Raw genomic sequence first — 279400 nt, 5'->3', positions numbered from 1 at the left:
CTTGTGGGTTCGAAATGATGTATCAGGAGAGGAGGCAAGCTGGGGAGGAAGGGAAGGGTAGCACTTGGGAAGCTTTCAAGCAGAGTTTGGAAAGTAGTGGGTGCTTCACTGGGCTTCTTCCTGGATCTAAGGAATACCAGAGGATTATGGATAGTGCATTAGAGTACTATAAGAACAGTTCTCTGTATTCCCGAACAAGGTAAAGCTACATTCTTGTGGTTCTTGAGTTTGATCATTTGAAGATTCAGGTGTTATACTAGCATTGTCATGTTCTTATCCAAGTTATATAGGCTCAGACCTCTTGTGAAGCTATTATATGGAAAACTATCTGATTTGTATAGTATTGCAAAAATCATTAGTTTTGTTTGAGTTTTGTAATGGAACTTTACATTTTGTAGGGAGGTCCTGAATGCTCCTGTTCGACGGATAGATGAAATACTCTCCATGTCCTATTCTGTCGATGGCTTCAAGGGCATTGAGCTTCCTCCTAATGATGATGATTCCTGGATGTATGATGGGGAAGAGGAGTTGAACACTGCTATTATGGAGAGACAGAAAGAAATGGAAGACTACGAAGCTGAAAGGAAGCAGAGGAAGCAGCAGAAGAGCACTGGAAAGGCTTCTAGCTCACTATCTGAAGATTTCAATCTTAAAGATATAACAGAAACTATGCAAGCATTTGTCCAAAAGCTCTCGAGTTTTGAAGGGGCAGAGGTTCCTGAGAACAGGTTCTTGTCTGTGATAGCCAGTTTTATTACGTGAACTTTATCACTTGTTCTGCAAAATATGCTTGTCAAGTTTGATTCTTTGCTCTCCTTTAATGAATCTTAGTTAAACTATATAGTGAAAAAAAATTATATGTTGTCTTTGTACTGAGTAGAAGCTAAATGATGCTGTTGGGTGAAGAGTAATCTTTGGCCATCTTAACCAGATCATCATGCTTTCATTGGAGGGCACAATTTGTTTTGGTACATTAGCAGAAGGGAGAAGGGATGATGGTTTTTGCAATGATGTGCTACTGACTCTGTTGGAAGTGTACCATGGCGATAAAAAGATGAAAGGGATTAGGCACATTCATAGGTAGGAGAAGAAGAAAGGATGAGGTTATTAGTCATTGGTCTGGGCAGTTGCTTATGGTTGTAAAACCTGGGCAGAAAAATCAAAGAGAGGAAGCAAGAAATGACCAAAATTAACTTAAAGGCTATTTAATCATAGATATTTCTTGTATTTGATGTACAATTTTTGTCCACTCTTATGAGGAGGAGCCTTTTTGTCATGGTAAGGTTGCTTTTTTGGAATGTGGATGACTGGGGGTTTTAGTCACTGACACAACTACTTCAATACTTGTAGGGTTAATGGTGTGTGTTTTAACTTGGTCTACCCTGCATTGTTGGCATGAGTCTTTGCACTGGGTGAACCTTTTTATCTGTTCTTGATTTTGTAATGTAGGGTCTCAGTGTTTGACTTTTTTGAAGTTCATGAAAATCTAAATTGGACAAACACATGCCCACAAATCTTGTCCTTAGGGTAAATTCCATGTGCAACGATATCTGAAGTCTATTTCTTTTTATTTTGTGGAATTGGGTATTTATGAACATATTGTTGGGTACTTCAGTTTTCCAACACTTACTGATGAGTCTTTAGTTAATGACTTGCCATCTGATCTAACTTGTTGACTAAAACAGGAATTCAAAGTCAGTGGAACTTGATGCTGATCAATTCATGAAAGCTATGGAATCAGTGTTAGGGGAGGTCTCATGTGAAGGAGTTGGATCGGATGAGGAACTTGAAGGACATACCTCATCATCGGATATGGAATTTGGTATTTTTACCTATTATTTGTAATAAATCAAAATTCATGCCTTGGTTGTCATCTCCTTTGATTCTTCTCTGGGAAAAGCTCTAGCGTAGAATCAAAGAGCATGGTTTTCAAGATTAGCACTGTTAATATATGGAGGTGTCAATCTCTATTCATTTTTTGTTGCTGTGTAGTCAAGTTAAAGAAAACAAAAGAAATAAAAAGAAGAAAACATAAGAAAAACAAGGCAGTATCATTTTAGTGGAAGCCCTGACAGTGATTTTGGGAATGGGCGAGGTGATTGTTTAAGACTACCTATTCTGAGACATTAATTGCTTATCATGTTCACTTTTCTTAGTTTGAAATGTATTCTCACAACTCATTTTCAGTGGCTATTTTGAAAAGAGCAGTACTCTTATTTAAGCTTTGTTTGTTGCAGATGATTCTGAATATGAAGGTGATCTTGCAGAAGAACTGGAAGACGACAACTCAGAGGATGGTTTCATGCAGTTGTATTCTGATACTTTAAACGAAGAACTTAATGCAACTATTCTGAAGAAAAGCTTCATTCGTGCACACCAGCAGTCCAACAATGTCACTGAGGTAATATTTGATTCTGTTTCTTAATTTTTTTTCAGTTCTTTTTCTTTTTCTGCTGATTTTTCAATTAAATGACATGTATTCATTGCATACTTTTTTTATCTTTCTTCCGTTAATTGATATTATTTGAAAATTGAAATACATATTGCTAGCACGAATTATTTGAAAATTGGAATCTACTGTATTCCGTTGTCAGTATTTTTTTAGTGTTGTTGCCATCTTTTTGTATTTATGTTGTAGCTTTGGCATACATATTGCTAGCATGAAACCTGTGCAATGCCCTAATTAATGTATTTGGTCTTGTCATTGCTTGGAGATGGATTAGTAAATTTTATTGATTTTAATATGGTTGAACATCTGGCAATCCTCAATTAGTAAAATCAAATGATACTTACATATTCAAATTTAAAATTATGTTGAAATTAATGACAAAAGATCTATTGGAACTTGAGTGTGAAATAATCATCAAACCTTAATATTTCTTTACAGATTATTGAGGAGCAAAAGTGAATTTTCTTCGATGATAATCTACTCCATTTTTATTTACTCTATTGAAATTCTCTAGGTCCATTTATTCAGTGTTGATAGTTATCCTCAGTTGTTGGAACTTCCAATGATATTTCCTCATTATCTGAAACAACAATGTATGAAATTGTTTTGAATAATGGGAGAATGCTCCTAATTCCTAAGCATTCCATTATGATGAAGTAAGATGAAAGAGAAGAAGATACAAAATAGAATGAGATACAAGAAAAGAGAGAGAGAAGATATACGGGGAAGCTTTTCAATAGGATTATCTAGGAGCCTCAAATAAACAATTGAACTTTGTTTTTGTATATTTAAAGTAATGATCAAACGTTAGAACGAGAACCTTGGTTAGAAATTTTGAATCTTACGCCATTCTACCTAAACATCTGTCTTTTAAAAATATAAATATTAGTAAGTGACTCCTCTTTCAAATATCAACCAACCAGAGGATTGATTAAAAAACCTTTACACATTAGTATGCAAAAGCTAATTCTGGAGAGGAAAACAATGATTTCTTGCAAAAATGAGCTGTAGCTGATAATATGGGAGAACCGGTCGAAATAACTACACGTTTGAGCACTACTGGGGAAGCTAACTCTGATATTTTGAGTTAGGTCAAGTTTTTTAGCACTAAGCAAATGCTTATCTATGGGCTTTTTACTAGAAGGTTAAGTTTCCCTGGAGTTTTTCTCAATTGATTTTTGTTATACTAATTTGCAATATGGCATTATCCAGGAACCATCAAATGCTACATCCTCCAATGCTGCAAATGATATGAACGAGGAGTTAACCCCTGTTGATGTGGATGTCAACCTCGTTAAAAGTCTTCTTGATTCATTTTCTTCTCAACAAGGCCTTCCAGGTCCGACTTCGAATCTGCTTGGACTCATGGGGGTAAAAGTCCCTCCTGATACAAAGAAGCCATAGTTCATTCCCATGGGGATGTACATTAGTGCTGCTACTGAAGTGTTGTACCATCTGATTATTGAAAACTGGTGGATAGGCAAGTTAATTTTCCCTCAAGGGAATGTTCTATTTTCATGATTGTATATATTTCACCTCTCTTCCTCCTGTCGGGATTATACATGCTAAGTTCTTTGTTCTGAGTCAGCATAGCTTTTTTCTTTCACATGCAGGCAAGCAGCTATGATTGAGCAACAAAGAATATATATATATATATATATATATATATATATATATATATATATATATATATATATATATATATATATATATATATATATATGGCTTTGGCATCTTAGATCTTTTTAACAGACTTGTCAGATTAATGGTTTAGTTCTCCACAGATTTGAGAAGACAATACAACAAGATTCAAATTGCTACTGAGTTGTGTTCTATCAAGTAAGATTTGTCATGAATGTCATCTGGTATTTGCCATAATCAAAATAATAGCTCAATCAAGAAGATGAACCAAACTACAACAGGAGCTTGAACTCGAAGAGTTGATGGAGATGAGGTGTCCACCTAGTAGCATTTTGTTGATGATGCACATCATTTTCCAAATCAATTCCTTTCATACTAATCAAAGTCATCGAGGCAACTATTATACTCTGAGCTCATCATAGTGCTTGGATTACATCGGAGTTTGACAAAGTAAGCCATCTTATTATGATTAGACTTGTTTCAGCTTCTCAGAAATCCATGGCAAGTCAATGCCATTGAGGGAAGATGCTATTGCTTCTGTGTTTTCTCTTATAATCCATCTCTTGCCCTCCAAGATTGCAATGATGTGCTCTACATGTGCATATGGAATTATTCTTTTATGAACAGTACCCTAAGCTCTGTTTCCTTTCGATTGGAAGTATGCTGATGAGAAACTTCCCATGCCTTCAATCTGTTTGAATCTTTCAACTCTCCTATTTGTTTAGAGCTGAGATTTTTCCACCCACTTCCCTGTACCTGCAGTAGTGAGGCATGAATGTATTATTTAGTTCATATGTATAGCATAGCATAGCATAATTCTCTTAGAAAAAAGATTCTGGTTGACTTAATCAAGGTATCCACCATTGAGCATCTTAAAGAATCACAACTACTTCATGGCTTTGTGAATGAACTACCAGCTTCAGATGAGTTACCAGCAGCTTTTATGTGCATTAGAGAGAAGCCATGGAAGTTGTGTGCAAAACAAGAATCTTGACCTTGAAGAGAAGTACAACATGAGAAGCTACTTTGTGTTGTGGAATGAGATGAGTTAGAAGTCTTGAGGAAGACTTGGCAAAGGCTGCTCACGGCAGAGATCGCATGCAGAAGAAGACTTCATGCTGAACTGTTGTACTCTCATCTCATCATAATAAATGGCATACTGACTTTGTCAAAGGAAACTATCTTGCAATAATCTGACTTCTTTTAGCTTCCTAAGAGATCTTATAAAAGGCAAATCGGCACAATAATTGAGCAAACAGTCCGTAGCTCAAAATGGAGAAACCTACTGGTGTCATTGTCTTCCTGTTCACGTTCATTCTCTTTGCAGCAGCACAGAGAAATGGCAGCAACATTATGGAAAATCCCTTTCATGTTGGAGTAATCCTTGACCTGACCACCTTGGTCGGAAAAATGGGGCAAACTAGCATATCGATGGCGATCGATGACTTCTACTCCATCAACAGCAACTACACCGCGAGACTGGTTCTCCACACCAAAGATTCGGGTAACGATGTGGTGCAGGCGGCTTCTGCAGGTAGCTATCCAGTTATCTTTTGTTGTCTGATTAGTATCAGAATTTTTGTGCCTTTGCAATTATTTCTGAAACAGAGAGATAACACAAACTTAGAAACATACAAAATCCAAGTCTAAGTGTGAAGGAAATGGATACATTCATGCATCCATCAATCTCGATGGTTAGCAGAAGCTTGTGGACTTCATGTGATAGACTATTTGAGGCTTAAGTAGCAGTGTTGAAGGAGCGTTGAAATGTATTGATAAGCAAACATACTACAGAAGTAGAAGAACATCTTTACTTTTTGACCACCTTTCTGAACAAAAAAAAAAACAACAAAAAATGAAAAGAAATAAGAAAATGGCATTCAATCTGCTTTTTGTCATTACGAACTACAAATATCTGAAGCCATATGGAGATAAAAGCTCCACACCAGACTTTAAGTCTGACATGAATTTGTTCTGTCTAATAAGGTGTTAGCTGTCAGCATGTCTGTTTCTTATATTCGCCATTTTTTTTTCTAGTTCAGGACAATAAGAACAGAAAGAAAAATTCAAGAACAATTAACAAAAGAAGAAAGCCCATTTTCTACCAATCTTGCCTTCTTATCTAGAAAAAGATGAGGTGGAAATTTACTAAAGAAAAATGTAGTTCCAAAGGGTTTCCTAACCATAACTTTTGGCTTCATTCTTCGTTTTATCTTGAGGAAGAAAAAACTGAGAAAGTGCCTTCCACAAGGAAACCTACTAAAGAATAATTTCAGATAAGAGGATAACTCTTCACCCTCTGAGACTCCTAAACAGGTCCTTTCACTCCTTTTCAGCCAGATAAACCAGTACCACAGGAAGGCCAAATCTTTCATGATCTAATAATCTAATTCTCTTTAGATAGCAACTAAGCTTGATTTCCTAAACAACACATAAAAATTACGAGGATGATCATTAAAATCACAATTGCAACTTTATACTTTCTACCCAAGTTTGGCAAAAGTACACCACATGAATAAATCATATTTACTCTTCAATGATGTTGACAACTGACAATCTTTAAACATTAATAGCCCTTCTACCTTGATAAATTTTGCATGTAAACATTCTTTATAGCAACCAAGCAAAGAATTTGAACTTCACAGGAATCTTTGATATGGTTTGGAGTTTTTTGGTATAGTGAGCACATCACTTAGTATGTATGTACCAGTCCAATCTGGTATTGGTACACCAGTACCATGGTAATAATTCTTCCCATCTTATATTGTTGTATCAGACCATACCAGTACAGTAACAACTAGTAAATAGCAGCCTTGACAGGCTACCGGTGTCCATACTGGTATTTTAAACCTTAGTTGTATTTTTACCTTTCCAGATGCTAGCAGATATAATATGTCAGTTTCTGTGCAGAAAGGCATATAGATGTTTTAGCTTAAAAAGAATCATCAGAAGTCCACCTCCAGACAATTTGATCTCTGATTTTTTTTTTCTCAGGAAACATTATCAATGGATCTGTGTCTCTATCTGATACAGAAAATGCCAATCAAAGAATTCTATGTTGAATGGGAAAAGATAAAGAAAGCAGGTTACGACATCCAATGTTTAGTTTGTCAACCCCTTCTGAAATCCTTACAAGTTGAGAATGAATCTAAAACTGATCTATAAGCGGCCACCATGTCAGTTGGAGATTTGAGTAAAATTTGTAGGTAATAGATCAGTTGCTATGCTGATTTCATTCCAAATATTTGCTGCCCCCTCAACACAAGCATCAATACATATTGGCATCTTCCTTTAACATTAAATTAGTACTGTATGCTTGTCTGATATCTAAATGTTGATCGACAAATTTGGTGTTACAGTGTTTTATACTGACAACTACATTTTCTTTGCTTGCACACAGCTTTGGATCTTATAGAGAAGATAGAGGTGCAGGTCATTATAGGCCCTCAAAAATCCTCACAAGCAGCACTGGTCTCTTATGTCGGCAACAAATCTCATGTGCCTATTATCTCCTTCACGGCAACAAGTCCTTCCCTCTCATCCGCCCTAACACCGTATTTTGTACGGGCAGCATTTGATGATGCTGTTCAGGTGGATAGTATATCCTCCATTATCAGGGCTTATGGATGGAGGGAGGTTGTTCCTGTCTATGAGGACTCCGATTATGGTAGGGGCATCGTACCATACCTCATCGATTCCCTTGAACAGGTTGACTGCCGTGTCCCCTACCGCAGTGTGATTTCCTTAGTGGCAACTGATGACCAAATAATTGAAGAACTCTACAAACTGATGACCATGCAAACCAGGGTCTTCATCGTGCACATGTCAGTTCCCATGGGTTCTCGCCTCTTCAGGAAGGTCAATGAGGCCGGTTTGATGAGCCAAGGATATGCATGGATCATGACCGATGGACTAACAAGTCTTGTTGAGTCACTTGACCCATCTATCATTGCATCAATGCAAGGTACAATTGGTGTAAGACTATATGTTCCCAAGTCTAGAAAGCTCGATCATTTTGCCAGGAGATGGAGGAGGAGGTTTCAGCAGGAGAACCCTGATGATCAGCCTGCTGAACCTGGGATCTTTGCCTTGTGGGCTTATGATACAGTATGGACTGTGGCGATGGCAGCAGAAAATGTTAAGGGCATAAATTCTAGCTTTCTGAAGCTAGCAAATACCGGTAACTCAACAGGATCAGACAGGTTGGGGGTGTCTATTGCTGGTCCTCTACTGCTAAAATTGATATCTGAAAGCAGATTCAGAGGTATAAGTGGGGAATTTCTTTTTGCAGATGGGCAGTTGCAGTCCTCCACATTTCAGATTATCAATGTGGTTGGTAAAGGAGGGAGAGAAATTGGGTTCTGGACACCCCAGCATGGAATTGTAAAACAACTTAAAAAGAACAGAACTAAAGAGTATTCAGCCTTGATGACTGATATGAATCCAGTGATCTGGCCAGGAGAATCAACTGTTGTTCCAAAGGGTTGGGAGATGCCATTAAGTGGGAAGAAGTTAAGGATTGGTGTTCCTTTGTTGGATGAAACTGATGAATTTGTGAAGGTGGAAAGGAATCCCATCACCAATGCGATCACGGTAAGTGGGTTCTGCATTGATGTCTTCGAAGCTGCATTGCAGACATTGCCTTATGCTCTTCCACATGAGTACATCCCTTTCGAGAATGAAAAAGGACTGTGTGCAGGGACATACGATGACCTTGTGGATCAGGTCTATTTCCAGGCAAGTACTAGTTGTGATACTGAACTACAAGATAGATAATGAAGTGATCTTTTCTGTTTATCTAGTATAACCTTAGATGACTATACGAGTCAAAGACCAATTCCTATCTAAATCATAAAAACTACCTAGATATTATTGATCATGATCAAACTTCTTCTGGAAATATTTAATGTATCAAACTTGAGTTACATTTGAAAAAGCTAAACCTGTTGCATCATCATGTCTAGAAGTGTTTGCAGGTTAACTTCAAATCTGAGATCTTGTATAATGAAACGGCTTTCTTAAGAATGTTTGAAGCTTAATTTGATGTATTTATACTATCATGATGTCTTTTTGAGTATTTTTGTCGCTTAAATGGTTTTTAGTTTACCATTTCCAGCATTATTTCATCATCTCCAAGCATACGATTTATACTAATTGATCTCTGTCAGCAGAAATATGACTCTGTGGTAGGGGATGTAACAATTAGAGAAAACCGATCTCGCTATGTGGACTTTACATTACCTTACACTGAATCAGGCATTGCAATGCTGGTACCAGTCAAGGACAGCATCAACAAGAATGCATGGATATTTTTGAAGCCACTGACCTTTGATTTGTGGTTGGGGAGCTTGGCTGCTTTCTTCTACACTGGATTTGTTGTGTGGGTGCTCGAACATTGCATCAACATGGAGTTTAGGGATCCAGTTAGCCAGCAGCTTGGGACAATCTTCTACTTCTCTTTCTCGACGCTAGTTTTTGCCCACAGTTTCGTAACTGATTCCTCAAACACTTTCTCCTCATTTTAAGTAGAAAAATGCCTGTATGGGTTTCTAGCATGCATCATATGTTAATCAGTTAACTCATAGTGATATGTTTATAGACCGAATAATCCAGAAGACGAAATGACTTGCATCCTGACCTACTCATTGCCTTATATAGAAACAAGGAAAAAAGAAGATAGCATGAAAATTTAAATAAACACTTGTAACAAAACAAAGTACCAGAAAGTTAATAGTTATCTTTATATTTTGACCTGAAAGAACAATGAGCATGCAGTAAACTTTTGGATAACCATTCAAAATATTGGCACATATGCTTTTAGAATTCTGAAAAACATCTAGATTATCTTTTTCTGTAACATTGTAACTAAGATCGCCAAAGTTTACTTATGAATATACCATTTTTAATCCACTAGTATTTGCTCTACTTATGACATGTTTAATTGTAGAGTAATTTAAAATGAAATGAAATGATGGAAGCTCTCCCTTAAAACGGTCAGAAAAACATGATCTACCTCAAATATGCCACCTACAAGGAAGAAAGTCCAGTTAAGGACTCAAGAACCAGTAATGTCTTCTACATTATAAGGCTTGCTATTAGTTACTATCACTTTCATGCGTACCGAGCATTGACATCCTACATACAGAATTCCAAGTGTTAGCCATGCTAATTTTGCTAAAGGGTTTTTCAAAAAATGTCTGCAGGGGAGAAGTTGGAGAATCTTCTGTCTAGAATTGTGGTGATTATATGGGTGTTTGTGGTGCTAATTCTTACATCCAGTCATACCGCTAGTTTAACCTCAATGCTTACAGTGCAACAGCTTCAGCCAACTGTCACTGACCTACATGAGCTTCAAAATAATGGGGAGTATGTAGGATATCCCGTCAATTCCTTTGTGAAAGGCCTATTGATGCAACTCAACTTCGATGAGAAAAGAATGAGGGGCTATTCTTACTCAGATGAGTATGTTGAGGCCCTGAAGAAAGGAAGCCACAGTGGTGGTGTTGCGGCCATTGTCCATGAAATCCCATATATCAAGCAATTCCTTTCAAAGTACTGTAAAGGTTATACAATGGTTGGACCAATTTACAAGACCGCGGGATTTGGATTTGTAAGTTCCGTCAACCTTCTTCTAGCCATCTGCATGCAATTAATTGCATCAACAGAAATTGTTAAAGTCCTTATATTAAAGGAAAATAGTATATCAACATCTACATCTAGCACAATAAACTTGCATATGGCCAAATTCGTAAGCTACTGCTTGCTGCAACAAAAAAGGATGCTTCAGATGTAACAGATCAAGGAAATCAAAATACTGCTTATAATTTTAAGGAACTTTAGTTTAATTTTCATGATGTAAGTTTTGTTATTGTTTTGGATGACATGGCCTGTTGTTGTTACTGCTGCCATGGCAAGTTTAAGGATGTGTTCTTAAGTTTCAAAGAACATAAGCAAATATCAATGGTAAATTTCCACTAGGAGTTTAGGCAGCTTCATCTTTCCTACCTTCTAAATCTGCATTTTTGATATTTTTCTCAGCCAAAAACTTCATATGTAGGAATCTTATACTTGAGACTCAAAAACTACAAGATAACACAAGTTCAAAGGTAGACCTTTGAAAATTACTGTTACATCATTTAAAAAATCAATGTCTGTGTTGCTGAGTATGTCTTTAACTCTTAAGATGTTCCTAAATTGTGATAGAAACAGTTTCATATTTAATCGATCTTTCTATTCCTCCACAGGTATTCCCCAAAGGCTCTCCTGTGGTCCCTGACATATCAAGAGGAATCCTAAATGTAACTGAGGGTGACAGCATGATACAGATCGAGAAGAAGTGGTTCGGGGGTCGGGATTCTTGTCTAAAACAGGGTGACATTGTTGGCTCTGGTAGCCTCGGCTTTAACAGCTTCTGGGGGTTATTTCTTCTAAGTGGAGCCGTTTCGACTTGTGCCCTGGTGATATTTCTAGCATCCTTTGTCTGCAAGAATTGGCATGAAATGAGAGACATCGATCGTGATAAGTCCATTTCACAAAGGCTCATATCTTGGGTAAGATACTACAACAAGAAAGATTATAGTGCCAACACTTTCAGGAAGGATAACAGTGAAGACTCAGAACAAGATGCCGACGGAACCTGCAGAAACTCAGGTGAAATTCCAGCGACACTAGACGATGATCCTTCAAACGGTCGAAGAAGCATATCCAACCTTTCTGATGTTTCCTGCCCTCCAGGAGAAAGCTCTTCTGCAGAGCTTGCAAGTCCATGTTCGGAAGCCAGACCGATCTCTATTATTGTAACCAACCGAAGGCATTAAGATCTACTATTACCAATATTAATACTGAAGCAATCAAACAGGAAATCTTGTATTTTCCATATTCAATCAGTCATTTAGCCAAAAGTTCAACCAGATTCCACCTGTGAACTAATGGAAGGAAACAACAGTATTAACATTTACAGGGTTACACAGGATATTGACTAATATATTAGTAATCCGCATCGTGTCATGATCCTATAAGCAGTCTACAAGGCTCCCGTCGATGAGGGATCTCGGGTGGATTATATAGGGTTCAATTCTTGGCATCATCTTCTTTCATAAATAAGATCTGGCATTACCAACCACTGATTTCTCCTAGCATTGTGCAGCTGCAGTTGGCGCATCCAAGAATCCAAAATTTCCACAAAATGTGGAGAAGGAATGAAATCATACTACTAGGAAATCACTATACCACTAAGGTTCAACCACAGATGAGGTAGAATGTCATAATGTCTATCCAGAAGACTAAAAGCTATATGCAGAAGATAAACATCATGTACTCATAATCTTGTTGCTAATGAAAGCTTCATACCGAAATCAGAAACACCAGAAACCTACATACATCAAATGTTTCAATACAAGTGACTTAGGACATGGATACATACTGATATTCTTGGGAAATATGTCAAGGAATAAGAACATAATGATACATAAAGATGTTGCAGGCTTAAAACTCAAAGAACATGAGTGATTAACTGCAGAAGAGGACCGAAACTTACTTCGCCCTCCTCCTCCTCCTCTACCCCTCCACATGCTGTCCCTCCCTGCTTGGAATCTCTCGGTCCTTCCCTTCCCTACTGTCAAGAATAAGGCGAAGAAGAGGTAAGAGGAGGCAGCATGCTGAACTTGGTGGGATGTGAGGGTGAACCGCAAGAAACCTGGGAATCTACACTAGATTTTTGTGATCTTTCCAATCCCGCACGTGGCAATCTCTTATTTTACTGAAATATAAGACTATATATATATATATATATATATATATATATTTATTTATTTATATGTATATGTATATTTATATGCATATGCATATTTATATATATAAACGTAATACTACGCTTACAACTTTGAAGGCCACTTCTATATCCAACTGCAATGTCGATTGATTCTCAGTCAAAAATATAGTTTGTTTTTTATGATTTTTCTGACATAAATAGTAAGCATTACGGATAGAAAGAAAGCTTGATTTGGATAATCTTCTATCTTGGATAGTTTTCTGACCTCTAGGTTGTGTCGATAATTTTGCATAATATATGTGCCAGGGGTGTCTCAACTCGACCCCACAATGTTTAAATTATGAAAGTAAAGGGATAATTTTGCATAATATATGTGCCAGGGGTGTCTCAACTCGACCCCACAATGTTTAAACTATGAAAGTAAAGGGAGAGAAAGACAATAGTGACTTAAGAGAGTAAAAAGTCTCTTTTGTCGGTTTGTCAGAGCTGTTCTAAGGCATGACTTTTATACCTAAGCGTTAGGTGAAGTGAATTAGCTTTTGTCAAAGCCTCTCCTTACATAATGTGGCAGAAACATTTAACGTAGGTGGCTTGCTGGTGTGTGCTCCCAAGGGACTATCAGGATGATACTTCTGATCGGACTTCCTTGCTTCTTTGAGTCAAGCAACTTTTCATCATTCGTTCAGAAAGGAAGGCTGGTGAAGCCGACCATACCACCAACTATAATGTAGAGCTAGGTTTATTTTCTCGATTGAGGGATAGTAAGGAGTGGTTCTTGAAAGCTCATTTTGGAAAGTCGGACGACGTGACCTCATATTGATGATCGTAATAAGTAGGTGGTTCTAAACCTTTATTTAGGTGTTACTTATGTGTCGAGAAAAGATTAGGAGTGTTAGGATTTATCCCTATCACTAATGATTATATGCTACAGTACCAGATCCATTAAAGATAGTTAGCAGGAGATTTAGATGCTGCCATTGTATTATTTATAATATGATGAATATTTTACACCAATCATATTACCACAATGGACGTTAGTGTTAAACACATATTATTATTATTCTTCAAAATTTATATTATTATTTATATCATTATTCTTCAAATTTATATTATTATTATTCTTCAAGATGGCACTTAAAATTTATATTATTATTCTTCAAAAGTGTTAAATACGTATTAAATGGATCTAGAAATAAAACAAACCACGAAGACCTATCGAAAGTATCACAAAAGCAAACTATATTAGCAGGGTTTTGATCTTTGGAATCCAACATGGACAGTCAAAGAAACTTGGAAAAATACCATTCAACTCTAAGTGGAAGGCCACTGGGAGGAAAGAGGAATTCATGAGTGAATGAGATCAGAGAAAATACAAACAGATGCATAGATACATACAGTAAACAGTGGACTACTGGTGGCACTTTGACAAGGGTCAGTCCTCTGAGATCTGTTGCCATCATGATGATCTCTATTATTTGTCCAGCCTTTTTGTTTTCATTAGGAAAAGGTGGAGTTGTTTTGGAAGCATTTGGGTGCATCTTTGATTCTCATAAAATTATGCATCTTCGAAGGACATTAGATATTAGATGTAGTCTGTGTAACACTAAATTTAATCTCATAATAAAGTGAATATAGATTTGAATTAGCTTATAAGACTTAATGGATGTATTATTATTAACTTAAATTTAAGTGTTTTGAGTCATGTGATTTTAGATCTATCAAATTAAATTAGTGGATCGATTATCCCATTAGGTTACGTGACAAATGCTATTAGAGCTGATCTAATACTAAGAATAAAGAATTGAATATGAATTGAGTTACAAATGCATGATAGTTTATTGTTGTTAACTTGAATTTAAACCCATCGAGTCACAGGATTTTAAGTTCATCAAGTTATTATATCGATCATCAAATAACGTAAGTTATAATTTACTTTATGAATTTTTAATTAGTTTATTTAAAAATATCGATTTAGGTTGAATCCAACTCAAACTAATTCTACACTTCGGTTTTGCTATAGGAATAGCAAATTAACATTTTTTTTATAAAAAATTAAAAGCATTTAAATTATAGTTTTTAGTTTCTCACCTTTTCAATACTAATTATCTTACTTCCATTAACTATAACATTTATAGATGTCTCCTTAGTGTATGTTTAATTTCTCGACGGTACAACACTTACTAGAGATTCACTCAATTGAATCGTTAATGTTAGAATCGAACTGAATCAAATTTATGATGTACTTTTCATGCTAGTTTTAATTAATTAAGGGCTTAAGGCAATGAAGTCAATCGAACTGATATTTTCTAAATTAAAATCGATTCAATTCTATCTAAATCAATAAACCAAATTGAAGAATAGTATCATCCTAAAGTGAAATTATTTATTTTAGGGGAAAATATCGTTGACGTCTTAGTTAACCAGACATGGTCCAGACCTATGTATGCATGAATGTTCGAGGTAGAAGTATTACACTCTTGAGATAGAAATATTACGCTCTCGAGGTGGAAGTATTGTGCTTACATGAAGACTAAGGTCAGGGAAGGGTTCTCGACCCGGTCCCTCCGATGCTTAAGTTAGTAATTTGATATTTCTAAATATGAGCTTGAGTGATTTAAGAAAAGAGAGAGTTCTTTTTTTATTTTCCTATTTAGGATGTATATTTATTATTTAAAGGAGAGAAAGGAAGTTTGTAATAGCTTTCTTTTGTCATAAATGGAGAGAATAAGATTTAGGATTTCTTTCCTTATCATAAAGGGAGAGAAGAAAGTTTATGATTACCTTCTTTACCATAATGAACAAGAAATAAACTTATTTTTCTCTCATTTGAATCTTTATACACATTGGTGGATGGAGGATAACTTGGATCTCACAAGATAATGTGAGATAACCGTGCTGGTCATACGTGTCCTACAAGCTAATTACGTAAGTGATAGCACGTGTGATATAATATACATTCTTTTTGTTTATTATATTATTTGATATTTTATCACTTTATATATATTCATGGATCTATACAATGGGAATTGGATCGTGATTATATCACGATAATGAGACCGATTCACCTTTAAACACAAACCCTAAATAACCATGGTCATATATTACTCGAGAGGGACATCGAGATAACCAGATATACTAGTGTGCTATTACCTGTTCATATGATGGAGACTGTTGGTCTTAACTGCTCGTGTGAGGATACTAAGGATACAATGCAGATGCTCATTAGAGAATGAGTTCACTGATTGATCCGCTCACGGAATGTTGGATGGTTAATGATACCTTATTATCAAACAACGATTCTATCATCCTAGTGGTATATCTGGTCCTTAGACTTGAAACACCAAAGATATTATGTATGAGTACTCCACTCTTTAATATTTGACTTATAGGCCTGAAAGTTTCAGATCTAGCACCACCGATCATCGGGAGTGACAGCTAACCTTACGAGGACTATTAAGTATCGATAGAGGATCATCCACTCTTGGTGTCATGAGAGGAATATCCCATGTGTTCTTGCTCAGAAAAATCTCTAGCCAAGGTCATTTAGATTGAGAGAGAAAGAGTTATCCAAAAAAATCCAAGTAGAGTGAGACTCGAGTAAAAAATGTATGGGCCTGACAGTACTATGCACGATATACAATCTTTGGGGTATTATATGGATGAGGGACTATAGATATATGATAACTGAGGATAGACATGTCCAATAGATTGGATTCTCCTATATCATCTGGGGACTACGCCTTAGTAGCCTAGTACATCTGCATTCGATGAGTTGAGTGAATTCTTATAGAGATAATAATTCACTGAGTTAGAAGGAGTTCTGATAGATATAACTCATGACCAACTCGATATTGGGCCTAGAGGGTCATACACATATGTTAGGTATTGCAACGAATAGAGGTTCAGATATGAGATATCCGTTGGAGCCCTATTTTATTGGATATCCAATAATCTCCTAAATTATTAGATCCCATGGATGAGATCCAATAAAAGCTAATAAGAGATTATTGGGTAGAGACCCACTAATCTAAGAGGCTTGGGTGATTGAATGAAGATCCAGTACCCAGTAGGGCAGGATCCATTATGGTTAAATTACTGGAGACCTCTATAAATAGTAGGGAACTAAAGACCCATAAGCAAGAGGTTTTCTTAGTTGCCACCTCCTATTATCCTCTCTCTTCTCCTCCTTAGATAGCATGTGTAGAGTTTTGAGCAGTGATTTAAGGAGCGTTGTCATAGCCCTACTGTGTGGATCACCGCTAGAGAGGAGGATGTTTGACCCCCTTCATCCTCTCCTACAGATCTGTAAAGATTCAGAGAAATACAATCTCCTTAGGTAAAACATAACTATCTCACACGTGGATTTAAGTTTTGCGGATTTTTACGTATCAATCTTTGCACGACGATTAACACCTTTGATCGCTGCCAGCAAGGTGGCGACAATCGCAATACAACAGGAAGGAGGGACTAGGGATTTTTGGATAAATGATAGATTTGCCCTTCAGAATTTTAAAATATTCAAATTATATCCTTTTTGTCCAAATTATCAAAATACTCCTCATAATTCAAAAATTTCCTAGCATGTCCCAAATTTTAAAAAATATTAATTAATTAAATAAGTTTAATTTATTTATTTATTTATTTATTATTATTATTATTATTATTATTATTATTATTATTATTATTATCTAGTAGTCCTACATAATGATATTTACTTGTGATGTATGATGTCAATAGATGATCATGGACCGTGTGATGTGTGTGTACTTGTGATTATTATTATTAGGGTTTACGAGCCTCCACTTTATTTCTCGTTTATTGTCGGGTGCAGCGGGAGCGTGTAAGCAATAGTGAGACCCACAAGATCGAGATGGATGATCGTGATGCATGGATATGCGTTGAGATATCGATAAAATCGACGAGGACGAGATAGACGATCATAATGCATGGAGATGCGTTGCTGCACACATAGATCTTGATATGAGTGATTAGGCCCACTGGCTCGGGCCTGATCATATTAGGCTGTGGTATATGATCATCTGGTGTGATTATATATATATATATGTGCATGCGATGTAGATATATATTAAATTTGTATGTGTGTGACATGTTATATTAGAAGACCAAATCAAAATGTTCTCTCTCGATAATATTAAGTCGATAAACATGAGGCAATCAGATTGATCAATGTGGCCTTCCATCATTATAGGTAGGGACCAATTCTCAATATATGTTGAGTTGGTCGAGTCTCTCGAGGCTCACCTATATCACGATTTGTTATCTTACGTACGACATAGAAATGTCATCGATGACCTTAGGACATAGTATGCTTCGTCAAGTCCCTCGAGGGTATATCATCGAATCAGACTCATCTTGTAACGATGGTGTTGACTTAACCGAATATTATAGTTAGTCGAGACCCTCGAGACTATGATGGTTCGGAGGTTGAATAGGACAAGAGTCACAAGGAGTTGTGATTGGCAAGAGTTGCATACCTTTCCGATTTTAACGTGATTGGTCGAGTCCCTCGAGGTTACATTAAGACGCCGATTGGATTTTAATCCATACTAGAGATCCGTCGGGAGTCTCTGATTCACATACTAGAGGGAATTATGTGTTTCACGAGAAAATAGTGGGAGCAGATTAATATATAAGTCTAAATCTTGATTGTTTATTTTTCTGTAAAATCTGAATGTTATTTATTTCTATTAGATCTTTATTTTTAGAAAATATCGCTTTTAAATCTCTTATGTGACATGCTTGATATCAACTGCCTCACTGGTCCGAATTATACGGATTGACTCTACAACTTGAGAATTATTCTCACGGTGGAGAAAATCACGCACGTCATTGATACAGTGATACCTACGCCCGAGAAAGGGGCAAGCGAGGATGAGATCGCTCGCTATATGAAGTACATAAATGACTCAAATCTTGCTTAGTGTTACATGTTGGGCTACATTACTCTTGAGTTATAGAGATAACATGAAAAGATGGATATCAGATACATTCTCTTATATATCCATAAACTGTTTGAGGAACAGGGAAGGACTCAATGATATGAGATATTCAGGAGTCTCTTCCGCATTAAGATGACTGAGGGGATACTAGTTCAGAACCATGTATTAAAGATAATTGAGTGGATAGAGAAACTTACATATCTAAGAATGATCCTAGAGGATAACCTATGTGTGGATCTTGTGCTTCAGTCCCTACCAGATTTCTTTTCATAGTTCATAATAATTTTTAATATAAACAAGCTTGAGGTGACTCTCCTTAAGCTCCTCAATGTGTTGAGAGAAGCAAAGAGCACTATCAAGAAAGAGAAGTCAGTTCTCTATACTAGTGAGACTAGAAAGAAAAAGAAGGTAAAAAATTCCCTTAAGAATGGTTTGGCAAAGGCAGACCGGGTAAAACAAAGGTTGATAAGAAAGACCCGACAAAGGACAAAGGTCAATGCTTCCACTATGGCAAAGATAAACACTGGAGAGAAATTGCAAAGAGTACCTTGCATAGAGGGCGAAACAAAGCTTGGAGAAGCTTTAGGTATATTCATGATCAGTCTCTATTTATCAGACTCTTATGATAATACATGGGTATTGAATACCGGTAGTACTTATCATATTTATAATTTGTTGCAGGTTCTGGCAAGACCTAGGAGATTAACGAGAGGTGAGAGGCGAGATGGACCTTAAGATGGGCAATGAAGCAAAAGTTATATTAGTTGTTAGTGAAGTCATCCTACATCTAATTGGTAGAGCTATTATTGCATTGAATACATGCTATTTTGTTCCTTCTATTATCAAAAATATTATTTTTATTTCATATTTGATAGTTAGTGGATATAAATTAGTTTTTGAGAACAATGATTGTTCAATATTATTAGATGATGAGATAATCATGAGAGGAACATTGTATAATGGTTTGTTTATACTAGACATTACTCCATATATCATGAATGTAAGTGTGTCCAAGAGGTAAATGAGATGAGGTGAACAGTGCATACTTGTGACAATGTAGGCTAAGTCACATCGATAAGGGAAGGATTCAAAAGTTGCTAAAGGATAGACATCTAGATTCATTCGACTATGAGTCATATGCGACTTGCGAGCCTTGCATTTGTGAAAAACCGATCAACTCTCCATTTAGTAGAATTAGAGAGAGAGAGAGAGAGAGAGCCACTAAGTTATTGGAACTCATACATTGTGATGTATGTGGTCCTATATCAACTCATGCCATAAGTGGTTATTCCTACTTTATTACCTTTATTGATGATCTCTCAAGGTATGAATATATGTCCTTGATGAAGTACAAGTCCGAGGCCTTTAAGAATCGTACCGGGTAGCAAGAAGCTGATTCCCCTATATTATGACAATAATAGGGTGATTGCTCCAGCAAGGGAACTTGAGTCTCATCAGAATATTCTAAGGAGGTTCTAGTTTATTAGAGAAATCGTGACCAGAGGAGATATAGTAATAGAAAGAGTTTCATCTGAAGATAGCATCGTAGATCCACTAATAAAGCCATTATCTCATATTGCATTTAAGCATCACAAGGGTCTGATGGGGATTAGACATGCATGTGATTGACTTTAGGTTAAGTGGAAGATTGCTAGTCATAGATATCCTGCAAGTCAATCACGTGAGTAATGACACATGTGATATGATATATATATATTTTCTTATTATATTATCTTACATTTTATCATTTTATATTGTTTATTGCGCGCGCGCGCGCGCACACACACACACACACACATATATATATATATATATATATATATATATATATATATATATATATATATATATATATATATATAGTGATGTCCATGAATTTGTACAATGAGAATCAGATTGTGATGAGGTCATGATAATCAGACCGATTCACCTTTAAACATATATCCTAAATAATTCTAGTCATATGTTACTCTAGAGGGACATCGAGATAACTGAACAGATTAGTGTGCTATATACCTATCTATATAATGGAGGCAATGGTCTTATAGCTGCTTGTGTGGGGATACTAAGAATATAGTGTATGTGCTAATTGAAGAATGAGTTCACTGATTGATCTGCTCACGGAATATTGGATGGTTAATTATTTCTTATTGTTAGATAATGATTTCGTCATCATCAAAAGTGTTCTGAGGAGGTTCCAGTTTATTAGAGAGATCGTGGCCCGAGGAGATGTAATAGTGGAAAGAGTTTCATCAGAAGATAACATCGTAGATCCATTAACAAAACTATTGTCTCATATTGCATTTGAGTATCACAAGAGTCTGATGGAGCTTAGACACGCATGTGATTGATTTTAGGTCAAGTGAGAGATTGCTAGTCATATGTGTCATGCAAGCCAATCACGTGAGTGATGACACGTGTGACTTGATATGCAGTCTTTTTGCTTATTATATTTTGACATTTATCACTTTATATTATTTGTTGCATATATATTGTGATGTCCTTGGATATGTACAATGGGAATCAGATCGTGCTGAGATCACGATAATGAGACTGATTCGCCTTTAAACACAGATCTTGAATAATCTCGATCATAGGTTACTCGAGAGAGACATCGAGATAACCAGATAGACTAGTGTGTTGTATACCCGTCCATATGATGGATGCAGTTGGTCTTATAGCTGCTCGTGTGGGGACACTAATGATACAATACATATGTTCATTAGAGAATGAGTTCACTGATTGATCCGCTTATGGAATGCTGAATGGTTGATGTTGTCTTATCATGAAATAGCGATTCCATAGTCCAAGTGGTGTATCTGGTTCTTAGACTTGAGACATCAAGGATGTCTTGTATGAGTGCTTCACTCTTTGATATTAAACTTATAGGTTTGGATGTCCCAGATCTAGCATAGCCGATTATCGGGAGTGATAGTCAACCTTATGAGGGGTATTGAGTGTCGATAGAGGATCATCTACTCTCGGTGTTATGAGAGAAATGTCTCATATGTTCTTTCTCATATGTGTCATGCAAGCCAATCACGTGAGTGATGACACGTGTGACTTGATATGTAGTCTTTTTGCTTATTATATTTTGACATTTATCACTTTATATTATTTGTTGCATATATATTGTGATGTCCTTGGATATGTACAATGGGAATCAGATCGTGCTGAGATCACGATAATGAGACTGATTCGCTTTTAAACACAGATCTTGAATAATCTCGATCATAGGTTACTCGAGAGAGACATCGAGATAACCAGATAGACTGGTGTGTTGTATACCCGTCCATATGATGGATGCAGCTGGTCTTATAGCTGCTCGTGTGGGGACACTAATGATACAATACATATGTTCATTGGAGAATGAGTTCACTGATTGATCCGCTTATGGAATGCTGAATGGTTGATGATGTCTTATCATGAAATAGCGATTCCATAGTCCAAGTGGTGTATCTGGTTCTTAGACTTGAGACATCAAGGATGTCTTGTATGAGTGCTTCACTCTTTGATATTAAACTTATAGGTTTGGATGTCCCAGATCTAGCATAGCCGATTATCGGGAGTGATAGTCAACCTTATGAGGGGTATTGAGTGTCGATAGAGGATCATCTACTCTCGGTGTTATGAGAGGAATGTCTCATATGTTCTTTCTTAGACAAATCCCTAGCTAGGGTCATTTGGATTGAGAGAGAAAGAGTTCTCCGGGAGAGTCCGATTAGAGCGAGACTCGAGTAGAAACCATATGGGTCTGACAACACCATACCCGGTATAAAATCTCTAGGATATTAGATAGATGAGAGACTATAGGTACACGGTAATTGAGGATAAATATGTCCAATGAATTAGATTTCCTTGTATAGTCTGGGGACTGCGACGTAGTGGTCTAATACGTCCGTAGTCGATGAGTCGAGTGAATTATTATGAAGATAATAATTTATTGAGTTAGAAGGAGTTCTGACAGGTATGACTCACGGTCAGCTCGATATTGGGTCTAGTGGGTCACACACATATGGTAGACATTGCGATGAGTAGAGGTTCGAATATGAGATATCCGCCGGAGCCCCTATCTTATTGGATATCCAATAAACCCTCGAATTATTGGATCATATGGATAAAATCCAATAAGAGTCAATAAGAGATTATTTGATAGAGATATACTAATCTAAGATGCTTAGGTAATTGGATGAAGATCCAATACCCAATATCCATTAGGGTTAAGTTGACAGGGGACCTCTATAAATATGAGAGAACTAGTGATTCATAGACTAGAGCCTTTTATTTCCTCTCCTATTCTCCTCCCCCTCTCCACCTCAAAGCAAACCTGAAGTTTTGAGGAGCGTCATTGTGTGGATTACTACTAAAGAGGAGGGCGCTTGACCTCCTTCACCCTCTCCTAGAAATCTGTAGGGATTCAGGGATACACGATCTCCCTAGGTAACATAATCTATCTCACACGTGGTTTTCTGTTTCATGGATTTTTACACATCAATCTTCGCACGACGACAAACATATCTTTGGGAATTGAAAATTTTGTTTTCTGTTCTTACGCTGCGCATGTGATGTCGCCTCCAAGATTTTCAAACAAAAATATTCTGCTCTCAAGGTGAAAGTATTATGCTATTGAGGTGGAAGAATTGTACTCTCGAGATGTAACATGCATAATGACTAAGGTTGGAGGAGGTTTTTCGACTCGATTTCTTCATTGCTCAAGTTAGTAATCTGAGATCCCTAATTATAGGCTCGGGTGATTCAAGAAAGGAGAGAGTTCCTTTTTCATTTCCCTATTTAGGATGAACTTTTATATCTTGAAAAAGGGGAAGAAAGTTTGGGATGATCTTATTTTATTATAAAGGAAGAGAATGAGGTTTAGATTTATCTTTCTCATCTTAAAATCTTAAAAAGGAGAGAAGAAAATTTATGTTTGATTTTTTTTTACTATAATCAATGATAAGAAAATTTATATTTTATATTTTAAATCTTTATACACGTAAACAAATAGAATATGACTTGAATCTTGTATGATAATCGCGTGTCATCTAACATTAGATTTTTTTAATTTATAATTTTTAAAATTAAATTATTGATGAATTAATTCGAATCAAAATAATTTAAAATTAATTTAATTTAAACTTATTAGTTCAATTTTTATAATTCGATTACAACGCTCCTACCTACAAGTCGCATCCGACTGTGCACATCCAGTCCTGCCTGCCTCGGCTCTCATGTGCAGGAAAAGGAGCAAAACTTCAACGGTTCGGTGCTCCCAAACCATCCATTGAAGTCTGTGCCAACGCGTTGCCTTTACGCTTTTAATGCCCTGCCAAGTTTGTCCGCAGGAAAAGCGAGACAGTGCAGAGCAAGGCGACGAGAACGCAGGGAAAGAGAAGGCCGTAAGGTTGCCGAGCGAAGGCATCATCATGCACTAAAGCGCCTCGGCTTCGGTGGGCGTGCCTTGCCGCACTAAGATTCCTGGCGCATGGATTCCAGTACGTACTCTTCTCCTTCGTTAACACACAAACACATACATACGTACTCTTCTGCTTTGAACACACAGAAGTTGGGAACAATTAACTCGTACTGTCATATTCCCCCTTTTCCATCCTTGCTGTGTAAAGTTCGCCCAAAAGCCACTTTGATGAGCTCTCTCTTTTTTTGTTTTTTGGTGCTCCTTGTAAAGAAGTATAATCTGTGGGCCACATGTGAGGAAGTAAAGGAAAGAGAATTTTGATTTTTTTAATATTTAACAAAATAAATAACGGATGATTTTTTTGAAAAAAAATATTTTTAATTTTTAATTTATATTTTTTAATACTCTAAATATCATTTGTTATAATAGCGATAGTCAAAAGATGATTATAAAATCGAAACGATAGGATAAAGATAACGAGACTTTATGGAAGGAAAGAAAGTGATGGTATTATAATAATAAAATAAATTTGAGACAACAACGAATAATGCTAACTCAGAGGAGATGATGACTATGATGAAGGATATTTAGTGTATTAAAGAAAAAAAAATCAAATAAGAAGGAAATTATTATTTGCAATCTTTTTTTACTATTTATAATTATATTTTAAATTTTTTTAATATTTTTTAAATCAAATAAGGGGTGTCGACAAAAAATGTGAGGTTATGAGAAAGAAAAAATAATAATAATATCGAGAATATAAATAATAAATTTATATTTTATATTTTTAAAAAATATTATCAATAGCAAGAGGGTTATCAATAGTTCAAAAAAGCTATAAACAGTAGGCTTCAAATAAAAAAACTAAAAATTGATGTCACCTTCCGGTAAAAAACAAAAAAGATGGACATGTTGAAAGAAATTGCCCATAAATAAACAAGTCGATTCTATTATTTTTGATAGATTATAGTATTTGGTAGATAAGTACCTCGTTTGCACTGTCAAAATATGCTCTAATAAATATTTTACAGGATAAATTGTTACTATTAGGAAAATATATCTTAATGATAAAAGCGTTCCTCCTATTGGAACAAAGTGAAAGGTTATGGAACGTGGAAGTGACCCATTTATAGGAGGACAAAAGATTAGTGAAGAATTAGATAGATACGTTTACAGAACATAGTTTCATCAAAGGCTTCCATCTCCCCGTATGAATAGTTAGTTCCTAACATGCTCCATATGCGCATCGTCGTGCCCTTCAAGCTCCATCTATGGCGATGCTAACTGAGCTCGGCAGCGAATTCCCAGCGCAGCCGCCCTTCACCGACGTTAACCTTATGATAGTTCTGTCGCTGACATCCGAATTGCTCCTCATCCGATTGATGCTGGGAACCAACACCCTGTCGAACCATTCGTCGAATACATTGGTGGCTCCGCTCTGCCAAACTCCGCCAGCTATTCGATCCAGTGCATCTTCGTCTATCTCCAAGGGTTGCTGGTTGCCCATGGTTCTCATAAATCTCGATGAAATGGAATCCGAGACTGTCTTCCTTATCGTGCTAAGATCTACGGGTTTAAACACAATTGCTTCGCTCAATAGATCTATTAGCTCAGAAGCGTATGATGATGTCGGGGGGTCGACGGCGAGCTGCCCAAACTTGCGGTCGTGCTCCATTGTGAGGTCACTGGAATTCCATGAACCTTCTTCGGCATCATCATCGTCTTCATCTCTGCTGACAGCCAGATTCAAGTCGAGAGAAAGGTAGGACTGCTTTCTCTGTTTCATCGGCTGATCATTCTTCGACGTCCAATCTGCACCATGCTTCCTGCTCTTTTCCCCGAAGGAATGCTCCAATTGCCAGCTGGATTTAGCACGATGGCAGTTCTCTGAGTTCCTGAGATCGTCAGGCCACCAATCTGAAATGAGGATGAAGATGATGCTCCCGAGACCGACCTCCTGTCGGCGAGAATCCACAAGCCGGCCGGTTTCAATAGCACGCTTGATAGCCCTCCTAACCAGAGTGTTGGCATGATCGACGTCTTCGAGCACGATTAAGGAGAAAGGGTTCTGCTGGATGGCCTCAGCAACACGGTCAAGCGAAGTCTTACCACGAAAGCTCACATCCGATTCCCCGTCGTCACCGAGGTGGATTCTGATCGGTGCAGTGTTGAAAACAAGCTCCGATAAGGCAGAGGCCATCTTCCACTTTCCAACCTTATCGGGTCCTGTGAAGAGCAGCCATGAGCCAGCCTTCGCCCCAGCGCTGCGCAGTCCTCGGTTCCCGGATGCCCGTCGCGTCACTGCAGTGGCAATGGCAGAGGCAGCCTCCGGCTGCCAGCTGACGGCTTCGGTTAGGCCACTACGGAGCCTCTGCAGAGCAACAACATCTGAGACACCTGTGATTGTATTGCGTTGTCTCGATGAGTCTTCGATGCACTCGCTACGGGGCTTCTGCGATGGGGTATCGAGAGGCTGCGAAAGCCCCAGAACAAGGTCGGTCTTCACTGGTGGGCTGGTTTGGTGCTCCACCGAGTTCAGCTTCAGACTGTGATCACTGCTACCTTGAGTCGGCGAAATGGTTCCTGAGACTGCTAGTAATCTCGGTTCAAGAAACTGCTGTGGACGAGGGGAGCGAGTTAGGTGCAGGCGAGTGCATCTGCCACGCCATTTCCCCAGCAATTCCTCAACCTTTTGCTTCTGAAGAAGCTCTTGCTCATTCCTCTGCAGAACAGTACATATTTAGGGCGTTCATTATTTGGATTCAAGGGAATGAAAACGAGAGCGGCAGTCGATTCTAACCTGAAGGTGATCAGACGCTGGTTTCCTGCTGGGAACTGCATTCTGCAACCACCGAGGCAGAGTTCCCTTCGTATCCTCTCTGGGCTCCGAAGAATGGCTCTCAGATTCTTCTGAAACGGTCTTAGCCAGCTCAAGCTGATAGCCCTGCATGCAAAGATGGCACAAAGCTATCGGCTGCCAACACTTGGTGTTCTCCAAAGCTCGACTCAGTCCGATGGCAGCGGCACCAGAGGCCGGTGACAGTTTTGGCTGTGCAACGACTGTGGCCGAGTTGCTTAGGCTTCCACTATTGCCCCCGGGCCTGGAATCATGCAAGAATCACCATGAATTAAAATGAGCAGAGCAAGAGAAGCATTGACGAGAAAACCAGCCTGAGGCAATGGCGGACAAGACATAACAGCGAGGAACAGAGTGGTGGCAGAGTTTTGAACCTCGGGAACAGGCCAGCGAGCGGGGGCGACCTCGGCGCGATGGGCAGAGCTTGGAGGTCCCAGTCTACCTCCATCGTCGGGTGGTAGACCTGGCATCTCAGGTACGTGGCGCATGTCGCCGTTCCGACCACCCAAACTCTGCTTCCGGCTCCGTCGTCTTCTCGCAGCCTGGCCAACAGTCGCCCCATCTCCGTGACCACCGCACGGCCTGTCTGCTGCTGTTGCTGAACTGGGCTCGCTCCATGTCCGCCTGGGTTCTCCACGAGCCACTTCAAGTCCCCCAGATCAAGAATTAGACCTCCCACGCCGCCACTGATGGAGCAATCACGAATCTTGGGTTCCAGAAAGCCATATAATTCGTTGATCTTCACCGGTATCAGGCTTCGCTCCAGAAACATGAATTCCTTCTCCAAGGACACCACCTGTGCCGAACGTAGTGATGCCGGAGTGTCGATCCCAAGCTGCTCCTTTTCGATCGTCAGCAGCACCTCCTCCATAACCGACGCCGCGTCGGAGTCTCCGACAAGCACCGGATTCCTCTTCTTCGGCCTCGTCATTATCTCCAGCACCTTCATGACATCCTCCCTCTTGCTCGCGTCCTGCCCGCCTCTCTCCTGCTGCTGCAACAGAGGACTAAGGTACACGTTCCTCGTGACCGGATGGCTCGGCGAATTGGCGACTGTGGCAGAATTGGAGGAGAGTGACTGCTCGATGGCGGTTTTCACGGCGGGGCTTGAGAAGCCGGCCTCGCGCATCACGCGGCTGACGGAGGGATCATCAAGAATCGAGACGACGAGGTGGCCGAGCTCGACCCTGATGGCGAGCAGCGGGGGCTGCTGCTGGTCGAGGCAGCCGCGGCGCTGGTGCGCCTGGGCGCGCTTCACGGCGGCGACGAGCGCATTGGAGAGCGGCGGCTGCTCGGCGTCGGAGCCGGTTGCACTGGCCGGGAGGCGATCGAGCGCGACGGAGAAGCAGAGGTCGAGGGCGCGGCAGTGGAGGGGGTGGGAGGAGGAAGCGAGGAGCGGGTGGGAAACAGTGCAAGCGCGGCGGAGGAGCCCCGAGGGCGCCGCCAGGAGGTTGGCGGCCACGTGGAGCGGCGTCGTCTGGCCGTGACGACGCCGGTCCGCTTCCTCAATAGACCGCACCAAAACCGCTGCCGCCTCCGGCGTCAGCATCTGCTGCATCGTTGCCACCTCCGTCCTCATCGCTTCCTCTCTCTCTCTCTCTCTCTCTTTCTCTCTCCGCAATATCCAATATAAATCCACGCAACGATCCCTGTTTTTGTCTGCGGCTCCAACTAACAACAAGAAGAACTACGAAGCTCGACAATATAGAAGAACGTACGACACAGTTTCACCTATACAAGAGAGAGAGAGAGTATAGAACAAAGATTATAAGAGAGATGATGTAGACTGGGAATCACGGAGAAAGAGAGAGAGAGAGATGTGGTGGAAGGTATACACAACAAAACCAACAAGAACAACAAAGAGAAGCACGTTTTCTTTTGGAACCATATATTTTGGTTAAGGTTTCCTCTCATGACCTCTGGACTGATAAGGGCGGAGGAAATAGATGACACCACCTTTTGTCCTCCAATGGAAGAAACTCAAGCTGAGCCATCGCAGCTATATCTACCAGCAAAAGGACAGCATTCCACAAACACACAAGCTGGAGCAGCTAAAAAGCAGCCATTGGTGACATCAAGACCAGGAAATATTCAACCATGGCGAAGATAAGAGAATGAAAATTACCTGCGTATTTATCTCGATCAGCTCTTGTAGTTCAACTGCTGCCTATTGTCACCTTCCCACCTGCCCTTCTTCATCGACCCTTTTCCCTTCCACTAAACTAAGCACACGATGCTGATGCACTGTCGCAGTAACTTTCTATCCATTCAACCTTTAAGCGTAAACAAGTCTTATCTCTCTTACCGTGTACTTGTAAAGTTGCAGCCAAAGACCACAAAGGCTGACGGAGGGATCGGTGGGAGGACACAGACGAGCATCATTATATTTCTCTGGAACACAACTCGCACGCCCGCTCGCTTTCGCCTGCCACTCCCCTTTTCCTGCGCGCTTCTCGGTAGTAGGTGGCGGTGGGTCGGGGAAGAAGAGCGAGGGACTGAATGCGATTAACCACTTCGTGTGTTGTTTATTAGTCCGTCACCAGCTTTTCGTCAAAGCTCGGCCTCTGCCTTTAATTATTACTGCAGCTCCCACAGGCCACGCCCGCTTTTAATCTACCACATACTGTTGTAATATTTCATATCATGTTACGTTGATCGGAGACGTGCCGATGATCATTCGTGGAAGGTTGGTTGATCGATATCTCACTGTTTTATGATTGATATTTTATTATTTTTTAAAATAATATAATATCTCGTTTAGTATCGGACATTTAATCATTAACTTGTTGGACATAATAGTCATATATCTCTCTATAAAAGATCCCTCGAGTATATTCTCTTAGAGTTAATTTTTTTTAATATTTATATTTGACACTTGATTAAATCTTCTGAATCTCAATTTGACTTAAGCAATAACACGGAGAGCTAAGATTGTATCATGTCACCTTTTTATGGGATTAAGTAGTAATTTGTTATAACTAAATAGTGATAATATGCCTGAATCACTTGGAGAGGTGGTTTTCGATACTAACACAATCGAACTATCTAAAGAGATAATTCCTAATACCAACATAGTTGAACCATTTGAAAAAATAATTCTCAACACTAATATGGTTGAACTATCGGAAGAGGTAGGGCTTTCGCCACCAATATGACAAATCATGTAAATAGCTAATTCTCAATATCAACATGATTGAACTACGTGAAAAAGATGGCTCTTGATACCAACACAATCGAACCACCCAAAGAGGAGGCTTCTAACACTAATATGGTCGAACCACCCAAAGAGGTGATTCTCAACACCAATATAATCAAATTACTTAAAGAAATAATTCCTTACACCAATATGGTCGAACTGCCTTATACAACTGAACCTCCTAAAGAGACAATTCTCAACACCTCTATAATAATATAGATAAACCCAACCATAAAGTATCCCTTGATAATGACATGATCGAAGCGTCTCTCAACAACAATATAACCAAATCCAACTATGAAATATTCATATACAATAATATGACCAATTGACCAAGAAGCATCCTTCTATAACGATGTGATTGAAATCAATCATAAAGCATCCCTAGGTGTTGATGTAGCCAATCTTGATTATGGAGCATGCCTATATAGTAACATAACCAATCGACCAAGAAATATCCTTTTGTAATGACATAATCAAAATAAAGTACAAAATGTCCCTAGATGACAATGTAGCCAAACTCGATCATTAAGCGTCCCTCTATGATTACATGATTGAATTGACTAAGAAGCATCCTTCCATAATGATATGACTAAATCTAACTATAAATCTTCCTCTATGATAATATGACCTAATCGATCTAAAACATCTTTCGACGATCACATAGGTTGAAAAATTGACTAATAAGTATATTTTAATAGCAACATAAGCTAAATTTGCCTAGAAGTATCTTTCGATAATAGTACGATCGAAATAGCCAAAATCATTATATTGATGATAATGTAATTGAAACAACCCAAGATGTTATTTCATCAATAGTAGTTAAAATGACCCAAGTCATTATTTCAATGGCAGTGTCGACCAAACGATCCAAGGCGCTATTCCAATAGTAATGCTCTGAACGACCTACGGTGCAATTCCAATAATAGCATAGATGAAACAACCCAATATGTTATTCTAATGATAGTGCGATACTATTTTGATGACAACGAGATGATTGAAATGACTCGAGGTGTTATTCGAATAACAATATAATTGAAATAACCAAGGCTCTATTTTGAATCCAAGGCACTATTTTGACAGCATGAAATGGCCCAAGGTGCTATTCCGACCATAGCATAGTCAAAAAGGCCCAAAACACTATTTTGATGGTAGCATGATTGAAACGAACTAAAGGGTTATTTCGATGGCAATATGACCAAAATGGCACAAGGCTCTATTTCATTGACAACACGATCGAAATGACCCAAAGTGCTATTCTAATAATACGATTAAATTAGCCTAAAACGCTATCTCAATAACAATGCAATTGAATTGGCCCCGAGCATTATTTTATTGATATTACGATTGAATCGACCTAAAGTGCTATTCCAATGATCGTACGATCGATTCAACATATAGCTTTATGTCAATAAAGTATTATCTCGATGTTAACATAAACAAATCGGTCCAAAGTAGTATTCTAAAGATTGAGTGGTTAAACAAGAAGTTTGGTAAAAGTTACATCATGCCCAGACTCTACTTCACGTGTCAGGACATGTTGGGAGCACAAATGATATAAGAATGATGGTAAATGGAAGATTGTTGACACCTCACTATTACGCGGTTGATGCCTCATGACCATTCAGATGACTTGGCAACCAATTCAATCCTATAAAGTCAATTATCTAGGAAGCTGACTTAGCCAACTATTACCCTCAGTTTTTTGGGTTTAGTGCAATATGATTGCATCTATGATTGAAGAAAGCACATAATAGTTTTATGCATTTAACCACGACCTGGAATACAATGGTTATAGACCTCACTAAAAAGAGACCTCTTAGGTACATTCTCCTGTATTTAAATTTTTTCTAACACTTAGACTTAACACTTGATCGAATCATCTGAATCCCTTATTAAGGTATTAAAGGGCCTTGTTAGGGAGACACCAACATAACAAATAATGTAAAGAAGCAATTCCCAATGTCAATATGATTAAACTATCCAGAAGAGATGATTATTGACACCAACATGATTGAACCACCTAAAGAGGTGGCTTCTGATGTTAATACGATTGAACTACTTAAAGAGGTGATTCTTGACACCAATACTAACGATATATCTAAAGAAATAATTCCTTACACTAGTACAATTGAATTGCCTAAAGAGGTGGCTCTTAATACATGACTGAACTATCTGAATAGATAATTTTCAACACCTCTACAATAATATAGTCGAACCCAACCATTCCTCGATAATGGCATGGTCAAACCTAAGGTCTCCCTGAATGACAACATGACCAAACTCAACTATGAAGCATTCATATACAATAATATGACCAATCGACTAAGAAACATCCTTCTATAATGATGCAATCAAAATCAATCAAAAGTGTCCTTAGATGTTTGACATAGCCGATCTCGATCATGAAGCATCCTTATACAATAACATAACCAATCAACCAAGAAGTATCCTTTTACAATGACGTGATCAAAATCAAGCACAAAAGCTCTCTAAATGATGATATAGCCAAACTCGATCATAAAGCATCCCTCTATGATAACACAGTTGAATTGGTCATTAAGCATCCTTGTACAATAATATGATTGAATATAACAATAATATCTTCCTCCACAACAACATAGCCTAATCGGTCCAAAAATATCTTTTGATAGTCACACAGGTTGAGAAATTGACTAAAAAGCATTTCCTGATAGCAATAATAGCTAAATTGGCTAAAAAACATAACCTAATAATAGCATGCCAAAATAGCCAAAAGCATTATCTAGTTGACAATGCAACTAAAATGACCAAAGGTATTATTTCATCACTGGTGGTCGAAATGGCTCAAGCCACTTTTTCAATGACAACATGGCCCAAACGATCCAAGGTGCTACTCTGACAATAGCACCTCTGAATGACTTAAGGTGCAATTCGAACGATTGTATGAAACAATCTAATATATTATTTTAATGGTAGTGTAATCGAAATAGCTTAAGACACTATTTTGATAACAACGTGATGATCAAAATGACCCAATGTGTTATTCGGATAACAATATAATTGAAATAACCTAAGGCGCTATTCCGACAATACGAAATGGCCTAAGGTGCTATTCCGACCATAGCATAGTCAAAAATGTCCCAAAACACTTTTGATGATAGCATGACTAAAATGACTTTAGAGGTCATTGCGATGACAGTGCAATCAAAATAGCCTAAGGTTTTATTCTATCAATAACATAATCGAAATGACTCAAAATACTATTCTGATCATAGTGGTCAAATAAGAACAAAACGTTATTTTAATAATAATATGATGGGGGGGGGCTAATAAAAGATCATGAACACCTTTCCATTATGCGGTTGATACCTCATGATCATTTGGATGATATAGCAACTAATTCAATCCTATAAAATTAGTTATCTAGAAAGTCGACTCAGCTTACCTTATGTTTTATAGGTTCTATAGTATATGATTGCATGTATGGTCAAAGAAAGCACATAACCATTTCAAACATTTAACCATGACCTCGAATACAATGATTCCAGACTTCATTACAAAAGAACCTTATGTATACTTAATTTTTTTTGAAATCCTTCAAATCCCTTATTAGGGAGCTCTTAACGTAATTTTTTTATAGAATCCTTGTCCAACCCACTTATCTCCTGATATTAAATTTACCATAAACTTAAATTCAAACTAAGATCGGATTTGAGCCCTCCTTCACGTTGGACAAATCTTGCTGTAATAAGAAGAAATGTGATGCAATTTTGTTATTTTGGTGTCGGATAATGTTTACTTTTTCTTTTTTGTCCTTTGGCATCATGCACACTGTTTTGTGCAGTGATGTACACATCACGTAAGATAGGCATGAGAAAAATAGACAACCAAGATTCGATCCTTTGAAAGGAAGTCGAATGTCTTTACCATCTGAGTTAGTGCACATCGACATCATATATAATGTCTATGAGATATTCTTTTTCTAGATTTACTTTTTTCATTCAACTATCATGTAATACGAATATTAAATGCATATACTATGGTTTAATGATTCCTACCATGTATCAGCTGAGAGTTCTGAAAGCATAATATTAAATAGAGCTAGGAAGGGATCATTTTAGGTTCGATGTATTGAAATAAAGCAATAAGTTATATGGGGATTATCAACCTTCAGTCCATTAAAATCGTAAATAGAATTGTTTTTATGACTTGAACTGTTTACTGGAATCGTAAATGAGTAATTTCACTCAATCGTAAATCGTAAATGATTAATTTTAATTTACATGAAAATTGTGATCATTTCAGGTCTCTTCGTGTGATGGTATTAATCGCTAAGATAAAGGGCTAATAAATAATTAAAATAAATTAATTGATGGTAAAAAGTGTTGGTGGGAAGGTTGATCGATTCGGTTCTAATCCGACTTGCACGAAGATCATGAGGTTTCCGATGTGATCTTTGTGATGCTCAAGTCAGATTTCTAAAATAGATTAGATAATCGTAAGAGTTAGAAGTTTCAAATCTCGATAATTATGCCTCGGTTAAAAGTTACACAAAAATATTTTTTATATATTTTTTAATCGACTTATGTTGAGGTTATCTGATTGACTATTGAAGATTTTTATCTTCTTCAATTTATAATGTCTACTTGTCACTGATTTTGTCCATTTCCTACCTACCTAAAGCTTGTGAAACTTTCCGCCTACTTTTCTTCTCTTTATGATCGGATAACAGTTGCTTTTCATTTGATTAAGAAGGGTTTGTGCTTTTCTTCTCGTTGGTTAATGAAGTGGATTGTTCAACAATGGAAATTAAATAATTATTTTTTATTATTTACAAAATTAAGAACTTGGCAATAAATATTCTATTAGACCTTCATGGATGAAAATTTTCCATTATGTTCGACATCATGTATATATATGGTTGTCATCGTCTTCCTCGTGACTTCTCTGTAGAAATATTAGACGACGGGATTATAATTTGTTTATTAAGTTTATAAATGTTCTTTTGATGATTATCTAGATCTTGGTCTAGCAATCTTCTTCTTAATTATTCACTTTTTATTTTTTTTTAATTTCATCTGTAATGAAATCTATTCTATAATTAGAAAATATTTTTTCTTGTCTTAAAGTAATTTTACATAAAATTGTTATGGAATGGACATATGAGTACTCAATCATAATCTCTCTCTAAATAAGGACAATTCCTGCAGTCACTATTTTTGTAAAAAAAAAATTATGTATTTTTATTTTTTTGTTACTGTTATTTATAAAATATGTGACATACGAGAATACTGATGTTTGACATTATTAGAGAAAACTGTAAAAAGAAATATTTTATTATACGAAGATTCGTTCGAGGATAAAATAAAGAGAATTATTTAAGATACGATGAAATTAGAAGATTTGAGATGATTAGTATCAGTGATAGTATGAGAGGAAAAAAAAAATAAGAAGATTTTATTAGAAATCATACAGAGAAATTTAAGTACTTTTAATTTAATTAATAATATAATAGTCAGTTCTCGAATAATTAAAACATTGTCACTTACATAAAATGAGACAATGGCAAACATCAAAAGATAGCAGTTATGATATTAACAAAGCAAAAAAGGAAACCATCATCAATACTATCATGATGAGCTCAGAAGATAAAAGGGGCATTGACAGCAAGCCAGCCCTGGGAAAAGTTCCTTTGGATCTCCCCTTTACAAAAGTAGCAGTTGCTTTGAAGGGTGGTGCCATGGACTTTCCTTGAGAGTTGTCTTCCCCTTGTCCATCTCTACCAAACCACATCTACATGACACCATCATGCTTTAACCCTCACTTCCCCACTCAAAAAGGCTCATGCCTTGCTTCCCTCATCCTTCCACCTCTCTCTCTCTCTCCTCCTTGAGAGATAATGAAAGCACTTGACTGGGCCTTGCTACTCTTTGGCCAGTGGTAGTGACCATAATAGATGGAAAAGGTTCTGCCTTTACAGAGATGAGGGCAGTTGACACTATCAATCATCTGAGCAACAGATGAGGAAAGAAGAATCATTACAAAAAGTTAAAGTGAAAAAAAGATGTCTACAACATGGACAATTTGCCAAGTGGAGTGCACTCAGAAAGCTTACTTTCTCTCTGCATAAAGTCATTCATTCATTCCCTCTCTTTTTAACTCCATAGTTTTTGTCATTGGTTTCCTTAAAACTGGGCCACAAAAAGGAACCCACTTTTGCACAACAGAAGGCTGATGATTCCTCTGGAGTAGAAAGCTTTTTCTTAACATTCTATCTAACCTCAATTTCTAAGATTGGGAGAGTGGATTGGACTCTGAAGAGAATGCTCATGGTTTCAGCAAGTAGTGCAAGTCATTTTGTTTCTGGTCCCAAGTGATTCCATGGGTATATATGCTTGAAGGAGCTTCCACTTTTCACCTGTGGTGTCTGAGGCATTTCAATGAGGCAATAAAAAAGCTGATCCAATCTAAAGAAGCAACAGAAGAAGAGCTAATTCAATTTGACATGCACCAGAGGAAGGAATCCAATTCAACTTGAAGATGAGGATGCCATTTTTGACAAACTGACTTGATGTCAGGAGGGCCCCTCCCTCTTTTGTTCTCTCAGAGCTGATCCTTTTCTACTCTCACTCACATTTAAGAACTAATACACAAATAATCTCTTTGAAGTGTTCTGCTCAAACAAAGCAAAAGGTTTACAATGATAACTATGATTAGTAATCATTGTTTACTATGATACAATTTTATATGATGAAAGAAAGGCCAAAACACCAATAGTTGAATAAAAAGTTGAAGGTAAGATTAGAAAGATGGAGATGAACCCAAAATTACTGAAAACACAATATGGTGACGATTTCATCATAAACAAGATTACACTGATAAATACATCTAGATTGTACAGCAGGCATGCCGTTCTGTTTAGAAACTATCTTAACTTGTACTCAGTTAAGATGATACCACATTATCAGAGTAGCCATGCGTATAGATTTGTTTGGATGAAGATTTACATCCTCAACATCATATTTTATCAAGTACAAACCCTTGCTCATCTGAATTTCTCTTTCAACTGTAATCTGGTGAGAAGCAAGCAGGTGTCCTCATAACAGGTTCGATGATAACTAATCACAAGTGTCCACGGAGAAGTGAGGCTAACCTAGGTAGAACTGTGAACACAAGATTTTGTTTTGGGTGAGAAGTACTCTGGAATTATGTTGACTTCATCTTCTTTCAGCATCGACGCATCCGTCCGGGAGTTAAATGATTCCCTCCTACTCAAATCCTTTGCCATCTTTCTCCTCCTGTAGCGATGCCAAGCTGCCTGAATGAAGCAGGCAGCCCATGTCCTCCAGTGATGAGAGTAGAAATGGAAAGTGCTGCAGCTTTCAGCTTTTCCAAAGGCCTCAACTTTAGCCAGTGTTCTTACAATTCTTAGAGGAAGGCAAGTTCACCATGGCCTTTGGAAGAAGAGCCCAATCAAGAAGTTCCTTACCACAGAAATCACTAGGCCTGTGCATCACAGAATTGAAGAAACCAGTTCCACCTCTACTAGCAGTAGAGCTCTTCAGTCTGTCATATGTTGATGAAAAGCATTTGTGTCGGGGTCACCCTCTCGAACAATACAGGCGCCTTCTGTGCTTAAAGAGGATACAAAAACCTCACATATAGTGTCTAGAAGTTGATCATCCATCTGCAAGGAAAAACGAACCTGCAATTTTGAATCATAAAATATGATGCAAAAACAAAAAAAGCGCTGAATGGTGCAGAATTATGGGCATGCATGAAAGCTGGTTTATTTGCACAAGAGAAATAAGATTGCCAACCAGATGATGCCCTCCAAATGTCCTTTAAGGAAACAAGCATTGTTACAGAGATTGCCAAAGCAAACAACATCATCAAAGAACAGATACAAGAACAGAAACCAGTTTGACCAAAGAGTCGGTTTACCTAGTTGCATTGAACATAGCAGGTACTGGAGATTTTTCCTCTCCCAGTGAAAAGAATCTGTAGTATTCCTGATGTAAATATGATCAACTCTTATAAAAGAACACTATGACAAACCTCTTAGTTATGCACATTTTCATTAGATAGGCAATCACATATTGTAAGATGTTAGATACTGATCTCAGTAGGTTAGCTCTAGAAGATTATATCCATCATACAAGATACAATCTGCTAGAGCTAACCTACTGAGATCAGTATCTAATATCTTGCCTCATGTATTCAAACACCAAGACCAATGCTCGAAGACATTTTGGTTTCTGGAAAGCCTGCAGGAGCTTTCCAACAGATCCAAAAGCCAATCTCCAGACCTGTCAGCTAAATCACAAGACTGTTCTGTTGCCATGACTACCATGACCTATCTTACCTTGAAGCACAGAGGACTATGTGACTCATCTAAACTAAATGGTATTGATGCACCTTATCATTCATCCATGTATGTCCCCATCCTTGCCAATGGATGATAGCTCAAATTGGGTAAAAACTCTTAAAGAACAATCAGAAGTTATGCACACAACTAACACAGATTAAACCAAGATAAAGAGCAAGAAAAAGAGATCTGAGATGTTATGTGTAAGCACAGACCTTTCTGTAGTCATTAAGCAAACCAAGAGGAAAAGGACCTGGTTCAATGTCAACAAACATGTTCATACAGTAAAATAGTGGCAAGCAAGAGGTATTCATTCCTCTTCTATCCGCCTGAGAGACAGAATGATAAAAAGTAGATGAAAGAAAAAAAGAAGATATAGCTTAGCTATGACAAATACAGATGCAAGGATAATATGAAAGAAAAACAAGCGACTGAAATGTTTAGTGCCATAAAATTGACAAAGTAAACTATTATGTCACCCAGCGGCATGAGTTACACATTAATAAAAATTAAAGATATTCAAGTTCTAATATCCCAAAAGATTGAGATTAGAAAGTTGGTGCCAATGTTTGATTCAAATATTTTGTTTGATAGAAGAATATATGTAAATGTTATAAATACAAGCACATAGATGATTCGTTCATAAGATTAGAGGAACATGTATGTATATCGCTTTCTAATGAACAAAGAATTGCCAACCAAACCAAAGTAAGCAATTCAAGGGAAGATTAACCTATGCTGATGCTTGTTGTTAATTAGTCAAAAACATTGCATTTACCTGCAGTGGTCCTCTGTCCCACCCAGACAAGTGGGTAGGTTATCATCACCGGGAAAGGGCAGGTGCTGCATGCAGTGCCTGCATACAGTATCAACTATCATGCACATAAATTTACATGTGCCTGCCACAAGGACAGCACATATGGCAGAAATGCCAATATGTCATGGTAATCTCCATCCCATGTTGACATAAGGCTAACAGGCGCGTAACAGACATGATACCGGCACAAAAAATCCTTGATTGCCTTGACCAGAGTAATATCCAAATGAAGCTGGAAGGATTTTGGATGAATCAAGTCGGGAAGTAACATTTTGGAAACAAAGATGTACAGATTATCTAGCGTAAGTAACTTTGCTTGTTCAACAGTTCCAAGTTTCCAGTGATATTATCTTTATATAGTTAACAATTCAGATGCACTTTGCTTTGCCAATTTCATCCTAATGCATGTCCCAGCTAGTTCACAACATCTTGATACTGATCTGCATGATACAAGCATTTGTTCAATTAAATATTTATGTTTATTAGAAGTACTCAAAATTCCACCAGTGCAGTGGAAATAAAACATTGATAATAATTGTCAAGGGATCCATCATTAATCCTTTGCAATAAAGGCAAACTTGCTCCAGCAATAAACTACAGCTTACATGAAATTAACTTCCTTTAACTTTAGAGAGCAACCTAAGCTGTTTCATTTGAGATGATATTTAATGAACCAGAATGAAAACACTCATGAAAAATGTGACTGCAACTGAAATGGAGCCTATCAATGGTAACATGTCAATACAAAAGTGTCAGATACAAAGTAAATATCACATGGAATCCAACCTGGCAATACAACTTATTCAGCTTCATAACAAATGAAAATAGGATTGACTACATACGTGCTGCATTTCTTTTTTAGTATCCTCAGAAGGCATTTACCCTCTCAACACTCTCTTTAAATAATTTTCCATAATATGCACAATCATGACTACAAGACCCTTCAGTAATGATTACTTTCTTCATTTGTTGGTTCATTCCACGTCTGGACAGTAGTTCAATCATGACTATCATTAGCTTACATGACTAAACATTTAGATTTTATATAAAGTTCAATGTCCAATTCCCTGATCCTAATATTCCTCTCATCAAAAGGAAACAAATAAGATAAGGGGTGTTTATATACGAATTCAAGGTGTATGTCAATGCATGGTAAGCATTATTATGGTTGTTGCCTTTAATTATTCAGAGAATATAGGCCAAATAATTGCAAAGGCATCATTGCATGGTAAACATTCTTGTATCCTTAAGACATTTTGAAATTTTGAGCATTTTGTAAATAAAATATTTACTCCATAAGGAAGTGACCAAGGGAAGAAAGATATAATTGGAATGTTCTTCTGACATGATGGAGCATGACTAGATTCGAGGAAAAAAATAGTCTAGTTATTTCTATTTGTATGGTATGCTAATGGAGCGCAATTGGATACAAGTCTTCCTTAATAAGAACACTAAAGAGCACGTGTTGCACCCATCCACCAGCATAAACAGTTCGGTTAACATTCAAAAAGACATCTTTTTTATACCAATCAGTCGTTCTTGCCCAACAGAACAAGCGCAACAATCGTGGATACAACTCCAAAATCTGATAAAGAAATGGCAACAAGAAAGCATAAGTCGGCTTGAGGACCTCACCACAGATAAGTGAAGGGTTCCATGAAACAAGATCGATGGGAATGAGCTCCTTGGTCGGGTCAAGGGAGAACCTCACAGATTTCTGCCCGTCGAGGTACGCCCTTCTACCACCGGGAAGCGGCTTACCTCGCGGAGGACCTTCCGGCCGGATGCGTGGCGAGAAGACGACGACGAACCGCGGGTTCTCGGAACCCTAACCCCAATCCGAAGGATTGCGATTGGATTCCGGAGGGTGGAAGGGGAGAGGAAGACGGAGGCGAAGCCACATGATCCTCTCGAAAAGACAAGTGTTCACGTATTGGCCAATCTCAAATCTCAGCCGTTCACTGAGATGGTAGACCCATCTTTGGAATATGAACGGTGATGGGATCAAAGCAAACAAGAAGGGTGCGTTTCTGCCGTCTCGCAAATTTGCTTTCTTCTTTGACCATGTTTACCTTACCAGGGTCACCTACCAGTCTTGTGACTGGCTACATGCATGAAGATCCACGTGGGCCCCACCTTCCGGGGTCCCTGCTTAGGAGTGCGATGAAAAACGAAATAGTTTTCTTACCCAATTACAAGTCACTGCCAGTTTTACCCACCTTTAGGCGAGGGGTTTCTGCCTGGCCCACATCGTCATACAATCATAAGGTAACGGAGATTACCGGGTAAATGGTCAAGGAGTAGTAAAATTATTAGCATAGACTCCGATCGGTACCCTCACCGCTTAAGGCAGGTGTTAATATCGAGTTCGAATCCCCGCGCTCTCTCCACTATAAGTTCCCTTCCGAATTCAAATCTTGCCCGCTTCTCGTACACTCGCTCGCTCGCTCGCTCGCCATGGGAGGATCTCACAGCCGCGAGGCCTTGGAGCTCTCCGATTCCGACGAAGAAGAAGGGGGAGAACAACAACAACAACAAGACCAAGGAGGAACCGGTCACCGATCGGGGGAAACCCTAACCCCGACCTACTCCCTCGACGAAGTGGATCGGCAGCTTCAATCCCTCAAACTCCAGTATACTAAGCCCTACTCCTCGCCGTCTCCCTCCTCCCAGAACCCTAGCCCTACGAACTCTGTCAAGCTCTACCTCCACGTCGGCGGCAGTTCCCCCGCCGCCCGCTGGGTCCTCTCCGACAAGCTCGCCTCCTACGCTTTCTTTCGGCCCTCGCTCTCTGGCGACTCCGACGGCGAGGATGAGAGCCCGTCCTCCTCCCCTTGGTTCCTGCGGATCGGCGCCAGGGTCCGCGTCAGGGTCGGTCCGGAGCTGCAGCTCAAGTCGTTGCCCGACCAGCGCCGCGTTGATTTCGTCGCCGATGGGGTGTGGGCCATCAAATTCCCCACGCTGGAAGGGTATCGGGAGTTCCAGAATCAGTACCAAAGCTGCCTCTTTGAGAACGCCTACGGCTTTGCAGCGAACGAGGCGAACAAGGTGAAGGTGTTCGGAAAGGATTTCATGGCGTGGGTGCGACCAGAGGCAGAAGAAGAGAGCATTTGGGGAGATGCTGAAGAATGCTTTGAAAGCAGTCCTGGGCCGTTGGCTATGCCGACCAGGGTCAACCAGGACTTGCTGGAGGAGTTCGAGGAGGCGGCCAATGGAGGTGGGATACAGAGCCTCGCACTTGGTGCACTTGACAACAGTTTCTTGGTGAGTGACTCTGGGATCCAGGTTCTCAGGAACTTTAGCCATGGGGTTCATGGAAAGGGGATTTCAGTGAATGTTTCGAGAAATGGTGGCCGAGCTGGCGGGTGTTCTACACCTAAGAAGGCACTTTTGATGAAAGCAGAGACCAATATGTTGTTGATGAGCCCAGCACAAGGGAATTCCCGTGCAACTGGGCTTCATCAGCTGGACATTGAAACGGGGAAGGTTGTCACAGAGTGGAAGTTTGAGAAGGATGGAACTAATATTACCATGCAAGACATAGCAAATGATAGCAAGGGTGCTCAGTTGGATCCATCAGAGTCCACCTTTTTGGGGTTGGATGATAATACTCTTTGCCGCTGGGACTTGCGGGACCAAAGAGGGATGGTCCAGAACATTGCAATTCAAATGGAATCCCCGGTGTTGCAGTGGAAGCAAGGTCACCAGTTCTCTAAAGGGACAAATTTTCAGTGCTTTGCTACCACAGGTGATGGTTCTATTGTTGTGGGATCTCTGAATGGGAAGATACGGTTATACTCAGACGGTTCTATGAGGGTGGCAAAGACTGCATTCCCTGGACTTGGATCACCGATCACTCACGTGGATGTTACTTTTGATGGAAAGTGGGTATTGGGCACAACAGACACATACCTAATACTTATAAGCACAGTCTTTAAGGACAAAGATGGAAGGGAGATGACTGGTTTTAGTGGGAGAAGAGGTCACAGGATTGCTGCTCCAAGATTATTGAAGCTTACTCCACTGGACTCGCAGCTGGCTGGCACCGACAATAAGTTCCGTGGGGGACAGTTTTCATGGGTATGACTGACATTCCCCAAGTTTTTCTTTTTTGAAAATGCATAATGTACAATCTCCAATTCATGTTTGCTGCTGATTTTTGTTGCTCAAGTTCTAGTTGATTTCTTAATTTATTTGATTGAACTAAATGTTTTGGCCGCTGGGATTAACATATTTGATTGTGTTCATGTAATTTTTGGCATGGTCTTCTAGTCACAACATTCACTGTGACATCTTAGAGTTTATAATTATTTTGTTGTTCTTCAAATTAGGAATTAGTCATTGTAACTTACGTTTTTGTGACTACCAAGTTCGAGTTTATTAAAAATGTACACCTTCATGTTCGAAGTTTAGTTTCTTTTTTTGTTTTCTGTTTTTGAATAGAAATCTGTCTTTCATAAGTAATCTTGTCCATGACTATCATTTTCAACTTTAGCTTTTCTGTGTTTCCATGTTTTTGCAGTTATTTTTTTCATTACTCTCAATCAAAATATTTTTTTAAGAGTTACATGAGTTATGCCTTTAATTAGGTATTCTTCATCTTAGTTTTTTTTGTTAGCCTTTGATATCATTATTCAGTTGAATGAAATAACTGATCCATTAATTTGATAGGTCTAGAATTACGTGACTCAAAATACTTTAGCTCAGATTAATAGCAATAGATTCATTTAGTACTATAAACCAGCTCAGATCTCCTTTTACATTTGATATGAGACTGAATTGCATCTTTTTCTTTTTCACTCTGTCAGCTTCTTTTCTTTATTTTTGTGGATGCTATCCTCCCAAACTCTCTCTGTGCCATCTTGGTGTCTTTGGACATCAAGAGGCATCGATCATCTGTAATATTCTTAATCTGTATGTTTCCCCACGGTTACTATATTTATTTCCTTATGAATCCTATTCATCGGAACTAAAATCTTATGAAGTGTTGGTTGATTTGTTGCCTCTTTTTTTTTCTTTTCTTTTTGTTGCTCATCGTGGGATATGTCATGGGTCTCCTAACTAGAGGACATGATTGAGATCATTAATGGTTTAACAAGGAGGGAGCCAAAAAGGCCATTTCTTTTGGACAAGAGTCTAGAATAGGTAGAGACATTCACCTTGGTTGACACTTGACATATTTTGTAGGATATATACTTTTGGGCAAGAGAAAAGACAAAAGAAAACTGACTTAACATAACCATTGATCTGATATCTACTTCTGTCACAGTCCATCCCTGAGAGATTGTTTTTGTCTCATAATAGAACTTGAAGACCTTTTATAGAGTAGGAAATTGGTTGTCACTGTGATTACTGTTTTACCCATTTGAGTTAAGATATGGGAGCTCTGAAATATTTATCCTCATTTTATTTTTGCTTGAGATGATGGACATTGCCTTGGCTTTTCACAGTGTTTGTAAAAGTATTGCATTGGCATTTTGAGTGTAGTATTTGTAGATTATTTCTGACCATGATTGTTGTACCTGTCGATATATTAGTAGAACATAGGAAGATTGTTACCTGTGTTATTGCTTTTTTGTCATTTAAGTAGACGTGTTCTTTTATTTGATATATGTGAGTGCACACATCGGACTATGATTACTACTATAAAAGAGAGTAAGATTTGAAAATCTGTTAGTCGTTTGAGTATTCGTTTCACATAATTGATTTATGAGAATGGTTGCAAACCTGAATATAGCATTGGAATTGCTAAATGTTGGTTTACAGCATTATAGATTGTTTAATGAATATTATAAACAATGGTTTATATGAACAGAATTTGGTTAATGTGTTGCGTAAACAAAATTAATTTCCTTGATCTGATATCAAATGGTTGGCATGAAAAGGATTTGATGCTCATGTTTTATTGGTCTGTAGGATTTCTTTTTGCTATATTAATGACTTGGATATTTCTATTTTATAGCTGTAGGAGTAAATCTGAGCTCATCATCATATCAAAAGTATCTTTGGCAGTTTAGACGAGTAAAAAAGATGTTGCCAATTTCAGGACTGAATTGGTTGACATATTAACAAAGAGAAAAAGTTTGTAGAACTTCCAACTCAAACTATGGTAGCCATTGAAGTGAGAATGTGGTGGTTCTATTTGAATGTCAATATATGGTAGTGACTGGAGTGAGAATGTGGTCCCATGTGAATGTTTCACATGATGTGGTTGTTTCTTAAGCAAACGATGGAAATACATCTTGAAAATCCATATCGAATATTATATTTGAGAGGCCATGGAGTATCGGTCCATTGAAGCGGCAGAATCTGCCAAGTAAAGTACCTAAAATCATGTGATTTAGCTTCTTTGCTTGTTATATATGTCCATTTAGGTGTGAATTTATATAGTGCTGTTGGTATGTTGTTGGATAATGGTACTACAAACATCATGTGATCCCTGCGGAAGTAAGGGATATGAAAACTAAAGTTTTATTTTCATTCTAATGTGCGTCATTTTTCTTTTTTTTTTTCTTTTCATTTACTCTTAACGCTCTTTTGTTAATTTTTTTTTTGTTTTCTTTTGTTTGTGCGTCCTTTTTCACTTTTGTCTCCTGTGGTTAACAGCAGTTTGCATCTCCATCGATATTTTGGTTGATTGTTTTGTGATTTCTATGCATCCAGGTGACTGACAATGGTAAGCGGGAGAGGCATCTGGTTGCGACTTTCGGCAATTTTAGTGTCATCTGGAACTTCCAGCAAGTAAAGGACAGCAACCACGAGTGCTACAAGAATCAGGAAGGGCTGAAGAGCTGCTACTGCTACAAGATCGTCCCCAAAGATGAATCCATCGTGGACAGCCGCTTCATGCACGAGAAGTTTGCGGTGAGCGACTCGCCGGAGGCACCTCTGGTCGTGGCAACCCCAATGAAGGTGAGCTCTTTCAGTATATCAAGCGGCCGGCACTGACTTCCGACCCCTCTGCTGACCGCTGGAACCTCACGGATTGTATCGACTTGTACTAGTTCGCATTACCTCTTACGATCCTCTACTTTGGTGTCATTCTTATGTGAAAAAAATCGAGACTCATGTTTTTGTTGATATCATTCAAATTGTTTGCTCGAGGGTTAAATATGTGCGTTTCATCATCGACTGTTCTTGGTTATGGTGTTGGAGAACATTAAATGTATGACAGCAGCAAACTCTTACTCGTGCAGGCTTCCTGTCGATTGCCTTGGCGCATGACAGTAGCTGTCATGTAGAGAAAGCTGCAAACGCTTAATGTAGGGTTGTTTTAACGTGGTGGGCTCTATTGTGTCGGCAACCGATCTGATCACTAGATGATCTTAAATTTTCCTGTCCTATTACATACATTATAATAATTGCTCCGGTAAAATCTACCTTCCGTTCAAATAAAGCACATACAACATCCTACCATCAGATTTATTTATCCAAGGGAAATATATATATACAGACAGGCACATAAAAACTTACTTGACTTTTGTCGTTGCCACCGCAACTCTCCGCTGAGAAGCTTCAGGTCAACAACATCTTGCAGATGATGGCACCAAGGACTTCTCCAGTAGGGATTCATGCAAGCTTAAGAGGAGGAGCATGGTGAAGCATCGAATGTTAAGATTAGAGAGGAATATTCCACGCATCACTTGAAGAATTTTAGTTTAACGCCCCACATTTTGCAGATGATAGCCATGCAAACAAAATGTGGCAACTATGTCAAACAAATGCTACCACTACATTCGACATATCAGATACCAGAACCTGGATCTATAGCTCTCCAGACAGAGAAGGTCCATGTAACAGGTTATCGATCATACATGGAAGTCAAGTACCAAGTTTTCTTCACAGTGACACCAAAAATGCTGGAGCAGGGGAAACCAATAGGATGGCAAATACATTTCCCTCGTCCAACAGCACGCAACCCCTCGGGCCACTTAAGCTCCTGCAGCCAGAAACATCAGAGGAGAAAAGAAAAAGGTTCAAACACGAGCAGCATTTGCTTTTAATGAAGTGGCACGTCAAGTACAAGTGCAAAGCTTATGAAAATCATCATGACGTATCAAACGTTTGCATGATCTTATATGTACTACATATAAAACGTTTGTTCCCTATGAAGATTAAGCAAGGTGAGCATCAGTAATGCATATGGGCAGAAAAATAGACGAAGTAGCAGGTTTACAATTTAAATAGAAAAAGGTGTTCCTGATCTGCCTTACTCTTTCATTAAATAAAATCACTCCAGCAATATCACCATCAAAGTCTCCCCGAACATTGAAGTTTTAGTTACCAAGGAGATAACCTAGGTGTTTGGGCTATCACCTTCAAAGTACAATGAAATTCTTCTTTGGTAAATATGACAAAAACTCATCACACACACACACACACACATATATAACCTTTTCTGTGAGATAGGCATCTGTTACTACTGCCTAGACTATCATAGTTGAAGGTCTTGGTTGAAGAGACAAGGAAGTAGCGGAGGGTATAGGCAGAAAAGATGAGAAGTGAGACTAGAAAAGTTGGCAAATGGTGACCATGTAGAAGGAAGTGTCGGTGTAGGACAGCATGGTGGCAGTTATCAGTCAAGGACGTCGAACAAGAGGAAGAGGGAGCGAGGTTTGCAGCTCAAGGAGGAAGATCTTGTGGCCTGGGCACCATAGGAGCCAAGAGCAATAATGGCTTTTTGGGCTGTCCACAACTCAAGGAATCACAATTTGTCAGGAGTAAGGCATCAGGAAAGTGTTGTCCTTTTATATAATCCAAGTCAAGCTCAAAAGCTGTATCCAAACTTCATTAAGCTGGCATGTTCAAGGCTCAAAGGCTCATAAAGCTCACAGCCCAGGCTCAGCTTAGATATGGCCCAACTCGAGGCCACACATTCCCAGACCTGAACTTGGACTTGCTTCACAAGGCTTGAATCAATAATCATTCATCAAAATATTCCTAAACAATTAGAATTGCAAAATCCATAAAAATTATGTAAATAATAATCCAGCATGGTAACTCAAGTTGTATGGACACATTTCAATTTTCAACTTAATGCATTATTTAATTTCAAATGTTCCTTTGGCAAAGAATGGAGAATAGATGAGAATAAACTAGACATTCAAGCTTCAGGTTTTACTTCCAAGGAGCTAGGTGATAATTACCACAAAAGAGGAATTAAGTTAAATGAAATAGAACCAAATCGAATCTTCCAACAAGAGAAAATTTAAACTTAGCTTATACCTCACATTGCAATTCTAATTTTTGAAAATGTCACAGAAGTTGAAAATATTACAATAAGAAAGGTGAACAAAGATCACAGGTGATGATAAGAACATGCACACAAACGCACATGGAGAGGCCAAAGGAGGATTGCACATAGTGTTTTGATCAATTGTACATGGAGAGACAAAGAGAGAGAGTAAAAGTAAAAGCAAGGGAAAAGATTAAAGATTACCAATGCAAATGGATGAATATTGGAAGAAAGAGAAACAATCACCCACACAAGTAAAGAGAAAAATTGAAAGAGGGAGGATGAGAAACACAAGGTAAATTACAATGGATAGCTCACAGAGAGAGGAAAAGTCGAGGGTTATATAAAGTTATTAAAAGACCCAGAGTCGACTCACAAGTGAAATGGAAAATAAAGATTAGCAATGTTGTAACTACCCTCTTGTTTAACTTATGAGAATCAATTCACAAAAGCCTCCAAATAAGCACAACTTCCTTTTTCTGATAAATGGAAGCTTGCTCATGCATGACAGATTCAAGGTATCATCGAAAGTGGTGGTGTCCTCTAACTGACAGTGAATTCAAAATGGCATCTTGGCCTTTCAATATAATCATGTTCCCTTCCACATATCCAAGGTAATTCAAAATGACAGTGAACAAGGTTAAACAAACAACATATTTGTAATCTGAGTTCCAAACATAGCCAGCCAAATCCCTTATTGGCCTTCTGCAAACATACGTCTAAAAAGTAATTAACCTTTATGTGCCATTGGACCACATTGCTATATTCGTAATTTGAGTTAAGCATGTAATGGATCCATCAGGTGACATCAACCTCCAGTGGAAGTTTAATCATACTGACATGAACAAAAACCAGCAGTTTGCTCAGACGATAAGTTTATGAATAAAGAGAAGTAATCGGACAAGCCAAATACTGAAACATCTCTTTGGAAAGATATCGAGAGCATCGGACACTGTAACCACTTCGAACACAAAGACTAAGTCGAAGTTATTTCACGTATTGCGACCACAATTTTTCACCCCTAATGCATGAAAACCCGATTCCTTTGCTGAATCAACAACATAGACCACAAGGATTTCAGATCCAATTACCTAACTGGAGCCGACAATGATGTTGTTGATCGGGATAAAGATCAGCTTGACGAAGAACCCGACGAATCCCATCACCACGAACCCGATCGCCGTGCGGACCGCCACCTTCGAGAACTCTGCAATCCCGACCCGGCCGATCCAAACGAATAGCGCAAGTTTTAGGGAAAAAGTCAAAGATCCAAGAGACAGGAAGCATTCGATCGAGCAAATCGACCGAATCGAGCGGAGAAACGATCTGACATGAGAAATGGGAGCGTCTTACCCTTGCGATCGGGCTTGTGGCAGCGCTTGACGAGGCGGACGCTGTCCTTGGCGAACTCCCTCAAGGGATCGACTGCGGAGTCCAAGGCATCCATGTCGATCGCAGATAGCAAAACCCTAAGCTCGGGATCGAGATCGAGATCGAGATCGAGCACTCGGCAAGCAAAGTTGGAAGAACACATTCCCCCCAGGTCTTATACTGCCGTGCTCCAACTTTTGATCTGAATCGTCCGATATGAGACATTACATTGAATCAACGTTCCTATGATCCTACCACCATATTGGAATGACGCGTCCACTACGCTTCGAGATGCGTGAAACTTTTGATGGGTGATCCTGTGACCTACTCCTGGGTCAATGGACGGTCGGATTCTCGCGATAAATGAAGTCAAAACTCAAATCCGCCAATGACTTTAAACACAATTTTTAGTGACACTTTTTTCTCTATTTGTTAAATTAATTTTTTTCATAATAAACTAAATAAAAGATGAACTCAATGCACATTTTTTATATTTAAAGAGGTATTTTCGAAACTTAGACGAGAAAAAAATATTATTAACGTCTTAGTTAGCTCGACGAGATCCAGACTCGTATGCGTAGGATTATCCGAAGTGTTTCATAGGTAAAAATGTCAAGCACCCGAGGTATCACCTACACAAAAATAGAAGTCAAAAGAAGTTTCCTAACTTGATCCCTCTACCGTCTAAGTTACTAATACAATATGTATAAATGCGAACGCTAATAGTAAAAAAAGATAAGCCCCTCCCCTTCTATTAAAAACGGGCTTTTTTACTTAGTCATAAATAGATAAAATATTTTATAAAATATTTTACAATGTGATAGCATGTAACCACCTCCAATAGTCTTCCCTTGGCCTTTTGTCCACGTGGACAACAAACGGTGGATAGCCCATAATCATTTACCTTGAACCTTTATCCATATGGGCAAGCAATTAGAAGGTATCCTCCATCTTTTCTTTTCATCATGAGCCTCACATGATCGTTACGTGTCGGATGATGATTATCTATACTCCCTATCACTTGTCCCCTCTTCCAAGACATGTTTCATGACTTTTACGAGCGGAGTCTGAAATGACATCTAATTTATCAAGCACGTCAAACTTATATCTCTTCAATCTATTAATAACCTAGTAGCACGTTTAGCTTATTTGACACGTATAGTCACACCTTTGTGTCATCGAGGGATGCATATTGGTTGAATGAGATCGGGTTTCTTGACTTCCTTCTATCTTTTTGACCCCCATGATTCAATGGATGTAGGAGTCAACCTTCTCGACCTCTCCGTCCATGGCAAAGGAGGGGGTCAAGCTTCCAAATCCCCTCGCCTTGGGTGAAGGCAAAGGTTGAATTTTTTGACCTGGCACCTTGGGATTCTTTGACTTATGTATCTTATAGTGGTGGGTTTCTTTTGAAGCAGGTCGAGTTTTCTTAACTCGTAAGCTTTGGGCATATTTTGTCTTGTGCCTCCCATCATGGCTAGTTTTGTGTTACACGGGTTAGATTTTTTCGACTTACATGTCTCGAGCATATTTTATCTTGTGCCTCCCATTATAGCGGGTTTCTTCTTATGTGTGTCAGGTTTTCTCGACTTGCATGTCTCGGGTATATTTTATCTTGTACCTCCTATCGTAATGGGTTTCTTCTGACGCGGGTTGAATTTTTGACTTTTGCATCTCAGGCACATTTTGTTTTGTGCCTTTCGTCATGACAGGTTTCTTCTAACGAGGGTTAGTTTTCTCAATTTGCATACCTCAGGTATATTTTATATTATGCCTCCCACCATGACGAGTTTCTTCTGACATGAGTCGAACTTCTTGACCTCGACACATCAGGTATATTTTATCTTGTGCATCCCACCATAGTGGTTTTTTTTTTAAGTAGGTCGAGTTTTCGACTCACATGTTTTAGGCATATTTTGTCTTGTATCTCTCATCATGACAAGTTTTCTTTAACGTGGGTTAGGTTTTCCCAACTCATATATTTATGTTTTTCAATATATTCTTTACACATCAATTGCTTGCATGCTTTTTGATATAGTTTTCGTACATCAATCAGTTATGTGGCTTTTGAGACGGTCTTTGTATATTGATCATTTGCATGCTTTCTAAAATGCCCCTTCATCAATTGATATCCCTTTGGAATCAACCCCAAGAGATACTTTGTCATCATCATAGGTGGATAGAGATTAATCACCTCCCTATAAATCCCCCTTGAGCATTGGAGGGTTCAGGCTAGCTTTGTGTCTTTTTGGGCATATCGGTTCAACAACACCTCGGTCTTTTAGCATCTCGCTCTTTTACCTTTGTATCAGTAGGTGGGATGTCTTTCCATTGTTACACCAGTTTCTCTCAATCTCATGATCATCAGTCGATCGAGGAGGTAAATACTTCATCCTTAGACAACCCAAGGGCGGGGAAGTCCTGACCTCCCCCTCTTTATAAGAGTTAATTCTCATAAACTCTAAGATTGTATGGGTCTTAGAATCTATGAAAAGTATGTATGATAAAGACTCAGTGGCGAGTGTATAACTCATGAATCACTTACGGATCTAAGTACTTTATAAGAGTTATTCCAAGAGAATGGTCTTTTAATGGATTTTGAGTAGATTTACTGTAGTTGGTGTTGATGGAGATATTACCCATGTAGTTTTCTCGTGCTAATTTTCGGACACGGAAATAGGGCGATTAAGCAGGGAATAAGCAAATAGAGAAGCAAGCAAAAAACCCAAATTGCATGACCAAAGCATGCAGGAGAGAGAAGCCAGTCTTGCTGGCTTTCATTCACATCCAAAGAAGCTGATTGCTGCAGGAGGATACGTAATGGTTTATGAGAATTGGCTGATACTAATGTGCACAGCATTCCATTGAGTTGCAGGGAAGCTGATGATGCCCATTGTTAACACTGTTAACTGAAAGAAATAGGTTCTTTACATGACTTCACCAAGGAAATCTATTAGCTGTAGCAGCACACTTACATCTTTGTAAATGATCACACATAGAATAAAAAATTAGAGATGGAATAGATCATTCGTTACCACCATCATGGGCCTTAACCAGTCATTAGCATATGCCACCAGCTTCACTTGTATCAACAGTATGTTGGGAGCCAACACCTGCAGTACTCAAAGCCATCTAAAATCCTGGAAAAAGAAGAAAAAGTTGATGCATCATGTTGTGGAGCTTTCTGCCACTTTAGCCAAAGATTTGCTTGTGATAAAGATGATCACTGGGCAAAATCTATCAAGTTCAATCATTTTGAAGAGAAGCTCATTAGTTACTGTTGATAACTAATTTTTGAAGGTTTAGTGATGAGCTTAGGTCATATAGTTTACTTTCTACAACAGTAGCAACATTAACAGTAGAAGTTGGTTCTTTCCTTTAATTCTTGCTAATCCTTATCATACTAACAGTAGCATGAATGTTGATGCCTTCTAATCATGATTTAGAAGAGTTTCTATGCTCTAAAACAATGTCTAGATGTCAAATAACATGAGAATTAATCTTGGAATAGCTCCAAAAACACATGTGAATCTCTACATGCACATGGAATTCTGCATAGTGCTGGATTTGTTGGTCAGTAAGTGTATGAGATGCCATAGAGGAAGCTTGACACTGTAAAACTTTTGGTCTGAGTGAACAACCAAAGTATGTAAAGGAGCAAACAGATTACATGTAAAATATCCTATATGAGAAAGAATAAGGGAAATAAATGATACAAGTCATTCTTCCAAAAAATTAAAAAAGGGACACACCCAACATATTTTCTGAAAATTTTGAGTTCTTGATATTCTAAACATAAAACCATCTGAGATTGTCTTGGTACATTGACAGACATCCCAGCCAAGTAGGAGGGGTTACTGCAGCCTTGACTCCACTACAGCACTGGTAGAGTTCTTGCACTGTCCAAAGAACTAGAGCTGAAAACACCACTCAAGCTTCAACTTCTCCAGCTTAAAACAAGGGGAAGTCACATGTGATGCAGGAAAACCCACACACAGACACCATGTGGTGGGATGGCCCAACATGTTGACTTAGCTTCCTTGGATGTGCATCTTAGAGCTGGTTTTTTTCTTCCCAGGCCATGTCATTTCTGCTAGCTGAAGCAGTCTGGTATTGCTCCCACATGGATCAGTTATCATGTAGTACACCAACAACCAAACAGGTGGGGAGTAATTAGTGCATGGTACCATCCATATCACAAAAAGAGATGTCTGATATTAATGTGAGGTTGCTGATCAACTCTTGATGTCTCCTGCCACTCTCTCATTCTCTCTCTCCTCAGTTGAGATGTCATCTGGAAGAGCATGGGAGATAGATGCACATGCGTCTTGTCTTGGTATTGCCTACCCTCATAAACCACCTACTTGTCCTCTCCTTCCTGTTGTGAAATCTCTTTCTCTCTCTCTATATCCTGTTGTGATCCCTCTGCCTTCAGTTTCTGGCAGTATATGCACTGGAAAAATAATTACTTTCTGGTATATCGACAATTACATAAGAATGACAGATGGTTCAGTGTCTTTCTTACCAGTGAATCAAACCAACACAGAATGGTTAACTTGCATTTGTCCTCTTCATTTGTTTTAGAAGCTTGCTATTGAATGACTAGATCATTTGGTATAATCCAAGGGATAGATTCTCATTCCTGTAAACAAAGATACCTCCTGAGCACTTTTGATGCACTAAAAGAAATCCTGCAGATACAGCATTGCAGGTACAAGAATTAATATATAATCCAATTGTTATGAACAAGTAGCCATTATTGAAAGAAGATATTCTGGAATATGTGTGTATGTGCATTTGTGATTGATATTTCTCCCATACTGTAGGTTTAGATTCTTCCATATATGCACGGAGGATTTGAATGACCGGATAGATTTGTCAGCAAGTTCACAAGCAGTCTTCCATGTATCAAGGGTTGCCCATGTTCATGCCCACTAACCTTGAATAGGCTCCATCAGTGTCTTGAAAGCGAAGCTGGACTTGCCCATCTGTCACAAGTGAATACAGCAAGTGCTGCAGATGACCTTTGCCTTTGCACATCCTTAAATGATGATGATAAAGCTGACCCTTGTCCCTGTTTGGACCTGAAAGGTTCAACCAGATCCTAATATCATGCAGCTAACGTTATATTCATCTTTTGGATAACAAGACATGATGATGACAAGCAAGAACATAACAAAGAGCAGACAGGAACCAGTTGATGTAGTTCAAAAAAGGGCAGGGTAAACCTAGTTAATATAAAGCCAACCTTGAAAATTTTGAGCTTATATCTAGTTTTGAGTATTTCAAAATTCTGAAACCAGATTCCGTCAATTGCCTTTTCTCCAAAGACTCAGAGGTAAATAGACAGCAGACAGAGGAGCAAACTCCCTATCAAGGCTCTTCTCACCCTTCTCTCCTGGAACTGGTACACTATTGTCATCAAGCCCCAAGATGCTTTGCATGTTCATAATCAACCTTGAGCTCTTTCAAAGGAGTTGGATTAGTCTGTTCCAGAGGAATTTTGAACAGAATGTATCCTAGGTTATGCAAGAGAACCATTCTTAAAAAATTGACATGGATCCGATTGTTAACAGGAAGATTATGCAGAAAAAAAATTTGATATGAGGGTTACTATCAAGACTTTGTTACAAGTGTCTTGTGATGAGTAGCATGTCACCACCTCATTCCCAGTGACAGCCTACTCCAGCTTTGTCAAACTATCTACATATATATTTTGCAACATTATATAACATGAGAAGGTGCATTGTTCAACTTCAGGATTATGTAGCTTTGTTCATCTCAGAGTAGGTTGTCCAACAAGGAACAAAAATTGGATTGGATATCCTCTTTTAATTCAGATATGGAATTCATAAGGACTCCTATTTTGGGAATATGATCTTTCCACTAGTAATTTTGTGTATGTAGGAGCTGTAAGCTTTTCATTCAGTATCTTAAGAATCAAAGTCTAATTACTATTCTAGTACCACAAAGATCTCCAGTAAAATTATTCTAACTCTGATAAAAAGGTCAAAGTGGGGTCAGGAAACAGGGCATTCATATCAAAGTCGACTTTTTTTTTTCTTTCGAAAAACAGATAAAATGTTTTAGTTCTATAGTATCCTGAAGACCCTGTTGCATAATGATTAGTCTGATAATATATACTGACATCATGACGTTAGTTATCATACATTATATTCTATCAGTAAGCAATATAGTCACTGTTGCATTTTTTTCACAACACACAAAAAATCTATGTAAAATCAGTATGTACCTTCCCCCTCCTTGACCCAAAAACCAAACACAAAAAAGAAAAGGCACCTCAGAAATAATGAGTATCTTCCCCACTTGGCCACTATGTTAACCTGGGTGGTCCCAAAATGGGGGCAGATTGACCATTTAGAAGTAAGAATGACAGAGCCCACATGCTCTGATTTCTACTAATAGTTATAGGTCAGCTTACAAATAGTGATCTAGGAAGTTCCAAGGACTACTATCAGTTGTCCTGATAAGCTTTGCATGGTTTAGAAGGCTAACAGTTGTTCCCAAATGCCACAGTGAAATCACCTTTTCATGTCTATTTATACTCGATCCAACTTCCCTAAATCTCATCAACTTTCTCTTGCATGGCTAGGTCATCAACAATAGGAGTTCCCTCAACTTCCCTCAGAAGGAGAACCAGAGGCACAACTCACCATGTTCAACCTTTGGTGACAAGGAAACTTAGGAAGCTCAAGAAGATCATCCCAGGATGCGAAGAAGCTGGGTTAGAAGAACTGCTTCAGAGAACTGCTGAGTATATTTCTTTCCTAGAGCTGCATGTAATTATTCTGGAGAGAATATCAAACCTTAATGGTGCTTCAGGCTATGGCTTGTCTTAAGCCATATCCTGATCCAGGCTTTGATGGTCAAAAATAGAAAGTAAGTATATTTTCTGCTGTAAGTCCTACTAGCATTTCTCATAAGATATTTGGCAAGATTATCTCATTGTATCTCCTCAATTTCCTTGATCATCATAGTTTCTTCCCAGGATCACTTGCAATGATTAAACTCAATCATCCAGCTAAGGAGAAACATTTCAATGGAAGAAAGTTCATTTCCTTTTTTTAAAGGCTCCATATCTTTGAGATGAGGATGATTACTCTGGTTATCTTTTTCTGGATGCTTTTATACTCCTGCACCTAATGTAAATAAAACTCCACCTCAAACCATGATTTAGAGGTGATTGCAATTATCGATTGCAACGCTTAATCAGTGGGATATGGCCAGCTGATGCATAAGTAGCCCTCTTTTGTCAATCTTAGACTTTGCCCTCCAGCACCAAATCGATAAGAAGAGAGAGTGTTACTCTTCTGAATTTTCCTAATTGTTGTCATATGTCTAAGCCTTCAGAGTTAGAACGTTGATGCAAGCAATAAATGTGCTATTATGTTAAACTATATCCCGATCAACTATAAAAATAATTAGTCTGATTGACAAAGGATGTCTAGCAGATGCAATACAATTTAACACTTGATATTTGTCATAATATCTACATGTGAGGTGGTCAACCAAATCTTGAGCCATATATAGAAAAGCTAAGAATCAACCATCCGGTATTAGAAATGCACATTTGATTTAACACCTATTGAGACAACTCTTATGTGATTGATGAGACTGAAGCGAAGATGTTGTTTGCCAAGAGAAAAGATATGTGCAAGTGTGATCCATCAGATAGACAAGAAACAGTGACAGTGTTGGTAAGAATCATCACTTAACAACCTTTCACCTGAAAAAAAAAAAAGATCTTAGTCAACTGAACTTACTACATGTGACCTCAGTTCCCTCAGAGTTTGTAGTTGGCAAAAGTTCAAGATTTTTCCCTCTTTTTTCGGTTGAATAATGCAATGCTCATTTGTACATTAACCAGTCTGGTGCCTGTGCAGATCTGGTCTTGCATCAGAGAATTCCACTAATATTGACTAAGATAGCATCACCCTAAATAGCACATCAAGCATAGCCGCTCAGTTAATTGATACGGTTTCAATTCTAGTATGAACAATTGGCTGTCCGTGGGTAAATCGGAAGTTGCTCAATAAAATAATGAACAAAACTCGTTAACTGAATTGTGAATTATTTAAGATAAATTTGAGTTGGAAGGAAGAAAAAAGGCTCTCAAACATTTATGTCCCTATCAGTTGCTTAAAAGGCAAAATCATCGAGAAGGTCATTACTAGAAATATATACTTTGGTTTTGGATATTGGAGCATAGTAAAGAAAATTAAATGATGTGATATAAGCACAACAAATGCACAAATCATAAGATAATTAGAAAAGAATAACTGAACAATCAACTTATTGAATAAACGACATAAGAATCATGATATGACAAACTGGAATTTATTTAATAATATTTATAGAAAACATATACATAGCATATTATATTAAACTTCGATTCAGATGATAGTTATCAGGAAGCGCATATCCATCCAAGATTAAGCAAAAAAATGAGGACAAAAAAGATCATTTGCTTTCAGCGATCAAAAGGGAGGCCAGGAAACGATCCTCTGAAATTCAAATATTAGAACAATATATGTTCAGATCATGCTGTATTTTACATCTTTCCTCGAAACTAAACAAGTCAGAAAACCATGTCCATCAAGCATGATTTCTGGATTCTGCTGCTTTTGATTGCCATATTTAAGAAGGAGAAGAGAAAGGGAAAGCAGCACAGCATAATTCCATCAACCTCAATCAGAAAGGAGAACCCAAAATTTTGAGTTTCTGTGATTTATGTGGCCAAATGTTTCTTTGTTACAGTCTTCATTCTATAGGCGACAGGGTGTGAATGCATGTGGTGTGCCTTTTGACACAAGGACCTCTCTGCCCGAAGAAAAAGGATTCTCTTGCATCCCTTTCGTTGAGTTCATCTTTTTCTCAAGTCCTCCAAGTCCCTTTCCCTCTAATGATATCCTAAATTTGCAACATCCTACTACAAATTTGATTCTTCTAGTAGTTCTTAGATTCCTAGGTGAACATGCGAAACCAAGAAAGTAGAACTCCATTCATCAACAAACATCATTTCCCGTCTGCCAAACAAATTGTATCAGGTTGACAAACTGGGGTTCTCGTGATCATCTAAATGAATCCAAACTTTGTTAATCCTCCTCGAACTCATCAAAATGACCAGCAATAAAGTATATATGCATGAAAAATATATTTAGATTGCAGATTTAAAACCTCTTTCCTGCTTGCTATTTGCACTGCAGTAATCCTTCTTGCCACATTGATCTCACAACATAAAGTTCTTCCCATGATAAAACTAGAACATCTAACTAGCAAACATATGAACACCTACTAAAGAGAGATTATTACTCAACAAATTCAAATAATGGTCGAATTTTTAAAGCACGGACACAGGCCTACCAAGAAAAATATCTGAACGTGCGCTTGGAATCGGCGTGGTTCGCCATCACCTTCGAATCATCCGGCTTCCTTCTAACTCATCCTCTTCTTGGCCCAATCAATCCTCTCTTCATCGTCTTGTCGATCTCCAAAACCCTAATTCATGGGCCATAAGAGACAGCTCGGAATGATCTCGCCATCAACCCTAATTTAATTTACATTGTTGGGCCGGACGGCCCAATTTCATCGGTTTGGACGATCACTATCATACCCACACTCATCTGCTAGCGATTGGCTTGCAGACCGAGTTCAATGAGTTATGCCCGACCAAAAAATGATGTGATTTGGAATGCAGTTATTCCCACCGAACTCCCATGCTTGAGCTCCATGGCAGCTTTTGCACCATGGAGACAGCCTTACTGCCAAGTGAAAGATGACGACGGTAGGTTTCATGATTGGATGGAGAATATATTTCCTTATCGATGGTACGATCTTTGCCCCCCTCGCCTTGTCATCCACATAAATGCGCATTCAACGATACCATCTTTTTCGATGGGTGGAATGTCAAATCAAACCTCTGCTACACGCCGGCGAATAGCAGCGCATCTGCCATCCAACATGAACAGTGACACATAGCGCGATCCCAAAGGATTAAGACAGAATAGATTTCCTTTCTTAACATTATTAGATAATTGGCCCTCTGGGCCTGAATCACATCACAGTAATTTCATCACGACACGAGCTTTGGAGCAAGCAAGCAAGCAAGACAAGTATTCGAATCCTTTTCCCCAGTGGAATCACCACCGCAATCTATAGGTACATGCAATGTGGGCAAACGCTTCGGCTGAAGCGACCAAGAAGGCGAGCGTGGGTGTATCAGACGGGCGTGAGGCCGTGCTTGAGCGCAGCTCGCCACACGACGTCGATGCGGTCGACGTCGATGGCGCCGACCTCGTGATGCGTCCAACCTTCCAGTAAGTGCACCACCCCGCCGGCATGGCACGCGTGGACGATCCCTCGCTCCAGTGTGTACTGTTCCCTCGCCGCAACAGCAGCAGTGATTAGTATGATGCTCGGACACTGTGAAGCGATGACGAGAAGCAGGGGACCTTACCTCACACATTCCCAGTCCTTGCACGTCCTGCGGCAGCCTCATGGCGGCCAGTTTGCCGTAGGTGCAGTCCCTCCGGAAGCTGATGATCGGGGGGACGACGAACTGGTGGAAGTGCGTGCCCGGCGGCGCGCACCGCTGCTCCCTCAGAGAGATCCACTTCCCCACGATCCATGTCTGGAGACCCAAGCGAACCAGAGATATCAGTGTGGAGTTTGCAGGCCGCCCGCCTGAGACCGGCATGAGCGAACATTACCTTGCAGTTCTGCCCTGCTTGATACTTGGTGACCTGAACGAGGTACTCCTGGCACTCCACCGGGGCTTCCTTTTGGATCTTTTGGAATCGTTCGGTGGAGAGAGTTAGCATCTGTCAGGAAGAGAGGGGACGATGTTGACGATGGTGCTCGCTTCTTAGCTGTGAACGAAGAAGGAGATGAGCTTACCAAGACACGGACTCTCTTCCGGCACAGGTATAATGCGATGGCTCGACTCAGCTTCGACGTCGCGCCGGTCAAGAAGACCTCGGTGACGTTTAAAGGGATCTCGTTGAGGATGACGGCGGCGGTCAAGGTGTTGCCGTGGACTACTCGAACTCGGAGGTCGGGGTGTTTGTTCACGAACAGTGTCCCTCCGCCATTGAGCGATTCATTCTGCAAGGGAGTCATTAATCATATTCCAACAGTGTTTATACATCATAAGTAAATCACATTTCTTTGTCGATTTACTAAGGACAAACCCAAACATATGTTCCTCCACATCGGGAATGCTCTCAAGTGGGAACTCTGAATCGGGATTCTGCTCAACATCTAAGTGGGAAGAACAGGAAGTCTACCTTATTTAATGCTGCAAGACTGAGAACCTTGACCCCCAACCTATCGGCTCTCAAGATGGCCTGCTCGATCTGATCATTGATGCCATCCGTAGCAAAGGGGAGGAAGTACTGCAAAGAACAGATGCAACCACGGTTCAGATCGAGGAAACTCCACAGGTGTGTATACCACAAATGAAGCTCACATGGAATCCCCATCTCGGAACCACCCATAGCTGGTGCAGTCGCCCCCTCAAGGTGTAGAAGGAGAGCAAGAACGTCTTGGACGACGCCCACATGATGAGCATGGTCACGAACGCACCTGGCCACAACAAAAGCATTTGGGGTTTGGTGCAGAACGGGAGGGCGCTGCAGCTGCGGAAGACGAACGGCACATGCAACGACGACATGACGTCCACCACATGCGCCAGGAAGACGAAGTCAGGCACCTGCTCGTTCTTTCCTGCATGCATCATCTCGATGAGCTCACTTCACTCGGTAAAAATCTGAACTGCGTCAGTAACTTTGACATCCGTACGGGTTTACATGTCTTAGAACATGAAGTCTGCTCGGCAGACATAATAATAGTCCATTGGAAGGACCAAAATCGTTGAAGGTGACAACTACCAGTACACATAATGAAAACTTCTAACAAGATAATTAGATGTCTTGGATCTGAGTTAGGTTCAGTGTCGAAAATATTTGGACCTGTCACTGTCAACAATGATGAAGACATGGAAATGATGGACCCCAAAACCAAGAAAATACCCACAGCTTAACAATCAGTAAATAAATGCAGGAAGCAAGAACAAGATGAGCTACAATTTGGTAATTATCAGTGGTGTGACATCTCTCCATTTGTAGGTGATCTATTATGGATGTCCTTCAACTAACCTGCTTAAATTATACTATGTGGATCAGCTCTGATATCTGAGTTCTTTTTCTTATAGATGTTACAGGTCTGAATCTGGCTTTGATGTTGTCTTCTACCTCTCACAGATGCCAACATTAGCTACAATATGTGAAAGCATGCCTGAGCTTATGACCTTTTGTGGCTCCCATGACTTGGTCATCCAATGTTCCACCCAGTAGATACAAATAAACAATATGCGAAAGCATACCTGAGCTTATCTCCTTCTGCAGCTCCCATGACTTGTCATCCAATGTCCCACCCAGTAGATCGAAGAGAGGCATGAAAAGGCAGAAGTTGGATTTCTTTTCCATGCGATGGAGGCTATGGTACCTGCACATGTAAAACCATTATGTGCCCATCCTTTTAACCTAAGCAGTATTAAAGCAAACTAGAGGAAGAGCTGCCATTAATGCATTATAAGATAGCAAACAGCATCCCGATTTCCATGAATGTACGTCCAACAACCTAACAAGATTAGAAAGAAGCCTTAATACTATCACTAGAGGGGTAGACTTGAATGCAGCCCAACAAAATGATAACAAGGAAGAAGATATAAATGCAATAATGGCATACCAAACCCAGCTAAGAACTTGAAGCCACAGCTAAAGCTTGTCCTACCATAATATATGTCCATATCATCGAGGCATTTAAGAGAGAAAGCCGAGTGGTTCGGTCACTTGGATAACCATGCAACCAAATCTAAAGGTGTGGCAGAGCATGATCACTCACGTTGGCGTGTAAATGAGGTGTCTCAACAAAGGCAGAGACTGGAATAATCCATGCGGGAAGATCTCGACGTTGCTGTGCCCCATGCACCTTAGGAAATCAAACAGCAACACATAGCCATATATGAGCCCAGCAGAGCCACGTCCAACCAAGCAGGCTCCGAGAAGAGGGACTCCCATGACCACACACAGGATGAGGTGCTCCAAAGGCGTGGCAAATCCAGCTGAAAACAGAACAGATCATCAGCTTGTAATTCATCGTGCATGGATTGTCCGAAAAGCGAGAAGAGATGCGTGCTGTGTTACCTGTGAAGGACTGAGGCACCTGAGAAGAGTGATGCAGAGAATGATAGTTCTGGAAGAGCTGGGGCCTGTGAAGAACCCTGTGCAAGCAGTAGAACACCGGCTCTGAGAACACCACATGGAGGAGGAGAGCTGTAAGGAGTCCCATCAGGTCCCACCGAGGGAGGCTCTGCAGAGATGGAAAGATGAGACAAGCCAGGGCTCCAATCATACACTGCAGTATCAGGAAGTTGTCCCTGTAAACAAAGCTCAGTTCGTCAGGCAGCCATCCAGTATAACTCGACAGTGGCTGCATGTCACGAATCTGCCATCCGAGCGTACCAGTGCCACTCCTGGTCGATTTGCTTGAAGTCAACGCCATCCTTGAAGATCCGGCGCCGACGGACGAGGAAGAGCATGTTGCCGAAGGAGTACCAGAGCTGGTACATGAGCCCCCTGAGTGCAAACAGTATCATAAGATGGAGGCACCATCGCCCTTCCTTGCTTTCCTCCTCCCATGGCCTCGAGCTGATCACCTTGGCTATAATTGGACCATAAAGAAGATACTGCACTGACATCAAAAATGATGTAAAGAACACACAAATAAACATATATTTATATTTATATATATATATGTATATGTATATATATATATATATATATATATATATATATATAGAGAGAGAGAGAGAGAGAGAGAGAGAGAGAGAGAGAGAGAGAGAGAGAGGACAGAAATTAGAGGAATGGGTTCAGAGAAAAGCCATGCCTTGTAGGCACCCAGATTCTGCCAAGGCCAGGAAGACAAGGGAGCACCCATTTCTCTTCTTTGAACTCAGAAGAGAAAGGGAGCTCGCTAAACACAGTGCTTGCTATTCCTTTCTGCTGTCGATCACCTTGTCTTGTGGGGGTGAGGAGTTAAATCCTCTCGTTATATAATGTTCTTTCAGTAGCTTTGGAGGAGGAAGACCCCACTGAGATATTGAATTAATGTAGGTAACCAACTATGCCTATGGGAAGCCTTATTTGACTCTCGCACACAGGTATGCTAAGGGTAAGCTATCAAAGAGCCGTAAGATCTCTCTCCACCACAATCTCTGGGCATTAGCACAGGCCTCATTCCATGGCTGCTCCTAGAGTCTTGCCTCTGTCACTAACTCCTTGTGGTTATAACTCGCAATCAATACATAAAACCTTCTCCCAGACCATATTCCCATTCAACAAGCATAACTTCAATTGAATTACCCACCTTCTTCCACCATCATGATCAACGACTTCAATTAAATTCACCTCTGATGCCACGGGGAAAAGAGGAAGAGTGTTTCCTCAGCTAACGCTGTTTGATCATTCTGCCCTCCCTCTTGCCACAAGTGTTTGCTCTCCTCTCGCAAAGCTAACGCTGCCACAGCCTCCTCGGGCGTCTGTTTCTGTGGTCTTGGTCCATTTGCCCTGTTTGCTTTGGCCACATTGCGACCACCACGTGTTCTATCAGCGTCAGATAAGAGAAACTATCTATCCAACAGAGTATGGGACTAATTAATGGTGGCTGTGAAAGTGGCAAAAGTGAAGATCCAAGGAGAGCCGTCGCATGAAGATTCAATGCGCATGCCATGAGAATTCCTTTTTCTTCTCTCACTGCCAGATAAGAATAATTATATATACCTATTTATTTATCTCACATAGTATAAATCTTGAGTTATATACATATGCATGATCTCAAACAGCCATGTTTATGGTGTGGAGAAAAGGAACAAGAGCACTGCATCCTGATTTAACATATCAATAGAGACAGCTTAGTTTTGTTAGAATTAATTTATATATATATATATATATTTCAACTTCCAGCTAATTAGATGGATTGGCAACAAACTGAATAAGAAGATTTAAAATTAGATATGTAAGGATAATTTCATCCAATCATTTAAACATGAACCAAATCCTTAGATTATTAAGAGGGATTCCAGAAAATCTTTTGTGCATCTGATATAGAATTTTCAATAAAAATGTGTGTGAAAATTGATATTGCATTCGAGAAGGAGGCCACATGGATCAACAAGGAAGGAAGAAAGGAGGAGACAGAAGGACAAGTAGAGGATTTAATATGCATCCTAAAAGATACTGAATTAAAACGTGTTTAGGTATCGACCAGATAGATGTCATGGCGATTTCGATGAACTTTATTAAATGCTTAGATCATCAACAAGATTTCAAGAGAAATTTTGCTTGTTAATGATTTAGTATTCAATAAAAAACGTGTGTGAAAATTAATATTGCACTCAAGAAGGAAGCAAGATCTTAAGTAGTAAGAATATACACTCTCGTTGACCAATACTGGGCTACAAGAGACACAAGAAGAGGAAAAGATAGACATTGTGAGGAATGAAATCAATGATCCTAAGCAGATTATGCACATGACACTGATTCTATATATCTCAGATTGAGACAACTTATGCCCATCATAATTCATCTAAATAAAAACCAAAAAGGTAAAAAATGAAATGTATAATATCTTCTTCCCCTTCTGGCCCTGATGCATCCTATCCTTGTAGTTTAATCCATGAGATGCAAAACACAAGGAAAATTTCGAGTCCACGATCTGTTTGATAGTCTATAAACTCGATCTGTGACCACCCTCAGCTGTCCATTTACTTCATGGAGAAGGAAGGAAGCTGCTTAAATATGAAGACACCTAACCAGCCCCACTGGAGCTGGTGATAGCATGTGTATCATCCCCACAATTATGAAACAAGAAACCAGAGCTTGTGATTTGTTTTTTACTCAGTGAGTTCTATTGTGGTGTCAGCAATAATGTCAGCTACAGGCACGGGAACGAACCTGTTTGTCGTGATATATCGGGTCTCTTCCCAGCCATGAAGAAGACGAGCTTCCAACTGCACCGAGGGGACTGAACGATTGTAAAGCGGTGCAAGTAGCGGACGATAATGGCGGACGTCGGGCGGGGCTGGTGTGGGTCGACGTCGCAGCTGCCGAACTTTTACTCGGTGATTACTGCCTTCTTACCAGTCCCCCTGCCACATTGTCGTCTCTCAAAATTGAGTCCCATAAATGCCCTCCCGGAATGCTCTGCTCGGCCAAGCTTTGTACACCTTCCAAGTGGGAAGAACATGGCGGTCAGGGCAATAAAGAAGAGAGAGAAAGAGAGAGAGAGAGAGAGAGAGGTAAGCAGTGGGAAATTGAAGGCTTTTAACATCTCAACTAACACACGTACGTCGACTGACAATGCCGCCTGGATGGGAGAACGGGAATTCATGCGTGTGCCACGTACAGCGGCAAAATGGCACAGATCCATTGGCAAAACGACAAACAGGTTCCAGGCATCAGCAATCCCTTCTCGAATATTAGGAGTTGATGATGACGATGAAGCAGGAGAAGTATAAACCAAAGTTAAGGATCGACCAGAAATCGATATGGTCATGGAAGAATAATATTTGAGAAACAAAGAGTCGATCGATGGGAAATTTAATGACAATCCGTATCATCACCACTACGACGAAGACAATTGCAACAAGCAAGAATGACCTAATTATTCGGGAACGAAGGGGTGTCCCAATGGCACGCCCAAAAGTTATGATTCGGGTTAGATTGGTATTAATTCCGGGTCGGACAGAAAAGTAAATGTAACTGGTACCTTGGTCAGGAATATCGAGGTAAAGACAGCTCCAGTTGATGACACGCGAGCTGGCTCCCAGAGAGGTGTTTGGTGGGTACGGTACGGGGGGAGTACCGTTTGGGGCTGTATCGTGGAGCCCTCAACTACTGAATGACTCGGCACGCGACCACCGTTGGATGTGACCGCGTGACGTCGTGTCTCGAGATCCCTATTAGCCCGACTCGTCGAGACGGGCCGGGCGAACGATGACGTCAAATCTCATGGAGTTCTCACTTCTCGATGCTTTATGATTCGTGACTATAGAGCTTTAAGATGCGGGATGCGGAGGAAGGCCCATTTCCCGCCTGTTTCCGGCGTTTCGTGAAGACCCATCGATCGAGAAGGAGACGGCTGCTATCTCCTCCGCCCCTTCTCTCTCTTCCATCCTCGTCCTCGCTCAAAGGTGGGCGATCTCTGCTCGTCCCCCGTTGCTTCATTCCCGACTCCACCACCCTCGTCTCTTACTCCTCGCATATCGCTGCCTCTCTAGGGTTTCGCAGGCAATTCCTGCTCCGTGCTGCAGCCGCCGATGGAATTTGTTCTCGAGTATTCGATTTCGAGGAACTCTTCATCACCATCTCGGATTCATTCCTCTCGAGTTCCCCGATCCCTCAGTCAGATCCCTGAGATGGGAAGATCTCCTCCGACCCTTCGCCGAAGCCCGCATCCACTGCTATCCGTCGGCCCAGTAACATCAGGCATCGCTCTCTCAATTAATATTTTTTTGCTTTGTTAGAATAATTTATTTCCTAAAAGGTATACGATAGTTTAGAAATAAATTGCAGTTATTAAAATTGTTTAAAATATTAATTATAAAAATAAGGAATCATAACTCATAACTCATATAAACAATAGACATTTGAGCAAGCAATGTAAACATCATAACTCATATATGTAAGTACTTCTACAATCATTTTTACCTTCAGAACCAATTGTAGAAAACATAATGTTATTATTTAATTAATAATTCGAATGCATATGAGCAATCAACATAAATGCCATAACTCATACAACAGCCAAAACTTATTACAATGCATACAAATAAATAATTATAACTACTGTTGCAATCATTTGTATCTTCAAAACAATCAAGCATAGAAAACATCAAATCACTATTTAATTAATAATTCAAATACCATACATAAAATTTTATATCCATTTATGAGTAAACAAGACAATAATTATGACTATATGACATATCAGAATAAATATTATATTCATACAAATGATGAAGATCAATTCTTTATAATTTGAATAAATATACCTAAAAAATGCATATCTAATTTATAATAAATATAACTATAGCTAAGAGTATATAATATTTAAAACTAATAGGAGTCAATCATTTTCAATCCCTTTCAATAATGAAATTATCGAATCGATACTTCCATATATAATTTCATAAGTGCAAATCATGCATTTTCGTAAGTTTCAAACATATGCATTAATTTTAAATACATGCATATTACTTTTAAAATAGGCTAGACAGGGATATTACTTTTAAAATGTGAATCTTTAACTCACTTACATAAAATATTATTCGCTAATCATCCATAAAATATAAACAGATATCATATTTTTCTTCTTTATTTTTCCCTGTTAACAATTTTGATTATTCTAAAATTTTGATAAATTCCTAAATGTGTCCTAAATACCATTTGCAGCTTCCAATTACAGCTTAAGACACCTTCACAGTTTAGCTTTTGCCTTTTTTTTTTTTGTCATCAGAAACTTCAATCACAGCTTAAAGTGATTAACTTGCATAAAGTACAACTTAAGCACAAATAAACTTTGTCTCTTTTTAATTCATCTGAAACCTCATCTTTCACAGTAAACTAATGCCAAGTAAGAATTAATTTCATTCAAAGCCTGGTTAACTTAGAAAGCTAAAATTAACTAATTAATAATCATATTCAAAACCATACCTAAATTAGTTTTCTGATCTCTAATCCGAATTCTCTAACCTCCCTTCTCTTTCTTCTCTAAGAAATTGTTCTTTTTAAAACTTCTATGGAGGAGATCGGAAAGTTATAATTTATGATTAAAATTGAAAAGCATTCAATTTATGTTGATAATTTTTTTTATGAATTTTATAATTAATTAATGTTAAACTTTTGAATGTATGAAAAATATTTTTTAATTGATATGATATTTTTACTTTGGAAATTAGATGCATGAGAAGTGTTCAACTTATGAATTAATTGATATAATTTTTATGAACTTTGAAATTAATTGATGATATTTTTTATTCATGAAAAGTGTTTAAATTATGTTTTAATTGATAATTTTTTTATAAATTTTGAAATTAATTAATAATAAATTTTTAATGCATGATAAATTTAGAATGTATGATGTTACCTCAATTTTTTATTATAAATAAAAAAACTTTAATTAGAGTTTAGGATGATGTTCGAGAATATATTTATATTTTTAATGTGCATTTGGATAAAAAAAAAGTTTAAGTGAATGTGCAGTGTAGTTGTACAATACTTTGAGTATTTGATAAATAATAGATGAGAACTATATTTTAAATATACATTGACGTAAGTATTACTTAGTAAAATTATCTTTTAAAAGAAAAAATTACTAGTGCAACCTTCATTTTATTTTTTACAATCTCATTTTAAAAATTATTAATATTTCTAAATTATTTTTTTGCAAATAGACTTAAATACTTTCTTCTTCTTCTTCTTTCTCCTCATTTTTCTTCATCCCCCTCCTCTTCTTCATCCTCAAAAAATAATACAGTGGGGGCAATGAGTAGGTCGAACATTATCAAATGACGTTAACAACAAGTAAGGTCAAATGATGTTGAGCGACCAGCAACGTCACCTCTAGCTATACCTAGCAAGCATTAAGAGATCATCGCATAGGTGTCAAGAATGAGCAAAGAGGCATTGAAAGGGGAGGCAAGTGACATCTGTAAATAACAAGGTCGAGACCGACGATGTTAGTAAGGAGCGACATTGTCAACGATGATAAAATAAGGGGTTACTGATAGAAGATCATGATATAGGTATAGAATAACAACATTACATTTCTTATATGTTCAAATTCTTAATCAATCTATAATGTGAGGATCAATCATAATTAAAGTGCATGATTTAAGCACATGATTGGAAAATCTCTCTCTCACTAATATATATATATATGCATTATCTCAATAAATTAAATCATCTCCTTTACAACGAAAATATCAGAGCTCTCTTGCTTCAAGCAAAAGTTTTTCTTTTCTTCCTCCCTTTATCCCTTCTTCATTAGAACTTTTTAATCTACCTAGCAATAGTAATCTTTGCCATCTACTGTCATCTACTGCCATTGCTGTTGCAGCAACAATAATCCCTTTCCTTGATTATCTATACCAACATTAGAGTTCCTCGAGGGAACCTCCTCCCTCACCTTCTTTACCACTAATAAGTTCTATCTATTGTTGCCATGGGTGCTCTTGCTACCCCGGGTGCCCCTACCACACCTGCCTCTTCAAGACCCTCGGTTATAACCTCAACCTTCCCCTTCTTCCTCTTCCTCTCCCATCATTTTAACCACCCCATCCATTACTACCTCTCAAATCATCGCCATGTTAGGATCAAAAGCACTAAGAGGGGGGGTGGGGGGTGAATTAGTGCAGCGGAAAACTTTCGACGATTAAAACTGTGTTCGTACGTTGAAATCCGATTCCGACGTAAAAGTCATTTCGTACAGATAATAACTTTGAAAGCTTACAGAAACGTATTTGAAGTAAAGTAAGGAAAACAATTTGCAGTTAAGATAAAGGAAATGCAAACCAGATTTTAGAGTGGTTCGGTTAAACGTGACCTACATCCACTTTCGGCTTCCTCCTCCGACGAGGTCACCGGCGTCTACTAGAGGCCTTCCTTCAATAGGTGAAGGCCAACCACCCTTTTACAGTTTCACTCCTTTTGACGGGCTTAGGAGACAACCCTTACAGAATTTTCACTCCTCTCTTTAACGATCAAAACTTGGAAGAAAAGAGGGAGGAGAACTTTTGGCCTTTACAACACTTTTGAGCTCTAAAATCACAGAGTAAGATCAAGCTTTCAGTTACCCTTTTATGCAGAAAGGGTAGGGTTTATATAGGTCCCATTCAGTTTGAATTTGGAGCTGAAAAGTGTCATCTCCCGGTTTTTCGAGGTCCTGGCGGTACTACCGCCATAACTGGACAATACTACCACCTGTCATCTATCATTGAGTGGTACTACCGCCTGACATTGCTCGGAGACCGAGCTCAGGCGGTACCACCGCCTGACAAGGGCGGTACTATCACCCAAAATTTCTGGGAGACCAAGTCTCCTGGGCGATGCCACAACCGGCCCTGGCGGTGCCACCGCCTGGCAGGAATTCTGGGTCCGAATGGGCTGATCCATTCGACCCAATTTGGGTCTGTCAAGAGCCCAATTGCCCCCAGATTAAGTTAATGTGATCACCTCCTATTCCTAACTTAATCTATATGCTAACTACGATATTTCTTAATACATTTATTGTAACTTGCTCCAGTGCGTCAATCGTTTTTTTCGACGAGCTTCCGGCGAACTTTCGACGAACATCCGACGAACCTTCGGCGATGCTCCTGCGAACTTCCGACAAACTCTTGGACTTGCGATGATCCACTTGGCAAGTTCCGACGAGCTTCTTTGGTAAGCTCTTGGACTTCTCAGATTTGTTCCCGTAGAACCTTCGACGAGCGTCCGGACTTTCGTCGAACTCTCGAACCTCCAACGTGATCATAGTCTTGACTCTGGCGCAACTCATACTACATGTCTTGCTTTCATCGTAGTTAATCCTGCACATGTAAAATAAACTTCAATCTAGACAATTAATACTAAGCATTAATCAAGTTGTCCGGCATCTCATTGGTCCCTCGACGCTTCGTTCGATTCTTCGGCGTATCATCCTCTCCTACGGCCTATTGCCCAATCAGTCAGTTGACTCCGCAACTCCGATATTCTTGGCTCGATGCCCGAATCCATTGCCCGAAGCCTTATATCGATACGTCGACCGATCCACCGGTCCGACATCCAATCTTCTGACATGTTCCTCCAGCCCAACATGATTTTTCCTGCTTTAATTGTATCATCCTGATCAAAGCATCCTGCGTTACTCAAAACATAAATTAAAATATAAACATAATTATCAATTGGTTTCGATCGTTAAAATACAAGATTCAACATATTCAACATGCCACCCGAGGTCAGAGCTCATCGTTCACTCTACCTTCGCCCATCCAGATTCCCTCGTGGGCGTTGACTCCATCCCATATAAACGGATTACTCGACACATCTGCAAGAATCTTTTATACTTTCGCATCAATTATGTGGCTGTCAATGCAGTTGTCCTCACCATCTCCACGGTCAATCGTTGACCTTCTCATTGGCCACGAACGTCGTTGCCGACTTTGGTGGTGTCCTTCAACACCTCCTTCGACTCAAATCTCAAATCTACTAAGCCTCCCTCGACTCCTCCTTTAGTCAATCGTCTACCTCCTCTATTCGTGCCTTTTTCACCTTATTGTCACTACCGGTAGTTGGCAACCTTATTCACATAGTGCTAGTGGCTCTTCTGCAATGATGAATCACATCACTTGATGATCTTCATCCCAATTTATAATATTCATCATAGATCTATAATCTTCTCTCTTGCGACTCCATTATTGCCATTGTCCTCACTGCCATTGTCAGAAGAAGAGCCTTTTCCAGATCTTCTCTAACAACATCAAATCATCACGATCATAAGTTGGTTCAAATCTTCATCGTATACTAGATTTGGTTCTGAATTTTTTATTATTATAGCATCTTCTCAACATGTCTTCCATTTCTACATTTGATGCTCCAAGTTTTATTTCTTAGGAAAAAATAGCTCATCTCAATTTATAAGATTTAAATCTATTAGTACAATCTCTGAATTCCCTTCAAATTATCCAACAACTACCCATCTTGACAAATATAATTTGTCAACCTCCTATTTGGATATAATCTATTAGGCTATATCGATGACCCTTTTAGTTTTCTATCAGAAAATATCTAAATACCAAGAAAACATATCCCAATGGTAAATCTTGATTATAAATTATGGCTATGACAAAATCATTTTATTTTGCAAGTTATTCAAGCTTTAATTAGCTCTATAACATCACGAATCTTTTCGTGCAACACTACAAAAGAAGTATCGTCCAAGTTATAAGCCACCCTTGGCAATCTCTCTCGCACTCACATGCTAAGTCTTTTATCTACTATGATAAAAAAAAAGAGAAAAATACTATTGTTGATTATATGTAAAATCTAAAAGTTATGACACATAACTTAGCTTTAATAAGTCATATTCTTAGTAATGATGAAGTGTTCATAATATTAATGTCATAGACGATGAATATTAGGGACTAGCGACAATAATTTAGGCTCGTGACTCATTAATATCATTTGAAAAATTATATGATAATATGATTGATCATGAAAGATAAATGAAACAAGAAGAGAAGAAGACGAGACCAACTATTATAACTCAATTCAAGCACTATTTGTGCTTGTCAGCCTTTTCGAAAATTGTAAAACCATCTAGGGTGATGGTAATATCATTAAACATTTAAATTTTATGATAGTTATACTGTCAGAATCCAAAATTATGATGTCAAATGTTACAATAGTAGTACCACCCAATGTTAGTTATCACTCGTATCTTGGAATTTTAGGAGATTTAAATTTTTGCCTCTATTTTAGAAGTTTTTTTTAGCTTACAATTACCCCACTTAGGCTTAGTTGATGGAGCATCCATTTTTGACTTTATAAGTGCTGTAGCTCTCTTTTTAAGTATTGTTTGAGTCTCTTCCTCCCTCTTGAGTTTAGTTGTGACACTAAACTATAAAAGAATTATAATCTCCTGGGCCTATAAAAGAAAAAAAATATATAATATTCGTTCATTAGAAAAAATATTGATAGTGAAAGTTAATAGCTTCATAAATCGAGAGTGGATATACGTTAGAAAGACCAAACCACTGTGAATCAGTTTGTATTCCTTCTCTTGTCTATGACTTTTATTTGTAATTTTTTACTTATTATCATTCACTTTACTTGCAAATCTTACTCACACTCAATATTTGATTAATCATATTTTCGATACAAATTTTTTGATCTTGAAGTTGATTAAAATTTTCTATAGCACTAATTCACCTCCCCACAAATAAAAATCGCCATGTTTCTCAATAAAGCTTATGACTTCTTTCCACTTTTATCTTCGTGAATAATTTATGATGAATAAATAAATTATAATAATAAGTTATAATTTATAATTATTAATAAAATGATATTTATTTATGTGGCTTTTGATATACCTGTAAAAATCCAAGATGTGATAATAAAGGAAAGTTAGATAAAAGATATATACTTATAAATCATAGCTAAATAGGTAACTGAGATCAATTTTGACAAATGGAGGATAGTCTTTGTGTTTTAGAAAGTCACTTGATAATAATATAAGTATTTGAGGAAGTTCATAAATTAAGATTTATCATTTATTACAACAGTGCTAAAGTATTGTGAGATTTACATCAGAGATATCAGGGTAGGAAGAGAAATATAGGTGAATAAAAGGGAGAGTATACTATTATGCAAACTATATATTAGACAAATAATTCGAAATCACGGAGTGTTGGTTATCATTATATTTAAGTGAGATTTGAGGTTCACATCTAAATATAAGTTTTGAAGAAGCTCACAAAAAACTTTAGATACTTGATTAAAATTTAGTATAGTTTCTCGCACCCAAATTAATATTCAATATAAATGAATAATACTAACCTTTGAGGATATTTTAAGAGTATGTGCATATGACTTAGGTAGAAAATAAAAATAAAATTTTACAATCAATTAAGTTTATTTATTATAATTATTAATATTTCAACATTCACATAGTACCTTCTAAAGCTCCTTACGATAGAAGATATAGATCACCTATATATTGGGATAACATTAGAAAATGAAAACTACGTGGATTATGATTTATTGAAAGAGATGCTAACATTATCTAAAGGAGCTTAGAATAAACTATATAGATGAAATTAGAAGGATTTTGACTTTAGGAGATTATATCATTCTAAAAACATCTTCAACGAGAGTAGTTACAAGGTTTAATCACATAAACAAATTAGCTCTCACGTTTGGGGGTCCTTTTTGAAATTTTATAGGAATATGATCTCTAGCTTATCGATTGATTCTGGCCTTGTCTTTGTAGTACATGATATGTTAAATATTTCATATCTCGATGTTATGAAAATATATCAGGGATTTATTTTATTAGCGAGAAATAAAATAAATTTTGAAAACCTCTTGAGGAAATCAAAGTTTAGTAGTAATATCATTTAAATTAAGAAACCTATGAAGAATCAACGAACAAGGAATAAACTCGAGGGGCGGAATGTAATCATCATATATTTTTATTTATTTTCTAAGCTAAATTTTTTTTATTAGTATTTGCTTATTATTATAATTTATTTCCTAGTAAGCGTATCCTATTTTATAAATAAATTTCGGCTACTAAAATTATTTCATAATATGAATAAACAAATTGAGTATGATATTATTAATTATTTATATATTAATTACGGAATTAAAAATTATGGATCATGCCATAAATGGCTTCTCCTCACTTATTTAAGACAAATAGACTCTTCCCTCCCATTCATTCAATCCGAGGACGAGGAACGAAGGAGATAGAGCGGTGGTGATCATCATCGAGAGGAGTCGTAAATCCTCATTTTACCTCTTTATTTAAATTGAAAACACTTAATTTTATGCTTATAATTTTGGTCATAGTAGATCTAGCATTTCATGACTCCTACTAGTGTTTGTTTGTTGTTTTTCAAACAATTATCTATTTCTAAGAAAAACATTTGAATTTACGTTCTTCGATCATACATTTATATGCATTGTGGAAAAAAAAAAAGAATACCGTACATGAAATTTTAGTGATTTAGGTTCTTAGATCATATATTTATTTTTTGACATAATAAAATAATATATATTTATTAGCATATTCTCGAGCTAAAGGGTTGAAAGTTTCATACAATAATTAGCACAGTATATATTTGCATCTTCATCAAAGTCATTGTGGCCAAGGTTCGTCATACCGTATCGTACTGATGTTTTGACCCGGGCTCGGTACGGTACGGTACCGGTGTACCGGGTGGTACATCAGGGCGTACCAAACGATACACTCTGGTGTACAGAACAATTTTATATATTTTCATACTGTAGCAGTACTACAGTATAGTACGATAGCACTGTAGCAATATAGCGGTGTCGGACGGTCCGCGTACCGGTAACCTGTCGGACCGGTACGTATCGTCCGATACAGATGGTACGTTTCGATATGGCAGACCTTGATTGTGGCTTACTTATTTTATTATTTATGTTGCTTTTGCTTCAAAGCTGTCGTCGCCGTTGGCGATGATGAACACTGCAACTTAGACTCATATTACCGGCATGACTTCCATTGGTTTTCCACTTGCTTCTAACAGCCACAACTTTTCTGCTCCCATTCCGACTCTCTTATGATCTTGGGGCTCTCGAATTCGAGCCAGCATGTACGGGCGATCTGCATCTCAGCTTCTGAAGGAGCAAGCATCCTGTGAATCCGGTCAATTGACCGTCTTTAACGTAAGTCGTTCCTTGCCTCATCTTCATTCTGCTCCAGTTGCATGGTTGTGCCCTTCCTTGGCTAGCATGACACTACGGTTTTGAGACATTAGGAGATTTCAGGGTGGTGACCGCCGGTCTCCGATCAATTATTAGGTATTTAGTATATCTGACACCAAAAACTTGGATGTAGAACGTGGCATTCGACCAAGTTATCAAAGAGTGCGACGAACACCATCTGCAGCTCGAATCATTATTCAGGTACGTTCCAGTGGTCTTCCTTCTCGGAAATGTATAGTATCTCCGATGTCGCAGATGTGCACTCTGTTGAAACCAGGAAACTGATGGAGCAGAAGTTGGATGTCCAAACAACCAGAAACGGAGATCACTTGGGTGCATTTATCCATCACCATTCGTTGCTTCGCAATAAACGCTGCCTCATGGCTTACATGTAAGAATTTTCCCTCCCTCGAGATGGAAGTCCTTCTCGTACGAGCACCTCGGGTTTCATTTTTAAGATACCGCCGCTGATGGCCAGGCAAAACCGAGCGGAGATCGTCCGGAGCTTGAGATGGCAACTCGGCCCTGTGCTCCCCGAAGAAATAAAAGCAAAACTGAGTTATTCCGAGGGGGTGTATTTCGCGGATCACTCCAAAGCGATAGCGTCTTACATGTCAGAGATGGACATCGATTTGACTGTGGTATCTGGTGTTCTTCCTCCGACATGATTCTACTTCCGTATTGCTCCTCCCGTCACATCTCGCCGGTAACCGGCAACATTTGTTTCTAGGATATGGTTCCGCCGAAGAGCCCCTCCGTTCAAGTTATGGTGCTGGACGACATTGGTGAAGTGTGTCTCGGAGACCAGTCCATCTCTCTCACCAAGCACTCGCTGCATTCTCTTAGCCGGACCGATGCCGAACCATTCATTTCCCAGGTTTCGTATCATCGCTTCGGTGCCATGCGCGATGATGCTGCGTTCCGCCTGACGCTTCTCTTTGTGCTATATTATCAGGGTCTAATGGAAGAACTTTTGGACTGATGCCGCTCCGCGTCGGACTACACTAAGGTAACTCCCCTTCCGCTGATGCCCGAGAAGACGATAGAGACAGATCAGACGAGAGCTGTTTGCTGACATCATTTAGCATGGCGCATTTACACGTCATATCAGCATTACATATCCACTTGATTTAATTATAGTGTGTGTTAATATCTGTTTTTTTTTCCATAATTTTTAATTAGATATATCCACTCGAAATAAGGAGTTCAATAATATATTGTTTCCTTTGGTTATTTGGTTAAATCATGAAATGGTCGGCAGAACGCGGTTCGGGATGCTTCCGTAACGGAGGCAGCCCCCGCGAACGCCTGACAACGTATCTGGACAAGTGCCGCGGTGGACGGCCCTCCGCCCACGTGGCCGCCGACCATTTCGGGATAGCTCAAGCGGTGGTCGGGGCCCACCGTTGGTTTCTCCGGCGGGTGATGATCCGCTGCGCCTCAAACTGGGAGCGCATTGGTGTTTGATGCGCTGTGAGCCGGAGGCCACGGGGCTTCATCAAGGCCGTCCATCACGGGGAATCAACCAGAGCTGTGCTTTGCACACCCACAGAAGCAACCGCCGGTGGGTGCGCAAAGGCGTGTTTCTATCCTGGTCACTTGGCGGGGCCCATCAAAACGTGGTGAGTCACAACGAGGCGGGGTGGCATGTGATGCCGGTCGTCGTGGGTACGGAGACCGACCCAAGAACAGGATGACTCGTCCGGGTATTTACGAGAACGACGGCCTCTCCGCTGGTTTCCCCGTGTCACCGCCCACCGGTGACAAGAAGGATGGATTGCGTCGGAACGAGCACCAACAAAAATGTCCGTCACAGGAATCATCACCGTAGCAAACGATGGAGAACACGCTTTAACAGGGATTTCTATTCCTTCTCGCTTCATCTTTGAAGAAAGGCCTTGGCAGAGGCGAAGCAGAGCCCTTGTCTTGCTTCTTTCTTTCGTTTTCTTGCCTTTTTCTTCTCCTTCTTTCTCCCCTTCCTCAAGAAAAGAATCCGAGTGCGGTTACTTGATGGTCTTCCTCGACGAAAAAGGACCTAACTTTAACAAAAATCGATCCGGAAACCAAAAGGAAAAGAGGCATCTTTACAAGCTCTTGGCTGATCCTGTTGTTGCTTCTGCTGCCGAGCCGCCGCTTCTGGGGCTGTAGCCGTAGTAGGAGAGGTACCATCTGACGAACTTCTTCAGGCCGGTCTCTAGGTTGGTGGTCGGCTTGTAGCCCAGCTCGGCCCGCGCCAAGCTGATGTTGGCATGAGTGAACGGGACGTCTCCGTTGCCCGGCATCTCCACCACGTTCTTCTTCGCCTTCACCTTTAGGTGGCGCTCCAGGATGCCCACCAACGCCGGCACCGTCACCGGCGAGGTGTTGCCCAGGTTGTAGATGCGGTACTGCGCCGGGCTCCCCTTCCGGCCGCCGCTCCCGGTGCTCTTCTCCGCGGTGTCGAGGGAAGCGACGCAGCCCTTGACGATGTCGTCGATGAAGGTGAAGTCGCGGGCGAGGTCGACGCGATTCTTGCCGCGGTAAACGGTGATGGGCTTCCCCTGGAGGATGTTGCGGGTGAAGGAGAAGTAGGCCATGTCGGGGCGGCCCCAGGGCCCGTAGACGGTGAAGAAGCGGAGCCCCGTGATGGAGAGGCCGTAGATGTGGTTGTAGGTGTGGGTGATCTCCTCGCCGGCCTTCTTCGTGGCCGCGTACAGGGAGGCCGGTCGGTCGGTGGGGTCCGCCTCCGAGAAGGGCGCCTTCTCGTTGAGGCCGTACACCGACGAGGACGACGCCCAAACCACCGCCGGCTGCGGGTCCGCGGACTTGCACGCCTCCAGCAGCGTGACGAGCCCGGCGATGTTGCTGTGCACGTACGACGCCGGGTTCTCGATGGCGTAGCGCACGCCGGCCTGGGCTGCCAGGTGCATCACGTGGGTGAAGGGCACGACGTCGAAGAGCTTGGCAAGGAGGCGGGCGTCGTCGATGTCCCCCTCCACCACGAACACGCCATGGGATTCCAGAAGCACCTCGCGGGCCTTCTTCAGCGAGGGATCGTAGTAGCTGTTGAAGTTGTCGAGACCGACCACGCCGTCGCCGCGCTTGCGGAGCGCGAGGGAGACGTGAGTGCCCACGAACCCAGCGGCGCCGGTGACGAGCACGGACATGCCACCGGGGCGACGAACCGTGGCGGAGGCCCGGATCTGCTTCTCCCAGTGCATCCCGCCCCACGATGCGTTGAAGTAGCGGGAGGAGGTGTCGACGAAGCTCTGGAAGCTGAGGTAGGAAGCCGTGAGGGCGATCAAGAACAGCGCCCACAGGAACATGGTGCTCGTGGATGCGAAACACCGGTTGAACTGTCGATTGATCGTGTGCGCCCGCTCGATCTTCACCTTCCCCGGCGTCGAAGGAAACAGCTCAGCTTCCATCAACCTCATCATCTCTTTCCTATTCACTGCTTTTCTTGAATCGATCAATAGCGACAATGTGGATCCAAGATGGCGGTGGGGGAGATGGAGGGGAGTGGCTGGGCAGTGAGGTGTTCGTGCAAATGCCTTGCTGCACCTGCTAAGGAAGCAAGGGCGAATGGGGGAGATATAAATAGGAACTTGGAGGAGCGACCGAAAGCGCGTTAACGCGGTCGAAGGGACGGCCAGACTGTACGCTGTAGAACATAAAAAGGAGAAAATATTGTGTTATCCCTCCTCTTCTCTCTCTTCTTCTTCTCCTCCCTTTTCTCCCTTTCGCAATATATATTATTCCCCCGAAGGAGTACATTCTCCTCCCTTGCAACAATAGCAGGAACGCCTTTTGTTTTACCCCGAGGAATCGGGACCACCATCGATCTCATTCGCTGGCCAGGACACCTCTCCCACCTGGTTCTGTGCCGGGACCCACACTCTTCGTCCATCAACGGTGAGGGTGGCTGAACGGGTTACTAAATTGATAGCCAGTCTGGTGACGTGGTGGATATCTCGTTCTGGCTGTGAGCGGGCGTTAGCCTGTCGCTCGGGAATGGTCCGAATCGCGCTGTGACCAGTCTTTCGCTGCCACGTGAAGAGGGGAGGAGTGGAGTAGCATAAGCGAGGGTAAAAGCGCGGTTTGACGACGGTAGAACCGGTCGCCGCGGGAGGACGAGCGACCGGGAGACGACCGCGGGGGAGCCGTGATAGCGGGGGCCTTGGCTGGGTGCCGCCTTGTCCGATTCCCATTTGCCAGCTGCCCCTGGGCCATGAGCTGTCTTGTGAGCTTTCCCATGTGTGGGCATCGGGAAGAGCCGATGAGCCGTGGAATGCGCGCAGCGGGCAGAAGACAACAGCGTTAGTCTGATTTGGTTCTGTGTGCGGTATGACGCAGAGGATATATGCGCGTGGCCTCATCTTCTTCCTCCACTCAAGTGGACTGCATGGGTAATTACATATTTCTCCAGTGTATTACGTACTTCTAAGAGTTAAATTTGACTCTCAATAATTATGAAATTATAATCAATTATTTAATTATTAATAACGTCGTTCAATCGTAGAAAGGCGAGATTGGCTTAGGATGACCCGCGACGGCAGCCAGCAAAGGCCTCTCAAGGCCTTTGCCGAGGGTGCATGAGGAGGAGGTCGTGTAGAGCGGGTGATTTGAGACTGCGATCCGCCTAGTGGAGGGAAAGGGGGCGATTACGGTAGATCCTACAAGCGAGGGCCTCGGCGAAGTATCCTGCAACCTTCAGCATCGGACCGCCTTGGGAAGCGACCGGCAGAGAGATGCGCTTCACGAGGGTGCCTGCCGCTTTGAGGTTCTCCTACCGCATCGCCTCTACGCACGCCAGTAGCACGTGAACCAAACGGGCCCCTTCCTCCTGAGTGTCCACTACCATCGACGACACTGCTGCCGGCTTCGCTGACGTTGCCACCTCCGTCAACGATCTAGTCCGTCCTCTGACCACTCCAACCCATGAAGATGAGGATGAAGAGGAGCAAGTTCTCGACCGGTTCAGATCACTTGGAGGTAGGATCATTTCAGATTGCGCATCCGAACCATAGGCACCACAACCGTTGTCAGCGACAAGAGGAGGAATAGGCCTAAGGTCGTAGGTACCGATTGGGGGCAAGGGAGTGACGGTGGCAATGGTGGGGGGCTCTGCGGTACCGGTAATGAAAACATCGAAATTATGTTAGTTGTTATTGGGTGCCGCACCGATTATTGCAGGTGGGAGAGGTGCAACGCGTTGAGCTCGGATAACATACTGTTGGGCCAAGCTGAGAGGTCGAAGGGGTTGTAGTGGACGGTGTCGGACGTGATTTGGACGAGGAGGGAGGCGTCATTGCTGGCCTCCGTGGCGGTGCACGCCATCGACGCCTCCGGTTGCTGCTGTAGCTTTTGTGCGAGCGCTAATTACATATTATACTCGATGCATATAATTACTTATATTTACTATTTCATAAAAATAATCATTCTAGTAAAATATTTAATTTTATTTCTCTTTAAACTATCAATTTTACTTATGAAAGATACCACACATGTTACAGAAATAACATTAAAAAAATATTCTTATCGTTGAAGAGATATTAATTTCATAAAAAAATAATTTATGGGAAAGTTTCATTATCTTTTTTTTCGGTTTTACTATCCTCTCGGATGACCTACCTAACGATGATGTTAGTGGCAATTCTTATCTTTTACATCGTCTCATTTTTTCTACTTTGCTATCCTCTCTTCCGACTTCGCTATCCTCCTGAATGATCAACCCAACAACAACATCAGTGGTGATCCTCATCTCTTGCATTGTCCTTGGGCTTTATAGAGATCGAAGGCGACACCTAAATCACCTTTAGAATGCAGTGGTTCGTAAAGAGTCACTGACCTTGTGCCCTCCACTAATGTTATTGTTTAGTAATGTTAGTTATAGGTGTCCTACAAGCCAATCACGTGAGTAATGACATATTGCATAGTCTTTTTTGATAATAATAATAATTATTATTATATTTTTTCAATTTATATTTGATGATTAATATATTGTGATATTCATGGATTTGTGCGATGAGAATTGGATCATGATCAGATCATGATAATGAGACCAATTTGTCTATAAATATAGACCCTAAATATTCTCGGTCATAAGTTACTTGAGAGGGACATCGAGATAGCCGGATAGATAGGTGTACTATATACTCATCCATATGATGAAAGTAGCTAGTTTCATAGTTGTTTGTGCATAGACACTAGAGATATAGTGTAAGTATTCATTAGAGAATTAGTTCACTAAATGATATGCTCACAGAATACTAGATGATTAATGATACCTCATCGTCAGACAATGGTTCCATAATCTTAATTATATGTTTGGTCCTTAGAGTTGAGACACCAAGGATATCCTATATGAGCACTCCACTCTTTTATATTGAATTTATAGGTCTGGAAGTTTCAGAACTAGCATAGTCGGTCACTGAGAGTAATAGTCAACCTTACGAGAGCAATTGAGTATCAATAGAGAATCAATCGCTCCGGAGTCATGAGATGAATGTCTCGTGTGATCTTGCTCAAGCAAATTATTGGCTAGGGTTATTCAAATTGAGAGATGAGTTCTCTAGGAGAATCCAATTAGAACGAGACTTGAGTAGATTCTGTATGGGTTTGAGAGAACCATGCCCGATATACGGTTTCTAGAATATTAGATGAATGAGGGAATATATATACACAATAACTGATGGTAGATAGGTTAAATGGATTAGATCCCTTTGTACCATCTTGGGACTATGACATAGTGGCCTAGTACGTTTATAGTCGATGAGTTGAGTGAATTATCATGAGATGATAATTTACAGAATCAGAAGGAATTTTGATAAGTGCAACTTACGACCAACTTAGTATTGAGCTAATAGGATCATACACATATAATGGATGATGCAACGAATAGAGTATTGGATATGTGATATCCATTAAGCCCTTATTTTATTAGATCCATTGGGTGAGACCCAATAATAACTTAGAGTAGATAATTGGATAGAGATCTAATTTCCATTAAGCTAAAGATAATTGGATGAAGATTTAATATCCAATATGCCAAGGTAATTGAATAGAGATTCAGTACCAAATATGACAGAATCCATTAGAATTAGCAATGGAAGCTCTATATAAAAGGGATATAAGACTACTAAAAGGGTTATAAGGCTTGGACCCTTTAGTTGCTACCCCATATCCTCCTCTCCTTGCTTCTTTCTCAATTGGCTGTCCTATCTCTGGTGCGAGATGGCAACAAAAAGGACTGCCCCTGCTACGTGGTGGTGATGCGTGAAAACGAGGAAAGAACGCATCGCAAGAGGAGTTATGTTGGTGCTTTATCCGTCGTGTGGATTACTGTTAAAGAGAAAAACATGAGTTTATCCATAGATTAGGATATGTGGATCAATGATATATGAGTTCCCTTAGGTGAGATCATCTTACATCTTACGTATTTTTTTGTTTTATGAGTTTTTCCCTTTCAATCATCGCACGTGATTCGATATAAAATTATTTTTAGAAAACTTATTTTTGTTTTTATTTTTTATTTTTTGCTGCGTATGTAATGCTCTCCTGAGGTTTCCCAACAAGTTGTCCGAGAGGATCGTGAAGCCAAAAGGGATGACGAAGCTAGAGGGAGGATAGTAAAGCTTTCATATAAGTTATTTGAAATTAATATCTTTTGGACGGTGAGGATAATGAAATTATCTTTTTATTTTTTATTTTTAGTATCTTTTTGTATGTGATAGTATACGTAGTATCTTCGATAAGTAAAGTCGATAGTGTGAGGAGAAATAAGATTAAATATTTTACTTTCGTAATATGATTATTATTGTAACTTTTTAAAATATAAGAACTGAGATACTAAAAATAACTAACCACGTAACGTAGTGTATAATTAACCCTTTGTGTAATACTCATCTAACGACTATACTTTAGAGTTACAATAATAATTGAAATAATCATTTTGTCCATCGGTTTCATATAAATTCAACGTGATTTCATTCGTTTTCTTCTCAGCTTACGTTCATGTTTTCTGCAACTCATTATGCCGACCTCGTTACCTTGAGTTGAACGAGCTTGCTGAATGACACCATTTCCCTCGCAGACACGTGAGACTCAAGTGCTAGACCTTACGTCACGTGCAACAGGGGTAACCGCTCGCGTCGTGGATCATGGATATATCGAAGCAATTAACCGCTCCGATAGCACTCGTCTTTCGTCGCTTTCTCCCAGCCTTTTCCCGTCTCGAAAGTTCAAACATGCCCCGATTCCTCAAGTTCTCCCTCTCTTCCCTCGATCGATCGGGGAACTCCGACGCCATGATTAGGATCTCGTTCTTGGCGTTAGGGTTTCTTCTTTGGATTTCGCCTCCGGTTCCCTCGCTGGCCGATGAATCTCCGGGAGGTACGGTTTGCTCTCGCCCTTGCTTGCTTCAACTGCTTGATGCGCCCAACCCCATCGGTAAATCCTCCTTAGTTTGGAAACTCGATTGTTTCGTTGTCGATCGAGGTATAGTATTAAGCATCATTCCTAAATGAATAATTGGTAGATTAACACTCCGTAACTTGTAACGAATTGAAGTAAGCAATCTGGCCTTTGAATGCTTGCTTCTTCGATTTGGTTTTCTTATAGTTCCGTCAGTTAGATTCCAAGTTTTAGTTGGATACCATTGCTGGTACGTTTGCATGATATCAGATTGGCATGGTACAGTTGCGTACGGGTGATATCTGAAGCTATATATTGTTTTTCTGGAGAACTTAAGCTCCATTGGCTCTGAACATGGTTATCCTGTGAAGCAGTGAGACTACTTTTAAATGCAACAATGCTGTTTGCATATCAGGAAAATCAAGTGGGATTTTAGAGGTTTATCCATATTGCTTCATGTTGTCGTGATATAGCACATATGCCTGTATCGTGATAAGAGACAAATATGTTTATGCATCATCTGAAGGGTTGTAGAACCTTAAATTCTTGATTTGATGGAACAGCTGAAAGCATGAAGATATTTGGATAGACTTGTGTGGAATAGCTAGGCCTGCTTCCACCATGAGTGACTTTTAACCCCAGGGTGAAGAGAAAATAAATAGAAACCTATGAATAATCTGTCACATGCCACTTCTGAATCTATGATCTTGGGAATTACCAAGTGAATTGCTGTTTGCACATATAGACTTCATTTTCATCATCATGTCTTGTGCCCCTTATGCGCCTACATGGTATGACAATGGTCCTGTGTTGACTGACACAAATTAAACATGATGAAGAAGGTCAAGGGCCATCATTCTAGTATCATGCCATGTATCTCCGACTTTGCCTACAATGTCTCGAGAAGTTACTTCAGTAGTGGTTTTGGACTTTCACTAGTTTTGGGAGAAGTGTGTTGTTAAATTATATGATCTTTCTCATGTTTCTAACTATGCCTTTATAACAAATGCTGTTGCAGTGTATGGTTGTAAGATGCCCTTACGTAGTGTTGCCTTTGGCTGGCTAGATGATAAGAATGCATTCCAAGCAGGAGACACAGCAACTATTAAGATTAAGATATTGGATGATTCGTGCAGAAGCAGAAACTCCAGTTTTAGCATAGCCCCTATGAATTTTTCACTTATAATTAATGGGAAGAAAGGAAACGGTTCATATATATCGGGTGTTCTTCAGTATCTAGATGGTGATCCTGTTTTTTGGAATATATCTTTTACTCCAATACGGGTAGGACAGTTTCCTGTGGTTATAACTGATGAAAATATTGGCATCCTCGATTCATCTCTCCACTTCACTGTTACGACTGGTATAGTTTAAACTTCTGCATCAGACTATTTCTTTTGGTTTTGTCTATATCTCTATGAAGAAAGATAGTGACATCTGCCTATATATACCACTTTGCAAGACTTCAATGAAAGGGTAATATTTCTGCAGTGATTTTATTTTCTGTTGGAAGTACTAGAAAGATAATCCTCACAAAATAGAAACTTGGTTGCTTGAGGTCATAATTACAATTTTCTTCTTGATGAAAGAGAACAGTAATAATTTGATGTGTTGGTGATTGAACATAAACCAATTGTAATTAGTTTTTTGAACAATCACTGAAACACGCACAAATTGCATTTTCAAATTAACCCCATTATATGTATATGATTTGTGATAACAGATTATCCAATTGTTCACTTAGTAATTAATTGTCACTATATTTTTAAGGTCCTGCATGTAATAATCTGAGAATAATACTGTGAAAGAGCTGATGACATGAATGGTAAGTTTACTGTTCATTTGTCATATTTGATATAATTTAAATGTGTGTATGCTCTGTTGATACATTGTAACTCATGTACCTTGTGGCTTAGTGATTATATGTAATTTGATCACAAAAATAGGATATCTTAAGAAGAACCAGAGCATTGAGCACAATTGCAATACACATTCACACATACAAAAAAAAGTTGCCTTAATGAAAAAAAGCAGCTCTTGTTGCTGATTTTTTATAATGTTTCTTTATTACCTTGTGTTCATTTTCTTGGCTGTATTATCATCATCTCCTACTATCTATATGATTCATATGTTCCAAGTTGGGTATTGAGAATGCTACATTTATTCATTGAACACAAAGTAACACATCTGATAGAGAAGTTCATTATCTTGATATACAAATATCACCAGATATTTTACAATCCAGTTTTGTCAAATTTGAAATCACATCATATAACATTTTGGAAATTAGTTCAAATTAAATGATCAATATTAAGATTCTTGTTCTGTTTTTTCTCTTCTTTTTAAAATTATTGACAATTAGAAAATTTTAAGGATGAAATCAAACTACTCCAGACTAAACGATTAGAGAATGTAAATTATAATGTCTAATAAGCAAAAATAACTGTAATGTATAATATGCATTATATATTTTCTTCGAATTTTTGAGCCAAATCTAGACAACTCATATGCTTCAACTTTAGGTATTGGCTTTAAGCCCAATCAGAATAGCCTATTTATGGGAAAATTAATGAAAAGTACCCTACAAGAAATACAGAGGAAGAAAAGTAGAACTCAAAAGAGAAATCCATTTTTGACCAGGTCTCAAATGCAGACCTGTAAATAGACCAGTACTTGACCAATATTTACCAGCACTGCCAAAAGATCAATATTGGTTACTGATCAGTATTTATTCATTTATTTATTTTTTGGTGATACCAAGCATTCTAGGTTGATGTACCGCCTGACATATTGGTACTGTATTGATTTGACCATTTGCGAAACTGGTTTCAGATTGATGTTTTAGCTTTAGCTAACTTGAGTTGCCATTTTTTTCGTTTACTGTCCATCTGGGCAAGTAGCCTCTAATGTAATTTCAAGACTCTGCTATTTCCACATCCTGTAAAATGCATAAATATTTTAAATAAAATTTATGTTTGATATAACTTCTACAACTTAGATGTATATATGATGTGATATATGATACAGAAGATAGTTACAATTTAATGTCTTTAATAATATCCTTCATATATTAGTTACTCTCTTTGCATTGTTATTTATAGTCCACCAAATTTTCTCAGAAGGGTGAAAACAATGAACTAGTATCGAGGAAAACCCTAGCCTTTTTCTTGTGGTATTAGTACTTTAACAAGCAATATATGCTCATTATGGGATTGCCAACCAACATTAGAACATTCATACCTGATTTGTTTCTGCAGTAAAAATTATTTGGAATTCTTATTTCCAACAGAAACAAGTAAATCTAAGTTTCTCTGTGGCATTGATGAATTATTAAACATGAAAAGTCATATACGACCAAACCAAAATTACTTGAGGCCTGGCCTAACTTAATACAAGTAAATTTAAATATAAGTTACTTCTAGTTTGTTGTTATAAATTCTCTCAAGAATGTACTGAGACCTTCTCCTCCCTCCTTATTGTTGTTTAGTTTTATCCACTGAATTTATCTCCTTGATCTGTAATATTATCATACATTCTGCTTATTTCATTTTTCTTTCGTTGGGATAATCCGAAATTTAACATTATTGATATTTTTGTTTAGTAAAATATAAAAGAATAGAAATTCACTTTTTTTTTTCTTTCTTTTTTTCACTATTTGCATGAGATTTTTGATCTTGCATGACTTGTAAATTTTACTCTGCAATTCACTTATTTCTAATTAACCACGTTTTTTAAAGGGCATATATATCCACCTGCTTGCATGGTTTCTTGGATGAATTTTGTCACTGAGTTTGTTGCTGGAACAAAAGCATATTTGTTTCTGCTTCTTAAAGATGCATTTGGGAATACTATCTCATCAGAGATTGATGGACCGAGTGGAGATTACTTTATGGTGTCTGCCTCTTATGAAAATGGATCTACAGCTGATCTGCTTGATGTCAAGTCTAATGGATGGAATGAACTGGGATATTTTGGCATGGAATTTGTTCCCAAGACTGCTGGAAGTCTTTTATTGCGTGTCCATTGTAATGATCTGACTTTGAGAGGGTCTCCTCTACCATTTATTGTAAAACCAGGTCGGCCATTTCACTTACTCTTGTGTTCCATCTGTATTTTTCTACATTGGAGATGATTTAGGTTATAATGGCTTTGTCATGTGTATTATTCCTGCTTCAGATACATGCATATCTAGACTAAAGGCACTAAATACTTATTGAACCAACTTTACAGCTTTACTCATAGAAATACATTTAGAATATGCAAATTACAGGTACCATCCCATAAAGAATGACTTGGGTTGTCTATAGGTAATCTTTTTAGTCTCATATGTATACTGACATATATGTCATAATTGATGTTGTCAGCCTATTTAACTTCTTTAAAGAACCTGTAGTTTGACAACTAGATGGAAATACATCATATATGTTTTTAAATGATTTCTTCCACTCTCTTTTTCAGTTTTTTTCCACTTAAGGTCTCCTTATACATGTTCTACATTATGTGGAATATATTATGCAGTAACTATACACAATATGTAAATTGTGTATAAGGATGTAAACAGATGCTTCGTAATTTCACAAACCATTTTTACATGTATAAGCAATAAAGAAGAAATTAGATATCTTTCCATAATTCTGCTATGCAAGCTGTAAACAGATGTCTTTCCTATGTTCTTATACGAAGGACAAGGATTCAATTTATGGTAACTAGTATTTCTTATATATAGAAAGTATATTGTCTTGAATCCTTTATATTGATGCCATCTGTTGGTTTATTAAATTGTCAGCTGTTTGTTTATGCATAGTTTGATTATATTAATTTATTTCCAATTATGACAGGATTGATGAATATAACCAGTAGTCAAGGAGAATGGAAGTATAGAACAAATTTTTTCCAGGTGTTCTCGAAGCTGGAAATTTTTATATATCAAAAAGATCAGTTTGGAAACTTAGTTCCAGGTTTCTATCCATTTGATGCTCGGGTGGTTGAGAAGGCTACTAATTTGTCCATCCCTATAGCAGACTTATTCTTTGAAGAGGTTGCACAGGGAACCCAGTTGCTTTCTTTTGTTGTTTCTGGACCTGGTGAATTCATGCTTATCATTTTTGATGCAAAGCTACATGAAAGTATCTGGAACATGACATATGATTTCTCTGTATTTATAGGTTTGTCTTCTTAAGAAGTCTTAAAGATTTTTAGATTTTCCATTTTTTCTTCTTTTTTTTTTTGCTTATTGGTCACCACAATTATCGTACATGAACTAAAAAAATCGATGATTAAGCATATGCTGCAATTTCTGTTAACTTCTTGAGTTATATAGCTTCTGTTCTTTGCTGCTGAGATTTGAGAATGCTCGTGCAAACATCTTAGCGTATGTCCTGTGGACATTGTGTTGCTTGAGGTTTCTAGTTAATTCTACCAGCAAATTATTGATTAGATGTTTTAAAATAATTTCATACTTTGAATTGATTTGAATGCTAACATTAAGATTAAATTTGTTTAACTTTCAGGGAACAATTTTCTCTATAATTTACAGATGCTTATTATTGTTGTTGAATATTTTATTGTGCACAAAATTATTATAGAAAGTGGAAACAAGGTACATATTCTTTCTTTTATTAATATATAATATATTGAATATACTCTAATATTCACTTTCTTAAACTCTTAATGAGATCTCTTGCTACCTTATGATAAATTGATAATAGACCCATTATTCTTCAAAATATTCTACTTTGTGATCAGTATGATGTCAATTTCTTACTTTCCAAGTTTCATTGAAATGTCTCTGTCAGAATCTTCTTCATCTGGTTGATTTTACATTTGAAAGTGTTTTTGATTGATTATGCATATTTGTAATTTTTCAGTTTAAGGTGTTTAATAATGTCATAGCCAGTAAATTTTCCTTTCCAAGTTCCTGGCTAAAGGCCGGTCACTTCTTGTGTGCAACGTTTAGTTGTTGATGCTTGCAGAATACAGACTTGTTTTGGGTTGTTTTCTAAGTCGTTATTTTCATAAACATATTATTGGTATAAAAATTGATCTTTTTGTGTTTCCTTAGGTTATTGTCATGAATCAAACAGTTTTGCAAATGGGTCTGGTTTAGCAAGCTCTGTTGCTGGTAAGATATCAAGCTTTACAGTTTATTTGGAGGACCTGTATCATAATCCATCTCCAGTTGAGGCAGAAACGATACGTGTGGAAATCTTAAGTGAAAATGGTACTTCTAATGTTCTACCAATTATATTCCCTTTGCAGACTCTTATTGGTAAGAATTTGAGATACTTTTTCTCGTAGTGCCTTTCCATTGTTATTTTTAATTATGTATTTTAGTCAGAATGAATATGTAACAGAGCATAGCAATGTTGCTCATCAGTCTGATGGATCTACTAGATGGGCTCCTGCATTGCCAGCAAATGACAATCACACCGTAAGAGTTCCATATTTGAGTAGCTTAGTCGATATATTCATTAAGGACTAAACTCATTTGCCTTTCTTAGATTATTGGGAATTCAACAGCACGAGTTAGTGATTTTAATGTTACCTATACTCCAGAGAAATCTGGTGACTACAAAATATGGATATCCTGTGGAAATATTCCTGTAAATGATGGCAATCTTTATATGATGAAGGCATCTCCAGGTAATTTAACATTCATTATTATGTGCATAGTTTGCTGTCCATAAACCCATATAAATCTATAGGCCCTTCTTTTTCTTAGCGCTTTAATTGACAAATTTTCATGAATCATGCAATATAATTGTATTCTACCATAGCCAAAATAACTATCGTCATACAAACTCTTGCTAGATGATTTTTTTATCAAAAAAAGAAATGCTGTACTAATATTTTGGAAGTCTACAAATAGAGCCGTGAAGGTCATTCAAAATTTTTAAAAGAGAAGAACATCTATTCTCCTTCCAAAACCATCAACTCTACCTAATCTGCCCTACTTTGTAGCCCAATTTACTGCTTGATTACATTTCCTAGAGTTATAAGGGAAAGCAAACATTACAAAATTCTTGCTGAAAGCCTGTATATCAGACAAAATGTTCCTAATGGATCGTGAAATAGACACCTTATCCAAAATCATATTTTTCAACACTAGGAGTCTGTCTCAAGCACCACATTACTAAATTCTTCCTTCCAAGCAGCGAGTAATCCTTCCCTGGCAGCAAGTGCTTCACATTAAAGAGCTGATTTTTGCTTGACCACTTCAAGGCCTCCCATCCTGTAAGACCCAGTGACATCTAGAGGGATGTATCCTAACCCTCCATCCTGTTGCAAAACAGATCCATCAGTATTAATTTTTATCCACTCAGGTGGATTTGTCCAGCTAACATTTGCAGGAGTTCCCTTCACTTTCCCTTAGATTCATGGAATCTAGAATAGTCACTCGTATTGAATAAAGTATGCTCACAAATACTTTATAAATTAGGCCTACCTACAGAAAATAAATTATTATTTATGGCTTTCCAGAAAATCCAAAACATATTTGTAATTGAGTTTCTCATTGGATAACTTCACTTCTTTGTCTGGTTTAAACAGTAGGAGTATAATTACTAAATAATAATTTTTTCATTGTAATCCTAATGATTTGGTTGATAAAATTGTGAATATTTAGGCTTAATACTGGTTGTTCCGAATTTATTTTATTTAAAGAACATTAGCAACAAGTCTTAGCATTATCTGGTTTTAATGGTCTTCAATATTTAAATCTAATTCATATTGAACTAAGACTTTTATTAAATATTGTTTATTTAACCAACATGAAGTAATTATTTGCTCATATTATTCAGGTTTGGTTGATACGTCATTATCAAGTGTTTTACGTTTTGCATCTGATGTTAAAAGACATGCTAAAAATGAAGTTTTAGTGCAAATTGTGGACTCCTATTGGAATCCTGTTTCATCAAAGCAGACAAAATTGAATTTACAAGTGTATTCTGTGAATAGTTCAAGTTTCATTAAATGGGATTTTCTGAACAATGAAGATGGATCATACACTGGTTACTACATGGCAAGAGATCTTGGTTCTTATAATATATGTATCTTGTTTGAGGAGAAGCATTTGTCTCCTTGTCCCTTTGAGGTTCACGTGTATGGAAGTAAGTTTCGGATAAGTTACTGTATGTGTTGAATTTATGGTGACAAATTTTGTTTGAATGAAAATGATTACTTTTTGTCTGTCATAGTTTCATCGTTTTCTTGCAACACATTATTAGACCAATAATCTTTTTGTTCATATATTAAGCAGGCTGTAATAACTCAAAATTTGTTGTTCTACTTAATGACTCCGTATATTTTGTGATCTCTTTTGTCATTTTTCTACCATCAACTATAAATAATTATCATCTTGCATTGAGATATATATATCAGATACTGCATCTGCAGAACAATTGACACGAATTTTCATAATATCGTCAACATAGTGGATAATGATTATGAAACAGATCATGAATTAAATAGTCCATCGGTAGTTGACATTTATATTTTGTTATGAAAATGCAGACCTTTATTTACCTTAGTAGGTGACATAATGATAACTCAGGTTGGATGTTGGGAGCATGCCAGATCATGGTATGCAGTGAGGATGAGAAAAGGGCCTACCTGGAAATATGTTTGAATTCGATAGTATAAAATTTACTTTTGAAAAAGAACTAGTATGTATCGATTGTTTTTAGTTAGGGCTTAGGAACTACCAGATGTAATTGGTTGTCAGTGTCAACAATATATTTAATTATTAATGTTGTAACTTACATAAAAAAGCTTGTTATGTTTGAGTTCATGTTCTTATATTATGTAGCTCTCTCATACTACTAAGCCTGTGATATCTTCATTCTTGGTTAGGGGAATAACTACCTCAGAACTTTACAATGACATGTGTAATTAAAGTTGCTATATTCGAAGACATCTGTATATGTGACATCTGATTACTGCTAGAAGAATGTAAAAAAGCTATATTTTGACAATGATTGAGCAGTTAGGTTTATCTGTGTTCTGGATTTTTGGAACTTGCTCTTGACTTCCAACATTTACATGTAAGTATGGATTGTTCTCTGATGTGATCTGTTGTTATCCATGCTTGTTTGGAAATGTTTGATAAGAATTTGAGAGAAATTATGCATCTATGTTGATCTGCTGTTACCTGTGCTTTTCTTGTGACTGTTTCTTCTTTTTTCTTTTTTTCTTTTTGCAGGAGAGTATTTTTCTGAGGTCACCAATGATAGCATCTATGTCTGGGAGGATGAATCACTTGCTTTTGATGTCCTTATGAATGATTATATTGCAGGTGGAAAATTTAATATAATTGAATTCTCAATAGTAAGATTTTAAATCTCTAGCTGCTCATTTCATGCTTATCAGTCAATTTGAATTACTTTTCTAATATTTACGTTTGTCATGTCATCGACATTTTCTATTTATAACTAAAAAAACATGTATTCTGGTGTTAGAACCATGGTATGCAGTACCGAATGGTACCGCCCGATACAGGCGGTACGTACCGGTCCGACGGCATACCGGTACGCGGACTGCCCGGTACCGTTACAGTGCTACAGTATTACACTATAGCAGTGCTACAGTGCTATAGTAATAAAGAAAATATATAAAATTATTCGGTACATCAGGGTGTACCGCTTGGTACACCGGTACCGTACCATACCGAACCAACCTCGAAACACTGGTACGGTACGGTATTGCATACCTTGGTTAGGACACATCCAACTTAGCATCTAAACAGATGGCAACTTGCGACACTTATTGTTTTCCATGTTAATGTGATGATCCAGTTCCTATTGTCAAAACTTAAACCCAGTGCCCTAAGTTTGGAAGAACAGACTTAGTAGATATCGACACACTATACCACTGCACAACTTGCCCTTCTCCTCTTGGGTTCACTTTTCATTTTTTTTCTTTTTCCTCTTTTGCCTTCCATCCTCTGACCTGCATCTAAATCCATACTCACCCACCCATTCACGCACCTCCTTTTGCACTGAGCAAGTGTTACTGCTTTTGCACTATTTACTATTTAGGTATTGTAAGGATTGGAAAGTAGATGTTTTTTAAATTTTTTTGAAGTTCGAAACAGAACCGCTGAAGAGCTGCAATCTTTTGATTCAGATAAAAGAATCAAAATCATTGTTTGCACACCAGTGTATCACCATAAAAAAGACTTTCAGATGAATAATAGCAATTAAGATAATTGTGTTCAAGCAGTTTATTGTCCAACACTCAATGGTTAAGACAATCGGATGAACTTATTCAACCTCTTGGTACTAACATTGACGTTTGATTTTGTTTATCATACCTGACGCAATTTAGTTCTGCTTATTATCTGTTGTGTTTGAATCAGGAAGTTCTTTAAAATAATGATATTCAGTCCTGATCACACCTGAACCAAGTGTAATTTACTATGGTTCTATGCATCCAACCTGACTTTTTCTGTTGCATGGGTCAGGTATTGTTGAGAATGTCTGAGCTCATGATTCATGTGTTGTATTGACTATAAGTCAGAGTTGCGTGTGTAGCAGTGGAGGTTGATGACCTGAACTGCTGGAATCAGTGATTTAAAAAGCGCTAGGCGCCAAAAGGCGCCAAGGTCCAAAAACGCCCGAGGCGCTAGGCGCTCGCCCAGGCGCTCGCCCGAGCGAAGCGAGGCGCTAAAATATAAAAATATAAAATATAATTAATAAATATAATTATTTAAAATTTTAAATAAAAATATAAAAATATATAATATAATTAATAAATATAATCACATTAACAGTATAAACCTGCTGACGGAGAAACGAGGAAGCAGCGGCGGCGAGCGGCGACAGCAGTGGTGGCAGCAGCGGCGGCGAGCGGCGGCAGCAGCGGCGAGCGGCGGCAGCGGCAACGGGAAAAGGAAAGGGAGCGGAAGGCGCGAGCAGCGGGAGGCCTCGAGGGAGGCGCGAGCAGCGGGAAGGCTTGCAGGAGGGCTCGCAGGAGGCGAAAGGGCTCGCGGGAGGCGCGAGCAGCGGGAGGGCTCGCGGGAGGCGTGAGAAGCGGGAGGGCTCGAGGGAGGCGCGAGCAGCGGGAAGGCTCGCGGGAGGGCTCGCAGGAGACGCGAGCAGCGAGAGGGCTCGCGGGAGGCGCGAGCAGCAGGAGGGCTCGCGGGAGGCGCGAGCAGCGACAGCGGCAACGAGCGACGAGATCGCGATCGGGATCGGGATCGGCAGCGGCAGCAGGTTAGTGGTGGGTTAGGGTTAGGGTTGGGGTTATATCGGTTTAGTTGGTTCGATTGAACCAACTAACAACCGAACCAGGACCGAACCAGACCTAAAATTCTGGTTCGGTTTACCCAGGCGCTCGCCCGAAACGCCCAGCGCCTGGGCTCGGGCGAGCGCCTAGGCGGCGCCTGATTGAAGCGCGCCGCCTGGGACATTAGCGAGGCGCTCGGGCCTCGCCTCGCCTCGCCCGAGCGCCTAGGCGAGCGCCCGAGCGCCTTTTGCAATCACTGGCTGGAATCCAATCAAACTGATCCCATGCCAGATTTTGGTCCCAAATATATTTTTAAAAATCTCAAAACCACATGTCCAAAAAAGGTTCTCTATGCACCATTTTTTTCATTTTAATGAGCATATGTGAGCTTCTTTCTTATTCCTATCTGTCCATTGGGCTAGTTAACTTCAATAGCATTACACGTTATGATTATAATTCTATTGATGCGTGGTTGACATTGAAATGAATGTCCTGCTAATTAATAATTGCTATTGTTTTTGAAAGCCACTTCATGGATCACTGTTGCAATATGGGCAATTGTTTCGGTACACTCCTTACCAGGGGTTCTTTGGGAAAGACTCTTTTTCTTATACAATATCTGATGTTAACAAGAATGTTGCTACTGCTGTGGTCCTTATCTCTGTCTTATGCAAGCCACCTCAGTTTGTTTCTTTACCTGTTGGATTGCATGTAATTGAAGACATTATAAGCCCCAAATTCGGGTTAGTTTTCTACTTTACTGCAAACTTTTTGTACCTAATTCCTGTTTTACTGCAGTAAATTTTGATATGTGACAGTGGCTTTCCTGGATTTGAAATTATGTACTCGGATGTGAAGCAAAATATTTCTCTTGCAATAAGAGCACAATCTGGTAATGTCTTTCTTTCTCCGATGCAAATGCAGCTTCAGCAAACAAAGGGAAGTTTGTTTTCAGCAACCAGGGATGATAGAGCAAGGAAGGACTTAGTAATTTCTGGCCATGTTGAAACAATTAACTCTGCTCTACAATTTGTCAAATATCTTGGGTAATATGCAGAATTTTGTAATTTATGTTATATTATTAGCATTATAATGCACATACTGCAGAATTGAGATCTCTTTCCGTTTTGTTAATTTCTATTTAGAAAAGAATAGTTAGATGCTTATAGTCCATATACAGACCTTGCTATCCGACTTTGTAATTTAATGATGTGCTGCTGAATGCTAGACCTGTAATACGACAGGACAGTAAATTTGATTTTTCATATGGTGGAGGTTCTTCAATGCTATTAATTTGAAGTAATTATTGCGGCATAATTTAACTTAATAGTAATTATACCTGGATCATGTCGTTGTTAAATATTACCCTGCTTGAGTCTTTTCAACATGAAGTTGAAGGCATATACAGACAGAAAATGAAATATAGTCTCATATTCCTAGCACGGTTCGCATTACTGGGTTGTATCGGTATATTGACCAGCTGTTGGTATGGTACGTACCGAGCTATACCGAGTTATACAGAACATACCGACACACGGTACACTGGGGTGTACCGATGTACTACCCTTACCGATCCTCTATTGGACTGGTATGTACTGCTTGTATTAAGCGATACACTTCGTTATGTCAAACCTTGATTCCTAGAAGTGATATTTCCAGTATCGTGTACCTAATATAGAAGCTTCCTTAGCATAAGTAAGATTTATCCCTTTTATGGTTGTTTAACAACTACGTAACTAAAATCAAGAGGCTGTGGAAAAGGGAAATTTGGCAGTGGCTCCCTCACAGTTTACTGGGCGCTTCTATCACTTAGCAGTTAATTGGCAAAGCAACAAATTACACTGAGTTACATCAACTGATCATGATAATATGTAAGCATTTTTTCCTCGATGTTCATTAATATTCTTCATGTAACATGTAATTTGACTTTAGAACCTTGCTTTTCTTTTTTCTTTTGTTCTTTTTTAATGGAAGCATTTGACTTGGTTAAATATGGAAGCTTCTTTATTTCAGTAGGTTAAATTAAGTGCTCAGGATTTTAATATTTTATCTTGTAATGGTTCTGTTTGCTTCCATGTAGTAATGAGAACTTCTATGGAAATGATATTATCACTTTGCATGCCATGAATGAAAATGGAGTTCAGGAAGCTCGCGTTCCAGTTTTTGTTGAGCCAATAAATGATCCTCCTATTATCAGTGCTCCTAAATTTATCAGTTTGGCAAGGAAGGAAGGAAACAATGGACTGCAGATTTTTGACAAGCAAAGAGATGCGTTTGAGTTCTTAATCATGGACTCGGACATTTTCAATTTTGTTGGTAATTTTTTTTACTGAAGAAATTCTGGAGTAATTATGCACCGTAGAAAGAATTATTTCATTAAAATTACAAAATTGACAAATTTAACAAAAGATAACTAAAGTAATTAATCAAATTAGGAATGTACTTTGAAGTGCAGAAACCTAACATGTATACTTGTTCCTTATCTTAGGAATTGGGATGACAGTGGTGATTCTATAATATGAAGTGAACAGCCATGGTTAAATGTCTCATATTTGTGGACTGATGATGCTTGAGGCCTTGAATACATCTGGATCATATACTGAATGTACACAATATTAGTTTCTAGAAAATTAAGTAGAATAATGCAGCTTGGACTTCGTAAACATCACCAGCTGTCTGATATGAATTTGTAGATGCCAAATCAAAAGTTTACCACATTGACATCTTAGATCCAATGAAATTGCAAATAAATTAATTGTAGGTTCAGAAATTCAGTTTTGCTACTGAAATATGGTTTGTAATGACAAGGATATTTTTTGGCTGTATTACTGCAGAAAGAATGATATAATTGTTACTTGATAAGTCCAGACCCATTGAATAACTAGAATTGGATTTTGCAGTCAAATCTTTATTCTTCATGGTAATAAAAATTTTAGATTTGTACTTTATTAGACTAGGTATATGAATAAATTTTTATTTTGATCTCACATTTCAGGTAACAAGTCTCATTTTCGGGTCATGTTGTCCATGGAAGTAAATGATGGGACCATATCAACTACTCTGCCAGTCAGTCTTGTTAACACAGCTGAACTGAAAATCAAGGGTAGCAACCAGTGGCAGCCTCTTCAAACTTTTGTGACAATATCCAACCATTTTGTGCTTAAAGGAAAAGGAATTAGGTTCCATGGTTCAATTGGTGATTGCAACAACGCAATACAGCGGTTGTTCTATCAAGTAAGTTCAGAACACTATGCAAATTTCACAGCTTAATATCATGTTATAGTAGGCATATTGTGTGGCTCTAATTCCTTTTTGTATTATACATGTCTTGAATCTTTTTAAAAATTAGGTCAAAGAAAATATATATCTTAATTATTTTTCTTATCAATGGATGAAGTGATGCGTCAATTAGTTCCACATTAGAAGTTGATGGTGGATTGTGTTGGTTTATGGAGGCTAGATAGGATATACTAATGGTAACTTAAGATTAAGCAATTTGGATCATGGGGTTGATGATTTGTGTCCAGTTACTGGGCGAATGAGCCTATTGAACATCTCTTTTCAAAGTGCTTCACATAAGTCCAATTTAGAAGTGGTTTTTTACTTCAGCATGACTTGCATTTGATTGATGCCATAAAAAAGCACTCAAACTGGTGCTGCAAGCAAATTTCAGAAAATAAACATTTGGTCGATGTCATATAAAGCATACGAGGTAGTTATATGAAGTGCAAATTGTAGAAATTTAATTATACTAAAAAAGGCATAGTCTGCTCCAACAAATCCAAGAATTTAAAAGGTTGTAGTAGAGCCAAGTACATGATAATTGTTGTACAGGTAGGAAAAAACATCATAAACAATTCAATTGGCAGTTTCTGAAGATGGTGATATTAAGATGGATATCATAGTAAATGCTTGAATTAACTGAACAGTTTCGTATAGTTTCTATGGATGAAAAGACAAATGTAAACTCTTCTATATGCATTAAATGTATCTTTATAAGATCTGTGAATGTTCCGATTAGATGAGCCAAGTTAGGAGGTGGTGCCAAGTGGCATATCGGAAGCACTGAGACAAATATTAGATTCAGTAAAGAAAAAAGTTGTGGTTATTAATTAACTAGTGCTATTTCCCTCAACAAAGCTCAATGATTAGTATTTATATAATCATAAACAATTTCTTAAACTTAAAGAATATTTTCGTAGAACTACTATTAGAATTAGGTTGATTATTTTATGGATCAAAATAGTCAGTTAGGCAACAAGGCATGACTATGGATTATGTTCAGATAGTTTTTAGTGTTACTAGAGAAGATAAAACTAGATATAATTATATTTTGAAAACTAAGAAAAGTTCTAACTGACTATTAAATGAAGGAACATCAATAACACAGTTATCGACATGATTGAAGAGGACAGATTTATGCATCTAAAAGGTGAAACAAGTCAGCGCAATTACTGGGGCATTTGGGCTCTTCTAATTTAGTTATCTTAGGCATTTGGGCCAGTTAAAAATCTTGACAGCTGCTCTACACAACACAAGGTTGTTCTTCATCTTTTGCTGCATCTAATACCTAAATTTGAGGATTGTGTTAAAATCATGTTTATCTGCAATTTTCTTTCTGGATGTAATTCATAATCTGGTAACTAAATCCTTATGTTTTAGACATAATGGGAAACATAAAGATCTGATTCATCCCAGAGAATAATTCATGACTCTTCTATTTACTTGTGAAAGTTGAAGATCACAAGAAAATTATAAGACTTTTTTTTTCAGACTACAGAGAGTGATGCTGCGTTGACTGTGACTGTAAATGACTTGGGAAATCATGGATGCTATCCTGATTGTCTAGAGATGATGTCATTGCCGCTTTACAATGAGGTCACTGTTAATCTCTTTAAAAGAAGGCCTGTTAGCCAAATGGAAGCTCTTGGTACGGATTTTGTTCTACATCCTTTGGCAATGTTCGTTTGTGATGTCAAATAAAAACGCATATAAATATACATTTACATATACATATATATACACACACATATATATATATATATACACATATATATATATTATAATCTGATTCTCCAGAGGGCATCACTTCGCTAGCTTTTCTTTTTGTGCTGAATTAGAACCCTATTGGGAGGATTTAGGCCTCAATACTATTACCTCATTCAATCATAAAGGCTATGATGTAAGATCAGCACCATTGAACATGATCAATGTCATCCAGAACATTTGAAACCAAAATTCACATGATTGGGATATATTTTAGCTAACAAAAAATGAAAGATCTAAAATATATTCATGCATGGAACACTGATGACTTTATACTAACGATCCATAGAATTGATCATGATCTAAATACTCTAAAGGGAAATGCATATAAAAATTCAACAAGTTTCTGTCAGCTATAGTGTTGACCAAATTAAAATTTGTTGCCACTAATTTTTTGTACACTTTATGCTATGGTAAAATATTTTAGATGCAGAATTGTTTATTTCTAGTTTCTGTAAGTGTTGTAGATTGTGTTCAATAGAGCTGATTTACAATTTGGACTCTCCATGATTGATTCTAAGCAATATGAGTACGGTCTCAATCCTCCTGATGGGATTATAACTCCACTCTCTTTTTCTTATTTTGTTATATCTATGTCATCGGCTACTACATATATATATATATAAGACAGCAGCAGAAAGAACCTAACATCTGCATAGAGTCTAGGTGAGAAATTAGAGGGTTTTAATTAAAGCATAATGGTAATTTTAGTCAAGTTGGAGCTTGGATTTCATTCTAAAATAGTTCCATTTTGCTGAACTCAATAAACAACATTTTTTATTTAGTTTTGTTACTCATTTAGCAAAACTATTAATAGGATGCACCTTTAAATCACTATTAACATCTCTCCCCGAAATGTGTGTTGGTACGTATCTTCACCCATAGTATGCAGTACCGAATGGTACCATCCGGTATGGGCGGTATGTACCGATCCGATAGCATACCGGTACGTGGACCGTCTGGTACCGGATGGAACGTGCTACAGTACTACAATAAAGAAGAAAAATATATAAAACTGTTCGGTACACCTTGGTGTACCGCTCGGTACGTCTTGGTGTACCGCTTGATACATTGGTACCGTACTGTACCGAGCCAACCTCGAAACATCGGTACGATACGATATTGCATACCTTATCTTCACCAAATTTTTGGTGTCAGAATGTGTATCGAGTAGATTAGGTATTTATTTATTCAAGCAGCTCATATAGTTGGCATAGCCAAGTTCTTTCATTGCCTTCTTTTTCCTTTGTGTTTACTACCTTTGCTTCATACACGGATTGTACTATTCTTGATCAAAGCAACGACAAGCAACTTGTGATAAATTTGATATTGTCTGTGACCGATATTACTTTCGACATATCCAGTGCTTGGGTCAGCAATAATAGTGGAAATCATCATGATGCTTCTCCTCGGCGGGGTGCTTCTATTCTTTATTTGTAAATGTGTGAATGCTCTTCATAGAGAAGGAAGTGATGCAACAATTTAAGACAAAGAAGTCCCAATCAACCAAACTGTAAGTGTTCTTCAATCTACTGTCCTCATATGCACATCCATTAATGCATTCGATGCATCTTTTGAAGATTTTCATTCTTGTATAACAGCTGAAGCAAGTAACTTGACTCTGCTATACTTTACTGTGACTTGTTTGGTGTCATGCAGAGCAACAAGCATCACTCCATAATTTGACATACAGAAATGACCGTCTTTTCTCTAAGAATGAACTATTCATGCAGCAGAACAGCATGCAGCTTAAATCGTCGTCCATGTTGCCGAGCATCTGCCATGCATTACGGAGCATGAATCACGACCTCTTTGTATCTGTATGTTGATATTATCCTATGAAAAATTGAACTCCTTTCTGCTACCATGTGATCAGCATAGTCATTTAATCCAATTATATACAATGCGTAAATGCCCTCATGATTTGGTTATGTTCTTTAAGCTGTATGCTTTGAAGTAGCGGACCGGTGGTGGTCAGTTTGACTGTGTTAATGTATAACATGCCGTTGTAACACTTCATATATTCTTAATTAGACATGTGATTCTGTTGTTGGGGACTCGAACTCTGGTCTCTCAGGTGAGAGCCCAGTATGGATGCTGCAAGTTGTACTAAAGCTTCTATGATAATAATTATTTATCGACACAATGTCGCGACTTGTGGGACCCATGGAGGCTTCATTTACTCTCTCCAACAACTCCGGTAGGTGGAGCAGGTAAACCTCAGCAAAGTCTATCTGTCAAATAAGAGATATACGACATAGATAACGACATTCTTACTGCCATCAATCCACGCCGATCGTCTTATCTTGATTCGTACCTCGAGGGATGGCTCGTGTCCGCCTTCTGGCGATTGGCTCCAGTTGGCACCACCATTCACCTCTGCTGCTTGCGTACAGATAAGGGTTTCGCGTACGGCCCAGTAATTACGGGGTGATGTCGCCTCAAATTTGCAGGGGTGATTCAGTCCGTCCGAAGAGCTGTGTTCGTCCCCGTGGCGCGCTTTCTCCATACAAACTTGCCCTCCTCTCTCTCTCTCTCTCTCTCTCTCTCTCTACATATATAAGCACGAGGAGAGAGCTCAAATCTCGCCGTCGCTCTCTCGATCACGAGAAAGCTGAAGAGAAGCCCTCGTTGATAAAAACTCTTCCCCTCCGCCCCTCTCTTTCCCTTCCAATCCGGGATTCCGGATCCCTAATCCTCCGTTCCAGTCCGACCGAACCGGCGTCCATTATCGTCTGTATCCTTTCCCATCTCTCTCGATCCCTTTCGCGCCTTCGATCCTCTCGTGTTCTTCGGTGTTTGTTTGATCCCAACATGGATCGATTTCTGGGGTTTGATGTGGCAGGGGTCACCGCTGGGAAGAGAGCGATGGAGAGGAAGAAGTACCCGATCCGCGCCGAGGATTACCAGCTGTTCGAGGTGGTGGGGCAGGGGGTCAGCGCGTCGGTCTACCGGGCGCTCTGCGCTCCCCTCGACGAGGTCGTCGCCATCAAGATCGTCGATTTTGAGAGGAACAACAGCGATCTGGTGCGTTTGATCTAGTATTGACAATCATCTCGGTTCTTTACTCTTACTGTCTTTTGATTCGAGGAGAGAAATCGATCGGTTCATTGAGAATTGGTTCCCGATTTAAATTCAACAAACAATTTCATTATTGACTTAATTTCACGAATATTCGGTTGGCTATTCGTCAAATGAATAGATTCGTTCCTTCGTGGTATACCGATGATCAAATCAAATGACAATTCTTGCTAAAATATATCTGAAATTTTGCTTATGGCCGATTCAACTTTGCTCGTACATTATGCTGTTAATTTGATTTGACTAAGTTTTACCTTGGAATGATATGCAGATTTGAATATTTATATGTACCTTATAATCGTGTTCAGCCCGTGATAAAAGAATGCGAACTGTTAGGAGATGATCCTCTGGTAGAACAAGTAGTTTAATGTTGTATATCATGTATTTATATGTTGATTTTTAATTCTAGAATTATCATTTGTCATCCACATTTATTAAAGTTTCTAAATTTCAGTTCCTTGTACCATAATGAATTCAATCATGTCCTGTCATCCTTCTCTTTAACAATTTTCTGACAACTTCCTGCAGTAATCATTTTTTCTCTGACGGTGATAGATGTGACCAAAAATTTTAGCATCTGCTACTTATTGTTAATCATTTTATTTGCATGTGGTGGATAATACAACATTACAACTAAAACAAAACATGTTTCTATTGGTTCTCTGTCATTGTTTATGTATAATCCTAATTCATAGGGTATATTCAGGACATGTGTCATAACTTTGTCTACTTTATTTGCTAACCATTAACAGCCTCCAAATTTATTTGCTAATCATCAACAACCTTCAAAGATTTAGATTACTTTGCATATTGTCATGTTGTCTGACAAATCTTATAAATAATTTATCAATAATGTTAGTACATTTGTTGTCTTTTCTTGCACTAAATTGTAATTAAGCTATTTCTATATGATCCTTTCAGAGCAACATCTATCGTGAGGCACAAACTATGATCTTGATAGACCATCCTAATGTTCTCAAGGCACATTGCTCCTTTGTGAATGATCACACCTTATGGGTTGTCATGCCTTACATGGAGGGAGGATCTTGTCTTCATATAATGAAGTCTGTCTTTCCCAATGGCTTTGAGGAACCTATGATCGCAACAGTATTACGTGAAGTACTGAAAGGATTGGAATATCTTCATAATCATGGACACATTCATCGTGATGTTAAGGTATGACTGAGTTGATTCATCTTTACATAGACTTAATGGACTTTCTTTTCACCTGTTTGTCCTTATAATTATTTCCCTATATGTTTTTATTTTGACTGCCAATTGTATAATGACAGGTCATGTTATCTAGTAGTAAAAGATAGTTACCAAGGTTAAAAGAAGATGTTAATATAATGAATAAAATGTGCTTTTTCACTATCGGTTTATTTATCAATTTTTTCTCTAAGGAAATTAAATTTAACTTATTTTATTGCATATATAGGACAATATAAATTTTGTCACTTTTGTTAATCAAATCATAGAAACATGTATCAGATCATGTTATGCATATTTATTTGTTATTAAGTAATAATAGAAACATTTGATAATACAATATCTTCTAATAACTATATATCAAAAATCATGTTCAGTACGTTGTTCTAAGCTGTAACTTCAGAATAAGATGTCACATTAGCTTGATTATATTATCAAGGGCATGCAAAGATGTCACACACCTTATTCACATGATTTTGTGAGACATGCAAATTAAATTATATCTTTGGATGATAGAAATCATTTTGTGTTAGTTGGTGCCATAAAAATTTATGGGTTTTTCATGATATACTCACCAAAATGGGCTCCAGATTAGGTTTAACAAATTGATATGTTGCAATAGCTCTCTTTGTATGTTTTTGCTACTAGATAATGAACTGCTCTATGCTGATAAAGCACACAACTAGCCTTGGTGCGAGATTGCTTCATTATCAAAGCTTAGGTAGCTTTAGAACCTATTCTATCATATAACCAAGTCAATCTTAACCTTGGACAAATTGGATTTTGACTAACCTTGGCAAGCCTGGAATGAGGTATACCTCAAGAAATTTTTTTATAGGTTTTTATCATAGGTATTGGTGTGCATATTTCAATTATCTTCTCGTGAAACATTGATATGCCAGTTTTGTGCCATTTTTTAGGCTGGCAATATTCTAGTTGATGCAAGAGGTAGTGTCAAGCTTGGAGATTTTGGTGTTTCAGCTTGCCTTTTCGATTCGGGTGATAGGCAAAGATCAAGGAATACATTTGTGGGAACACCTTGCTGGTGCAATGCTATTCTAATTAGAACTTTTTGTACGATTATCATCTAATATCCTCTGATTGAAAGTTGTGTTATTCTTTATATAGGATGGCACCTGAGGTGATGGAACAACTGCATGGTTATGATTTCAAGTTGGTCTACTTTCTCATTGTTAAGTCATTATTAATTATTGCATAGCACTTATCACAAATTAATGGCAGGGCTGACATATGGTCTTTTGGGATTACTGCTTTGGAACTCGCTCATGGTCATGCTCCTTTCTCGAAATATCCTCCGATTAAGGTATGATTTCTATCAATTTGGGATGTGCATCATTTGTCTATTGTATTTTTAATATTTTCAATGCTAAGCGTCAGCATGGGAACTCTGGACTACTCTGTTAAGTTTTCTTTTCATTTTAGTTATCCCTTATACGGATAGCCAATAGCAATTGGAAGTTATCATATTAGTAAGTTTCATTTTTATTTATGAGGCAGTTATTAAATCAAGTCACTTGGCAGGTCTTGCTAATGACTTTGCAAAATGCTCCTCCAGGCCTTGACTATGAAAGAGACAGAAAGTTCTCGAGGGTATCATTCTATTATGCTTGATTGCATTCTTCTTATGTGGATGAACATCCAAAATTCTTGAACTCCACTTTTGCTGGTAGTCTTTTAGGGACATGATTGCAATGTGCTTGGTGAAAGATCCTTCAAAAAGACCTTCTGCACATAAACTGTTGAAACAACCATTCTTTAAGCAAGCTAGGTCTCAAGACTACATAGTACGAAAGATTTTGGATGGGTTGCCTACTTTAGGTGATCGCCATCAAGCCCTGAAGGTAGTGAATTGTGATACTAGTTTACCTATAGTTAATTTGGCATTAAAGTTTTTCATAAAGATTTTGCATTAAATATAGGCAAAGGAAGAAGATTTGCTTGCACAGAAGAAAATGCTTGATAGTGAGAAGGAAGAATTATCACAGGTTTGAGTTTTCACGTCCTAACCTGAGTTAATTGAAAGCATTTTTCTCTTTAAGTGATTCAGGATGAAGGAAATGCTTTGAGCTTAGGTTCTCTGACTTAATTATGTATCATATACCTATTTCTCTTTCCCTCTGCTCCAAACAATTAAAATATAAATGCCACTATGATGAAGCTAATGCGTTCTTTTGATAAGATAGTTATTTTACCTTCTGCTCCAAGTAATTATTTTATCTAGATTTTTAAAGCATTATGCTATTAGAAAGTAATTTTTTTATGGTGAATAGATTGGATTAGCTATTAAGTACTTGTTATTATATGAAATGCATTAAGCTTTCATGGTAAAGAGTTTGGGTTATGATTCATGTTGTTACATATGTTTTTTACTTATTAGTAGCCTTTGATTCTTACAAAGGTCTCTGTTTTGTTTATAGAGCGAGTATAAAAGAGGAATTAGTGCATGGAACTTTGATGTTGAGGATTTGAAGGCTCAGGCTTCATTGGTAAGCATGAGTCCCTCTGTTCCTTTTTATGAATTAATTGCACACTGTTTTTGTGAACTACAAGTGTTCTTGTCAGATTCCAGAAAATGAGGAGATCAGGGACGCAAATGAACGCCACATGCTTGAGATTGATGAATTGCAAGAAAGAATATCAGAAGCCACACCTTGTTTCTCATCAAAGGATGGAGATGATGATGCGGTAATTCTTTATCTATTTAATATGGTGCTATTAGGTTCATTGGATCTTCATTTTTTAACAGCATTCCAAATCATCAGAAAAAAGTAATGTCACACGAATCAACTCTTTTGTCAACTGATCAGCCTGGATGCAATCAAAGGTAATATATGAAAAACCTTATAGCAGCCACCCTTAACTTCTACTAAGTTTTGGTGGTTTAATCTTACATTATTTTTTTTAAGGTAATCATACTTACAACTAGTTTTGAACTCTGTTACTATCAAATTCATTACTTTCTTCTTTTTTCTCTCTCAGAAGCAAGTCTGATGGATTAAACAATGAATTTAAGACTGCTGGTTCTAGTGATGGAAATGTTCTCCAGAAAAACTTGCACTTTAACCACGAGGGAAACAGTTCTAGTGAAAGTTGCAGATCAGATTTTGATGAAAAGCGTAAAGATAATTTGTTTTCTCAATCTTTTCATGAACGGAGGCATTCTGTAAATCTCTGTTCAGCAGAACTTATCCCCTTATCAAAAGGAGAGAGGTTTGATATGTCCTCTACGGAATATAGCATAAGAATATGTGCAATAGTTCTGTTATTGTTTGTTTATTTGCATTTACATTGGTTTTATTCCCTCATTATTGTTTGTATTGATGTCATGCCTTATATATGCAAAAGAATTTTCCCCCTCAACCCAACTTTTTTATTGTCAATTATAGTTTAATTTATTTATTGTTGTGTGAAGTTTACAATTGCTACTAGGATGATGGTTAGCATTAATGACATTTGCATCACATACAAACTTTTTCTTTATTAGAGGTATCTGAAGTGGAATATCTCATAGGATTTAGTCCAAACTAGAGACTGAGAGAAGCTGCATATGTGAAAAACAAAATATATGACAAATTGATGAAACTGTTGATGGATGGAGGAAAAAAAAAGGTGAAGTGATATTAGAAGCAGCAATTCTCTTTCTTGTTTTTCTTTTCTGAACTACATGTCAGTCCTCCTAGAAGTATTTATGGGTGTTTCTTGTTAGAATAATGTTTGCTAATATGAATCCTATTATTCCTTCATTTAGTGCTTGAAATGAATCCCTTTTTCGGGTCAATACTTAACAGGTCGCTTGTGGATTTACCTGAAACGTATAAATGAATCACAGGAAAATCTTCTATGCATTGAGCTATGGTCTTCATTTACTTTAACTAAGTTTTTGACCTAACTAATATCAAGTACTTTATAGTCTGAAGAAACAAAATCAGTTCTTAAATATCGGAAATTGCAATGGAGAATTTCAGACGGTAGTTGACACACCTATTGACGTGGTGCATAAACCATCTAAATCAGCAGGCAAGCAATGTAATTTTTAGTATTTTTAATGTTTTTTAATACTCTTTATTTTGTAACTTAGCTAACAAGTTGCATTCGTAGGAGTAATATCCCGATACTTTGCTCTGATTCAGATATTCTTGCTATATCAGGTGCTGATGATGTTGATGACAAATCAAAGCATCCACTTGTTCAGCGGAAAGGCCGTTTTAAAGTGTTGTCTGATAAAATTGATTTGGATAAGATAAGCTAATAAAAGTTGTCTGAACTTTATTTCTTTTGGTTTTAAATAATTAATTCTGATATGGTTTATGATGACAACAGGCTCTTACACCTATTTGCCTTCAGAAGAGTCATAGTATGCAGGTTAGTGGATTACATTTTCATTTACATAGAAAAAGCATGCAATATCATATGAAATGGATTAGTCATTCCATCTTCTCACAATGGATAATTGTTGACTATGATTAGAACCAAAATGTTTGGGCCCTAATAGAATATCTTATGGAATAGGTAATAAAACTATATCAAAACCTCACAAGTGGTGCTTATTGCTGGAATTGATCAATTTGATAATTGGAAATATGAGCTAGTTCTTTATGCCCACTATTTATTGATGCCAAGCTTTTTTTTCATTTGAAATTTGAATATTTTATAAAAATGTGGTGTTGTAATTGATGTCGATAGAATACAGACAATTTGAATGTCTATGTTTATTCCCAGCCTAATTCATGAAGAGGAAAAAGAAGATAAGAGAATGATATATGCTACTTTAAAGTGTCATGACAATCTTCAGAGTAGAGAACTGAAAGTTTTCTATCAGCACAGGATTTTCAGTAATGGTTGATGTCACTCTTATTTTGCAAATGTTTCATAAATCACTTTTCGTAGACTTACTGAAGAGGAAAAGGAAGACCAGCGATTTTTTTTTCCAGCAAGTAAAGGTTTTTTAGACTGTTCATAACTGTAGCATCATGAAATTCCTAGAGAAGGAATAGCAAGAGTCGCCTCCGAAAATATTTGTCTTGAAGGGATACTTTCAAGTTCCTGATTTGTTTGGATCAAGGTTCGCCGTACCGACGTTTCGACCTGGGCTCTGTACGATATGGTATTGGTGTATTGTACGGTACATCAGGGCGTACCGAGCGGTACACCCTGGTGTACCAAATAATTTTATTCTTTTTCATACTGTAGCAGTCAAGGTCTGCCATATCGAAGCGTACCGCCTGTATCGGGCGATACGTACCGGTCCGACAGGTTATCGGTACGCGGATCGCCCGGTATCGCTACAGTGCTACAGTTTTTTTTACTGTTGTACTGCTACAGTATAAAAAAATATATAAAATTGTTCGGTACACTGGTACCGTATCGTACCGAGCCTGGGTCGAAACGTCGGTACGGTACGATACGGCGAACCTTGGTAGCGGTGCTATAATATAGTACTGTAGCACTATAGCGATACCGAGTAGTCTGCATACTGGTAACCTGTCGGACCGGTACGTACCGCCCGATACGAGCGGTACTCTTCGGTATGGCAGACCTTGGTTTGGAATGCTATTGGATCGAACTAGTCAAAACCATCAAATTTCATAGGGGTCCATCTAAGACTGGCGAAATCTAAGTAAGATGTTTAATTTCCACAATATCGAGATCGAACATCAAGCCATGCTTTCGGTACATTTCTGTTTTTTCTTCACTGGTACCAACTCGTAACCCCAAAATATGTTATTTTTTTTATTCAACAAATTCATTTTCTATCATGATGTGTTGGTGCCCGACCGGTTTGGTGTATGCCGAGCATTGTGCTGGGTGTGCTACATGAATTTAGACCCTGGTTTTAATTTTGAAGCACGAAATTTAGCTATGATCGAGATCAACAAGGTTGCTACATGTCAGCAATGCCAATGTATGTTTCAAGGAGCATGAAACTCCTGATATTTGCTTTCTTTTCATCGGATGACTTTGCAAATTTGTTGAGTGCATAGGTGTTTTCTCAACTTCCTTCACCGAGCATACAATCATCAGTTGAAGCCGCATCAAATCTTCTTGGTTATTCCGTGTATCAGCATCTGCATTCCATTTTGCAGGCAAATATACTTCAAAGGGTACGAAGTTGGCATCTACTTTCTCTCCTAATCTGATGTTTATAGATCCTTAATATCTTCTTCCCTTTTCCTTTTGCAGGATAACATCCTTAGCCTGATGAAGCAACTAAGCCCTGGCGAGTTATCATCGACGTCCAATCCAGCCAGTCGTTCAACCGAGGGAGTCTCCATGTTGACATCATCGACTATATTTACGGAGAAGTCTTTGGTATGCTAATAATGGTTTTCTATTGTGAAACAGATGCATCATACTTTTTGATCTTTTTACTACTAAGCCTGTGTGTTATTTTTATGTGTGCTAATTAATAGCTTATATGTTAAGTCTTAACATCATCGAGTGTGCTTTATTTATGTGGTAGGACACTTTATAACTGGCAAGTTTAAAGGTTCCCATAACGGAGAGATTAAGACGCATTTAATTTTAAGAAGCATACATGTCACTCTGATGTATACAATTTTGATCGTCTCTGGTTCTGCAGATGGAAGCAGCAACTAAGGAGAAGGAGCTGATACAGGAGCTTTGTGAGTTGCAGTGGAGGTATAATAACTCGCATTCCCTGGCTTCATAACACGCTTCTAAGCTTGTCGCATCTGACGCTTGTGCTTGGCACCGCAGGCTAATCTGCACGCAGGACGAAGTAAAAAGGCTTAGATTTAGAAATACTCAGTCCAGTGCATCGCATCCTCCCCACAATTGATTTCTGTAGCTGGTGACGAACTAACAGCAAAGCATTTGTTCAGGTGTAAGAACAGAACAGGTAAACCACCACGTCCTCCTCCATCGCTGCTGCTGCTGCTTCTGCTTCTGCTTCGGCAGCAAAGGAGGGATAGACGTGCATATATTATTGTAATGCCATTTCCACACTAAACACATCGTGGAGGTGAGACACTTTTGTATGTTTAATCGCTCTACACAACTCCTAAGGTTAATTAACATTTATGGTAACATCGTGGAAGTATAACTAACCTTCCACTGAGCATCTATGATGGTTACGCCATAAAAGCGTGGTAGAAATGCATTATATTTTCGAGGATTCATGCTACAACGCTGTGTCATGATGTGTGGGATAAAGGAGTCAACCTAACGAATAGGCATCGCCGATGAAATCCGCAACAATGAGGTAACGGAGAAATTTAAAGAGGTCGCAATCTGTAGTGACAATTTCAAGAACGCGTGTGTAATTTTTGTATTTTGTTGTCGATCATTTTTTAACGTAAAAGAATCGAATCAATGAAGATAAAGAATGACATTTTTTTTCGTGTAATTGCAAAATGGAATATAAATTCATCAAAGGCCTCTTTCGATAATGGTTTCCACAGTGAAGGATGATGCAGCACGGAATAGAAATGGCATCGATACACAAATATTGCGTTCGAGCATAGAAAATGATAACTAAAATAAGCACGAGTAGCTTTCTTTTGCCCCTTCATGAACTTTAACTATTTATATTTTTTTTTTTCAAATCCATACAAAATCGATTTAATTGAAGACTTTGGAATTAAAAATAATTTTGGTTCATAAATCAATAAATCTAAAGCTCTTAGTTTCCATTGGAGTAAAAAGAGAGAAAAAAAATGAAAATCTCATGCAAACAATCACGCTGGCACGCTGACAAGGTTTTAATGCAAGCAGTGACAGAGGAAGAGGATGATACCTCCTTTTTATCATCAGCAGCGGAGTATTGAGAGACCTCTGGAATGCAGCAGACCATCATCAACCAAATCGAGCAATAAAACATGTCAATACAGGAAGACGGCATCTCCTCGGATCTTTTCCCAGCCCCTGTGCATTCGAGAAACATGGTGATAAAATGAATCATGCGGATGGTTGTTGTATCCGCAGCCCGCTATGTACACTACAGTGAGGAGTAAGCGGTTTCACACGCTAATCTTTGCACAAGCAACAAGCTCTCCGGTCCATGAAAACCCATTTCCGTCGATCAATCTTTGTGCAATCACCTGTCGCGTTTTGTTTGCTTCACAAGTGTGCATAGACTCCTTCGAGTTGCAGTCCGACATCCTCTTTCCATGCGTCAGCAGTGGTAGGACCAAGAACGAGCACAGCACAGGATTAATTTGGATCGTTGGAGACAGTATCTAATAGATTGACTTCACGCTCCAAGCTCCACGAGCACTCGTTCGACTTGGTGACATTTAAGCTGTACTCCCTGAAGTAGCCATTGCGAGTGATGATGAAAATGGATGCCCTGATAGATAAGCACAAAACAACAGTAATGCCGCTTTTAGTTGGAACCGGTAAAACCATGAACAAGCAACAGGTGGATTAACTCAAAATAAATAACCTATGTTTAAAACGAACTGTCCTATGGTAACTCCCGTCAGCCTCATTTATCAGTCCGATATGACATGTTACAGAAGTCACACAATAACATGATTGCGAAATCAAATCCATGTCTAGGAAACATGATTAGATCTAATAGCAAAGAAACTTTGTCTGTAACTTCATGTATCCTAAGGTAGAAAACCAGACACAATGATGTTGCCATTAAAGTCTGATTATAAAAGCTTTAGGTAAGTACACCACAACAGTCATGCAATGAGTTAACCATTTAATCTACTGCGCTAAAATTGCACAAAGCCACACCGGATGTAATCCATCCAACCTGATGCTCAATTATATCTTAGAACTACAATGCTTCCCTATCTGTCAACAATAGATAAGTAGAGCAAATGATGAGCAGTGACTAATGCAGTGTTAATATGCTGCTTCAACCAAAAGCTAACAGTATAAGTGAACTTGCAGTAGCTGCCCGAATAAAGAATTGAATTACCTCTTAAATCTTGTTTTTCAGTGCCACATAAACCAAATGAGACGGTGCTTATTTCAATGGCTTTAAATATTAGTCAAATGATGATTTACTGAGGCAAAAATAGAAAAATAATAATAATAATGGCCTGGTCAGCTTAACATGCTCTAATATTTATGTTTCATATGGCTTACACATGTCAACCATGTCACGCATAGCAGTGATCCATTCATCTTTGATGAACAAAACAAAGGACTAAACAGAAAGAGCAACTAAATGAAAAGTCATGCTAAAGGCTCTGAACATTCATTCAGCAAAAAACTCACCGAAAACCAGAAACTCCAGGAGCACTTGAAATATTGTCAATGCTGTGGATCCTAACATGGCTGAAGAAAAGAAAGGAAAGAAAAATAAGAGACTAAGCAACCAATTAACTCCTAGAAAGTAATGAAAAAAAAAATCCACGATAGCATAGTTTCAGCTTGACCTTTTGACACAGGCAGGGACAACATTGTGAAGAATGTGATGATAAGCATGGTCAAAGGCATCACTCAATGTGTCAGGGATCAAAGAACCAATTACTCTGTTTGGTTTTCTTCTGAAAAAAGTGGAGGAGAAGATGAGGATGAAGCACCAGATATCAAAAGCTTAGCAATTAAAAGACCACAAATACATGAGCTAGTTTCCCAGCATAGCTGTAAACTCCATTGTCATGTGCAGATGAATTCAATTGCAGACACACAACTTTCTTTCCAACCTTTGCTTTATTGCAGGTCCCAACAAGAAGGCATGCAAAGAGCCTGATGAGCTTGTGGCAACAAGAACTTCTGGTACATCAGCACATGGTCCAAATGATAGGGAATAGATTGTTGATGGATATGTTCCTCTCCGGAAACTATATGACTGCAGAACATCGAATAAGATTAAACATATATAATATGCATTTCAATACATGAGATCATTCCAAACAATCTAGGGATATCAAACTTTAGATTTGCAGTAACCTCAGTGGCTTGTGAAACGAGGTGCACTCTGATAATTGTTCCTTGCTGAGAAGCTGTTGCCAGATATGTGCCGCTAGAAGAGAATATCATTGCAACTAATGGTGATCTATGGGCATCAATCTGTTGAAAGAGTACACAGCTCTCGAAATCATAATTGTAATTTCCATGTACCATTCATAGAAGGTTATTTATTATGGAAAATCAAGGACATCAAGAATTATTAAGCAGAAACATTAAAAATGCTGTAGTAGCAGCAGCAAGAAATAGATTAATCAATTAGGAAAATACAGTTAAGGATGTTCGAGAAAAAAGATCAGAAGCAGTCCACAAGATTAATACAAAGGACTGGAGAAAATACTGGTTTCAAAATGTCCTAAATCTTGTGCACAATATCAGGAAAGAGGAGGATACATGGCTCCATTAAATTAACAAGTCCATTTAAGAGAATATATGCTCTAATAGGTAAAATAAGCTACAAAAAAAGAGTGCCAAAAGATTCTTCGGAAAGGAAAAAGAAAAACTTATGATACAGACTGAAAGAGAAATTGCTTAGGCCAAGGGATAAAACCAGAACACACTAAAAAGCAAAAGCCAAACAACATTCATGTAAATGGGAGGGAAGCTTATCGAAGCAGATATACTGCAATTAAACGCTCAGTTTTGTTTCATGGAATTCAAGTCTTCCTAATAAGTCAACAATGCTGTGTAAATCTCCCAATTTTAGAGAGAATTCTGTGCTTCTCTGGTCAGAAAGTTAGACACTTGACACCCAAAAAATACGAAGAAATGTTAAATGAACTTTTAATATGGAGTTTCTTTAAACTGGCATAACAACATATCCTTACTGATATGTTATGCTACTGAATTAACATAGTGAAAATGATTTTTTTTTTCGACAACCTGACAGACTGATTGGAGTGCAACTGTGTTGTAAATTAAAACAGATCCTTTAGTTGTACTTGCTGGAAGAGCCAAATAGCAACTTTCCGATCCAGGAGAAAATGCACAGAGCCCTGGAAAAGAAATAGTTGGCTATTAAAGACATGATAAGCTTAACCTGACCAATTATAAAGTATAAGTTTCTACAGTTTCCATAACAATGGATACTGGACAGAAAATGATACATCTAAAATATGCTTACTATTATCTAGCAAGTAATTATGAGAAAATGTATCAGAAACAAAGAGGATACACATATGAGAAAAATATAAGGATTTACAAAATAACATACTCCTCTTTTAATAAAATATAACAGGAAAGAAAAAAGGAAGCAATTCAATCATTGACTTCTTCAATCTTGGCCTGCTATCATTTTTCGAACATGGATCAATGTTTCTTCTTTTATGTGATCATCTGTCTGTTCTTTGTTGAAGACACTAGAATTGAAATTTTATACTAAACCATGATGGAAGATACCAGGATTTTTTTTTTTCTTTCGAATAGTCTACCAACAATTTAGCATAACATGCATTGGCCTAGCATAATGGTTCTTATATTGCATACAACCGTAAACTACTCCAGTATAAACACAATACAATTGGCCAGTAACCAGTACTTGATACCTAGTAGGAAAGTCCCAACATTATGTATAAAAACTCTAATATTCTGCTTGATGTGCAAGCTAGATGAAGTATTCATGGCTTGACATGTTGACCCAATTCAACATAACAGAGCAAGAAAAATGTTTATAGTGCTTTGCGGTTTGCATAAAGTCCCATATGCAAGTGAAAATTTGGCAAAATCAAAGATGGGTTAGAGAAAAAGATAGCCATGATCCAACACAACTTGCCAAGGTACCATGATAAAATACTTTTTGCGTGACCACTATCTCCAAAAACTTAAGCTAGCAAGATATAGTCCACCCTATATATGAGATTTTACATGCAACACATCAAAAATGCTAGGCATTTCAGTATTAGGTCAAGAAAGGAAACAAAATTCAGGTGCTAGCATTAACAAAATCTTAATAATTTGATGGTATTTATAACAATAATAATGAGAAAGAATATAACAGGAAAAATAAAACTAATTATATAAATATGGCTTGGTCCAAGAAAAATCAATTTGCTTTATCCCACTTCCACAGCTTGTTAAATCAAACTTGTGAAAAATCTATTGTCAATGCAACACTAGCTTGTGTAAAATTCCAATGCAAACTAAAGTTGAGAATATTGTAAACTAAAGAGTAAAATTCAAACTAAAGTGTAAAATTCCAATGCAACACTAGCTTGTTAAGAATATTGTCAATCATTAAGCATAGGGGGTTTCATTTTTAAGAAGATAAAACTCTGAAGTTGAGGCTCAAGTAAAGCAACTTGGCCATTGATAACCCATTGATAAAGTATAAACACCGAAGTTAGATGAACAGGACCATGGAAATCTAAGCTCTAAGATCTATTGATCATCATCTCCGTTAATAACCCATTGATTTCCACCACGACAATAGAAGGAACAGTGACAACATAGTGAAGCAAGACCAGCATTAAGGTGTCATTTCCACATTAAAAGGGTTAATGCTTCGAGTATTAGCAAAAACATTGGCTTAGATGCTTCGTGGTGCCTTAAATAGAGTATTCTATAGAGAAGTGGTAACATTTCTTTTTTCCAAAAAAATGACAAGGAGAATTGTTATGACCTTTGTTGTTTGGCACGGTATCAATTGTCTCCAGAATAACAAGGCTGTTCAAGTCATAAATATACGTTTTATCTCGCAAGACGACGATAAGCCTGCATGGTGTAGTATGATGACATTCAGAATATCATGAAAAATCATAAAAATATACTCTTGCATCTTATATATCAAACAATCAAAAAGCAAACTAATTCAACAAATTACAACTCCAGGCATACACTAATACAACTCCCATTGAAGGGTGTCAACTTATAAAGAAGCTATAATCACAAGGAAATGTAACCTGTAGCTTTTGCATTCACAAATATGCAACAGTTACATGTACAAGTTGATCATAGGTACAGCAAGATATACAGGCTTCTTTCATGAAATAAGGAGCATATTTATGTACGTGAAATTGAATTTTAAAGAAAGTAAACATTTTTCAAGGAAATATTGCAGTCAATTTTGTGAGTATCCAGTCTAAAATATAGTCGGCAATGATGCAAGTCAAATTGTAAAAAATGGGAATAACAAGCAATGGCATTTCTCATGCGCCAGTTCAATTTAACCTTTGGTTTGGTGGAACTTATTAGATAGGATAAACAATTAATAAAAATTTGGTTAGCTCTAATAATCTTTCCCTTTTAAGCAACTACAATATTTTCTCAACAAGATGCAAGCTAAAAGATAGCAATCTGCCACACATAGCACCACAAGCATGTATATGCATTCCTCTTTGACATTTATCAGCTTGATGGACTGCATATTTCTGAACCAATTTCTAATTTAGTCTAAGTAACAACTTTGTCATAATTGATACTAAAAAACAGGAAAGAACTATGAAGCAAGCTGGCTGCTAGCAAAAAAACTCTAAAGATGAATTGGCTTCTTTGTTAACAGAAGAATTTGATGTCAAATTGATGTGTGCTTAAACTTCAAGGCTTAGTAATTCATATATCATTCACTTTGTATCATCTGAAACAGTGATTGCAAAAGGCGCTCGGGCGCTCGCCTAGGCGCTCGGGCGAGGCGAGGCGAGGCCCGAGCGCCTCGCTAATGTCCCAGGCGGCGCGCTTCAATCAGGCGCCGCCTAGGCGCTCGCCCGAGCCCAGGCGCTGGGCGTTTCGGGCGAGCGCCTGGGTAAACCGAACCAGAATTTTAGGTCTGGTTCGGTCCTGGTTCGGTTGTTAGTTGGTTCAATCGAACCAACTAAACCGATATAACCCCAACCCTAACCCTAACCCACCACTAACCTGCTGCCGCTGCCGATCCCGATCCCGATCGCGATCTCGTCGCTCGTTGCCGCTGTCGCTGCTCGCGCCTCCCGCGAGCCCTCCTGCTGCTCGCGCCTCCCGCGAGCCCTCTCGCTGCTCGCGTCTCCTGCGAGCCCTCCCGCGAGCCTTCCCGCTGCTCGCGCCTCCCTCGAGCCCTCCCGCTTCTCACGCCTCCCGCGAGCCCTCCCGCTGCTCGCGCCTCCCGCGAGCCCTTTCGCCTCCTGCGAGCCCTCCTGCAAGCCTTCCCGCTGCTCGCGCCTCCCTCGAGGCCTCCCGCTGCTCGCGCCTTCCGCTCCCTTTCCTTTTCCCGTTGCCGCTGCCGCCGCTCGCCGCTGCTGCCGCCGCTCGCCGCCGCTGCTGCCACCACTGCTGTCGCCGCTCGCCGCCGCTGCTTCCTCGTTTCTCCGTCAGCAGGTTTATACTGTTAATGTGATTATATTTATTAATTATATTATATATTTTTATATTTTTATTTAAAATTTTAAATAATTATATTTATTAATTATATTTTATATTTTTATATTTTAGCGCCTCGCTTCGCTCGGGCGAGCGCCTGGGCGAGCGCCTAGCGCCTCGGGCGTTTTTGGACCTTGGCGCCTTTTGGCGCCTAGCGCTTTTTAAATCACTGATCTGAAAGTCAAACTGAATGAAGAAAATAATGGAACCAGTAGGGTAAAAATATGAATGCAACAAAAAATTACATAAAAACAAAAATAATAAGGCAAAATTTATGATATATATAAAACAAGGTAGTTTGCAAGCTTCTTAAGATCAACAGCCAACACATTATAATAAGCACTACAGAAAGAGAAGAAAGTTTCAGCTTAAAGATTCAAAATTGTAGGTAATAGGTGACATGTATATCTAAAAATGTTTAAAGGTTTGATATTTACAATTAACATAATCACTTATAGTAAATATTCACATAAAAACCATGCAGTTCCATTATTTGCATCTATTAGAATATATTGTTGATTCTCAGACTGTTATATACAAGCTGCAAAGATCTACCTCAACCACTGAGGAGATTATAAAGGAAATGGTAAGCACAATGGTTCAGTAACAACCTTTTTCTGTTAAGACGGACAGCTACGATCGATGTCAAGAAATTTAACTCTCTGAGTGCAGATCCAGTCAGAGTATTGAAAAGACAAAGTTTCCGAGGAGATAGTGATGGCTGTTCGAGTCAATTCAAAGCATAGCCAAACAAGAGTTTGTATATCTGTAGGCCAATAAGAAGGCTCATGAAAGAATAACTTTAAAACAAACGTGTTCGAAGTACCTGCTCCCCTGCCCCAACTATAGCAAGAAGATTTGTGCTAAAAAGCATCTCAACAATGTTGAATGCACCAACAGCTGTGAACACGAAACAGAATTAAGTTTTTATTTCTGAAACAAGACAAGAATACAAACGAAGTACTCTCCTTATCAAATTAACAGTATCACATATCAGACTCTTGCTTTTGATAATCTACAAAAATGATTGAACAACTACTTTCTTGTTGAATGTAATCTTACTGATAAATGTGGTTTGTATAAATATTCGATGGTTGAGCAACATCTTGTTAAACTGTGAAGGACCTTTTAATAGAAATAGTTTCTACAAATATAGATCCAGCTTTTTGCACACATACAGAAAATCCTACTTTGCTTTTGGCTAAGGAAATATTGTTATCAACCTTTTACTTGTACAATCATGACATTTTATTACCAAGCCTAGTAAAATACATGGTGTAACACTGAGAGATCCATTTATTCATCACTTTATTACATCACCATGTTGCTACCAGATTTCATGGATAGCCACTCCACTGCAGATCGCCACCTTGTATTATATGTATCATCTCCAATAAAATCTCTCCAAATTGCTTTCAAATACTCGAAAATTTTGAACATTGAGGTACGTTATTACAAAATTATACTTGAGCAATTGAATTAGGGTTTGGATATGCATGTATCTAGGCTACATCCATCAGGAAGTATGGATTTACATGGATTTGGCCTAGTAAGATTCCTTGTCTTATATACATCATCTCCAATAAGGTCTCTTCATAATCCTTTAAATTATTTGAACCAAAATTTTGAACCTTGAGATACACAAATATAAATTTTATTCAAAAGTAGTGGAAGTACAACCTAAATTTACATGTAGTTTATTAAATTTACATGGAGTCTAATTTGCGATGATCTACACTAATCTTGAGCAGATTTACACAAATTTTGGCCGGATATGCATAAATCTATCTTAGATCCATGCAAATGTAGGTTGAGTCCTATAGGAACTAGACTAGATCTTACTGGATCTAAGATAAACATGCACAAATCCAGCTTACATTTAAATAGATGGATGCCAAATACATGTAGATCCAAACTTAATTTACCAATAATGCATGCTTGAAATGAGCATCTTTCACCTTAATCTAAGCAAAAAAACAACTCCTAAGAAACAAAAATAAGTAATAAATATGGTTGCAAAATTCAAATTTACTTTGAAAATTCCAAGTTTCCTCTCAAGAATCTGCCCCATAGGAAGAGAGAAATGCTCTAAAATAAAAGATATTTGAGAAATTTGATGGAGAAAGTAAGCAATTTGAAGAAATCTATAAAAGAGAATAATAAAGAAAGGAAAGGAACTACTAGTAAAAATAAAAAAAAGGGAATCAGATGAGGAAGAAGGGAAAAGGGTGGAAGTGTACCAACATTAAGCGGTAGACTTATTTTCTAGTACAACTAGGGATCAGAGCAAGACTGGGTAGTATGTCCTCTATGAAACTGGAACTTGACAAAATTGTCCGATCAGTATGCCAGTACATGTTTGGTGTGGATTGATCCATCCGAAACTGGAAACCTTAAGTATATATTTCTTTTTTCCTCTTTTTTTAATGGGAAGAGTTACCTGGTTTCCTTTAATTTGTCTGTTGAGAATTCAGGTTGCTCTGATCAGAACTTTCAAGTAGATGCCATAACCAGGTTATCAAGCAGGAGTGAGAAGCAACATATTCCTTAGAAATCGTAGATTATGTTAAAGGAAGAAACAACATCTTAAATGCTTTCATAAGCTTACCCATCAGCGAGAAGGAAATGTATTGAATCAACTGCTGATGTCGTACAGCATCAATCAAGAACCTCAAAGCTTGTCTTCCTCGACTTTTAAAAAAAATCACCTACCAATTGCAGTTTAATGAGCATCCATTAAAGGAGCCATGTTACTCTCTCATTTCTCCCATAGTCCATACAAGAATTTAGCTTAATTGCATATCTTTCAAATGATAAAATCACAGTAAGATACCAACTTTGTTGTGATTTCCCAACCACAAAGAACTTAGTTCAAAGGTCCACCAATGAATAAAAAGACTGTCAAAAGGAATTTGCGCGAACAACTGACAAGGAGTTCTAGATGCTTCATTTCAGTAGTAAGACATCATTTCACCAAAGGAACACCAACCTAAAATGATAATTGCAAATAACCTAGAAGTGGCCACTAGCAAAAAACTTCCAACAAGACAATCATAAAAGTAACAGGCTTAGGTAAATAGAGCATTAAAGACTGCAGGGAAGCATGGCTGGTTCTGTGATCAACTCACCTCTTTCAAAGCACAATCTCCCAGTCCGTGCATCAAAAAGCTTGAACCCATCTTTTGTTCCAACAGAAAACCAGCTGCATCACAACAAACAAACAATGTATAGAATTCAAATATGCAGCCAAACAATCCCCTTAATTCTTCCGATGCAATCAAATTTAACAAAATCCCCAATATCAATTAGAATGCCAACTAGGTTCATTTCACAAAAGACTCGTTTAATCAGTGCTGATGTAACAACACAAAGTGAATAGGAGCCACGATTTACGATCAAAATACTGCCGATTAAAAAATGGAACGGGAATAGAGCGACACACAAATAGAACACCATTGATTAAGATTTCGGGCAAAAATAATCGAGAATCCATTTCCGCTACGCTCTTGAAGGTTCAAAATCAAGAAAGCGTCATCCTAATCGAGAAATACACTAAAAATATGTCGCATCCTATACGAATTCTCCAGCAAAATAATCTCTAAGGGAACGATGAACACTTGAAACCCTAATTCAACCGTAACCGTGACAGGGAAGGTTGCGTGGGGGCTTCACCTGTTGTCCTGGTTGAAGGAGGCGCAGAGGACCGGGGACGCCGACGGGGAGGCCCTGGAGCTGCTCGCCATTTCGGTCGCTATCGTCGGCGTTTCGCGGGAGAAGTTGCTCTCGCCAAGACAAAGAAGTCGACAGGGTTGTATATATATATATATATATATATATATATATATATATATATATATATATATATATATTTATTTATTTATTTATTTATTTATTTATTTATTTATTTATTTATTTTTATATATGTGTATATATGTATATATATACATATATATACAAAGATATGTATATGTATATGTATATTTATATTTATATTTATATACACACTCGTCACCCTCGTTTTACCCGTAAGAAAATTAGAAGCTAATATGGGCCCCATGTGGGACTCTCAGCTTTGTGTCAATTGATTCTGACAAAGACGAAAGTGGGTAACGCCGAAGGTGAGTTGTAAAGTATGTATTGCTGGTGGGTTGGTTTCTCTAAGGACGTGTTCTTGTTCAACTGTAAGAAAGCGATTGAAGTATCTTTTAAGGGCGAATTTCTGGAAAAAAAAAACCTTTAAGTTTCTTATTTTTGGCACAGCATCTCAAGAAATTCTTATTGTTATTGAGTGTTTCTTGTCATTGAAAGGATAATTATATATATATATATATATATATATATATATATATATATATATATATATATATATATATATATATATATATATATATATATATATATATATATTATGATTAAAAAAACTCTTATATTTAAGAAATTTATCTTTACTTTTGCTATATCTGCCACCACCTCCCCTACCCTCTACATCGCTCTATATCGCCATCACATGAGAAATGAGAGGGCGTGATGATGATAACTCTCGTGTGAAGAGGGTCTAATGGGATCATCGTTATCACATAGTACCTAAAGACCATAATCTAATATGACAAATGAGAAGAAGATAATGATGGGTGTGAAGTAGCGATGTGATGATACATGGAGAAGGTAGTGATGTGTCCAACGAGGATAAGAGATAATTTAGATATTTTAAAATTCAATATATGGTTTGAAAAAATTAAAATAGGGAAGAATAGATGAGAAATACTCAAAATAAGGATATTTATTAAGAAAATCGTGTGTGTGTATATATATATATACACACACACTTTTACCCACCTGGGTTTTGGGCTTTTGTGTGGGATCATAAATACATCATTTTCTTATTTCAGTGAAATAATCCAGCGTAAATGATTCCATATATACATGTCCTCCGTGACACGTGCGCGTCACAGATCCCGTCGTGTAAGGAAACGGTCCTCGATCCCTCGGACGCGATCCACTTCCAAGGCAAGGACACCGGTCTTCGTCCCAAAATGACAATATTGCCCACGTATCCGCGACCTACCTTTCAAATCGAGCAGGGGTATTTCGGGTAATTAGAAGTCTGTCAAAGTAAGTGGCCAACTTCGCGGCCGTTCCCGCCGTGCCCAAGGCTCGGCTGGGGGTTCCTCACACGTGGCGGCATCACGTCCATGCAATTGCAGCATCGTATATATTATCGATGAACATCGGACGGTGGCTGTAGATTCTCGCGATAGCGTGATTCCGGGCACAAGGAATCGTCAAAGCGGTGCAAAAGGCTGCTAAAAGGAATCGCTTTTCTCTCGCAACCACAGCAAAGAAGAAAAAGAATTCTATTCTCCTTTCGTCTTTCACGAGGAGCATCCGACAACATGTCAACAGCTTGCAAAGTTGCACAGGAATTAAAGAACTCAACATATACTTTGGTCAATCTAATTCTGTGTCAGTGAATTATATCCAAACTACTAAGGTGGAGTAGTTAATTCTACTATCACGAGTACTACCTGGGACCAGATAACTCCATTTCTTCGACCATGTCGATATCCCCCGAACCAGCATCACCGTCGCTGTTGCCATCACCACTACCATCGTCGTCGTCGTTGTTGAGCACGAAGAATCCGTTGGAATCGGAATGAGCGTCGGAGTTGGGGGCATTGACTTGCACCAGTGGCCTGTTGGAAGCCTCCCACTTGTCGGCGAGCCCGTCGCCTTCGAGCATCCTCACCACCTCTGACATCTTCGGGCGGTGGGAGGGGAGGTACTGGGTGCACAAGAGCGCCACCTGCACCATCTCCGCCACCTCGATCCGGTCGTAGCTGCTGCCGAGATCCCGGTCCACTAGAAGATCGAGCTTCCTCTCTTGGTACACCTTCCTCACCTACATGCAAGACGAGGCGGCATCAAACACTTCGACCACGCGCATACAGTGTCTCAATGTCCGAGGTGATAGTATGCGTCCATACCCAATCAAGCATGGCGCCCTTCTGGTTCTGATTGGGCCCCTTGCCGAACTCGAGCACGCGGCGGCCGGAGATGAGCTCGAGAAGGAGGATGCCGAAACCGAAGACGTCGGTCTTGTCCGATGACTGGCCGGTGGAGAGGTACTCGGGGGCGATGTGGCCGACGGTGCCGCGGACGGCGGTGGTGACGTGGGAGTCCCCGTGGTCGAGGAGCTTCGCGAGGCCGAAGTCGCCCACCACGGCCTCGCAGCAGTCGTCGAGCAGCACGTTGGCGGCCTTGACGTCCCGGTGGATGATCTTGGGGTCGCACTGCTCGTGCAGGTACAGGAGGCCCCTGGCCGCGCCTAGCGCGATCCGCTTCCTCGTGCTCCAGTCCAACGGAGGCTTACCTGAGGCGAGGAGGCAGAAGACACGAATCTTAATGAAAGTTTAAGATCGGAGTAAGGAACGGGTGCGATTAGTCATGGCTGTCAAACAGAGACCACGTCAACAACGTGCGTCATCATCAGACGAGGACGGCTTACGCGAACTCAATAAATAAAATGCACTCGCCGCTTCCGTACCCCAAACAGACCACCAAACGACAGAAACACGAAGTGGGGCTCACTGTGGACCGGGAAAAAGGGATGGGATCCTCTTCAATCGTGACCAGCATTGGCACCTTCCAATGCTCGTGGCTTACCCGTCCGATCTTGTAATCCCCACGACATCTACGGCAGAGATGTCTTATCGCAAGCGCACAGCAGTTGGAGAGGATCTCAAGGCTTGCGGTGGCGATGGACAGCAGGACAAGGTGTTAGGATGTGACGGGGAGGAGGAGCGTACCGCGGAGGCGGGCGGCGACGCTGCCGTTGGGCATGAAGGGGTAGACGAGGAGGCGCTCGCAGGAGGCGGCGCAGTAGCCGAGGAGGCGGAGGAGGTTGCGGTGGACGGCGAGGCTGATCATCTCCACCTCCGTACGGAACTGCGCCTCACCATTGCCAGAGCCGACGGCGTCCGCCCGGAGCCGCTTCACCGCCACCACTGTGCCGTCGGCCAGCCGCCCCCTGTACACGTGCCCGAACCCGCCCTTCCCAAGCACGTTGCGCCCGCTGAAGTTCTCCGTCGCCGCCCGCAGCTCCCGCAGTGTGAACCGCCGCAGGTTCCCCAGCCCCACCATCACCGCACCCTCCTCCTTTTCCCTGTCTGTTCATAAAACGCCTACTCAATGTCAATTATGCTGTAGGGGAAGGACTCAACGATCATGCGCCACTTACCACCGAGGCCGAGGATCCATTGGTTCTTCTGCCGCTTTCGGCGGCAAAGGAAGAGCACCAACGCGAGAAGGAGCAAGAGCGACGAGCCACCGACGCTGGCACCCATCGCAATGCCGAGCTTCTTGGCCTTCGATCTCTCTGAAACACGCAGCACATCAAATTTCAGCTTAAAATCTGAACTTGCTGCATGTCGAACAGATTAGCGGGTTGATGAAGAGATGCACTGATTACTCTGAGCCGATGAATCTAACAGGAAAGGAAGAGAGCTGGGGATGGCCGTTCGCGAGCACTCCTCCGTCCTCCGGTTTCCACATATCAGAGGATTGCCCACGATGCTGACAGATATGGAAAGAGAGGAAGGAATTAGAGACAAGTCTTCGAGCTGGAGAATACTTCCAAACGCTTACTTGAAAGTTCTGGTCGGGAATAGAGGAACCGGCCCGCTGAGATTGTTGCAAGACAAGTCCCTGGAAAGCAGTGAAGCTTTGGTAAGTTCTCAGCTTCGGGATAGTATAGAACAAACAGCACAATCCATTCTACTGCGAGAGAGTAGAGTAACAGACAAGAAAGAGAGCTGTGGAATTCTTGACAGCGACTCGGGGAAGGACCCAGACAAGCTGTTGTTGTTGAGTCTCCTGTGGAGAAGATCGAGGAGAAAGGATTAGAATAACAACCGGAGAGACATGCTTGGACTTGGATTGATGTTGGAGATGATCTTCATCTTATTCTTTCTATGGTTTTTAAGGATGAAGACCGGTCAATGGCTCACAGATATCGGAGGCTGGTGAGGTGGCCCAAGGACGCGGGGACGCTGCCGGAGAAGCCATTGTTGGAGAGGTCCAAGGACTGGAGCTTTGGGAGAAGTCCAAGCTCTGGTGGCAGCTCACCTGATATGTTGTTGTTCTGTAGCAATCTGAAGAGGAAGCAGGACACAACCAGTTGACAGATTAGAGGAAGGGTTTTGAGGATCGAGATGAGAGCTTAGCGAGCGTAACTCACACTTGCTGGAGATTGGTGAGGTTCGCTATCCTCCCAGAGAGCGTTCCTGATAGATTCTGGCTCGGTGCTCCCCTGCAAGAAAAGCACATTTAATGGAGCAGATGAAACCGAGCTTTTGCTGATGAATCAAGCCAGAGAAATAGAGCTTTTGCTCGAACAGAGAAGAAGAAAGATCTACCATGTTCTCACGAGTCTCACATGATCTAAAATGACCAAGAAACATCTCTTGAATTAGGTGGCTAGCGAAGGGAAGAGGTGTGAAGAACTCACAGGCCAATAACAAGATTCTCTGGGGAACAAGTGATCATCGCCCAGCTGCAGGGATCCACGGAGTCTTCGTCCCAATTGCTCAGAACCCCATGTGGGTCATGCAGTTCGCTTCTAATAGCTATCAGAGCCTCCACTGGAGAACAAGCAAGGGAATCAATGCATTGGAAAGCACACACAAAGGGAGAACGAGAACAGAGGACTGAGACAGCGAAGACCCAACAACAAGTACACACCTTCCATGTTAAGTGGCTCAAAGGAGAAGGCAACATTGCAGAAGGAGAAGAACAAGACGAAGAGATTTGAGAAGAAGCACTTGGAAGCCATGGGAGCAGCGGAGAGAGAACAAACAGCTGAGGGGGTGTTTTGATATGTGTGACCAACAGGGAGAAGTGGATGGAAGACGGAGCATGATGAGGTCTTGAGGTTCGGTGCCATGCCATTTCATCATGAGCAAAGAGGTGGTGATGGGAGCAATGAGAATGTTCAATGAACGGCCATGATGGTGCTGATGTGAGGAGGGGTCCATGATGGGGGCATGACATGGGGGTAAAGCAGCCATGCATGGACTCATGAGAGAGAGTCGGGGGGACAGAGGAATTCGAAATCAGGGAGCTGATTTGGGTGTCAGAATCTGATGGAGCTCAGAAGCTTGCAGAGAGAGAGAGAGAGAGAGAGAGAGAGAGGTGGGTGGGGGAGTCACCAACATGTACTAAGCCCCTCCTCTCAGCGTGACTCCACTCATTCCCTTGCATTGGGAGAGAAGAAAAAGGAGGGGAAGAGAGAGAGAGAGCTGGTAGAGGAGAAAGTGGCAAAGAAAGAGAGATGCAAGCAGAGAAGTGTGTTTTGTTTATGCTTCCTTCTTCTGCTTTGGATAAAGGCGAGGGGGAGAGGCGGGATTGGATTCTGCCGGCGTTGGAAGAGGTGCAATGTGCTGAGCCATTGTTGTTGTGAGCTCAAATGGCCTCTGCTTTTTTGTGGGACTGGAACAGCACCTTTGCACAAAGTAGGAACCTGCTTAGAATTGAACCCCTTGTTCTTGATCTTGAGGTGCAGCAATGGTGAGCCCCAAGAATCCTAGTCCCATTCAGTGCCCCTGTCATAGTGATAAGTAGATGAGATTTCCCTAACTGTTGAGGAAATCTCTCTACTCTGTTGAGGGAAATCCTCTAACCCGTTGAGGAAACTTCTCCTTCTAACCTGTATATAAAGACGGAGGATATGTCAATAACATTCAACTTCTTCTTCTACAACTCATTTATCTCTTTATTCTAACATGGTATCAGAGCCACCTCCTCTTGGCGACAGCAGCATCGCCATGTGTTAGCCAAGCGGCTACAGTAGCACGCTGCCTCAAGCGGAGTCATTGAAGAAGCACCAAGACACGGATTCAGAGCCAGTGCTAACCGGTCTTGCTTTTCTTCGCCGGCCTTGCTCCCTCTCCTATTTGCTGCCTACAGCAGACACTCTCCGTCGCCGTCACGCAAGGAGGAAAACATTCTCTCCTCAATAGCAGTGAACGGCGAACAACGGTGTCTTCCTCGCTTCCCGGCCAGTAGCAGTCGCAACTGCTGCACCTTCCTCTTCCTTCTTCTTCGCCGGAAGGACAACGTGGTCCTTCAGCCCCACGTTGGGCAGCACCAGAGAAGACATCAGCCGCCTCCTGCACTTCTCCGGCCAGTAGCAGTCGCAACTGCTGCATCTTCCTCTATCGCAGCAGCCGCCTCCTGCACTTCTCCGGCCAGTAGCTGTCGCAACCGCTGCATCATCCTCTACCGCAGCAGCTTTCGCTGCCGTTTCCCTCTACACAACGGCGCCTCCTCAACGGCGGTGTCTTCCTCCTCAATAGCGACGAACGGCGAACGACGGTGTCTTTCTCGCGTCTTCCTCCTTCGCTGTCGCTGCCACTTCCCGGCCAGCAGCAGCCGCAACCGCTGCATCTTCCTTCCTCTATCGCAGCAGCTTGTAGGGACTGTAGTTCGCCGGGAGATGGCTGCAAAAACTGCAGCAGTACTCAAGACTGCAGTTCGCTGCTGTGGATTGCTGCTTGCTGCAGCAGATTGTAGAGGCTGCAGTTCGCCGGAAGATGGCTGCGAAAACTACAGCGGTACTCACCGAACATCACCCAAGGTTTGGCTACTACGCCTCTTGATACTGTGAGTTCCATGCAACACCCCTCCTATCCTCCTAGTCATCCCTTCTCGCAAAGTGGCAACTCCAGCCATTATCCGTCTTGGCGTCCTGCCCTACCGAGCCATCAGAGACGGGTCGTTTGCCAACTGTGTGACAAAGTCGGCCATTCCGCTAAAGTTTGCCGGTCTCGTCTCCGCCTCCCTACTCCGTCACACTGGCCACAGGCAAATCTCCTAACTACTCCGACACCTAGCCAGTCCAACTGGATTGTCGACTCTGGTGCCTCTCATCACATCACCGCTGATCTTCAGAATTTGTCTCTTCACAATCCCTATGGCGGCAATGAAGATATCATCATCGGTGATGGTAAAGGACTTTCTATAACTCATACTGGTTCCACAACGCTTAATTCTGACTCTAATACATTTACTCTCGATGATGTTTTATGCGCCCCTCATATTAAACGCAACCTCATTTCTGTTTCTCAATTTTGCAAACATAACAATACTTCCATTGAATTCTTTCCTGATTCATTTCTTGTTAAGGATTTGAGCACGGGGGCATCATTGGTCCAAGGCCCGAATAAAGACAACATTTATGAATGGCCGTCAGCCTCTCGAATGACCAAGCCCACTGTTCATTCTTCTGTTGCGGCTCCAGTTGATGTGTGGCATCGTCGGCTTGGCCATCCCTCACCTTTTATTCAGCAGAAATTATTATCTCGTCACTCTCTTCCTCTTTTTAAGTCCCCTAATTCTATGATGCATTGTGATGCTTGTCTTAGTAATAAGAGTCATCGGCAGCCTTTTGGTTCATCTTCAATTTCCTCCTCTAAACCTTTTGAAATTATATATACTGATGTTTGGGGTCCTGCTCCAATCTTATCTTTTGATAAGTTTCGATTTTATGTTATTTTTGTAGATCACTTCTCCAAGTACACATGGATATATCCTCTTTCTCATAAATCTGACGTTTCTCGCGTTTTTTCCACTTTCCAGAAGTTGGTCGAAAACTATTTTCAGTCTACCATTAAAACAGTCTACTCTGATGGTGGCGGTGAATATCAAGCCCTGGCGTCTCATCTCTCAGCTTGTGGCATTCAACACCTCAAGTCTCCTCCACATACTCCTCAACTAGTTGGTTCTGCCGAACGCAAACATCGGCATATAGTAGAAACTGGACTCACACTTTTACATCAGGCTTCCATGCCTTCAACTTTCTGGACAGCAGCCTTTCAAACTGCTGTCTACCTAATTAATCGGATGCCTACACCAGTTCTACAACACCAGTCCCCCTTTGACACACTGTTCCACAAACCCCCTAACCTTCGTAAACTCCGCGTGTTCGGTTGTTTATGTTATCCTTGGTTACGTCCCTATGCCTCTCATAAGTTAACATCCCGATCTTCTCCTTGCGTCTTTATTGGTTACTCACTTGACCATAATGCTTTCCGCTGCTATAATCTCCACACTCACAAAATCTTTGTATCACGTCACGTTATCTTTGTTGAGTCTAACTTTCCTTTCCAAACCCTTCCATATCCTGCCATACGGACCACTTCACTATCTCACTGGAGTATACCTTCGGATCAATCGGACGAGCCTCCCATGTCTTCGTCTACTTCCTCCCCTCCTGATCCGCACTATATCACTCCAGTTCAACACTTGCCCGTTTCCTCTGTTCCTACTCCACTCCACTCTTCTCCAATTGATGGGGCAATATGTTCCGAAACACAACCATCCTCTTTACCTCCTTCTCGCCCAAGTGCCCCTGACGTGTCTCCCCTTGACCCGGCTTGTGCCACTGATCCTCACCCAACATTACCTCCTAATCCTGTCATCTCCAATCATCCTATGACCACTCGCTCTAAGCATGGTATTTTTAAACCTCGTCAAGTACTTAACCTACAAGCTGTCATGAATTCCTCATCCCCCAACATTGAACCCACCACCTTCACTCAAGCCCAAAAATCTCTGCATTGGCGTATTGCCATGAGCGAGGAATATAATGCCCTCCTCCATAATTCAACATGGGATCTAATTCCTTTTCATCCTTCACAAAACATCATCGGGTGTAAGTGGGTCTTTAGAATTAAGCGGAACCCAGATGGCTCAGTTGCTCGATATAAGGCACGCCTGGTCGCCAAAGGGTTCCATCAACGACCTGGAGTTGATTTCACTGAGACGTTTAGTCCTGTTGTTAAACCCACTACAATCCGGCTTATCTTGAGTCTGGCTACCACTAAAGGCTGGCAATTACGACAATTGGATGTTAATAATGCCTTTCTACAGGGATCTCTATCTGAAGATGTTTTTATGCAACAACCCCCCGGTTTTACTCATCCTCAGTATCCACAGCATGTTTGCAAACTTCGGAAAGCCATTTATGGACTTCGTCAGGCTCCGAGAGCTTGGTACACTCAACTTAGCTCATTTTTGACTTCTGTCGGCTTTCTTAACTCCAAATCTGACACTTCGTTGTTTCTGCGACATCATCATGGAAACACAGTGTATATTCTGGTATATGTGGATGATATTATTGTCACAAGCAACAATCCCGCCAGCATCCAAGCGTTCGTCAAACAGCTGGCAGCTCGATTCTCGCTTAAGGATCTCGGACCCTTGAGCTACTTTTTGGGCGTCGAAGCTACCTTCACATCTTCCGGTCTCCTTTTATCACAACGCAAGTACATTCAAGATTTGTTATTAAAGACAAACATGCAGGATGCAAATGCAGTTACAACCCCCATCTCTACTAGCGGTTCTCTCAAATTATCAGATGGAAGTCCTGCTACGGAACCTACTCAATACCGCCAAGTTGTTGGCTCTTTACAATACTTAACTCTCACGCGTCCAGACATCTCATTTGCTGTGAACAAATTATCACAGTTTATGCAGCAACCATCTACTCTACACTGGTCTGCGGTCAAGAGACTTCTACGATATCTTAAAGGGACTCTAAATCATGGACTCTTTTTTCGTAAACACTCTCCACTTCGTCTTCATGCATTTGCCGATGCTGATTGGGCGGGCAACCTTGATGATAGAACATCCACATCGGGGTATATTATCTTCCTTGGTGCTCATCCAATCAGTTGGAGTTCTAAGAAGCAAAAGACAGTCGCCCGGTCTACAACTGAAGCTGAATACCGTGCCATTGCCGCTACCACTGCAGAACTCAATTGGATCACGAATCTTCTCCAGGAACTCAACATCGATTCCACTCCTACAATATATTGTGATAATATTGGAGCTACCTATCTATGCGCTAATCCGGTATTCCACTCCCGCATGAAACATATTGCTATTGACTTCCACTTTGTACGTGATCAAGTTGTCCGCCGTCAACTCCGTGTTTCTCATGTTCATACAGCTGATCAATTGGCCGACTCACTTACGAAGCCTATAGCTCGTAAGCTGTTTGCATTACATCAGTCCAAGATTGGCCTCCTTGATAGGAGCACCATCTTGCGGGGGCATGATAAGTAGATGAGATTTCCCTAACTGTTGAGGAAATCTCTCTACTCTGTTGAGGGAAATCCTCTAACCCGTTGAGGAAACTTCTCCTTCTAACCTGTATATAAAGACGGAGGATATGTCAATAACATTCAACTTCTTCTTCTACAACTCATTTATCTCTTTATTCTAACACATAGAACTAACAAAAATGCCATGGTCATCAAGATTTAGGGAAGAAGTAGCCAAGATGTTTTCAGGAGCTCTCATTTGGTGAAGTACTCATCTCTACAAAGATTGAATCCAGAACTAAGAACAAGAGCTCTATCTTGATAAGACAGGAAAAGCATGATGGAGAAAGGGAGCGATAAGAAGCATGAAATGGTAGTGACGCAGGGTCAAACTAGGCCTGCAAACTGGTGGTATGTGATCTTCTCAATCATTATGTATGTTGAAATATGAACATGAGTGAGTGACAGTATAAAGTATGTATGTGTACAGTGTAATGAGTATTCAACATTCTTATAACAAGTAATGAGATGAGCATTCACGAAGTGGCAAAGATCAGAAGGGGAAAACTGAGCAATAACATGAGACAATTTCTCACTCTACCACCTGCTCTCTCCAAAGCCTTCAAATTCATCCTTCTTTGTCTTGAAGCTTACATCACTCCCATGGCAGCAGATGACCACCACCTCCTCTACTGCTCAAAGATCAATTAACCTTCAAGATTGGCTTAGAAACCTGGACCTGTACAGGCTCCACGAGCCATGCATGGCCGCTGCTGGCAGTAGCAACATGTCTTGATTGAAATAGATGATACAGAGAGAAGGGTAGCATTCTCAATATACCTCCAATGTCATACATACTCCATGCAATGTGCCAGTTCTGAATTCATTCACCAACAAGAGAGAGGTTTTTGAATTATTATGAACATGCATGATTAAACACAGAGGTTTGAGAAAGGAAAGTGCATTCACCTGAGTAAAGTGATTCGCCCACGTTCGACTAATTGCAAGCTTTAATGTAAAAGAGGATCATGGATGAAAAGAGCTAAAAGGCAAAGATGAGGAGTGGAAAAACAAGACAAAGGTGAAGGCCATGCACCTTCCTTCCTCCTTCAATTTGCCATTTCCCTAAAGCTAAAGATAAGCATGGCCTTGGAGTCACTTTTTAGGTGGTAAAACATGATATTTCTCCCCCCACTTGTCATCTACTCCTTGAATCCATCACTGTTTGTGGGGATATTAATGGCACTAAAACCACAGGCCACTGAGAAGGGTTTCCTCATTGTGGCAATAGCTGGAAAGCATTGCAAGGTTTCCTCAAGATGACAAGTGAAGCACAAGATTGCAGTAAAGACAATCAATCAAGTTTCTTAGCTGGTGAAGAAGCAACATCTTTCAAGATTATGGTGGCTATACAATAACTGCTACAGTTGTTTGAGGAAGTCTGACTTCAGAGTTGCAGTGAAGAGTGATGAAGGCTAGCAGGAAATCGAGCAGTGGTTTTCCCTTTATTTCTCAACCTGTGGACAGAGACAAGAAATCATCAAATCAAAAGTATCAACTTGACAACACAAAGCTCCAAAGCCTTACACTACACATCACAAACAGAGGAACAAATGAAAGGCCAGCAGCATGGCCAATGGAGTGGAGGTGCCATCCACCAGAGGAGCATTCCGAATGAAGCAAAGTATATCCCTAGCAACAAGCAAAAACAAATCTCCATGGTGCTGTTGGTGCAATAGAATTAGAAAGAGAAAGGAAGCGTCCTGGGGGAGATGGAGATCATCCAAGCACAATACAATAACCACAATGATCACAAGGTGGTGGCTGGGTCTGTCACTACTTGGAGGTATTGGTGGACAGCATATCATTCTCCAAGCGAATCTAAGCCAAGTAGATATGTGCAACAAGGTCATGCCACCTTGACAAGTCGAATATCTAGCTGATGAAATCTTTTCTTTTTTGTGTGTGTGTGTTCATAATGGACCATCCAAAAACTAAAAGGTGGATGATTTGAATCTTCCATGCAGAAGGAAAGTGAGTGGCAAGTAGGATTTCAAGTGAGGAGTGGAGAATGCCAGATTCTTTATGTTCATGTGAGAGGAGAGGGAGTGGTGATACTGAGCATGGATTGTGACCTCATCAGTGCCAATTGTTGCCCAAATCATCTTTTGTCTTGCATAAATGTAGCATAATCATCCAAAAATCTCATCCAGATGTTGTAAGAGTTATTTAACTGTATAGATATATCTTTAAATAATTAAAACATAGATTTTACATAAATTCAAATAAGAAAGCATTATCCATGAATGAGATTAAGTTTGATTTTAAGTTATATTAGTAATTAATAGGGATGTCAAATATTAAAATAGCGAGAGATTATAACACCCCATAAATTAACTTATAATAAAATTTTGATAAATATATTATTAATTTAAATTTAATATTAATAATACTTAGAATGATGATGTGATATAAAAAACTTCAATATTAATTATTGGAAAATTGAGGGTTGGTTTGATTTGGGAGGGACAGGAAACACAAATACGAGGAAGCTGAGAGCAGACGATTGGCCAAGATACGAGGACCCACCGAAGTAACGCTCTTATTGGTGGCGTTCGCTGGACCGCGACGGTTAAGGTTAACCGAATCGGTTCTCAGATAGAGATAGCGTCTCCGTTGGGAAGACTTCCTTACGTTCCCGGACTCCCTCTGCGTCCTATATAAAGGGAGGCCTCCTCCTCCCGCTTCCTCGCCGCTTCTCTCTCTCTCAATCTTCCCGGCTCCTCTTCGGCTCTCGTATCGTCCGCCAGGGTTTGGATCAGCAGAGTCTCGGCTTCGGCTGCTGCGGTGATCCTCCTTGGCCTTTCGATCGTAAGCTTTTCCTTCTCTCCGTCTCTGTCTTCTCTTGCAATTCCATCTGTTGTAGTCATCTCAAGAATCGTTTGATCAATCAACGGTTGTTGTCGTTGTTCTATGGGCACATTATGGGTTGTATTCCGTTCAATCCTTTTCTGATGGTGGACGGAGAATCAAATGGCCCTTGATATGAGTTGGTTTTGGTGATTGCATCTTGCGATTGTAGCCCTTCTTCCTGTTCGCTTGTTCGAAGATCTTTAACTGTTCGGGCCGAATTTGTACGGTGTCGTCGTATTGTAACCCTAATTCGTTAATTTCATTCTGTTTTTCCCTCGGTGTGTTCTTTTGATTTCATATTAATTAGGGCATGATTTGTTCTAACCTCGATGCAGTCATTAGATTTGCCTTACAATTTGTTCTAATCCTTCCTATATATTTATTTGTCTGTAAAGAATGATCTTTTTATTTGATTTAGGTTATTTTTCTGCTTATGTTAATAGATGAATATGAACACTGTTTAATTTTTACTTATCGGGTCTCCTAAAAATGCTTAGAATAATGTTATGCTTCGGACATGACTCTTGATCGTCTCATGCTTTGTAGTATGTCTAGGCGTAGACTATAGCTAGTTTTTCTCTTCTCTTGGTCTTTTAATGCATGTGATTCTTATTTTGTTTGGTTGTAAAGATCGACATGTTGTTCTTCCATTGTTGCAGGAAGCTCGAAATGTTTTAATGGAGTCTAAAGGTGGGAAGAAAAAGTGTAGCAGTAGTAGCTCATTGCAGCACGAAGCACCCCTTGGCTACACCGTCGAAGACATCCGACCCAACGGTGGAATCAAGAAGTTCCAGTCTGCTGCATACTCCAACGTAAGAACCAAGTCTGAAACTAAGATGTCTTCGATTTGGTGTGTTGAATGCTGATCATTTGCTAATTTTGATCTTCTGCAGTGTGTGAGGAAGCCATCCTGAGACCCCCTTCAGATGCCTTCTTCGGTAGAGTAGGATTTCTGTTGCTTTGCTCTTAAACAATCTCAAGCTAGCTGCTTTCTAACATCCAAACCTCCTCCCAGACCACTTTTGGTCTCCTGTTCTCTTCTTGTCGTTGCCACTCTCACTTGCTCTTGCTTGATTCGATGGCAATCTCACTGCTAGACACTCCAAACCCTCCCTTGGCCTCACCAATTGGTTTCGAGGGATACGAGAAGCGCCTGGAGATCACATTCTCCGAGGCACCCATTTTTGTGGACGCCCATGGTTGGGGGCTGCGTGCTCTTTCACGGGCACAGATCGATTCCATTCTGGATCTGGCACGATGCACCATCGTGTCTCATCTCTCGAACAAGAACTTCGATTCATATGTCCTCTCCGAATCCAGCCTCTTTGTTTATCCCTACAAAATAATCCTCAAGACTTGCGGGACCACGAAGCTCCTCCTATCCATTCCTAGAATTCTTGAACTTGCTGCAGAGCTTTCGCTCTCTGTTTTCTCTGTTAAATACTCTCGTGGGACCTTTATCTTTCCTGGTGCACAGCCGTCCCCCCACCGTAGCTTCTCCGATGAAGTTGCTGTGCTCAATCAGTTCTTTGGCAGCCTCGAGTCAGGTGGTGATGCATATGTGATTGGTGATTCAGCGAACGCAGATCGAAAATGGCATATATACTATGCTGCCAATAAGCCTGAGCTGCCGATGGTCACCCTCGAGATGTGCATGACTAAGTTGAACACTGAACGGGCGTTAATCTTCTTTAAGAATTCGGTGGAAGGACATGAGTGTCCTGCCAAGGCCATGACGAAGCTCTCTGGTATCTCCAATATTATTCCTGAGATGGAGATATGTGACTTCGACTTCGAGCCCTGTGGCTACTCCATGAATGGGATTCATGGCCCGTCGCTCTCCACCATCCATGTGACACCCGAGGAGGGTTTCAGCTACGCTAGTTATGAGGCAATGGGGTTTGATCCTCTGACCTCGGTGCAGCAGGACTTAATCGAGAGGGTCCTCAGGTGCTTTGACCCTTCAGAATTCTCTTTTGCAGTCACCATCTTCGGTGGCCGTGGACTAGCAGGCACTTGGACAGACAAGATACTTCTTGATGGTTACACCTGCAAAGATAGAGTGGAACAAGATCTCCCAGGCGGTGGCCTGTTGATATACCAAGCATTTGCTGCTTCTGCTGTAACTGCAGTGTCGCCCGGACCCAATCTACATTACTAGGAAGGAGAAGATGGGGATAAAACTCTGAAAGATGATGCCAGAGGATCCTGCTTGGAAGGTGAAGGGATGGAGAGATGAGAAGAGTTCATGAGGAAGATGATGTTGTGCAGAAAGTTGGCCAAGATTTTAGTTCTAGTAGTGTTTTATGAGATCCCTTTTGCCACACTTGACCAGGGGTCCTTGTGTAACTAGGAATTCACACGAATGTGCAGTGGCGTTCGGGACAGAGGATGCTGGTGTCAAGCAATAGCTCTAGGTGGCCTCCTGTGTGTGCCACGATGACCACCAGCAGCATTTTTTATAGACCGAATTCATGCATGATCAGGTGCTGTTTGGACATAAAATTTGCAGCCTGCATAAGTACTACCGAGTGATCCAACCAATATTCTAATATTCTACTTGGGTGTCAAATGGTGTCCTCGAGTTTATGATAAGGTCTATATGAAGATTGGCACCCTAAATAAATGTCATGCTTTGAAAATGTAGAAGAGATAGCGGCCGTGCTTGCCCAAGATTGATGTTTGTTATGCTTATTTGATGCTTAATTACGCTGGAAAGTGAGATATCACAACTGTCCGTTGATTTTTGGCTGATACGGTTTCAACTGAGCCTCCAGATAGAATATGGGCTGATGGCACTACTACTACTACTACTACATATCATGCATGGCATTTGCTTTGTTTGGGTTTGGTGGATTTGCATTGGTAGAAGGGGAAACCCATCTAAACTGCTGTAGAACTTCTTTTCTCGAGTCAGTTCAAGAAATTGCTGCTTTTAAACACAAACAGAGGCATGATTTAATAGAAAAGGATTTTGCCTCTGGAGACTACCTATGCAGCGGTGACTTGGGAACTCTTTATCCCTGAAGCAGAGAATGGTGCAGACTCTCCTCCAACTTTTTGCAGTAAACAATAGGGCAGTCGCACCGACATCAGGCTATATAGCTAGCAGCTGCCTTAAGGGCAACCTGATCTCAGTCCTGACACAGTGGCCAGTGTCTTTAAGCCTGTACTTGCTACACATCTCATGCATCCAAAGGGTAAAATGAACCACCCCCACTAATTGCATTCCAGACTGACACATCCATCGTCGCTGTTGTTCTCTCACGCAGATTGAACCACCCAAAACCCTCTCCCAAGCAAGAAAGCAGGAAGAGGGGTGGCGGGGGTGAATGCTGCAATCCCTCTCTGTTCTAAGATGAATGCTAAGCAACCCATCCAATCAACAAGCGACAAAAGGGAGAGAAACCCAACATAACATCCCAAGGTTACACAAGGGGAGTTGTGGGAGAGGGAGATGTGTGGCGTGAAGCATGCCGTGCCAACCCACCCTCCCCTACCCCATCCCTTTCCTCCCACCACCAACCCACGTCACTCGCAGGATCAAACAGTGGAAGCCAAAGCAGCAACGCCAAGAGGCTATTACAAAACAGCATGTTGGTGGTAATGGGAGTAGTAGGCAGAAGAAGAAGAAGAAGAGAAAAAGGAAACAGAAGAGGAAGAAGAAGAAGAAGAAGAAGAAGAAGAAGAAAAAGAGATAACTGATTGAGCCGCTTACACCAATATCACAGCACACAAACCTTAAAGCACGTCGGCTGCCTCCTCGCGTAGTGCATCGTCGTCTTCACCTGCACCATCATGAGGCCTGCCTTCGCCCGTCCGCCGCGCCATGGCTGGCCTCTCTGCCACCGCCTCCACCCTTTCCATGGCCGTTCCTTCCTCGATCTTTCTTGTCAGCTGCAAAAAGAGGCCTCCGGAACAGACAATGCCAATCCTCCCTCTCTTTCTCCTCGACGTAGCACTGCCTGCTTTGCTGAGCTTGGCCTACGTTCTTCCTTCTCCATCACATATGGCGGAACAGAGCAAAGCAAAGCAGAAGCTAAAGCAAGCACTAAATCCATGTACGGGTCCATCTTCTGTGATGAGTGCTCACCATCCCAACTCGGTAGACTCGCTGCGGAGGATCAATGGCTTTGCCTCACACCCAACAACACCAGACAAAGCATACTAAAGCAGAGAGAGAAAGGAAGAAAGAGAACAACTCGCTCTCCTCTTCCCTACGCTGTCTTTTACCGCTTTATATGTAAACCCAACGGGACACGCTTCTTCCACGTCCCATACAGAAATGGAGAGCTGTACCCCATACACAGCTCCACCCACAGGAAGTGACCGCAATGCCCTTCGTTTCCCGAGGCAGCAACGGAGCCCCAAGGGTAGTTCGGGAACTCGGGCCTCAAGGAGACGTACTTCCCCCGGATTTTACGTATCGATGGCTCCGTTTTGGGGAAGGGAAGCTCTCTTCTCTCTCTCTCTCATCGTTTCTCCTTCGTCCTGCATCCCCTTCTCTCTATCTCTCTCTCACCCACACAGACGCAGAAGCAACAGCAAAAAGCCCCTTGCACGCTCACCGAGCTTCTTTCGGGAGTATGGAAATGAGATGACGGCTAAATCCATCATGCGGATAAAAAGTAGCAGTCATTACCATCATTTAATTCTGTTGCTCTCCGCTCTTTGCTTCCTAATGCATTGATCAGCGTAAACAGAGCAGAACACGAGAGAGAGAGAGAGAGAGAGAGATGATGTAGCTGCAGCGGTCTTCGCTCACCCATGTGCACGGGGGCAGGCGGGCGGGCAGAAGCCAACAACGAGACCTCCGCCCGGGAGGACCACCGGAGCAATGCCGGGAAATGGCGAGATTACCCCCTCGAGATGGAGCACAGTGGCAAGCAACCGGAGCAGGGGCACCATGGTCCGACCACCGCCCACGTACGACGTGCATTACTACGACACTCTCGGTAGTCGAACGACTCGCAGGCAGCATTGGGCTCAGAGAAATCCACGAACAGCAAGAAAAAGAAAAAGAGAAGTGGCTGATGGGGACTCGCGAAGGAAGGGGACTAGAGATGGAGTGAGCTTGGAATCGAGCTTCGAGGAGGAGGAGGAGGTGGTGGAGGAGGAGGAGAGAGAGCAGGACGCCATCGTCTTCTACAAGGAGCGAGGAAAAGAGATGGGAGGAGGAGGAGCAGCAGCAGCCCGGCTTCCCGATTCTATCTAATATCCTGAAGAGAGAGAGAGAGAGAGAGAGAGAGAGAGAGAGAGAGAGAGAGAGAGCCCGACGTCTCTGATACCGAGCAGATCTGACGGTGTCTGAGCTCCATCGCTTTCCTTGAGATCTCTCGAGATCTACCTCTGCTGCTGCTGCTGCTGCTGCTCTTTCTCTCTCTCTCTCCTCCTCGTGTTTCTGTATCTTCGTAAGGGGAAGCTAATAGAGCAGTTATCCTCCGGTCCTTTCCACCTTCTCTCGTTCCTGCAAGAAGCCGAGACTGAGCATGCATACACTGCTCCATCCGCAAGGGTAAAACAGCCAAGGAAAAGGTCCCTTTTGATTCACTCACTGCATTGCGAGTCTGATGCCGCGCGCTGGTCCTCCACAGTCCCCCCATTACTGCGTTGGCTTGCCGCTTTGACTGCTTTGACCGGGGTGCAGGGTCACCTGCGCGAGCATGGCGGAAGAAGGGTGAGGTGGCCGCCTCCCACGTGGGCGCCTTCCATCCCGACAAGCCTCTTCTGCCTCATCGTCTGGTCCATGGAACAGCACTGTGCTTTGCCTCCAATGTCTTCGTGTGGCCACCTACTTTCCTGACCACCATTGAAGTGGTATACCTCAAGTATTTACAAATAAAAGGTATTTCGCCCAAAAAAACACAAAAAATTCATGTCTGGACTTTTGCTAAGATAATTTGATCATATATATTACTCAAAAAAATTTTAAATATAAAAATGATGATAATCATCTTTGAATCATATCGTTAGTGATTGTAAGATCATTAATTAATTATCAAAAATATTTTTTTAAATAATATATGTGATCAAATTACTTTAATGAAAATTTAAAGATATTTTTGTCCCAAAAAAAATCCCTAAGTAAAAACACTTATGTAGGAATCAATCTAGAAAAAATCAATAGTATGAGACTTTTAATAGATTATTTAAAGATTAAAAATCAAAGAGTGTCTTTTTAACATACATATGAAATATGGTGATGATGATTTATTTTGCTGATTAACTATAAAATATAATATTAACTATAAATTCTGGACTCCAATTTATTATTATTATTATTATTTGTTCTTCGAAAAAAAAATAAATCAATCAGTCACTATCTTACTGAATAGACTAAGCAGTAATGTTGTGTAAACTAACAACTGATTAGAGATGTGGTGTTCCTTCTTGTGTTTGCATCTCACTTGGTTTCATGATTTCCATGTTGGGTGCACTTAAGAGGAGTAAAATTAGGAAATAGTGAACCTACTTTTAGGCTTCCTGCTTGGAATTAAAATGTGGAGCAACATTGTAGTTTTAATTCTCCAATCTTTTCTTATGCTCAATAATGGTGTGAGAGGATTCCACTGTCTCTGCTCTCCCTCATGGTTCAGCCACTGCTTTTGTCCCCCTCACTTTCTCACTCTACATGAAATTGACACTAGATTTCTTCTTTCCCACACAAATCTTTGGGAGTGTTCTGGTTGTGGAGCACATCATCTTCTTCCTCCTTTGGTGGCTTGTGAGGTCGTCATGTGGATTGGATTGGGTGCTTGCTTGCTTGCATCCCATACACGTGTTAACAGGGAAGGAAAAGGAGAGCAAAAGCTGCACACCCAAAGAACTGCTCTCTCTGTAGTTACTCCTCTGTCTTCTCTCCTTTCTCTTTCATGGGAGCCCGGTGGTCGCAGGGACACAGTCTTCTTGTAGGGTTCACAGTTCCTGTGTTGTGAACGCCACAAGCACCGCTGTGGATGACATGCCTCTGTGGTGGTGGTAGCACTGGTGATGGTGGTGCCACTCCTTGGACTATGTGATTGGATTTTCTGAAACTATCAAACAAATTTTTGTTTGTCACAAACTCAGTTTGTGATCATTTTGAATTGATTTGGGAAGGCTAGATGATGAGAATATAATCATTATTTTGGACCTAATCATATTGAGCATATGGTTTAAGTGTATTAGGTTTATGGATTAATTATCTCATTAGATCCATCATGACAAATGATTCAGATTAGTTTCGATCTCTATGTTTCGATCCTAATCTGCCAAAAAACAGTCTTCTTCCTCCATTGTGCAAATATCCTTGCAAAATTTATGATTATGAGTCATAGTGAAGGCTAATCTATTTGGTACAGATTTATGATTATGAGTCATAGTGAAGGCTAATCTATTTGGTACAGAAGGCTTTCTGGACTTTCTCAATCAAAAGTTCTTTATATCTGAATGTGGCATCCATGTTATCATTTGCAAGTTTAATTGCAGCATTAAGAACAAATAATCCCAGTTTAACTAAAGTAATAATATTTTTTTTTTAAATATGCCACGTTGAAGAAGTCCTAAAGTTCTTCCAAGTTCGCATGTTAACTTGATGGGAACTAAGTTTCCAAATTCAGACGTTGGACACTCTTCACAAATTCACACGTTAACTTGACGAAAACTTGTATTCGTGCCTAACACCCGATAAACAGTTGTTTACAAACTCATAACTATTTATTCGGTCTTCTAAGGTCCTTATTTTCTCTTTCCTCTCTTATACTTAAATTGCTCGCTAAATTATTTATAAAGCTTCTCTCTTCGCGAGACGTCGAGACGTCGAGACTTGTTCACCACTCATTTTCAAACTAATCAACTTGTTGTTTTATAGGTCTTTCGGGACCTGTACGAGGTTACAACTAAGCTAACCTTTTACGAACGCATATATCGCAAAGACGCCTCATGACTTAGACAATCTCAGTTAAGTTTGAAAAGTTAGCGTAATGATATTTCACGACTTAGGCAACGCCAACTAAGTCTGACTTTGCCGTAAGAGTACTGCGCGACTTAGGCAATTCCAACTAAGTCAGTGATATTATAACAACACCTCCCCATAAAAGGACATAACAGTTTTCTTTCTCTGCTATCACAAAAGTAACTTAAAAAAGCTTTGGTTACGATCAATAAAACAGATAATTAGCCAAATAAATTAGAAAAAAAGAAAATTTGCAATGAATGCATCCAAACATGAAGATGTTGCAATTATCGATAGAAAAGATACATAATCACACATGGGTGGCCTACAGGAGTAGGAGAATAGGTTTGGAAGGATTTATATTAGGAACTAGCGCATGACAAAGGTTCCAATGTCGTGGAAGAGGCAACTAAGATCTACACAGAGCAAGTCAACCAGGTGCCAACATGGCATTCTAAAGTTCATCAGAGTGTCTGTATACATCATTCAATGCGTACCTTATGCAAATTAGCTCAAAGGGCTTTCATCTCCTTGTTGCTCTTCACTCTAACCTTAGTTGTTCTGAACTAATGCCGAGAAAAGCATCTGATTTATATCCTCACCGATGTCTTTCTCGTCCCCTGAAATAAGCTAGCATCTCAGTCTTTCTTTCTGCAAGAAAGTTACTCATATTTTTATGTTATGGAGAAGTGTGCAGGTGCTATTACCAGTCTTTGCTCTCACTTGAGCTGTCCATTCGTCAATAACCTGTTCAATTGCAAGTATATTGCAAACGAGTTAGACTGCTTTGCCCGCTAGATTGATCATCCCTAAGGGTATTGAGCAATGCGAAGTTGGTGAAGAGCTTCAATTTCTAGGTGAGGAATCATAACAACAGTGCCTTCAATCTTAAGAAGTGCAACAATCTCATAGAGCATGATCATTCATAACTATAATGCAATCGGATCTAGAACAAACATGATGATTACAACAAACTGCAGCTGCAAACAATTCCTGTCTTTTTCACTGCAAATCATTTAACCCAGTCTCGATGGATCAGTAAGCCCATTGGGCAGTGAGATGAAATTTCTATGAGTAAGTTTGGATACCCTTTTTGTAGTATTATTACATACTAATACAATCAAACAATTAGCATCGATAGAGATTCTACATGAAACGGTAGTTTCCAGCGCCACTTGAAAAACTAAGCACAAAGGAGAAGCAAATAGTCGTATGCTTACACCTTCAGCAATAATGGGGAATCATTGGATCCACCAATTATATGCATTAACCATCTAACAGGCCTTACATAACACGATTTGCCCTTCTGAAGACTCAAACCTCATCTGATACTATTCTGTATAGGAGCATTTCACAGTGTTCAATTAATGGTTGCCTATGACTTGCTTGTACAGAGTCACATAAAATATGAAGAACAGATTATGAAGCTTAAACGGAAAATATTTGATGAACCTCCGAAAAGTTTACTAAAAGATGAAAACAGGATATGAGAATGAACACTAAAATTTATCAGAATGAATAAACAAAAACAGAGAATCCATCACCTGGTTCAAATTTGCGTATGCCATGTCATCAGATTCACTCATTGAAGGTAGACCAGAAGAAGCCAATAACATCTGCAATGAATGCCTTTGCCCAACCAAAACTGATCTTGTTTTGTCAATTAAATCCTGCAGACGAAAACGGTGAGCAGACAGTTTATTCGCAATTTGAGTGGAGTTTGTTGCCAGAGTCTTATCAATATTTTAGTGACAAAAGGCCAACTTAGAAGCACGAAGCAGATGACCCAGCAACATATAGAGCTACAAAATATGGTAAATGATCACCATTTACATTGTACACTGATATCCTATGGAGATAACATGACAGATTAGTAGTGATAAGGGATGCAGTAGTTTCATGTGAATCGTATACTTATCAATCAGGTTTCCTATTCAAAGATAACTTGCTAGATTTTTCCTTGTCTTAAAAGAAGTCAATTTATATCTCTGGTGCTACTCTAACCGAGGCTGCAAACAGGTGCATATTATCGAACACTCTTCGTACGCCCACATATCTATACCAAACCAAAGAGCCCAAAGAACAAGTAACACCATATGCTCCAAGATGATAACTTTCGCTTTCTACTAGATCATTTCGCTGCCCCCCCCTAATTGTTGCGTGCGGAAGAAAGAGAAAGAAGAACCTGTTTCTCAGCGAGCAGCTCGCGGCAGAGTTCCTTGAGCGAGACCAAGTCCTCCTGGATCTTCTTGATGCGAGCAACAATCTTGCAGGGATTGACCTGCAGGCCAAGGAGATCAGAACCAGATCAATAACAAACAACAAGACCAGATAAAACCCTATGATCACGCACGTCGTCGGGGTAGGAACGCTGGAATTCCTGATCTAGCTGACGCTGGACGAGGAGGAGGTCACGGCTCGCCCTGCTCAAGACCTTCATCACGTCGTCCACCGCCGGATGGTGGTGGTGGCGCTGCTGCTGGTTCCCCCGCCGCTGTTCCGCCATCTCTCGCGCCTCTCCCGCCGCTCGCCCAATTTCGAATACTGCGTCGCTGTTGGCCGCTCAAATCCGCTTAATAACCTATCAGCATCGCGGCTTTCGTGACCGTTGGATTCGAGATCAACAGTTTCCTTAAGATTCGAAAAAAATACAAAACAAAGAACTAAACCGAGCATTCGGTACCGCACAATTGTGGGAGACAAGAAGGAACTTTGGGACTCGATGGTTGTCTTTTTGATGGACCATTTCCTCGAAATCTCATCATCATGTCAACGCAGCAGCACTTGCACTGCGAGCCACGGTTGATGGTGGTGGCCATGGTGGAGAAGCCGCAGCAGGCGGTGTGATGATACAATACATGATTAGGTTTCTGAAGGTAATCGCTGGAACAAGCAGCTCATCAGGAACTGCAAACATCCACATCATGTCTTCTTTCTTGTCCAATCACAAGCGCACACCGCATCCAGATTCCACTTCCTGTACCTCATATCGACATTCCACCCTCGCAGATCCGAAAGCTTCCTCAAGGGCCAACTTTTGATGTCCACTAAGATCAATGGAGCAGTCGATTCCTGCCACCTCCTCATCGCACTCACTGTGGAGTTCCGCATGCAGCATCATCGCATAAGAAGTACAACGAGTCATGGCTGCAGATATGTGACAAAATGGACTGCATTGTCTTCCCCACCCTTCTTTCTCTCTTCTTCCTTTCTCCTGTTCACCCCTTCCGTCAGAATGGCACCATCAGAATCGACCGATCCGCACTTCTAGAGTTCAAGAAAGGCATAGTTGTCGATCCAGAGAACGCTCTTGGCAGCTGGAGCGAGAAGACTAATGTTTGCGGGTGGAGTGGCGTGGTTTGTGGCATGAATCCTGCACGAGTTGTCAATATTGATCTCAAAGGCAAATCTTTGGCAGGAGCAGTCTCACCATTCCTGTCCAATCTTTCTCGCCTTACCTTGCTTGAACTGTCGGAGAACTCGCTCCAAGGATCCATTCCTGCTGAGCTTGGATCTTTATCTAATCTTCAGCTGCTCGGTTTAAGAGGCAACAGCATACGAGGCACCGTCCCTGAGAGCTTCGGCATGCTTGCGAAGCTTCGCTATGTCGACCTCGGCAGCAACCAGCTACATGGCGACCTCCCTGTTGCTCTCCTATATAATTGCTCACGGTTGAGCTACGTCGACCTTTCCACTAATCTGTTCACTGGTTTCATCCCTCCACAGCTGGGAAACCACCTTCCTTGTCTGCAGAACCTCCTGCTCTACTCAAACCAGCTCATGGGTGGCATCCCTCGCTCTCTATCTAACTCCACAGCTCTGGCGGAGATCGATGTCGAGAACAATTCCTTGGGTGGCATATTACCCTCGGAGACTTTGGTGAAGCTGTCTTCTCTGAAGATACTTCACCTCTCCTACAACAATTTCTCCGGTGACGGTCAGAATTCCAATCTCCTTCCCTTCTTCAATGCCATTGCGAATCTGACTCATCTGGAGGAGCTTGAGCTGGCGGGGAACAACCTGGGAGGTGAATTGCCTTCAACTATTGGCCATCTGAGTGCTAATCTCTCGGAGATCGATCTCCGAGACAATCTCATTCAGGGGATTATCCCATCAGAGATATCTAACCTTTCCGAATTGACTTGGCTGGATCTGTCGATCAATCTCTTGCATGGAAACATTCCCTTGGAATTGTTTCTTCTGCCCAATCTACAAAGGCTTTGGTTGTCTGGCAACTCCCTCTCCGGAGAGATCCCAACTCCTCCTAATGATCCAAGTCAGATAGGGCTGTTAGACTTATCGGGAAACAAGCTTTCAGGCTCCATTCCAACAGCCTTAGCAGATCTAACTCAACTGAGGAGACTCATTCTTAGTGAAAACTTGCTGTCGGGATCGATACCTTCCAGCCTGGGAAGCACGAAACTGGAGCTCTTAGACCTGTCCTATAACAGACTCACAGGGACTATACCAGCTGACGTTGCAGGCTTGAGCTCCATGGCCATATATTTCAATCTGTCACATAACCTATTACAGGGGGAGCTTCCCACGGAGCTGAGCAAAATGGACAAGGTTAGGGAAATCGATCTGTCGTCGAACGAACTCAGTGGCTTCATTCCTCCAAGCCTGGGAAGCTGCGAAGTAGTCGAGCTGGTGAATCTTTCTCGCAATCATCTCCAAGGACCAATCCCGGACTCAATGGGCAGCCTACTGAACATACAGTCGCTGGACCTGTCCTTTAATGGCCTCTCAGGGGAGATTCCAGCTTCTCTTCAGCACTGCAGCAGCCTCAGGCTACTCGACATCTCCTTCAACAACTTCACTGGGCCGCTGCCGCAAGCCGGCGTCTTCAACTCCTTGGCACCGCAATGGATCGAAGGGAATCATTTGTGCGGTTCGCTGCCTGGAATTCCCAGCTGCCATCGCAAGAACAGACGCTCGATCCATTCGCACAAGGCCCTCGTATTGCTCGTCAGCATCGTGGCTGTATCAGCTTTCCTGGTAACAGTCATGTGTGCCACAGGTTACATGGTCGTCAGAAAACTGATGAGCAGAAGAGAGGACGGGGATTCAGCAGGGAATCTTTCTCTGAACCTTTCATCAAATTTCCCAAGAATAACTTACAAAGATCTCGCTGAGGCCACCGCGGGGTTCGAGACAAGCCGATTGATAGGCTCGGGTAGCTTCGGACATGTCTACAAAGGAGTGCTCGGTGATGGTAGCTTAGTTGCAATCAAAGTTCTGCAGCTGCAAACTGGGAACTCCACCAGAAGCTTCAAGAGGGAATGCCAGGTCCTCAAGAACATTAGGCACAGGAACCTGATGAGGATCATAACAGCTTGTAGTCTTCCAGATTTCAAAGCCCTGGTGCTTCCCTTCATGGCCAATGGCAGCCTGGAGAGCCATCTCTACCCGGAAACAGAGAAACCAGACTCCCCGCAGCTGAGCTTACTGGAGCGTGTGAACATCTGCAGCGACATTGCTGAGGGCTTAGCTTATCTGCACCACCATTCACCGGTAAAGGTCATCCACTGTGATCTGAAGCCCAGCAACATCCTCCTCAACGACGACATGACCGCCCTGGTATCCGATTTCGGCATTGCGAGGCTGGTCATGACAGTGGGAGAAGGAAACACGGCATACGCATCGACGTCCAACTCGACGGCCAATATTCTCTGTGGATCGATCGGATATGTCGCTCCAGGTGCCGCTTCCCATTGCTTTCAAGTGTTGGTACGTATCTAAGACACTAAATCTTCAAGATGTAATCTTTCGTTCGTCGTCTTGCTTCTGAGCTCGAACAGAGTACGGATACGGCGGGAGCACGTCAACGAAGGGAGATGTCTACAGCTTCGGGATCCTGGTGCTGGAGACGGTCACCGGGAAGAGGCCTACCGACGGCATGTTCGGCAGCGAGGACGGTCTGAGCTTGCAGCGGTGGGTAAAGAGGCATTACCGCAGTCGACCGGAGGACGTCATCGACTCGGGTCTGATGAGGGAGGCGTGCGACCAGAGGCTGGAGGTGAGGAACGTGTGGGAGGTGGCGATCATGGAGCTGCTGGAACTGGGCCTCGTCTGCTCCCACGAGAGCCCCGCCGGGCGGCCGACCATGCTCGACGCCGCCGACGACTTAGACAGGCTGAAACGGTACCTTGGAGGCGACACGACCGTGACGTTCACGTCGTCCCGTGGGATAATAGCGTCGTCCAGCATCGAGATGTCCTCCTCCAGCATCACAGCGGATGACTGGTAGCATCTCAGTGCTGCTACTGCTGCTCTGCATCTTCTTCTACTTTGTCCTTCTGGGCATTTCAAGTAGAACAAGAAAGCAACCAAACGTGGAGAAGCTTATAGCTTTGCTTGTCAATTGAGCTTTATCAATTAAAACTGAGAGAAAATTGCATCGTTTCTTATTTATTCTCTTGCTTTTCCTAACATTGACTCATATAAAGAGAGAATGGAGTCATTGAATGATAATTATATAAGAAAAAATCCTGAAAATTTCCTGTTATTTTTTTATTATATTGACATAATGTAACAACTCCTAATTTAATTAGGCATCGAAAATGAGAAAAAAATAATTTAAATATTAGAGTGTTATATATATATATATATATTAGATATCTTGGTATGAGATCTTTTTTCATCATATAATTATTTTTTTATTAATATTAACAACAAAAGTATATAAAAATATTATGCACACTAATTGTTTTTTTCATCATATTTGTTGAATCTCGAATTTTGATGATGAAACTAATTGATAAGTATTTAAGATTTAATCTGCATTTTGAATGACGTAGGATGCTTCGATCAGGGAGAGACGATTAAAGCAGGAAGAATCATGTTGGGCCGGAGAAAAATATGTCAAAAAATTAGTTGTCGTGCTAGAAGATCGGTCGACATATCGATAGAATGCTTCGGGCATCAGGCCAAAAAGAACAGAGATTGCGCCAAGGATATTAGAGTTACAGAAGTCAACTAATCGATTGGGCAATAGGCCACAAGAGAGGACGATGCGCTGAAGAATCGGACAAAGCGTCGATGGACCAATGACATGCCAGATAATATGATTCATGCTTAGTAATAATTATCTAGATCGAAATGTGTTTTACGTATGCAGGAATAACCGCGATAGCAAGGCATAAAGCAAAATGAAGTCCCGAAGTTGAGAACGAGATTTTGTTGGGCGTTCAAGAGTTCGTCGAAAGTTCTGTAGGAACCAATCGAGAAGTCCAGGAGCTTGCCAAAGAAGTTCGTCAGAACTCGCTAAGAAGATCATCGTGAAGTCCAGGAGCTTACCGAGAGTCCACTAGAACATTGCCGAGAGATCATCAGAAGTTCGTCGGAAGATCGTCAAAAGCTCGTCGGAAGAAACTAGACTTACAAACTTGTTTAGCTTAGTAAATGTCTTAAAATTTATAGTTAGCACATAATTGGGATTGAAATTGAGCCAACACAATTAGGGGTCAGTTGGGCCCATGTAAGGACTGTGTTGAGCCCAATGAAAGGCCCAAACAGTGACCCAATAGGTGGCACCGTCATGGCATAGTCTTCGAGACTATGTCAGGCGATGGTTTCGCCGATCTGGGCGTCCTAGTGTAGTGTTAATGTCAGACTGACACTGGCGGTGGTACCGCCCGTACCCGGGAGACCCGGGATGAGATGTTTTTAGGCTCCAAGTTTGAATCAACTTGAAGTCTATAAATACCCCTCTCATCTCTGGTTAAGAGATACAAGAATTGAGAGTAAAAATAGAAAGAAATGCTATTGCAGTCTTATATGAACTCCTCTCAAAAGTTCTAAGTGTTAGAATTGTTTGAGAGAGGAGTAAGTGGGGGTATAAGGGTTATCTCCTTAACCCGGTAAAAGGAGAATCGAGTTATAAAAGATAATTGGTCTTCGTCTATAGAAGGAAGACCGATAGTGGATGTCGGTAGCCTTGACGGAAGAGGAATCAGTGGAGTGGATGTAGATCATGACGACTGAACCACTATAAAAATATGGTTTGCTTTTTCTTTTGTATAATTTACTTTAACTACAAACCACTTTGTTTACTTTCTTTACATCCACTACGCTACACTAAGTCACCCCCCACCCCCCACCCCCCCCTAACTAGTTCCTAACAATATTATCATTAAAAGCATCACTTTTATATGATAAATCTATCTAAGATAAAAAATAAAATAAAATAATCAATGTGTTCTAAAGTATCCATTATTAAATCTTGAATTTTGATGAAATCAATTTATGAAGTTATGATTTAATGAGCATTTGAGTGGCGTGAGACTAACTTCAATTATAGAAAGATAAATCGATTGAAGTAGGAGAATCAAATATGGTCGGAGAGTATCATATCAAAAAATTAGACATCGGACTAGAGGATTGATTAACATACTAGAAAATGGATCTCGTGCCATGAGTTCGGGCACCGAGCTAGAAGGATCAAACATTGTGCTAAGAAGATCGTATATTGTAGGAGGTTAATATGCCGATGGATCGGACAATATACCGAATGAGAGGACAATGCATCAAAGTTTCGGACGAAGCACTAAATGAACAAATGACATGTCGGACACTATATGATTCATATTTGTAATTGTTTGTATCTTGATCGAAGTAGTTTATAAGTCTAATTGAGTTGGTTTTCAATGTAACCATGTCAACTTAATTAGGGGATTATTGGGCTTGAATTGAGTCTAATGAAAGGTCAATTTAATAACCTAAAGTTGGTTCAAGTGGTGAAATCGCCTATGAGCTAGAAAGTATCGAGTGTACATTTCCGAAAAACTCGACGATGGTACTACTAGTGTTATAGGCAGTGGTATTGCCCAAACCGACGATGGCATCACTTATACTAATGATAGTACCGTCAGTACATAATCTTCTAGATTGTCAGACAGTAGTACCACCCAGACTGGTGGTGGTACTTTTAGTGCTCAATGCTACAGGTGATGGTATTGCCCAACACTAGCGATAGTACTGTTAGTATCCCAAAAATCCAGGGATAGGATTTTTTGGCTCCATTTTTTAAATAATTTGAGGCTTATAAATATATCACTCAATCTAGCTTAATGCAGCAAGAAAAGAGCACGAAAAACTTATAATTCTAAGTGTGCAAATTCTATTGAAAGTCTTAAGTTTCTTCCTCCACTAACTTCTAAGTCATTCTAAGGGAGGTGTGATGATCACTTGTAAAAGAGAGTTGTAAATGTTCTCTCTTAAACCTGTGAAAAGAAAAAAAAATTGTAATAAGATTGGATGATCTTCGCTCATTGAAAGAATATCACTAATGAAATCCGATAACCTCGACGGTCGAGGAATTAGGAGTAGACGTATGTCATGATAACTGAACCACCATAAATATGGTGTGCATTTCCTTTGTGCTTTTGATTCTTATTGTTTACTTATTTAGTTACTCACTATTTTTATTCATTCCAAGTTAAACATATTTCCTATACGAGTTTGATCGAATGAATTTTCATATCATTTTAACTTTTCAAAAATATTAATTTGCCCTCCTCCCCTCCTTATGATCCTAATATCCATGATATCCACCTAATAACAAAAAAAAAAAGGAAATATTTGACATAGTCCAAAATATGTCATAGGCATAAAAAAACATATCATTGTATATAATATATCCATCGATAACACAAGCAATAAAACATCTAACATATGTTAATACTATAAATAATTCCCCAACACAATCGAGAAATCAAATGCTTAAAAAAATAAGACAGGTTGAATTAATTTCAAATCGATGATCAAAATTAATCTTATTATATGTGTATATACTAAATTTAATTTTAAATGGTATATATCACTTATTTTCGTAAAATATTATATGTGGTATTTTTATTAAAAATAACCTCAGATATATTTATAAAAATATTCTTTAAATGATTTTTTGGGAGATTAATTATTTATGAAAAAGAGAGTAGATGGGAGCCCAAACATTAATGGATTGGATTCGTACTACTCGGACATTGATGAGCACATTGATGCGAATATATACACACATCCAGCATGAATCTACCCTTGCGTATGCTTTGGTCCCGTGTTTCGCACCACTCCGCCTTTATTGTTCGGGCTCAGCCGTGTGATCTGACACAGGATTCACGGAATTCCACTTACCACAACACAGTGATCTCGTAGTAAGGGCCCCACCGGTCAACCGTGTCAGGACGGTAGACCCTGAATGGTGCTTCAGCCTAGACGGCTGAGCCGACGTCTTCCTCCGTGCCCCACCGGGCCCCAGACAATGAGTGGGCAAAAGGTCTCGAACCCGTTGGAAGTTTGCGGAGTCGTGCGATCCTTCGCCTACCCGCATCTCCTCGCAATCCATCTCGCCTTCGAGTTCGAGGAGGAGACGGCGACTGCCTGTGGTGCCATCAATAGACCGATGGTTCGGTAGATCAATAGGTAGATAAGATAACGAAGACGATAGGCTTCCGCTTCCCTTCTTCCTCCCCGCTCCGCCGTCCCTACTTCGTATTCCTTCCGCCGCTTCCCCCATGGCGGAGCTCCGAGAGCGGCTCCTCCCCCGGAAGCCCTCCACCTCCACCTCCGCCGTGGCTGTCGCGGCGGCCCGCGAGTCCACCACCGGCCGCCGCCCCCTCTTCCAGGGCGTCGACTTCTCCGGGCTCAAGAAGCGGGGGCAGAGCCTCCGCTCCTGGATCCGCGTCGACGCCGCCACGGCCGCGTCGCAAGTCATCGAGGTGGACAAGTTCACCATGATGCGGCGGTGCGACCTCCCCGCGCGCGACCTCCGCCTCCTCGATCCCCTTTTCGTCTACCCCTCCACCATCCTCGGCCGGGAGCGGGCGATCGTCGTCAACCTCGAGCAGATCCGGTGCATCATCACCGCCGACGAGGTGCTTCTCCTCAACTCCCTCGACAGCTACGTCCTGCAATATGTGATCGAACTGCAGCGCCGCCTCGCGGCCGGCTCGGGGGACGTGCTCGCTGGTGGGGAGCCGTCGCCCGATGACCTGCCGTTCGAATTCCGGGCCCTCGAGGTCGCCCTCGAGGCCGCCTGCACTTTCCTCGACGCACAGGTGCGATCTTTTCTTTCTCGTCTATTCTCGCACTTTCCTCGACGCACAGGTGCGATATTTTCTTTCTTCTCGTCTATTCTCGCGATCTCTTCTAGTCTGATTTGGATTCAATTCCAGGTCTTTTACGCAATAATATGGTGTTAATTCCTGAAACTTCAATTTAATTTCTTGCTTTCATTGTTTCACCATTTATACATAGTGGTGTGAGTGATATGAAACTAACTACTGTTGGAAACTGATGTCAAAATTAGGATCTTGAGTATGTTTTAGTTGATTATCCGTGGATAAATAGATAAAATCTAACGTTTATGTTTAGATTGAAATGGAATTGGATGTAGAATTGATGCCATTTGAGTAAAGATTTTGGCTATCTTTGATATGACATTAAATTGGTGTTAGACAATGGCCTCTCCAATAACCATTGCAGGCAATTGTATAAGCAATTAAAGGGTTTGGTGGATGATGGATTAAGTAAATGATGGCATCAATGCAAGACCTAAAAATAGATATACTTGCTGATAAGCAAATTAATTCAATGGCAAGTAGCAATACACAGTTCTTCACAACATTAATGCTGGAGAAAGGATTTGATCATTTTGGTAATAAGCCATCACATGGTTATATTGAGTAAGGAAAGATATGGCTAATCTCACAGACTTAAATGCTGAAGGTTCTCACTGATCTACTATTTTTTTTTCCTACCTGCTGCTATTGATTCTGAGTAAAAGCATTTATTACCAATAAGCTACAAATAATAAAACTGCACCTTTATCTGAAAATGCAAGAGTTGATTATCTCAAGCAATCTTGTAAGCAAATATAACCTTGAGATGGGTTCGGTAATCAACTTTTGACATTCCTTTAAGACATGATTAAAAAATTTAACTTGCTTTTTTGTTGATTGACTACTTTTATATGACTATCCCCATGCTATGAGGACGTAGAAGATTTTCACTCATATTTGGTGTATGGTGAATTCTTCTTGTCGAGCTACTTATTTGTCCTATATTGGTGCAACTCTTTCCTGCCAAGGATTCTGTCCTATAGTTGGTTGTTCCTGATCATACAGTACTTGTGAAGGCTCAAAGTTTCCTCAAATGAACTTGTACTTAATGAATGTGATTTGATTGGTGGTGCATATATGAGTACTTCTGGAATTAGCTATAGAAAACTCAAAGTTCTCTACATGATTTTTTAGGCTGCAGAACTCGAAATTGAAGCGTACCCCTTATTGGATGAGTTGACATCGAAGATCAGTACTTCTAACTTGGAACGTGTCCGTCGCTTAAAAAGCAGGCTTCTTGCTTTGACTCGGAGAGTTCAAAAGGTATGCCAACACGTTATCTGCTGCTTAACAAATTTATCATTGTTTTCAGACTTGCTAATTACATGCCAAGCTTTTGTAGGTCAGAGATGAAATAGAGCAGTTGATGGATGATGATGGTGATATGGCTGAAATGTATCTAACAGACAAAAAAAGGCGGATGGAAGCATCATTTTGTGGCGATCAATCTTTCCATGGGTTCAATTCTGCTGGTGGAGTATCAGTTTCTGCTCCAGTTTCACCTGTTTCTTCACCACCTGAATCTAAAAGGCTCGAGAAGGCTTTAAGTCTTGCCAGGAGCAGACATGACAGTATGAAAAGTTCCAGCAGCACTACATCAAACATAGAAGAGTTGGAAATGCTGTTGGAAGCTTACTTTGTGGTCATTGATAGCACCCTGAACAAGCTAACTTCAGTAAGCACTGCAATATTTTCATAACTATCCTGTTATCATATATTTGAAAATCTGAACAGTTGGTCTGTTGCACTTTTTTTTTTTTGCAGTTGAAGGAGTATATTGATGACACAGAGGATTTCATTAACATTCAGCTGGTATTTTTTGCTCTTGCTTTCCTGATGTTTTTTAAATCAAGGTTAATAATTGCTTGTATCCATTTGTAAAAGACATTGATATCGAAATTGTTGCTAGAGTGTTCTATAATTATTATATTAACAAAGAGTACGAGCTTGTAAGTGTTAATGGGCATGAGTACTGATCCATTATCATCGAATACGAGGAAATGAAAAAGAAGAAGCTTATTTCCAAACTGAAATCACTTTTTATCATATGGTGTACAATTTAGAGCAGACTTGGTGAACAATTACATCCATATTCTTTAACTTGTATTTTAAAATCCTGACTGACGAAAAACATGATGACATGGATCTAATAATTTCTTTGCTACCTAACCTGCTTATACTGTAATGGAATGGTTTAATGGTACATTTAATATTTGATAATATTATGTCTTCACCAGTTCATGTAAGAACTTTTGCTATCTAATGATGGATGTATGTTGAATGGTATACATTGTTGATAGAGTCTTTGACTTGCTTGACAAGGATGCCAGCTGTGATGACTGTGAAATGCAGCAAAATCTCCAGTGCAGTTTATGTTCACATATAGGTTGTCGCTATACCAAGCTAGGTAGCCTTATGGAACAGGAATTTAAATCCGCTGGAAACATCTTGCACTTTTAGCGACATAGTAACTTGACAAGTTCAACTTTCCCTAATTTGGGAGCATATAAAACAGCAACTGCTGTTTTGTTATAGGACATCAAACCAATTGACTCCAACAGAATTTTTTTTGTTTATTCTGCTGATCAAAATTTATTTATTTCTCCAAAATTTCTTTACTTCAGTTTGCACTCGAGTGGTGAAGGATATTCCCATCTCCTTGAAAGAAGTATCAGTATATGTATCGTGTTTGAAAAATTACACTCTTAGCCAGTATGGAAGTGGCTTTGTATTAGACATAAGACAAGATAAGAACAATGGTAGTTTAGAATTGAATGGGCAGATATGGTTTTTGAATGAGTGCCTCAAGCTTAAACTTTGCTTCTCAGATATGGTAGACACTATGCTACACTGTGCTCAGTTGGAATAAGGCTCTTTGTCTAGTTTTTGTTAAAGCCTTTGCTTTGCTAGCCAAGCAAACTGCCATCTGAGAGGTTGCAGGTAGGTTTGTAGATCTCTAGTGAAAATGGTAACCTCAAATTTTTTTATGAGGACTAGTACTATATCTTAAGGTTAAATGAAGTTGAGTTATATTGCTATAGACTTTTGCCGGACACTGCTTGCATTTTCATAGAATTATCATGTATCTTGCATTGTTCTTTCCATCTGATAATTGTAAGTAGCATTGTAGTGATACTATGGTCGATACTCTTCTGTTTGTATCATGTTTTTTTTGCTTTGGAAAATTGTACAATAAATTACATACTGAGTCGTGAAGGATCGAACCATCAGGCCATCTATCGGGTTTTGTTTTTTTTACTATCACTAACGGCACTAGTTTGTTATCAAACTGTATCATTCATGAAATGGACATCAATTTTATAACTTCAAGTGATCCTAAATCCATTAGTATTTGACATATAAATTTTTCCGCTGCACTTACACTGCTTTAGCACCAAGAATACATATCGCAGTATTTTATGCAAAAAAAAGGCCATCAGTTCTGTTCCTCATATGCATTTGTTGTTTTGAATAATTGATTTAGTAAAATCCTTACTCGAGTCATATTGCTCTTCCGTTTGACATGGATTACTTCTTCTTTCAGGATGATGTCCGGAATCAGTTGATCCAGTTTGAGTTGCTACTAACTACTGCAACATTTGTCGTCGCCATATTTGGGGTTGTTGCAGGGATCTTTGGCATGAACTTTGAGATAGCCTTATTTGACGTACCATCCGCATTCCAGTGGGTACTTGTGATTACTGGAGTATGCGGCCTAGTTATTTTTTGTTTGTTCCTGTGGTATTTCAAGTACAGAAGATTAATGCCCTTGTAAGTAGTCATTCAGAGTATATCTGACATGCCAAAAGGCTCTTCATCTTCATCCTGCTGCAGTATTGTAATACAAAATTCTGTAAGAGCCCATTATTTTGTTGGCTTACAGTTCATATGAAATTCTAGCATATTGCTAGAAGCAAAAGCTTCAGAATAATATTTTATTATGTTAACGAAGGATAGTTTTATTTGATGGCAATTTCTGTTGCATTATTCTCTCACAACAGTGTGTTTCAGATGGGCCATATGGTGTGTATGAAAAATTATCACTGGTGCAATCCTTACAATGTTGAGATCAGCCACCTTTGCTCATCAGCCAGATGTGGTATCCTTTCCTCATCCTCTCAACCTAAGTTAACCAGACTTGTTGGTTCTTAGCCTATCTAAGTCAGCTAAACACAAACCTGACCTCTCTTACATACAATCGAAAGGGAACTCAGCATCGCAGGCTGATGAAGGGAATTCAACATCTTTCTCTAATTCGATCTCTCCTCTACATTAGAGCCGACGAAGACACTTCGCAAGCTCTTCCGCTTGCAACGATGAAGGGGACGAGTTCGACTGAGACGGGCGAAGCGTCCACTTCGATACGTTTTAGTTTCGGATTCGAATCCGAATCCGATACCCTCCAAACGATGCTCCTCCACAGGAAGAGGCATCACACTTGTCGCACGTGACCAAAAAATATTATAAATACCATTTTCTTAAAGAAGTATATATATATATATATATATATATATATATATATATATATATATATATATATATATATATATATATATATATATATATATATATATATATATATATAATGAGCAACCCGACGATTCCGGTGCAAGAATGGTGGCGGCGAATCTGAAGGCGGAGACGATCTCGCTGATGGACATGCGGGCGGCCATGCAGGCGAGATGAACGCTATCATCGAGTCCCTCTGCGGCCCTGGTGGCCCCGGGCTCTCCGGCAACCTTGTCGACTCCGAGGTGACGATGTCTCTCCCCAAATCCCAAGCCCGTTACCGATCGAGGAGGACACCAACGGGATCCCTTTCTTCTTCTATTTAGTGAATTCCCTTCCGTCCTTCTGATTTGATCTCTCCATCGCTTTCATGCTCTACGTCTTCGGATTGATCGATTTTCGGAGTATTTAGTGGAAACCCTTCGTTCCTTCTAAAATTGAGCTTCGATGTTGATATAGGGGTTTCCTAGGGCAGATATCGAGTTCCGGCTGTTCGATCGCAACGTCATCGGCTCTCTGGTACGCTGGTGATGTCTTCTATGCTTGTAATTTATAGGGAAGCATGGTGGTCTGATACTATGTTAGTATTGCAATTGCTACTCTCCTGGGTGTTGTCAGCTGCTGTAGTAGAGATTTTTTGATGGAGTTATCTAGTGGACTAAGATTCAATTATATGTTTTGGTTGCAGCTGAATTTGAATTTAGAACATCACATGTTACTATCAGTTTGCACTTTGTTAGCATTAGTTCAATTTATAGTTGACTTGTTCAGTCTGATGGCACCCATCTTATATATTCTGTTAGTGGGATCTGTAACTTGGCCAAGTACTCTATCATTTGACACTTTCTGTACCACATGAGGGAGTACAAATATGATAAATTAGATGCTTAAGAGGCCTGATGTGGTTCTTTCTTTGTTATTGCTCTCTATTGGGATACATAAAAAAAGGAGTAGATGTAACATTTCTGCTAAATCAGATTTTCTGTCCTGCAGTGCTGCGAAAGGATCACAAAGGGAATCACAGAAGTTGCTCGTTGGCGCCAAAGAGTTCAGGTATGAGGTTAAAATAAAACAGTGCTGTCTGCTTAGTCATGTACTTAAGGTTAGAGGAACAAGTAAGTTGGCATGGTTTACATTGACGCTGCATATCTGATAATGGTCATTCGTTTGGTAAATTACTTTGAAGCATAATCATGCTTAATATGCACATGTTAGGTTGAACTTGCTTCCAGATATAATGCTTGTTTGGAACCTTTGGCTAAGTTGTTAACTCTGTGCATGAAGTCCACAGCAACTACTTCATGTAGGTGCTTATTATGAACTCTGAAAACTTGCCAGCGGGAAAGAGACTTAATTTAGGACCATAAGCTCCCATATGATTTTTTTAGACTCTCACTTATCTGACATATCCGTTAATCCAGTTGTTGTCAGAGTATGTGACTAAAATAAGAAAGTACTGTAATTAGAGGTTCAAGTCTGAATCCTCTAACTAGAACTTTTGGCTTACTCGCAGATGTCAGTTTCTCTGTCTGAAAATACATCTCAAGATTCTTCGACAATAGAGGAAGCGGTATTGAGCATACCTTTTGCTATTATTGATGAAATTGCTGATGACTCACCTGCTGCAGAAGATGGTCTGCTGCTCATCGATGAATTTGTGAAGTTTGGGAATGTTGAGAATGGTGATAACTTGCAATCAAGGCTTGTGGCCGAAGCGCAGTCCAATCAGGGCAATCCAATACCTTTAGTAATAGTCAGGCAGGGTGCATTGATGAATATAACCGTGGCACCTCGACCATGGCATGGTCCTGGAAGTTTGGGGTAGGTCTTTTTCCTTGATCTTTTTCACCTTTATGCTTGAATGTTTGAAATTATTTTCTGATCATTTTCTTGAGTTCTTGATGGTCATCATAATGAGAAACTTTCAAGGTCAGCTTTCTATGTTTGTTAAACGGCACATTGCATGAGTCATTTGTCGTCCATGTTCTAGGCAAAATATCTATCTATTTAGCATCCATGACCATTGGCATCTCGTGACCAGTACACTTGCTTTCTATGTTTGTTTGACTACATATTATATGACTCATAAGTCGTTCATGTCCCAGGCAAACAAATCTAGCTATTTAGCATCCGTGGCATCAGTTGCATCTTGTGACCAGTACGCTTGATTTCAAAACACAATAGACCATTTTGAGAATGGAAATAGGGTTTCAAGATAACTTGTATGCATATCAAATTGAGTTGCTTGAGTGCACGTCTGTAATCCATTTTGTTCAAGTTTTTATGCCTGAATTGGATTTATTCCACCAAGCTGAAGGACCGTTTTGTTTTATCATTTGGGCTCAACTTCAGTTGTTAGATGGAAGGTTTAACACTCTTCAAATACATTATGTTGTAGGATGTTAGGCACAAAGTATATCAAGAAAGATTATGTCTTAGGTGTATGTACGACCTGTGATCATGGATTTAAGTACTTGTCACCGTTATTGTAGAGATCCTATGGCAAGTGTTCTTGCATGACTTCGTACATGGGCGGTCGCATGCTTGTTTTGATTTGACTGCAGAATTTACTTGTTCATGGTTATGTTAGTGTACTTAGCTATACAGAAGCCCCTCCATTGCGCTTACAAGGGTACTTTTCTCAATGCAATCGAATTATTTGAGGTACTAATGAGCTGTGCCCTTAGATATGTTGGCAGCAAGCAAGCAACATGTCTATTCAACAGAACCATGATTTTAGCAATCATGTCCGAGATTTTTATATTTCAGTTCATGAGAGTGGATCATTAAAGTTGTTGATCTTCGAACAGAATCTCTTAATAAAAGCATGCCATCAGTTCGCTTTGACTTTTTTTTTTTCTTTCCTTTTGCACTCTTCTCTTGCTAATTGAATGGCTTGGGGTCATGGCCCAAAATGCAGCATGCTACATGTGATAGTCCGATCAATTAACAGAACCTTAGTATTTAGAGCAAAAGGGCATGCAATTTGAAAGTTCATGCTCGAGTACATCCATCGTTCTTTTCTTTTGCATCTTGTTACAGTGTAGCAAAGCCTGTAGGTTTTGTATAGTTCGTGTAGATTGAGAAGATAATAATATAATCAATTCATACCAAACACACTCATTGTCCTCATTTTCTGCATCTGAGCATAGTGAATTGAAGTCTTTGGAATTTTGTATTACTTTCTGAAAATTGGGGTGGTACTTTTGCAGATGCCATTTTCGGATCCTGTGGTTGTCCTCTTGTGATGATGAGCTAGTTATATTCATCTGATACCAATGGCGCGCCTAACACTCGGGCCAGATGTTTGTTGGTATTTTTGTATTTTCCTTTCCGTATTGAAAACCTCTAATACCATCTTATAGAACTGCGCTGTCGATCAGTATTTCTTGTTGAATTATTTCTATTAGTTTTGAGAAGCTACCATGTTGCTAAATCTTGCTACTGTCATTTAAATACGAAAATGTAGGTATTCTGCCCTTCATTAGATACACTATGACATGATGGATCAATCCGATCGAATCTGATCGGATCTTAAGCTATGCCTTGAGGTTGTTATGCTTGTTTGATTGAAGCAAAAGATAAGAAAAGAGCTTGAATCTGATCAAATTTGATTGAAGCTATACCGACTCGCGATCTGAATTGGATCGATGCACTTTTTATTCATAATAGTTGTCTGTGTCTTTGTAAAGAAAATTACTAAAAGAGCTTGCTGTTCTTCAGGAACAAATGGAGCTGTGAAAGGGATGCACGACAGAACAAATCAACCTCCGGAGGAGCCTCACCGGATCAAGTATCTTTCGCTTGCATCCAAAGCATGAGATGGAATCCAGCGCACGCATCAATCAAGGCGACGGAGGAGGTATTCCACCTGAACCATCTTTGTCATAGGAATAACCCAGTCGCCGTAGAGTCTATAAACCACCATTGGATCGACCTTATAATTGGTGACGTTGCTGCCGTCGTCCACCCTTTTCCCCAAGGTTACATCTTGCCCGAACACCTTGGCTTTCTCCTCCACCCTTCTCTTCACTGCGTCTTCTTGGCTTTCAAAGGTCAGCAACTTCATCAAGGCATCCCTGTCCTGCACGAAGAACAGCAAGCGTCATATATTCTAGTGTATCGATCTACACAAACCTATAGACGACTAAATAGGTGGGACATTTTGACCTTAGCTCTAATTGCAGTGTTGTAATCTTGTGGGGCTTCTCTGTACTTCGCTTCTGCCACAAACCTCCCGTAATGGATTCTTCTTGACAGAGCCTGACATAGCCAAATAGTACCCAAATTAGCTTCCTTTTCTCATTTCCTGTAAAAGCTGAATTCACGTTCGTTCTTACCTGCAGGCACACGAGATCCGCAGCTGCTGTCGGTGCGTAGTTGCCATCGTCCCCTTGCGAAGTGATTTGTGGAAGCCATTCATCGAAGTACTTACGCCATATGGTGTCGCTGACATTGACAGATGCAGCAGCAGCATGCAATTCCTGCGATGGGTGCGCGCACAATTAAGAGTCACGGATGAGAACTGTTTGGGCCGACACTTGCAGAGAGACGAGGAAGATTACTTACGTTTGGGAAGTTGTAAGGAGGCACTGATGGCAACGTCATATCCTTTGGGAAAAAGGGGATCTCCACAGGGTTTTGATATCTTCCAGCCTATAGAACATTGATTTGCAAGTCATTCACGTTGTAATGTAGCAAATATTTGGAATTAGAAACGAACAAAAGTTAAGATCAGTAAATATCGTGCTTTAAATGCACACATTAACTTCGACACTGACAGCAAATATCAATCCGAGCAAAACAGAGAAATAATATATAAAATTCAAACTCCTAATATTATGATAATTATTTTTAAATTGGTTATCGGTAGGAAAGGATTTGAGTGGATGGATGGAGATGAGTCTCCGCAGGAAGGAAGTCAACTCCTAAGAGAAAACTTAAGAGGAGCAAAGCATGAGAAAGGAGATGAATGCAACAGTCAAACCTTGGCCTGCACTGCCTCCGTCTCTCTGACGAAGAGGTCGACGAGGGACAGGGCATGGAATTTGGTGGCCCGACCCAAGTAAGAAGGATCATAAGCAGGGGCGTTGCATGGATACTTGGCCCTCTCGATGAGGCTGAACACTATGCTATCCTCCTCTCTCGTCAAGAACTTCCTCACCGATTCGAGCGTGAGCGCCGTCGACTCTCCTCGGAGGCGTCTACCGCCACAGACAGAAGAGAGGAGGAGGAGGAGGAGGACGAACCAGCACACGGAGAAGACAAGTCGAGATGCCATGGAGGAGTTAGAAGCAGAGAGAGAGAGAGAGAGAGAGGGTGCAAAGACCAAGCGTTCATATAAACGGTTCCCCCGGCCGGCCGAGAACAATGACTTCGCTTGGCCGAGTTCGTGAATGCTTCGGCTTTGACTTTTGGGAAAGTCAACGAAATTTGTCAAAGTTTGTGGTCGAATCTATAAAGAGGGCGAGCTGACCATTATATTACTTTTCATATTCGATTGACTTTTATATACATTTATCGAGGACATAAATAATTGATTTCATGGAGAAGTTCACGTACTCTATGATTATTTGGGGTTTCGAGTCGAGCAACAGTTGAGTACTATTCTCTCATCCCTCCATTCATCTGTTGTTGGTTGCTGAACTTTGACTCGCCATAGGCTGTTTGGGTAACTTGAATTAATTGGAATGAATAATTTTCTTTAAATGTGTGACGTGCATAAGATTCGAACATAAAATGTTCCACTTTGATAAATTTCTTTTGATTTATCGACTTATATTCTTCTTAGCAAAAATGGATCTACAGTTTAGGATTATTTTCGAAAATAATATAGCCTTCCTTATGCAAGTTATTACCCTCTATAATAAACTCAATAATTGGTAATCGTTTTAGAGATCTTCTCTTTCACCTCACATCTCAATCGATCAATCACCAACAATCGGTTAGACGTGAAAGCGAATTGGTCACATGCAATTAGTTTAAATTTGTTGGTGGAATTGCTAATCATCTACATCGTTTATTTTTTTTGTTACTAGTAAGTCAACATTTTCCAGTATGTTCATACGATAATATGTCAATGTGGTAATATTATCTATCAAGAAAAGTCAACCATTGCTAGAATACTTGTCAACGCCTCAGTAGCACAAAAGAGATCAAAAAGTATTGCTTACACATGTAGAAATAATCTTGTGGTGAGGATGAAGTCAAAACACCTTTGATGGCACGTATCCGTGAAACAGATTGTCCTCTTGCTATCTTAATAGCCCGAATCACAACTCTCGACCGACTCATGCTGATCTCCACCTTTCTCTGGTGGCTTAAAGTTGACTTCCATCTCTTCACTTCTAGAGGGGCAGCAACGGACTCCACGCGAGAGGCTGAGGAATTTATATGGCTGTCTACTTGGATTTGGTCGTCGATAGTGCCGCATGCGACAAAGGAAGGAAAAGTCATCGCCCTGAGGTCAATGCGCAGACTGCAGCTCAAAAGCAGTTGAGACTTTTACCTCGAAAAATGACTGTTTGGCTATCAAGACAGTCAAAGCAGGAGGAGGATTCCAACCGCAGCCGAGCTTGAAACGAAGACATGGCAAAGCTTTCATCACACCGTGGTAGCTCTGACTTTGGAACAATAAGGCCAGTGACCCCCCCCCCCCCCTCCTCGTCCTCCCTTTCCTACACACACTCGTTGGCGAAGCACCATTAATGGCAGCCTGTGAACATTACAGACCACGACGACATTTCTGTCTCCTTCCCTCTTGTGATCGTGGAAACATTAATTCTTGCAGTTGCTATCAAGTGCATCAAGTCTGGTATTCTGCAACCAAAGCAGAAAGCACAAGTAGATTTCAATAAGATTCATCATCATCTACAGCACCACATCTTCGCTTCGATATTATAGGTATCACCACTCGAATTCGGAATCATGGTGAGTTGTAACTCATAATACTTACTAAACCCTAATCTTGGTTGGACATGCATGGGACTCGGACGGTAGTAGAGGCATACCATGTTTATGATGCCTCTGCACTCCCCACAAGCCATGGAGATCAGGACCACGGTTTTCTTAGTCTCTTGCTCTGTTTTGTGTAGCTGCTCTGCTTTCTTTCCCATCTTTTCTTGAGGGATTGTTGACATGTAGAAAGAAGATCACCAAGACATGGCACAGTGACCGGTCGCATCTGCAAAGAAAGCAGACATGTTGGAAACTAGAATCGCATGGCCGAAAATATTGAAGGTCACAATAACTATAGTGATCACCATACCATACCATCCACCCGCTTCTGACATGGGAGCAATGTGGTGCCACAACATTGCTGTCACAGGTTTGGTTCCACTTCAGGATCCATCTGCTCCATGCATTACTATCTGATTGACAATTCTTGATGAAGAAAGGGGCAGCAATAACTAAAGAACGGGATCTTTACCCGATGAAAGCTTCTCCACTTGATGGCTTCTGCTTCAGCTTTCCAATCCAGCTTAATGATTCACAAGAAGAAACGTTGTCGAAGGATGCTCCTGGAGATGGCTCTCTTCTGCTATGAAACTCTTGCTACCGTCAAAACGACAGCATCACAATCAATTCCTCCTGCAACTTCTTTTTCATTTAATTCTAAAAATTTAGGGAACAAAATATAAACACCGACTCCCACAGATGTGAAGACTCAATTGAAACTTTGAATCAGGTTAAAGATCAAAAACTCTGGCTAAGATGTTACCTGATACCTTTGGCAAATGTATAATTTTTGCAACAGTAGATGCTACACAGCAACAATTTTGTTGTATCATCACGGAGCTTGGCGCCACAACAAGAATTAAATCAGCAATCAAATCCTGGAGATTGCCAATTTGGACTCATGAAAGGAAAAGAAGATGTTTGCAGCTATAAAGAAGAGCGAACGATGCACCATTTATGTATATAATCAGGAAAAAAAAAAAAGAATCCTTGCTTGATGCTGAGTTACTACAATTCTTAGACATAAACTTAACAAAAATGAAAGTGATTTATTATGTTTATCTCATATCAAGATGATCACCAAATATGAACCACATCATAAAACTCACATCTTGAACATGGTACAATTACAATCTATTCTTATATTAGAAAAGCTCACAAAAATCCACTGTTTCATTAGATTTATGAATTGATAAGACAAAAGCATCAAGATGCCAATGGCAGTGCAAAACCCTAAAGCACCACACAACAGACCTTAAGAAAATAACTTGAAATTGAAGACATCCCTCATCCACAAAGGGACTTCGGGTAAAAGATATGGTCAAGTTATGAATTTGTCCATATCAAGTATTTTTTAGCATTCAAAAGCACACAATCATTCAGTACTCACGAATTTTATCCAATCATGTAAGATTTAGATGCATTTCCAGCTTATTTCCTAGATAATTAGGAGCATACCAAAGACTACTATATTCAGGTAAACGTATAAATCATGGAAATGATCTCTCTGTCTATAACAATAAGATTGTAACATTTAACCCTGCCAAAACCCACATTCTGCATTGGGTCTTCCTTTCTTTTTTAACTTAGATCTCCTTTTCTACTCTCATGTCTCATGGGAGGCCTTTCTGCTCTCATCTTCTATGAGATATTGCAATAATTTGAAATATATATAGAAAGATAGACAACAAGAACAAAAGCTTAGTTGACGGTCCGGACATGGAGAAACAAATCAAGAAGGGATTTAATTATTAAATTTCAGATATAGTATTTGCTTAGTAGATTTCAGACAAGAAGAACAAAAGCTTTCAGAAAGTTCCAACAAATCCATCTATATCTTGTATTTCAATTTCTAAGCCACATTAAATGACAGTGTTGCACTCAAAATAGCACATATAGACCTTCTGTAGCAAAAGAATAAATGATGGACTCGATAAAAGGTCAACAAAGTAAATGCCACTTAAGAGCTAAGAAGTCAGCACATTAAGGAACATTTAATGTACACTAATAAGTCAATTCAACAAATGCCAACCCAGATAGCATTTGCTTACAGTCTCTTCCAATCAAACACCATTCATGGTAATACATTATCACTTAAAATGTGATGATATCTGTCTTGCAAAGTCACTTAGACTGTGTGGTCTTTGAAGGAGACAGTTTACTGTTCAAGGAGAAATGTGTGTAGTAAGGTAAGGAATCCAAGTCCGGTTGTAGGAGTCTTGTGCACACATTATGTAGTATTTGAATGGAAGAAGTAAATTCTTTCTTAAAAAACTTATTCTATGTGTCATCAAAATTCTGAATCCCTGTTAGCCTTAAATCTAACTTTAAGAAACATCTTTGTTATAAAAGTGTCCTTCCAGGTTATTGAACTATAGTAATCCTGGATCAAGAAAGCAATGGTGCTGAATTAGTCAGACTTAACTGATTTTGAAGAAAATTGTGCAAAATATAGATAAGATAATATGTTCAAGAATTAACAATAGCAACAATATTTATCCAGTAAAACTGGTAGTGCTTCTATCTGCTTAGAGAAAAAATAAAAGAAAATTTAAAGAACTTGGGACGGAAAGCCAGCATGGAATATTTTCTCAAAAATGTAAGAACAAAAAGACAGGAACATATCTGTAGTCTGACAAAGGTGTTTAGAATCATGAAAAATGCAGGTAATTATATTCCTGTCCTCTACTAGGGTTCAGGAAAACAAGCAACACTAAGATGCAATTCATTTCTATCCATCATAGACAACTTAATTATTCGCAATTAAGGGAAGAGCTGTATAACCTCCTGAATCGATACCAAACTTAAACAAGCATTTAGGCAATAGGAAGCAACTAAAAAAAAGACCATAAATATGTAAAGTAAATAAGCGAAAGTATAATAAAATAGTAAATGATTCTGAAGGACATCGACATTATAGCGTCTTTCCATACAAAACACATCAAATAGCTGTAGAAGAACAAGGGCTGGAATGACAAATGAATTGGGTCAAAATGTCAATTCATCCATATGATTATGAGCTAAATGGTAGGACATTGTCTTTTCCACTATAATGAAAAGATTTATAACCACCGAAATTCCCCCTGACAATTCCTTGTCATAGTCCATCAGGCAATCAATATGCTTCCCCTTCAAGTTCAATGATTCAGTACTTGCTTTTTCTTCATCAATCATTCAACCAATATTTAGCTTTCTTTGAGCTTTTGTATTGTTGTTTTCTTGTCCCCAAAAATGGTGTGGTTAAAGAGTCCATTTGGCAGAAGTTTCATGGTAAAAAGGGTGAAAAGGGTCAGTCATGCCTCATAAACTCATAAGTATAATTATAATAAAAAAAATTACCACAGATCAATCAAATCTTATGTTAGCAAACTTGACAATCTCGTTAAACATGAGACATTTTAATTTCATACCGTGGAAAACAAACACAGATTTTCCCATGAATAAACAATATCTGATCTTATGTTCTATGTGGGTTCCTAAAAATTCAGTTCTGTCAACAAGATTTTCTTGGCATTGTATAGGGCATAGATCAAAGAAAAGACCTAAATTTATGAACTTTCTCTTCCTAAATTCCATTCCTATAGCTATAGCCATTCACATCGCCACATCAGAACACAGGAATTTAGGTAAACTAATATACATCAAGTTGGATATTATATAAAAGCACAATTTCACTCCCTAACCGAGAAAGAAACCATAAGAAGCTCCATTGTTGCCCGATGTGATAAAGCTTTCCTGTGACCAAAGGAATAAAGCCCTCCGTCGCATAACCAAAAGCAGACGAGACTCTTTCCTCAACTAGTAATGAGGTAGAACGTCGACCACGAAACGAAGTCCGACGACTTACCGAGGCCTTATGGAGCATCCACAGATTCATCCGACTTCCAACAGGAAAACCAACTCAATGATTGCTTGATGCATGCGTGCAGCAACCCTTAAGTGCATGCAATAAGTGAGAGGAATAGGGTCGGAATCAGCAACAGAAAGCAGGCAAGCCGATACATTTCGAGCAATAAAGAAAAAGATATTAATACGAGAAGCAAGAGGACACCACCTCGAGATTATCGTAACCAATGGAACTGGCCTTCGAGTTCCAAAGATCAGTTCATCATCCATCTGCAAAGACAAGAAAAGCAAGGGAAGGAAAGAAGCATTAGTAGGAGAGTGAGGCGAGGCAAGGCGAGGAAGGCAGACAAGAAGAAGAGGACGACGACGACCGGTCAACAGCGATTTCCATAAATCCGAGTAAGCGGCAGAAGATAAAGACGGAAAGCAGAAGATAAAGAGAGGGAGGAGACGTCTGACTCTGCACCCCTCCGAGCTCGCTCCCCGATGCAAATCGCCTTCAACGCAGGAGCCACGCTTCCACTCTCAGATCCACCAAGATGAGATTTTTCTTTCTCACCGTCTTCCTCTTCCTTGATTTCTTGCTTCCGTAGCTGTGTCAGGAAAAATAGAAACCTCCAGAAATGGAAAGAAGTACACGACCACCATCATAACCGGATACGACACTCCTACTCTCTACCTCGGTAACCCGCCCATGACGAGACTGCTCAGAGACGAGCTGCCGACATAAAAAAAGAGCCTGCGCGCATGTCCAGCAAAACGCACCCTTACCTTTTTCCCGTCACCACTCTTTTTACCACTTCCACACCAAGACACCACGATCGCCATCGGATGAAGAAACGGATCCGGAGATATCGGGATGACAGAGAGAGAGGTGAGCACGCAACAGCGATGGCACCCCGCCGATGCGATCGCCGCCGTGTGCTCACTCTCTTCTGTCAACCCCCCCAACCGCCCCGGACGAGACTCCACAACCCCCTTCCAATCGACCACAAACTCAAACCAAGACGAATAAGAAGAAGAAGAAGAAGAAGAATAAGAAGATCCACCACCAAATAGAAGATGGAAGAAGAGGAACGCGCCCGTCCCCTTCTCTCTCTCTCTCTGCGGAACTTTTCCATTAGGGTTTCCGGCTACTCTCTCTCGCCGCCTCGCTTCATTTGTAGCGATCAAGACGTGATCGTCTTAAATGCCGCTGCTGATTCCTAATTATTTATTGCGTATACAATTCGTCCTTGCGTCGTACACGGGCGCGCACAGAGAGAGAGAGAGAGAGAGAGAGAGAGAGAGATCAGGATCACGCAGGAGAGGGACGCAGGAGAGGGAAATGTTCTTAGGGATTCCGGACTCTGTCGACCGCCGATTGGGCCGGGTGGGCACAGCGTACTTCCCGAGCCCTCACCGTGCACGTGCCCGCACGGCTCCCCGCACGCGACCCTGAAATCCACCGTCCGTTTCCACGACCGCACGAATCATGGCGCGATCACGCCCCGTGACGGCACCAATCATGGCCGCCCGACCAGGGGACGAGGCAAACGAGGAAAGTGGGCCCGAGCGAGACGTGAGATGTCGTCGCCATCGCGTTTGGCTCGGGAAACGTGGCGGAATGCAGGTCGTACGATCCTGTGGTGGGCGCGGGAGCCCGGTCGAGGCCGCATCGGTTTAATAAATTGGCCCGGTCTGGGTCGGTTGAAAACCGGTTTCCCCGAGGTAACGTCACCTCGATTGAACGTATTAACCAATTGCGTTGGGACACGTGTGAACGACAGTACATGAGATCATCACCCCACCAATTATCCTGTAGTACTTTGTTTAAATAAAAAATAAAATTATATATATATATATATATTATTTTTTTCCTTTTAATTTTGAGAGGATTCACGTAATATTTTTTAATTACTAATATTTTCCTTGGAGTCAAAGCACAGCATTTTTTTTCTTCTCAAATATGGTTAAAAACAAAACATATCAGGAATAAATGTGTAATTTCTCTAAAAATATTAAGTAGGAATTACATGAAGAAATTGGGCAGCACATAGGATTTCCAAGCCACCTTGAAGTACAGAGTTACTTGTATCATATTACAAATCCTTGTACTATATTTAATGGAAAAAGGCATTGCATGACATGTCCACTTCATGTCTGCATCCCCTTAATCCAATTGGACCAAATTATTGGAAGTCCAAAGTTCACTGCACCACACCTGCTAACATGCATACAACATGTTAAGAACAGTGGTTACCTGCATCTTTCAATGTTGTCTGATGAATACAATATTGATGCTGAGAGAGAGAGAGAGAGAGAGAGAGAGAGGAAAACATGTGGTCTATGTGTTTATTGATGACATGAACACACAACGAACAAAGTGTTGTTTAGCTCCCACTGCAGCCTTTTCTCTTTCCAATATCAACAAAATAATTTACTCAAATTTGAGGTTTAATTAAGCTAATTCTTTGGTAAACCTGGTGGCATAAGGTGGTTCATGTGAAAAATGCATTCTATGTTTCCTAATCTCCCATAACAAAAACTATTATTATGGTTAAATAGATCTTTGTTGCAGAGAAGATATAGGAAAAGTGTAATATTCTCTATTCTGATTCCATAAGGATACTAATTTGCTTTCACCATTTCCCTTTCAATGTTGCTTTAAACACTAAGTCTTTCTGTCATACAATCTTTATCTACTTAATACACAGTAATGACTTGATAAGCTCAAACTGGGAGATGATGCAATATATCTGTGCAATGCTCATTTTGATACATAACATTTTGTAATTGCAAATTTCTCAAAAGTTAAACCTTTCCACATCATAGTTTTGGTTATTATAACAATGCACTTAAAGTTGGATGCTAACATTTATTTTGCATGGTTTACAAGTGCATGGATTTGATGTTAGTAGAAGAATGAACTGTTAGTCTTATTAGATTGTTGCATGCACAAAGAGTTTGAGTTCATGAGAATATGGAGGAAGTGTTCAAAGGTGAAAACCCTAATGATCTGCAAGGCTTGAATATATGTAAGGAAGTAAAACTTTATGTGCATCTTTTTTGTTTTAGAGAATGTGCAAATACAAGATCTAAGGAATTCATACGTAGATCAACACTAGATTCAAAACACACTCAAATTTAGAAACCGGTATGTGAATGATTGACCAAAAATTATCTCTAACTGTTATGAAGCTCAATTTGTAATAATCTTGATCATTATGAGATGATCTATGTTAGATTTGTGTTAGCTACGTGCTTAATATCACTAATGTTTCTTTGATCGGCCTTAACTATCATCTTGAAGTCACGTCTGATTTATCATTACATGTTTGTGCAAATGAAATATAAAACACTGGAAACATATCCATTAGACCAAAGTTTTTGCAATTATCGAAACCGCACAAAATTGTAAACAGTAATAAAACTCTTATTACTGTGAAGAATCTTTGGTTGGACAAAAAATTTATGCAGAGATCACTGCACTAAAGAAAAAGATTAAAAGGGATCATTAGTAACCATTGGATGGATCTCATTCTTTAATCTTTGATGCAGTGCTTGTCCGAATCGAAATCTTGATAGCTGAGATCAAAGAAAATGCTTGATTACTAGTTGAGAGCTATTGATGATCTTTGGTCTGAAGGAATTCTGCATATATAATAATCTATCAGCATCAGTAAGGGAAGCATGATATGGACCTCTCCCTCAAGACACAAAAGAGTAGCAAACTGTAAAAGCTGACCGTGATCAATCATGGCTGCCCAATCTGGATTGGCATCTTCCCTGCCAGAAGCAGAAGACTAATAAGAAGAGAGAGATTTCGCCGAATACTGCATTCCTAAACGTTCATTAACCTACTTCAGTCTACTCAACAGCTGAGGAAGATGAGAGCGTATGAACTCTTTCCTTGAGAAAACTCCATTTACTGTTCATTTACCTCAATGGTACAGTAGTTTCAGCAAAGCCTCTCAGAGAAGGTCTCTTTCTCCAGATCACAATCGGAGAGCTAATCATGCCTTCGTTCATCCATCCATATTAGTGCTTCATCCACTTGATGCACAAGTTGACCATCCTATGAATTCAAAGACAATGAGTGATGCCTGCATCCTTGTCTTCGCATGCCATTGTCCCCCTCCACCGAGCTGGAGGCATGCATATCGCAGACTTGCCCTAAACCCAAGGCTCTCATGGAAATCCAGCATGTATGCATCTCCTCTTGACTGGATTGCATGACACTTTCGTGGGGTTCTGAAACCATTTGCAGTTGGATATAGCAGAAGAAATGATGTGTGTCTGCAACTTTTCTCAGCCAAATCAATGAACACATAGGTCCAACATTTGTGATCAATATGGCAAGATATATATATCTTCCTTTTCATTAATGTGACCCTCCCATCACTTGGGAATATGTGAAGGTTGTATACAGTGAAAGCACCATTGAGACCGAGCCAATGAATAGACATCAAAATCCCTTAGGGAAGGGGAAGGCATCCCTTTCCTTACCTTCATTATGTAAAGAGCATTATTCTGTGCACTAAATCTCCTCATGTGCACTGCATTTTTCTCTGAGTGAAATGCATGTTTATATATATAACCCTCTCTCTCTCTCTCTCTCTCTCTCTCTCTCTCTCTCTCTCTCTCTCTCTCTATCTCTCTCTCTCTCTCTCTCTCTCTCTATCTATCTATCTATCTACTTTTTAGGTTTTAAATCTCCTTCAGCTTCAGACCCTTCTGAGTTATCATTGATACAATATATATATATATATATATATATATATATATATATATATATATATATATATATATATATATATATATATATATATATATATATATATTAGGGTATATAAGGATGTTTATGCTTTAATTTAGATAAAACAAGCTAAATCATCATCAGAATGCATCATCAAGTGGCTATTTGGATCAGTTGAAGTCAAAGAATCTTGGAATTGCTGTTTCACCACCACTAGTATCTATGCATACACACTTGTAATCCAGAAGGCAATCTCTATGTGTGATGGAGCAAAACATGTTTGGAAGCATATGTTGAAATTTGGGGCTTCTCTTACTAAAAATTAAGGCCTGTTTCAAACATTATTACTAGCCCTAATCGGCGTGCTTAATGAAGATTAAGTTCATTGGATAGTGATTTAAATCAAACTCAATGGTGCATTTCTCTTCACCAAAAGGAAAGAGAAAATAAGTTGACATATTTTACTTTATAGGTGATATTGAGCTAAGAACAAAGGGAAATTAAACGAAATTGATGAAAGCAATCGACTTTTATTGGATGATCTACATCAATCAATTAGTGGATGACCAATGGCCCAATTAATTGTGCATTTGTATGCCTAGTGTGTAATAATTCTTTGTGATGGAGGATGAATGAATGTGACATGGAAGAGTTTGGAGGCTAACACTCTTGATAAAGACATGACACTCATGAATCAAGACTGAGAGTAGAAGAAAACTCAGGCTAGTTGATGAGGACCAAAGGATGAGTGAGACTACACTGAGAATTAGGTAGCATTGGAGGACTGTCAAAGTCAAGAAATAGCTTATGGATGGACAACACATTTGGAATTTTGTAGGGTAGAAGTATGAGCTAAAAATAGTCAAAATAGGAAGATGATAATATATTTGAAATACATATAATCCACTGAGAAAAGAAAATTATTGAACCCTTGCTTGCTTCTGCTATGTGGAAGGCTTCCTTCCTTCTCTTTCTGGTGTCTCAACCTTTGTGTTCAAGAACTCAGAGAACATGGATGCTCCTGTCAAGGAAAAGGAAACATGCATGCTTGCAGCTTGGCCAACTTATCTGGGTTCCGTTCACTGATCACTGGACATCTGGGATTGTGGTGGCCATGCAGAATGAGCGTCTCCTTGTCTGTATCTCATGTCTGATGCCTAGATATTAATGCATGATGATGTTCTTGGCTGTGGCTGCATTCTTCCTTGTCACTTCAACAATGGTATAACTTGATCCTTCAGATTTCTCGAAGGAGGTTGTGCTTGCTATGTGTGCGAGAGAGATTTGTTGGTGTTGATATGGATAGCATTATTATCACTCATGAAAGCGATACAGCGAAGGAAAACTATATTTTAGAACGTGGAGTCAATCGCTGATCGATAAACTATGAGTTTGTGGTGGTGTGGATGAATGTTAGGTTCTCTGAGAGAGTGATTGCAGGTAACAGATGGATGGAGTCAAATAGGATACGTGTGGATCGTGTTGGAAGACATTTCTCCTTCTACCTGGCAATCATGGAGAACACTGGGACAGATGCTGCTTCTATTGTGGTCTATAATGATACACCTACCGCCATCTCGTAAGCGATGCATTAAGGTAAACAAAGACAACCATCTTGTCCTACTCTACTCCGAGATGATTCCTTCTCTGCTCAAACGCACCGAACGAGAGAGGAGCAACCGATGAGCTCGGCTCTACTCCTCCTTCGAACCAGGTGTGCTGACCAGGTTCCTGCGTTCCCCGGTCTCCGCCCACTGGAAGTGTGCTGACCTTCTTGTGTCCAGTTACTGTTTGATTCGGGTAGTCTGACGATAGAAGCGTGGAAGAATGAGGAAGATGATGCAAAGAATCCATCTTTCTTCACGGGTACGTATTCTGGATAAAGAGAAGACGGAGGACGAGCAACAGCTGCAGAAGGCCCACAAATCCCATGATTCTCGCGGTGTGGTGATTCCAAGTTCCTGCTTCGAGCGTTGACGGAGGAGAAGAGAGGAGAGTAGCGGTAAAGGTCGCGCCTTTCCTGGGATGGTTGAGTCAAATTCTCCCCTTTAACTGAGAGAAGAGATCAGAAGAGTCGGAGCTACTGTTCGATGGCGAGATCAAGTTCGTTCTTTTGATCGGGAACAGAGGAAGAAGAGAGAAGCGAATGGGGATGGAGGCGGAAGAAGCCGATAGGGAGGTGCGGAAGATGGTGCTCGGGAAGTACGAGATGGGGCGCGTCCTGGGGAAGGGGACCTTCTCCAAGGTGTACTACGGCCGCGAGCTCAGCTCCGGTGAGAGCGTCGCCATCAAGGTGATCGACAAGGAGAAGATCCGCCGTGAGGCCGGCTTGATGGAGCAGATCCAGCGGGAGATTGCGGTGATGCGCCTCGTTCGCCACCCTAATGTGGTGGAGCTCCGGGAGGTGATGGCCACCAGGTCCCGCATCTTCTTCGTCATGGAGTTCGTCCGCGGCGGCGAGCTATTCGCCCGCGTCTCCCGCGGCCGCTTGCCCGAGGACCAGGCCCGCCGCTACTTCCACCAGCTCATCTCCGCCGTCGACTTCTGCCACAGCCGTTGCGTCTCGCACCGGGACCTCAAGCCCGAGAACCTCCTCCTCGACGAGCACGGCGACCTCAAGGTCTCCGACTTCGGCCTCTCCGCGCTCCCGGAGCAGCTCCGCCACGACGGCCTGCTGCACACTCAGTGCGGCACCCCGGCCTACGTGGCCCCGGAGGTCCTGCGCTGCCGCGGGTACGACGGCGCCAAGGCCGACATCTGGTCCTGCGGCGTCATCCTCTTCGTCCTCCTAGCGGGATTCCTCCCGTTCCAGGACGAGAGCTTGACGCGGATGTACGGCAAGGTGTTCAAGGCTGAGTACGAGGTACCTCCATGGTTCTCCGGCGAGGCCCGCCGCCTTGTCTCCCGCCTCCTCGTCGTCGACCCGGGGAAGCGCATCTCTATCCCGGCCATAGTGCAGCTACCTTGGTTCAAAAAGGGCTCTTGCCGCCCACCGCCCATCCACATCCCTCCGCCGCCACGACACTCGGAGGACGAGGACACTAAACCAGCGACGCCGAGGTTCTACAACGCGTTCGAGCTCATCTCCTCCATGGCCACGGGGTTCGACCTCTCGACCCTGTTCGAGAGCCGGCGCAAGGCGGGGACGGTGTTCACGTCACGGTCGCCGGCGGCGGCGATCGTGGAGGGGCTGGAGAGGGTGGGGCGGGCCCTCGGGTTCGAGGTGGAGCGAACCAAGTCGTACAAGGTGACGATGGAGGGGAAGACGGAGGGGAGGAAGGGGCGGCTAGCGGTGACGGCGGAGGTGTTCGAGGTGGCCGCTGGGGTGGCGGTGGTGGAGTTCTCCAAGTCTTCCGGCGACACCTTGGAGTACACCAAGTTCTGCGAGGAGGACGTCCGCCCGGGGTTGAAGAACATAGTTTGGACATGGCAGGGCGACGACCCAACCTCCGCCAGCAGCGGGTGACCGGCTTAAAGGTACCTCGAGGTGACCCGATCCCAGACAGCTACCAGCGGCTACGAGTATTAGTGGGTAATAATTCTTAATAATGACCATGTAAAGACATGTAAATAGATGATATCATGCCTATGTTTGTGATTGAAGGAGAGGTGGGGATAAATTCTGGAACACAAGTATTCCTCCAAGAAGTTACACACCATGCAGTAGGACTATCTCAAATCACGACTGGATGAGCACTTCTTGTTAACGTAACCTGCTCATATGATTAGTCTTCTGCAGGCAGATGAGCAACAAAACAATAAAAAAAGTTATGTACCAAAGAGGATGTAAGGCAATGAGGAATGGCTAAAGAGAGTCAACACACGGCAGTTATTTATGGCCTAAGATTTGTTCACGAGTGTCCAACAAGTGACTCTGACTTGCTCCTGGGCAACTTAAAGCCCAGAAGGAACTACAGGGAATTTCAACTTTGGTTATTGAATGGATCAAGTTGCAAAAGGTGGCTTTGTAAAGGCACCTCATGACCATCAGGCCGGAAAACAATATGGACCGGACAGGGCATGATAAGGAGTGAAATATTCATACAAAAGGCTTATCATAATCCTGACCCTCTGGAAGAAAAGCAGCAACTTGAGCTTTTCTTTACTTTCTCTTTTCAGAACCAAAAGACAGGCGTTCAAAGCTTCGGAGAAGAGGTTCATTACGGCTGCCTCTGGCTGCTGCTGCTGATCTGGAGATGGATGATGACCTGGAATCTATGATGGGCTGCTGAACTCTTTGGGCACTGGCAGGGCGACGGCTGCTAGAAAATAACCTGCTTGTTCTGCTATGTTGAGTCTCACTACGCTCAACAGATGAACTTGGCCTGCTGCTTGAGAAAATAGCCCTCTTGGATGTGCTCCCACTGCGAGACGATGGACGGACTTTCTCCGACTCAAGCTAAAATTAAAGGCAAAATGGGACTGTTATAGCACTGACAGGAGAACTATTCTGAATCTTCTTAAAGCAGCAGGTTTACTACATGTGCAAGCATGCAGTCCTCACACCCAACCCAACTAACCATCCACAAACTAAGACCTGCGTGTGTTCACATAGAGAGAGAGAGAAAGAGAGAGAGAGAGAGAGAGAGAGAGAGAGAGACTTACCACTTCCTTGGATGATATATGTGCATCATCCGGTATTTTGTGCTTGGAGTGTTCACCATGATGACCAGAACCAGAGGCATTCCTTCTAGCAAATGCTTCGACCGCACCTGAGATTCTATCACGAACCTCTTGCCCAACTGATAGAAAAACCACATGAATCAGCAGGCCAATTCATATATTATGCTTCCATTAGTCCTACAAGGAAAGAAAACAAACCAGAAGTTCTTTCTGCCCTTTCCATCGATGGACCAATAGCTCCACTTGTTCTTCCATTTGGCTGGTGCAAGGAACCAGAATTAATATACATACAAAACGACAGATCATAGTGATATATAACTCTTAAACACATACCCGTGTTCGAGGATTAGTACCAATATGAGGATGCTTCAGAATGGTCCAGTCGAAAATATAATCAAACTGATGCCCTACACAACATTGGGAGATGTATGTAAAGCTTGAAGGGCACCCCATGACTTAAATTAGCTACTTCTAGTATAAATATTCAACTAAGAAATGACAAATAAAAAAAGGAAGCCATCAAAACATAATATTTGGACTAACCTTCTCGAATATATAGGTCACGGAAAAGCCGTTTCAGGTAAGAATAATCTGGCTTGTCCTCAAATCGCAAGGAACGACAATAGTGAAAGTAAGATACAAATTCTGATGGATATGATCTGCAAAGTACCTGATTCACAACAAAGATTGCACAAAGTTTACTTTCACTTTTCTCATTATCCAGTAAGATGCAGTGGCAATAGTTCATCCATCAAGTCATTTGAAAGAATATTCACAATTACCTCCACTGAAGTAAGCATCTTTTTTTCACTAATTTTATCATACTTCTGCTTTTTATTGCCAGCTTTAAGCCCTTGCCAGGGAAGGCTATAGTCAATCAAATTAACCAGAAATTAGGAGTAGGAAAAGTAAAGGGAATCACAGCATGCTAAGTGACTATTCAATGAAGAAAGAGAAGAATCAGTCTTGACCTTCCTCTTAGGAAATACATAAGCATATAACCAAGAGATTCCAAATCATCTCTCCGGCTTTGCTCTGCACACAATCATGATAACTTCAGTAAGAGCAAGCACAAGCTGAATAATATAAAATTGTTACCAATGTCAACTGTCAGGCTGATAGATACGTACCAACCCCAAGATGTGTATTAACACTAGCATACCGTGCTGTCCCGGTCAGGTTCTTGTTCTCCCTGTAAATGAACAAAATATATATCACATCCAAGTAGAACTGATCAAGAACTCAAAAAGATCATTTATGCTAATAAAGACATGGAATGGAGAAATTACCAAAATGTTTTATCAATACAACATGCACAAGAAACATAAAATTTGGCGTGTATTTGTAAAAGATATCACGACACATTCTACAGCAATTAGAACCAACATTAGAATTCTAAAAATTTACTTTCAGTCCTGCTTGCACAAAGAACTTGAACACATCTACATGTTGCCTTGAACAAAACATGGTATCTCTGACAATAATAGTCAAAGTTCTTCAGGATGTGATGAGCACACCCATTCTCTAACACCTATAAAGGAACCCCATTATTTCTCTCAAAAGTAAATTCCACACACATCCCAGAACCTGCTGATCCATGACATGCTCTGATTAGAGTAATCAAGTCACAACGTATTCATACTAAAAGTTATTATTTCATTTTTGCCCACAAGATTAGCACAGACAATCATAGCCTTTATTTTAATTTTGGTGGACGTGAATGTTAGAAGCAAAAGTAGCAGAACTCATCGCTTTTAACAAAGACAAGGTTGTTAGTCACAAAAAGGCAAAGATGAAAACAATTTTCAAGCCTATATAGGATGATATTAGTGATCAATCCTACAATTACTCCTAAGCATCCTTATGTTAGACAAGCAGATATGAAAAGTGTAGTTGAGTAAAATGTTTCATTCTGTGGAGATAGGAGAAAATCTTAGGATTAGCATGTCAAAAGCAAGAAACAGTTACCTGTATGGAATGTGCTTATGAGTCTGAAGATCCCTATATTTCTTTGCAAGGCCATAATCAATGATGTAAACCTGACATTAAAAGCAAATGTCAAATAAGAAACAAGAAAAAGAGAATGCCAGAAGTAGAATAATGAAATTTTTGTTTAGAATAAACCTCTAGGCAATCCAAGGAAAATTTTGTTCCAAATTTTTTGTTTCTAAGAGCATTAATGAAGACATGCCAGAAGCAATACCACACTAGAAGTCATTAGAATATAAAGTTGCTGCAGCATAACTTCATAATAAAAACAGCTACTCAAAATAGTATAAAGAGATTATAATGAAGAAAAAGTATAAAGAGAGATTATGACATATGACAATAATTCCATAGTAGTCAGAACATGCTTAGCAAGCAAAGTGGTAAGTAATACAGAAATTCTGGATTCGATATGGTGACTGGGGCTTGTAGCAGCCCAATCCACCGATTCTCCAGGTAATTTATAGTCCAGGCTTCAGCTCAGAGATGTGGGCCTTTGGAACCATATGGACTTGGATTACAAGTTTTCAACAGGTAAAGAATCAGCACAAAGCCACCAGTGCAACAAGCAGTAGTTGAGTCGAGGTGATGATCCTGCCATGACCCCATGCCAAGCTCCAATATCTGACCACTGTTAAGCTCTCCATGTTTTTCAGATAATGTCTCCCTAAAAGCTAAGAGTTTCCTCCAACACTTTTCCACCACCACCTTGTGATGCACAACTCTACCTTAATAGCCATGATAGAATCCTTAAACCTAGCAATTAAGTGATCGCTGACACAGTTTTTGCAATGCACCAGTGAATCAGAAGGGTCATTACCAACCAATTTACAAACAAAGACATGGAGCATAGGCCAATGTCTAACCTTGTCCAATCAGCCAATGGAGAGGAAGGACTTTGATCTAGAAGAGTTTATATCACCAACCAGACTAATCTGGCCATCAGGCCCACGTCTCACCAATTTCCACCACTTTCTGGTTACAAATAGTTTTCCAGCCTGTTTTAATAGGCCCTTGTATGATGATCTCAATGGGTTCTAGTCTTGTGACTGATCATAGCCATTTGGCTTAGTTTTGAACACAGATCCAAGCAGGTCCTAGTTTGATCCAAGAGCCAATGCTGATTCAATGAAACATAGGGAGGATCGATGTTGGAGAATACCATGTCAGCTTTTTGCCAAATCCATCAGTCTCTTGCCAGCCCCAGCAACTACAACTTCCTCATAGCTGTACCATCCTTGGTTATAAATCTATGAAACTTCCTCTCTCCAGTGCCTTGGCCCACGAGACAGGGTCAAGTCAACTGTGAAACCGTGCAATTTCTCAGTGTGTGCTAACGCCTGTGAACCATTGCCATCAACGGTGTAACTAATGCATCAATATTAGTTCAACACTTTCTGAACAAAGAACACACATCCAAGGTCCAAACATAGCTGGTTACTATGGAAATCTAACCATTATTTTCATGTGAACTATCGGGTGCAATGAGATATATAAATGCAGAGTGAACTTCTATAATGTATCTACAAGTTGTCTTTCTCTAGTTCTACAAAAGGAACATACTCTCTGATTCTGCAGTAATTTCTTCATAAGATTTATCTCAGGCATAAAAAGGCCAATAAAGGGTGACTTTTAACGGCCGAACCATTTAATCTAAGCATCAAAGGCTTAATCTATTATATGAATAATAAGCATTACCACACTGCAAAAAACAGAAACAGTGCCTAAAAGAATAGAATATTATAGTCCGAATTTGAAGTCCAGACAAAAAATTAATCATAAATGATACAGCTTTACTAGCACTAAGGTATAATCCTATATGCCTGAAGTGAAAGAATCAGAAAGAAAACATAACATGACTACCCACCTGATTTGCTTTACGGCCAAGGCCCATAAGAAAGTTATCTGGCTTTATATCACGGTGAAGAAAACCCCTTGAGTGCATATATTCCACTCGATTAATCTAGAAAAACCAACAAGGACAAGTATTATGGGAATTCTTCTAGAAAGCAGGATACTAAAGTCTCACTTTAAAAATTTTACACTTTATATTTGTAAATGTTAAAGTTCCAATAGAAAGAAGCAAAAAAATGATATGCAAACCATTTGATCAGCAAGCGTTAACACTGTCTTCAGTGAGAACTTCCGGCTACAGTAGTTGAACAAATCTTCAAGACTAGGCCCAAGAAGATCGATGACCATGACATTGTATTCTCCTTCCACACCAAACCATTTTAGGTGTGGAATTCCAGCTTTATTAAAAAGGCAAAACCAAAATCATCACCAACGTTGCCAACCAAACAAAAGTAATCATAACTGCTGATTAACTTACTTCCTCCTTGAAGAAGCATATACAATTTTGACTCATAATGAAGTTGAGGATGCTTGGCTTTCACCGACTCCTGATATATCAGAGTTCAAGTAGTAAATTCTATGAAGTTTTCTGTTGCAGCACAACACAACTCATGCCACAAAGACCAAAATAAGACACAAGACAAGAAAAAATATCATTATATTCATAATCAAATAATGAAAAAGTAAACAAGATACTTGTTGATACTACAATGATGACAACAAACGAAGATGATGAAAACAACAACGACAACGATGCTGTAGAGAGCAAATAAAAAACTTGTTGATGAACTATAGAAAAACAACTATCAGGAAATATTTTACAAAACAAATTCATAAGCATAATTGAAGTTTTCATGTTTAACAAAGATGCAACTTTAGGAAGGAACACCTCAATAAGCACAATAATGGAATACCAAATCACATGCTAAATTATATGTAATACATATCAAAGGAAATACAAGCTTCGGTTGCACGGCATTGCTCCATCATAAGGATCAAGGATCGGTTGCACTTATAATTGGGTTCCCTTAGATGTCCTTCCACCCACTTACATAGGCTAACAGTTGCACATGCAAACAGATCTAGAGTTCCATTTCAACAATTATGGCCGCAAACCTAATGAAGCTCAGATAATCAACGATTCATCATAAAGCTTTTGAGAAAAGTTTTGAATTTAGATTCAGTTTTCAACATTATTAAGTACATACCAACTTTATTGCGACTTCCTCTCCACTTTGTATGTTAACACCTGAACCAAATTCCCCAGTGGAAAAAACCTTAGCATCAAATCAACTGTAATATAAGCAAATAAAAACATACAAGTTCACATCGGACACTACCCAAATCAGCTAAAAAGACAAAAGAATACAACAGACCTAGATGGAGCTCGCCAAAAGATCCGCATCCAATCTTTTTGCCGAGCTTAAATTTTCCACCAATAACGTGCTCCATGGAAGATTCCGACAAAAAATTCACCACCACAAGAATCAAGCGATACTAAAGTCCTCTATATCTCTAGGCTCATCCAAAAAAGACACTTGTTTTCAGCGATCCGCTAGATATCTACAACCACAGCCAAAAGGAAACCCTAAAATTGACTCTATCAGCGCCCAACCTTCCCAGCTTTTCCAGATCCTGGACACCTACATTCCAAGAAACCGGAACCCGAAAGCACCGGGCAACCGAATCCCCCTCCGACCAAAAGAATCCACCCAAAAAAGCTCTACCGCTCCCTTCCGAAGGCCACGTCGAAGCAAGAGCCGTCCGTCTCAATCTCCGCCGCCAGAAACGACCCCAAGCCCTAGAAGATCAAGATCTCCACCGCGACGACAGATCCAAACCCTAGTCCGTTCTCGAAGCGACGATCGGCTCCTGCCGCACGCGCATCATCGGATCAACGAAACCTTCGATTACGAGAGGCGACGGAAATAGATAGAAGGGAATCGACGATCGGGGGATCGATAAAAATTTCCCCCACGATCCCCGCAAACTTTGTCGCGATCCAAATAACAGAAGGGGGGAGACGATGCGGAATTGGGGAGACGATGATGTGATGATATCAAGTTGGGCTTTATTGGGATCTTTTGCATATACACCCTCTCGATGTTTGCCAATTACATATTCACTCGTATAATATAATATAATATAATATAATATATATATATATAATAAAAATACAAGTAAAGAACTATGGATGTGACAATAAAAGAAAGCAGATGAGCGACAAATTTCAAGTGATTTAGTTGCATTGATGGAAGAACAGACGGCTACAGTGTTTTAATTGAATGGATGTGACAATGAACCCTTCGAGGCTGGATTGCTTGTGATTCTGCATTGGCTGATTCAATTCAGCATGATAGCAGCATACAATAACAAAGAACCATCCGCCACCAATTTTTCCAGGCGAATTAAATAGACTATGCTGATGATTAAATCTTGGATACAGCTTCGACAACTTATCATTCATCAACAACCAGTCAACTAAAATTTATGGAATAGTTATGTTTGGGGGGAGAACAAAGATGAGCAGTTTTGATAAGTCATCGTAGAAACATGAAGAGATGGACTGCATTATGGGAGAGGGTGGCGTCTCCCAGACGTCGAACACGTTCGCCTCACTGTGCAACGCAAACAACCGGTCGCCACCGATGGAGAAATCATATATGGAACCACCATAACTCCTCCTCGGTGTTGATGTTAGATGGCCATCTCTTCGTCGCGCTTCCCCAGACGCTCGCGGCTGGTGTCCACGATGCTGTCGGCGTCAAAGTAGCCAACGTCGTTGACCTGCTGGTAGTCGAGGCTGATGGGTCGGTGCTCCCTCAGCATCAAGTCGTAGACGTGGACCATGTTGCCGTGGGCGACGCACCAGCAGCAGCCATCGGGGCCGGCGCGGATGGCCGTGCCAGGAAGCGTGGCCGCACAGGAAGCCCGCCAGCCGGAGGTGGTCGCCGTCGAAGGGGCGCCAACGGGCGGCGGTAGAGGAGCTTATCCGGCACGTTGGGCGGGACGTGGAGCTTGCAGGCGCGGAGGAGGTTGAGAAGCACGACGAAGTACGCCGGGTTGCGGTCGACGAAGTACTCGGCGTCCTCGGCCTGGCCCTCAGCCGGCGGCCGGAGGTTCTAAGAGGGCGCCGAGCATGGAGTGGCGGCCGGCGTTGGCGAGGGTGCTGGCGGTCGTCTCGAAGCTCTTCCCGCCCACGTTGAACCGACTTCCGCCTTTCCGACTCACCACGTCGAACCGAATACGCCAAGGTGGCAACCGAAGCATCCTAATCATGCATCGACCGTACAGAACTGAATCACGAATCTTAAAGGCGTCAATCACCCGTTGAAAACATCCTAACGCACAATAAGCCTAGAGACCGATCAAACAAAGAGACATGGAAGCTTCCACTCGGGACTCTAAAAAGTATGAGCACATTGGCACCTACAACCATCACCCATAAAACCATGAGGATTAAAAAGGATTGGAGAAAAACTTTGATAAATAGTAGAAACAGAAACAAAAAAAGATTCTGGGGTGTTCATAAGCTTCAAAGAGAGCCAGTGGAGGCTTGCATCTTTCTTCCTATCGCAGGAACCAAGGTATCAAAAACATTACAAGCTCTCCCATCCATTCCTAAACCTATTTAGACAGCTCAGCCGTGCTACCACCAACACAGTAAGAAGATAAAAGAGGTTAACAAAACCAGCATAAAAGGTTACTAGGCAAATGACAGCAGTCATATATACCTGAAGGAAATGATGGTCTTTGACAACACAATCTATAAACCTACAATTCCCTAACTATTGCCCATGATCTTTCGCTTCTTTGCAGCTGATGCCTCACTTTCTGCTTCTTTTGATGAAACCTTTGCGGAAGATGCCCCTGTTTCTTGAACCTTCAATTTTTCTTTCACCGGAACTCCATTTGTCTTTGATTCACCAGTTGCTTCCAAAATGGCCATATCCCTAGGTTTTTTATCCAATTTATGGGTTTCTTCATTGTGTTCCTTCGCCTTCTCACCATCCTTCTTGAGCTTGGTGCCAGATTTAGGTACATCATCTTTTGGCTTGTTTGGAGCCTTTTCTTTTGATTTGCTTGATATGTTTGGACTGTCATCACCGGATAACAGACTATGGTTGGAATTTGCCACTTTAGGAGGTCGACCTTTCCGCTTACGAATTTCTGTGCTGCCCGTACTGCTGGAATGTGTACCACTAACAATGTACCCAGAAAAGTCACTCAGAACTTGCATCATTTGGCAAATGAAAATGACAGTGTAGCAGAAGTAAATTTACCAACCTTTTTACTGGTGTTCCCACATTGGTTTCCCTTGCCACATGGTTTGAATGTTTCTTCGTTCTTTTGCTTTACCCAAAAAAAGAAAAATGTCAAAGACCAAAAAATAACTTTAACATAAAGTAGCAACAGCTTAAACATGAAACTGTAAACATGTTGAGGATATTCCGTCGTGTTCAATAGGGGACCCATAAAAGTTTTTGGAACACCTATAGGTAATCAGCCATAAAGCTCGATGTTTACTGTGACTTGCTGCACAAACTTCTATCATTAGCTCTTGGGGATTCAACTGTATTCTTAAATATTTAACACATGCCTTTCCTTGTTCTACTGTGGAAAAGTGTTTCTTCGTACCTTGATTAACCTTGTATGCAGTGCTATCTTTTTCATGGTGTAACAAAAGAGATGGTTGGGCTAGCATTTCATTCAAACACCTGTACTTTGCAAATGCCCCATTGGCATTCTCTTCACCTGACCATATTGCACATCATTTACCCAAAAATTGTCTCAGATCATACCCTAATTTCAATTCTGACCACTAATAACAATAACGGACTCATTTCTTTTGATTATGTTGAACTTACTATGGGCTACTGCTGTCAATCTTGCAAAGTTGATGACCAAAGCTCTAGAGAATAAATAGGCTGCTAGGAACTAGAAAGTTAAAGCCAATGGTGGTCCAATGCTTTCACAAAGACAAATAGGTCTACTAGATTTTTGGATGAAGAGTTAATAAGTAGTAAAGTTGAGGTTAATCACCAAAATGCGTTGTGCTCAAATTATAAAACCAGTACGTACTCTGAAGAAGCATCAGGACTGAAATCATCTTTTGTTTGCCCCTGCAGATTATAAAACAGCAGAAGTCAGCACTAGAATACCACATAATTAAAAATTACATTAGGCAATTCTGACTCACCATAAAATAAGATGTTCTTATTTTATCTCCAATGAAATCCCAACGTTCGTTCTTCAGCAACAACACCTCTACATCACCATCATCATAGAGAATCTCAAGAGGAACACAAAATCAGCAAGCTATCCAGAAAATTGAACAACAAGCCAAATGAGAAAATCAAAGATCCAGAATCAAGTCATTTGATACCTTATGCTTCTTTGTCGTGCGATCATAATCTTCAACAGTACCATCATAAAACCTGTGAATAAAACACAAGTAAATAGCATGGAATTTTGAATTCTTTTATCAAAACATACAGAATAAAACCATGTTGAGCAATCACAAGGTCATAATGATGCCACACATTAATCTCTGTTGTGTTTTAGTCATGTCCACTATGCATTACCCCATATGAAAAGAATTTCTCAAATCCAAACCTCCAATGTGCAGTAGTCCACATTTTGTTTTTCATACAGAACAAAATAACTTTGGATAATAGCATAATGATGCCACGCATCAATCTCTGTTGTGTTTTAGTCATGTCCACTATATTTCATGTCCAAATTCACACCAACTAATCAAGGCATCCAAGTAATCTTGAAAGAATGAAATTAAGACATACTCACCTTTTGTCATCCGGCCACCATACTTTAATTTTGAGGCCAACAATGCTTTGATCAGGTTCTCTAACCTGAGCTGGTTTTCCAGGATTCTACATGTAGACAAAATACTGAATTAGAAAAATAATGGACATTGTCAATAGGAGACACAGACACAGAAAGAAGGCTCTGCTTGTGTAGCAAATATTTAAAATGACGATGTTCAATAATGAATAACCAGCTCATCTGTTACTAAACTTATTACCTTAGGACCCGAAGTGTCGTCTAGTCTTCCAGCCTTTAACCCCAAGATAGCAGAACAATCTCTATTAGCTGCACGTTTATTTTTCATTTGGTTACCATGACCAGAGAGTTCAGACTTCCGCTTTTGAGAAGATTCAGTCTTCTTGGATAATTTACTGTCATCTGCCTGAAGCATGAAAACTTAATCAACCAAAAAAGAAAACAACTCCTAAAAACCATATCAGGCTAATGAGATTCACATTAAACAAAAATATGTGGTGTGTTGATCAAACCATCTGTGATGCTGTGTCTTTTGTGGTACAAATACACACAAGATAGACTTTTGAGGCTTGATAAATTATGTAAAACACAAGATCATTCAGAGTAAAAATTCCAGTAGTAAATTGGCTACACCAATTAAGCTTCTTTGGACAAAAAACAGCATATACTACCTAAATTATTATATGAAAAATTGAACTTTAGCATAAACATTGGAGAACTTTGTAAAAAAAAAACTCAATTATGATCTAAAAAAAGATTGGCACACCATAGCATCAGCAGCAGAATTCATGTCATTTTGCTCCACTTGATCAGAATACTCTTGACATACAGAAGCAACAACTCTGCTATACTTGCTTAAAAAGGCTTTTTTTGATTTAGCTAATTCAACCAGATAAGGTTTCAATTTCAAGGCACAGTCAGCAATTACTCTTTCTGCAAGCCTGCGAGCAATGGGCAAGATGTCCTGAGCACAAAAACCAAAAACATGAGAAAATAATAAAGCCAACAGACAGAAAAAGGATTACAGTAATACTGTACTTTGTTATCATTTTTCACCGAATCCAGGAGGCAGGAGAGAAGCTCTGGGGAAATTTCTTCACTCTCCTCTAATATAACTGTCATGATGGTTCCCATTGAACAAAAAATATTCTCACTATGATTTGGCCTGAAAATTTTGAAAAGAACACAAATATAAAAGAACGTCGCCAAGGACACAGTAGCAATGAAGACAAGCATCAGATGTACAACAATTATATGATATGAACCATAGTTTAACGTTCAGGTATTGGGCCAATGCCAATCCTTGACCAGACCAAAGCAGATCTAGCACATGGCTGCATAATAACACATGGTACGTCAGCACATGCCATGGAACATTTTAAGATTTGAGTATACACGGTGTTGGGAGGCATGTGTTGGAATCTGTGCCACCAACCCAACAGACCATCGAAGTAGTATTCAACCTCGAGCAAAACATGGAATCATGATATGAACTACAAGCACATGGTAACGAGAATCAAAATGGAGCATGACTTGGAGTCTCTACAACACTCCTAGATGAATCAAATAAAGAGAATGCTACAATTAATTGCATTCAGATATGGGAAAATATTCCATTCTATAAGGCATCTTGAATGGGATTTATGGTTATATAATTTCGTAATTTTCATGAAACATTATGCATATGAAGCAAAAACATTATAGGGAGGCTTTGAAAAGGAAAGTTTGCAAGGTTATCTTGGCAAATAATACTCAGAAAGCCCTCCAACAAACCTTCAAATTACCTGATATTCATAGAAACATTAAGAAAAGAAAACATAAGCTGGCACTAGGACATGAGTTGCATGTGGCTCAAAAGTGTACAGTTAAACAATCACCAAACAAAATCATCTGAAATATATTAAAGGTGGCCGATTACTATAATTCTATCGTAAGAGAGAGCTACCCTCACCGTATTGTTCTCAGGAAAATTTGAAACATATCTAAAATCATAGCATCACATTCCAGATCCAACATCACGATGCATGACTGAACTTTTGCAACGGTTTCAAGAATTGAAACCCTCTTAGAGAATGAGCGACTGGATGTGTCATCCAAATTTTCAAATGCATCAACAATCTTCTGGAATACCACCTATATATTGTAAGGAAAAAAGGTTTTAGAAAACCAATTTAAGCAAAAAAAAAAGTTAAATTTATGCTAATGCAAGAGAGAGAGAAACTATGAATCCATGTCTCCAGACCTTCATTAAATCATCATCATATGGAGCATTAGGTGCAGTTATTCTTGTGATTTCGCTGGTACACGAAGCAACTATGACTTTCACATCCTCATCTGGGTGTTCCAAAAACTTCTTCTCAACCATCAGATTCATTGTAGGGCGAAGAGCATCTAACATCGACTGACTTGGTGATTGTTGAACTCTCAATAAAAGACTTTCAGTTTCCTGCAATTATAAGTGCAGATTTTAAATATACAACAAAACAATGATATGGACCAATTGTCAGAAATGTGAAGCTTGATGTGCATGATATTTTGAAGCCACCTCCACTAAAATTCAACTTTCCTTGTTTGTCAGGATCAACCATGCAGTAGATACATAACTTGAGTGCCCATGGTACAGAAGAAGCAGGCATTAACATATTTTCTTGTCTAATTTACAATGATGCCTTATAGTAACTATTTAAGTGCTGATCATGTACAAGTAATAATTTTCAAGGTCAGAATTAAGCCAAATCACTAGCATGAATCTTAACAAAATTGTTGCCAATTTTTACCTTAAATAACGCTGAGGCAGCGAAAAGTGAATACCCAATGACGGACAAAACTAACCATACTTCTTCATTGGACAACAATAAAACATAAAATTCCACTGATCAATGCATCTAAAGCAACATCATAACTTAAAAGAAAAAAACCAATAGAGAAGATATTTCCACAGGTGTGTCCCCCACCCCCCCACAAAAAAAAAAAAAAAGAACCAAGAACCTTACACTAAACACTCAGCACACTCAATTCTCAGTATGGAATACAATCAAAGCTCAGAAATAATTCAGCGGTTCATGACAGTAACACTAAATTTTCGTACCACGTTATCATCAATATAGAAAAGAGAATGAACACCAACAGAGCTAACGAAGACAAAAGTTTCAACTAAGAGCCCTAGAAAGAGGATAATCATAGGAGTTTTCAGACGACTAGAGTTAAGTTAGAAGAGACGGATTGACCAAATAAGGGTTCATCCGCAACCCCTTTTTCCCTTGCACGCTTGCAGAAACCCATGACCCAAGCAACAGGAAATTATAACCAATACAGAAGTAAAGGAGTTACATCGAGCAGGGAAAGGAGTTCGCCGACGTCAGTTGGAGGAGACGCGAGCCGGTCCCCAACGTCCCGCAGCCGCTCCTCCAACTCCTCCGCGGACGCCATTTCGCCAGGTTCCAGATCCCGAGCCCGAACCGCCCCGCAAAGGCGATCACGGCATGAAAATCCTCGGGAACGGAGAGAGAATGGGGCGGAAGCGATCGATTTCGAGGCCCTCGTTACGGCCGATGGGCGGGCGAGCCACAGCTAGGGTTTGTGACAAGCGGAGAAGGTGGTGATGAGCTAGGGCTGCCTCGCCTAGGTTTCCTCTATTCTTTCATAGCGACGGGGTGAGGGGGCGTCTCACAGGGAGGCGTTTTAAGCGGACGCGACGGTTCCTATTGGGTATTATGCAATCGGGTTAAACCCACGCCCGTCTCGGGTCGGGTGAAACGGGTGTTTCCCCCATCCGACGCGGGACAACCAAAAAAAGGTGACGTGGCGCACATCGAGAGCACCATCCGCTTTTGCGATTGTCGACGAGCGACGGCCTCTACGGCGAACGGAACTTGTGACTTCAGTCTGCACATGTTTTGTGGTCGAGCTCGTGACCGCCACGGCCGGGTCGTTACCTTAGTCGTTAGCTTAAGTCACGATTCCAAGGATCCTGCCATGACTTCTCGTTCTAATGCATGGTTTCGGAAACATAGTTGGGATGTCATCGAGAATGATACGTCAAATGTCTGCATTAATCTGTACGAGTCTATAATGTCTTTCATGTTAGTAGAGAACTGAAGCCTCGGTAGAGTAGTTCTTATCGTAGTTCAATTAAAATCAAAACTAAATCGAAATTAAATTAGGTGGAATTAAAATTAACTATGTCGATAATTTATCGATATCAAACTAAATCAGAATCGAAGTTAGACTGTTCAATTATAATTTCTTATTTTTGAGAACCAGAATTAATCGATTCGATTCCAATTCGAATCAATGATTCATGATTTAAAATATATTTTTTTTATATTTTTAAATTATTATTTATTTAAATTTTAGTAAAAAAAAAAAAAAAAAACTAATGATTTGAGTTAGAAATGGCTTGAAGTAGAATCAATGATCAATTCAAATCCCTAGAATTTAGAATTTAAAATCAAAGTCATAATAATGATAGGAAGAATACCATTAAACAGTCCACACATTATCTTTATATAGCGTCTCAATTAAAAAGAGGCAAATGTTATCCCCCACTATCTATTCTTGTGAACAATGGTTCAAGATAAGCAATTACAAATTGTCTCTAGTTTATTACCCACATGGAGGAAAATGACAAGTTAATGTTATTATTAGTAGTTAAAGACTATCTTATAATATTTTATAAAATATTTTATTTCTAGTGTTCGATCTTACATATATTGAATTATAACTAATATGTTAATAAAAACATAAATAATACATATATATATATTATCATCATTTAGTAATATGATTTATGATGTCTATATTTATAAATATAATAAATAACGTGCTAATATTTTTGACTTTTAAAATTAAAATATATTTTAAAAAAAATATTTTTCTTAGTATTCTATGAAGCATTTATTGTGTATGCGTTAGCATCAATATTTACCGTAAGCATATTTTATAATAAAATGGCATGGTCCTTCGGTCCAATAAACCTAAGTGTATTATCAAATTTGAGTATCAGATTAAGTTATGATAATAAGCATGAATTAATTACTGAAAGTGATCATTGAATTATAATCAACCCTTAGTAAATCTTAAAACTTAGTAAATGTAAGGAAGTTTGAGTTTTAAATATCACATATGTAGAAGATAATAAGCTACTTAAGAATGGATAAAATGATGAAAAATTAAATAGAGATGGTAATCAAAGAGTAATATTATACTAAAAATGTTAAAAAATTAAGATTAAAGGATGAGTTTAGATTAAAAATATTATTTTTATTAAACTCAATTAAAGTTATTATAATATAATAATTATATTAGTAATCACATATGTATTTCTATTTTATTTTAGTCTTATCCTTTATACCCACTTGACATTCTATAATCATTTCTTTCTTTCTTTAGTTATTCTTTCAACTTTTCTAATAAGAGTAGGAAACTCTAACTTTAAGAAAAATTGAGGTAAGAAAAACTTAATTCTTCCCTTACTATACCTAGAATTTTAGTTTTATAGATTATAGACTGATCTTTTTTTATTAATTTTGAATAACTTATACTTCAAATTAATCTTTAATTCTTACTTATGTTTTATATAAATCTCTTATAGTTTTAAGACCGCTTGTATAACTTTAATATGAGATTAGTATATAGAGTTATGATTGTCTATTTTTTTGAGAAGAGAGGTACTAAAGTGTAAAGAGGTACTTAAAACTTTCTATTTTTTGAAAAGAGATTTAAGTTAAATTGACTCACCCCTATAAGGATATGTTTAAGTTCTATTCTTTTGATATATTTTTAAAAGTTTCTTATGGTTCTGTACGATTTAAAATTAAGTGAATGCTATCTTTATGCACTAAGATCTGAAGTTTATAAATTTAGATAGTCCTAGAATAGTTTTAGCATAACAAAATAGATATTAATAGTTAAATTAAGAGGGTAATTTAGCCTTCAAATAATTTTATTTAAGCTAAAATTTGATATATATTTAATTCTATATGTCTTCTTTTTTTTTGTAAAATTTCATAATAATTCAATATAGTTCGATCAACTAAAATAGTGAAGAAATTTTTTTCATAAAATTATACGATGGTTTGATTAATATTAACTAGTTCATTTGATTGTATATTGAGTTATTAAAAAATTAATGGTAGAATTTAAATACATTTTTATGTTGAGAATAGTTTATTTTATAAGAGATTTTATTATTTTTTTCTATAAATAATTATTATAAATTATTATAAATCATCAACTCAAGATATATACTTCTTAATAAGATATCTTATGATCTTATACTCCTAATTTGATCGGTGTACTAGTCCATAACATTCTCGATCGTTAAGGAATATGATTTTTTCTTAACATATTCATTTGTGAGTTAAATTAGATAAATATAAGTTTAATTCACTATAAAATAATGAAAACATAAATTATCATATTTATGATATATTTTAAAAAGTATATTTTGAATGATATAATTATTATGAGCTTAATATTAATATATATATATATATATATATTATGTAAGCATAAAAATATATAAATTATAATAAAAATATATTGTATGTATGCATATATGATTATATGTGATGTGAGGGTGCACAAATATATTCCGACATGTGATACATGTATGTAGTATGACGTGTAGTATGATATATAATGTAAAAATGCACATTATATATCATACTACATATAATGACATGCATATATGATTATATGTGGTGTCAAAGTACATATATGATTATATGTGGTATCAGAGTACATATTTAATTCACTATAAAATAATGAAAACATAAATTATCATATTTATGATATATTTAAAAAAATATATTTTGAATGATATAATTATTATGAGCTTAATATTAATATACATATTATGTAAGCATAAAAATATATAAATTATAATAAAATATATTATATATATGCATATATGATTATATGTTGTGTCAGAGTACATATATACATTATAATTATAATGACATGCCACGGGAATGCATGGATATGTTATGATATAATGTATAAAAGTCAATGAATATACTTTTTTTTTTACATGTGTATATAAGCACTTTCAATTATTTTGATGTAAAATTTTATTTCTTTATTATGCATATATTATTTTGTATGTTATACTTGCTAAAGAAGTCAAAGGATGAGATATTTATTATTAAATGACTTATTTTGATAATTTTAAAATATTATATATATGACATTATACATATTCACTTAAATAAAATTATAAAAAGTTATGCTTACTGAGTGATTACTCATAATAGATTCTATTTTATAGATAAAAATACCAATGCCACACTCAAGAGATTGGATAAAAAAATGAACATGTGTGAACCCATGGCAGTATAGATATCGACAATGACCTATGAGCATTTTTATATGTATACCTTTTGGACAAGTCACGTGCGTTTTATTTTTCGGTAAAGATTAAAATTATGTACATGTGTCAAAATCACTATGTATAAGAAAAACTCTGTCATTTTATTTAGTAAATTAACATATTTTACTTTTAAAATTATTAACTTTTTCACTATACTCCTATTAATAGTAGTAATAAAAAAATAAAAAAAAGTGACATTCTATTTTAATTATACTTATAGGGTATGGGTAGTATTAGAAGTAGGGTGTTATATTTTATGATTGGGCATAAAAGCTCATTTTTTATGCCGTTACAAAGGGATCAATTTTTATTGCTTATCATTACACTCATCTTCCTCATATTAATAACTTGAGCTTTGGAGGGATAAGGTTGAGAAACTTTTCTCGTCCTTGGTCTTTATATAAGTGGCACCTCAAGAGCTTGTAATTTGCACCATGGACAATCCTACGTACATGAGTCAAAAACTATATTAGGATGACCAGGATGTTAACGATATATTCTCATAATATTTTTGGTACTTGAAGGTGAGCATAATATCATACGAATGGAGCGAAGAGATTTTGCCCCTTGACTTATAGTATTTCACCTAATGGGGGTAGCAATTATCATTTTCACACATTGGTTCATCTATCTCGACATAGACACCGATGAGATAATAATGTATATTCAATGACTCGGATCTTTTTACCCCAAGGATGATCATTAACCATATACTTGTACTTACCAATATGTTCTTAAACCTCACTCAACAAGTGTAGATGCTAATAGGCATGATATAGGTTGTCAGTTTGCTTTTTTCCCAGTTAGCCCAATAGGTGATGCCACCAGCTCACTCGCAATCCTCAATACCTAATCTTGGAAATAATCTCCATTTAAGAACTTTAGGTTGGACTCAACCTAATCAGCAATGTTAAAATAAAAGCACACCTAAGGGTGTTGAGATACAAAAAAAACGATGGTTAAGATTTATAATCGATGTATTCACTCTTAGGGAGTTAGACTACGGGGACTTGGTGCTTTGAAAAGTTAAAGTTAGTTGGCTAATTGGATCTTGGGATAAACTAGCATCAAATTAGGAATGACCCTATCGGGTCATCGAGGTTGTCCAAGGTGAAACCTATCACTTTGAAACAACAAAAAGAGTAGTGCTATAAAAAACATGATACATTACAAATTTTAAAAAAAATTATACTCTTAAGGTATCACTTGGGGTCAAGATAGGGTGATTGTGCTCCAAGCATCAAGCATTGGTCTATTGTTTCTTTGGCATCGCTAGTAAAAATATATATTTTTTCAGGGTGTAGGTATTATAACTTGAGGAAAGAAAGCTTCACTACTCTATAATAGACAACACCAACTCAATCAACCCTTACAACCAAACTGAGACATTGACCTATCAAAATTGAAGATAAATCGAGTGGACAAGCCTGGTGATATAATAAAGTAAAGATACATGAACTTAGTTGGGTAAGTAGATTTAATGATAAAAAAAATTAATATAACACAACAAGATAACAAACTAAGCAGAACGACAATGTGGTGAGTTTATTGGACTTATTTTGGTTGAATCTCAGATTTTGATGATAAAATTAATTTTATCATCATTAACGAGCACTTAAGTAGCTATAAGAACATTTTGGTCTTTTAGATACTATTGAATCTCAAATTTTGATGATAAAATTAATTGATGAGTTTATTAGACTAATATGTTTTTAAGATAAGTGATGTAAGAAACACTTCAACCAAAGATTTGGACCATCAAATGGCCAACTATCAAGTGGAAGAGTTGGACGTTGTATCGAATAATTATCGTATCAAAAATTGGATATTGAGCCAAATGATTGGTCAACGTGTCAGAACAAACTTTGTTCTATAGGTTTAAGCATTATGCCGGAAGAATTAGATATTATGTTGGAAGAATGGATATCATGAGAAACTTAACAAGCTAGTAGAATTGGTGATATGCCAAAGGAAAGGGTGATGTGTTAGAGGTTCAAACGAAGTGTCTGAAGATTAGATGACATATTAGAAGAGCACACAACATGCTGAAAGCTTCATAAATGTGCTAGATATGTGGTTGATTTATTAAAAACTTAATTAATATCATTTTGGGTCAATTTGAGTTGGCATTAGGTCAAAACAATGTCAACTTATTAAGAAAGTCATTAGGCTTGAAGTTGGTCCGAATTGAGCCTATTAGAAGGCTAAACGGGAAGCCTAAAATAGGCCTAGGTGGTGGTACCATCAGGCCTAAGTGATAATATCGTATGAGTAAACCGATAAGCACTGTTTGTGCTGGTTGGCCTTCCTAGTAATGGTTCCACCTATGACAATAATAGTACTATCTAGGGCAGTAGTAATACCATCTATAGTTTAAACTTTACGATGGTAGTACCATCGGAGTTCAAAATTATGATATTAAAAATTATGATGATGGTACTATCCAATGCCAATAGTAGTGCTACCTATATCTCAATTTGAAGAGGCTTATAAATATCTCACTCAAGCTTAGTTGATCAAATATCTATTCTTGAGTTTATGTAGTGTTGTATCTCTTTTTTTAAATATTGTTTGAGTCTCTTCCTCTCTCTTGAGTTTAGTGGTGTTACTAAGTTATAGAGGTGAGAGATCTCTTATGAAAGTGAGTGTGGAGATTCTCTCATAAGCCTATAAAAAGGAAAAAAGTTATACCAAAGGTAGTTGATATTTGTCCATTAGAAAAAATATCGATAGTAAAAACCGATAGCCTCGAGGGAAGAGGAAATGATAATGGATATAGGTCTGTCAGACCAAACCACTATAAATCAGTTTGCATTCCTTCTCTTACTTGTAATTCTTATTTATGATTACTTATTATTATTCACTTATAACTCTTACTCGTACTTAATATTTGGTTAATTATATTTTTTATATGAGTTTTTTAATCAAGCTTTAAAGTTAGTTAAGATTTACTATGATACCAATTGAACCCCATCCCTTTTTTAGCGCTATTAAGATCCTAAAAGATACTTGGTGGATAGAATTTCATCAATCTCCACCCTGAGATGGCTCATTTTGAAATGAGCTAAGGTGACATAATATTTGTTCTAATATGAGGTAACACCTAACCTCCTCAAGCCCTATCTCTACTTGATACCTTAGTATCATAGTTCTCTTAGCCTCCAACGCCTCCCTTAAAGTCTCTATCTCATTGCTTAGATTATGAATTTACTCATTCAAGTGGTCAGTTGTTCAGTCACACTCATGATCCACTCGTTGGCTGTGACAACTTGCTCAATAAGCTTAGAGTTATAGATCTTCATTAAGTCTAACTCTTGTATAAGTCATAACATGTTATCTTCTATGTGTGTGATTGTTGCTTTATATAATTTTTAACTATTTAGTTTGATTTATGAGGCATTGTTTGGCCTCCTCTAGCTACCTCACTAGCTCGACTTCTCGAGCATCTACTTTGATGATAAGCATTAGAAGTCTTCTCTTTCTTTTCAACATTTTCATATCTTTGTAAAGATTATTGATCATAAGAGACTATTGATTAATAATGGAGTCAATACCCTACACGTGGTTATGATGTAATAATGATATTACAAATCAAAGATAAATAAATTAACCATATTATAATAATAGGATACTTAAGGGTCGACATAGGACTCATGACTCAACTTATTAGTACCTCATTATGATAATCCACATTCAGCAAAACCCAAGGAGTGGTAGATCTTCTTTACTATCCCATTGCATTGCACAGTGACCCTCAGTAATATTGCTTGCAGTTTTGACATTGCTTTATATTTTTTATCTTTTTTATATCCTTCTATCTTGACTACAATGACATGTCTGAAATTAGATTCGATAGGTCAAATATCTTTAGCTATGCGAAGGGCATAAACTTGCCATTGCATAGGTCAAATATTGACCTTTGTCTCTTTGTTTTTTTTTCTTTACGAGGACTTTAAATTTTAGAAACTCTTTAAAAATATTAGCACCTTGAGAGCATGAGGCATCCCATTCGATTCTTTTTCAAGAATCCACTCCACCTTTGATTCCTCATCGAGAATGAGTCACGTTTTTCACGATTTTTTTCTTCGTTAGTTGAGGCCAATGCCTTAAGTGATGGCTTAAGATTGGGCGGAGAAGAAGTTAAAGAAGCTACCATTACGCCTAAAGAGGAACCAACTCCCTTTCTTTTCAAAGTTCAAAGATTTATACTTATAAAATATCAAAGTCATGAGATTATAAATCTTAATTTCTCAAAATGTACAAACATATAAGAAGAGAGGATGTTCAAATCATACCCCAAAAGGTTAGGACCCACATAAATCAATTAGTCTTGTTCATATCTATCTCGCATTTGAGGTGTTTGATTTGCAACCAAAAAGAAAAATAAGTTTTCTATAAATCGTATGAACTAAGTAGGACTTAAAGAAAACTTTTTTCTAACCCTTAATTGTTGCCACTAGCGTTGAAGCGATCCTTATGCTATTGCCCCGAGCATCATGAGAGTCTCCCTCGCCTTAGAGCCATCCTTCGCGGGCATCCGCGCCTCCATCGTCGTTGCTATCGCCACTTTCACCTGATCCTCGTCGGCGTTGTGGCCGCCGAGCTGCAGCTTGCCCACCAACCGTTGGAGCTCTTTGAAAGCCTCACTCTTCCATCGCGTCTCCGCCTCTATCATCTCATTAGAGCTAGAGTCGAAGGGCTCCGCTTACGGTAGCTCCACGAGCCTCTCCGACTCGTGCGAACTCGGGAGGCGGGGGCACAGCTCAGTCATGTCGCCTACGCCATAGGACCTCTTGTGGCCACAGGCCACGACCTCCAGGAGTCTACGACGAAGGGTGGAGGGCGGTGGAGAAGAAGACATCGGGTCACATGCAATTGGCCATTACAGTAAGGCGACAACGACGTCACATGTAGGTAGAAGGCTTAGAGGAAGAGGCAGGTAGAATCAGGAAGGGTGGAGAGCGTGGAGAGGACCCAGACTCCGAATTCCGAGCCTACTACTTCACTCCAATCTTGTCTCCCTCCCACTCGCTCTCATCTCTCTATGTTATCATAAGGCTTCGTTTTCTCTACGTGACTGTGTATAATACTATAATCGATCTCTATCTTCATATTGTATGAAGTCGTCAACAATTCATTTTTATTTTATTACTTATTTTAGTATTAATAAATTTTTTTTAATTAATTAAATGATATATATTAACTATTATCTGATATATATCATGTTAAATATACCGAAATTATGAGGAGCAAAAAGAAAAAGGAAACCCTTTAATAGTTACTCTGCAATTAAGTCCAAAACTGGAGGTTTTAATATCAACAACAGTAATAATAATAATAACATTTACTAACAATAATGATAATAATAATAATAAAGGAGAAAAACGCGTGCCTTCTCGTGGGCCCAAGTTGGGACCCGCCACGTCCCCACGGATCCCGTCCTTGCCCAAAATGTGGACCCGACTCGGACAACGTGTCGAACGTTCAGTGGAAGAAGTCCACGAGCACAAAATATATTCCCTTCGATAACCAACCAGAGTTCGCCACGCCGCGTCGGTTCCTTAGGCCTAACCGGTTCCAGCAGTGCACCGGCAACGAGTGGCGCTGCATTATTTCGCCCTCATCCTCTTCTTCCCCATCGCCCATCTCCCAATCTACTCCCCCGCATCCTCTTCCATGGTCGAAGCCCTCGCGGAGCGGCTCATGCCGCGTCCTTGAACGCCACCACCTCCTCTGCTCTTTCCTCCTCCGATCTCAATAACAAAAAAAGAATCTCCCGGATCCCTTCTCCCCCCTTTTAGTGTGATCCCTGAAAACCTGAAATCCCCGCCACTCTGCTCGCCAAAGATACGTCCTTTTTCCTCCCCGGTCCTATATCGATCATCTTTCAGATTCCTGGTTTCGATTGATGTTGGTGCGATGTCGTCGATCCTGCCCAAGAACGAGACGGTCCAGATCCGCGAGGTGTGGAGCAATAACCTCGAGCAAGAGTTCGCCCTGATTCGCGAGATCGTGGACGACTTCCCCTTTGTCGCCATGGACACGGAGTTCCCCGGCATCGTGTGCCGCCCTCTGGGCAACTTCCGGACCAGCTCCGACTTCAACTATGCCACCCTCAAGGCCAACGTCGACATGCTGAAGCTCATCCAACTGGGACTTACCCTCTCCGACGAGCACGGCAGCCTCCCCACCTGCGGCACCGACCGCGGCTGCGTCTGGCAGTTCAATTTCCGCGAGTTTGACATCCAGCGGGACGTGTTCGCCTCCGACTCCATCGAGCTCCTCCGTCAGAGCGGCATTGATTTCAAGAAGAACAACGAGAAAGGGATCGACGCCCAACGCTTTGGCGAACTCCTCATGTCGTCGGGCATCGTGCTTAATGACTCCGTCCACTGGGTTACCTTCCACAGCGGCTACGATTTCGGGTATCTTCTCAAGCTGCTCACTTGTCAGAACCTCCCGGAGACCCAGGCCGGCTTCTTCAATCTCATCAAGATCTACTTTCCGACCGTGTACGACATCAAGCACCTCATGAAATTCTGCAACAGCCTCCATGGGGGGCTCAACAAGCTCGCCGAGCTGCTCGATGTCGAGAGGGTTGGGATCTGCCACCAGGCCGGTTCAGACAGCTTGCTCACCTCGTGTGCTTTCAGGAAGTTGAAGGAGTCTTTCTTCAATGGTTCTACTGAGAAATATGCAGGCGTGTTGTACGGGTTGGGTGTTGAGAATGGGCAGACTGCTCATTGAGCCAAAAAATAAAAAAATAAAAATAAAAAGTGAATTATTATAGAAGTTACCTTGTGTGGTGTCCTTGCATCTGATGCTTTTGATATTCTCTTGTTCCTGTATATGTTTGATCTCGGCTACCAATTCTTGTAGTTTGTTTTTCCATGTAGGTTCTTGGTTTCTATAAGAATGCATTTTCTGCCAATGCTTTTTCTTGTGTTTGGTTAAGTGCAAATTTGAATAGCTTGAACTGCTGCAATTGGATTGCCTAAAGGTGCTCGTGGATAGCCTTCCTTTGACATGGTGTATGGTCCTCTTCAGCTGATATGCAAGACAAATCTTTTCTTTGGTGTTTATCTTCCTTGGAGGCTCGAGCTGTCTCAAGGTATGTTTAATTTGCATATTCAATTAGTGTAATATAGAGTTTTGAGATAAACTATTGTTGTTTCTTTTGAGTTTAGATCTTTGCATTAGACTTATAATTTTTTTTTAATTTTTGATGGCAAGCCCTTATTATATCTGACTTTTTCATGGGTAAAATCTAGAGTAATAGTTGACTCTCAAGTTTAGTCCGCATCAAATGTGATAGGAGAATCTGTTAAGTTGAATTATACGGGTAGATATCTAATCTAGCTTTATCTGTTGAAAAGAAAATTATACGGGTAGATGAAGCTGCTGCTAATTTTGGTTTAAGCATTTTCAGTCACATTGTTCTAGGTCTATCAAGTCATATAGCTAGGTTGTGATGCCTTGTGCCTCCTCTTTTTGTGTTGCGAAAAGGATAACTGATATTATTATATGTGATAATTCTCCCTTAGTTTCAGATCCTTTCCCTATTAGTAATATGGAGGTTTCTCCTTGGTAGTAGGAGGTGATTGAAGCAACCATTAAGGTCTACCTTTCTATGTGTCCATTAGCCTTTAGGTTCCATGACATTCTCATCTCTTTTTAAAATGCATCTGTTTGTTACTAAGCACTGATCAGGTATTCTAAACATTCTCATTTCTGCCATTTAAATTTAGCATCGTTCCCTAATTAAGATCCCATTCCTATTGTCATCAGTGAATAGCTGCAAATTTTCTATATCATGTTGGAGTTGCAAAATAGAGGTTCCATGTCAAATACTGTATGTTTTGTACTATGCACACTTTTATGACTAGAAATGTTTAATTGTTTTTGGTTGGGTTTATTGGGTTTCAGTTTTGAATAAGTATTTTCATGTTCAATTGATTGGCTGTTTTGAACATTAAACCATTTTTGAGGGAGTAGTGGTGTCACATAAGGTTGCTCATTCTTGACCTGGATGATCAGTGTTTGCGAGTCATGAAATTGCCTCTGTTGTATATAGTGACCCTCCCCAAACCTTGTATTCAAATGTGGCTCATTCATTGTGTTGTCATATCTTAGACCTCTAGCCATTGGTAATTTTATGTTTTGTCTTAGGTGCTGGATAAGTAAGATTCTGCAAGAAACAAGGCAACTGATGAAGCTTTTAAGAACCTGGTGTTAACAAAGGTGTAAGAAACTGAAGAGGGTGCATGACCTTGTCTAGAAGATTTTGGAGCTCGCTAGTAAAGATTGACTAGATTGGTACGTGTCTTCTTGACCCCTGTATGGAGATGGAGGTCTCCTATTTACATTTTGATGTTTGATGAATTCATTTGGTTATCTTCTCCAGAATGTTTTTTGTTGGATAACATGCCAAGTGAGCATGCAGTTTTACTTGTATGTTCGTATTACCACCTCAATGGAAAACAGGGTTGCGACTTTGGTCAGGCCCAACCTTGTCCCTCCCAACCCGATCAATGGGTTGGTTGGCCTAAATATACTTCCGATTACGTCAGGATTGAAAATTTTCAAGTTGATTGTAAGTTGGCATTGGAGTGACAGGGCTTTTTGTCACAAATGGGATGCTAGAAGGCGGTCAAATTTGCATAGATATGAATATTTGGATATGTATCAGCAATTCTGATCTTTTAATTGGAGTTTAAGTGATTTGGAGTGTCACTGTGTTCATCATATATATATATATATATATATATATATATATATATATATATATATATATATATATATATATATATATATATATATTCTTTTCTCTATGTTGTTACAGATTTTTTTGTTCACTTGCTATTGGGCTTTCATTTTACTTGGATCGTAATGGTAGAGGCCATATTGTATCTCTGTAACTGCTTAGTTTTACATCTGTTGTCATGACTAGTATTGTACGATCAAGGGTTGGCAATAAGGAAAAATAGTGCTAGTACCTATGTTCTTGTATTGGTGCCTTATATATGCCAGAAAAATGAAACACTCTGAGGGTACACTTCATGTCCAACAAGATTTGTGGAGTAGAAGTTCTGCATCCTTTTCTTTTTACAACATGTCTTTGTTAATATTCTTAAATAGAACAATGACATGAACATTGCCATTAGGCAAGATGGAATATAGATACAGGTATCATCATTCACACATTTATTGCTAGATTATACTCTAGCTTCTTGATTTGCATCTGTGTGAAGGTAGCTCTTTGCAGGATGAGATGGATGGTAATAGTGTTCTTACAGTTGATTTGGCTTAATATTACAAGGACCTCTTTTATGAACAGCAACTTAACAAAAATGGAAGTAGCATTTTGCATCGTTTGCAGAGGAAATTAGGTAACTGGAACATAATGTTTTGTCATTGTCTTTTTTGTTTGTTCTGTTTTCATTTTTATGTTGGGACTTACAGTCTTGTTGTTGTTGTTTGCTGTTTTCATTTTTATATTGGGTTGCTGTCTTCCACTTTCTAATGAGATCTCATATAAAGTATATTACGATAAAAGTAAATTTATTTGTTTATAACATATCTTGTTTCTGCTTCAATCTACCCCAAGATTGCTTTGGAACTCAATTAAGGTACATGATATGTAGTTTTTTTTCAGTTGTCCCACGATTTCGGTGTGGTTTCATCTGTGACTAGTTTTTAAGCAGTCTATATATCCGATCAGAAAGAGTAAAATGATCTCGAGTATTATATATTATTATATTACATTCAACTTCTGTTTTACATAATTTTTCTAGTTCAAGGAAAAGAGGTAAGTTCAGAATCATGTAGAAGTAAAAACGAAAAACGCCATCTAGGTAGTTGATGATATGGGAGTGGAGAGAGTACTCCTTGGAGCAACAAAGTCGTGACTAGTTTCACCACCTAATCCATATGCAATGAATTGGTATTTCATTGACCTTTTCCTGATTGCTGCAATTTAGTAACTCAGGAATATGCTATGAGTAAAACATTACCTTAAAGGCATATGTTTCATGGCACATTCTGTCTTTAGGATATTTGTAGATCATAAGATTAATTTTCCAGAACTCCAGGTGAGCGCAGCATACACATGGAGTGGCAGTCAGAGCGTAGCTGTCGGTGGAATAATCTTCTATCTCGCGATAGCATTCTTGATAAACAGTTTAGTGTATTATCCATTGTAGGCAGGTGGGAGTCCTTTACTTTTGCATGTAACACTTAAAGCAATCATGATTTGGAAGTTTTTTTAAAAAGATCCAAATGTAATTTTACAAAATACAAATAAAGTTTCTTTCCCCGTTATATAGTGAATAAATTTTGTTCGATGATACATACTCAATAGATGACACAAACTCAGAAGTCATGTTGGCCAGAACAGTTAATATTTTCAGCTGTATGTTGCAAATCATGATAAGACCAGCTATGTTAAAGATGTTTAAATTTGATTATTTTTCCCTGGCCTGGGGTAATATTTGTGTAGTGCCATAAAATAGTTGATAAGTGGTCATTATTCTGTATTTACTTAACAAATTCCAGTATCATTGACCAACTGCTGTTTGAGATAAGCCCTGCTTTCTCTCCGTGTATTTGTATAAATGTGTCCATTTTCTGTAACTGTATATCATAAATTTTGCACTGTCTTATGCATAGCTTTCATTCCTTTATAAAAACCAGTGCAATTGATGCATTGGTGACATTTGATGAGGAGGAATCAACTGGAATCATGAAGTTTAGTTAACCTTTACGGTTTACATGCCATCTTTCACGTCAACTCATTTATTGATCTCATGATCACAGCAGATCTTATATATGCTTGGATTTCATCATGAGAGGAAGAAGAAGGATGCATTGGTGACATTTGATGAGGAGGAATCAACTGGAATCATGAAGTTTAGTTAACCTTTACAGTTTACATGCCATCTTTCACGTCTACTCATTTATTGATCTCATGATCACAGCAGATCTTATATATGCTTGGATTTCATCATGAGAAGAAGAAGAAGGATGTCTACATGAGCAAGCAGGCTGTGCTGATTCCTTTTGTCATGATGAAGGCATCATGTACACAGGAAAACCCAGGTTGAGTTGGACTTCTTGGTTTAAGGCATGCATTTATATTTGACTCTTTCCATCTGCCTCCTTTGTTCCTGCACAATGGTTTCTTGTTGCACAGAGTTGGTTCTCTGGAAATTGTGTGTCATAACTGCTGATAGATCTAACGATTATGAAATCCAACTTCACTTTCTGTTACTTATCTTTTCCTCATGTAATATAGCTCTTAATTCTATGATTCACCACTGTGAAAAAGGGGCCATTTGAAACGGTGGCGATATGGATTTGTTCTTCCAAGTTTTAACCCTCTTTTTCGTGGTATTGACAGCAGTAAGCCAATGAATTATAGAAATGTGTTTAATTACATGTTCAGTTTGTGATGACCTCTTCCCTTCTTTTTTCCAGGAAATCCAAACATGACCATTGAAAGAAACACAGTCAAATCTTGAAGACGATATGTATGACCAGCTTGAAGTAGAAAGATCTGCTTGTTGCCAGCGTTAGGTACTTATTCAACATACATCAATTGCATGTCTGATGACCAGCTTATTAGTCATTACATTGCAGACAGGAAGTAGTGGGTGAAAGCTTGCAGATGCATGTGAGGCAACCCAATCCTCACGTCCATCCTTCCCGCTTCACTCGGGCTCTGCATGAAGTACGCAACCTGAGGAAATGGAGTGGCCAAGGGAGTCACAAAGACTGCTTTCCCAAGCCCGAAATCGATGCTGTGGTACGGGGTCTTTGTCCAGTCCGACACCATCGTCAGCTCCGGCAGTGGGGGGAGAGCCACTTGGGGGGCGGCATTGAGGGCTGCCAGATACTTCATCACGTAGCTGTCAGTCACTGCCTGCTTTGCCGCCTTGATCTTTCCAACCACAGTAGCCAGGCTAGCCTCCTCAAGCTCGGCACTGGTGCATGCAACGGAGGAGAGGACATAGGCGTTGCCTGTGAAGCCTTTCGGCAGCGGCGGACGCATCCGAGCCCTCGCGTCTACTGCAAATTGGAGACACACCATTCTGTGCTTCGCTATGTTGAAGGCTTTAGTCCTCACCTGCAGTGGCAAGCAAATAAAGATTGAATGCAGCTGAGAATTAAGCTGTGATTTCCTTGTGTTCATTCATCACCTGATCCCTTCCAGTAGAGTTCTTTTCATCATCTTCCATAATGTGCCAATTATGTAACAAGCTAACAAAGATTGAACTCAGCTGAGAATCAAGCTGCGATTTTCTTTGTGTTCATTCATCACCTGATCTTTTTCCTGTACAGTTATTCTCATCATTCTCCTGTACACCATATTATGTAACAAGCAAACAAAGCTTGCACTCAGCTGAGAATTAAGTTGTGACTTTCCTGTGTTCATAAATTACTTTGATCTTTTCCAGTAGAATTCTTCCCATCATTTTCTTCTGTATCCTATTATGTTACTGTCTGTGCTACCAAAAACACAGATTGTACCACACAAGCTAGCTAAGATATGGCCAGTGTTCAGTGCTGCTTTCATCATTCAGGAACTCTGCTTCTATTTCTCAATAGATTAATCTGCTTTCTTTGATAAACCACTGATGAAGATTTATCAACAGCTTCAGACTCAAAAAAATACTCTTCATTTATGTGCACTTAAATCTCAAACAAGCCCAACTATCTAGAAAACCCACAGGTTCAAGACCATCTGACCTTATGATTTCCATGTCAAATTTACCTATCCACTATTAGGTAATAATTTTTCCTTTGTGTATATTAGTTGACCATTGTACTGACCACATTTTCCTCAAGTCTCTTCACAAAATGAAACTGAACTAGGTGTGTCATGAAAACACCAATATCATCTTGTAACAGGCAAATGCAATTTACAATGACCTAGTTCTCTAGGAACAAGATATTTCTGTAGTTATAAGATCTCCTCTTTTGATGAATTTAGTTATTCTTAAATCTAGCCATGAATGAAAAGACTGAGCATCACATACTCAACACAAATTTCATGGTGAATTAGGTACTTCTAACCTAGTAATGTATACAGTATATTATTTATCTGAGGTTTTTTCTCCTAATTCTTAGTGGTAATACTCACAAATTGTAGAAATTGGTGAGTGCTAACTACTGGTAGATATCTAATCATTATAGACAGGTGATGGTACTGATTTGGATCAATCTTTCTTAATCATTTTACATTATTTTGATAAAAGTATCATTCAACTTTTTTTTCCCTATGAAATGTCACAATCCTTGCCATCATAAATTCTGATCTACCATCACATCATTAGTAGATCAATAATTCTACTCTTAGAACTAACCTTGATCACAAACCTTTATCATAGTTGCAAGTCAAACTTTTTTCTTTTACATATATCATTATTGTAGAGTATATTATCCTTTATTGGCTCCTCATTGGTCATTGATATTCCTAACCATGAGAAACAACCCATTTTCCTTAACCTGTTTGTGATATATTCTTTTCAATCAAAAGTTAAAAGGAATCTCAAAAGATAATTTGACTACCTAAACAAATGTAACACAGTGATCAAAAGAATTCTATTAGCTGGATTTCTAAGATTGCTAAAGGAGCAAGTTCATGGCACACAGAAAATCCATGCAACTTGACAGGAACAAATGATTGATGTTGAACAAACAACACTTGATGAAAAACCAAATCTTTACATTTAAATGATCCTTTGAGCTTCCAAAATGTTTTCTACCACAATTTTAGAGTGATTATTAACCAAATTTAGATGACACAACATGTACATATATATATGTATGTAGATATGTTAATGTATGCATTGCATGCAAACAAGCAAACACATGACTCAACCCAAAATCAGCCTTAGGTAAAACTGGCATGATTTTTCTTTATCAATGTGGAATTTGATCAAAGAAGATTAAGAGACACTTTGTCTTGCTCTTTATGTGTAGATGAAGTGATTGATATCTATGATAAGAAATCAAAATTGTTTGTTGTACTCTTCATATGTTGAGTTAACACCTAACAGTATCTAATTACACTCACAGAGAACAAGAATATAAGACCACACAATAAGCAACTTACTAAAACAAGAGAGCATGTTCATCTTAGTAGTTCAATCAAAAGTATAGACATAGGAAGCTTAGGATTGCAAACTATATGAGAAATTAGGAAGCTCTATAAGGAAGTTTATGAGGATTCAGAATACAAGATCATAGATGATTGCTTACAAAGAAAGATTTGCTAAAATACTAAATTATTCTTTATGTTATAGAATCCTAGTAACTGGTCTTTATATATAGGGTTATGTGCTTAGTATATTCCTTATGAATTATCAAGGCCTTATAGAATTTTTTTTTTTTTAATTCTTTCTTTCTTTTCACATTTTTAGAAATTCTCATGTTCTAAGTGTTATCGAAAAATTACGATAGCCTCATAATTATTCTATTGTTATAAAAACAGTTCATATTAGATTCACATGTAAACATGCACTGAGCTCAGCTTGAATGTATAATTACTGCACATATAAGTTTTATGTGTCAACTATTTTAATTTTGTTCATAGTAAAAAAAGCAACATTCCCATTGATGAAAAGTAGATACAAATTTATATTCCAATATCCTACTTAACATCCATTATGCTTTCCTTCATATCAGAGAGGCCACATGAATTATAATTTAGAAATCACCAAATTAAAATTTTAGGATTTCTTTTTCTTGTTTACAAGTCCAATGATCACCTTTCATTAACATCAACAAAGTCAACTTTCATAAGACCACATTCTTTGATGGAAAAAAGAAGGGATTTGATTTAGGTGAATATTTATTATGTAAATGATTTAGGTGAATAAATCTATATATGAACACACATCCACCATTGTCAAGAAGTGGATGTAATCTTCTCGCTCTCTGATTTGTTATATTGCTCGAGTTCATGATTTGATTGCTAGCTTACTTTTGTATGTGACATCTATGTTGTGTAATCAGAAGATAAGCAACCTAAGTTTACATGAGGCATCATCTTTGGCTAACTCAATTTCATAACAATAAGAACAAGCATGTCTTTGAGCACCAACTGTTTGTATTATTGGCTTAGTTCATAACAATATGAACAATCTTGCATGTATCCATATAGATCATAAGTTCTATGTGAACAATGTTTGTATTTTATCTTGTAATTTTCATTCTTTTATTGTAATATTAGCATGGATATTTATATGTTTCCTGATGAATTTGATGTCTCAGAGAGAGAGAGAGAGAGAGAGAGAGAGAGAGAGAGAGAGAGAGAGAGAGAGAGTGGTTAATATCAATTTCCATTACCTTCCATAGATGAGCAGCCACCACCTCGAAGGAAGAACAGGAAATGCCACCGGAGCCGCTTGCAGCTTTGTTCTTAAGCCTGCTCACCATGGAAGCACTCACAGAGAACGTTCTCAGCACCAAGTGCTCGTGCCCTGTGCTGTCCATCTCCGAGAGCTTCAGCTGCCCACCGGGAACGATGCAGTTCGCAGACACTGCCTGTTTGATCAGCTGATGCAGATGATCGAGAGCCATGAACCCTCCCATCTCGCCTTCTCGATCGGCAGCCTTCGATAAGCTCACCTGGCTCTGGCCATGGCAGACCAAGAGCCTTCCTCTCTCATGGACCGGCTCGACGAGCTCCACCTGTCCTTCAGCTGCCCTCCCCACCGTCTTGGAAGCCCATGCACTCAAGAAACTGTAGTTTGCCGCCCCATCAAAGAGCGCGTGGTTTGTGCCCACCCCAATCGAGTAGCCTCCACACGCAAACTTGGTCACCTTCATGAAGGGAAGGAGGAATAGGATGTTATCATGGCATAGTGTCGTGAGCTGCATGGTTCTGAACTCACCTGACCGACGACAAGCGGCGTGTCGGCGAAGCAGGCCCCGGAGGGAGGCTTGCAGACCAGGCGTTCGTAGAAGTCATTGTGCTGAGCTAGGTCTCCGAGATCTGAAATCGTAGCTCGGGTGGCTGCCTCGACCAGAAGTGCACCGGAATTGGTGCAAGCCAGGTTGATCTTCCCGGTGGGTGGTGGTGGGGCGAGGCACAGCCGGCCTGCAGCTGGGTACCAATCGGACATGGCCTCCTCCAGTCCCCTTTTTAAGGAGGAGAAAAGAGAAGCAGATGAAAGCTGCCGGCCATGAAGGGGTGGAGTTGATCTGTAAAAGAACACCAAGTACATTAGGGCGGGACACTTTCTGTCCAGATTTGAGAGATGGATGACTTTGGCCTCATGAGCATGAGGAGGGCGAGCTCGTGGACAGACTGTTATGGTCTTGGTGGTGAAAACCTCATGGTAATCCACTCTGTTGGCTGCCATGGCTCAAATGCACCCTACCTTCGGCTGAAAAGAGCAGGGAGGAGGAAGAGGAGGAGAAACGGGATGCTTGTTAGAGAACAGCCGAGCTAAATGGCCATCCAAAGGCTACTCTAAAAGAATGCTATCGTCTTGTTCCTTTCGCACCAACGACTTTGTGATGCATCCAATACTTCTCGTGTAGGGTCATGGAACGAGTCGGCTGCAAGCTTCTGCTAGTCTCCTTTGTCTACCTACTGTAAGTGGGAGTGCCAAAAGCAGATGCACTAACCCTAATCTGATTGTTTAACTACAGTGCAACCAATGGTGAGTTCATGCTACGGCATGCATGCAGAGAGCCATGATCCGAAACCCTTCCTTCCATTAACGTGTGCTGTTCTTATCCTCCTCGTGTCGTACAGCTCGAACAATAAGGAAATGAGTGTAGAAAGAGATGCCCGAGTCAGGGCCACTGACTTCTGTCCTCTCTACTCGCAATACTTTACTATCTCTTCCACCGTCCCGACCTCAGATTAATTTGAAAGGAGGAGAGAAAAGAGGAAAGGGTGCACACTTTTGTTCTCTTGAAGACAATGCGCAGAGCATAAGAATTAGGTCTTCCACAACAGCCTACTCGATTGCTGGGACTCTAGACAGTGTGGACGGACCCAACTGTGCACCAGCCCCTTCAACAGGAGACACAGAGAGAGAGACAGAGAGAGAGAGAGAGTAGCTATGAAAGAGGGTTGGGATGACATTGGAAAAGGAGGAGGAGGAGGGGTGTTGGTTTGTGGCTGGGCATGCGTGCAGCTGAAGCCGGGCAATGTCCTCCTGTACCCCTCTTTCCTAACATCATGGCCCCTCTCTACTGCACTCTCCCAAGCCTCAACCTTTCCCCTCCTCCCTTTGAGATAAACTATGGGGTCTTCTTTTGGGCGTGCCTCCCATGGCAGCTGCTGAGGGCGAAGGCATCCCCTTCCGATAGGGATGTACAGCACTACGTATGTCATGCATTCACGTGGAGTAGTCGCTTTTGCATGAGCCGAGTGCCGTCGTGTCGTCGTCTACAGCCGCTCAATCTTCTAATAATAATTGCCGCTGTCATGAATGATATCTCATGTATGGATACGATCGATCCATGTTCATGGCACATACACTCGTTGGAATTGTCTTCCCGGTGCGCGCACGAGCTGTCGGCAAATCTACGATCCGTCATACGACAATCTAAATTAGATATTGGAATATCTAGATAACCCTCTGGACAAACTAAGCTTTTCGCAGGACAACGCAAAGCCAAACTCTTTCGTTCTGAAGACGTACATGCTTGAGATCAAAGCTACGGTGAGCACTGTACATGCTTTGCATGGCATATGGGATCTTGCTTAGGCACACAATCCACCTTAGAAATGATGCTTCGCTACTTGGTTGCAAGAAAGACGACAAGCAGACGCAGAAAGTGTTTGCACTCCCAGGGGATGTTCTACATTCTCTTCAACAAGGGGAGCTCAGCAAACATGTCAGATAGAGGTAATTACAATTCCAGAGCCGGAAACAATCAAGCATGACAGAATACACATTGCTTTGCTTCATGCATGCTATAAAGAATCATATAGTTCTGCATGTTTACACTTGACTAATATGCAGTAGTTTGTCTCCATGATTTCACACAGGTACTCTTTGCAGGAACACACTGGATCCTCAAGCTTCCAACTCAGGATGAGTTCCCATGGTGGTTTCAGAGGGCCGTGTCTTGGTGGGGGATAAGAGTCGACAGCCAACCAGGTGGGAGGACAACTGGTTCCTTGGTGCTGCTTTGTTCATGGAAGTCCTGAGCAAAGTGTCGAGAGGAATGATGAGTGTTGTCTCCATTTTGAATGGCAGTAAAGCTACTTGGATCCTCTCTGCCTCATTTCTAGCTAGGCAGGAATAAGATGGAGGTCGTTTTAGGCTTAGGGTTGATGAGTGATCCAAGAAAAGCAATGGAAGCATGGTCAAGTGTCCTCTAAAGAAAAGGTGAATCCAGCTTGGGTGCTGGCAGTGGTTCTTCTGCAAATTGTGGATGAACAGAGTCTCCTAATTCATGATTTCATTCACCCTCATCAGTAGAAACAGTTTGCTAATTAAGCATTCAAGTTTGATGCATGATGGTGTTTGAGATTCAAGTATGGGTAAGAGAGGCAACCAACAAGATAAATGAAAAATATAATTCCTAGTAAGCGCGAATCATCAACCGATAAAATGAAAAGCATTAGAGTGCTGGATATATGCAAACTCATTGGGTAGCATACCTACATATTGCTGTTGGTCATTTTAAGATGCATACTAGTATACACAACAAGCATTTCTAGAAACATACTTCCACTTAGCTCTACATAACGGAGCAATTTTCACTCATCAACAATCTATCAGAAACTTGATTCCCATCTTTCATCATTTAGCTTCACTTTTCAATGTTGTCCAGAGGAGATAATGTCAAGCAAAACAAAATCTACCGACTTACATGAAGAAGTGTTCTTTCAAGAAGGAGAACATGGAGTGCAAGATTCGAGAAACAAACCATGTATTTGCTTTTGAAGTGGAAGTGTTTACACAAGCCATCAATCTGGCAAATCAGACAAATAATTGGATCGATGAAGCATACTTGTCGATTCCAGAGACATGGATTGCGACAGGATCTCAGCGGATTAGTATTCTTTAGGATCATTTTTAGACACGGAAGTTACGGCTTTCTGAGTCAATAATGTACCTACTCTCTGTGGTCTTTGTCTTCGATCGATCATAGCTCATGCGGTGCCTGTTGAAGACAGACAGACTTGTGCAAAGGATTGAGGCATAAATGCAGATGAACCTACGGGCGTCGTTTGAACAGCTATCTCTTGCCAAATCTCAAACACTTGTTATGTTTTGATTCTGTGATGGTTGTTGTCGGAAGCCTGCTTTGGTTGTTCTGTTTCACAAGTGGAAGTTTCTCCATGGCATTAATAAATTTTCGCAAGTGCTTGATATATTCAGGATATGTCTCTAAGTTGCAGTGACCACCACCCTTGATCCACAAGGGATCATATTTTATTTTGGATAGTTCCCACAAACGTTTCCCATGAGTCCAGTCGACGATGTCATCAGCCGTTCCCTACAAACAAATTAAACCTGATTAAGGTGTCTGATGAAGAGAATTCTTTATCTGATAACGAATTTGACAGATCAAGAGCATCAGCGAAATGAGTGAATTGAAATCAGTGAACATGTACTTAAGAGATATCCCCGACAGTTTCAGAGATAACATCAAAGAATGTGAAGGTGAGAAACCTGAATACTCCCAGAGAAAGTATCGAGTGTGTTTGAATCAAACAATACAAATATTCTCTCTTTAGCCGACAACTGTGCTACTTATTTTAGTTAAGGAATACTTTCAACTAATTGTCGGCACAAAAAGTTTCAAATCCCTGCACGAACTTGAGCAACACACCAGGTCTTAATAGAGAAGGAATCAAGCAGCACGCTACGTAGTATTTTGGTTTCAGGGCAGGTGTCGCTCTCCCTGATTTTGGAATGCTATTCATGGAAATCATGCTGAAAGGTTGAACATTAAAAATGTTGTCAAATCTTCTCTATTTTTTCTGTTGTGTGCAGCTTATTACCTCATTTGGATGGCAAAAAGGCTTGGATGATGGATGACAAGGATATAAAGGCACAAATGGGAGCAAAATGACAAAGCACTTGAGACATTCTTAAGTGTTTTCATAATTTGTAATCTCACAGTAAGACAAGTTTTATGTTCACTAACTTGCAAGTCCGATGAGTTTATGGCAAGATCATCCAACATGTAACATAATATTTCAAGACATGATTGCTCATATGATACAAGAAATTAGTATATTGAATTGGCTGAGGGAAAAGGCTTACATGTATAACAAAGACTGGGCAGTTGACTTGTCGTATCTTGTCAATGTTCTGCAAACAAAAATCCCAACTTTCACAGTAATAGTAAAAGAAAATGTCAAAGAATGCAGGTAAAGTACTAGCAAGAAAATGAATATGATCCAACAGAATAAAGAAAAATCTGAACTTACTTTAAAGATATCAAAGCAGAATGTCACTTTCACAGGATACAAGACACGTATGCCCGAGAGAATTGCACTATGGAGAACGACGCCTCTCAGTTTCTGTAATCGTGCAGCGAGGTGCAATGTTGGTCCGCTACCAACAGACTGGCCATACAAAATGAGATCCTCCTGTCTTATTCCATACTCTTTCTTCAGACAATCATATACTGCTTCTATGTCATAGTATGTGTTGAATTCAGATGGCTTTTGCGAATAAACGAAAAAAACAAGGAAAACGAGATACCATCAGACACGAAAATTAGAATAGAATGAGTGATTCTGATAATAAATCATTCTTCATTGGAAATATATCTAATGTCCCATAAAAGTATTTACAGCTGTTGCCTTAACATCTCTATCATGAAGTTCTTGAGAAGCATGTAATAGACTTAGATTGTGATTACAACAGTTCATATGAAAGAAAAAAAAAAAAATCAGCATATCACCTTCACTAAGATTGACTATAGAAAAACTATCATAGCATTTAGGGTTCCTTTTGCCAACAACACACATCCATGTGAATTGCTAGAAGACCAGAAACCCTGGTTAACTATTTCGGCTATGTAAAATGAACAGAACTGATGATGTTTAGCTATGAATTCTAGATTCACTGACAATCCACTGTCACAGAGTGGCTCATTCCAACAGTTACTTCTAAGTATCATATAGAATGGATAAATTTTGTTAAGTGACAATGCTATTTAGCAGGGGCGATTCACCCCTAAGATTAATGGGCCAACATCAGGTTTGTGAGAGAATGAACCACCGGTTTCACCTGTCAAAATAGAACTAGCTACTTAATTTACTATATGACTGGAGGCTCTTTAGATTCATCCATGCCAAGTGGGTACTTCCTCGAGGGGAAACCATCCATTTAAAATCATCGACTGTGGCAAATGTCACTGTAGTCTCTACCTATTCTTAGTTCACTTCAATTGATTTGGCGAATTTGATCCAAAATACATAATTCCTTTGTCATAATGTTACAAAACTACTAAGCTTCCAAAAGAAAGCAGGAAGAAGAAAATTCCATTACATGTGTTTTTGACAATTGTTTACCTTCCCCGTCGATGCTCCATAGCCTGAGTAATCGTAACTGCAAAGGAGAAGATCATCAATCAGTTTTAATTGCAGTTTTCATCAAAAACAATTTCCAGTTTCATTTTATAGTATTATTATTATCCAATTTGAGCTTGAAACTTGAGAAATTTAGAGGCTGGATGTATAGATCCTCCACATGCTCCACATTTCATCAGCCTTGTGTGTTATATAAACCTTGATAAAACATTTGAGGAAGCTACATGAAAACAGACAAAAAAACAAAATATATCAGTAACCTGCATCTACGAGTTGATCGATTTTCCAACACTCCTGACAACCATGGATGCAAGAGATGATCAAATGAGGCACCCATAACAAATATTGAGCAAAAAACAAGCTTGGAATTCCTTTGTGAAACATACTTGTTCCCACTCTCAGAACATCAAAGTTCCTAAGCAGTAATCAGAATGCCCAAGATTTCACCATATCGACATCATTCACCTACAAGAACTAAATCCAAACACCAAGCTCATCCAAAAGAACTCCCCTTTTACAATAAAGATCCAACCTTGCCAATCTAATAGAAGGGGAGAAAAAAGGAGACGGAGAGAACAGGGCAAGGGAATCGAAAAACCTCATGATATTGACGCGGAGGTGAGCGCGGAGCTCAAGGAAGAGGTCGAGCATCTGACCGAGGTCAGCGGCATTGCCGTGGGAGTAGAGGACGGTGAAGCGGGCGCGGGGGTGGCGCCAGAACGTGGCCACCACTCGGTTCCCGGCGCGGGTCTCCACCAGGTGCACCTCCACGTTCTTCTCCGGCGACAGCCCCGTCAGGCAGAGCCGCCCATCCCCTCCCCTCTCCCGGAACACCTCGTACGTCGCCGGCTCCGGCGGGAAGAATGCGAACCGTGCCGCCACCGACGATGTCACGTTCCCCATCTCCCCCTCTTCCCTTCCAACCCCCCAAAGATCCCACCTTTCACCCAATTGATGGTGTCCCAATAGGCCACCACTATATCCTCTCTTCCTCACCTCCCTACTCCTCTTCTCTTCATTTCTTTCTCCGACCTCCTCCTCTCCCACTCCCTCTCTCTCTCTCACGCTCTTTTTCTGTTCTTTTTCTTTTATTCTTCTTTTGATGCTGCTGTTTTGTATGATAATTTTTCAGATAAAGAGATAGAAACAGAGGATGAGAGAGAAAGGTTAGTTAATTAATTGTATATTTATACAAATTACATGATTAATGAGAGTGAAGGGAAGAAATGTAGTCATAGAGAGAGAGAGAGAGAGAGAGAGTGTGTGTGTGTGTGTGTGTGTTGAAACAGAGAGTCATTAATAGAAGAAGGAATTGGATTTGATGGGATAAGGGATGATAATGAGTTAGACCAACTGACAACCTAAACAGGTAGAAAGATCTCTTTCTCTCTCTCTCTCTCTCTCTCTCTCATACATAATTATCTAATTTTTGCTTAATAAAATTTTCTTCCTTACTATGATGAATTAATCTATGTTTTATTAAAATATTTATTTTTTCTTTACATTTATCAATTACAAATATATATATATATAAGTACTTCATATTATTCTAATTAATTTAAATTAATTTTCAAATTTTTATAGAAATTGTATTAAACAAAAATGATATTTATTAGGTGGCATTTGGTTAAGTTAATAATAATATATTTATATATATATTGGATTACCAGTGGAAATAAAATTTAAATATGCAGCTAATCCTCTTCTACTATATTCCACGTGTACTCATCTCCTCTTTACTCTCTTAGCACCTAATTATTATGCATATATTCCATAGTTGTGACTACAAATCGCAAAGACATTTGAAACGCAGTAAATATATATATACGCATTTGAGTGAGGATTTGGGGCATATAAATTCAAGAATAAATAATAATAATAATTTCATATATAAAAATTGAATTAGGAATATGAGAAAGGTAATTAATTAAATAGGAAATTTGAAGGGCGAGGATTTGGTCAAAGATAGGTACAAAAATGTGTCGGATCTTTGCAGGGAATTGTGGTCGGACATTCTACATAAGTTGATCCCCTTTTTGGTGGTCGTCATCTCCTTAGATCCCATCGCCATTACTTTTTCTTAGATCCACTCTCTCTCTCTCTCTCTCTCTCTCTCTCTCTCTCTCTCTCTCTCTATATATATATATATATATATATATTTCTTATAATCGTTTAAATTTAGAGAATTTTTACTGCTAACTTAACACTTTTGATATTATAAAAAAATTACTTATGAAAAATAAAAGATTTACATACTTTTTAAGCATCAACATGTTTTTTTAATCAAATATATATATTTTTCAATATTATTTGAGCATCGAAAAGAAACTTATCGAGCATACTTTTAAAAGGATAATATAGTCGATCGTATTCTTGAATGATTCTTTATTTTATATGAATTTTTTTTATCATAAGACTCCTCTCTATCTTATTGACATTCGATATAATCTCATCGGAATCAAACATTATTAGGTTTTTCTTGTATCAAATAACACCGAAAACAGCTACTAAAATGCTAAATCAGCTACAGAATTAGGACAAACTGCTACTCACAAATTTAACATATCTTTGTCACATAATTAATTAAGCGACAAAATTAATATGTAGTTTTGAAAACCTTTGTGAGACATAATTTATGATAAGAACAAGTAATTAAGAATATGTTGCTGCAAAGTCTTTGGCAAGAAAGCAGTCAAACCTGTAGTAGCTAAGTGATTCCTTTTCCATTGCAGTGAATAATTGATGGTGTTTTTTCTCAAAAGCATAACATTTTCCGAAAGCCCCATGTCATCATCATCATCATTATCATCATCATCATCACCACCATCCATGGGTGCCATTTGGTACAGTCTAAAGCAGCAGCATGCATTCCAACGCATAGCTGAAAGAGCCAAACCTGCGAGCTTTCAGCTGCGTTGCATGGTAAAAGACATGCTCTTCCTCGGTCTTCTTTGCAGTCGATGTAAGCCTTTGCAACAGGTTTTACCTGCGTCCAAGTACAAAAGGAAGGGCCAAAGGAAAAGGGAGACAAGACAGTGCTGCTTGTGTTCATGTTTCCACTGCTGTGTCACAGCTTCCAGATTTGATGATTTAGTTGCCACCTTTATGTTGTGTTTTCTGGGCAAAAATGTGTGGAGTTGCGGCCTCATTGCACCTAAGATAAACTTCAGAGTGATAAGCTGAATGAATAATATCCATTCACATATTAATATTCAGATGAAGATATTTCATCTGCTGGGAAAAAAAGAATCAATCATCATCTTTCTTTGATTCTAATAATTGTTATCGTTTGGCAAGTGATGTAACCAATGGAGTTTGATATAAATAGAAAAATAAGGGAGAAAAAAGAAGATGTCATAGGCTCCAAGAGGCTATATTAGGAGAAGAAATCTTACATGTTTTGATGGTTGATTTAAGTGATTATTTTCTGGGCCATGAGTTAGTTTTGATGATATTTGATATCATGTAGTTGACCTAAAGAAGAATATTTATAATGTTATTGATTTGATTAGTGAAAAATATTTATATGATCTTATTGATTTGATATCCTTATCTTTTCCCAACAATAATGAAAGTAAGGAGCTACCTTTCTGGTTATCTGGAGGTAGAAGACAGAACACATTCATGGCCTTCACCTCTCTTCACTCCCCAAGCCATCTTCACATCACTTGCATCACATGACCCCTCCAACCCTTGGCATGGAGGAACTCGATGGCTTCAACTGAACATTCTTACTGATGATGAGAACCAACCCTGTGGATGCTGCTCATATTAGAAGTCTGTGCCCTTCAAAGATAATGTTTGGAAGAAGCTTTAGAAAAGCTGCAGCTGTTCCTGTGACCCAGCTTTCCTCTCTCTCTCTCTCTCTCTCTCTCTCTCTCACAGCAGCCATGCCCCTTTTTCTCACCTTTCCCTTTGGGGATGGCATTGGAATGTGGTCAAAGGAGACAGAGATGGGGTCAACATGGTGAGGAGCTATGCTTGTGGAAGTTTGTGCCATGGAGAAAGAAAAAGATGAGAGCACAAGGCCAGCATGCAATGTGGTCTTCTCCTTTGTTGGCTTCTCAGCCAGCACAGATGAGTCAGGCACTGCCTCTAGCTTCAGATTGTGTGCAACTGGTTGGCTTGAGATAGACTTTGTTGCTTTAGCAAGGTTTCCTTGTTTCCATGTCACATCTTGTTCCAGCTTTCTCAAAGCTCAGTGACTGGGGCATGTGATGCAGGGTGTGACTCAGATGCATGCTACTGATGCTTGAATGAAAGAGAGCAAAGATGAGTTGTTTCATGGCAACTCCCATGGCTCAGGTGTAAGTTTCTAGGGCACAAATTGAAGAAAGAAGAGAAAGACATTGGAACTTCACCTGAAATATATTTGAGTTTGATGCTAATGCATGTAAGTCATTTAATATAGATTGTGAGTTCAAACATTATCATATCAATTTTTATTAATCTACTAGTGATAAATCTTATTCACTTTTCTTATATTGAAAGTTTGAGATCTCATCTTACAAAGTTTTTTATACCTAATAAATATTTTGGTGATAGTATATTTGATTCATTTATTTTAGGTTAGAAATTTAAAAATACTATATTAATAACAACAATAATAATGAAATTATAAAGTTTCAATTATTTATGATTGACTACATGAGCTTTTTGATGGTATGGAGATATGCAAAGCTAAAAGAATAAAAATAGTTTTTTTATATTTTTCGTTACCTCCGCACATCTATTTCAATATTTTCATACCAACAATATATATAAATGTATATATATATATATATATATATATATATATATATATATATATCTTATTTGTTAATTGAGATTGTGAGTTTGAAATCTATCAACTAATTTAATTAATACAAATTTTATTTATTGATAGTGTATAATCACTTATAACTTTCACAAATCAAAGGTCTTGTTATAAGTTTTTTATTTAGTTACATAGAAAATAAAAATAATCTAAAAGTATAATATGTGTTGAAATAGAATGGATTAAATTGTTCAACCATAATTATCCTTTAATTATTTGTTATATTAGCTTAATATTTCAATTGCAATTATAATAAACCATTATGTGAAATTTAAAAAAGATATATTTTTGACGGATTAGAAGCTCCGGTCCATTCACAGAAGACCACTAATTGGGCCGGTCTAACTCGCCCAATAAATGGGCCGGAAGCCCAGATCAAATGAACCGGTTCCCCAGACTCTATATATAGACCAAAAAGTTACAACGCCGGCTTGCTTGCTTCCTTGGTGCCCAAAGCTACAAGGGGAGGGTCGGACGAGGGCTTCGCTCGCTCTTCCGGTCTTTTGCTTCAACGATCCATGGCGGCTGCGACGGCGATGGCGGAGGATCCCAACTTCGAGGACGACCAGCTATCCTCCATGACCACCGACGACGTCATCAGGGCCTCTCGCCTGCTCGACAACGAGATCCGCATCCTCAAGGTCTCAAACCGTAACCCCCGAAAACTAGGGTTTCCTTGATTTTCCGTTCGATCTTCACGGTGGTTGTAATTGATCCTGCTGATCTCGAAATCTGTTGGCGTCCGACTGCAGGATGAGTTGCAGAGGGCGAATCTCGAACTGGAGTCCTTCAAGGAGAAAATCAAGGAGAATCAGGAGAAGATTAAACTCAACAAGCAGCTGCCCTACCTTGTGGGGAACATCGTTGAGGTCAGTCCCTTGATCTGCAGCTTTATCTTGTAAATTCGTGAATCCATTTGCTTACTCTTTTGTTTTGGGGAAAAATTCTTCTTCCTGCATTATATCTTCTGTAGACATGTTAGTTTAAGGAAAAAAAGAACATCTCTCTTGAATGCATGGTCAATTGCTTCTCAATCTCGTTGCAGTTGCTTAGGGTAGCTTAGCTTATTTTGATCTATGCATTGCCATCTCAATAACGTCTTTCTGTGTGTCTTCTTCCCTTCTTTTTTTTTTTTTTTGCTCTTAGAGTGTAATGCATCTTCCCTGCATATTTATAGAGGAGTGTTATGTTGATCTGCCGCACATCCCAATCTGCGTTAAATGAAACGTCTTAGTACCTGTACTTCTCTGAAAATTTGGAGCTTTATAATGCGTGTGGCTTCTCTTGGAAGTCCTATCTCTGATTGTAAGCAGCTTCACCAACAATTTAGAAATAGGACTTCCTATCTCTTGGAAGTCCTATCCTTCCTATCTCAGAGATAGGACTTCCTATCTCTTGGAAGTCCTATCCTACTTTGTAGATAAAAAAACTCAAAATAATTTAGAAATGCCACTGGTGAATTGGCAAATATCTTGTAGTGATTTATTAGGATAATCAACATCTCAGCCCCCTCTCATTACTGAAGTCTTTCTCATGTATTTTCTGTATATTCTTTTTTGGTTTATGAGATGGATGTATGTGTGAGCGGCATATGAAGCTTAATAATTGAACTGAAATTATGAAAGAGAAGCAGTTAGGAAGAATTATTTATTCCGTCTCTTTTTCTAATGTTCGTCTTTTTTGACATTAAAGGTGCATGTTGATGGGTTAATTGTTTTGACACATACTATCTGTCTTCCAGCATATATACTTTTTTCTTATTTTTCCTTTCGTGAACATAAATAAATCCATTAGATTATTAAAGGACACATTTATCATGTTGCTTACCTTATTGTGTTGTCTAGATTTTGGAAATGAATCCAGAAGAAGAGGGCGAGGAAGATGGTGCCAATATTGATCTGGATTCTCAAAGGAAGGGCAAATGTGTTGTCTTAAAAACTTCGACACGACAAGTAAGCTAGGAGTCCTAACTCAGCTCAAATTTGCTTCTTTTGTTTATATCTAATATTACTTCTCTTTTTTGTTCTTGTGCAATTGGTGGTTTTGTCTGCCAAGAATTTTTGCTTAATGTTTAACAAACATCTTGAAAGCTTGCCTTAATTGCCATCGGTTTTGAACTTACATAATTTCTCGTTTGTTCTTGTACGCTCTTATTCTTTTTGGATCTTTTTAGCCATTTGAAAATTTGAACATGCATAATTTGTTGTTGAAGTTCTGTTGGATAAGTTATAAAAAAAAAGTGCAAGCCATATTAAAAACTGAAGCATCGCATAATATTTTGGTTTAATTTGGTTTGGTTTTACTGGTTAAATGGTTTGTATTGGTTTGAGAAAAAGGACCACAAAATGGAGTTTACTAGCTTGATATAAAAGTTCTTATGAACTATACAGAACTAAACCATGCACAGATCCTAATAATTGATGGTGATGTTCTAGATGGTGTTTCTCTTGCTTCATATACTGCAACTTCCCCTATGTTTCTAAATTTTGCTTTCTTAGAAGCTGTAGTTTGATGATTGTTTCTATGACATCACCATTTTTAGTTATATATTTGACTAACTAAGCTATTGGAGGCTTATTCCTATTTGTTCTTTTGTTCCAGACTATCTTTCTTCCTGTTGTTGGATTAGTGGACCCTGATAAACTGAAACCTGGTGACCTTGTCGGGGTCAACAAAGATAGCTACTTGATCTTGGACACTCTTCCATCAGAATATGATTCACGAGTAAAGGCAATGGAAGTTGATGAAAAGCCAACAGAAGACTACAATGACATAGGAGGCCTTGAGAAGCAGGTATCCTAACTTTGTGCTATGGTCAAACAAGTCCACCAAAGTGCTAAATCTGTCATGGGTTCTTCTGCAAGTCTAGAGCACCTTCAGACCTTCTAGATGTGGCCCTTAGATTGTTTAGTTGTGTACTTCGGGTTGAGAAGCGATAGAAAGCCTCTGAAAGTTGATCTTGTCTATATTGATTTATTTGCTTATATTTGTAATTCTCAGATCCAAGAACTTGTCGAGGCAATTGTGTTACCAATGACCCACAAAGATCGTTTCCAGAAATTAGGGATTCGTCCTCCTAAAGGAGTGCTTCTGTATGGACCTCCTGGAACTGGTAAGACTTTGATGGCTCGTGCATGTGCTGCACAAACAAATGCAACTTTCTTGAAGCTGGCAGGTCCTCAACTAGTTCAGGTACTTTGTAATTTCATAAGAACAGTTTGCAAAACTTTTACTCACATTTGTTGAGTTAATCTACAAATTATTCTTTCCCATTATTCCCTTCTTTACAAACTGTTCTCTCTTTCATTGTTCATATTTTAGGATAATATCACCAGTTACATTTTAATAAAGCATATGGTATGCTTTAAATTCATATTACAAGATGGTCATTATCAACTTGTAAATATTAGGAAAATCTGGCTGAGGAAGAGAGGTTACTCTCATTCGAATTTAGCCTACTGCACGGGGTATTTAATGCATGCAAATATGTGCATACTGCATAAGGAATATGGATTCTTGTTCTGTGCTTTTTATTTTAAAATATATCAGTATATAGCTGCTTAGTGATTATTTAACCAATTAATGCAGATGTTTATTGGTGATGGTGCAAAACTTGTCCGTGATGCCTTTCAACTAGCGAAGGAGAAATCTCCCTGTATAATTTTTATAGATGAAATAGACGCAATAGGGACCAAACGTTTTGACAGGTATGACATTTTTCTTGTTCTTTTCACTCTTAAAATATATATATTTCCATTCTTAGTGTTGGATAAGAGACTTGTTTATCGTACCATGTTGCAAGAAACTCGTTTGTGTCTTTTTCATTCGCAAGGTTGATGTGGTATAAGACCTAGCCTGTTAGAATTTTCTTTGTAACAGAATATATGTGAATCAATTCACTCATAATTATTAGTTAATAATTTAGTAAGCATGAGTGACCATCATTTGTCATTTTATTGTCATATGAGCTATGTAATTTGATGCATCTTAATTTGCTGGATTGATTAAAAACCAAGCTCACGCCTTTATTCACTTCAGCATGGTGCACCATGCTGAGGTGTTGACATTTTTTCCTGTTCTGATTTCACTTTCGAGAGAATAGTTTGTTTGATGAATTGTTTCCTTGCAAAGGAATTAAGTAAAGACAAATATACACAATCCCTATATTTTATCAAACAGAAATGAGATATTTAAATTATGTGGTGAATGATTGCCTATTTTGAAATCCCTGGAAATAGAAACATTCATATACCTGATCCAGGAAGCTTTATGTCCTAATTGTTAGCTATAGTAGCTATGGTTTACTAAAGTGTTTTCCATATGAAGAATGCTATTTTGTGATGGGGCTGCTTTGGCAGAGTTGGAGCCATAAAGCTTTTATCAGTGAGCATTGCCATGTGAAGGAGGCCAAAAATATCTCCTAGTTGATAGGGAGTTAAATGTTAGATTGGTCATTAGCATTACGATTAGGTGGTGAAGGTCAATCTTTAGTGATGCATATGCATTAGGTAGCAATCCTATTACAACTTATGAATTAGCTCGGAATTTAATAGAGGAAGTTCGTTTGAGTGGAGTTGCTCAACCTTAAGAAAGTAAGGATCTTCTTTATAGGGAAACCCAACTGTGTCATTGAATAGCAGTAGTTTATCTTTTAGAGAGACATTGTACTCATTTTTTTTGCATTATTTTTGCAGTGAAGTGAGTGGAGACAGGGAGGTGCAACGGACAATGCTGGAATTACTTAACCAACTTGATGGTTTTAGCAGTGATGAACGCATAAAGGTCAGTGTTCTTATTTAGCTTATGATGTAAACAATATTATTTCCTTTTTGGTAGAAGCTGCCCATATGTTTGTAGCTTGATAATTTGAACAGTCTTCCTGCAGCTATATTAGCTTGTTCATCATTTGTCTTTGTAGTCTTTCTTCTGATCTGAAATTAAGTTCTTGAAATGCATCATGTGTGTTGCCTTAGACCAGATCAAGTATATCCCGATATCAATCATTAACATATATGGATAACAATACTTGAACTTCATCTGATGTCCTCCTCTTTCCTTGGCACGCGAAAATTATATACATATTCCTGAGTAGAGGCATCCATTACTAAATGCATTTTGCAAGTTAATAGTGAAGCAGTTTTCCAACTACAGTTCTAGGCATGAGTGTTTATAACAATCTATGCTAGATGCTTTATCAATATAACTAATCATGTCTGCTAGAAGTGCAGGTTTGAATTCACTTTTTGTGAGGTTACAACCGGATGAGCTTGTCTTGTAGAGTAGATAGCTGACATTTCTTTAACTTAGACTGTCATGTTAATATACCTTAAAAAGGTTTGGAACTTAAAAGCCAAACAGACCTTTGTATGTTAGAAATATGGTGCTTTAATCTTGCCCAGTCAGATAGGCTGCATCAGAGAGATGGACATATTTGCCAAAATGTGCTGTCTTCCTTTGTATTGTGCTATTGTCATGTAAGGTTGACAACAACATTAAGATAAGGCTGACTGCAACATCAAGAAATGCATTATCCTGCTGCACATTACTTTCAGATGTTTATTGGTCCTACTGCTAGTAGTTTTCTACAAGCAATTTGTAATTTCCATTACACAGTCTTATGCTATCAAGCTTAAAATGATTCTGCATGACTATATTTATTTCCTTGTTAGATTGCAGCCTTGGCAGTTAGGTTACCACCAGTTTGTGATGAGCCTTATGATGCTAGGTTTCACTTGCCTTCATCACTATATTTTGACATGCCATTATGTGGAATTGCATACATGAAAACATCTATGATTTAGCTAAGTGTTGGATGTTTGTTTATTTGCAGTTTCCTATTTCTCTGAACCAATAGAATAATGATATATGTCAACCTTTATAATTTTTTGCATATGAATTCATGTTGAAGTTACTAACCATGATATTTTGTACAAGATCTGTCAAATGTTGTCAAATTTATAAAGATAGAACTGGATCTTGATAACACATATAGTAATTAGAAAACGTTGAAGTGCTTTGTATAGGATTCATCACCTACCCTATTACCTTAGGGCTGCTTGAAATGCTGGCAACCTATGTAGCGGGTTAACCCAGAGTTTGTTGAATCTTGTTTGTGCAAGTGCCATTGGGCTACTGCCACAGCACTCGAGTCACCATGGGATTCGAAGTGGATCATCATTTAGGCCACTAAATTTATTAAATAGATCTTCTTTTGTTTCATTAAGGAGTGCTTTCATGTGGTGCTTGTTAGCAGTTGAGTAAGCAGTGTTATATGCTGAATATCCAAGGCAGAGGTCATGGCAGGTTTAGGTCTGTAGTGTGGTTGCGGGGATTACCAAATGAAATGTGAATCAACCAAGTTGGTCCTGAATGACTAATTTTTTTAAAGAGGGATAGTGCTGGCTCTTTTGCCCTATTTTTGGCCAATTCCTGGTTGGTTTCTACTGTTTTTAGCAGGTTTTGTTGGGGTTTTGAACTTATTCTTATCAATCCTAGTCTTCTTGGACATTTTCCAGCTGGTTCTACAGTTTTGTTTGATTTTGGTGATTCTTTATCAGTGCTCTCTGATCCTTGGCCAATTTCCTATTTTTTTCCAACCATCTGTAATCATTCCAAAGAAACATGTTCTCATATCTGATCTGGTCGATCATAAATCCTATGGCTAGTCCCGGATCCAGTTCTGATAGCGAACATTGCTATGTAGAGTACCCAGATGATTGGTGGGTTCCATTTGTCGGTGGATTAAAAAAAAAGAGCTAGACCAGCGAACAACCATTTATATTTAGACAATTAATTAATGTGCTCACGATTCTTCATTTTCTTATTAGAATTTGGAGACTGATGGAGCTTTAAGAGCTGGCTTGATTGGTTTTCTTTGACATGCATGGAATTACTGCAATCTCCTTCATTGTTTGGTTAACATTAGAAGTTGGTTCTTTCAAATGATTTATACTTGTTGCATCTATTAAGACTCTGCTGCTTTTATCACTTGTGACAAGGATGACAGGATCAGATAGAACAACCATGATAAACTGAAGACGTAGTAGAAAGCTAGAAATTTCCTGTTTGTAGTTTTTTTTCCTTGACTTCTGATTGTAAATCAGGATTCAAGGTCACTCTATACAGTGCTATGGAACATTTTCTTTTTCTTTTTCTTCATAGATCAGTATATAATATGAATTAGACTGGATTATATTTGCATTTTCTGAGAGACAACTTGGTAACTGCAGACAGACCATGTAGTAGCCTGTTGATTTCTCTAAGGTGTATTTGCATGTCTTAGCCAATTGATATAATTTGTGTCAAAAGTAGCATTCTGATTCCTCTCTCTCTCTCTCCCCCCCCCCCCCCCCCCCCTTCTCTTTTTCCCCTCATTTTTTAGTTCTCTCTCTCAAAGACAAAGACATATATGCATGATTTTGGTTAATTGACAGGTTATAGCAGCAACAAATCGTGCTGACATTCTAGATCCTGCTCTTATGCGTTCTGGACGTCTAGATCGCAAGATAGAGTTTCCGCATCCATCCGAAGAGGCAAGAGCTCGAATATTGCAGGTAGCAAAAATGTTGTGTGTTGTGAGAAAATGCTTCAGTAAATTTTTATGTTGAAGAAAGCTAACATATGCTTATAATCTAATCTAGAAATAACTTGAAACGCATGTCCTCATGTTGTGAATTGAGCCCTATTTCCTTTTATCTCTGAAATTTAGATTCACTCGAGGAAAATGAATGTGCACCCTGATGTGAACTTTGAAGAGCTGGCTCGGTCGACTGACGATTTCAATGGGGCACAACTTAAAGCAGTCTGTGTAGAAGCTGGCATGCTTGCCCTGCGTCGAGATGCAACTGAGGTTCGTTCTCCTATTTTGTTTAAATTTGTGCCCTATGAAAGCTGAATCTCTGCATTGTAACATCCAATTACCTTGTTTACATGCCTGATCTAATTTAACTTGCTTAAAGCTCATTTCCTCCGGTAGTACAATCATGCATACTGGCCATTGCTTTCTGTTTCATGACTCTTCTTGTTGCAATAGTCTGACTGATTTTATATTTTGATTCAGGTGACACATGAAGATTTCAACGAAGGGATAATCCAAGTTCAAGCGAAGAAGAAAGCCAGCTTAAATTATTATGCTTAGTTTAGTTCCTCGTGCTATATACCCTGTGATCCACCTCATTCCAATCTTCCCGAGTCTCTTATTTTATTCTGATTCACCAACAGCAACAGTTCTGATCATACCCTTATTCGAGACCTTTTTTTAGTGGTCATTCTCTGCACTATTTATCAAAGGTAGCGACTCATCATTTTAACTTGAGTTGTATGTGAGGCTCAATATAGTTGATCTTATACCATTACGCATTTGCATGTGTATTAATTACACTCTGGAACATCATTCATCGTTTACCTATTAGACTTATCATGCTGTACTAATGTCTTTAACATCGATAACCCTATAAAGTGCAACAGAGGACAGACATAACTGAGCTTAACAGAGACAAAAAGACTGACGGCCTTAAAATGCCGCACTGCAATATCCCTATTGAAGCGTGCAAGTTGTTATCATCACCTAGCCATCAGTCTCGATGATTTCCAAAGCAATTCAAATGACTTCTGTACTTTCTATAAGTCTTCTGTCAAAATAGCTTGGGCACTTTTCCGTATCGTCACCAGATTGCATTCGATCGTCTCTCCAAGTCGAAATAAAGCGGTGAAGTCACGAGCAAAGCAGTGGTTTCTTTGTTCGATCAATTCGCGGTCGTGTACTGCATGCCAATCTGGACGTAGTACATTGCACCAGAAATCTCGAGTGTTATTAGCTGTTGTAGGCAGGCTGTTATATATATATATATATACTTAATCCATCTATCCAAAGCAACACTCCAAAACACCTCCAATATTGCCTTATTAACATTCGCCACCAACAACAGTTTTGGCCGGATAATTCTGTCCAACTATTTTTATAACAAGATGATGGCTAATTTAACTGATAAAGATTTGACAGATGATCACAAGATGTTGAGCTCCAATTCAACTTTCGTCACTTGTTTTTTTTAAAAATTATAACAAATAAAAGTAGGACAATAACTTTGAGATCAAAACCTCACATAGATGCAAGCAACCTATAAAGGAAAATAATCGACTAATCATTTCCTTTTTTTTTTTTGGTAGTCTTATCGAGTGAATTAATCCCCGAATATATGTTTTTGCAATCTATGTAGACATACTATCTCCAAAAAAAAAAGAAAACAAAGGAGTCAATTTGATATTTCAACCAAGAATTTTAATAGAAAATCCAAACAGCAATTTGCAAACATATAAAAATAAGAGAGAAAAGAAATAGGAATTATCAAGCCAATCATTTTTCCCAAGTGGATCAGCTCTTCCAGGCATACACCAACAGCGAGAACCCACGCGCCCGCTGCAGCTCCACCTCCTCCGGGCTCGCCCACTCCATTACCGTCGAATTGCTCACCGATGACGCTGATGAGGTCGACGAGGACGAAGAACTCGTCTTCCTCAAGCTCTTCTTCCTCCCCATCCGCCTATCTCCCGCGCCGCCGCCACTACTGCTCTCGCTCCAATTACGGTTCATGTGCTTCCCATTATACCCCCGCGCCACCAGACTTTGGTACATCGCATTCCCGATATGCCCCTCCTGTTTCCCCTCTTCCTCTCCCTCGAATCGGAGGACGAACACGGCGTGCCCCGTCTCCGCCGCCCCGGCCGAGCCGACGCCGTGAGGAGCGGCCGTGTCGTCCTTGGAGTGGAAGAACCAGTTGTGGAGGTCCCACGAGACCTGGATCCGGCCGCAGCCGTCGACATCCGCCTTATCGCTCCCCCGGAACTTCCAACGGAGCCGACGGACCTGCAGGATCCGCTCGCCATCGACCCCTACCGACATCGCCACATCTCTCCCCTTATCCTTCGCCTCAAGCTCGATCGAGATCTCGCGGTCCCGGCCGCCGACCCGGGCCCGTGTCACGTACGATCTCCGGCCGCCTTGGTCCACCAAAACAACGTGCTCCTGCCTCGAGACCAGCGCCGGGCGCGAGAGCAGGGGCGTCTGAGGCAGCCGGGCTTTCGACTTCTTAAAGGCCTCTTCGGCGAGATCCCCGGCAACAAGGAGCATCTCTCCATCCACGGAGACGGCGACGAAGAACCCGGCGGCCGGCTCTGGACCGCCCCCGGGAGGAAAGCTGGCGCGTGTCAGGTCCCACGCGAAGTCCACGCAGCGGTGGCCGCGGTCGTCCTTGAGGTGAAACCGCTTCGTCCCGCGCCGCTTCCAGAGCAGCCACGGCCGGATACGGAACCGGACGGGCTCTTCCTCATCCTCCTCGTCAGCGGACAGGCGGAGCTCTGTGCGGAGGGAGAGGCCTAGCACGGTGCGGGACCAGGTGAGGGCTGCGACGCCGAGGTGCGTCTCGTAGACCGAGGTCGTCAGGCTGGGCCCTGCCGCCTTCGATGGCGGCATCCCGGCGCCACCGCCACGGAAGCACGCCGGCATGGATTCTGGCATCCTCTCTCCAGCCCTCGTTGTCTATAATTTCCTCAGCAAACCGGAGAGTCTGGTCATCTAACAGGAGAAGAGGGGCTGCAACATAAAACTCGAGAGCTGGGGCGTAACGTCACCGCGTCGGTGACCGCAACAACTCCATTGGATTCCCATGGCTTCTCGGATGTGGTGATTAATTACTTATTAGTACTAACACTGGTGATTAGTCTTAAGATCAGATGGAGAGCATTAAAGATTAGGAGGATCGATGAGATGCCGGCGACAGTTGCCGTCGTGCCCTCAGATTAGACTAATTGAAACACCAAATGTTCGAGCAACAAAATCTAACACAAGATTCTAAATAGGTGGAGGATATGATTCATCGTCCAAGTTGGTGTTGCATAGCCTTGACATTTGAATCGGAGACCAAGTCAAATGTCTGTAATTGCAGGGAAGGGTGTGGGTCAACAGGTCGAGTCAACGAAGGTGAATTCTCCAAATGAAAGATCTAAATGGACCGTGAGGTCAGGAGAACAACAGCTACTTCTTCTCTCCCCATCTGTTCCAACAAGCCATAGCGTTCTCATTCTGAGATCGACACGACAATTCCGCTGTCTTGTTGTTCGGTGACTGATGAGATTTAGGTTTGACTCTGGGCGCATCAAACTTCGCGCTGTGATCGAGCTGGCAGGCGATGAATCATCATGCAACTTTTCCTACCAACTCGAGAGGAGAGAGATTGCTTGCAAGTTAATTATGATGGCGTTCTCAAGACTATTGTTGGCTGGTTGATCGTTCCCAACAATCTCATCAACTTGATGCTCTCGAGAACACCGTTCTCTTACCTCTTTGAAGGGACTAAGTCTCCGGTGGAGAGCAGGAGACAAGTCCCATCTATGGTAGTGCTCCTACTGGCCGGCCGTGCGTATTGCAGACGGCCACAGTAGGATGCAACGTATACGTATTGAGACATTGTTCTTCTTCGTGTCCATGGAAGCAGGAAGCAGTCATATGGTTTCTGCTGTTGCTTTGCTCATAAGCGTCACTTCATCTCTTGGTAGGAGTGGTGGCACAGGAAGAGGGAGGCTCCAAAGTCCAAAGAAACCCCACCTAATCCATGTGCCGTCTGATCCTCGCATGGCCCCCCATCTCCTTCCCCCCCTTCCCACAACCTCGCTGCAGAATCCAACGCTGATGAAAGGTCGATGATCCTCACCGGTCTCCATGGAGGAGAGAAGAGGATTGCAACCCATAGTACCGTAAAAATGGTGCGTTTGCTTTGCTGGTACACCTACTGATCATACCAACAAAAACTCTGCTGCTCCACATATGTATTTTTATATAGAGGCACTCACTGGTATAACCACTCTCCATTCAGAAGTGAATCGGATCACTTACTTCTGTGTTCTTACTTCTCCACCATAATTGGATTGAGAGATCAATTCAGATTGTTGTACACCACCGCAAATGCTGCTCTGCCGATCATTGTAGATCTATTTCTAGCTTTACGGGCTTTGATGAGCCAGCAATCTAAGCTTAATAATAATGGGCCGAGTTAGGCTTGTTTGGAGGCCCAAAATGAACATTGAGTAGCACGAAGCCTTGTGGGCCAAAATGGGCATCATTAGGCCCATTTATATATGCTTATCCGCTTCGGCAGAGAACACGAGTTAGGACCGAGAGGGTTTTGGATTGGGGTTTCTGCAGTTGCTTGCGGAGGTCTCGGGAGCAGCGGAAATGGTAAGTCTTCCACCCTCTTCCTTTCTTCTGATTGTTAGGATTAGGGTTAGGGTTTCGATTTTGGGAGGTGACTTGAACTGATGCCTCGGCTTGGTTGTTTCTTCTGCTGCAGCCGTCGCACAAGACGTTCCGGATCAAGAAGAAGCTGGCGAAGAAGATGAGGCAGAACCGGCCGATCCCCCACTGGATCCGCATGCGCACCGACAACACCATCAGGTGCTCTCGCTTCGATCCAACTCGGGCGTTTTGATCGCTTCTTGTCCTTCAACTCTACCATCCCATCTCATCTCCTAAATGGCGGTGCTTTCGTGGCTTGTTAGGTACAACGCGAAGCGCAGGCATTGGCGCCGCACGAAGCTAGGGTTCTGAGGTCACCCTAGATGGGCTCTATTTTCCCCTGCTTATGCTATGACCCAATTGCCATCAATGGCGATCATTTTGGAATGTTAGATTGCGTTGCCTAGTTGCTACACTACTCATTACTCCAACTGTACTCGTTTTCCTTTGCAATTGGTGTTCTTATGAAGATTATATGTCTGCAGTGATTTGTTTTGGGCTATTTTGATATGTATGATGCAGTAGACTGCGAGCTGTGTGGTTTTAGTACATACAGATTTTAAGCTCCGTGACATGGATTTTATCTAAAACCATCGTTAAAGCCAAGTCAACCCTCCAAATTTTTAGGTTGTAGTAATTACTAATTCTTTAACATGCTTTGTAGTGTTTCCAATTGTACTTGTTTTCCTTTGCAATTGGTGTTCTTATGAAGATTATATACCTGCAGTGATTTGTTTTGGACTATTTTGATATGATGCAGTAGACTGCGAGCTGTGTGGTTTTAGTACACACAGATTTTAAGCTCTGCGACATGGATTTTATCGAAAACCATCGTTAAAGCCAACTCAACCCTCTAAATTTTTAGGTTGTAGTAATTACTAATTCTTTAACATGCTTTGTAGTGTTTTTATCTACTTGCATCCTCATTTGAGTTGATACTTCATTTCAGTGAAGAATGAGTAGAGAGCTATGCTCATGTATGATAATGAAATATTAGTTGTCAGCAAAACTGTTATGCAGTGTTTCTGGTTGAGGATAAGATTAATTAATGAATATGACTTGGAAATATGTTCATTGTGAATGGTCATCAGCAGTACATGTTCAACATGGGATCTTTTTGGGGTAGATTGTTTTTCAGGTAATACTGATCTTATTAGAAAAATACAAAAAAAACATTGGATCACACTAAGAGTTGACCTGGACAGGTTTGAACGTGAGATCTTTCCGAGGCAGATTGTTTTACACGTAATATTGTTATTATCAGAAAATCGCATACGTGAATCACATAAAGAGTTGATGATTCCATTAGGGCACATGCTTACAGAAACTTGTTATGTGGTAAGAAAAGTGGTGCAATGTCTTGAAAGTACGAAGTAGTTATCGTATCATGTTTTGTGGAGATGGATTTTGGAATTGGGTCCTACCTTTCTAGCATATTGAAGCATTTGACTGAAATGATGCTTCACTAAGGTAAAAGAACTGGCAGAGATGGTTCTTGTAATAGGGTATAGTGTTGTCTATCATGTCTACTGAATGGTGCTATGTCAAGGTAAAAGTAGTGGAGAAAATTGTTTTCCACACCTTCTGGGAGCTGCAAAGTATATATGTTCTATCAAACATTTGTTCTAGAAATTGTGTTTATTCTTTGAACTGTATGGTAGTAAATCATCATATACTATCCTATCAAACAGAGTTGATAGTTTTTCATGTAATATTGACTATGCATCAAACAAAGAGTTGATCATTCATGTTATAGAATCTGGTTATATGGGTAAATGGTGCAATGTCTTGAATGTTGAAAGGAGTTATTGGACAATGTTTTTGGAAGAGCTTTATAATAGGATCCAATTGACTGGCATATCAAAGCACTTGAAAGAATGATGTTTTGCGAAGGTAAAAGAACCATAGGGATGGATTTGATAACAGAGTCGAAGCTTGTCTAGCATTTCGAAGCACTAGATTGGTTGATGCTATGCTAAGGAACCGGTTAAAATTGTTCCCCACACCTTTTGAGATCTTCCTACGTATATCTATATTGTCAAATCATTTCTTCTACTGATTGTGCGTATTCTTTGAATTGTTTGAGAGTGAATCATCTAATGGAGTAGGATAGCTGCTTACTGCTTGATATCTCACCCCATAGAAATGAGAACCGAGAAGGGATATGTTGAAAATTGTTTATATCTTTGTCAATAATTATGTACATTCAGAATCGATATGGAACTTCTAATAGTGGTTCAGACAGAACTCGGTAGGGTGACCATCAGAACTTGGTCGGAGAATGAAACCAAGAGTTGATACTTGTTGCGTAACATCTCTTATGATTATTTTGAGAACTACTATTTGAGAATGGATTTCATCATTTTATTGACAAAAAAAAAAATAAAGCTAGGTGATGTATTTATCATCGATGAATGGACTTGTCATTTAGCTCCTCAATTCTGAGATGTTGACAGAGGATCGAGTACTTGATCATAAATTGTTATTGTGGATGCGTTGAGCCACTTCATGCTTCTTCTATGTTTGAGCAAGTAATCTATGAAAGGTTGATGTCATCATATCATGAGGATAGGAAGATGTAGTCTGATTCATTTGTTGATTCCATTGAGAAGTATTTTTTTTACCATCATCGTTATTGGGGAGACGTTTTGGTTGGCCTATCAGCCATAACAACTTAGGAAGAAAGCAAGAAGTGGCTCATTGTATGGTGACCCATTTGTCATCGATGGGTTTCAATTTACCTGCTTTGAGATGGATTACGTAATCCATGAGCTTAGATCTTCTTTCATTGTACCCAAAACCAAGTGGATTTGCAAAAATTTCTGATCGACTAAGCCAACACCTGTAGGAACATTAGAGTGATGGGAAAAAGTATCACGATCTAAGATCATATCACTGGCATACCTGTCATTTGATTCAGATTGTATCAGATCAAGTGACCGCCCTCTCGGCCTTCCAAAGCATAAGCAATAAACTCGAGGTTTGGTTTGATCGTTGCGGACACCGAAGTAAATGAACAGTAATTCGTTCTGGAAAATGCTTGATTAGGTGGATGGAAGTTACGCCTACAAAATTTCAGGGGTGATGTGGTTGGTCGCATGGGCTTCACTCACTGCTAGGAGTGACATCAACCCTGAAGGAATGATGCAGCCGCCACCACGTGTTTGCATGGCTTGGCGAGGAACCTGTCACGGGGCGATCCGTGGAGCCGAAACAACGCGAGGGTGGTTCCGGTCGCCCCTCTCTCCCTCTTATTTCTCATCGTCCTCCAGGTATGAATGAATGAACGAATGGCGCTGCCCCCACTTCGCTCCGCTCCCCGCAACGCGCCCGACACGTATCAGTTGGAGCCTCGAGCGACAGATGGCGAAGGGAGTCACCGGGTTCAGCGGCGGGCCACAGGACTCCGCCCCACCCCCTCCCCCTCCGCCTCCTATAAGTGAACGCATCCCCTCCCTCGCTTTCCTCACCGCCTATGAAGCAGTAGTGAGAGCGCAGAGAATAAGAGCAAGGAGAGAGGACGAACAAAGTAGTAGCCCATGCCTCTCCTGCTCTCCCCGTACCTCTTCCAGTAGCTCTCGGCCTCCAACAACCAGCACAACTTTGCACAGAAACCTAAAAACACAAATAGCACAAGATGGCGACCGCCGGCGGTGATGGCTCCATCTCCCTGGAGCAGATCAAGAACGAGTCGGTCGACCTGGTAAGATCCTTTCCTCATTGCTGTACTGATTCCTTGTGTCTTCCATCGCTCATTATTCTTTTTGCCTTGGGTCGTGCAGGAAAGAATCCCGGTGGAGGAGGTGTTTGCGCAGCTGAAATGTAGCCGCGAGGGGCTCTCCTCTGCCGAAGGGGAGCAGCGGCTCCAAATCTTTGGCCCTAACAAGCTCGAGGAGAAAACGGTGCAGTCTCTGTTTGCCCTTCTTCTTCTTCTTCTTCACCATGTAATCAGTACTCGTACTTCATTAGCTCGATTTCTCAGTTTCTTGTGTGTGTGTGTGTGTGTGTGTATAACAGGAGAGCAAGTTCCTCAAGTTCTTGGGCTTCATGTGGAACCCGCTCTCTTGGGTCATGGAGATCGCCGCCATCATGGCCATCGCGTTGGATAACGGAGGGGTAAATTCCATTCTGCTATCTCCTCTTCCGTCGGAGCATCTGACGATGTATGGCTGCAATTTCGCAGGGCGAGCCACCAGATTGGCAGGACTTCGTTGGAATCGTTGTCCTCCTCATCATCAACTCCACCATCAGCTTCATCGAGGAGAACAACGCTGGAAACGCCGCCGCAGCCCTCATGGCTGGCCTCGCTCCCAAGACTAAGGTCTCTTCCTAACATCCATGGATAGCTTGCTTGCACACCATGCCCTTCCTCGCTGATGTAAATGGGTGGTCTGGCACAGGTGTTGAGGGACGACAAGTGGTCCGAGCAGGAGGCGGCTATCCTCGTCCCCGGCGATATCATCAGCATCAAGCTCGGTGACATCATCCCGGCCGATGCCCGCCTCTTGGAGGGCGATCCTCTCAAAATCGACCAGTCTGCTCTCACCGGCGAGTCCCTCCCCGTGACGAAGCACCCCGGCGACGAGGTCTTCTCGGGTTCCACCTGCAAGCAAGGCGAGATCGAGGCCATCGTCATCGCCACCGGCGTCCACACCTTCTTCGGCAAGGCCGCGCACCTCGTCGACAGCACCAACAACGTGGGTCACTTCCAGAAGGTGCTGACGGCCATCGGAAACTTCTGCATCTGTTCCATCGCCATCGGTATGATCATCGAGATCATCGTCATGTACCCCATCCAGCACCGGAAGTATCGCGACGGCATCGACAACCTCCTGGTCCTGCTCATCGGTGGCATTCCGATCGCCATGCCCACCGTGCTGTCGGTCACCATGGCCATCGGATCCCACCGGTTATCAGAGCAGGGAGCCATCACCAAGAGGATGACCGCCATCGAGGAGATGGCTGGCATGGACGTGCTCTGCAGCGACAAGACCGGCACGCTCACCCTCAACAAGCTCACCGTCGACAAGAGCTTGATCGAGGTGATGCTCAAGTGCCAGCTTCTTGACTCATGGCGATTGGTCTCATATGCATCGGTTCTTGCAGGTGTTTGTGAGTGGCCTGGATAAGGATTCGGTGGTGCTGTATGCTGCAAGGGCGTCTAGGGTTGAGAACCAGGACGCCATCGATGCTTCCATTGTCAATATGCTGGCTGACCCTAAGGAGGTACTGAGCTGTTGCTACCTCTTCTGCCTTCTTCGTTGCATTGATCCATGCTCACGTTCATGAGCTCTGTGTTTGCAGGCACGTGCAGGGATCCAGGAAGTCCATTTTCTGCCATTTAATCCAGTCGACAAGCGCACTGCCATCACCTACATCGACTCCAATGGCAAGTGGCACCGATCAAGCAAGGGCGCACCTGAGCAGGTATCAGAGCATGCAAACGCTTGTGTGTGTTCCCCTTGATGCGGAGATATCATCCTCTCTCTGTATCCTTCAGATCATTGACCTCTGCAACCTGAGAGATGATGCGAAGAAGAAGGTCCACAGCATGATCGACAAGTTCGCCGAGCGCGGTCTTCGCGCTCTCGGTGTGGCGAGGCAGGAGGTTCCCGAGGCCAACAAGGAAAGCGCCGGCGGCCCGTGGCAATTCATGGGCCTGTTGCCCCTCTTCGACCCTCCAAGGCACGACAGTGCCGAGACCATCCGCCGTGCCCTCGACCTCGGCGTGAACGTCAAGATGATCACCGGCGACCAGCTTGCCATCGGCAAGGAGACTGGGCGCAGGCTTGGCATGGGAACCAACATGTATCCTTCCTCGACCCTTCTTGGCGAGAAGAACGACGACGTCAGTGGCCTCCCCATCGACGAGCTCATCGAGAAGGCCGATGGGTTTGCCGGAGTCTTCCCTGGTAAGGATGAGTTCCATGATCTCTGTGCTGGAGAAATGATGCTGCGTTGATGGCCTACTCACGGGTGGCGGATTGATGTGGTGGTTCAGAGCACAAGTATGAGATCGTGAAGAGGCTGCAGGACAGGAAGCACATCTGCGGCATGACAGGGGACGGCGTCAACGACGCACCGGCGCTGAAGAAGGCGGACATCGGCATCGCGGTGGCGGACGCGACGGACGCGGCGCGCAGCGCGTCGGACATCGTGCTGACGGAGCCCGGGCTCAGCGTCATCGTCAGCGCGGTGCTGACAAGCCGCGCCATCTTCCAGCGCATGAAGAACTACACCATCTACGCCGTCTCCATCACCATCCGTATCGTGCTCGGCTTCATGCTCATCGCCCTCATCTGGCGCTTCGACTTCTCCCCCTTCATGGTTCTTATCATCGCCATCCTCAACGACGGCACCATCATGACCATCTCTAAGGACAGGGTGAAGCCTTCCCCCCTGCCCGACTCATGGAAGCTCCGGGAGATCTTCGCCACCGGAATCGTCCTCGGCACCTACCTCGCCCTGATGACCGTCGTCTTCTTCTGGCTAGCTCACGACACCGACTTCTTCCCCGTGAGTAGCAGCAGCTCCTGCTCTTTGCAGCAGCAACGAAGTGACCGCTAACGCATCGCAATTCCCCTCTGCAAACAGGAAAAGTTCGGCGTTAAGCCGATCAGAGACAACCTCAATGAGTTGACGGCAGCACTCTACCTGCAAGTGAGCATCATCAGCCAGGCGCTCATCTTCGTCACCAGGTCGCGGAGCTGGTCCTTCGTCGAGCGCCCCGGCCTGCTGCTGGTCACCGCATTTATGGCCGCCCAGCTGGTAATCCCGTCGTCTTCATCCTTTGCGCGGTTGTTCGTTCTTCATCAGATCCGCTGAAACACTCCCTCCCTTGGATGATAGGTGGCGACGGTGATCGCGGCGTACGCATCATGGGGGTTTGCCAGGATTCAGGGCATCGGGTGGGGATGGGCAGGGATCATCTGGCTCTTCAGCTTGGTCACCTACTTCCCTCTCGACGTCCTCAAGTTCATCATCCGCTACACGCTCAGCGGCAAGGCCTGGGACAACCTTCTCGAGAACAAGGTCTTCCTTCTTCCCGGGATCTGATGAAGGCCATTGCGGCACATGCATCTCACCCCATACTCCACCATATGATTGCAGACGGCATTCACCACGAAGAAGGATTACGGGCGGGGCGAGAGGGAGGCGCAGTGGGCTCTGGCGCAGCGCACCCTGCACGGCCTGCAGCCGGCGGACACCCCCGGACTCTTCAACGACAAGAACAGCTACAGGGAGCTGTCGGAGATCGCGGAGCAGGCAAAGAAGCGCGCCGAGGTTGCCCGGTAATCCACCAATCTGACCTGCGTTAATTAAGATGGATTTCATGCCAGTAGCAATTACATGAGGGTTGATGAATGCAATCAAACGTATATGATGCAGGCTAAGGGAACTGCACACGCTTAAAGGCCACGTCGAGTCGGTCGTGAAGCTCAAGGGATTGGACATTGAGACGATACAGCAGCACTACACCGTATAAAGCAAAGCATATATATATAAATATATATATGCATAAAGAGACATGAAGGTGCTGTTTTTTCTATTTGTATGCGTGGAGATTATGTGACGTCTTGTTATATGCCAGACTAAATTGATCGATCTTACTAGGAAACATTTATTTACTTGCCTGGTGTTGGCGTGTGTTAATGGGCTCCTCGTCTATGCTCCAATTCCTGTGGGGTTGGGAGTGCGCGTTCCGTTTCTGCAGCTTAAATATGAAGCATAAGATCAACCAAAATCCTCCTACAAATAAGAGAAAAACATACAAAATAAATGGCAAGCAGGACTATCATTCTACACAGCATGCTTAAAAGAACCACAAAAGCCAGCAAATATACAATCAATTGACATTTAGAGAAACCTCAATAAATTAGGAGATAAAAATTCTAAACAGAATTTGAATGAAGTTAATATAACCCTAGAAAAGTCTGCTAATTCTCAATAAAGTAAATATCAGGATACTAACAAGGCTTTGAGCAGCTGACAATAAAATAATTTCATTGAATTAATCAAATTTCACAAAACAACATACCAGTTATTTTTAACTTGAATGAAACGAAATGAACTCGACAAAATGACAAATGCCAACTTTGTGAATGGATTACCTTTGCTTTTTATCTCCATGTAAGCAAATTAAAGTTGAAAACCAAACAAGACAACCATATCTTCTCATCACCGTTGCTCAGCTTATATAACGGAAACACAATTTTTTTAATGAGAAGAAACAGATCCAAGAACTACAGTCTCACATTATGGCCTTAAAGACAAAATTACAGTCTGTTGGCTTCCACCAAGGAAAGCAGAATTCAAGGAAAATATGAACTTATGTTCAATTTAAATCAGACTTAATCCATCCTTCCCTTTAAGGTTCTTTCCTGCACTTCGGTTGGTGTCCTGCAAAGAATGAAAAAAGAATTTGGTGAATGGATATGATGATTTTAGATTGATGGGATGTCGGAAGCTCTATGATGCACATGCTTGATGCCATCTATAAGAAAAGAAAAGAAAAGAAAAGAAAAAAAAAAAACGGAAGGGAACAGATTTTCTAGTGCATTTAGTCTTATTTCTTTTGGTTGCCATGTGCATACATGCCTTCAGAATTCAAAGATAAAGCTTGCAGCATAGAGACAATGGACGAATCTGTTTTTACATATTTACTAGAATCCTACAAGAAACAAAAACATAAATGATCTAAAGAGTAACCAAATAGAGTATCATCAGACTCACACAAGAAGGACATGCCCTCCCCAACCACTCAAACAATCACGATCCACAGACGATAATAAAGCTTGTGAGATTGTCTCAAACAATTCTTCAGGTTCCTAGTAAGAAGAAAGAACAATGTTTAGACATGCTGCTGGCTTCAAGAAAGAGAGAGAAGTCACCAACAAGTGCAGATAAGAACATGAACAAACAAAAAGCACGCAAACTGTACTGGTTTCTTCTTCCATGTGTTATTTAAATGTCCCCAAATTTAATCTGAATTCCTTTTACTACATAAAGGAATTGTCCTATTTCATTGTTTTACCATGTTGTGACATGCATTTAAAAAATAAAGAAACTAAATCAATAATGCTTTTACATACTTCTAGCAATACAAACTCTCATATGCGTGCAATCACACCTTTGGAGTACCCTAGTATCGAACCTACTTGATCATTACGGAGCGATCTGCGCTCCTCTGTTGCCCCCAATCACCCATGTTATTCCCTCATTCAATGTGTCAGTAGAGAAGCCCTTAATGTCATGCTTGCTCCTGTAGATCGGTATTACTCTAATACCAAATTGTTAGGAGTAGCCCCTGCTAAACAGGGTGTCCTATTTTGACTAAAAGGAACATCAAAGGAATTAATCTAAATAAAAACTAGGAATTTCATTACTAAAAAAATTCTACAAAAAAAAAAGTAAAGCAGTCAACAAAAACAACCAGAAAAAGAGTATAGTTTAACTATTTACAGTCTATCCATTCTCTCATCCAATCAAATTGCAGACACAATTAAAAAGTTAATTACCTAATTATTCATTTAAAATCAACATTCACTGCATCAATGCTCTATGCAGATTTCCTTTTGGGGTCCTGGCTCCTGTTTGGGCCAGAACACAAGTTGCCGACTCACGTTCCCATAAGGAACAGAATTCCCAAACCACGTGCTGTTCTAATTTTGTCAATGGAGTATATGAGGGAAGATCATGGATAGCTCGATTTCACGTGGCAGACAACTCTGCTTCGGCACATATAAACTAGTGGGCAACGTGGTAGGTTGGCTGTGGTGGTCAACATTGGTTGATGTGCACAGCACCATACTTAGTGTGACACAAGAGAGTGGGTAAAAGTGTTGAGAATGCAACCCTTTCTTCTGTTTAAAAGGTGAATCACTTGTTCTGGTTGGAGGACTAGGTAGAAAGAAAAGAGATAATGCTTGTTTATCTGAACCCCAAAGTTTCATCTGAAGAAGTGATTTCTCGGGAACAACATCCTCAAAAAATTAAAATACAGCGCCTAAAAAAACATGCTTTCAACTCCCATCTCTTGCAACTTCCTGGATGCATGGCAGATGTAAACAGATAAGATGGTTCACCATCAAAAGAGACATCTAGCTTTTTAAGTTCCGGATACCGCAAGGAAAACCAGAAAAAAAATTGTCCAAATAAAGCTTCTCTATAAGCTCACTTACACCTATCAATACTATAAGAATTAGCATTGCCGTAATAATTCCTAGAGTTTTGCATGTTTCAGAAAAGAGCAATTGGCTAAATGAATCCAAGTTAAGGTGGGGAACATACATACTGTCAGATCAAGTACTCCAAGATAGTAAGTTACCATGTTAGGCTTGTACATGGATTCACAAGCACCATAAAGAGACTCTGAGGCTGTACCAGAGACGACAAAATCTTTGGCAAGTTCCCTGCACGCAAGTAAACATCCACTAAACGGCATGAATATATATAGTGTGTTTCATTGTGTTTTATAATATATATATATATATATATATATATATATATATATGTAGCTTTTTTAATATGTTTTATAGAATGTACTAGGATCTCTTCAATGGTCATGGTTATTGAGTAAAGCATCAGTCATTTTTTATTGTTGTCTATAATATTTGACTTGCTAACTGCAAAAAGAATCTTTTTCTAGGAGTGCAGAGATAGACAGCGCATCAATGAGATGTAGCAACAACACAAACAAGTAATATGAGTTTATTGAAAAGTTGTAAACATGGTAGAAGAAAACAGAGCAAAAAAGATAAGTGTGATTGAACTATCAGTTGCCACAATCTCCTCAGTACACCAAGATGCCTAATTCGAAATTCCCTATGTTGATTGCACCAATTTCACTTGGGTCTCTTTCCATTAACCAACTCAACAAGACATAGTAATCTCTCATTTTCCAAATAAAGTATTACTCAGTGACTGTCAGGGCATTATGTGCGACAGAACACCTAGGAGCACATGTAGGACAAAATATAGTTATTTGTTCTAACTAGTTCTATGAACATTTTCTCAAGGTCCACCAGTGTTGTATTTTGTATTCTAAGAAGCTAAGAGCAAAGCATGCACCAAGCACAGCAATGCATACTTGTGCCTCCATCTTGTTTGAGAGTTTCTCATGAACACAATAAAGTGGTGTACTTATCATGAGGTATATTCATAAAACTGCATGAAGCAATGCATTTAGGACCATTACAAGAATACATATGAGACTTGTTATGAAAACAAGGAACCAGAGAAGCACCTATATGCCAATATACATGACAAACATAGAAAATTGTTGATATGAAGAAATTTCAAGAGATATCTGTGATATATTAAATAATAGATAGACACTAAAAGATCCATGGGCCAGCCCAAATAGTTTGGACATTACGGCTTGTTTTTTGTTTTGTTTTGTGACAATCTAGAAAGACCATATACAACAGATGAAAATAGAAGCCAACAAAATAGATGACAATCTATTTCAAATCTAGGGATTCACCTGAAAATCATTCTGTACCAAGATCTATTTGAAATTATTAAGTTTGTTACATGAAAATTACTTCAGAGAAACTTTCTGATTGATTCAACAACGTACACACTACCTCAACTCCTACAAAATCCTGTACCTTAAAACATGCAGGAAGCATCACTAATCTTTTCTATGAAATGATATTACAGTACATCTTGCAGTAGATACATTTAAATTTCTTCTGGGAGTAACTTATAATTACAAATGTTTAGGATGATTTCCTACAGAGATGCAATCATGTAAAATGTCAGTACAATATTAAACTTTCAACATGAAGCACAAACAAAAAAGAGAGAATAAAAATGCCCAAGAGTATAGGAATATTTTAGTTGATATACATATATACACACTCTACTAACAACTTTATTTAGTTATATACTTTATATATACACACATTAGTTGGTAAATATACATAGGCAATAATAGGGTTAACAAAAAAGTTGTCAATTACAATAAAAATAGCTGTATGTGTTGTAAGTTGAAATTGTTTAAAGCAATATTTAAGAATGATCCATGGGTAAGGCAAGAGAAAATGATGCATACTTGGCACCAAGGCAATCCATGGTACAAATGAATGGAACATCATCGTCACCTAGTCCAGCAATTACAGGCTGACAGAAGTATGGACCAAATCTACAACCAGAGCCAAAGTAACAAGACAATTCTTCTGTGAGAACATCAATATGGAATTGAAAAGAAGCTAACGAAAATTAAAAGCAGATCAAAAAACAAAAAATACAACAGGAAAAAATGGTCAAGTAGCAGATATGATTCTTCAGTTCTAGAGTGCATGCATATCTTTCATATGGTTAAAGCATTTTAAAGATGTTCACAATCAATTAATGTTTATTATCATAAACTATCCAAAGAAACTCTGATACCTTAATATTTCAACTAAACATTTAACAAATGAACATGATACAAATGAATATAACCAAATTATATATGTTATTTCCTACTTAAGTCATTTCTTCTTTCATCCAAATAACTAAGTTGCATATGTTAATAAATTGGTTTTGTTTGCATACTTTTATCACTTATCAAAGCAACACTGAAGCTTAAGGAGCACCATGGTAGAAAATAATAGTTAACTATTCATTTTATAGGCCTTGTCACTGGTTAATGTTCATCAAAAGTTTCAGAGGTGATTACCGCCTTAGCTGAAAATATCCATATCTCACTAGTAAAAATAACCAAAACCCAACATTTCTTATCTGTAACTTTCTGCAGACGTTAATAACTTTTTTTTTTGTCTCTTTTAACACCTGTTAGCATTATGTACTCCATTTGGTGGGTTTATAAATTCCATATGAAATCATACATGCAAAGAGGAAGCAGCGCACTGCAATAGAAAATTCAACTCCAGTGGCAATAAAGTAGGAGGAGGCCTCAAAAAGCAGTGCACTGCGGCAAAATTACAACTTATAATTGCAGAGCAAACCTTTTCTCATACAGCAGAGCCGAAACGAGGCTGGCAAAAGTCTGGGGCTTCATATCCCTCTCCTCCCTCAGCTGATAAAGCTTGTGGCGAAAGACCAGCCGCTGGTACCTTATGTCCCCAACAACAACAGGCAGCAAGAGATCAAATTCGCACATCAAAACCTAGTCCGGCAAACGAAATAGTCCAGGATAGAGGTCAGCTCACATGGTTTGGGCGTCGGTGGCGAGGCCAGAGAGGCCGATGTAGAGCTTGTCGTGGATCTTGAAGATCCTCTGGAAATCAGTAGCGACGGTCTGGAGGTTAACCCCAAGGCGGCGGTCGCTGGCGATCGCAAAGCAATTCTTCCCGACCATCGCCACCAGGGCGCTCCCATTGTACTCAAAGATCTGAAGGGAAAACACACATTAGATTCCTTTCAGAAGACGAGAAGAACGAGGGGTTTAGTTTTTCGATCAAATGCGTACCGACATCAGTCAGCGAGGAGAGAGAAGAGACGAAGACGAGCGCGAAGGAAGACAAAGGGAAGTGGCTTGGTGAACACTCCTTGGAATTACTAGGGATTTAAAGTGTCGTCCAAAGCAGGCTTTCTTGGGCTTTAAATGGGGTCCCATGACCTTCGGGCTAAGTTGGAACCTTTGTCGGTCAGCTTACCGCACCCTAGACCGGATGTAGTGTGGCCCAAAAAAATTGTAAATGACCGAAACATGACAAAATTTCGTATTCTTATTCTCACAAAAGTGATTAGAATGCGGCGTTAGAGAGCTGATCGGTTAAGTTACCGCAACCAAAGCAACGGTAAGCTGGCACCCAGAACTCGTAAATGTCGTTTCCTTAACGTCACAGCGGTGGTTAGACCGAGTTACAAATTTATCAGTGAACTTACCGCACAGAAGAAGGATGGTTAAGTGGTCTCAAAAATTTTAAACTTTGTCAAAATTGTGCAAATTCGGTCTTCTTACTCTCACTTGCGGTGATCAGAATCCAAATATGTGGCGCACCCCTCGACGCGCTCGAGCGACCTCATGCCACCACGAAGGCCGAAGACGATGAAAGAGGTAGGTCTCTCTCTCTCTCTCTCTCGAGCTTCCTCATTCCACCTGTGGACTCATCGCCTCTCCCTCCACAGTCGCGGTCGCCGGCGAAAACCTACAAAAAACCCCGATTCATAGCCGAACGCCTCACCACCTTCGGCTTCTTCCAGAGGCGGCCGCCCATCACTCAACTCCACAAACCCCGTCCTCAAAATCCATTTTTTCACCCAAATGCAAGAGGACAATTATACTGCTGAAAAATAGTGTCTGTAAATTAGCAGTGTGTACAACTTAAACATCCAACAGATTGAACTTGAATGGCTCACTTTGATATGCTTTTCCATTGGGTGAACTCAGATGGAAGAACACTTTCATTGGAGGAAAGCACAGCTTGGGCCGTCAACTTCCCTACAAATCCATGGTACAGAAGTCCCCTCGAACCCAGACCTCCAACCAACCAATACCTGCACTTGACGCTCTCACCAATAATGTCATCAACACAACCCAATAGTGGGAGAGAGCCATAAGGAGTCAGCGGTGGCATCGCCCTCAGGCCGGCTTGTGCTTCGACAAAAGTCCAGTTTCGTATGGGTGGATACACGGCAGAGGCTTTCGGCATCAGTTCTTCCATCGCCCTCGAAGCTTCTTCTTCCGACACACTCGATGCATAATCTTTGGAATTCCAATCCCAAGTTGATCCCACCAATACGCTCCGTGGTTCTCGGAACGCAAGCCATGCGTCCGACAAGATCGAGGGTCTTTGGTGATCATATTCACCTCTGCAGGATGATTCTCTCAAAAGACATTGCATTAGAAGATTTGAGTGAGAAGATAAATTTGACTGTCAGTACAAGAAACGCTGAGGGAAGCAATGATTCATACGGGAGATCATATGGCAATTGGAGCTTAGCAATAACGCCTCTGCATGTCCTCAGGGGAAGCTTTCCCGAGAGTTCTGGAAGCTTGTCCACTTTAGCACCAAGGCAAATAACCACTGCATCGTATTCCTCTGCACATTCTCACTGGAAGTTAGAACAACGGTAGTATGCTAGCATTTCAATGCATAGGATAGATATATAGGATTGCATTGCATGCAGATAACAATTAGAATAACTTCAGGTGAAAATAACTAGAGAGGATGCATATTTAGAATTATATAAAGTATATGCAATGATATGCTAATATTCAGGAAGAAAATGATTCGAGCAGAAAACATTGGAACATTTTCCCTGAAAGCCCAAAGTTTGGCACGTATGTATCTTATGCTTAGATTTTCTGCAATCCAATCTTCAAGAAAAAACAAGTACTAATTTACTAGATTCCCACAATCACATAGAATTTAGGTGGAATTGCTTTAACTTCAGGGTCAAATTCAGAATTGAACTTGAACGCATAAGTTGAAGAGTTAATGTGCTGATAGTCAATATAAATATCTGTGAATTGCATTTTTCATGGTGGTTAATATTCTAGAGAAAAGTAAGCAACAGTTAAGTAACTTAACAAGACTTTTTCATGATAACATGTTATCAAAGTTGCTCGCAAATCGAAACTTCTAGAAGAAAGCATGTTTTGCCAAGAATCAATCTTCATGAGAGTTTGACCAACACGAATTAATTTTCCATTATATTTTTTATGTTCGACAGAGGTTGAAGGGAAAGGAGGGCATGAGTGGCAGAATAAATTGTTTACCTGATAGTTGGTGGAGACTGTTGATCGATTCTTTGAATAGGTAAATCTCTCTTTCTTCGCATTCTGCCAGATCATTGCATGCTAAAAACAGTGCCTGCATAAAGAATATTTAATCGCCAAGTGAGTATCTAAAGAAACTTTGTCCAAGATTAAGGCAACCATAAGAGACAGATTTGCACCTGAAGATATCGTTTTGGATGGATGTTCATAGCCAGGGGCATATAAACAGCTAAGTCAAGTGGCACACACAAATCAGGCACCAGATATTGAGCAGCACTCCTATCTAGGAGTTCCAGATAGCAACTCTCAGAGAAACTCTGAGCATTCTAATCACTTGAAGAAGAAATAAAGGTCACTAAGCAAGTAATACAAAGCAACAATCAATCTGCAATGCTAAATGGTTTTACCTCCCTCAAAATGTCAACATTCTTCTGAGATGCAGGTCTTATTATTCCCCTATAATATGGAACAAAACATGCATCAGCCTCAAAGACTGAAGCATCTGAGAAATTTGCTGCTGTTACTTACTGTAAGTCAGAATCGAGAAGATGCGATTGACATACATTCTGACACTGTCCACATGTAACTAATTTGTGGTCTAAATTTTACATGTTTTGCATGAACAGAAATGCAGCATATTTACATGAACTCTAAGGTGGTCTATTGGAAATGAAGTATGAATGTGTTGTGGAAATGATTACCTTTTCCAGACAATTCTTTCTTTGAAGCTACAAAATGAGTCTTGAGGAGCATTACTCGAAGCTCTGGCTTCCACCGCTCTGTTTGCAATAATTAACAAATCTAAGCACTCTCTCCAGCACTCCGAACCTCTCCAAAGAAGCTTAGCTGCAATTAGAAACAAGATGGATTGTTTCAAGAGGTTGGTCAGAAACTGAAGCTTGCATAAATTTCAAAAGAATACGACTTTATGTTTTCGACATATTTAACATAAATCCGAGAGAACTATGGGCACCTTTAGGAGAGTAAGGATGAAGGAGCCCTCCAGATGCACCAGATGCACCACCACCTATCCCAGCATCATCATAAATATCTATACAAATCCGTGAATCGTCAGAGCTTTGCTGCATGACATAGGACGATAGCGTGTCGCGCAAATGTATCAGTAAAATGCCCTTTCTTGCACGTAGGTGACATTTCGCCCTAACCAATAAGACGACGGCAACCAAATCTAGAGGAAATTTCACTCCACTCGTTCAGGCAATTCATCATACACCTCGCTTGCGAGGTTAAATTCTTCACTGACAACAAGAAAAATAACGGAATCACACGCGAGGAAGGAAAAAGAGAAAATTACGACCTTGAGAAGATGCCAGGCCACCGACAGTCCTGCGAATCCAGCTCCGAGGATCGCATATCTCAAACTTGGCTTGTACAGAGCGGATACTGCGGTGGGAGGGGGAAGGCAATTGGAGGAGCAGAGAGGAGGAGAGGCCTTGGAGTAGTTCCTTCTACCGGTGGGAGAAGCAAACCGAGCCTTGTCCATTCGCCACCAATGCTTAGGGTCTTTAGGGTCTGCGACGAAGCCATCTGGGACCGGCAGATGGACGCGGAGGGGAAGGCGGACGCCCGACGGCATGAGAGAGATAAAAAGAGCGTGACTACCGTGTCTGGCATCATATATATCGTTGTATGCGTGTCGACGTTTCAAAGATCCGTTATAAACAAAGAACGAAATATAACGGTCGTTATTGAACTCAGATAAATACAAGAAATTCTAGAAAATGTTTTTTACTACATATTACATAATATATTTATGTAGGATGACATGTATGCGATTTTTGGACTCAGTCCCACATTCATTAAAGAATAAGAGAATCAAAAACTCATTTGTAAGTCGAGTCATCGTTATCTTTAAAGTTCCGAAAGAATAAAACTGTGTAGGTACACTCATTACTCAAAGCGATGCTAACATCATCCGCATCAATGACGAACCAATCAAATATTGACTTATCAATACCATTTTTGGAGTGAGATGCTAACATCAACCATCCAATGCTATATGGGAGAAACCATTGCAAAGAGAAGACCATTATTATATGCTTGTAAAACATGCTATAGATATATTATATGATTAGAGAAGAATCAACATTGTGGTAATTATGTGCCATTACAATGGAGAATACATAAATAGCAGTTCTGACTATATACATATTTGAACATGAAACAAGTACAGAAAAAGAATCTCCACTGCCGTCAGGCATTTCAATGAGAAAATACAAATGTTTAGGTAGGAAGAATTCATCACTCTTGATGCAGGCCGAAACGAACCAGAAGTTTCTCATCAGACACACCAATGGATGATCCGATACAAAAGTTACGACTCATCCCAAAATGGTACTGCAGACTCCACCCTCACACGGTTCAATCGAACTGTCCCGAGAATGTATTCAGGGAGCTCTTCCTCCTCCTTTGCCTGCACAATAATGATAGTACATTTGTGAGAAACAGGAAGAAGACAATAGAGAGTATGTGTATGGTAGGGTCATCTAGCCAAGAAAATCAAATTTCATTCTTCAAAATGACCTCTAAGTAACTGTTATCCTCGACATCTATCCTCTTGATCATAACATAAGCACTGAATTCTCTCAAAACCAACAAAGACCTAAGAACAAAAGAGTAAAATCAGCTCCCTCACATAATTCTAATTGTAACTCTTGGTGCACAAAAATTTTGCAAAGCTTCACATGGTAATGTGTCCTCTCCTAGCCAGCCTGTCCTCTCCTAGGATTAATATTTTCAATACCTTCAATTGCTAAACTATATAAATAAAACTCAAATATCCAAAATAAAAAGATAGGACTAAAATTAATCTAATGTTAGACCCAAACACAAATTGTTTGGCACAAATAAAACCATGTAAAATATGTTCCAAGACATGCAGAAGAAATAAAACATTAACATGTCTTATTCCCATGGTTGCCATAAATTTTAGGAAGTTTTGTAACAAGCTTCTGAAAAAAATTCAAAATAAACAAAGCCTCCAGTTTAATGTCATGAAGTCACACACTAGGTTCAGATCAACCTGCTTAATGTCATGAACCCAGTAGCACAAATAACCGAGAAAGAATACCAATACAGGAAAAGATATTGTGCCAGTTCATACCTCGATCAGGATTGCAAGGTCAACAACAATGCTCGTGATGTATCCAAGAACTAAACTGATTATACTCCTTGCAACTGATGAGGAGCCAATATCTACATCTATCTGCAGATTAGAGCTTTGTCAGCATTCTAGGGAAGTCTCAACTGCAAACCAGTTAGTGTGAATTGACAAACTGATCATTTTATTGTTAAGTAAAAACCAAAAGTCCTCAGGCACAACATAAAATTGCAAGCTAAAAATCCTTTGTTTATGTTCACTAGCAACATGACCAACAAGAATAATTTAAATTTTTGTCTAATTAACTATAAGTAAATAACCTTTGAATTAATGGTTTTTCTAAAAGGTATGCGTCCAAAGATTTTGCAGAAAGAAATGCACACAAGAAAATATTAATCATGACAAGCTAATTACATGAAATTCAATATGAAACTAGGTACACTGGTGTGCACATACATTCCATGATCTGGTTCAAAGTAATAGCATTTATTGAAGTTCATGATGTACCCAGCTCATGTTCAACCTAGGTCAAGATACATTCATATTATTAGTGAGAAGGGCAACATCATATTCCTCAAACCATCTACCTTGTTATCTGGAAGTTTCTTGCCTGAATTGGCATGACATCCATGCTAGTTGTCACAGATATTGGAGCACACAATGGCTTGTCAAACCACATTTCCAAATCTGAGACTGGTTTTACAATCTTCATGAAATCCTTCATTCAAGTCACATACATTCAGATATTTCTATGTGAAAGAATAGCCTCATTAGCTACTACTTCATCGTGTCAATAAAGTCTGTAAGCAACAAACATGGATCTTACATAGCTTACAAGCACTGAACATGAGTCCTAAATCCAAACAAAAGCACATGAGAGTATCAGGTCAAATAGATCATTAGAAAATTCCAGTTGCTGAGAAGCATCAACAACTATGTACAAGTAGCGGATACAAATCTGGAATCTGTTTACCTCTAGAAAGTTATCTTGGCGGAGATACTTGCAAGTTACTGCTTTGCCTAACAAGCATGCTTTAGATCCTACTGCACGTTTGACCATCCAATACCCCTATGAATTTACTACCTTAATGTTAATTGAAGTCATCAAAATTAAAAATAAGGGTGAGTTAGTATCATCTACTGAAAAGCACATACCTCTACAATTCTTGGTATAAGTTTAAATCTGGAGTCTCGAAACATGTTAGTTCCATCTAAAAATCTGCCCAACAAGGACTCTTTGTTTATGGGCTTTTCTGCAGCATAATAAAGAACCAAACTGTAGTTTGGTTTTGAGGGAATCTGCAATTTGACGAGACAAAGGAAAGATTAGAAAACTAAAAAGAAAATAGAAATTGATTTAAGAAAAAATGCAGAAAGAATGTATCATAATGACTTTAGTTCATTGACATTGTATTCTACCAGGTTACATTCTTGTCATGCATACAAGCTGATACCTGAAGATGCTGAGTAGGAACTAAAGTTATCATTATCTTGTATAAGTTGGTCGTTTAAGATCCAAAAGTACAATACAATACACCTTGATACACCCATAAAAATTTAATAAAAAATATCGATATACTGACCGTGTCAGTCAGTACACCATTACACCATTGAGTTAGTGGGTTATGGTAGGTAGAAGCAAAAAAATTAAATTATAATATTTAACGCTTGATAGATAGATATTAGCTGCAGAAAAATTGTAAGGACAGAAAATTTGAAGAAAAGAGTAAAATTATGAGAACAGTACACAGACCTCTAAATTTATTATGAGAATGAATGGGAGCCTTTTTCCGGCTTCTGACTGAAAGATAAAAGAAACTACAGTCAGTACTTGCATGATTCAAGTTCACAACAATAATAATTGAAAATAATTGTATCTGTAGTAGTGGAATCTGGAAACTAGGATAGCAATTTGTATCTTCATAAGATGCTTGAACCATCATCATAGAATAAAAATAATAGACATAACTGTTCCACTTAGCCATGTGCATGTATCTGTCATATGCAATAGAGAGAACATTTAATAGCAAATACCATCAAGAAAAACATAAGGTACCCATCCAAATTGTTTATCAATGTAAAGGATCGAGATGTTCACAATAATTGGATTCCAGTTCCCTGTATTTCTATGGAAATAGATAAATAAAAAAATAAAATAAAATAAGAGGGCAACAGGTAACATAATATGTAAGAGAATTTATGATGAGAAAACAGCATTCTGTTTGGAGTCTTGGATGAAGCAAGTTTTCAAATATGATACATATACCCACTATGATCCAAGAATTAAAAGATAGATAAAAAATGAATGAAGCAAGTTTTCAAATATGTTCCTAAGATCCCCCATTTTGGTTGCTTATCTGTCATAAGAATCAGGGAACATGCAGATTCTTTTCTATGCAGTATACTGAAATTTAATCCATCAAAGGTACAGGTGGTGACAGTTATAATACCTGAATGAAGCTCTTGGGATGCAATGCAACCTTATCAATACTATTATCAGCCCTGAACCAGTCAACTCCAATAAGTTTCAAAAGAGGATCTCCTCCAACTATCTGTTTATATCATACTGAAATGTTAGTAACAATGAAAACTGAATAATGACAAGAAACATCTTTATGACAAAAAAATTAGTAAAGGTGATCTAACTACACGAGAAAATAAATCCAAGATGCTGAAAGTTAAAAAATAAGAAACTTCAAATATGATATGATATGCATGAACAAGTAGTTGCCAGTACATGCTTTGGGAGAACACCATTTGATGTAACAGATAAATTTGTCCGTGTCATAGTCAAATGGACTTTCTTAATTCTCACCAGAAAGGCAGCTAAAAAATCATGTAAAGGTTGCAATTGTATTAAGAAAAAGTTTGGCTACATAAATTTAGAAAAGAAAAAAAGAGAAGGCAATATAAGAAGCTTTACATGCATAAAACATGGGCACAAGGGTAGTAAAAGACGTGACACTAAAGAAGGGACACGAGTTTTTCGTCAAAACTTATTTGATGGAAATATATAAAAAGTTTAAAGTTTTATCAGGGGCTGAGGTTAAAGAATAGGTAGGATGGAGTGATATCACTATGGAACTATCATGCCACAGGTCAAAGGTCTAGAATTCAGAGGCAATAACATTCAGGACAGGATAATTGCTTGTTGTTTGTTGCAAAGCACTGCAGTTAGATAAGTACAAAAGTAAATTACTTTGACATACCCCTAAAAAGCATATATTATGAAGGCAGCAATAATCACATTTAGTGTTGCACTGCTATATCAGCTAAACTGCAACATAGAATGACCAAAATTTGAACAACCAGCAATATGCTTACGTATGGAATCTAAGATTTCAAATCAAGCAAGCAATATAAGAGAATTTAGATGTTCTACAGAAACTTTTAAGTGTCAGAATAGAAGCAAGGAATACATGCAGCAAGAAAAGCTTTAGCAAACATTAAACAGTTGCATCAGTTGTCAAGCAAAAAATAAGAATATATTAGGTTATGTTTTGAGGGGATATTGATCATAGAAAACTTCAAAAGATCTAAAGTAAATTTAGATCTAAATAATATATAAATAGAACTGGTTTCAGCAGCAGTAACAGCACAGGAAAGGGAAGATAATACAGAACAAGATAGAAGACAAAGTAAAAACTGATCTGGAGAGATACAAGAGAAACCTTTAGCTTATTTCTCACCACACAAGAATCTCTTGCACCATGCAAATAACTGAACTGGGGATCTCTTTATGCCAGTAGGTACTAAGAAATTCTGGTTACAAATTAAGCTTATGGAACTGAGGAAGAAAACAATGATTTGCAGGACATAGAATGAGTCTAGATGGAGCAGAATGCTAAGTATCTATTTAAGGAGCTATGCTTGATTCAAGGACACAAATAAGCCAGAGTACAGTGGAAAAGAACTCTAATAAGTACAATTAGAAACCTTCTATTGCAAACTTAGATAAGAAAACCAAATAGTGCACCCTGAGACAAAATAGGGACTACAAAATTACAAAAAAACATTGATGTGTATGCTGCTCTGCATTACCATGAACAGGTATTTATGTTCTGATTGGGCATCACTATCCAGATAAGAAGGGGCAGGGATCTCATGACCAGACAAACAAGACAGAGCACATAATGGTGAACTGGCTGTGCATTTAATGAACACGCCAAACTATGGCACTTGTGGCACTTCACTGGACTATTAAAGGCTTTCAGGTTTCAAAGCAGAAGTGATGAAAAAAAAACATTTAACTATAAGTGTGACAGTTAAATTTATGGTTAGCAGATTGTACTAAAAGGAAAGACCTTAGAGTAATCCTTTAAGTAGTTCTTCCCTCTTATCATAAATCCTTGTCCACTTGGAGAACTCCAACAATTGGTGTCTGTTTCCCCTTTACCTTGTCGCATAGAACCATGAAATTGACTTGGATCAATGATAATAGATGGAGAGTTGGCATCTAATTCGCTTCTCTCCAATACAGCTGTATGCATAAAGAAAAGGTATTTTAGGTCAAAATGTTACTAAGCAACAACACATAATGATGATAACAAACAAACCCTTAACTTAAACTTTGGCAGGTAATGGTCAATAACTCAAAGTAACAAATGCTCCAAAAATATTATTGTCAAGCTAATCACACAGCTAAAACATAAACCAACTAACTAGGAGACATAACTAATGTTGTAAAAACAATGAGAAAACTTCAGCTTAATTCTCATCAGATTAAATAAGAACTTATTTTTAGCATTTGAAAAAGGCACAAACTATGCTTTTTGGAAACAAGTACTTACAGAATCAACAAGTTAATTTATTCATACAATATTCTTAAGAAGTTCAATAAACTTATACTTAAGCAAAAAATCTAAAGAAAGATGGAATATGTCAATCAGTTTCAGGTTGTGGACATGACCTTTACTTCTTTTCAAAGCTAAGATGGCCCATGACACATTCTTCAGCTTCATATTTCCGGCCTGATGAAGTTGTATAAATGATGTAAGCTTTAATCATTATGAATGGCTGCTTGGAAAGATTATACACAATGGAATTGATAAATAAACAAAATTTGCTTTTATATTATACCACCTTGGGGAGCTCAATCTCGTCATCACTATCTTCATCTTCCAAGGAGTCGCTACTGGCAATTGCATCAAAGAACTCTTCATCAACCTCAGAATCCTTGAATTCAGTATGGGCATTTGAAGAATCAGATATCGGTGAATCCACAATTGTTGATGGTGAATATGATGTTAACGCAGGATTTGCTCCAAAATATTCTTTTAATCCTGAAAAGTTGTAGTACAAGCAAAAGGTTGAAAAGTATGGTGGGGTTGTGTATTCTTCATATGTCAATACATGCAATGTCACAATTAAAATGAATCCTACATTAATTACCATGTACTGAGACAACATAATCCAAGTAGAATATAAAGCTTAACCCCCAATATAGGATTAGTTGGTCAAGCAGAACACTCTACTCTTCCATGTTAAGTCTAAAGATTTTATGAAGTACAAAATATCACAACTTTCACAAACAATAATAGGCAAGAGAAGCCAACCTGCTACTTGGCAAAGTAAAGCATAAGGGATGGTTCTATCAAAATTTGAGTATTGGTTTCTCCTCCATATACCCCAAGATTTGGCAGGGACTTCAAGCATAAGAGTTACTTGGCATTTTGCAGTGGAAGAATCTGATGTGTTTAGCCTTCTGATTTCCCATGTTGAAGCTGCATAACTAGCTTATTTTATTTTCTGAGAAATATATTCATAAAGAAACAACAAAAATAAGCTTAAACAGGAGTCAATAGTTATTAAGCTACAGAGAATTTTTTAATTCAAGAAGCTAATCATTCATGATTCTTACTGATGTCAAGAAACATTAAGGTAATGAACATGTAACTCATACCATGTAGCAGTTACAAGCATAAAGTGAAACCACATGGCATGTAGCTCACCGGGGACAACCACAAGGATGTTATGATCAGAAACTAAGTGACCGTGCTATGCCATTATATTTATTAACAAGGTTCGCAATACCGTACCGTACCAGAGTTTCGACCTAGGCTCGGTACCGGTACGGTACGGTATACCGCTCGGTACACCCAGGTGTACCGAGCGGTATATTCAGGCGTGCCGAGCATTGTAGCAGTGCTACACTGCTACAGTACTGCCACAGTACCGGACCGGTAACAGGCAGTCTATGGACCGGTACTGCAAACCATGTTTATTAATATGTCTAGGCATATGCCACATCTATGGAAACATATCTAGCAAAGATCACATTAGGTCAAACAAACAAGGCAGCTAGTACACAATGGTGATCGGACCCATACCGGTTGCTGGCAGGTATGTATGTATACCAATACACCATACTGATTGCCGTCGGACTGGTATGTATGGTGTACCAATACAAGATACACCAGTACACAATGATGATTCAAAGATGAAGTTGGAGAAGAGGAAGGTGCAGTGGAGAGGAGCAAGGAAGAAGAAAATGGAAGAGGAAGAAACAAGAGGACAAAGTGGAGGAAGAGGAAGAAGAAGAAGGAAGATGAGGAAGTGATGGAGGAAGAAGAAGAAGAAGCGATGGAGGAAGGAGAAAGAAGAAAAGGAAGTGAAGGACGAGGAAGAAGAAGGAAGAAGAGGAAGTGATGCAGGAGGAATTATATTGGGAGGTAGACAATGGTGAATGGAAGTGGCGTTGAAGTCAGATGTCAGTGGCAAACAACAACAATGACAGAGCCAGTTCCATGCCCCCCATGAGAAGAGGACTTGTGTTTGTGAGCCCTAATCGAACTTTTACTGTTTTATGTTTTTTTTTGTTTTCTATTGGGTTGGACCAGACCATCTGAAACAAGGATGGTCCACAAACTAGTCCTAGCTTGGACCAGCACATACTGCCTGTTTTATACCGGTGAAGATGAAATGAAGAACCCTGCCTTAGACTACTCATTTGGTTTAGAACCTATATCTTTGTTCATTAAAAAAAAAAGTTAAAGAAAGTTCACTAGAACAACAAGATGTACGGTGCCAATCAATATCATCTGCACAAGACATATCTAAACCTGTATAAGCATGATCAAGGTGAACCAAAAATAAATAAAGTGACTATTAAGGAAAAAATCAAATGCAACTCGAAAAAAGAATCTCTATTCAGTTGAAAACTTTAAGCTTATTTGGCTAAGGCAGTGCTGCTACATAGTGCACAAAATCAAATATATGCTAATATGACATGAGTGCATACACAAACATAATCACAGAAATATAAACATAGAGGCAAAGCACTAGCAGCCTCATGCAACCCCATCATTCATGTAGCTCGTATAGACACCCACTAGCATACATACTGATACACCTATCCACTCATGTACACCCACCCATATGCACATGTAAACATGACCATGTTTAAGTTGATTATTGTTCAACATAACCTACACCAAAAACATAAACAACAAAAGAACCAGTTCTGCATAACAGGTATTGCCCTTCTGTAAAATGAAACTACAATTTTGGCATGGTCCAGTTCCATGCCATACCAGTAAGCAAGACCCTATACCAGCTGGCAATGGCAAAAAATTGGTCTAGCCAATATTTCCAAACCTCTTACACAAGTTCACAAGGCATGTGCTAATACCATGAGGAAATTTAGCATAAAATGGTGACTAGAAGTTTTGGCTTATTGAGAAAATTAGTATGTCCTAGTACCAGTGTTTCACATTGGAAAATTTTCCCATAATGATTTTGCTTCTACTTAATAAGCATTAAAAATAACAATTAGCTTGGTCTAGTACCAGCCATTCCCATTGGAAATTCTTCCCATACTGGATTTGCTTTTACTAAGGCATAAAAAATAAAAAAAAAATGTCAAAATGAAAATACACCAGCTCATAAAATAACTGCATAATTTCATGGACAGAATAACTTAACACAGCCACACATATAAAGAACAGGAATAATCCAATAAAGACAAACAGAAGATGCTGCCCTGGTTTGTAAAGAAACTATTACAGCTAATATAGAACTAGAAGTAGAATGCATATTACATAAGAAAAAAAGTCTTACGATTGATTTTTGTTCGCTGATAACCAGATCTTTGAGGTCGTTTCTTGTTAACAGCAGGAAACTGTAAAATTGCTGCATGCATATGAAAATGACACTGCTTGTAACATTACATAAAAGCAATATGAAACATCTTTTGCCAAATGAAAAGAATGGTAAATTTACCAACTATTGATCCATGGTAATGTCATTGAACTATGGGAACTAGAAGGACTTCAATTTGTAAAGACATACCAGAAAACCCTTTTCATTGCACAACAGCAAAGTGCCTTCTCAAACAATGTTAAAATACAATATACAAGTTCTCTACACTATAGTCTTCCCACAAATAAGATAAGTTCCATGCCAAATTGTCACATTAACTAATACAAATGGTACTTACTATATGACTCATCTTGCCCACGAAACCACTGTCTAGAGAATACAAAATCTTTCTTTGAACGCCACCTGAAAAGTCAGTGCTCAAAGGATGATGATGATGATGAAAGAACAGTATTACAAAAGAATTTTGAGAACATTTGATTCACGAAAATCTAAAGCAGCATGAAAAAAATATAGTAACTAAATATAACATATGCCCATGGTATGCAATACCGAATCATACTACCTGGTACGGACGGTACGTACCGGTCCGACGACATACCAGTACATGGACTGCTCGGTACCGATACAGTGCTACAGTATTATACTATAGCAGTGCTACAGTGCTACAGTGCTATACTGTAACAGTGCTACAGTGCTACAATAGGAAAGAAAATATATATAATTATTCGATACATGCCTGGTGTACCGCTCGGTATGCCAGTACCGTACCATACCAAGCCAACCTCGAAACACCGGTACAGTACGATATTGCATATCTTGCATATATCCATTAAATATTTTACCAAAAAAATACCAAAATATTTTGGTATCTTAGAAAAAAATACAAGTATTAAACAATATAGAGCAGAAGTCAAAACAGATATGCAACAGCATTACGATTCTACCTAAACACCAATATAACCCTTGAAAAGTAGATGGAACCAACAAATATTCTAAGGAACTTGGAAAAAGTTCAGCTTGCGGATGTTGAGAAAGAAGGATGTTGAAGGATACATATTTAGTAGATACTATTTTGATACAGAGGGCATCAGTAGCTTAAACATGTATGGAGTAGAGCTCAAAGATGAAAATGAAAACACAAACTTTAATATAATGGCTGATGCAGAGATAAGATCTTGTTCCATTTAGGAAGATTGAAAAAAAAAAAGAACTGTGTATTGCTCTCCTTACTCTACTCTTGCCTTTTGACGACCTATGCGGAAATTACTTATGTCAACTATCTGGTTTCACAGAGATTAATAAGATAATTAAGAGATGATCAAATTGATCATTGGGGCCTAAACTTCCACCTTGCTAAGTTCATTAGTTAACTTGCATATCACTTAATAGTTAACAGTACCTTTAAGGAGGCATCAGCTATTAAAATATTATAGCTCACAATTGGTCAGTTGAATTCCTAAATTTGAATCTTGCATGAGAACAATATAAGTACTAATAGACCAGTTCATTTATTCAGTGAACTGGTTATGAATGCTAAGATATGCAAAGTAATAGTAGACAGAGAATTTTAGCAAAAGTACCAGTTAAGTTGTGTGGGTTCATATGTTCCATAAACAACATCATAGTGCCCATCTACTGAATCCACTAACTCAAGGTCACCTGTCAACATATCCCACCTGCAGAAATTATTTTTAAAAGGAGTTTGATAGAAATAAGCATAAGGCAAGAATTTACTCAACTTACTCATATCTCTTGTGCCTATCAAGGCTCAGAACAACTTCAAAGATAGTGTCCGCATTTGCTTCAATGACACCAACAGACTTAAGAAGCAAACCTCTTGCACCCTAATTAGAAAAGATATTTTTAAAAATAATTAGTATTGTCAGTGGAGCTATTTCCTAGTTTTGGATGACTAAATATCAGAATGCTTCGCTCACAGCAAAAACTGAATGGTGAAGATAGAAAAGAACTTATCCCAATTTAGTATGAGCTATAGAGTTTGAGACTGCACCAACTATGTAATCTCCAAAGACAAGACTCACTGACAATGAACTGGAAATGATAGCTGGGGCATCATTTTAGATGAATGAAGAACATACACAATTATCTATAGATCTGAGGAACTTATCTTTTTCCTAAAAATTGTGTCTCGATCAAATTATGTTCAAATGCATACAGTTAGTCCCCTCAAATTCAGGTGTTATACTGTCAACCTTGCTAATTCCAGCAGATTTTAACCAAATCTGATTAATTCCCTGAACAAATCAAGAGCTTAGTATCAGACTTTGGTGACTTCGATCTGGATATCCTGTAAACCATGACATTCGATCCTTTCATAAGCAGTAGGCACAACTTGTTTAGAATCCATGATAAAGCCCCCACCTCCAAATCTTGCAGGATACTGAGGATTAACATGTCTTGTGTTGGTAATGTGCTGTCATGATACAGCACAGCGGGCATAAGATAGCACAGGTTCATGCAGACCAGCATACCATAGGAATATACAAAAGCGTAGGCAGACACTTCAGTACAGCACAAACTCCCAAGCCGATAGGATGGTGGTGCTACAATGCATGGCCAGTATATTCTAGAACTCCTGAAAACTCCCAAATGTAATGCTAAGCTCTAGTTGCTCAGTATGCTGCAACCAAATTATACTTGGAAGTTGGAACCCCAAAATTAGCATGTCATGGATTGCAGGGAAATGGGCAAGTCAAAAATTTAAACTTCAAGACAAATAGAAATCAAGAGTTAATGACAAAAATAAGCCAAATGAGAAGGCAGTGATCAACAACAAGTCCACTAAATGCCCAAGTGCACCCTAGAACCTAAAAAAATTGCAGCCCTCATGGAATGCATAAGAGGAAGCATTTTACAGCTATATGGAATTACATGGAAGGGAAAATAAGAAGATCAATTATGTCTATCACCAAGTTCTGCTTGCCCAAGTGCACTCTAGAACCTCAAAAAATTGCAGCCCTCATGGAATGCATAAGAGGAAGCATCTTACAGCTATATGGAATTACATGGAAGGGAAAAATGAGAAGATCAATTGTCTATCACCAAGTATCACTTATGACTGTATTGGAGAGTCTTGGTAAGGACAGCCAGATAATTTTACTTCCATAAACTCGTCTAAATCAAATCATTAGGCACCTGACAATCTAATAAAATACTTAAACCATAAATTTGAAAGCCCTAGTCTTAAGTTGAGAACTTTCTATAAATCTTTAATCCAACAAACCCACAACCTTGTCACTTGCTTAACTTCTGGCATCAATCTGAGTAAGAAAAGGGCTAGAGAAGAAAAAGGAGGCTATGGGACTACCAAATGTAAAATTTTCCATTATTTTTATCAGGAAAAAATCATTCCTATTTTTTTTTTCAGTTTATCAAAATGCCTAAGGAATGGTGGTTTATCAAGTTGTGCCAACCACCAGCCAAAATTGAGGGTTTCAGATGCACTTAAAACCATGCTACCAACTGCATGGTCAAAGCTCAACATGCAAAGATAGATAAATAAAATCAAGAATGTTCTAGGCAGAGAAACGAAAAAGAACGGAATCTTGAAACAGATAAATGTTGTTAGTCCGATTGCCAAGTTAAAAGCAGAGGAACTGTATTTTTCTGACACTACCTTTGCAAAAAAAAAAAGAAGACTCTAGTGTCTTACCAGTATGTCAAAGAACAGTTGGTCCTCTTTATTTTTAGTGATATCTGAAATAGCTTCAAAAAAATAACTTTATCGCCAGTTACCTTTTTTTTTGTCAAGAAATCTAAGTAATATTGCATGACTGAATTTAATATTTTTTTTTTCAGTTATCAAGCTTGTATGCATAAAAGTCAAACAACTCTCTAAGATGAGAACACATTTCATGGACCATAATCCATCCAGATAATAATAAGCAAACAAAAGACATCTTATAGCAAAAAATCAAAAGTAACAGATATAACCCACAGAAGGAAGAAAATGACCTTTAAATTAGTGACATCTTCCAAAATTCTAATACCTGCAGAAAAGAAACAAAGAAACAGTGAACCTTTGAGGAAGCAAGAAATCTTAGCATAATGAGAAAAAGAAAGTCTATAAATTAATCTTAAATTTGTTGTCATGTACTAGAACAGAATAAGACTTTGTCATCTGACGTCAAAACAAAATGAGAATAACAGAATTGACTTATTAAGTATGGTTAAGAGATTGAAACGAACCCCACTTATCTGTTATATTTTCTTTTTAGCCTTTTAGTTTAACAGAAACATATTACTTTATTAACTCTTATCTTTCTCTTTTATGCCTTTTTTCCTTTTTCTTATTTCTTTTTTCATAATTTGACATATATTTTTTATTGGTCACATACTCTTATCAATCTATCTTATATATTTTTATTGAATTCAGACAACCTTTATGTTGCAGAGTATTATATACACTATATATTAATAGTATAGCTTTTAAAAGAACCCTTTCTACATATCATAAAGAAAAGAGCTCCTCTATTTTCCATGATTTTTATCTTTTTGTATTAAATGATATAAGGGAAAAAGTCCCACTATAAATCATTTGTCTGAAAGTGACAAAAAATAGTGAAGACATTTATTATGTGAATTAGATCCCAGCTAAAAAATTTTATGACTCCTTGAAAAGTTCATGTATAATCACGGATATATCTAGATGAAACTAGCAGTACTATAAACATGAGGTAAACATGTATAAAAATTGAAGTATGGTAATTACGTGTTATGCACTGAAATCTAGCATTTCTCACAGCCATAACTCCACAAAATGCACTAACAGCTCGTTTGGATAGAAAGGCATGGAGAAAAGAGAAGAAAACTAGAGAGAAGTGGGTCAGATAAAGTTACAAACCCTGGGGGAGAAGTGGGCAGAAATGGAGAGAACCAACTTTTCTCCAAAAGTTGAGAGGATTAGATAGAAAATGATTTTTGAGTCCCTTCTCTCATGCTGACCAAACAAGGAAAACGAAATTGGCCTTATTCTCTCCTTGGCTTCTCTTTTTTCCTTATATCTTCTCTCCTTTACTTTCTCACCTATACATCCTCTTCTCTTCTATCCTTATGTAATTATGCATAAAGACCCTAAAAAGTCTGTCTCAAGTTTTTAAAAATTAGCTTATTCAGATCACATATAGATTAAAAAAATGGCATCCAATACCTCCGAGCCTTCTCTCCCTCCCTCTCTCTCTCTCTCTTGTGCAACAGACTACTCTTATCAGAACAACTTATATGTTGTTGAACTGATCACAAATATATATGTTGTTACCAATGTTGGAGATCCATCTGCCTCTGTTTCACCTTTGCTTTCACCACTACCTCTACCTGAAAAATAGGAGATATGCTTTGCCAATGTCTGTGGGTATCCAAGGAGGTAACATAGACATTTTTGCCAATCCTCCCTCCCCCATTTGGACCAGACATCAGTGGTCTTAAGTCTTAACACAAGGCAAATGACATAGAACACATGTAGAATGGTTCACTCATTCTACCAAGCAATTACATAAGTGGGTTCACACTGAGGCCCCATCTTTACATCCTACAAGGCAGGTAGTTCAGAGGGAAACCAAGGCATGTGCCTTCAATCATCCCCCAAGAAAATCTATCTTCTTACTGGTTGCCAATTGACTGAGCGTCACATGATTAGCGCCAATGAGTCCTTGCTATTGAACCACCAGGGTCTTTGTTTTCAAGAGATGTGGCAGGCAGAGAAAACAAGTATGAGTAAGAAAAGAATCCTTGAGATTTGAGGAAAAAGGTTTACCAGCATCACCTGTTTCTCTCTTAAGCAAATGAATTAGCTTGTGGCCCCGCAAAAAGAACTCCCATGGGGCTACTTGTTTTATCATAAAATTTGTACATTACAATAAATTCATAAGTTTTATATAAAACAAAACAATTAACTGTTGAAGAAAAAAAAAATTTCTTTATGAATTTACAATGCTAAATTTAATGTAGTTTATATGGGTTTTCATTTCTACTTTGATTTATATTTTAAGAATATATTCTCCTGAATTTTTCATTTCCTACATTTTACATTTTCCATTTTATTTAGGTTCTTATTATTAAATTACTTTTGACCAAGGTTTGCCGTACCGGACTGTACCGCCCGGTACGGGCGGTACGTATCGGTCCGACAGGCTAGCGGTATGCGGACCGCCCTGTACCGGTCCGCCCGTACCGAGCACTGTAGCAGTACTGTAGCACTGCTACAGTGCTCGGTACACCTGGGTGTACCGAGCAGTATACCGTACCATACCGGTACCAAGCCCGGGTCGAAACGCCGGTACGGTACGGTACGGCGAACCTTGCTTTTGACCAACTGGGACCTTTGCTCAGTGATTCTCTGATCGTCACCATTTATCTTATTCATCTAATTCATATTAACAGACAGATGATTCCAACACATTATCAATTTTAAAGCTTAAAGCCAAGGTCCCTCAAGATCATTACTGATATAGATCCCAGCATAAGTTTGTGCTCTGCTTGTGAAAATGTTCAGGTAAAATAATAAAGAAAAGTAAGACAGCTACCGTTAACAGTACGGACACATCGCCACTTATGTGTTTCAATCACATCTTCCACATCTGCTTCAATATATGTCTCTCTCCTCAAATGACTCCCAAGACCTGAAGACCGCCGAATAAGCATTTCTGGGCCTGTAATTGCAAATGGCATTAATGTACCGAATAAATTAAGCATAAGATAAAATTATGTAAATTGTTATCTGGACAAATATGTGAGCCCTAGGCAGGCTCATTAGAAAGGATTAGACCGGTAGAGGGAACCAAATTTTATACGCCAGTAGGTTGGTTTTCATAAGTCATAACTATTAATAACATTAAACAGTTAAACCTATCACTAACCAGAATAGATTATCATTGTCATAAAAACTGAATATACTAAAATGCAGCAACATTTTTCCCAATATGGAGGCCAAGGGAGGGCAAAATCTTACACATGTTTATCCCTTAGAAAGATGAGGTTGTATCTATATTTCAAATGCATTGTGTATTTGTAATGAATAACCTTGCACGGAAAGTTTTTTCCTTGATCACTATTGTTAAGACTAATAAGCATAATAGAAATGCTTTAACCACCTCTCTTGTACCAATCAACTAACCAAAATAGTAAGATGAATACCAAGATGGTCAGATTATTTTTTCATCCTGCGGCTCTCGCATAGCCTCATAGGCCCAGCGAAAAAGGATAGGTGAGTAAATGACATTGAATATGTCAATGATCGTTGACCGTGAATATCCAATACAATACCACTCTAAGCCTGTTGCAACAATACAATGTCACGGTTAAGCAACAATACAATGTTAGAGTGGCATTTTCATATGCAATCAAATACCACTCTGAGCTTGCTGCATAACTATGACATTGCATTGCCATTTTGATTAAATCAGCTCAATGATCCTTAAATGAAAATGTGAACATGAAGATGCCATTGTATTGCCAGCTATCTTCTCCTCAAAAGAAAAAGTCAACTATCTCACTTAGCATTAATCATCAATTCAAATACAAGTATCTACATTCTACTGTTGCCAACAGTTACAAACTTACATATATGCCAATACCTTACGTGTTTTTCCTATTTTCCTAGCAGCATACCATGGTATTCTATACTTTTCACTTTTCAGTCCTACATTCTACCAGTATGCCCAATTGTATTACAAGATCTAAAGCCCAATATGCTCAATTGTGGTACAGCTCACAAGACCTAAAAAGGCAATCTTTCGAGAAATATGTGAAGCAACCTGATGTCAGTAAGGCTTAAGCTCTAAAGTGCCATTGAAATTTAATATGGCTGCATGGAAGATTTCATAAAATTTTACAACTAGATGTCAACCAAATTTCAACTGGTAAACCTTGTGCTGAATTGAAAAAGTGAAAAACTTAAAACCCAAGTAAGGAAAACCAATCATGGAGCCCACACCAAGTCCCATTAACATGACTGGAAAGTATACACAGGTACTGAAAAGATTTAGGTACAAGAAATTGAGCTGGTCTTGAAACACAAACAATCCAAAGAACCAACAGAAAACAAGCTCCATATATACATATACAAGATCATCAAATCAAACTAAATAATTTCATTTGGCTCCAGCATAGATACCAAAGTTTTGAGTTCCTTCTAAAGCCAATCTGAATCAGATGAAATGCATCAAAATGAGTTGTCCTAGTCTGAACTCCCTATGTTTTCTGATCCAAGTTGGTAGTTTAGATTAAATAAATCATAAGTACCAACACAGATCTTTAAACACCACTAAAACATATAAAATCAAATTAAATAACTCTCTCAACAAATTTTTTATTAGAAAACACTAACGCCAAGCTCTATTGACTTTGAATGCCAAATATGACCCAAAGTATCTTAACTACTGAAAGCAATTATTAACATTTCATACATGAGTGTGTCATTGATACATCACTATGTGCTAACCAACAAAAACTAGAATAAAACTCATGCCAGCCAGCATGATATCCATGCAAAACCAACAAAATGTGGCACACTCTTTACAAGACTCAATACTGAACTACCAATGCCACCAAAAATATCAAAGTCCAGACCATTCCTCAAGAGCCGAGCTAAAAAGTGAAGAACTTCATAGAAACTTAGTGGCCTTACCCAAGAAACATGAAAATGGTAGGATGTGGATATTTGATATGTTCTATCATATGGAAAAAGAAATTATCATGTTAAATTAACAGACAATCGAAACAAGGAATTTTTCAAAAAATTTAAACTCTTATAGGATGAAAAACAAACACATATACTAATAAGAGAAAAGTGGAAGTGTGAAATGCAGAAATATAAAGTTTTGTGAATGCAGGCTTTATAAAGATACTCTAAATTTGTACCACATAATCCATAACATTCACCTGATATCTTAAAAATTAGTGAATATTAACCATGTAGGTACAAAATATTAGTGAATAAACTTTCACTTTGTAAAGCAAAAGAGATGGAACAGAAATCAGTATAATGCAATCATATGGAAGACACTAGCAGCTTCATGATACTAAATAAAATGAATAAACTAAACCAATAACCATAAAATAAAGCTCCTGTCGCTCATCAAATAGGCATATATTGTTTACCTTTACCAATTTTGATAAGCTTTTTTCTCAAGTCTTTTGCATATCGTCTGACTCGGGGTCGGTGCCCTTCAAGATTAAGCCTATTATAATAGAAGTACATGAGACATGAAGCATATCATCAAAAATGTGAATAAGCAAAAGAAAGTTCTGTCAAAAAGAATAATATCACTTCTATTATTATCATTTATCACATCATGAAATTAAACATACTCATTGTCTATGCTAAGTTTGTGCCGGCTACTCCCTCTCAGAAGATTGTACTCAGCCTGTTAGAAAATTATAAACCAAAAGCAAATAGAAATATAAGAGGCATGATATGTGACGATATCTCAGATTGCAGGGCAAAAAATACAGTGAGAGGTGATGAGATCTGCTGGGCATGCAAAAAAGAAGACAACTAACACAATTATTGGGAAGATGATTAAAGTTGTGATGTCATCGATTGGTTTTTGAATTCATTTATGGAGTACTATTCACATATTCAATCAATTTTTTAAACAAAAGGATTCAGGTGCTCATATGACAAAATTATAGAAATGAATAGGAGATTTCAAAATCAGTATTGAAGATCAAACATTATTTTCAACATATAGATCATCAAGTGAGATTGCAAAATCAGCTGTAGAAAATAAAAAATTACAGCACAAGCATGATAAGTCACAAGGCTTTTGATGAATGAGATCTTTCTTTATGATATGGTTAATCATTCAACCCCCTATCTTATGATATTATCCTCAACTAAAAATTGAATGACAAGTTCATATAAGTTTCAGGGAGCAAATAATAGATACCCACTTTAGTTAGCATCCATATATATCAGCACAACAGTGTTTCAATATTATAGGCATTGAGGTCACTCATCAAATTATCAAACTATAGCAGCACGAAGAATAACCTGAGCAACCCAACTTTTTCCAAGGTAGAGTTCTCGTTAGGATCAAATTAGTGAATATTAAAACTGCTTATTGTGAGTTCTCTTTTCATTCTAAGTGTACCATCTCATTTGAGTTGCATCAACCATTGACGAGAACTGCTATTAAGTCAGTCCTTATTTTTGCTGGCTGGAGATATATCTGTACAACAAGCAGAGTCACAACTGGAACAACAGTGGAGAAGAGGAGCTTGCCACAAAAAACTATTGAAACAGGAGACTGCCATACTGCTGACAAATTGACCATCTGATCAAGTAAATTTCTAAAACCAGTTTTTTAGATGAAAATGCAATAGACAAGTCCAAAAAAGTGTGAAGTGATACAGAGTAGACAGAGTCAAGCTTTAACATTGGCAAACCAAGCAGTAAGAAATTAGCATTTTGTGAGCAAATCTAGCACATTGTACTTCACACTTATTAACATCACAAGTAAGATCTCTCCATCTTCCGTTTTCTAAATCATGAATCTTTTGATGGCATCCCTCAGTTTTCATCATCTCCTAATCATGCACTGTCTTACATCAGGCAGTCGTTCGTATAGCTTCAATTTTCTAAGTTATGCTCTTAATTATTATTAAAATGTTGCAATATTGAATTCTTGTGTAATTTTATGTAACTTGATGCTTGGCCTATTAAATATAAGAGCTTCATGTATGCCACTTGAATTCAAGATATACCAGGATCCAAATGCCTATGTGCTCTTAGTGATATTTTAAAATTTTCCCACCATGGCAAGTTGCATGCCATGCTAGGGCTGTGCAGAACCATGCGGCACTACCACCAGCTATTTGTTTACTGCAGCTAAAGCTGGTCACAGGGGTTGTATCAGTAGCATTGTGATGCAACACATTAAACCCCCCAAATCACCAGTATTTAAAACATTGCCCCTAATTCATGAATGTCAACAGCTTCCCCACATCAAACTTACGAACTGGAAAGCTATATTGAACAAGAGAAGTAATGATGGAAATTTGTGAAGATAGAACCTCCTACCAGTGTTAGAGACTGCTGCACAGTGACAATTTTGTTTTTATAACTTATATAAATCAAGGGTAATCTCTTAATCTAGCATCTTGTGCATAGACTTGGTGCCAGTCTGCCAGGAGTCCTCATGTGCAACTATTTTACTTACCCTGCAATCTATTCTTCATTCTGCAACAATTATTCTTTCACAGACAAGTGCTTCCAGACTTTGTGATTCTTCATGGCAGCTTTTTCATTTAAACAGCTCTACTGAACTTATATAATGAATTAATGATTATACTAACGATGAAAAAATTATGAGATTCTCTATTGTTATATAACTGATACCGTTTATCGTAATCCATCGAGAATTAAATAGATTTGAGTCGGTTACCCCAAGCTCCATGCAAGAAAATATTGACCTAAGTCAACTTTAACATGCTTCCTCAGGCACTAATTTAAACATGTCCATGGCTTAGCACCAAAATATTCATCACCACCAGATCGAAAATGTGAGGATCACAATAAGAGATCACATATCAACAAAAAGAATTAAATTCACCTTCCAGTTTGATTCTTATCTAGCAGCTTATTACAATGCAACGAAATATCACTACAGTAAAAGTCAGTACAGAGAATCCAGTTCAGAAGTCTGTAAACTAATAGTAGTTTCAATTTCTCTTTACACACCTGTTGCTTAGCCTGTTCAAATGCCTCAATCCACTTGCGTGCCTCTCCAGCAGTACCACAAGCAATCTAATAAAGAAAGAACAATGAGTTAAACGCCCTACTCACCATGGAGCATTTTAATTAGATAAATTTTCTTGACATAAGTAGTACATATTAGAGAAACATCTCTTCTAAACTAGTTAATTAACAAAAGAATAGTAGAATCTGCAACCAAAAGAAAGAAGGTAAATTACGATAAAGATAACCAAGAACAAAAACACTATTCCATTTCAGTCCTGTTAAAAAGTACATATTAGTTAGAATGTTCTTTTGCCACAAGATGGAGAGTAAAAGCTTTACGTAATGAACAAAAACATTATTCCATTTAGGTAAAAGTCCTAGGTATTTTGGATCAATTATTCAACAAGATGGAAAGAATGATGAAAATATCATTCATAAAGTAAAAATAGAATGGTTAAAATGACGAGGGGCATTAGGAGTCTTGTATGATCATTAGATACCTTTAAGATTAAAAATATATATATATATATATAAGATAGTTATGAGACCAACTATACTTCATGAATCTAAGTGTTGGACTATTAAAAAATATATATACAAATAATTTGTATTGTTGAGATGAGAATATTGAGATGGATGTATGAAGTTACTAGGAAAGACAGAAAAAATATGATAAGAAAATTAAGAGTATGAGCATATGCTGACGAGAACTCCAGATACAGTAGTCAGAAAAAGTGAAATAATTAATGTTAGTAGCACAAAGAGAGGTAGAGAAAGACCTAAAAAGACTTTAATAAAAATTATAAATAAAGATTTAAGCAAGGTATACAATTTCAAATAATACCGTCTGGTACGGACGGTACGTACCGGTCTGTCAGCTGATCAATACACGGACCATCCATTACTGGACGGAATGGAATATATATATATATATATATATATATATATATATATATATATATATATATATATATATATATATATAAACGAGGTGAAGTTGCATCGCCTCGGCGTTGCGACGTCGCCTTTTATAAGAATATATATATATATATACTGTGCGGTATACCGCTTGGTATACAGTATCGTACCGTACCGAGCGAACGTTGAAACTCCGGTACGATACGATATTTCAATCCTTGGATTTAAGTACTTTGAACTTAACTGAACATATAACTTTCTACATATCTCAATGTTGCCAAAACATTAATGTACCCAACCCCAAATAGTTGAAACTTACGACTTTGTTGTCGTTGTTCTTTTCCCACAAGCTACTTGTTATAAATGCATATATTCTATTTGACATATATCCATGATGCATGGGATCCATAGGATACTTATCATATTTTGAGTTGTGATCTAAGGACCCTCAATCATATTGACATGAAAAATGTAGGTGGATTAAATTGTTCAAATGGATAAACTGAAATTGAATAAAGGAAGCTCAGACTTTTAGCAACAAAGATATATTTGTCACAAAGTTTAAATATTTCTAGAAAGAAAAGAGGATGCCCACTTACTTCTCCTTTTTTTGTTTGGTCCAATCGATTGTAAAACCTCAAAACATAAAATTCCTGCTAGAAGATAGTCTTCTTTTTAGACAACTTGAACACATCATAAAATGAGTGGCCATGAAACAACAAAGATTACAAAACAATGAAAAACAAAATATTATATGGCATATTGGAGTATTACCCCATTATTGAAATTATGGCGTCCTAGCTCCTCCACCACAAGAGTATGATTTACAACTCCTTTCCTAATTGGTTTCTGTTGCAGGAGAAAGGAAAAGAATAATCAAGCATTTAAATCTCATTTCTAATAGCATAACTTTAAACTTCTTCAAGAAGAAATTTTGATTCAATTTTCACTTCATATCTAATGCCATTATGAAACTAATCTAGCTGGTTTAATCTCATATATTTAACACAAAAGGAGAGTAAATTACAAGAATTTTGGCAAGACATTTAGTGATAACTAAACAATATCTTCAAGCTTCAGTCCAACTAGGAAAGATAGGAAGAAACCAAAAAAAGAAAGAAATTACAAATGGTCACTTAATAAAACTCAAAAGAAATGTTTCCATTATTCAAATCAAGGTTTGTAATGTCGTCCGATATACTTCAGTATAGGTGGTATTTACTGGTCCGACAACCTATCGATACATGAAGTAGAATAAACCAGTCGATATGCAAGATACAAGGTCTGTACCACCCGGTACTAGATAGTTTTTCTTTTCAGCAATTTCAGGATTTCTACGACACTCGGCAGATACCATCATACTGACATCTGGTACACCAATATGAACTAGTATGGTATCGGTCCGAGTCCTAACCGGTATGGTATTGATCATTACAAGAAATTGTGAACCTCGATTAAAATGATTAAAAATAGAATGAGCATATAATCCAAATATCAGATTGATAGGATAAGTAGCAAAGAATGACAAGTCATGTTAAGCAGCATAAAAGAGAGAAAGAATAGACTTACCATAGTGACAAGGAAGACTAAATGGGGGAAAGATCAAAGCAGAAAAGACTTAACTGTATGGGAAGCTCATCCATGACAAGACAGAAAGAAAATGCTTATGACCATTTATTTCCGCATTAGAATAGCCCACTAAAAATGTAGCGATTATCCAACTATCACTAAGAGGTCTCCTCAAAAGTGTAATGCTGTCTACGGTGGACCCTTACAAATTTTTAAGAAGTGGCAGAACTGCCACATTGTCACTATTATAATCTACCGGTAGAAGAGTTCAATAAATCAAATTGACAACTACCAAAAATCTAATAGGAGCTTCTTTTATATGTTCAAATGTTGCCCACTTGCTGCAAAAGGTGCAAGTTGTCTGGTTACTAACAAGTTTTGAATACCATTACTTCAAAAGCCTTCACAGAAGGGAGACATATACACTTGAGGTAGTATTCTAATGAAAGGTAACCTTGCCATCCTAGATAACATAAATCACGTCAAGAGCATATTAAGCATAGGCTTTATTGAGTTCAGAACCATGAAGCAATGGTGGCGTTGATTGCCATATCACCTGTATCCTGCTTTTCATCTCTTCCAAGAATTTGCAAAACTAATTATTAAATGGGTTTATCTAGCATCAAATTAACTGTCAGATTGTTCCAAATACACTCTAATTGCTGATGGACATTGGAACACATGGCAGCAAAAATTGTCTCTAACCAATAACAAGAAATTCAAAGTTTCAAAGAAAAAATAACCGTCGATTACCGCAAACGACTAATTAGTGAAAGAATCTATGAAAAGTAACACTGGAATCTCATCAAGAACCCGTATCTAGCATAGCATTAAAGTAACTGTCGGATTTCTTTTTCAAATAACCTCTGATTATTGGTGGATATTTGAAGCCCGGCATAAAAACCTGCGTCTAACTCATGACAAGAAATTCAAAGAAAAAACACATTTACCTCACCGTCAATTACCACGACAACAAAGGCAACTCATCAAGAACCCAAATCTAGCGTTGAAATAAGTCTTAGATTTTCTTTCCAAACACCCTCAAATTATTGGCGGCAAAACGATTGCGACTAACCGATACCAAGAAATTCAAAGAAAGAACAAACTTATTTAACCCTCGATTACCCCAACGACTATTTATCGCTTGAGAATTTTCCAGAGACTAAGAAAGGAATCTCATCCAGAACTCATCTCTACTTACGATGCCGCGGTGGTTGCTGGGCTCCCTCTTGTACATGGCGACGTACGTCCCCTTGAGGACGAGGTAGCGGAGGTGGCAGTACTCGTGACCGATGGAATTGACTCCGAGGTGGTAGACCCAGCCGAAGTACTCGACCTCCCGCCCGCTCTTCTCCGATGCGTACCCTTCCGCGTCCGACATCGTATCGCCGGCGCCGGCGACGGGCGCCTCCTTCGTCGCCGCCCCATCCTCCATCGCAGCGGAAGCGAGCCCGATCGATCCTTAATCCCCACGCAGATCAAAGAAAAGGGTACAGAAAGGATAGATCGAGAGAAAGGAGACGAGTACGGAGACGCCTTTGAAACTTGATCGGATTCTTCTTTGTTCCTTCTTTACTTTTTGGCTCGTCGTGGGTTATCGGAAGAATATTATTCGAGGGGTTAGTCGTTTGGAAGCCGTTGCACTTGGCAAGACGTGTGACGAAGTGAATGCTGTGGGACCCGCACCGAAAAAGAAATAGAATGGTTAGGTCCTCCACAGATCCTACGGGACGCCCAGCATGCGTCTCCTCCACGGAGCCTGCCGACGAGAGAACTACGGCTTCCATTGGTTCAAAAAAGCGGGCCCCAAATGGACACAACCGGGTCCCGTCGCAAAAGAGCCAATAGTATATACTCTTTACCCCGGCGCGTTCCGGAGACGGTGCAGGGGATCGCAAGTTTGGACACTTGAAATGACCACATTGGTTCGATCTTCTCCCCGCATTTCCTATCCAAGACCAGATTGGTTAATTCGGGGCCATGGGACCCACTCTTGCTCACAGATGATCTTAGTCAGCATTGGCCACTGCGGTGATCGAACACATGTCGTTAGATATCCGCACGTCGCATGCAAACTGCCAAGGAGTCGCATATGGAACTGCTAAT

The 279400-nt window shown here is 39.5% G+C and overlaps 31 protein-coding genes and 6 long non-coding RNA genes across 81 annotated transcripts in view; 16 read left to right on the top strand and 21 right to left on the bottom strand.

The window, feature by feature from the left end:
- The window catches only part of LOC135648743 (protein ecdysoneless homolog), a 5081-nt gene extending 1045 nt beyond the window's left edge, over positions 1-4036 (top strand). The window contains exons 1-5 of the mRNA XM_065166665.1: positions 1-199; positions 399-728; positions 1686-1822; positions 2238-2401; positions 3662-4036. The exon at positions 1-199 is cut by the window's left edge and continues 1045 nt beyond it. Of these exons, the coding sequence (XP_065022737.1) occupies positions 1-199; positions 399-728; positions 1686-1822; positions 2238-2401; positions 3662-3853 (1022 nt within the window). The 3' untranslated portion in view covers positions 3854-4036. The remainder of the gene's footprint in view (positions 200-398; positions 729-1685; positions 1823-2237; positions 2402-3661) is intronic.
- A 430-nt stretch (positions 4037-4466) lies between these two features.
- On the bottom strand, positions 4467-12763 carry LOC135649446 (uncharacterized). 3 transcript variants are annotated; one of them, XR_010501266.1, is made up of 5 exons: positions 12627-12763; positions 10545-10729; positions 9417-9639; positions 5377-5689; positions 4467-4846 (listed from the first exon to the last, which is right to left on the bottom strand). It is a non-coding gene; the product is annotated as an uncharacterized LOC135649446 (long non-coding RNA). The 3 variants fall into 3 exon arrangements; XR_010501265.1 differs by lacking the exon at positions 4467-4846 and having other exon boundaries at positions 5015-5689; XR_010501267.1 differs by lacking the exons at positions 4467-4846; positions 12627-12763 and adding an exon at positions 11727-11866 and having other exon boundaries at positions 5015-5689.
- LOC135649445 (glutamate receptor 2.1-like) lies at positions 5363-12620 on the top strand. The gene is made up of 5 exons (XM_065167793.1): positions 5363-5624; positions 7491-8827; positions 9262-9574; positions 10294-10700; positions 11335-12620. Exons 1-5 carry the CDS (start codon positions 5363-5365, stop codon positions 11905-11907), a joined length of 2892 nt encoding a protein of 963 aa, XP_065023865.1. The 3' UTR covers positions 11908-12620.
- A 12615-nt stretch (positions 12764-25378) lies between the features above and the next one.
- LOC135648830 (protein SMAX1-like) lies at positions 25379-29172 on the bottom strand. Its single transcript, XM_065166799.1, has 3 exons — positions 27465-29172; positions 27034-27334; positions 25379-26955 (listed from the first exon to the last, which is right to left on the bottom strand). Exons 1-3 carry the CDS (start codon positions 28667-28669, stop codon positions 25492-25494), a joined length of 2970 nt encoding a protein of 989 aa, XP_065022871.1. The 5' UTR covers positions 28670-29172; the 3' UTR covers positions 25379-25491.
- Positions 29173-37064: 7892 nt separating this feature from the next.
- LOC108953768 (uncharacterized) lies at positions 37065-41377 on the bottom strand. Its single transcript, XR_001979729.2, has 2 exons — positions 41089-41377; positions 37065-37955 (listed from the first exon to the last, which is right to left on the bottom strand). It is a non-coding gene; the product is annotated as an uncharacterized LOC108953768 (long non-coding RNA).
- Positions 41378-41910: 533 nt separating this feature from the next.
- Positions 41911-46468, top strand: LOC135649145 (protein CYPRO4-like). The gene is made up of 2 exons (XM_065167257.1): positions 41911-43533; positions 46117-46468. The coding sequence occupies exons 1-2, from the start codon at positions 41911-41913 to the stop codon at positions 46399-46401; spliced, it is 1908 nt and encodes a 635-aa protein (XP_065023329.1). The 3' UTR covers positions 46402-46468.
- A 602-nt stretch (positions 46469-47070) lies between these two features.
- On the bottom strand, positions 47071-50260 carry LOC135649309 (protein transport protein Sec61 subunit gamma-like). The gene is made up of 3 exons (XM_065167546.1): positions 50042-50260; positions 49780-49895; positions 47071-47392 (listed from the first exon to the last, which is right to left on the bottom strand). The coding sequence occupies exons 1-2, from the start codon at positions 50220-50222 to the stop codon at positions 49780-49782; spliced, it is 297 nt and encodes a 98-aa protein (XP_065023618.1). The 5' UTR covers positions 50223-50260; the 3' UTR covers positions 47071-47392.
- A 3381-nt stretch (positions 50261-53641) lies between these two features.
- Positions 53642-59629, bottom strand: LOC108953803 (uncharacterized). Of its 2 annotated transcripts, none has more exons than XR_001979774.2 (4): positions 59444-59629; positions 54999-55143; positions 54585-54750; positions 53642-54512 (listed from the first exon to the last, which is right to left on the bottom strand). It is a non-coding gene; the product is annotated as an uncharacterized LOC108953803 (long non-coding RNA). The 2 variants fall into 2 exon arrangements; XR_010501260.1 differs by having other exon boundaries at positions 53642-54497; positions 59444-59628.
- Positions 59630-60073: 444 nt separating this feature from the next.
- LOC135649956 (very-long-chain aldehyde decarbonylase GL1-1-like) lies at positions 60074-64185 on the bottom strand. Its single transcript, XM_065168963.1, has 11 exons — positions 64028-64185; positions 63604-63827; positions 63286-63518; positions 62984-63203; positions 62463-62584; positions 61548-61804; positions 61366-61473; positions 60977-61183; positions 60790-60900; positions 60537-60710; positions 60074-60454 (listed from the first exon to the last, which is right to left on the bottom strand). The coding sequence occupies exons 1-11, from the start codon at positions 64076-64078 to the stop codon at positions 60299-60301; spliced, it is 1863 nt and encodes a 620-aa protein (XP_065025035.1). The 5' UTR covers positions 64079-64185; the 3' UTR covers positions 60074-60298.
- A 12333-nt stretch (positions 64186-76518) lies between these two features.
- LOC103997860 (uncharacterized) lies at positions 76519-77614 on the top strand. Its single transcript, XM_009419186.3, has 6 exons — positions 76519-76593; positions 76766-76833; positions 76910-77023; positions 77111-77273; positions 77363-77509; positions 77588-77614. The coding sequence occupies exons 1-6, from the start codon at positions 76519-76521 to the stop codon at positions 77612-77614; spliced, it is 594 nt and encodes a 197-aa protein (XP_009417461.2).
- An 865-nt stretch (positions 77615-78479) lies between these two features.
- On the bottom strand, positions 78480-80354 carry LOC103997858 (UDP-glucuronate 4-epimerase 1). The gene has a single exon (XM_009419185.3). It carries the CDS (start codon positions 80049-80051, stop codon positions 78717-78719), a length of 1335 nt encoding a protein of 444 aa, XP_009417460.2. The 5' UTR covers positions 80052-80354; the 3' UTR covers positions 78480-78716.
- Positions 80355-84829: 4475 nt separating this feature from the next.
- On the top strand, positions 84830-103458 carry LOC135649604 (protein GAMETE EXPRESSED 2-like). Its single transcript, XM_065168138.1, has 16 exons — positions 84830-85005; positions 86045-86389; positions 88764-89102; positions 89865-90191; positions 91088-91294; positions 91380-91456; positions 91527-91668; positions 92826-93134; positions 94226-94350; positions 96775-96992; positions 97068-97295; positions 98330-98565; positions 99245-99483; positions 101023-101179; positions 102660-102808; positions 102955-103458. The coding sequence occupies exons 1-15, from the start codon at positions 84861-84863 to the stop codon at positions 102779-102781; spliced, it is 3216 nt and encodes a 1071-aa protein (XP_065024210.1). The 5' UTR covers positions 84830-84860; the 3' UTR covers positions 102782-102808; positions 102955-103458.
- A 188-nt stretch (positions 103459-103646) lies between these two features.
- LOC135649605 (serine/threonine-protein kinase BLUS1-like) lies at positions 103647-112745 on the top strand. 3 transcript variants are annotated; one of them, XM_065168140.1, is made up of 20 exons: positions 103647-104028; positions 104141-104322; positions 105298-105552; positions 106506-106630; positions 106714-106758; positions 106828-106909; positions 107128-107196; positions 107277-107447; positions 107526-107591; positions 108024-108092; positions 108169-108291; positions 108369-108430; positions 108586-108816; positions 109517-109623; positions 109755-109846; positions 109927-109968; positions 111588-111707; positions 111787-111915; positions 112187-112245; positions 112324-112745. In XM_065168140.1, exons 2-20 carry the CDS (start codon positions 104164-104166, stop codon positions 112403-112405), a joined length of 2088 nt encoding a protein of 695 aa, XP_065024212.1. In that variant the 5' UTR covers positions 103647-104028; positions 104141-104163; the 3' UTR covers positions 112406-112745. The 3 variants fall into 3 exon arrangements, with proteins under 3 accessions (XP_065024212.1, XP_065024211.1, XP_065024213.1); XM_065168139.1 differs by having other exon boundaries at positions 109517-109632; XM_065168141.1 differs by lacking the exon at positions 108369-108430 and having other exon boundaries at positions 108176-108291; positions 109517-109632.
- A 461-nt stretch (positions 112746-113206) lies between these two features.
- LOC135649606 (autophagy-related protein 18b-like) lies at positions 113207-123632 on the bottom strand. 2 transcript variants are annotated; one of them, XM_065168142.1, is made up of 12 exons: positions 123496-123632; positions 122952-123025; positions 122432-122531; positions 120650-120723; positions 120435-120544; positions 118115-118206; positions 116380-116492; positions 115480-115599; positions 115233-115378; positions 114963-115073; positions 114802-114861; positions 113207-113914 (listed from the first exon to the last, which is right to left on the bottom strand). In XM_065168142.1, the coding sequence occupies exons 2-12, from the start codon at positions 123000-123002 to the stop codon at positions 113779-113781; spliced, it is 1113 nt and encodes a 370-aa protein (XP_065024214.1). In that variant the 5' UTR covers positions 123003-123025; positions 123496-123632; the 3' UTR covers positions 113207-113778. The 2 variants fall into 2 exon arrangements, with proteins under 2 accessions (XP_065024214.1, XP_065024215.1); XM_065168143.1 differs by lacking the exon at positions 122432-122531 and having other exon boundaries at positions 123496-123626.
- Positions 123633-125163: 1531 nt separating this feature from the next.
- On the bottom strand, positions 125164-128764 carry LOC135649366 (probable LRR receptor-like serine/threonine-protein kinase At2g23950). Its single transcript, XM_065167640.1, has 11 exons — positions 128563-128764; positions 128330-128462; positions 128060-128131; positions 127830-127973; positions 127624-127695; positions 127468-127527; positions 127292-127395; positions 127061-127198; positions 126630-126989; positions 125808-126193; positions 125164-125722 (listed from the first exon to the last, which is right to left on the bottom strand). Exons 1-11 carry the CDS (start codon positions 128762-128764, stop codon positions 125345-125347), a joined length of 2049 nt encoding a protein of 682 aa, XP_065023712.1. The 3' UTR covers positions 125164-125344.
- Positions 128765-136666: 7902 nt separating this feature from the next.
- LOC103997854 (S-adenosylmethionine decarboxylase proenzyme) lies at positions 136667-139592 on the top strand. The gene is made up of 3 exons (XM_018818445.2): positions 136667-136796; positions 137498-137650; positions 137732-139592. The coding sequence occupies exon 3, from the start codon at positions 137917-137919 to the stop codon at positions 138997-138999; it is 1083 nt and encodes a 360-aa protein (XP_018673990.2). The 5' UTR covers positions 136667-136796; positions 137498-137650; positions 137732-137916; the 3' UTR covers positions 139000-139592.
- Positions 139593-141328: 1736 nt separating this feature from the next.
- LOC135650131 (uncharacterized) lies at positions 141329-142292 on the top strand. Its single transcript, XR_010501465.1, has 2 exons — positions 141329-141466; positions 141542-142292. It is a non-coding gene; the product is annotated as an uncharacterized LOC135650131 (long non-coding RNA).
- Positions 142066-142695, bottom strand: LOC135650130 (uncharacterized). Its single transcript, XR_010501464.1, has 2 exons — positions 142394-142695; positions 142066-142305 (listed from the first exon to the last, which is right to left on the bottom strand). It is a non-coding gene; the product is annotated as an uncharacterized LOC135650130 (long non-coding RNA).
- A 2326-nt stretch (positions 142696-145021) lies between these two features.
- LOC103997853 (uncharacterized) lies at positions 145022-147333 on the bottom strand. Its single transcript, XM_009419178.3, has 5 exons — positions 147125-147333; positions 146957-147052; positions 146316-146441; positions 145479-145518; positions 145022-145391 (listed from the first exon to the last, which is right to left on the bottom strand). The coding sequence occupies exons 1-5, from the start codon at positions 147275-147277 to the stop codon at positions 145324-145326; spliced, it is 483 nt and encodes a 160-aa protein (XP_009417453.2). The 5' UTR covers positions 147278-147333; the 3' UTR covers positions 145022-145323.
- Positions 147334-147589: 256 nt separating this feature from the next.
- Positions 147590-151181, top strand: LOC103998120 (putative leucine-rich repeat receptor-like serine/threonine-protein kinase At2g24130). The gene is made up of 2 exons (XM_009419515.3): positions 147590-150472; positions 150573-151181. The coding sequence occupies exons 1-2, from the start codon at positions 147937-147939 to the stop codon at positions 151019-151021; spliced, it is 2985 nt and encodes a 994-aa protein (XP_009417790.2). The 5' UTR covers positions 147590-147936; the 3' UTR covers positions 151022-151181.
- A 3894-nt stretch (positions 151182-155075) lies between these two features.
- Positions 155076-159842, top strand: LOC135650209 (magnesium transporter MRS2-1-like). Its single transcript, XM_065169438.1, has 5 exons — positions 155076-155828; positions 157026-157154; positions 157234-157566; positions 157656-157703; positions 159436-159842. The coding sequence occupies exons 1-5, from the start codon at positions 155286-155288 to the stop codon at positions 159664-159666; spliced, it is 1284 nt and encodes a 427-aa protein (XP_065025510.1). The 5' UTR covers positions 155076-155285; the 3' UTR covers positions 159667-159842.
- Positions 159843-160491: 649 nt separating this feature from the next.
- Positions 160492-165174, top strand: LOC108951277 (uncharacterized). Its single transcript, XM_065166504.1, has 7 exons — positions 160492-160645; positions 160860-160919; positions 161394-161453; positions 161914-162221; positions 163613-163713; positions 164124-164262; positions 164747-165174. Exons 1-5 carry the CDS (start codon positions 160574-160576, stop codon positions 163671-163673), a joined length of 561 nt encoding a protein of 186 aa, XP_065022576.1. The 5' UTR covers positions 160492-160573; the 3' UTR covers positions 163674-163713; positions 164124-164262; positions 164747-165174.
- LOC103997851 (chorismate mutase 2) lies at positions 164031-165720 on the bottom strand. The gene is made up of 5 exons (XM_009419176.3): positions 165388-165720; positions 164970-165056; positions 164741-164884; positions 164571-164663; positions 164031-164484 (listed from the first exon to the last, which is right to left on the bottom strand). The coding sequence occupies exons 1-5, from the start codon at positions 165679-165681 to the stop codon at positions 164242-164244; spliced, it is 861 nt and encodes a 286-aa protein (XP_009417451.2). The 5' UTR covers positions 165682-165720; the 3' UTR covers positions 164031-164241.
- Positions 165721-166464: 744 nt separating this feature from the next.
- LOC103997850 (uncharacterized) lies at positions 166465-172712 on the bottom strand. 32 transcript variants are annotated; one of them, XR_001979704.2, is made up of 8 exons: positions 171575-172712; positions 171412-171473; positions 168121-171291; positions 167830-167990; positions 167668-167751; positions 167411-167583; positions 166909-167219; positions 166465-166801 (listed from the first exon to the last, which is right to left on the bottom strand). It is a non-coding gene; the product is annotated as an uncharacterized LOC103997850 (long non-coding RNA). The 32 variants fall into 32 exon arrangements; XR_010501081.1 differs by having other exon boundaries at positions 171663-172712; XR_001979705.2 differs by having other exon boundaries at positions 168121-171092; positions 171205-171291; positions 171412-172697.
- A 4848-nt stretch (positions 172713-177560) lies between these two features.
- On the top strand, positions 177561-179600 carry LOC135649162 (CBL-interacting serine/threonine-protein kinase 5-like). Its single transcript, XM_065167292.1, has one exon. It carries the CDS (start codon positions 178088-178090, stop codon positions 179405-179407), a length of 1320 nt encoding a protein of 439 aa, XP_065023364.1. The 5' UTR covers positions 177561-178087; the 3' UTR covers positions 179408-179600.
- A 157-nt stretch (positions 179601-179757) lies between these two features.
- On the bottom strand, positions 179758-186445 carry LOC135649161 (casein kinase 1-like). Its single transcript, XM_065167291.1, has 14 exons — positions 185781-186445; positions 185613-185653; positions 184883-184952; positions 184654-184802; positions 184418-184513; positions 182533-182603; positions 181695-181756; positions 181536-181599; positions 181347-181431; positions 181108-181234; positions 180898-180971; positions 180763-180823; positions 180547-180683; positions 179758-180340 (listed from the first exon to the last, which is right to left on the bottom strand). Exons 1-14 carry the CDS (start codon positions 185854-185856, stop codon positions 180044-180046), a joined length of 1410 nt encoding a protein of 469 aa, XP_065023363.1. The 5' UTR covers positions 185857-186445; the 3' UTR covers positions 179758-180043.
- Positions 186446-187933: 1488 nt separating this feature from the next.
- LOC103997846 (sister chromatid cohesion protein PDS5 homolog C) lies at positions 187934-193864 on the bottom strand. The gene is made up of 12 exons (XM_009419173.3): positions 193537-193864; positions 192449-192652; positions 192158-192339; positions 191245-191371; positions 190973-191170; positions 190448-190612; positions 190210-190295; positions 189791-189842; positions 189605-189697; positions 189487-189527; positions 188692-188757; positions 187934-188606 (listed from the first exon to the last, which is right to left on the bottom strand). Exons 1-12 carry the CDS (start codon positions 193633-193635, stop codon positions 188189-188191), a joined length of 1731 nt encoding a protein of 576 aa, XP_009417448.2. The 5' UTR covers positions 193636-193864; the 3' UTR covers positions 187934-188188.
- Positions 193865-203210: 9346 nt separating this feature from the next.
- On the top strand, positions 203211-204370 carry LOC135648822 (probable CCR4-associated factor 1 homolog 7). Its single transcript, XM_065166791.1, has one exon. It carries the CDS (start codon positions 203498-203500, stop codon positions 204323-204325), a length of 828 nt encoding a protein of 275 aa, XP_065022863.1. The 5' UTR covers positions 203211-203497; the 3' UTR covers positions 204326-204370.
- Positions 204371-209117: 4747 nt separating this feature from the next.
- LOC103997844 (brassinosteroid-related acyltransferase 1) lies at positions 209118-214164 on the bottom strand. Of its 2 annotated transcripts, XM_065166790.1 has the most exons (4): positions 213967-214156; positions 213478-213787; positions 212930-213406; positions 209118-209702 (listed from the first exon to the last, which is right to left on the bottom strand). In XM_065166790.1, the coding sequence occupies exons 2-4, from the start codon at positions 213706-213708 to the stop codon at positions 209205-209207; spliced, it is 1206 nt and encodes a 401-aa protein (XP_065022862.1). In that variant the 5' UTR covers positions 213709-213787; positions 213967-214156; the 3' UTR covers positions 209118-209204. The 2 variants fall into 2 exon arrangements, with proteins under 2 accessions (XP_065022862.1, XP_009417446.2); XM_009419171.3 differs by having other exon boundaries at positions 213478-214164.
- Positions 214165-216327: 2163 nt separating this feature from the next.
- LOC103997843 (uncharacterized) lies at positions 216328-220209 on the bottom strand. The gene is made up of 5 exons (XM_009419170.3): positions 219703-220209; positions 219087-219123; positions 217995-218231; positions 217828-217875; positions 216328-217054 (listed from the first exon to the last, which is right to left on the bottom strand). The coding sequence occupies exons 1-5, from the start codon at positions 220005-220007 to the stop codon at positions 216794-216796; spliced, it is 888 nt and encodes a 295-aa protein (XP_009417445.2). The 5' UTR covers positions 220008-220209; the 3' UTR covers positions 216328-216793.
- Positions 220210-224348: 4139 nt separating this feature from the next.
- LOC135650202 (26S proteasome regulatory subunit 6A homolog) lies at positions 224349-232278 on the top strand. The gene is made up of 10 exons (XM_065169427.1): positions 224349-224561; positions 224673-224789; positions 225765-225872; positions 226522-226713; positions 226921-227112; positions 227509-227627; positions 228615-228702; positions 231354-231473; positions 231629-231769; positions 231980-232278. Exons 1-10 carry the CDS (start codon positions 224439-224441, stop codon positions 232055-232057), a joined length of 1278 nt encoding a protein of 425 aa, XP_065025499.1. The 5' UTR covers positions 224349-224438; the 3' UTR covers positions 232058-232278.
- Positions 232279-233161: 883 nt separating this feature from the next.
- On the bottom strand, positions 233162-234909 carry LOC135650158 (uncharacterized). The gene has a single exon (XM_065169345.1). It carries the CDS (start codon positions 234434-234436, stop codon positions 233294-233296), a length of 1143 nt encoding a protein of 380 aa, XP_065025417.1. The 5' UTR covers positions 234437-234909; the 3' UTR covers positions 233162-233293.
- Positions 234910-236005: 1096 nt separating this feature from the next.
- LOC103997841 (large ribosomal subunit protein eL39) lies at positions 236006-236711 on the top strand. The gene is made up of 3 exons (XM_009419167.3): positions 236006-236152; positions 236265-236368; positions 236473-236711. The coding sequence occupies exons 1-3, from the start codon at positions 236150-236152 to the stop codon at positions 236519-236521; spliced, it is 156 nt and encodes a 51-aa protein (XP_009417442.1). The 5' UTR covers positions 236006-236149; the 3' UTR covers positions 236522-236711.
- A 2885-nt stretch (positions 236712-239596) lies between these two features.
- LOC135650157 (plasma membrane ATPase 4-like) lies at positions 239597-243754 on the top strand. Its single transcript, XM_065169344.1, has 13 exons — positions 239597-239912; positions 239992-240111; positions 240227-240325; positions 240393-240530; positions 240610-241251; positions 241316-241435; positions 241514-241636; positions 241710-242121; positions 242211-242725; positions 242804-242977; positions 243059-243241; positions 243320-243501; positions 243599-243754. Exons 1-13 carry the CDS (start codon positions 239847-239849, stop codon positions 243693-243695), a joined length of 2871 nt encoding a protein of 956 aa, XP_065025416.1. The 5' UTR covers positions 239597-239846; the 3' UTR covers positions 243696-243754.
- Positions 243755-244402: 648 nt separating this feature from the next.
- Positions 244403-249781, bottom strand: LOC135650216 (proteasome subunit beta type-3). Of its 2 annotated transcripts, XM_065169452.1 has the most exons (7): positions 249630-249780; positions 249370-249551; positions 249166-249273; positions 248268-248357; positions 246537-246621; positions 244943-245037; positions 244403-244609 (listed from the first exon to the last, which is right to left on the bottom strand). In XM_065169452.1, the coding sequence occupies exons 1-7, from the start codon at positions 249633-249635 to the stop codon at positions 244561-244563; spliced, it is 615 nt and encodes a 204-aa protein (XP_065025524.1). In that variant the 5' UTR covers positions 249636-249780; the 3' UTR covers positions 244403-244560. The 2 variants fall into 2 exon arrangements, with proteins under 2 accessions (XP_065025524.1, XP_065025525.1); XM_065169453.1 differs by lacking the exon at positions 244403-244609 and having other exon boundaries at positions 244957-245037; positions 246500-246621; positions 249630-249781.
- A 156-nt stretch (positions 249782-249937) lies between these two features.
- Positions 249938-253486, bottom strand: LOC135585794 (uncharacterized). 4 transcript variants are annotated; one of them, XM_065169448.1, is made up of 9 exons: positions 253204-253486; positions 252859-252967; positions 252587-252731; positions 252293-252341; positions 252065-252211; positions 251886-251979; positions 251079-251205; positions 250523-250975; positions 249938-250449 (listed from the first exon to the last, which is right to left on the bottom strand). In XM_065169448.1, the coding sequence occupies exons 1-9, from the start codon at positions 253480-253482 to the stop codon at positions 250380-250382; spliced, it is 1473 nt and encodes a 490-aa protein (XP_065025520.1). In that variant the 5' UTR covers positions 253483-253486; the 3' UTR covers positions 249938-250379. The 4 variants fall into 4 exon arrangements, with proteins under 4 accessions (XP_065025520.1, XP_065025521.1, XP_065025522.1 ...); XM_065169449.1 differs by having other exon boundaries at positions 249938-250446; XM_065169450.1 differs by having other exon boundaries at positions 252859-253074; positions 253204-253352.
- A 508-nt stretch (positions 253487-253994) lies between these two features.
- On the bottom strand, positions 253995-278910 carry LOC135649749 (protein ENHANCED DISEASE RESISTANCE 2-like). 3 transcript variants are annotated; one of them, XM_065168495.1, is made up of 22 exons: positions 278496-278909; positions 276500-276574; positions 276325-276378; positions 274808-274873; positions 272434-272489; positions 272224-272303; positions 269649-269774; positions 267082-267116; positions 264850-264950; positions 264687-264782; positions 263444-263508; positions 263065-263136; positions 260562-260729; positions 260089-260288; positions 259916-259976; positions 259311-259486; positions 257457-257558; positions 256760-256807; positions 256162-256305; positions 255980-256075; positions 255010-255111; positions 253995-254319 (listed from the first exon to the last, which is right to left on the bottom strand). In XM_065168495.1, the coding sequence occupies exons 1-22, from the start codon at positions 278727-278729 to the stop codon at positions 254221-254223; spliced, it is 2256 nt and encodes a 751-aa protein (XP_065024567.1). In that variant the 5' UTR covers positions 278730-278909; the 3' UTR covers positions 253995-254220. The 3 variants fall into 3 exon arrangements, with proteins under 3 accessions (XP_065024567.1, XP_065024568.1, XP_065024569.1); XM_065168496.1 differs by lacking the exon at positions 276325-276378; XM_065168497.1 differs by lacking the exons at positions 276325-276378; positions 276500-276574 and having other exon boundaries at positions 278496-278910.
- Between the last annotated feature and the right edge of the window lie 490 nt (positions 278911-279400).

The sequence above is a fragment of the Musa acuminata genome, chromosome BXJ3-9 (genome assembly GCF_036884655.1).
Source record: "Musa acuminata AAA Group cultivar baxijiao chromosome BXJ3-9, Cavendish_Baxijiao_AAA, whole genome shotgun sequence".
In the NCBI taxonomy this organism is placed as follows: Eukaryota; Viridiplantae; Streptophyta; class Magnoliopsida; order Zingiberales; family Musaceae; genus Musa; species Musa acuminata.
The sequence above is the reverse complement of the archived record's forward strand: the minus strand, read 5'-3'. Positions and strand labels throughout refer to the sequence as shown.

Excerpts from the sequence above, each read along its gene's own strand:
- LOC135649445 (XM_065167793.1), top strand. The coding sequence starts at position 5,363 with ATGGAGAAACCTACTGGTGTCATTGTCTTCCTGTTCACGTTCATTCTC. Across the intron at positions 5,625-7,490 it reads GGTGCAGGCGGCTTCTGCAG|CTTTGGATCTTATAGAGAAG; the intron begins GTAGCTATCCAG and ends GCTTGCACACAG. Across the intron at positions 9,575-10,293 it reads GACGCTAGTTTTTGCCCACA|GGGAGAAGTTGGAGAATCTT; the intron begins GTTTCGTAACTG and ends AAATGTCTGCAG.
- LOC135648830 (XM_065166799.1), bottom strand. The coding sequence starts at position 28,669 with ATGAGGACGGAGGTGGCAACGATGCAGCAGATGCTGACGCCGGAGGCG. Across the intron at positions 27,335-27,464 it reads CTCGCTGGCCTGTTCCCGAG|GCCCGGGGGCAATAGTGGAA; the intron begins GTTCAAAACTCT and ends GCATGATTCCAG. Across the intron at positions 26,956-27,033 it reads CAGCGTCTGATCACCTTCAG|AGGAATGAGCAAGAGCTTCT; the intron begins GTTAGAATCGAC and ends ACTGTTCTGCAG.
- LOC135649145 (XM_065167257.1), top strand. The coding sequence starts at position 41,911 with ATGGGAGGATCTCACAGCCGCGAGGCCTTGGAGCTCTCCGATTCCGAC. Across the intron at positions 43,534-46,116 it reads GTGGGGGACAGTTTTCATGG|GTGACTGACAATGGTAAGCG; the intron begins GTATGACTGACA and ends CTATGCATCCAG.
- LOC135649309 (XM_065167546.1), bottom strand. The coding sequence starts at position 50,222 with ATGTGTTCTTCCAACTTTGCTTGCCGAGTGCTCGATCTCGATCTCGAT. Across the intron at positions 49,896-50,041 it reads CCACAAGCCCGATCGCAAGG|AGTTCTCGAAGGTGGCGGTC; the intron begins GTAAGACGCTCC and ends TCGGGATTGCAG.
- LOC135649956 (XM_065168963.1), bottom strand. The coding sequence starts at position 64,078 with ATGGGTGCTCCCTTGTCTTCCTGGCCTTGGCAGAATCTGGGTGCCTAC. Across the intron at positions 60,901-60,976 it reads GGAAGAGAGTCCGTGTCTTG|ATGCTAACTCTCTCCACCGA; the intron begins GTAAGCTCATCT and ends TCTTCCTGACAG. Across the intron at positions 60,455-60,536 it reads AAGGACTGGGAATGTGTGAG|TACACACTGGAGCGAGGGAT; the intron begins GTAAGGTCCCCT and ends GCGAGGGAACAG.
- LOC103997860 (XM_009419186.3), top strand. The coding sequence starts at position 76,519 with ATGTACGGGCGATCTGCATCTCAGCTTCTGAAGGAGCAAGCATCCTGT. Across the intron at positions 77,274-77,362 it reads TGGACATCGATTTGACTGTG|GATATGGTTCCGCCGAAGAG; the intron begins GTATCTGGTGTT and ends ATTTGTTTCTAG. Across the intron at positions 77,510-77,587 it reads CCGAACCATTCATTTCCCAG|GGTCTAATGGAAGAACTTTT; the intron begins GTTTCGTATCAT and ends CTATATTATCAG.
- LOC103997858 (XM_009419185.3), bottom strand. The coding sequence starts at position 80,051 with ATGATGAGGTTGATGGAAGCTGAGCTGTTTCCTTCGACGCCGGGGAAG.
- LOC135649604 (XM_065168138.1), top strand. The coding sequence starts at position 84,861 with ATGCCCCGATTCCTCAAGTTCTCCCTCTCTTCCCTCGATCGATCGGGG. Across the intron at positions 94,351-96,774 it reads ATATAATTGAATTCTCAATA|CCACTTCATGGATCACTGTT; the intron begins GTAAGATTTTAA and ends TGTTTTTGAAAG. Across the intron at positions 101,180-102,659 it reads TAGCCAAATGGAAGCTCTTG|TGCTTGGGTCAGCAATAATA; the intron begins GTACGGATTTTG and ends CGACATATCCAG.
- LOC135649605 (XM_065168139.1), top strand. The coding sequence starts at position 104,164 with ATGGAGAGGAAGAAGTACCCGATCCGCGCCGAGGATTACCAGCTGTTC. Across the intron at positions 107,592-108,023 it reads AGAAGGAAGAATTATCACAG|AGCGAGTATAAAAGAGGAAT; the intron begins GTTTGAGTTTTC and ends TTTTGTTTATAG. Across the intron at positions 112,246-112,323 it reads CTTTGTGAGTTGCAGTGGAG|GCTAATCTGCACGCAGGACG; the intron begins GTATAATAACTC and ends TTGGCACCGCAG.
- LOC135649606 (XM_065168142.1), bottom strand. The coding sequence starts at position 123,002 with ATGGGTTCAAGCTTTTTGATGCACGGACTGGGAGATTGTGCTTTGAAA. Across the intron at positions 116,493-118,114 it reads TACCGTGCCAAACAACAAAG|GGCTCTGTGCATTTTCTCCT; the intron begins GTCATAACAATT and ends TTTCTTTTCCAG. Across the intron at positions 115,074-115,232 it reads GGACCTGCAATAAAGCAAAG|AAGAAAACCAAACAGAGTAA; the intron begins GTTGGAAAGAAA and ends CACTTTTTTCAG.
- LOC135649366 (XM_065167640.1), bottom strand. The coding sequence starts at position 128,764 with ATGGCACCGAACCTCAAGACCTCATCATGCTCCGTCTTCCATCCACTT. Across the intron at positions 128,463-128,562 it reads TGAGCCACTTAACATGGAAG|TGGAGGCTCTGATAGCTATT; the intron begins GTGTGTACTTGT and ends CTTGTTCTCCAG. Across the intron at positions 126,194-126,629 it reads CGTCGCCGCCCGCCTCCGCG|GTAAGCCTCCGTTGGACTGG; the intron begins GTACGCTCCTCC and ends TCCTCGCCTCAG.
- LOC103997854 (XM_018818445.2), top strand. The coding sequence starts at position 137,917 with ATGGCAATCTCACTGCTAGACACTCCAAACCCTCCCTTGGCCTCACCA.
- LOC103997853 (XM_009419178.3), bottom strand. The coding sequence starts at position 147,277 with ATGGCGGAACAGCGGCGGGGGAACCAGCAGCAGCGCCACCACCACCAT. Across the intron at positions 145,519-146,315 it reads CATACGCAAATTTGAACCAG|GTTATTGACGAATGGACAGC; the intron begins GTGATGGATTCT and ends GCAATTGAACAG. Across the intron at positions 145,392-145,478 it reads TCAAGTGAGAGCAAAGACTG|GGGACGAGAAAGACATCGGT; the intron begins GTAATAGCACCT and ends AGCTTATTTCAG.
- LOC103998120 (XM_009419515.3), top strand. The coding sequence starts at position 147,937 with ATGGACTGCATTGTCTTCCCCACCCTTCTTTCTCTCTTCTTCCTTTCT. Across the intron at positions 150,473-150,572 it reads GATCGGATATGTCGCTCCAG|AGTACGGATACGGCGGGAGC; the intron begins GTGCCGCTTCCC and ends GAGCTCGAACAG.
- LOC135650209 (XM_065169438.1), top strand. The coding sequence starts at position 155,286 with ATGGCGGAGCTCCGAGAGCGGCTCCTCCCCCGGAAGCCCTCCACCTCC. Across the intron at positions 155,829-157,025 it reads GCACTTTCCTCGACGCACAG|GCTGCAGAACTCGAAATTGA; the intron begins GTGCGATCTTTT and ends ATGATTTTTTAG. Across the intron at positions 157,567-157,655 it reads CCCTGAACAAGCTAACTTCA|TTGAAGGAGTATATTGATGA; the intron begins GTAAGCACTGCA and ends TTTTTTTTGCAG.
- LOC108951277 (XM_065166504.1), top strand. The coding sequence starts at position 160,574 with ATGAACGCTATCATCGAGTCCCTCTGCGGCCCTGGTGGCCCCGGGCTC. Across the intron at positions 160,646-160,859 it reads GCAACCTTGTCGACTCCGAG|GGGTTTCCTAGGGCAGATAT; the intron begins GTGACGATGTCT and ends ATGTTGATATAG. Across the intron at positions 161,454-161,913 it reads GTTGGCGCCAAAGAGTTCAG|ATGTCAGTTTCTCTGTCTGA; the intron begins GTATGAGGTTAA and ends GCTTACTCGCAG.
- LOC103997851 (XM_009419176.3), bottom strand. The coding sequence starts at position 165,681 with ATGGCATCTCGACTTGTCTTCTCCGTGTGCTGGTTCGTCCTCCTCCTC. Across the intron at positions 165,057-165,387 it reads CGGAGGCAGTGCAGGCCAAG|GCTGGAAGATATCAAAACCC; the intron begins GTTTGACTGTTG and ends AATGTTCTATAG. Across the intron at positions 164,664-164,740 it reads CGGATCTCGTGTGCCTGCAG|GCTCTGTCAAGAAGAATCCA; the intron begins GTAAGAACGAAC and ends TGGCTATGTCAG.
- LOC135649162 (XM_065167292.1), top strand. The coding sequence starts at position 178,088 with ATGGGGATGGAGGCGGAAGAAGCCGATAGGGAGGTGCGGAAGATGGTG.
- LOC135649161 (XM_065167291.1), bottom strand. The coding sequence starts at position 185,856 with ATGGAGCACGTTATTGGTGGAAAATTTAAGCTCGGCAAAAAGATTGGA. Across the intron at positions 182,604-184,417 it reads TTGGCCGTAAAGCAAATCAG|GTTTACATCATTGATTATGG; the intron begins GTGGGTAGTCAT and ends TTTTAATGTCAG. Across the intron at positions 180,684-180,762 it reads AAGGGCAGAAAGAACTTCTG|TTGGGCAAGAGGTTCGTGAT; the intron begins GTTTGTTTTCTT and ends TTTTTCTATCAG.
- LOC103997846 (XM_009419173.3), bottom strand. The coding sequence starts at position 193,635 with ATGGCGTCCGCGGAGGAGTTGGAGGAGCGGCTGCGGGACGTTGGGGAC. Across the intron at positions 191,171-191,244 it reads CGGTGAAAAATGATAACAAA|GACATCTTGCCCATTGCTCG; the intron begins GTACAGTATTAC and ends TTTTGTGCTCAG. Across the intron at positions 190,613-190,972 it reads ATTCTGCTGCTGATGCTATG|GCAGATGACAGTAAATTATC; the intron begins GTGTGCCAATCT and ends TTCATGCTTCAG.
- LOC135648822 (XM_065166791.1), top strand. The coding sequence starts at position 203,498 with ATGTCGTCGATCCTGCCCAAGAACGAGACGGTCCAGATCCGCGAGGTG.
- LOC103997844 (XM_009419171.3), bottom strand. The coding sequence starts at position 213,948 with ATGGCAGCCAACAGAGTGGATTACCATGAGGTTTTCACCACCAAGACC. Across the intron at positions 213,407-213,477 it reads CGCCGCTTGTCGTCGGTCAG|GTGACCAAGTTTGCGTGTGG; the intron begins GTGAGTTCAGAA and ends CCCTTCATGAAG. Across the intron at positions 209,703-212,929 it reads TGGCTGCTCATCTATGGAAG|GTGAGGACTAAAGCCTTCAA; the intron begins GTAATGGAAATT and ends TTGCCACTGCAG.
- LOC103997843 (XM_009419170.3), bottom strand. The coding sequence starts at position 220,007 with ATGGGGAACGTGACATCGTCGGTGGCGGCACGGTTCGCATTCTTCCCG. Across the intron at positions 218,232-219,086 it reads ATGGAGCATCGACGGGGAAG|CCATCTGAATTCAACACATA; the intron begins GTAAACAATTGT and ends TATTCGCAAAAG. Across the intron at positions 217,876-217,994 it reads TCTGCTTTGATATCTTTAAA|AACATTGACAAGATACGACA; the intron begins GTAAGTTCAGAT and ends TTTTGTTTGCAG.
- LOC135650202 (XM_065169427.1), top strand. The coding sequence starts at position 224,439 with ATGGCGGCTGCGACGGCGATGGCGGAGGATCCCAACTTCGAGGACGAC. Across the intron at positions 224,790-225,764 it reads TTGTGGGGAACATCGTTGAG|ATTTTGGAAATGAATCCAGA; the intron begins GTCAGTCCCTTG and ends TGTGTTGTCTAG. Across the intron at positions 225,873-226,521 it reads TAAAAACTTCGACACGACAA|ACTATCTTTCTTCCTGTTGT; the intron begins GTAAGCTAGGAG and ends CTTTTGTTCCAG.
- LOC135650158 (XM_065169345.1), bottom strand. The coding sequence starts at position 234,436 with ATGCCAGAATCCATGCCGGCGTGCTTCCGTGGCGGTGGCGCCGGGATG.
- LOC103997841 (XM_009419167.3), top strand. Across the intron at positions 236,369-236,472 it reads CGCACCGACAACACCATCAG|GTACAACGCGAAGCGCAGGC; the intron begins GTGCTCTCGCTT and ends GTGGCTTGTTAG.
- LOC135650157 (XM_065169344.1), top strand. The coding sequence starts at position 239,847 with ATGGCGACCGCCGGCGGTGATGGCTCCATCTCCCTGGAGCAGATCAAG. Across the intron at positions 241,252-241,315 it reads TCGACAAGAGCTTGATCGAG|GTGTTTGTGAGTGGCCTGGA; the intron begins GTGATGCTCAAG and ends CGGTTCTTGCAG. Across the intron at positions 242,978-243,058 it reads CATTTATGGCCGCCCAGCTG|GTGGCGACGGTGATCGCGGC; the intron begins GTAATCCCGTCG and ends CTTGGATGATAG.
- LOC135650216 (XM_065169452.1), bottom strand. Across the intron at positions 249,274-249,369 it reads GCCACCGACGCCCAAACCAT|GTACCAGCGGCTGGTCTTTC; the intron begins GTGAGCTGACCT and ends TGGGGACATAAG. Across the intron at positions 248,358-249,165 it reads GCTCTGCTGTATGAGAAAAG|ATTTGGTCCATACTTCTGTC; the intron begins GTTTGCTCTGCA and ends CTCTGGTTGTAG.
- LOC135585794 (XM_065169448.1), bottom strand. The coding sequence starts at position 253,482 with ATGCCGTCGGGCGTCCGCCTTCCCCTCCGCGTCCATCTGCCGGTCCCA. Across the intron at positions 252,212-252,292 it reads ATGTTGACATTTTGAGGGAG|AATGCTCAGAGTTTCTCTGA; the intron begins GTAAAACCATTT and ends TCAAGTGATTAG. Across the intron at positions 251,206-251,885 it reads CAGTCTCCACCAACTATCAG|AGGAATACGATGCAGTGGTT; the intron begins GTAAACAATTTA and ends GAGAATGTGCAG.
- LOC135649749 (XM_065168495.1), bottom strand. The coding sequence starts at position 278,729 with ATGGAGGATGGGGCGGCGACGAAGGAGGCGCCCGTCGCCGGCGCCGGC. Across the intron at positions 272,304-272,433 it reads AAACTTAGCATAGACAATGA|GCTTAATCTTGAAGGGCACC; the intron begins GTATGTTTAATT and ends CTATTATAATAG. Across the intron at positions 256,808-257,456 it reads ATCCCAAGAGCTTCATTCAG|TCAGAAGCCGGAAAAAGGCT; the intron begins GTATTATAACTG and ends TTTATCTTTCAG.